This window comes from Marmota flaviventris, chromosome 6, assembly GCF_047511675.1.
Source record: "Marmota flaviventris isolate mMarFla1 chromosome 6, mMarFla1.hap1, whole genome shotgun sequence".
Classification (NCBI taxonomy): domain Eukaryota; kingdom Metazoa; phylum Chordata; class Mammalia; order Rodentia; family Sciuridae; genus Marmota; species Marmota flaviventris.
Genome location: NC_092503.1, coordinates 106,322,649 through 106,582,015, shown reverse-complemented (window position 1 = coordinate 106,582,015; position 259,367 = coordinate 106,322,649). Strand labels below are relative to the sequence as shown.

Genomic DNA, 259,367 nt, shown 5'->3' with positions numbered 1-259,367 from the left:
AACAAATTATATATGGACTTGAAAAGTCCTAATTTTATTAATAATAGTGATTTTAAAAAACAAGGGCAATAAAGGCAGAGTAGAAAGGCATCAACCAAAGGCAAGAATTCTTATAGAGTTGTCATCTCTGGATGTGCAAACACGAGATCTGCTCCTCTAAGACAGGACTGCCTCGGGCAGCCCTGTGACTTTACCAGGGAGAAGAAGATCAGTCAGTCCAAGAGATAGGAACCAGAGAAAAGCAGAAGAGCCAGTCACACACTAGATGTCACCCCAAGAGATGCAGTAAGTACTGACTTTGACATCTGTGCCACCAACAGGAAAGAAAGGCGAAATTCTCTCTGCCTTGGCTACCTGGTTTCTTATTTCAAGTATGCATAATGGTAGCCAATGGTCTTTGTATTGTGAAAAAATAAATCTTGTTTGAACTGATTTGGTTTAAATTAGGTTGCAATAATCCAGAGTCAAAAACCACTTATTTCATGCTCCCCCAGGAATCCTACTAACACCAAATTTTGAAACCAATGAAAGTTTTAAGCACTCACTTGCCATGGGAAGTCAGTAATCATATTCATGGTTCCCTCCTGGAGGTACTGAGGCTCAGAGGCCTTCCCCAAAGACTTCCCAAATGGCACAGATGGTTAAGGATGGAGTAGAGATGACTTCATCTCTCAGGGCTTTCCCACCTACTTCTTCTCCTGAAAGTTAATTGGGTGTTTAGTAAAATATTCCAAGTATGGCTGTTGCTCTATAATAATAATATTACTAAGGAAAAAGGAGGCAGAAGTAGCAAGGGTAAGTGGATATATCTGCAATATGTTGTGGGTAACTTTCAGAGGGATTTTGGAGATGTGGTTGAAAAAGAGACAGAGAAAGGCTGCAGTAATTACTTCCTATATAGGAAGATAGGGTATATAATTTTTCCAAATTAAAGAGAATGCCTGCCTAGAGGTCCTAGGGGACACTGGAGAAGAGCAGGAGAAGGATGCAGCTAATAACTTGGTGGGGAGGTGAAAAAGTGAGTTAAAACAAAAAAGTCAGTTAAAGGTGAGTGAACGGACAATGTGAGGAATTTCCATCATAAGTTAGGTTAGAAGGGAGTAAGTGGAGGGTTTCCTGAACTTAGAATAAGCTCTGGCAGTTCTGTGTCTGGAAACTACCCTTCCCTCCAGTTTATCTGAGTATTGTTAGCATGATATGTGTCCTTCCATATAACTTCTTATTTCCACATGGGAGAGAAAAATTAAAAAGATGCAAAATATTGGATAAAACCAAAGAATCTCAAAGTCCTTGAGACTTTTCAGCAGAATCACAGACAACTAAAGCTACCTTCTTTGTGTTGAATCTTAGTGTAGAAGAATCTAGATTGAAGGTTTGGGGTTAGAGTCTGGGGAAGGTCAAAAAAAGGTGCTAAAAGAAGCATATCTAGGAGAATGTGTTTCTAGGAAAACAACCCTGTGCAGAATCCCAGACGCAAGACAATCAGATTTCTTTCCTAAACCCATCCCCATTCCCTTAACAAAGATTAACAGAGAAATGTATATGGTGGCATGTCAATCTTTGACTATCATGTATCCTTAGTACAGCTCTTCTTACCAAAGTTTATTTAACATACATCATGGTGGCATGGTTATATGATGCAAAGCTTAAGAAATCAAGCTACACAGTCTTCTGGAGCATAGAAAGAGAAAACAAGATAAAAGGCTGATGACCAAGTAAAATAAGTAGATGAAGGAACCAAAGACTTAGTATATTTGTTATGCGTGTGGTTTGCCTTCTCTGGGATAATGAGGGAGGAGTGCTTGGTGCAGATTCCCATTTGGACAAGCTGGGCCAGGACAGGAGTAGTTGACCACTTCTGGACATGCTGCTCCTTCTGTCTTATGAACAGAACACTGGGAAGGCCTGAATGAAAGGTGATTCTCTTATGCAGAGGTGAAACTTCAATCTAACCCAATGAGAGATTATACCAGTAATTCAGGGTTACTTTTTGTTTTCATTCTTTTTTTTTTTTTTTTTTTGGCTTATTGGCATGAAGCATGCTATCCAAATTGTATGACAACAAATACTATAATAGTTATACAATCTATCTGTCCACTTCATGAGAGAATTTGAGGAAAAAACTTCTATCTATCATCTACCTACATACATATGTATTCATCTATCAATTCATCTATTTATATTCATATTCATGCATGTATGTATGTATATAAATCTTTATATACACATGTGTTTGCATGGATACAATAGGTCTATCTTTCACCTAGACTTTTGGCTTTTGTCAAGATATGTGGTGAATAATAATTGTGTTATTTTTGGAGTTCTCTGAAATTGGAAAATTGGGCATTTTCTTGTGGTCATTGTTCGTATTTTAAAAGAAGTAGACTGCTTTTACACATTTCTAGTGGGACACAAAACAGTTGGTTGTTCTAGTTATTAATTCAACTGGGTTCAGACACTACTTTTAGAACTCTCTCCTTCCCATTGGGCTTTCAATTATAGGGTTTATCTGGAGTTCCCTAAGGTAAAGCATTAAATCTGCTGCTCTGTAAAACAAAACAAAAAGCAACCATCTAACCAAGCGATTCCCACCTCCACCCCAGTGTCCATACATGATTCTGGTCTCAGAGAGTATGGCTCAAGGGTTGGCATGGTTATATGATGCAAAGCTTAATATAACTCTGTTCTGCCTCTGTGAATGGGTATGAACAGCTGTTGAATAGATGCTGAAATCAGTAAACATGTTGTATCTCAAAAATGCAGTTCTCTTCAACAGAGCAGGTCCAGATTTACCCTGTTACAGCTGTGTTATGGATGGAGAGAGTCACAGTAATGATGGTGACTGTGGTAAAAAAAAAAAAAATATATCTACTTAAATTCTGAAATCTCACTCCTGTTCACCAGGGCTTCACAGCTAAATGGCAAGCTCCAGTACATGTTTTGAAATACTGAAAACAATGTAGTGTTTATTTGTATTTATGTTTTAAGCTTGAGAAAATACATGGTCAATGCCAACTTAAGTGTTGTTATTGAAGTTTAACCACAAGTATATAACATGCATGTGTTAAGTGCTCACTCTATCTAGGTGATTAAAAACTAGTGACCTAAGATGGAAAGGATATCCCGAGCAATGGGAAGATGCAGAGTAGCATAAGCTTTTCATTTATTGTGATAGCAATTGATGCATTTACTATTGTAAAAATGTCCTTCCCCCATAGATGGTTAGAATTTTGAATATTATCTGGGAAACTTCTAGAAGCATAATCTGTCAAGTCAACTTGTATACAGTATTTGTAAGTACTCTCTATGAGAATATTCAGAAGATGTTTTAGCATTTGACTCATTAGTTCTAGCCTAGTTGTGTGTCGAACTGAAGGACACATTTGAGTACTGCGCTGGGAAAAAAAAATGGATTAGTTCTTTTCATCTCTGTCAGTTTCTCTTTACCCACACATTTAAAATAATTTCTCTCTCTTTTCTTTTTAAGCCACAGCTGTGTTATTCAAGTACTTTCTTTTTTCAATAAAGAAAATATACTGCATTGACATTCTGAATCATTTTGGTTTTGTTGGTATTGTTTATTTTAAATCTAAAGATTCAGCAACACAATGGGTAATAAATGTGAGGCTTTGACAGAACTAAAATAAGGGAACCTACATTAAAGGAACCAGCCAAATTGCACAATTCAGTAATTCTCCACTTGCCCATAACAGTGATTTGTGTGGTTTTTGAAAACCACAAGGCTTAGGTAAAAATGCTCACTAGTTGGGAATATTTCTAAACATTTGGCAGCACTGGAAGTTATCCAGACAACTCAGAATTTCTCTGAGTTATGGCACTGATTTCCTTGTATAAACAATAGGAAATCTCCCAAGGTCGCACTCTAAAAATTGCCAAAATATTTTCTACTGTAACATTGATTCCTTCTTTTTTTTAATATGGCTTTTTCTTCTTTTTTTATGATTTTATTTATTTATTAATTTTGCATTTCAATTCTTTGAACAGGCAAAATTTTCTGGTTAGTAGAGGTGGATCTCTCATCACCATAAGTAGAGCAGTCATGCAAATAGCAGCACAGGTCTCCAAAATTTAGAGAGACATGCTATCCAATGATCCCAATATTGTAGCAAACATGTTAATCCTATATTATGGCCAACTAAGAAAGAAACAAAATCTTGCAGACAGTATTGAGGAAAAGAAGAAAACAAAAGGGGATTCAAGTTTATGTGTATGGGGGTGTGCATGTATGTGTGTGTGGGAGAGGGAGAGAGAGAGAGAGACAGCGAGAGAGAGAGAGAAGGGAACTACAGACACATAGAAGTAAACCCACGCTCATGCAGTGACAGACACATTTTAAAAATCTTTTAAAATATTGCTATTAATAAATACTGCTCTTTTACAAAAGCCATGTAAAACAAAGGCTATTCAATGCTGCAATAACATCAATCAAACACAACTAAAACTCCCAAGTCACCCTTCCCCTCATCTCAGATGTTAAGCACAAAGTCTATCGCTAGCTTGTGCCACAATCGAATGCCAATGGGCAGGGGGACCCTGCCCCATGCAGTCTTTTAGGGTCAGGCTTCTTCCATTTTGTGACATCTCCATCTTCAATATGCAGTCTCCTGGGTTGCTACAAAAGCAGGCAGTGAGAATGGAGACTCAGGAGGTGACATTTTACTTCATGTCAGGATGTTTTATGTATGGTTTCGCCTACTCTCCTTTGTCCAGCACAGAGTCATGTGATTTGAACCACCTGAAACAAGGTATGGAGGAACGAATCTTTCTGTGAGCCCAAGAAGAAAATGAAATGATTTTGTTGAAAACATGACCTAGGTGGTTTGTATTTTTATTTTATTTGTTCAAATCTTTTCAGGTCTTAGTTAAAATATAGTAGAGGATAAACAATATTATTCAATATTAATTAAGTTCCTGGTTCATCCTGGAAGCTTTACAATACTAATTTACTTCAGTTGTAAATCATTTTACATGTGTAAGTAGATAGTATTATACTATCACTCATTTTATAGCTGAGAAAAATGAGATGTACTCAAGAACTTGTTTGGTGATATAACCAGAATTGAGTTTTGATCTGTTCATTTTCTGTGAGAGCCAGAGATCTCACTCACTGAGAGCTATTGTTTAATCAAATATTTGTCTCACACATGGTGTTTAGGTTGAATCTCTCTTGATGCAGAAGTAGGTACTTTGCCCTTCTGTACCTAATCCTCCTCATTTACAAAAGAGAGACCAAAAAAAAAAAAAAAAAAAACAAAAAAAAAACCAACCAAACAAATAAACAAACAAAAAAACCCCACTTCCTACTCCCTTGGCATTTTAAATCAAATAGTGTAACCACTGCAAAATTCTCTCCAATAAAGGCAGCACCATATTCTTATAATGTAAGTGTGACTTATTTTTCAAAGAGTTAACACATTCACATGGTTTAGATGTCAAAAGATACCACAGACTCTAAAAATTCTCCCAATTGCTTCTATTCCTCTATACTCATTTCCCCCAAAGAAAATTATTGTCCCTGGATTTATATGAGTAATTGTAAATTTTTTTTAATTTGTAGAATTCTTATGCCCTTTCAGAGATGGATTATTTTTCTTTTCTTTTTTTTGAGATGGATTATTTTTCTAAAATGCAAGTTTTGTTCTGTTTGGTTGAAATGAACAAGTTAGTTTGGTGTTCAGTCTGTGGTCATACACACTGCTTCCTCATTTGTTTTGTCTGCTAGTAGGCATTAGTGTAGGGATATAGTCTGATTTGTTTAACCAGTTCAATATTGATTGACATTGAAGTTGTTTATCATATTTTTAAATTTTTACATGTGTGAATTTAATTGTAGGACATATTATTAGAAGATCTATCATAAGAAATTAAAGTCAACATTTAAATAATATTTTTGCATGTGATGATTGGATTTGGTGTTAGTGTTAGCAGTGTGAAGCCATGATAATTATGATAAAGATCAAAATACATAACATCTTTTTGGCTATCTGAGAATGAAACTACTGATAAAAGAAATGAAATTATGATCAGTAAGATTAAAATTAGAAAAAATTTCACAATTTTCAGGTGTTTGACCTGTGTTTTTCCTCCAGTTTCTTAGTCTACATATTTAAATAACAAGTAATATTTCTATTCATTATAACATTGTTGGAAGAAATGATAATTCCACTTAAAGTTAATAAAGCTAGTTTAGATGATATTTTGATTATGTAATCATATTTTGTTTAATTCTGAATTATAAATGGACACCATCGATCTGCCAGCAGAATCATCAACTGGTTTCAACATTCACTTCAGATTATCTAAAATGGAGACTAGATGGATGGGTAAACACAATGTGATCTGCACATACAGAGGAATATTAGCTGTAAAAGGAAATGAGATCCCGATGGATGCTGCAGAATGAGTGAACCTTGAAAATATGCTATGTGAATGAATCCAGACACAAAAGGATTCAGACGGTATGTATGAAATTCATTCCATTTGTATGAAATGTCCAGATCAGATTGGTAATTGACAGAGGGGAGGGAAGGGAGATAAGGAGTTACTGTTTAATGGATATGATAATTTTTCTTGAAGTGATAAAAATGCTTTGGAAGTAGATAGAAGAGATTGCTTACTTCTATGACTGTACTAAATATCAGTGAATTCTACATTTCAAAATAGATAATTTTATGTTGTGTGAATTTAACATTAATAAAATAAAACCAGTTATCGAAAAGAATAATAATGGTTCAAATAAGTCAGAAGTTTATTTCTCTGGTGTGTGGTCTAATGCTGACAGATGTATTCAGTCTCAGCAGGGACCCAGGCTCCTTCCACCTTGTTGTTCTGCTGTTCTTGGTGCTAAAGGCCCAACATGGTGGGTCCAGCTTTCTCTCCTCACTTCCACATTTTAGAGACCCGGAGGGTAGAAAGGACAAGAGAGCATACCCATGTTTTTTTAAGGATATAATTTGGAAGTGTCACATAGCATTTCTTTTTTCACAATTTTCTAGATAGAAGGTAGTCATGCAATCATATCTAGTTACAACAAAGATTAAGAAGTGCTTTTTCTTCTGTTGTAGGAGACATGTTCTCCCCTGGTTAAAACATGGGGTTTAATTATTAAGAGAGAGAATGGAGGACAAAGAGCCATAGTTCATTTCTCTGTCAACTTGCTAGCATCCTCTCGTCATCCTTAGAATACACCCCATCTCTTGCTTCCAACCCTTACTCAGAAAGACAACTCCAAAATTCTATCTGGTAATGCATTGGGAGAGCCTATGGGTGATGTGAATCATCTCCATCATGCGCAACTCCAGACAACAGACAATGGTGGGATAGGCACAGAATGACTAACACAAAAAGTCTCATGCAGGATGGAAAATAGTGCATTACAGAATCATAACATTTATCATCTTGACAGGTATTTTGAAGCTCCCCTGCCCTGGCAGTGGAGTAAATTATTTAATTATCTCCATCTGATTTTTCTGTTTTTTTATGACTGGAATGAATCCCTTACCATTTGGCTTTTATGCACTCTGGTTCTTCTTTTGGGAATCCTCTTTGGCATTTTATTGTCTACTACTAAATCTGAAGTGGAGCAGGTTTGGAAGTGTGAGGTTCATTTGAAGTATCAAAACCACATGCCTTTGAAGGTGAGATTTTTATGAGTTGCCCCATACGCCATGTTACAGAGAGAGTGCAATAGAGACAGAGGTACTGAAACTAGAATTAGAATCATCATTACCACAAATTTGTGTGACTAGGACAAGTCCTAAATCTCAACATTGATTTGCTTAACTACAAAATAAAAAAATTTGGGGGGCTCCAACCAGTTCAGTACTGAAAGCTGATTTTAAGTGTGTAGGCAGTTATAATTCCTAGGAATGTTTGAATTCCTATAAGCACAGATCTCTTATTTATATGTTATTGGTAGAATGTGGTCTCTTAAAATAGAATGAAAGAGCACATCATTTCTTGTTTTCAAACTCTTTTCCAAAGTGTGACCCTTAAGCCTGTTCCTGATCTTTACTCATGACCTCTAATCAAGGAAGACTGGGTGATTTCTTTGCCTACCCTGATTTTGGGCTTTACTCCTATGTATCCTCAAAAGACAGAAAACTGTAGAACACTTCTTCCTCTGAATGGAGGAAATTGTCTCAGTTCAAGAACTGGTTGGTCAATAGTCAGAGATTTTAGAGAAATAGTCCTCTACTGTGTGTATGTGTGTAGGGGCAGAACTTGTGTGTTTTGAAAAAAGTGCCACAAAATATTTCCTGATACACTCTTTTAATACTGTCTGGTTTAAGTATGGTGAGTTTGAAGTAGTAAGGAGTTTCTGGGGTGCATCTGATATGTATTCACCTTTGGTGCCCAATCCCAGTACAAGTGCATGTGCACGCGCGCGCGCACACACACACACACACATTTAGAAACATTGCTTCATACTGGAGAAGTTGCTAAACATTTCTATACAACAAAAACTCAAGCCAAAATGAAAATTTTTTCTAATTGATGTTGTTAACAAGCAGAATTAATAGCTTAAAAACACATGAATTTATTACCTTAGAATTCTGAAGGCCAATAGTCTAAAATGGTCTCATTGGGCTAAAGTTAAGGTGTCACCAGGGCTACACCGCTTTCTAGAGGATTTAGGAAAGGATTCATTTTGCTACCTTTTCAGGCATCTAAAGGATGACCACAGTTCTTATCTCCTGGTCCCCTTCCTATATCTTCAAAGCCAAAAATGAATGGCTGATTTTTTTTTTTTTTATGATTTCTTCTCTCCAGTTCTAACCCTCCTGACTCCCTCTTCCCCCATTCAACCCTGTTTATAGGGCTTATTTAGATGATGCAGAATAATCTCCATATTTTAAGGTCAGCAAATTATCGACCTTACTTCCATCTGTAGTGTCAATTGCCCTTTGCCAAATGACAACAGTAGTTAGATGTTCATATCTGTGACCACATGCCTGAGACGATAATTTAAAGGTGGAAAGATTTATTTTAGCTCATGATTTCAGGAGTTTCAGTCAGTTGATTCCAATACAGAAACCTTGTGATGAAAGACCATAGTGGAGGAAAACTTCTCACCTCCTTGCAGCCATGAAGCAGAGGAAAAGATCAAAGGAGGGGCCTGGGACCAGATATATACATCAGGGCATGGCCCCAGTGACCTACTTCCTCCAACTAGGCACACCACCTCTTAAAATTTCTACCAACTTCCAATAATGCCATCACATTTTAAACCGTCTATGGATTAATCCACTGACGAGGTCAGAAACCTCATGATTCAATCACTTCCCAAGAGCCCCACCTCTGAACACATCTGCATTGGGGACCGAGCCTTCAACATATGAGCCTTTGGGGACATTCCAAATACAAACCATAACAAGCACATTCACAGGTAATGAAGATTGAGCTATGGACATCTATCTGTGAGGGCCATTATCCTTCCTATCTCACATACCAAGAGACTGAGAGAGAAAACTGGCAAGTGATAGCATTTTAGGAATTTAGAGGATGAATTTGTTTAATTAGTTTATTTATCTATCTATTCAATCATCTATCTAATATATGGTACCTATGGTTACTCTGGCACTGAGCAAGACTTTAGGAATAAAAGTATTGAAAAAGCAAAAACCCCTATACCCCTGGTTTCCTTTCCCTGTGGGGGTGGGGTGGAGCAAGAGCAGTGGGATAATATGGGGTGTCCTATTACTATAGAAGCTACAGAAACAGCCTTGACCCCAGGCCTGTGGGGTGGTAGTACTGAGGAAGCCAGAAAAGGGATGGAGAGGTGAGGTGAATGGGGGATGTAGCAGTGAGAGAAAACATAAGTGATTGATAATTCATGTAAGAATAACTTAAATGGTAGTTCAGAATTATTGAGGATGGGGACAGAATTTGGGAGATGAGGGAGTTAGGAGATCGCACCATGCAATTTACAAATGATAAAGTCAAAATTTTGACTTTATCCTGGTGATAATGGGAAATCATGGCAGGCTGGGAAGTGACATTTTCCTCCTAAAAAGGTCACAGCATGGAGCAGAAGACGGTGGTATTAGAAATGGGAGTGAAAGGTGAGTAGGGGCTATGGTTTAAAGGAGTCCCCTCTAAAATTCAGGCATTGAAACTTAATGGCCAATGTGACAGTATTAACAGGTGGGGCTTCTAGGAGGTGATCAGACCACAGGGACTCCTCTCTCGTGAGTGGGATAAAGGACCTTATAAAAGAGGGCTCCCCCAACAGTTGGCCTTTCTCCTTTGTCATCTGAGAATACAGTGCTCCTACACTCTGGAGGACACAGCAGGAAGGCTCTTTCTTGGAGGTAGAAAGCAACCTTTTCCAGACAATTGGTACCTTGATCTTGGACCCTCCAGCCTCCAGAACTGTGGTAAATAAAGCATATTTCTCTTCATTATAAATTGCCCAGTCTATGGTATTCTGTTACAGCAGCACAAATGGACAGTGTGAAACTTTAAAATAATACAAGGGGACCAGGGACTGACAGATAAAGGAGAGAATTGAGTCCATGACTCTGAGACCTTGTCCTTGGTGACAAAGCAAGAAGAGAGTTTGAATGGGCTGATACATGTGATATGTGCAGGATCCTCAGAAGATGATCAGAAACTAGCTCTCCACAGAGGGATTTTGATAGCCTTTGAAGAATCTTAAATAAAAATATTAGTGTTTCTTAAATTCAAAACTATCTGTATTCAGTAAAATTGCTACCATCTTGCTTTTTGGTAACTATAAAATGTAAGTAATATAGACTTTATGTAAGTTGAAGATCAAGTTGAAGGTGAAATGTAATAACAAGTTTTCTTTAAAAATAGATCCCAGAATTTTCTCACTTTTCTCTCAGGTCCAATCTGAAGATGCAGTGATGGGGAAATTACTTCATCTCACTAGGCAAAAAGTGACAGGGGATGTCTTATGAAAATCTATTTACAGTAGTACATTTTCAGCCCCATCACCATAAAGTAGCAGCACACCTTCTCTGGAGGATTTCACACTTTAGTAATTCATTATGTCACAGGTTCCTCTTGGTGTGAAATTCCTCTGATTAAGAAGAGCTGACAGAGGCAGGAGTATGAAGTAATTCTCTTCGTCTTTCCTTTAAACAAATCATATTTAATATTTCTTCAAGGTCAAGTTCAATTGAAAATAAGACAGGGTGACATCGCCTTAGATTTGTACTAATAACTGGGTATTCTCAGCAGAGGCCTTTTGGCAGAAGAACAAACTTATCAAAATGCTTAAGAAAGCAAATTGTCTGCCAGGCAGGAGACCCAAAAGTTTCAGGGTCCATCATAACTAGGTATATATATTTTTCTTTTCCACTATAACGATGAGACTAATGCTAGAAGAACAACTCCTTTGAAAGCATGATTTCAGATGCAGAGCAAAATGTTCTTCCAAGGATTTTGTAATTTTAATTTTAGGTGTTACCTTCCAAATATATTAGAATACTCATGAGCAAAGCTAATGATCTTGATCTTGGTGGCAATTATTTGAATGATGCTTTGCTGCTTGTATTCAAAAAACCAAATGGCTTCTCCATTAACTTTCCTCAAAGAAACCTTCAATCATTGTAGTCACATGTATTCACCTGTTATTCAGAGCCTCTAAGATCTGAAGATTAATCTTGGTTGTCTGTAGATTCAAGAGTATATATATATATAAAGTCACTTTAACTCATAGGTGTCAGATAGGGGCTCAAATTTGCGCAATAGTTAGTGACTGAAGGAGCAAAGTTGTTAAAGCTCCAGCTGTACCCTTTCCTAGGTTCACCATCTTGGGCAAGTTTAACCTCTCTAAGCCTCAATTTCTTAACCAGTAAAGTAGGCAAAAGGGTAGTATTTGCTTCATTTGTGAAGATTAAATAAGATGAAATGTCTAAAACATTTAAGACAGTGGTTGATTCATTGTGAGGCTGAAATAGCGGGCAGTTATGTTTAATTTAATCATGTGCTATAAAGTAGAAAAAAAATGAAAAGACACTCTCAGAGTTTGAAAGGAATATTTAAAGATTTTCTTCTGCCCTTAAATAGTCCATGCTTCTTTTACAAATTTTACAAGAAATACAGCATTAAACTATTGTAATTCACTAATAGAAAATATGTATTAAATAGAAAATGTGTATTAAAGAGAAAAAGTGAAAAGAAAAGATATTGGTGAAAAGATGATATGTGATAAAGAATTTTCCCAGTAGATATCAGGGTATTCAAAGTGAGACAGAGAGGAGCCTTTTGGCTTTGAAGTGATGACCTAATTAGATCTGGAGCACGGATCCTGTGAAAAGGTGCATTGGTAAAAGAGCAGCCTTTCAGGACGCAGGGAGGAAATAATCGTGTGTGATAGAGTCTGAAGGTTTAGCCTTATTTCCCAGAACGAGTGACACAAACAGGAGAATAAAAAATTGAAGATGAGTGTACCTGCAATGTTCTCTCGTCTCTCTCAGCACCCAGTGGGCCAGGCCGGGGTCCGTTTCCAACTCACAGCAGACCTCACACAGCTCAGGCCAAAGCTCTCCCTGCCCACTCTGGGCTCTGAGTTTGGGCCCTTGGGCCTTGGAGATTCACTTTGGTGCTTTCATCTGTTTTAACACTCTTCTCTGTTTTGAGTTTGGTGATAAGGGTGCCCGTATTTTATTCTACGTTCTTTTTTAAAATTTTTATTTGTTGTTTTTAGGTACACGAGTGTAGAGTGTACTTTGACATATTATACATAATGGAATATAACTTATTCTAAGTATTTATGGACTTGAGCATATAAATATTTCCCAGTACTTCACTTAATTTTTACATCTATTTTTATAATTAGTGGAATGTCTGTCCGTCTGTCTGTCTATCTATCTATCTGAGTAATTTCCACAGAAAATTTCAGGCTTGGTTGGGGAGTTTATGTTGACTGGGAATGCACCTCTGTGTCTTGTAGTTAAGGGTACTATATCAAAACACCTTAGAATGGATGGTTTATAAATGACAAACATTTATTGCTCACAATTCTGGGGGGGGGGTCAATTCCAAGGTCGAGGTGCTGCAGATTCAGCATCTCATTGTGTCCACACACAGAGGAGGGGAGAACAGTTGCCTTGCATCTCTTTTATAAAGGCACTAATTCTATTCATGAAGTGAGAGCCCTTATGACATAATCGTCTCCCAAAGGCTCCACCTCTTAATTCCATCTGTCACCTTGGGGACAAGGTTTCAACATATGAATTTTAGGAGGACATGAACATTCAGACCATAGAAGACCTGATGATCACCTTCTGTTTCTCTGCACAACTTCTAACCTCCAGCCTGCTCTCTTTGCTGCCTGTGATTTTTTTTGTTACTTTATTTTATTTTTTATTGTTTTTTATAGTTATACATGACAGCAGAATGCATTTTGATACTATTATATGAACATTAAATGTACCTTATTGTAGGTAGGACCCCATTCTTATGGTTGTACATCATGGTGGGAATCTCTATATTGTTTTCAAATATATTCATAGGAAAATTATGTCAGATTCATTCCATTGTCTTTCTTTTTCCTATTCCCCTCCTTTTCCTCAATTCCCCATTGTCTCATCTACTGCCCTTCTATTTTTTTCTCTTCACCACCCCACTTACTGTGGGTTAGCTTCTACATATCAGAGAAAACATATGACCTTTGGCTTTTGGGGACTGGCTTATTTCACTAGCAAGGTAGTCTCCAGTTTCATTCATTTGCTGGCAAATGCCATACAGTCATTCTCTTTTATGGAAGAGTAGTATTCCATTGTGTGTGTATATATATATCACATTTCCTTCATCTGATTTTTGATATCTTTTCTTTAATCTGGCTCTTAAGCACAGAAGCTGCTTCTGTGACTCTTGCAAGACCCCATTTCTCATAAACCTCAATAGCCAAGTATCTGTGGCTCTCACTTGTTGCTTCTAAAAATCTCTCTATTTTTCCCTCCTCAGAACAAATAAACAACAACAACAAAACCCCTAAAAACCCAGGTCCTTTGAAGCTTGATGCATTTAACTGTTCTATTATCTTTCCTTATCCTGCCACTGGCCTCTTCTTTCCTTCTTTTCACTTTCTCTGAAGACTTTCACTCCTGGCTTTCTGTCTTGGTCTTTAACTCCAATTCTTCCAACCTTTATGATGACCACAGTTTTATGAAAATGAACCATCAGGCACCCAGAGCTATCAGTTATTTAATATCCACATGTCAAATCATCTTTCCCTCCATCCCTCTTCCCACTCCTTGGCATCAACACATCTAAAACCCTCACTTTCAGCAGGAAAATAATATCATGATTCATAGCAGAACAAAGTTAGAGTTAATTTGATCCTGAAAGGCCTTTGTAGCTGGAGATCAGGGACAATTTTAAAGTAATCTATGTGAACCTCAGAGTCAAGACCACATAGAAAAAAGCATCTCTTTGGTTGTCAGAATGTTTTTTCAATAACTACTAACTAGGACACAATCTGCAGGCTTAGCACTATATAAACCTCTAGTTCATACTAGAGATCGAAAGTAAGGTTTAAGACAAGAGTAAGATCCTGAGTTGATTACCATTCAGCTCCTATCAATCACTTTATGAAGTAGAGATTAAGTTCCATTTAATCTTAATCTTAAATTACATTCCTAACCAACTATGTTGTGAGATGAGATTTGCACCTGCCTTATTTAATTTTTTACTTAAAAAATAATACTGTCTTCTCTCTCCACATCTTCTCCAATTCATATATATATATTCTTCCTTGAGAAAAGGTAAACCAGTAGAAGGGAACTGCTATTTCAAGCAGGGTTTACACTTAGCAGGCACAGATGTACATCTTCTCAGTCCCTCCCTCCACCTGACTGTGCATGTGAAACTCTTTTGTGTCTATTCTCTTCTCAGCGATGTGCTGCTACAGTTGTGCGTCCTCTTCTCTCCTTTAAACTATTTAAATTGTATATTTTCAAAGTATACACTGCCTTCTTGTGCATCGCCACCTTCTTTCCCTACTGGAAAGTCCCACTAGCATAAAACTTGGTATTATGTCCCTTGGAGGGAAGGAGGCAGGATTCGATATCACCTTGAACTTCTGCCTCATTTCTTGGCCCTTTGCCCCAGCAAAACATTTTGAGGGAGTTGTGCCTCCTGATTGCTGACACTTGCTCACTTCCCAGTCGCTCTTCGAGCCACTGCAGTCTGGCTGCCTTCTCCCCCTCCACACAAGATGCTCTTCTCACAATGAGATGACGCCCCTCTTGCAAAACCAATGCACATGTTTCTGTTTTCATTCCATTCAAGATTTTAAGCTGCACTATACCCAGATGGTCCCATTTCTCTTTCTTTTCTTGGCTTTGTCTTTTGGCAACTCATTCTCCTAGTTTTCCATGCATTGACTGGTCTTTCCTTTTAATTTTCTTTCATTGGTAACTTTCCTTTACTCAATCATTTGAGATATATATATATATATATATATATATATATATATATATATATACACACACACACATTAAATTAAGTATGCCAACCATGAACATAAAACTCGTGAGTAGGTTTTCATTCTTTGAGGTCTCTACTTTCTTCTGTGTATGGAATTCCAGCAATGGAGGACTTCTTTGTTACTGTCCCATATCACAGCTTTTGCCTCTGCTGTTCTTTCTTGAAAATCTCTTCCCTGATATTTTGTGAGATGTGCTTCCTGAAAAGCCAGGTCAATCTTTTCTTCATGATGAGGACTTTCCTGGCTCCTTCCTAAGTTTTCTAAGTTTGCTGCTGCATTCTGAGTGGCTCGTCCAATACTTGGCATGTGGAAGGTGCTCACTATATGTTTGCTGGTAAACCAATGAATAGGGATTAAAACTAGGTTTAGAGCTGGGTGCGGTGGCACATGCTTGTAATCCCAGCAGCTTGGGAGGCTGAGGTAGGAGGATCTCGATTTCAAAGCCAGCCTTGGCAACAGTGAGATGCGAAGCAACTCAGTGAGACCCTGCCTCTAAATAAAATACAAAATAGGGCTGGAAATGTGGCTCAGTGATTGAGTGCTCCTGAGTTCAATCTGTAATAACCTCCCCCTGCCAAAAAAAAAAAAAAAAAAAAAAGAAAGAAAAGAAAAGAAAAACCTAACTAGGTTTAGTAATCCCCTTTCTATGTTTGCTTTTAAAATATAATAATTAACAGTATAATTCTTGGATGTGAGACTTCTTTTTATGACCTGCAGGGAAAGCTATTAGCTACTTCCTGGGGTGGGCTTAGTTAAGGTCTTCAGCTTGGTGTTTGCTTTTCAATCCTGATCCTTTCCTACTTCTTCATTGTGGGGTGGGCCCTTCTTCACATGACAGCTACAGAGCTGGGGGATAATGAATTGCCTTCTCTACTCAAAATACTTTATCACTGGACCCAGTGAAAGTTTATTTTACCAAGTGTTTCAAGCTAATATCTTGAAACAATGTAAAATGAAAAACCTAGAGATTGTACCTGGTATAACCTATCCTCCCCTGCATTCTCCCCCTACACTAGAGGACAGGATCTTGTCAAGTAGTTCCTTGGAGTTTGTCTTGTATGAATATTTCTTCCCTGCTTTCTGTGTTCTTCCCACTCCTCATATGTTGACAGCCCTCTCCATTACCCCTTTCCATCTAACCTTACCTTCCTATCTGTTACTCCCTCCTATCTGTCTTTCTCACAAGACAAAAAGCTTCAAAATCCAATCTTGGGTCCTGCAAATTCAGGTACCTCCTTTGTTTACAGCTTCCAGGGACCCTGTGCTAGGAGAAGGATGCCAGCATGCTGGAAGATGGGGTGTTGAGTAATTCAATACTTGTTTTTAGATCACCCAGATAGATCATCTACTTCCATAGTACCTGTTCATTCCAGCCATGGAAATTTCTGGATGTCTGTGTTGAAAATTGGTGCGCTTCTCCATAAGAACCCCTCTGTAGACCTGACTTTTAACTTTATATGGACTTCTAATTAAGTTACCAATCTCCATCTGCTTTCAAGTTTCCAAAATTGTGTTGACATCTCCTAAGTACTGTTGTTCCCTGCCTGGTCCTTCTTGTCCTTGTGGTTATATGTGCCTTTTTTATTTCTTAAAAGTCTTATTTGTTTATTTTTAGTTTCCATGCGAAATAATTAATAAATCACTATGCTAAGCATGCCATGTTTAATCTGAAGTATAGTTCCCTATTTTCTCTGATCTTTTTTATGAGCTCATGACTCACTGTAACGAGAACATAATGATTTAGTAAATCAGTCTCTTCTGGTTGAGATAGTTTGTTTTTGTCGAACGTTTGGTAAATCTAAACATAGCTCCCTATCACTGTTGATTTAAACGATGTCTTCGGAATAACTCAGTTTCTTTTGGTTCAATATACTGAGTCTTTCAGATGATTCCTTCTCTTCTTTCTAACAAGAAGGCCTCTGGGTACATGAGGTGGAAAGGGGACTTCAGATTCATGTAGGATCCTCTGGATCCTCTTGGGTCCTTGCTGTGGGGTAAACGGTCTGGTTTGATCCTGGACTAAGATCTGACGCAGAATGCTGACAGCTTGGTCCTGGCTATTTGCTGCCAATGGTGAATCCTCTGTTTCTTGGGCTTGATTTCTAGCTCCCATCAAACCACTATCTTCCTTAATGTCTATTCTGTCCATCCTCAAGGTTTAGGAGTTTGTGGTTTTTTTTTTTTTTTGTCTGTACATGTCATATGAGGGTTGTGGGGAGAAAGGGAATTCATTTCTTTGTTTTTTTCCTGAGTTTGTTTGTTTGCTAAAGTGCCCGTGACTAACACTGAGCTCATCACCCCAGCATGCTTTCCAAGATTCCATAGCAGAACAGAGGAGAAACTCCTTTGCTTCAATCGCCTTCCCTCATCCCCAGACTATTTAAAAAGCCTTTCCTTTCTGGTATATAGACACAATGGAGGTTTACTCAGTGATAAAGAAGAATGAAATCATGGCATTTGCCGGTGAATGGATAGAACTGGAGAATATCATGATAAGTGAAATAAGCCAGGTCAAGAAAGTCAGAGTCCAACGTCTTCTCTCATAAGTCAGAGAGAATTACAGAACTGAAAACAGGGAGGGAGGGGGTCCCATGAAAATAGAAAGAACACTGGGGTAGAGGAAGGGGATTCAGGAGGAGGGAGGAAGGATGGAAAAGGGCAGGAACAGCAGAATGAAATGACCAGACTATGTGATGTGCATGTATGACTAGCCCACTGAATTTCACTTTTGTGTTTAACTATAATACAGCAATTAAAAACTAATAAATTAATAGAAAGAAGACAAATAGAGAAGATGAAGGGGATCGGGGTAAAGTAGAAGGGGAGGAAAGGGGGAAATACTGGGGATTGAAATAAAAAAAAACTGTTATATGCATGTATGAATACATTAACCCAAACCCCACTATTATGTATAACTATAATACACTAATAAAAGCATTTTAAAAAAGGCTTTCCTGCATCCCTGGGATTTGACACAAAGAAGAGATGTTGGATATTTTCCCCTGACCACCTACTTTTGCCCTTCTCCATACCTGAGTCAGCCTAGGGAGGGCAGGCTTCTCTTGCTTTTCACTCTCGGGCACAGTATTTTCTATATCCCTTTTGGGAACATTAAATTTCATGTCTTCTCCTTAAGGTTGAAAAAGTATAGACTTGAAAGTATAAACAAAACCCCCAAACCCTGCATTCTGCCAGTTTTGGCTTTGATATAGGTGATTGCAGAACAGATTGCAATTATGGATCATTAAGGTTAAGAAAAAGCAAAAATAAACATCAAATACATGAGCCCTTTTATAAATATTTATCTAGAAAAAAATAAATTCTGAATTATTTTTGGAAGCAAACTATTTCAAATAAGTGAAAATTTTTGCAGAAAATGAAAGAAGACATAGAAATGAGGTCGGAACAGGGAAAGGTCCTAAATGATGGAAAAAATTAAAATTGCATATATACTAGTGCTTTCTCTTTGATCAAAGACAACTCACTTTACTTCTCTGAGCTTACTAAGACCATTTATGAAAAACAGACTTCCCTTGATACTCTCCAGAGCTTTTACAATCCTGATATTCCAACTTGTATGATTTTACATTATGGCACAATGGTGTTCTGGTACTCTAGTACTGTATAACAATCACCCCCAAATCTTAGTGGTTTAAAATAAGGACTTACCTTTCTCAGGGATTTGCCAACTTGTATCAATGGGGAAAGTTAATCTCTATTCTTGCTAACATCATTTGTATTGGTTTGATGTGCCAATGGACAAATTAAGTTGGAAGAAAGGAAAATGTAAACTGAATTTTGAAGTTATTAAATCATACTCATTATTATAATAATTGATAAAATATATTATTTATTCTTCACTGATAAACAATATAATAACTGATTTGTAACTTGATAAACTGTATAACTCCTATATATCCACAAGAGAGTGATAACCGGGGTTTGGCTTATGACTTCAAGGAATGGCAGAAAGATTGCTCTATAATTAATAGAGTGTTAGAGTTGATTGAAGCTCATTATCTCTTAATTCTTTGAAAATTCAGGATGAGCTAACAGACTCAAGTAGTCAAAAAGGACAGTGTACCTGACTTCCTCAAGGTTGAGGCTGGGATGAAGAGAGTGGGGGAAACATACGGCAAATTGATGAAATGGGTATAAACAGGGATCTATGTTCCTCATAATGAAAATGTCCTTTCTCAAGAATGGAGGAAACAATGGTAGCAAAATGATGGCTTACTCAATGAATATATGATAAAACTCTATATTAAGAGATTCACATCAATTAGTTTGTTCAAACCTATGAGCACTAATAAAAATATATGAAAGAAATACTTGATGTATGAATAAATGACCAAACAAATGATAAGTAGTAATTTCTCAATATATCTTTGTTGAATTCATGCATTCACATTTTCAAGAGATAAGGAAACCAAGGCATTGTAAAGTGAAATACTCAAAGCAGGTGAGTGACAGATGAAATATTTGAAATGAATGCAGATAATTTCAATTCCAAATGCCATGTGCCAATTCCCAAGCTATACTCAGACTGATACATTGCACTAATGTGAAATAATGAAAACTGGAAACATGGAATGGAGAAATACTAGAAAAAGAAGGTTGTGTCAAGCACTTTTCCAGTGTTATTCAGTAGCATACAATAAAGTAAGTACACATTTCTTGAGAATATTATTTATAATTTCCAATGGTCTTTTAAGGTGGGTGGGCTTAGGGAGTCAGATAGTTGTTTTTGAGGCATAGATGCTTGGGAAGGAATGGATGGATTTGGAAGACATGACACAGAGATAAATCATGGTTGTCCATGAAAGAGAAGTCAGGGACTAAAAGAGACTTAAAGGAGACTAGAATTTGAGATGGGGGCCTCTTGGGTAATAACTGATAAAAAAAATCCAGGTGTGCAGTACTAATAGGAGCTTGGGAAAAGAGACAGTGCTGAGGACATCACAAGATAATATGCCATGGAGGTTTAAACCTAAACTGTCTTCATCTTCTCTTTCCTATGTGGATGCTAAAGTAAAGAAAGAGAAAAAAGGAGAGAGTGGTGGAGGGATTGGATAGTGTAAATACAAAGGGAAGTTCAGTGGAGTAGAATAAGGAGGTCGAGCTGGAGGGAAGGGGGACAGGAAAGGGGAGGAAATATGAAATGATTTAACAAAATCACATTATATAAATGTACCACAAAGAATTTCACCATTATTTATATGTACCAATGAAACATGAATAAAAAACAAATGAAAGGAAGATCAATACAGTAGGGAGAACAGGGGGCGAGAGGAGGGTGAGGTTGGAGGATGGGTATTGAAATCAAATTTCATACATATACAATTTTGTCAAAATGAAAACAACTACTATGTATAACTGTAATTCTCTAATAAAAAAGTCTTTATCTCCCTTTCTAAATATCACCTCAATTCTAATTCCGTAGTGTTTTTGGATATAAGCATTTTTTTTTTCTTCTTCTGAGGATTGGGAAGATGTGTGAAGCTACTTCACACTTGAATTGGGTGAGAACAAAGTATACCTGGCCGGGCTACTGGCATTTGCTTTACTTTGAGTGACAGATGATGGCCCACCTGATTCTATCATAGCCTGAGGGAAAAATCCTTAAGACCACAGAAGTTCTTCACCTTCGGATCTTCATCTTGTACTCACTAAAGAAAAATTTAGATCCTAAGATAGTCTTCTCTGCTAGGGGGCAGGGTGATCCTGGGAGAAATGCTGGGGGTGGGCCCATGGGGAGTGGGAAGTTTGGCTATGCAGGGTTTATTCTGACTAGTTCCCCACTTCAGTAATTTCAGCTTTTCCCTGTGAGTCACAAACCATGGTCTCTGGATAAGAGTTTCTCTTTTTGCAAAACTTTTGCTGAAACCATTGACAAAATCTATGTCTGAGTCTTCTTTAGGACTTGAACAATTGACTGACACTCTGTATAAGTCTCCAGGGAAAAAAAACAAACTAGAAAATAAGGTCTCTCTCTTCACAGAGCTTATGATCTAGTCAAAAAATAAATGCTTTTTATTCTCCCTTTCTTCCTCCACTCACGTAGAATTGAGCATTATTTTCTTTGTGCTCTTCTCTACTGTGTACAGAGTTCAGATAAATAGCATCCCATTCCATTCAGCACTTTAAAAAATTATGTTGGTCTTTTTGTATTAAAACAGACGCTACTTAGCACAGTGCTATCAATTATCTTCAGTGCTTATCTCTCCAGTGCTTATCCCAGAGTCTGTCATAGACTAGGTGCTGAGTTAATGACTAATGAGTGTAAATGACTGAATGAAAGACTGAGCTTTTCGGTATGGAAGTACCATGGACCTGAGAAGAAGAGACAGCCCTGTAAGCTGACCTTCTCATAGTTTTTCTCCACATTCTATGGTCCACCTATAGCCAGGAGAGATTGCAGAGGAGCTGTGATGAAAATACCTGAAGTTGCATTACAGGGCCTTTAGGCTGTGGGGACTATAATGATAACATCTTCATGCCACCTACCTAAAGGGCATTTGGAGATAAAATTTCCAGGTAACAGAGGGAAGAAAGAAGTAAACTAAATTGAGTTCTGGCTGCATAATCATTATTCAATCTACTTTTATTTGTGAGGACAAGAAACATAGAGATAATAGGCATCTTGCCAAATATCTGTGGCTTGCCAAGTATAGTCAGAATATATATGGAGGAAATTCAGAAGTCCAATCTTGCTTTCAAAAAACCAATGCAATTATTCACAAGGTCTCCTAAGAATTTTTCCACATGTGTGATAGAATATGATTTTTGATAGCTAAGAACAAATACTTTGGAACGTACGTTTTATGTTTTAAATGTGGCAGGCACTATATATATATATATATATATATATATATATATATATATATATATATATATATATATATACTGTTCCCAGAATTAGGATAGGAAGGGAAGCAGACTACTGCTTTAAGGAGAGCTGGTTGAATGTTTGGCAATTTTGTAAACATATAATAAAAGTAGAGGGTGGGATTAGGCTACTGTTCGTTTTCTTCTGTAGCTTACAAATGATGAAGTGTTTGTTCATATCAGGAGTGAACTTCCTAAACATGAAAGAATTCATGAAGATGTCCAATAAACATTGGTGGCCTGAATAAATGAGTGAGTCACTCCTGATAGAGCAATGAAACTGGAAATTGCTTTTGGATCAAGTTTATGGAGGATGTTTCACAGGATCTGAGTCAGAGAAACTGGCAAGGGATACTTTCTCTCTTGTGGCAGGTGTTGATTTCTCAAGAAATGAGGCACTAACTGTAGCATGGCCAGACAGGGCTTTCCCTTTCTTGTTCCTTGTCTGTGTGTCACAGAGGAGTGTGTTCTCAAACTTGAATTAGTAAGGACATAATTGATAAAGGTCTACTTGTGTGATAACAGTACCCTGCAGTTTCTGGGACAGCTTACACCACCCAAAGCTATGTTCAGGAGGTAATGGATGTTCCCTTTGAATAGAAGAACAGTCAGATTTCAGTTGAAGTCTGAATCCAGTGCTATGCAAGATGCTTCCAGAGTCCTGCTGATGAGCAGGTCTCATTCAAACACAGGAACCAGTATAATAAGGTGTCCAGAGATTGCATCATCTGAAAAATAGTTGGTATAGTTGGAAATTTTATTTTCATATATTTTTTCTGTAAGAGTCGTTAGGTGAAATAAGAGTTCTCTTCAAATATTTGAGGATCGATTGTATGAAAGATGAGCTGGAGTTATTCTGGTTGAAGCAAGAGTGAACGTAGATATCGGATCAATGAAAGTAGATTTCTAATAACTGTCTGAAAAGAGAAAAGGAGTGACTGTCCATTAAAAGACATGTGCTAGCAAAAACTAGATGTTTGTAGAAAGGATTACAGATTTGAACAATGGGTTAGGCAAAAAATACTGTATATCATTGAGAGGAAGCCGGTCCATGTAAAGACCCTTCATTTCTGGCACCTGTCAGTCAGTAAGAGATAGGGTGTATGGTTTATATCTGCCAACTTTGTAGAAATTGCAAATGAAGTGACCAGAGAAAGAAGGAAGGACTTTTAGATGCCACTGATAGAATCCATTCATTTTCTAGAGAAGTCTAACTGTCGTCATTCAACCACATAGAGGGAGAGCTAAAGGAGAGCCTCTCTTGTTTCATTTACCAAAGGTTTTCAGAATTTGCCAGGGAGGCTGAGGAAACAAAAGCGGTGGAAGTGACAGGTTCCTGGGCTCAGAGCCCTGGTGCTCCTCAGTTCCATGCATTCAATTTCTGTACTGGTCTTTGAAGAAAGGATTCCACAGTGAAAAAAATTGAGAAACCCTGGTTGATATCAAATAACATCCTCTCTCATTGCAGTGGGATATTGGCACTTATTTCCTGCCTCTAGAAATACCATCGATTGCCTTTTCAAGCACCTATCAGCATGAGAACCCAGCAGAGAGTGAAAGAGTGGTGCCCATCATGGGCTTACTGGCTCAGATCTATTCTTTCCCTCCCAACTAGCATTGCTACTGTGTGTCACCGCTCTATTTTCCCTGAGCCAAAGGCCTATTTTTATATGTGTATTAATCTAACTGCTTTCAATCTTTTTTCTCACTATTGAGCTTTCCAATTTGTCCCAAACTCTTTTGGAATTGAAAGTGGCCAACCCCCTCCATTTCAGTGGTATATATAAAAACTATTTTCATCTTCTGGGTTTATATTGCAAGTCACCCCAAATAGCACTGGCCTATTTATTTCTTATAAATATTACAAATGTACTTTCAGCCTGCTTTCTCATATCTTTGTGCAGCTCTGTTAGCTAAACTATTTTTGTGTGTGTTTCTCCTAATTCCACCTCCAAACCCAGGTTTCTGGTAAATTTCCTTATGTGCTTCTCAGCCAAATTTATATGAGTTCTTTAATGCTTGTGTCTTTCACATCTTTATGTCTACAGTTTTTGAATTTTCTTCTCTTGTGAGGTTTAGGAACACTGCCTGATTTAATTTATCCGTGGTTCTGAATCAATAATGAAGATGTAAAACAACATTTGACTCTAGGGGCCGCGGATGACACCTCCCTTTAGCAAGATTCATTTCTATTCATTTGTTGATGCTGTCAGCCGTCCAACCATGGGAATGTGCATAGCCCAAGGAATTTGCAAGTAAAATTTTCATAATATTATCTAAAAAGCTTTCTGAAATTTGTCTATATGGACATATTACTTACATATTCATTTCTCTCCCATCTTGAATTTTTTTTTTATCCATGTGTGGTCCTCACAACTCCTTTTGAGATAGCTAAGGTATTTATTGACTTTCTATATAATATCACCAAACTGTGATTGCAAATTTACCAAATAGCAATTATTGAGTCCCCCCCACAAGGCTATTTTTATCCCCTTTTCTGTGCTATCTTCTTTCTAAGGCAGACATTACATTCATCCTGAAATACTAGGATACAATGATCCCAGTATAACCTAGCTAAGCACCCACACCCAGGCTGTTGGTCATGTTTGACTTATTTAATGCATAAGGAGTTATACACATCTAGGTCATATAAATAAAGGTCATATAAATCAAGGTCATAATTCTAGATAGACAGCTCAATTCACTTACCTGTTTTTTTTTTTTTAAAGTAAAATATCTACCTGGAAGCCTATGGTAATATCAAACCACACAGCTGTGTGTATTTTGAAACATGTGACCCTTGTGTCACCAATACATACACTGATTGAATTAAAAAATGAATTCTAGACTTTGCCAAGTTCTGGAGAAGATGAAACTCACTTCACCCTAAGCTTTCTTTTTCTTCCAGTTAAAACAATAATACCTTGTTTCTCAGGGAAAAGTGAGGGAAAGAAAAAAGAAAACAGAAAATTCATTTTTTGCTACTCTTTGATAAAGTGGTATTGAATAGATAGTGACTAAGCTGTGAAGGTCCACCACTATTGGCTTACAATTCCTATCATCTTTTCTGAAGACTTTTGGTAGAAAACTCTTGAGGGGAACTGGTAAGCTTTCAAAATTAAAGGAGTGAAAGTACAAAGGTTCTGAGGTTCATATTTTTGGAAATTTCTTTTTGCTTGTTACTTCTAACTCATCTGGTACAGTTTATACCCAGCGGATTGGTAAGATGGACTCTTTGGAGAAAAATATTTTATGGGATAATATTTTCCTCTTTTAGTTACTGGTTTCATAGACAATTTGACAATGATAGTACTTCAGTATATAATTTAGAACTTGCCTTCCCCCTTCCTCCCCAATAGTTCTTGTTATTTTTCCCATTTCAAAAAATATCAGGGTGTTCTGAGATGGTGGTTATATAAATTCCTAGTGATAGTAACATATTCTTCACCGGGGTTTAGAATGTAATAATTAAGGCTTGGAAAATGCAGAGAATTGACAGCTTTGGAAGGGGGCTGAAAACATTTAGGATATCATGTTAGCACTTTCCCCCAATTTGGGAGTAGAGAGGAAGAGGAACTTAAGGAAGCATAATTAGGCCTCCTAATTCAATCAGCTTTTAATTACATGGACTTCCTGGTTTTAGCTTGTTCTAATGGTATTCGGATATGCATAAGGATTTTTTCTTTCTGCACCCCTTCACTGCCAGCCAGTAGAGGGAATTGAAGATGGCCTCAGATCCAGGTGTGTTGGCAATATACAATTTCATTGGCATACCACATAGAGGAAAAAAGGAAATCTGGACAGCATTTCTGGTATTTTAATAATATTGCTTCCAAGGAAGGAAAGAGCCACACGATTCATTTTCTTTGACAAAACTTTAATTAGAAAACCAGACTCCTTTGATTATAAAAATTACACAAGCTGATAAATCTTGGTAAGTTATAGAGAGAATAATTTTATGAACATTTTTATACCTAATAAAAAAAGTTAAAATAATTAACAGCATTCATCAGATTAATTTTGTTTTCACATGGTTTTCTAATATAAAAAAGCATATAGTCATCAACCTTTATATAAATCCATATATGTTTGTAATAGCTTTTCATAATGAGAAGGGGTGATATTCATGTTTAAGTAATGGTATTGATAATTAGTTATGAATCCAAACTGTCTCAAACCTGAAGGACGACCGAATTTAATCCAGATTACTTAGAGAAATTTTGAGTCCTCTGGATCCAGCCAAAATGATGTTTTGGAGAAAATCTTGACAAAAGAATTCATATTATACAGTATTGTCCCACCTGAAAAATATTACTTATGATCAGTGTTGCTTCACATGTTTTCAGAATAATCCCTTTCTCGTTCCTCTCAACAGTTTTGTGCCAGAGTGGTGCTGACTGTGTGCTGGTGTATTGTGCTGCCCATGGGATATGGTGTCGGATCAGCAGGAAACTGGAAATATTTTTTTTTCCCTAGACTAGAAAGAACAGGTGCACATTGACAAAATAGAGTTTCGGTGAATATGCCTTTTCATCTAGTGGCTAACTCCTGCCCTGTAATACAACTTCATTTAAAAATATATTACTTCTTAAAACTACTGTCTTAGAGAAAGTCAGCTTCACCCTGACTTCCTGACTGTGGCTAGATAAAATAATAACTTTTGTATCCAAACAATAAATGAGGAGTCTGGGTAGCATCAAGTCACATGTGATATCTACATTTCTTTATTGCATTCTAATTTTTCAATATTGCATTGCAATGCTAATCCAATGTCATACCATTGCCAAACCATTTTAACCAATAGTATTTCAGTTAAAAGTGTTTTCATATCTCTGCAGTAGTATTCAAATGTAAGAGCTGTAAACTGGTGAACAGATTATTTATTTTCATCTGGGAAGCAGCAGTGAAAAGTTGTGATGTAAATAATCTAATAAAGATGGCACTACATTGAGTGCACAGATATTGAACATACCAATGGTTACCATTAAATATTCTCTTACAAAGGGATACTTTAACACTTACATCCCAAAGTTTGTCTCATTATAATGTTTTCTGAGCAGACTGTCATTATAAATAATTCTACCTCAGCACCCTGAAGATTGAGGATAACACATTTAAACATGTCATTGTCTCATGTATCAAACCTGAATCCAAACACAGACATTTCAGTTGATTTTGTTTGTAAGCTAAAAAGTGGTGGAATCAGACCATCTATGGACATTTAAATTTGAGTATTATGCATGAAGTCTCTTATACATTCCCTAAAGAGTGGCTAAAAATAATATACCAAGTGAGAGTCCTGAAGGAATACCCCATTGGTCAAGAGAGGGAAGGTTCTCAGATAGAAGTATACTTTGTTTTTCGTAGGCACCTCCCAATTTTGGATTAAGAGGCAGATAGATGAAGAATTGTGATTTTAGTTTATAATATTTATCTTACTTCATATATAAATTTCTTATGTAGGACAAAGTAATGAGTATAAGACAGAATTGGATATATTCAGCTTACCTCAACTTCAAGATTCAAGTGAATAAAAATATAAGTAGCAATTTCAGCTGAGAGCAAGGCAGAAATAAAAACATTAATGGAAATAAAAGTTATCACATCTCCCAAGCAGCTATCATCTATAATAATTTCAGAGAACTTTGCACATGCTAAATCCCATGAGGTATAATTAATAATGCATTTTCTGCCACAAAGAGTTGAATGCTATTTCACCAACATAATTACATGTTACCTGGGAGAGATTCTAATGTAGATAAACTAAGACATAAACCAAAAAGCTATAAGAAATTTGAACAAGCAACAAAGTTATACTCTACTAGCCATATGAGTCTAATTTTTTGGTGGATGGGATTAAATAATAAGTCTGCTGATATAAAGGAAGCTAAAACAAGCTTCAAACTAGACAAAATTTTGAAGATGAAATGTTTCTATGATAAAACAATACAGAAATGTTACATTTGTATAGAAAATATTTCCTCAATTCTTTCTTACATCAATGAATTTAAACCACCCAATTTCTCCTTAATTCTTTCAGCCATTAGAGGACTAGTGAACGCTCTTATAGAACCTGTGATTTAATTATGAGAATCTGTTTTCAAGACTAATCAATGAAACATTAATGTGAGCTTGGAAACAGCAGGTAGAATACTAATAAATTATTCATTTCAGGGAAGAAGGAAATGTTCCTGAGCATTGGATCATATATTTCACTCTGGCTTTGTGTGCTTTTGTACATACTGCAGAAAATGGCTTGAGGCCAGAGCTTTACCTTCTTAGGCCAAGAAGAAGCCTGGCAACTGCTCCCATTTAAATTTGTAGTTACTGTAATAATCTTTTCACTTTTTCAGTTGCATTTTCTTTTTCTTTCCATTCACAAGCTAGGGTATATGCACAGTCCCTGCCCTGTCAAAGGAAACCATGGCTTTTATTATTATCATTATTATTATTTTTTTTTACAATTTAAGCTACTGATAAATATTTGAAGGAAGTACACGGCTGTAAGTATTACCTGGCAAGAAATTCACTGGTAAGCGATCTTCCAAATTTTTAGTGAATCACCTTAAAATTATTTACTAGACAATGAGATGCATCTAATGGCTTGAACTTTCCGACTGAAATACTTGAAGCTTTCAAGGTTCTCTGGAAATTATCCCATACTTTGAACTTGCTTCCTTTCTCCTTCCTTCCTATCTGTTAAATGGCTAATATGTGCCTATAACTGTTTTAAGGGACCTGGGTTACATCAGTTAACAGTTTATAATGTGCAAAAAGATCTCTGCTTCATGGAGCTTTCAATCTACTAGGAACAGGCAATAAACAAGTATCATGATGAGCAGAGAAGGAGGGGAAAAGATTTACTGTAATTTTTGTATAATGGTCCTGGAAGATCTTTCTAATGAATGTTTATCTAATATTTAAGAAGACTCCCAAAAGAAGTAAGAGAGGAAGAGCAGTGACTGTCTGGGGTTAGAAGGGCATTCGGGGTAGTGGGAATAGCCATTACAGAAGACCAAAGGAAGTTCTTGCTTGTTGCAGAGAGAACAAAGGAGATAGTGGCAGGGGAGGTGAAGGAGGCTAGGAGCAGATTGCATAGACTTTCCCTTCTTTCATGAGCTTTCCTCCCCAGTTAATGTCCATAGAAAGCTAGATCAACTTTTTCCTGGATAGATACAATGTCTTCTCCAAGGCACCTGAATTTGCATTTCCTTCATGAAGTGTTTCCCTTTAGTGCCAATAGTCCCTGATATCAATTCTCTTAGCTCTGAAATATGAGTCATGCAAATTATCATCAATCATTTTTGTTTGGTATGTTTTATTGCTCAGAACTGTTTCCTCTGTTAGCATCTCTAAATAGATCACAAACATTTAAATGTAGAAACCATATCGAACATTTTCTTCATCCCCATAGGGCTTAATACTGAACTCAAAGTCATCAAATGAAATAAATTCATAATATTATCTGTTGGTTGAGAGAAAATAAAGAAATCCATAACTTTAAATAAGAATTTTTTAAAAATTGAGTGTGTATATATAAAAATACTAGGTTACAATGCAGTAGACAAGACACATTCTCTTCTGAGTTTGATGATTTACGATGCCATTACTATCCTAGAGATTCTATCTATTCATTTGTAGATCTCTTCTTTCTTCCCTTCAGAAAATGGAGGACTCAGCTATGTAGATTTCTTTCTTTATATTCGTACCACTATCCAATCACTATAGTTTATGCTTCATTTGTAATTTTTTCCTCTGAATTCTCCAATTTCCCAGAATACTATTACCTCACAGGTCTAAGCCATCAGTGAAAAACAGATTATAAATACATCATACAAATAAGTAAGTAAGAGGGTGATAAATAAGATGGTAAGAACCCACTAGCCTACTAGTTTATTTGAACCAATGTAAGCTGCATAATTAAGGTCATGGATCAACAGTGGGATAAAAACATTTTCATAAAAATTTCTTATCCTGGGATAAAGCCTTCATGATTTTTAGACTTGAGATTATTTTATACAGTTGAGAGGGAATACTACAATTAAGGTACAAAATTATTGTGCTCTATGCTGAAAAGTGAATGAAAAAGGAGACAAAGTGCCACTTGATGCCCCTTCTCTAAACGTTGCTTTAGTTGCCATCAGTCTCAGTCTAAAGCTTGAGATTGCACAATTCTTCTGGTGCTAAATTTCAAACTAGACGAATACTTTGGAACCTAGTGTTAAGAAGGAACAAGATTGTTTTTTTTCCATCTCTAGATGAATTCTTCTTCCCAAATTAGTCACAATTGTTTCTTCCTTTCAGCCATCCTTATGAATATGCCTTAGTCATTTACCAAGCTAAATAAAAGGAGCAGAGGTGGCAATAGGAAATGACTTATTAACATTGTTTGTTGATATCCTTTCAAAAAATCATTTTTCCTTTTTTTCCTCTCTTATTTGTGTCTGAATTCTTGCCTGATTAGTCAACTTACCAGCATTTCTTCTTTTGGGTCAAATTATGAGTTTTGAAATATGTTTGTATTTACATTATTCAATTTGTTTTAGTGTTCTGATTTCAAGCAGAAGGGTTTAAATCCTCAAGTTTATATCTTCTGTACTGTAAATACATTGATTGATTAGGTGCCCTTGCCTTTGTACCTTAGCATTGTTCAAAATACATCTAGCACTCATTGATACTTGTTTTCAACAACCAAAGTTTAAAAAGGTGTAAAGTAACTTCTACTCTTTTTAGTAAACAGATGTTAACTAAGCATGTTGCGCAAATTATATATTTGGTTAATAGCATACATAAAGTGACTTGGGTCTTGCCAATGTCTCACAATACGAATGTTTCAGCCAAAGCAAATATTATACTTTTAAAAAAATAAGACATTAAGATATCCCCATATGGAAGAATAAAAGACCCAGAAAAGTCAAAGCAATTGTAATCCAGAAAAGCAATACTGGAGGCATCACAATATCTGACTTCAAACTATACTTCAAATCATACTATTATATGACCCTATAATAATAAAAATTGCATGGAACTGGCATAAAAACAGACACAAAGACCAGTGGTACAGAACAGAAGACAAACCCACACAGATACTGTCATCTGAGTCTTGAAAAAAATCCCCCCAAAAAATACATCGGAGAGAAGACAGTCTTTTAAACAAATGGTGCTGGTTATCCATATGTAGGGAAGAATGAAGCTAGACTCTTAACTCTCATCCTGCACCAAAATCAACTCAAAATGGATCAAAGACCAAAGAATTAGATGAGAAACTATGCAACTACTAGGACAAAATGTAGAGTCAGCACTCCAGCATACAGGCACAGGCAATGATTTTCTCAATAAGACCCCTAGAGCTCAGGAAATAATACCAAGAGTTAATAAATGGTATGGCATGAAATTAAAAAGTTTCTATATAGCAAAAGAAACAATTATGAATGTGAATAGAAGGGGAGAAAATCTTTGCTAGCTACTCTCGTGACAGAGGATTAATTTCCAAAATATATAAATAACTCAAAAAACTTAACACCCTAAATCCCAGGTAACCCAACTAATAAGCAGGCAAATGAATTAAATAGACACTTCTCAAAAGAAGAAATGCAAAAGAAATACAAATGACCAACCATTATATAAAAAAAATGGCAATTAGCAATGTCATTGGCAATTAGGGAAATGCAAATCAAAACTACACAGAGATTTTTATCTCACTCTAGTCAGTCATCAATAAGACAAATAATAACGAATGCTGGAGAGGATGTAGAGAAAAAGGAAAACATTTACACTGTTGGTAGGATTGTAAATTAATCAACTGCTATGGACATCAGTATGGAGTTTCCTCAAAAGACTAGGAATGGAACCACTGTATGACCCAGCTATAATACTTCTTGGTATTTATCCTAAAGAATTAAAGGCATAATAATATAGTGATGAATGCATACCTAGGTTCATTCCATTCCAATAGTTAAACTATGGAACCAGCCTAGGTATTCATCAATGGATGCATGGATAAAGAAAATGTGATATATATATATATATATATATATATATATATATATATATAAGAATTTAATTCAGCTACAAAGAAAAATGAAATTATGCCATTTGTATGAAAATGGATGGAACTTGAGAACATTATGTTAAGCAAAATAAGCCAAACTCACGTCAAGGGTTGTATGTTTTCTCTCATATGTGGAAAGTAGAGAAGAAAAAGGAAAAGAAAGATGTATGTGTGTGTGTGTGTGTGTGTGTGTGTGTGTGGCGGCGGGGGGGGGGGAGGTTATCTCATGAAAACTGAAGAGAAATCAGTAGAGGAAAGGGACCAGGGGAAGGGAAGAGGGGACCTAAAGGGAATATACTGGAGGATGATATTGGCCAATTTATATTGTTATTCAATGGGAATTTGCAAATATGTAACAATAAATCCTACCATTACTTATAGTTATAATGAACCAAGAAAAAGTATGAAAAATAAAGATATTCTTCTGAACAATGTGATCATTGCTTCATCCCTTGCATGGAACTTGGTAGATTGCTTGGCATATGATAGGTACTTAATACATGTTTGTTGGATGGGTTAGTGAATGAATGCTATGGGTAGTTCATCAGTCCATTTTACAATTCCAATTCCAATGTAACCACCCATATTTCCAGCTGTTGAAAATTTTCTATCAACAATTGTTCCCTTTGCCAGTTCTAATCATGACTTCCTATTATGGAAAACCACAACGAACTCTTAAGTCTTTATACATAGTCCCTGCAGAAAAAACCTACTGGAACATTTGGTAAGTGATCTTTGAGGAATTTTATATGTGACTCTGATATGAATTTCAACAGTTCTTTATTGTATAAGTGTGACCAAGCCAGTCTTTCAGAGGCATAATGGATTTTCAATGAATGACGGAGTTTTCCAGCCATTGCTTTTGTTAAATTATGGCTTTTTAAATTTCTTTAATATCCCCAGTCTGGCATACATCACTGTTCCATAGCTGTGGTATTGAGAAAAGATCTGTTCATGACCATTTTCAACACATGCAATACTTTCTGTAGGTTAATTCCTCCCTTTATTAAAGTTTCCAGAGAAATATTCTTCCTCAGATGTTTTATTTAAACCCAAAATTCACAATCTTGCTAGAATACTACAATATTTTTTGAAAGCATGAAAATAAAATATGAATGCATTTGGCTTCAGGCCACTTGGAAATTTTTTTTCATATTTTACTCTTTTTGGTCTAGTTTAATTTGACTTCCACTTACCTACTTCCTTATCCTTGAATTTATACTAGAATAGAAGGAAAAATCAGCTCTCTGTTGTCTTTGTTGAAACCTAGACTTTCAATTTGGTTACCCATGCTAATGAGCCATTTTCCCTTAAGTATTCTATTCTACTGTGAAGGGATAAACCACTTGGTTATTTAGAAAACAGCAATATTATTTATGGAATAAGAACTGTTTTTCACACTGGCCTACTAGTACTGCTTCCTTTGGCATTTTAATAAATACCCATCTGCACTTTGGTAACAAAGATAAACTTCTAAAAAAATCATATAAAATTCACTCCACGGAACACTGTCCTCTGAGGTGTTCCATGAACTTAATATCTCATGGTCGAATGTATTTGGGAAATTAAATATTCTCTGGTATGCTACTACCGAATTCATTGTACACATCTAATGTACAAAAAGTAGGTTGCATTTTGCCACTATTGAAGCCACTCTGACTTGAAGTAACAATTCTTGATGGAACAAAAAGATCTTCAAATGCTCTGGGGTTTGAGTGTACTTAGCATTTTCTCCACAGAGTTGGTATTTACCAAATTCTTCTTGTTTTATTTGATATTTAAGATGGTCTACTGAATTATGTAATTGCTATATGTAAGGATATATTGTGAAAATTACATTTTACATACACATTTAATATTAGCCAATGCTGATGGTTAAAATAATAAAGCCATATATTTATGATGGAAGAAAGGTATATGTCTTACAGAAACTTTCAGAGAAGGCGACTAGAGACCAGATTCAAATAATAAGAGGAACGAGTTTCTAAGTCTTGTTTCTAATTATAAATCACCTGAAATGCTAAATTCCCTAAAATGAAAACAAATTTAGAGAAAAATTTGCTAATTAAGTTGATGGTTATATCTGTAGGTTAACTTAGATATTATTGTAGATTTGCTAGCTAATACACATACCTATAAGTATCACATACATGGGAATCCAGCAATCTTATAAAAGGCCAAGATATACCTATTTTCCTAGAATTATTTCCTCCTCCCTCTTTGACTCATTTTTTATTTACTATACTTAAATGGTGTCCATAATGTTAAATTTTTCTTAAGTTAAATATGCAGAGAAACAAATCAATCATTCTATAAAGATAAAATAACATTCTATTGTAGGATATCATAGGCTGGTGCTCTGGATACTTAAAACTTCTTGGGTGTTGAGATTATGTTATGGATAGGGATTTTTGTGCCACAGTATTAATTTTATTCACTTCTTTCTTTATTATGTTCAGTGCCCCAACTCTATTTCAGGTTGTTATTACCTTTTCCTTTGGTGACAATAATATCCTTCTAATTTATGTCTTTGGTTCAGGTCTTTCATCTCCTACCTGTCCTAAACTCATCAATGTAGATTGATATTTCTTAATCTTGATGGTAGTAATAATTTTAAAAAGCAATTCAAGAGTCCACTAAATGAAATGTAAATTCTTTGACATGACATTCGAGAGTTCTTATATTGAACATTCAAGTTGTGCAAATTCAACTCTTCTACTGGTAATGTATGCTCAACTAAATTGCATTCATTGATCTGGGAACACATTCTGTGCTTTTCTTCATGGCTTTGCTCCAGCTGGTCACATCATTTGGAATGTTCAGATTAAAAACTCTTGCAAGTTCTCCCACTGAATTTTGCTATACTGGAAATAATCTCTCCATCATCTGAGTATCTCCCTTGAGACTCTACAAGTTTTTACTTGTATTCTAATTATGGATGCCATATGTTTCTTTGTCTTGTGACATTTTATCTTCATTCAACGTAACGAGTATTTATTGGATTTGAAGTGTTTAATTTATTGGATTAAATTTGGTGGTCTAAGCCACTGTTTTTCAAATTCAGCCACACATTGGAATCACATGGGGTGCTTACAAAATTACTGAGACCAGGATGCACTGCCAGAGTTACTGATTTAATTGTTCTGATAAGCAGTCAGGGCATTGGGACTTTAAACATCTCTGTATATTATTCTGATATCAGCAGATTTTGAGGACCACTGATTGTGCTAATACTGAGATTATCCAAAAAGTCTCTTCGAGCTCGCCATTGGCTGCAGTCTCCTATGGTTACTTAGTTGGTAACTTTTGTTTTTCCCAACTCTGTGAACAGATGGCCTCTCGAATTGTCTTCAAAATAGGGCTTCCCTGAACCAACTCCAACCTTATCTGTAACTCTGAGCATCATCCCTGAGAAATGCTTAACTTCAGGTTTAAAGTTTAAAATACATTTCTCCAAACTTCCTTGTAACCCTGATTGCTGTTTTTTGGGAGCACCAATTATTATAACTAAGACTCTAACTACAAAAAAGGCAAAGGTCAGTATATAAATGAGTTAATTTTATATTCAAAAACTATGTACATATATTATACTTTACTGTGATTTCCAAAGAAAGTAGAAGTGAATCATAAGCAAGTGATTAAAAAAAAATAGTTTTAACCAATGCTTTGTCTTTAGAAATTTGCATTTAGAAAAGGAATGTAGGTAGGGGGCAGGAGAGAAAATCTATGCAGTTATTTATCATCACATGTACTTTGCACTTGAACTTCTCTGTACTGGCAACTCTTGTACTGATGATGCGTTGTACCATTGGGACATAAGACTTATTTACATTTTAATCTTCTTAAAACAAACTAGAACTTAGAAATAATAGTGCGTACTCTACAAGCCAGACATTATTTGAATTGTCAATAAAGATAATATTAACAGAAATGATTGAGTGTTATGTTTGTTTTTCCTGGAGGTTTTAGGATCCGATTGATTTATTCCAGTTTTTCCCTCTAGATTTTAAGGGCCACTAGGTATGTATGAGATGATCAGGTAATTGTGGCATCTATGATAGAACAAAGTGGTTTCTATCACCAGGAGAATCAAACTCATACAAACTGGCTCTTGCAACCCACTATATTCTGAGCAATAGGGATTATCAATTTATGTAAGGTTGCTAAGTTTTTGAATCCTTGATGTTAGTAGACAAAATACAAAACTGTATTTTGCACAATATAAATACCATGGAGACCATGGCATTTATATTGTGTAAACGTTTCACTGTTTTCAAGCCCAAGTGCAGTGAAAAAGTTTTTATCCATGATCACATTTTCAACTCTGAACAGCTCCCAAATTCTGGCAATCTTTTATAACACCACTCACAATAGACTATTGCTTTCCAGTCCCACCAATATCCACTCTCCTTGGCACTCCTATTATCTCATGTACTAAAGCCTTCACTCTGGACAGCCTGCTTTCTAGTCTGCATGTTCTCATTTATTCAATTCTGACCCCATGCCTTTGTGATGGCCATTCTATATCTCTATTTATTAGAATCTTATTCAAGCTTCAATTAGGTTGATACCTTCCTCACTTTTCTGGAACATCCCAGACAGAAATTTCCTCACAACAGCATATGTACCTTAAAGACAGGAGCACTGACTGTGGTATTTTTCTGTAAGCCTAGTATAGAAACCAATATAGATACCCTCAAATATTTGCTGGAGAAATAAGTATAATCCAGAGCAATGGAGGAGTGCTTCAGAAGCCCATCCATGGCAGAATTTAATTCTGCAATACAAGTGATTCTCTGTTTGGAGATCTATATCTACCAAAAATATTTTCTGACTCCCTTCAATGGGTTTACTAAAAAAAAGTCAAGTTAAATTGATAATCAGAAATCAGAAACCAAATAAAACCAAATTTTTGTTCAGATATTTAGTCTTCTTTTAAAACATTTTGCACTAGTTTTAAAATTTCTTTTACTAATATGTATATATATTTTAAAATCATCCCTATCTTTTGATATTTTTCTATGTCAAAGAATATTCCCTTTACTTAATTATCAATATGTTATGTAATGTTATATCTATGTTCTAATATTTCAACTTATTGAAAAGGACAATTAATATCAACAAACCTGAAATTATTACTTTATATGGGCTCTTATTTTGGTATTACTAGCCAAAGAGAAAGAATTCAGAAAACAAAACACAACAGCTAAATCTTCCAAGTATATTCCCTTACAGGTTGAGATGGTTCAATAATTCACTTTTCATTGGGTCACAAGCCAGAGACTGGATGACTCTTTAATTTATTTGTTCATTGATTAGATAATAACTGAGTGTATGCTAAGTAGAATATCTTGTGCTGTGACAACTTTCATTATTAAAAAGTAGGGATTTTTTTTGCTTGATGCATATAAAATAACAATGAGTAGTACTTCCCCCAAACTTTGGTGTCTGCAGATATGTTCACATGCCCAATTGGGATTTTGCCAAATTCTCATTTCACCCTTTTGTGGGTGTGCTCATTTTTACCAGAGGAAAGCACGTTCTAATTGCTCTGAGGAAAGTTATATTAGAAATGATAACAATTAAATATATTAAAGGAGAAAGCAAAATACATTAATGATTCAACTACTAAATTCAGACAAGGAAATGGCTAATGAATAAATTCAAATATTTCCATAAAAGAACAAGGACATCCATTTTTTTAAAGCAGATGGGAAACTCATATGAAATAAAACATTATTAGACAGATTTCCCTGGTTATGCAAATGATGTTAATAATGAAGATGACTCTGCAATGACAAGCTTCTAAAGTGGATTGTGGGTTATTAAATTGTTTCAATATAATTCTGGTGTCAAGTGCACTTATATTCTGTAAATATTGATGGTCTATGTATTTCTTATAATGTCATCAACACATTACTCATCAGAATACAGCAGAGTTGGATATTCAAAATTTTAACATTCTTAATTTTAATGACTTAGAAGTGGTTGCTGATAACACACGAATAATTTTGCCTAGACTTGGAACTGTATAGGGAGAAGGATAAGGGATGGACTTTCTAAGTCCTACTTAGGAGTCACTGACCTATTTATTGTTGTCAATACCTTTTGTAGCTCTCATATGGTGAGAAAAATAATAGTTGAAACATTTTTGCACTCCATGTTACTATAGGAATGCAATGTAATCCAGTAAGTTTTAAGTAGAATTTATTTGAACCAATTATAAATTGTTTTAAATTTGAATTTAATACAATTATTGGGGTACTCGAGTAATACTTTACTAATTTACAGTTGTAAATATATTTATGAACTTAGAAATTTAAAAAATCTCTTAGGTGCCAAAGGAATTTTGTATTTTTTGAATAAAGCTTTATCTCAAGCATGTAAAATAATTGATATAATGTCATCATTATATTATTTTTAATGCATGTATTTAAAAAATTTTAAAGGATATGACATAATTTTTAGAACTTGTGATTTAATAAAGAATTAAAAGGAATAGATTATGTTATATCATACTGTGATATGAGATGTTACAGTTTAGAAGTTTAATGCCTAGCCTAAAAGAATCTTTCCCTAAAAGATATGAATCCCAGAAATCGCACTGAAGTTAAATGAATAAGCGTTGTTGCAGGTTGTTTAATGTTGATAGTTACAAATGAAGGAGTGCTAGGTCTAAGAATGGCCCACTTTCTATAGCATTTGGGGTTGTGATCAAGAGAAAATTGGCAAAAATTAATGGACCCCAGCAACTGAAGAGTAAAAAAAATACCCTTTGACCTATCACTATTTTAATATATTAGTTGTTTCTTGTTATGTCCAAATGGAACTAGATTTTTGATGATGCTGTTGAAATAAAAGGCCAAGATAACCAGAAATGCTGTAAGTAATTTCGCCAACTGGTACTGTAGTAAATATAACATGAGTTTAACACGACATTTTCCCAAATAGCTAAGACTTTATTGTTATTTTTCTTAAGACTTTACCTTTAGGCTTTAATTCATAGATTTCTTTAACAAAATAATACTTAGGAATTCTACTAGAATTATATCTCCATATGTCCAAGGTATGAAAATGAAATATTTGGAACATAATTTCCCTGGTTGAGGTGTGAGATTTATTCAATTATTAATGTATATTTATATGTGTGAATATACAGGAAATAACATGAACTTATTTTTATTATAATTAGAAAATCCTAATTTATAATTAATTTTTTTACTTATGATAATTAGAAGTAAATTTTAATAATAGTCCAAATTCAGGTAACTTGGAAACTTTGGGACTTTTTAATTTAATTTTATCTTTTTGCTTCTTTGTAAGATCTAAAATGGGTACTTGAATTTTTGAATAGAAATACAGCTTAGGTAATATTTTTCTGATACTGAAATTTTTGTCCAAAATTCTTTTTAAACTTTCCTCAATATGGTAGATTTAGTTTTTGTAAAGCCCAAGTATGGAGCTATAAATTTGAGTTTAAATGGTTAAATGGCTTACTAGATTACTTACACATCTTGGGAGTGATAAATAAATCTGTTTTTTAAAAAATTCTTTTTAAAGAACAGGATGTGGTAAAAACCTATGTGTACTAGAACATTATAGAAAGAATGTCCTTATGGGCAGAGATATCTGGAAATGGTAGCTCTCCATGAGGTTGATTCTTTGGGGCACTGGAATATCATAATTTCAACCTTATTTTTGTCTTCTTAATTTTGTTTTAGAAATTATAATTTTGTTTAGTTAGTATCCAGAACAAGTAGAATTTTGTTTTAGGAAAGAAAAGGAAATACACATGCTCAAGTTCTTCTTCTACTCCTACATTTCATCTATGCTTTCATGAAGTAGTTTTTTCCTCACTGATTTCAAGTGACCTGTTTCAGTATCCTGGTTTAGCTAAAAATAGTAGCAATGCCTTTCATTGGAAAAGAAAGCTTATGATGCTACTTACTGCTCACTTTTTCTCTTTATATTTGCTCAGGATAGTTAAAAAAACAAATAATTTTTCTCCTCCACTGGTAAGACGTGCACTTAGACTTTTCACAGAAGTTACTTGCTGATTATCTGATACTGCATCTCTCTAGGTAGACCACTGCCTCGAAGTCAGTGTTAGGTTATTCTCTTTCTGAGCTAATTTTTAGGCTCCAGGATGTCTTCAGAGAGACAACTGAACAACTGCCCTGAGCAATCTTATATTAATATTATACTAAGCAGAATGTACAAGTGGGACTGCACATAGGAAGTTCATTTTACATTTAGTTTGGTCTAAAATTACAAGGTGAAAGAGCATCAGGAGAGGTGATAAGTAATATTGCTTTGTGGCTTTAATATATTGCCGTTTAATCAAAGGTTGCATGCCATTTTATCTTTGAATATCCTTATGAGGTAGCTTGGAGATATCTCTGCCCTTTTCAAGCTGTGACAGATTTCTTATTTAAGAGCAAGATAGTCTATTGCTGAAACATATGCAAAAGTAACAGGAAAATATAATAAAGTTGTTGCTTATTTTCTGCCCCAAATTTGGAACATTTGTACTGGTGAGTTTAAGGTCTAATTTATCAGTGCCTAACACTTTTATGCTTAAGAAAAGATGCTGGCATTTCATGATTCTGCATCAAAATAGGTGCTGCAAACCATACCAGAGATATAAGAATATGACAGTTTGATTTTCCAGCCCCCAGCACTATTCCTGTAGCTACTAATAACCAGTGAATCCACTGAATGCAATGTTGGAAGTTACTTCAGTTTTCAGGGAAAGAGTCTATCAACCATCTCACATTTAGATAGCTTAAATGTATCCCACAACATATTGTAGACTGCCTTTACTAAGAATCCAAGTTAAATCCATTCAGAATTGGAAAGTGACACATTTGAGATAAATTTCCTTTATCTTTTACCTATGGCAGTCTCTCCTAGTTATTCTTAGGGAATTCTTCAATGAAATCTTCCCAAAGCATTAAAAGTATCACTTCTTCACTGGTTTGACAGAGCCCTGTGGATAACATGGTTGCTCTAATAACTGTGAAAACAGAAGGGAAGAAATCCATATCGGGCCATGCCATAAGCTTTGTGGGAAACTAGAACACAATGACAAATGGCTTATTAAAACTCCAGCTCAGATAAGCACTAACACAGTAAAGAGCAGAAATCACCCACAAGCAGTGGATTATTCCTACTGCTCTGCTTCTAAAGCTTCCTTCTGATTTTTAAGACTTCATGATTAGCATGACATATGAGAGTTTTCTTAGGGAAAATTCACCTAGGAAAAATAGTAGGGATTTGTTTTCTATACTTTATAAAAGTGCAAAATTAGCAATGCTTTTATTTATAAACACTTCTTTGTATTAAAAATATCTATCTAATAGAGGTTTCCAGTATAGAGTCTAAGCCTGTTTTATTTTGACAACATCTTTAGAGATGCAGAGGGGATAAGATGTGATTCATAGACTGTCTATACTGTGAATATGTACTTGATCTCATATATTGCTCTCTTTGAATTGTTTCCCATTTCACAATAAAAGCAAGTGACATTTAGTAACAGAGAGGTCCTCGTTAAGTACAGAGAAAATGGATCAAAACAATGGATCGGTTTGTCTCAAAAAAACTTCCCAAATCCAAGCAATACTGACAGCTATCCTGGGGATGAATAATGTGTTCCTCAACACTTATTAGAAGCCTCTTTTCATAGTCCCCTTGCCTTCTCATTTTCACTCACAAATGGGTCTGTGGCTTTGTTTCCTGCTTAGAAATTCAGGAACACTTTCCTTGCAAAGCTCGGGGTTTGATCCAACAAATGAGAACACAGTCTTCAAGTGGGTTATATTTGCAAATAATCATTTGCAGTTAAGAAGCTGTAGTTTTGAGGCACCATCTGATTCTCTGTGCTATACGCAAAACCATAAAATATACAGAATTGTTTCACTTGTCCTATCAGAATTACTCACCTCAAACATAATCTAACCCAACTCCACCACATTTCAAATACAGAGCACCAACTTTTGCCCTCCTCACTAAAACATGATGGTGGATGAACCTTGGTACATTAGAACCAATGGAATTATCTGCCACCATCTGTACACAGGTCTCCCATGCCAGACTTCATACAAAGAGGCTTTGCTGCTTCATTTTCATATTGCTGCTTTCATTTCAGTCAATATCATTACAGTTGTTTTCAAGGCTAAACAGTAAAAAAAAAAAAATCTAGCATCTTCATTCCCTACACAAAATATTTGAAGATCATTGCTTAAAAGGCTTGCATAAGGGCCACAATGCTGATGCTGACTTTTGTATTTAGATTATGGGAGATTTCAAGGGCATAACAACTTGGCCATTGATAAGTTTTGAGTCAATGTCATAAAATTTCTCATAATTTTTTTGATAACAGAAAGGAAAGTAACTTTAAAGCTGCTTTGAAAAAAATGAAAGTTTTCAGGTTCACATTTGAAAGGATTATCAATACTATGTACAAACACCAACGAACAACAAACAGAGATCCCTCCAGTACGAGGTTGACCAAATCATTGAATTCCCGGGTCCCTAGGAGACAATATCTAAATTCCAGTCTCAAGGTATCATATCCTCTGGTTCACTTACGTTTAGCAAACAAAGGACATGAAAGTATGGTTAATGTCAAACCAGGTAAGACCTTTACCTGGAAGCCAGATGTAGCCCCTGGGATTTTCCAGAGGACATTCTAGAATAGGTGACTGGTATTGACATCCAAGGAAGGCAATTTTCAAATTGTTTTCCTTAAGATGGAACTTTCTGTGGACTTTAGGCCTTTGAGACCAAAACCCATGAGGCATTTATGATAAGTGATATGGGAATTAAAAAAAAAGGTGCAATAACCCTGAAAATAGTGTCTTTAATAATCTATGTACTATTAGTAACAATGCATGCATAGTGCCGTGCATTTATAACTATTTGATCATAAAAATATGTGACTGTAATAACGATATTTACAGTCAACTTATAAAAATACATGTAAATCTGAATGGCAATCGTCAATCCCTAGCTCTAACCACAAGTTTAAAAGGATTAGCTTATTATGGGAAAGTACAATGGATAATTACAAAATGGACAAAGCTCTCATACTCTTGAGTTCAACATACAAGAATGGCTATTATAGCATCATAGGAGCATCTTGTTATAGGTTTTCTTTTCACATCACAAGATAAGACCTTTGAATTTATTTCTGTGGAAATAAATGGGAAGCAAATTAGAGGGAGACACTCACAAGATACGACCACAGAAAATAATTCTGTCATAGAATATTATTGCACAATCTTCAAAGAGGTTCATGGTCACTGCAAGGATTCATGAGAGGACACCTAATCACACCTTTCATCAAAGAGTCAAGCAGGGTGTCAATTAGCTGCTGACTGCCTTTTACATAGAGGATGGGAATCTAATTGTTAGCCAAATTTCTTTCTGTAACATAAGTGAGTACCTCTTTGAAGTTTTATTAACATTGTGGAGAGTAGTGTTTAGATGGTATTTCTATGTCAAATTAAAATTCCAGTGGGGTGGGAGAACAAATTAACATTCCAGTTTAAATACAGAAAATTTGGATTTTGAAAGCTTTTAAAATCAAAAGGAAAAACATATTTCATTTAAATAAAATATTCCACAAATCTGAAATATTTCCCACACATTTCTTGTCTTTTAGGATTTGATTGGTCATCTGTTAATAGTAGACAATTTTCTAATTTGAACATTTGTTAGTACTTCACAAATAGACAAAACAATAACAGTAAACTAGAAAAACTAGAAAGAGGTGCACACAAACTTTCCAAAAAGGCTGAGGCTGGGGACTCCCTGCAAATCATGATCTCATATTTTAGGATATATCTTGGTATTCAATAAATAGAATTCTTGGAATTACCTGTTTCACAGTGAAGATGGAAGGTCAGATGATATTCAGGTAGAGCCTTCTGAGCTTAAATTACTTCCTAGGATTAAGGCATTTTGGGTGGTGTATTAACTCTTCCAGAACAAGAAGTTCCATTTCAGTAAATTATTGCTACAGTTCTCTAGAGTACCATGGTGTTCTGGAAAAGATAATGTCCCTTCAAAAATGCCACCTCTCTAGTCTCTTGAACAATGAGAAATTCACATTTATCTTAGACACTTGTCTTTGAAGACATAACCTGAATGAATAAAGTTACATTCCCCATCCGCACAAAGACTGTTTGGATGGAGATATGACATTAGAACTGCTCTGGTGGTTTTCTAGAATATACCATATGATTTGGCAATGAACATGCTTGATTCTTTCTTTTAAATCATCCTGCTAGTCATTTTTGTATCTGGAATGGCTTATGGTAATCAAGGAAAAAACCAACCCCCCAAAAGCAAACTTAAATAAAATAGGTGAAAATGAAAGGAGTATGGCATACCATAGAAAGAAATGAAGTGATAGTGGAATTTCCTAGATTACCTCCCATTTTTTGAAAGGGAGGCAAAACAACAACAACAACCAAAAACAAAACAAAACAAAACAAAAACAAAAACAAAAACACTAAAACCTATAACAAAAATCAAAATAAAACAGCAAAACTTCACAAATGACAGGTAATATATGGAAGAGGACTGCCTCCCAACTCTAAAACCCAAACCAAAAATCTCCTCAGAAATTTCTACCTCTAATATGAGATCATGAGGTTTACTAGTCCACATACAGTTCGTCCTAGCATAGCAGTTCATGAGGTAAAAGGCTAGGGTTATTGGTGATATGATTTTACACATATAAAAAGAGTAAAAACAACTCTATGGTTATGAGCAATTACTTTCCATACTCAAGTGTATTGCTGTTGGGCCCAAATGAACATAACAGAGAAGACATGGGTCATTTCTACTAGAAACTCAATAACCTTAAGGTAGGACAAAACAAACTCTATTCAATAAATACATTATATTTCAATGTTTTTCAATCTAGAATTTATTCTCCTTTCTCCTTATATTCTGGTAAACCATTTAAAAAAGTACAGTTGTTTTGTTATTTCTTCATTAATCTATCAACTTCATCTCCAAAGACGATAGTAAGAAGGAGTGGTTTTTGTATCTCTTCTTTGACTTATCCGAGGCTAGGATTCTTATTTGGTTTTTTAGATATTAATATTATTAATTGTATTAAAACATACAACCAAAGTTGGTGGGACACAGCAGCTTTCTTAGGTGACAAAAATTACTAGCAGATTTTTTATTCATTGGACATTTGTTCTGTCCTACCTGGAAATAAATTATGTTACTGCTTGACTTGGAAAAAGGCATTTTCTAGTAATTTTCTCCAACAGGAAGCATAACATTAATCCAAGTAAGCACCCAACAGACCAATTCTATCTGCAAGGGAACAGTTTAAAACTTTAACACAATGGAAATGTTTACCTCAGTGTTTTTTTTGTTGTTGTTTTTTTGTTTTTGTTTTTTGAGAAAGAATTCAGCAGCAGTTGCAGTTAATTAATATACCACCTGTAGAGAGCTATGAGTAACTGAGGCTACTTTCTAGGTAACAAGAACAATGATATTGCAAGAAGCTACAAAATGATATTGTAGTAATTACTGTGATCACTAATATTTCAATCATGGCCTGGGTTAATGTTTCAAATATTAATGCAAGGAACACACTAGAGTTTATAGCATTAGAATACTTTCCTTACACTAAGAACCATTTGTTGCTGGGTGATGAGTGGTGAGAGTCCATTTTACTCTATTTCACTCTACAGTGTTTCTTAGTTGTTTCCTTTCTCCTTTGTTAATTACCTATATACCATGGCAGTATATTTTTACCATCTAAAATAAGAATGCTATAAGTATGGAATACCCCAAGTCAAACACACACACACACACACACACACACACATACACACCACACAAAACTTGTGCACCCTTAAACACATATATGTGGGTAACATGTGTAAAGTGCTCATTTGCAGGTGGGTAAGCTCTTTCAAAGCAGCCATATCAACCTTCCAAATCCAGATAACTATTAAGGCCAATGAAAAGCCATATGAACTACTTAGCTTTGATGTGGGATTTTAAACATTGTCAATGTGATAATTAATTCAAATGCCTTTTTGCGTTTTTTTTTTTTTTTTTTGCTAAGTCTTCCAAAGCTAGAGTCTCAATGACTGATGATAGGTAGAATCTAATGGATTCACATTTTGTTTTTTGTTTTGTTTTGTTTCTTGCTTATCACACAGCTGAATAACCCTCTTGCTGACTAGACATTTGAGTTGATTTTAAATGGTCATTAATGATCTATAAATTTTGAGTGGCCATTAATGAATCTATATATTTGGCTAAAGCTGATTTGACTTTCAAGAGAAAGGCCAGCCTATCTGCAAATGGACACCTTTCCCCACACAAACATCAATGTACAATAAAGACAAATCTAAGTATATGTATATATGGCATATATACATATATATGTACACATAAAATGGATTGGGAAGTCCTTTGGTTTAGACGGGATTAAATATGTACTTCCCAAGTGCATAGGTTTCCTTTGACCAACCTGTTCAAAAAACAAACATGAAAACTGACATGGCAATTTTGACATTTCCTATGTCTTTTTCCTTATTTGGAGGCCACCTTTCTCTCTCTGCATCTCTCCTAAGCATTTTCTTTATAAAAGCAGTTGGTTCTTTTGGCCTTCTATCTTAACACTTCATTGATTCATCCTTTTCTTGGAAGGGCTCTAAGATCATGTCCAGAAATTTATCTTTCATGGAGAACAAGGTTGCAAAGAACTCCCCACCCCTTTTAATTCCCTCTTCCCCACTGGCCCAAGAAGCAGACACTTGGACATGTCATGAATTGTGTGCGCTTTTGCTCTGACTTGCCTTGTTACCCCTGGCCAGCCCAAGCAGCTGAGGTCTGAGCTTTACTCGCCCTGCATTGTTGTGCAATATTGGAAAATAAAAACAATCCATCGGTCTACACCCCTCAGACTGTGGTGACATGATCAGGGTTCTCTTGAATCTCTATGCATTCGATTTCCTCTCTCTCCTTTCTTTTGGCACGTTTCTTTTTCTTGTGGTGCTTTTTGGAAGGAGGGAAAAAGGTTAGGAACACAGGTAAAATAACAAAACAGTGCAGAAGTGTGCAACCCCCGGTGAGCAGCAAGCATTTGAACAGTGTGAAGGTCAGGTTCGAAGGCACAAATAGGAGGGGGACCAACCCAATAAGAAAAGAAGTAATATTTTGCAAAATGGCTGTCCCATGCTCTTGCAGGGAGCTTTTTATACACTGTGTTCGGGTGTGCTCAGTTGCCAATACAAATGTGTAAAGCAGTGGTGCACAGTGGTCAATGGCAAAATTTAAAGTGTAGATAAGGCACAAGATAGAAATGCAATCCATGTCGACGTTCCATAATGTCATTAAGCCCAGAACGCCCAGCTCAATTGAGGTGACACTAAGAATTAACCAGAAGTTTCCCAGAGGGTGGATCACTAGGAAAAAAGTCAGGATTAACACCAGGAGAACACCAAAGCCTGCAATCAGAACAGGCACTGTGACAGACAAGCTGTAATGGTCCATGAAAACGAAGGAGGGGTTGAACACGATGAACCGGATGCTCTTGGAGAGGGACAGGGGCCTCAATTTTTCCAGCACTTCTATGACTTCCTTCTGCTTGTCTCTGCTAGTCCTGGCCACCAGATACAAGCGAGAAGCAATGATGTTGTTCTCATCCCCTGCCTTGGAGAAGATGATATCATTTCGAAAATGCTGGAATTCTGGCTTTTTTAAAAATGAGCTTTGTAGGACACTGATGAAGTCACTCTTGTTGTTGGCACTAATGTTGCTGACTTTCAGAAAGTGGTAGTACTGCTCTACCCAAGACACTGCAGTAAATCCACTACAGAGCCTCTGGAGGTCCTCCTGGACGCTGCTGTTCCAGTATTCAAGGGGCTCGTAGATGTAGAACCCTATCACAGGGCTGTAGTTGCTGAAATATTTCTGCTGGACCATGGCATAGGAAACGCTTGGGGAATCACTGGCTAGTAGATTGATGATGTTGGCTCCATCACTGATCTGCAAGCACCCCATGAAGGAGAAGGAGGCATAAATGAGATACAGGATGACAACAAATGGCTTCACATAGATATTGGTAATCCATTCATTGTAATGCTCACGGAGGAAGTGCTGAATGAAGTGGTGCTGGTAGGGGTTCGTCTCGTGATGGGATGTCTGTTGATGCCCATCACTCATCACTGTCTGGAACCACACAGGTTTGCGGTCCAGGTATTCTGCAGAAGGGATCTTGCAGCAAAAGATGCTGTGGTAGCGGTTTTGCTCTAGTTGTCCAGCGAAGACCAGGCAGGAGCCAAAGAAAGAGAAAATGTAGAAGTAGTTCAACAGAATAGAGACACACATGTTTTGACAGAAGACCTTCACAGCCTCTATGTTTGTGAATGGGCTGGCCCCCATGCCAAAGGTGATGAAGTACAGGGAGCTGGTCATGGTATAGGTGACCATCACATCAGAATAGGCATCTGCTACCCTGTCTTTGAAGGGTAAATTCTCTTTGGTTCTCCGCCATCCAGACAGAAGCTCAAATACTCCTTTAGTTCCATGACCTAATGTTTAAAAAAGAAGAAAAAGAATAGTTGTTTTTATTTTCTTCTAGTTCAACTGAAATTCCATATAGATTATCTATGCTAAACAGACATATTCTAATCTTCTAAGTGCTGTGACCCGCTTATCACATCTCAGAGTATTGAGCTACACACAGGATGTATTTGGTATTTATTTCCACTTTAGTACAGCCCAAATATATTGGTATTTTGGGCAAAGATGAAGCATTCATTGTCTGTTCTAGTAATCTGACAGTGGTAGACCTAACATTACATTGTCACACAATTTATCACATATTGTGTCTCTAAATGAATCATAAGCGGTCCAGTGCAGGGGCTGTTCTTTGTGTACCTTTGACATCAGTTCAAGTACTTGGTCAACTTACAGTTCTTAACCTCTATTTCAAGGTGATTAATATACTGATATAGAAAGTTATTAGATGATAATTAAAAATGACATGAAATTGATTTTTATAATGTTGATAATCTGCTTAGTGGCTAAATAGAATAGAAGCCAATTCATACAGAACTGATTAATTAACATTGAATGTGAATAAAAAATTACTAGGTCATGCAAAGAGAGGGCAAGATCTTCATGGTGAGAGATCACAGCAAGCACTTTCCCTTGGGCTCCTCAGTGAGCTTTAATTCACATGGAGTGGATGCTAACTGGTGCCTTTTCTTTATTTAAGTAGATGAAGAATGCTTGTTTTAAACCAACCTCTAGAAGCTTTTGTTAAGGGTTAATAGGCAAAAGGTTTATTCAGCAGATATTACTAGAACACCCACTGTGTGCCAGATTCTGTTAGCTACTGAGCTGTCATTTTCAGGAATTTGATAGTTCTTAAGATATCATTACTTCCTTACTGGCAAAAAAAAAAAAAAAAAAAAAGAAAGAAAAAAGAAAGTAGCTGGGAAAATAAAGTGTTACACCATATCTACTGTTAGAGTCTGTAAACAAGTCAGGATGGCGCCTGGCAAATGTTAGAGTCTGTAAACAAGTCTGGATGGCGCCTGGCATTTTGCCAGAGGGAGTGGTTTGTGAAGTAACTCCAGCGAGCCATTAAGTGTGGAGATTCCTTATTGGTTGACTGCTGTATCTAGTTTATGCTAATTAAGATAAGCTATGTGGAATGTATATATACCGCTCCTGTCCTACAATAAACGTCTCCCACTCCTGCTGTATCAATGTACACAAGTTGTTCGTCCCCTCCCCCGTTATTTTGCTGCGGCCGGACTGCGGCATCTACCACCCCCTCCCCACTTTATTGAGTTCTCTGAATTGGATCTGTCAATCACCATTCACAATATATCTGTTGGTGACTTTCTGAATGAGTGGAAATCTTCATAGATTACTCTTGCCCTTGTAGGAAGAGCAACCCTAAACACAATCCTTTTATGTGAATGGATACAAGCTGTGCTTGGGCTGTTCTCCAAGAAATCCATTAGACAATGATGCAGCTTAAAGGCACAAAATGACCTAATTCACAAAAACCTGGAAAATGGACCTTGTGTGGCATCTAGATATTGGAGTTATGTGTTCCACAGCCAATTCACTTAGTAGGGCTTTAACAAACATAGTACATAACTGGAGTCTTATGATAATCATACTGAATTTGGGCTGCTGGTAGATTTTGCTAATGACCTACATGATTCCTATCTTTATTTACTTTTATTTGAGATTGCAGCATACATGATTAAAAATCTTACTCCCCAGCCTGCTTTTTTTTTTGGATGAAAAGCCTTAAGTATTTTATTCTAAACTTGTACCTCACAGTACAGAATTTTAAAAAAATTCCTATCTTTTTTAATTATAACATTATAATTCATATTATACATATAGAGCACAATTTTTCATATCTCTGGTTGTATACAAAGTATATTCACACCAATTCATGTCTTCATACATGTACTTTGGATAATGATGTTCATCACATTCCACCATCATTAATAACCCCCTGCCCCCTTCCTTCTCCTCCAACCCCTCCGGTCTATTTAGAGTTCATCTTTTTCTCCCATGCTCCCCCTCCTTACCCTACTATGAATCAATCTTTTTATATCAGAGAAAACATTTGGCATTTCTTTTTGGGGGATTGGCTAACTTCACTTAGCATTATCTTCTCCAATTCCATCCAGTTACTGGAAATGCCATGATTTTATTCTCTTTTATTGCTCAGTAATATTCCATTTTTTATCCATCCATCTACTGAAGGGCATCTAGGTTGGTTCCACAGTTTAGTTATTGTGAATTGAGCTGCTATAAACATTGATGTGACCGTGTCCCTGCTGTATGCTGTTTTTAATCCCTTTGGGTATAAACCGAGGAGAGGGATAGCTGGGTCAAATGGTGGTTCCATTCCCAATTTTCCAAGGACTCTCCATACTGCTTTCCATATTGGCTGCACCAATTTGCAGTACCACCAGCAGTGTATGAGTGTACCTTTTTCCCTACATCCTTGCCAACACTTATTGTTGTTTGTTTGCATAATAGCTGCCATTCTGACAGGAGTGAGATGAAATCGTAGAATAGTTTTGATTTGCATTTCTCTAATTGCTAGAGATGATGAACATTTTTTCATATATTTGTTGATTGATTGTATATCCTCTTCTGAAAAGTGTCTATTCAGGTCCTTGGTCCATTTATTGATTGGGTTATTTTATTTATTTATTTATTTTTTGGTGTTTAGCTTTTTGAGTTCTTTATGTACCCTAGAGATTAGTGCTCTATCTGATGTGTGAGGGGTAAGAATTTGCTCCCAAGATGTAGGCTCTCTATTCACCTTACAAACTGTTTCTTTTGCTGAGAAGAAACTTTTTAGTAGTTCTGGACAATGCAATATAACTGGTAGTCATCTAAGGATGTTTATTAGAAAACCGGAGAACACTTTATCCTAACAGGCATCATGGAGTCACTAATAAGAGCCATAACCTGCCTTCCTTTGGAATTCTTTTATTTAAAAAAGATCTAAATATCCATTTGACTAAGCTACTGCTATATGCAGCTGAATCTATTCCTAACCAATAATGTTTTGTCGGTGAGTTGACATTTACTAAGACCTCTTTTAAGGGAATGTAAGGAGTCTTGCTTCATAATTAATTTGATTATAGTATTTGTACTTTTAATTGTATATATTATAAATCTTTGATTCTAAAGACGCCTTGACTAATTTTGGGAGCTGTTATTAATTACTAATTGTTACTAAAGGGAAATAGGTATTGGGGATCTTCTTACCTCAAATATAAATCCAACTTATTTTCCAAAGTTCTCTGTTCTTGATCTCTAGGCAGGAAAGATAAATTTACCCTAATAAGTAGGAAGGGTTATGAAAACTACTACAATACTACTTTTGAGTAAAAGGCAAGTGGTTTTTATTTTTAGTTATTGAGGCAATAATCTATTCTTTCTTACATTTAATTATGAGCTCAACATATGTGTCATTGTATTAAGTCCAATGATTCTTAACAAATAACACTCAGTATTCATTCCTATCTTTTGTAAGGCTCCTTGACTAAACAGGATACTGCCTCTTATTCCCTTGACAAAAATAAAATATTAGGACAGTGGTTAAGGTAATTGAAGTAATGCTTTAATTAGAGCACCTCTCTTCAGAAATGAGGACTCTTGCTATCTTTGTAGTCACAAGGGGCAAAAGCTACATGGCACTGTGACTAAATTTGCCTTGCCCCTGCTGATGGTCATTTTAATGGAACATTAGGTACACTATGTAGGCCAGATTTTTGCTTTATGTAGTTCAAAGGTCTGTATGTGTGAGAACATGAAGATAAACCACACTATGTTAGGGAATCATTTTAAGTGAGATAGAGACTGAAAACCTGATCTCCAAACATAGCATGTTTCATTCATTGGGTCATGTATTTTACAGAGCTTTCCTGTTGATACACACTCATTCGATTCTCTCCATACTCTGACCACCTCCTAAAAGTTGAAATTTATTACAGACTGGACTAACGTTGTCCACAATCATGCCCATGATCAGTCTTAGCTTTTTGGTTTTGTTCATGTCATTTTTTCTGCTTTATATTTCAGCCTCATTGCTAGCCATATTCATTAATCTGTTACAGGTCAGCACAATTATCATCTTTGTTATGAGGCATCTCTGGTGACCCAAAATGTCATGAATTTTTTCTGTTCCTTAAACTCTTACTGTAGTGATTATATACTCATTTTGGCCCTCAACCATGGGCTATTTTGTTCAGAAACAAAATGTCTTTCTCAAGATATGTTCAATTTTTTTTTTTGGTTAGATTGCAAGTTCTTCAAGGGCAGGCAATCCATTTTATGTAGAATATGTGACAAAGCAATAGATGATAGATGCCAAGAAATATCCTTTAATTGATTGAATTAAATCAACTGTGATTCTTGAGTCTAGGTGGATCCAAAAATGATATCTTTTTTTTTTTTTTTTTTTTTGTGGTGCTGAGGATTGAACCCAGGCCCTTGTGCATGCAAGGCAAGCATGCTATGCCAACTAAGCTATATCTCCAGCTTCCCAAATCACATCTTTTTATCATAAAATCTAAAATTTAGATTTTATGCATCTTTATATGCTTATCAATTTTGTCCATAAGAACCATATACTATTCAATTCATTATGTATTTATTTAAAGTTTCTGTATATAAGGACTTTTTCTAGCCAATATATGACATAAAGATAAAAAAGAAACACAATCTTTTTTAACCTTGTCAATCTGGGTCATTTTCACTTGGATAATTCTGAGTTCTGTTTTAATCATATCTTCTAATGCAACTGCTTTTAAATTAGGGAAATATACATGGAAAAATATATTGCCACTATGACAAAACCATCAATACCTCTGTAAAAATAAAGAAGCAGGGACATGAAATAAGAATAGAATATGTGGAAGTGATATTTTGTGTAGATATTACTTTCAGTGCCATTGAATCAGCTTGAGATTGCTTCTCTTACTGCTGTAGAAAAACTCTCTGGTGACATGGCTAGGCCTAAAGTGGCTTTTCTCAGAACAGAATTATTTTCCTAAAAATCCACTACAGTCTTTCCAGATGACATTTTTATCTCAAAACCAATCTCTCCAAACCCATGAATCCAAACAAAATAGTTTAATAAAGATCAACTCCAATTGGAACTAATTCTAACTGACTCCATTAGTACTCCCTGTTGGGATTTTCTTTGATATATTGTTTTAATAAGCACCCTATGTGGGCTTCTAGTTCTTTTTAATCAGTGTAATTAGAATTCTCTATAATTGCCTTGGGGAGATATGTGGGTGGGTTTCCCTTTTCTCTTGCACATGTTAAGCTCTCAGTAGGACATGAGAGTTTGACCTTTACATCAGAGACTTAAGATATAAAGGTGAAAAAAAAATACTACTTCTCATGACCTACTCCAAAGAAAGTTTCTGCTTTCTCTTTGCAGTTATGTCTTCTTTGGTTAGCTACTGTTTCAATAAATATGCTTATGGATGCCATCCCTAAGCACGGGTGGAAAGAGCATTTTGACTTTGTATTGGAATTTTTGACTGTGGGACCGCCAAATAAATAAGTGAATAATATATGAAACAGTAACATCTTAGTCATCTGAATCAGCTAAGCAATTGGAAAAAAAATCTAGGTAATTAATCAGCATTTTGAGTTATTTTTTTACTTGTTTGGCATTACATGAGATCAATTGATCATGTATTCATTCTTCACTATAGTCTTTAGTTGGCTGTTTCCGACTTGGGATGATCTGAAGCAGAATCTCACCCTGAGCATGATCCCATGCCTAGTAGCTTCCCTTTGCCCTCTGAAGCCACCCCAGCAGTTTGAAGCCTCTCCTCTGTTTCAAATCACTTTAGGGCACTTACTCCTATGCTGGGTTGATTTTCCTTCAAAGAAGCTCCAAAGAAGCTTCTCACTGTCTAGGGCAGTCACTCACCTTTTTGTTTTTGAATCCAAATTATTTGGCATTGAATAAGTGCCTAATATATATTTGTAGAACTGAGTGTGCTATGATCAATATCTATTTTAACACATCCTTCTCTTCATAATTGTTATAATAATCATACTACTTTAAAAATATCAAAAGGTACAGTTTATATAAAATAGATTGTTATATTAGTTATATCTATTACTATTTATATAATTCATTATCTATACTATTTGTTATTTATATATTTTATAGGTTAATAAAAATATAAAACACAACTTCAATAATAACATTTATTATCAGTTCTTACAATAATTATTAAGAGTCCTTTATTCATCACAGGATTTAGAAATAGATATAATTTGCCTCCTTTTACTGAGAAGAAGACTTGATCAGTGTTATGCAATAATTTTTGGTAGAAGTGGTAATAGATGCTAATGATGCCTAATTGTAAAATCAGCATATAACTCATTAAAAATTTGGCTGGTTCAGCATTATGAATGTCAAATAGGAATTGGAATGTGAAAGGTAGGAACTTGTTTTAAGATGCTATTTGATAAATTAGAAATGGACCATAAGGCACTCCTGAAAAGGTTTTTTAGATATTTTCTAATCCTAAAGTTGTCTGAGCTGGAGGTGGTGATAAGTGTGTTTTCATAGACTACTTTTCACTAAAATCTCATCTAGAATAAATAGGTGATTATCAAGCCCTATTAGGTTGTCAGTTCATTAAGATTGTCCAAGGCTTTTACCTCTTGGTACTTATATAGCCTACAAAGACAAGGGGTAGGAAGTTACTCAACAGAAATTCTCCAAACTGCTGCTTCCTGGGGTATACTGTGTCTGATGATTTCACCTGGAAAACTTTCATGGTGCTGTGCAATAGGGAGGGTCTAGGTTCATGTTGTCTTTAGGTAGTAAGTGACTTCTACTGAAAAGTCTACATTCCAGTGCATGATGAAGGTAAAACACAGTAGAGGGAGAGGGAGGCAGGAGACTACAATCTGGAAAGTAATCCCATGCACCTTGAAGAAGGTTAAAGGATTTTATTCACTCCCTTATGAGAAAAAAATTGAATGTAGTATATCAGATTCTCACTGTATGGTTTTCAAAGCTTTTGAGCATTTTATATATCTCTTAATGTACAAGAAAAATGCAAATAATGTTAATCCAGAGTTTGCATTCATTCATTTTTGAGAATTTACAGTTCCACATATAGTTTAAAAATTTAAAAACCCAGTGTATATATGTATGTGTGTGTTTGTACACACAAATACACAAAAATCTACACATACACATTCTATACGTGTGTGTGTGTGTGTGTGTGTGTGTGTGTGTGTGTGTTGGAAGACAGAGTCCAATACAGATGAGAGATGGAGGTAAAACCATCTAAAACCTACTGACTATTACAGTAGTAATAGTATTACTTTCATAATTTTCATACTTTGGGCAAAACTAGGTAAGTAATACTGTTCGATATTGTAGTTAGTAGCATATTCCCCTGAACAGACTTCTTGAGTTTAAATCTAAGATCTTCTACATTGAGCTCTGTGATCTTGGACAGTTATTTACTATTTTTTTTCTTCCAATCTCTCCATTTATTCATCTATAAAATGGGATAGCAATGGGACTTACCTGTAAGAGCATTATGAGTTTTAGATAAATTAATACATGTGCTTGGTCCACAGTAAGTACTTTATGGGGTGGAAAAGCACAGTGCTGGCAACTGCAGGATGTTTGATATGAACAATGTTCCAAATCACTGGCTTCTGAATGCAAGCTTCTGAATGCAACATGGTTACTGATACCTTCACTGCCACAGCTGAGCTAGCTTTGGGGGATCCCTGGAATTCTTTCCAGCTTTCCTTGTCACAGGACCTGGCTGCTGCCTAGAGCTGAAGCATCACCACAGAGCTAGTACTCATGAAAACTTGCTTTCTTGCTCTCTCCCTCTCTCTGATAAAAAGTATTACCATTGAACTTTTCATTATTTTTCTTAATACTTTTTATGATTTCTAAATTTTATAAATGAATATATATATATATATATATATATATATATATATATATATATATATATAGTTTATTGGAAAAAATAATAAAAGCATCCTTCATAGCTGGGTCCTGCTAAGAAGGCCATGGCATTGTCAGAAGCTAGTCTGGTGCTCAAAACAGGGCTTAGTGTTGTTCTGTTGACCACAGATAATCTCATGAAAACAGCATCAGGAAAGGCCAGTCTGTGACCTGGATGGATTGAGGCAAAACAAGACCCCTCCATAACCGTGAGTTAGCCCAAATAGGACACAAACAATGCCTGAAAGCTAAAATGGTTCAAATTTTCCATCAAGAACAACAGGACTAAACTGAAATTGATTTCCAGGCATGTATGAGTTTATTGGGATGAATCCAACTATTATGTATAGCCATAAAGCTCAAATAAAAAATTGAAAATACCAACAGAACTGACTGCTACTTCTTTACTAAGTTTGCTCTTACACAAGAAAACATGGAACTTAGTTTCTTACTGTGTGATTTTTTCAGAACTGTTGTACATTTTATATAGTCTTAATATATAAGAAAAAGCACATAATCTCATCCATTGTTTGCAATCAGTGATTCAGTTTGCATGATATTCTTTCCTTCTAGAAATGAAAATTATTAAGATAAATGATTGTAGAATTACTTTCTCTTCTTGATGCTAACCAACCATGCTCCCTTGCACCCTCTTCTAGATCATGTGACACTGACAAAAATAATAAAATAAAACCATTCTAATACCCTTTGTATAAAATCATTCAATGGCTCTCAGTGATATGGGATTTTATTCATTGCAATAAGTCAATAAACCTAACTTTTTTCAATTATAGTGGTATTTCTCTTGGTCTTTGACTGGAGTTTATTAATACTTTTTGACAAATATTTTTGGAAAATGAAAAATATTTTACATTAAAACTTTTGTTTGTTGTTGATTTTATAAGTTGTTATCTTTGAGTATAGGTGTTATAGCAGAAGCACTGGCTGACAGGTTAGTCCAGGAGAATTTGAATGTGCAAACCATACATATCATCCATAAGAGGGGTGGCTTCATGGCAGAATCGATATTTCAGTTGTGTTCTCACTGAAAAGAGAGTGCCAGTTGGACATATGAGAAGCGGAAAGATCTTCTGAGAGGAAGTTAACAAGGATGTATTATGGCAGAAAAAAGGAGGAGCCACATAGAAATAAAAATTCATTGCTTTAGGCAGAGCAAGGCAATGAATGGAAGTATTAGGAGTGGGCAGAAAATTATGTGATCTTCATGAGGAATGGATTGGTGATTTATAGACTAAACACAAATGTACACATTTGTTTAAAAATAAAGACCTAGAAAACAGTAGTTTATAGATTAAATGCAAATATTCACTTTAAAAATAAAGATCTGGAATAAAGGATCATATTAAAGAAGATCTTAAGAAGAATGAAAATTAAGATAGCCTTAGAATTTATTGAGCTAAAACCATTTAAAGAACAAAGATTGATTAGAATATTTAATTAATTCATTTGAAGGTTATTTCCTGACTGCCTCCTACTGAAAAGATATGGCAAAATGTGATCACTTTGAAGTTTAATAACTCCTATTTGTCCCATTTGAAAACCATATCACATCCATATGTCTGAATTTAACAGTTCATTAATTGCAAGCTTTTGGGATCTTTTATCCCATAAAGAGTAAAATGGATGATGACTTAGGATTTCTGTAGCACCAGGAGCTGGAGATGCTTTTAGAATGTCTGATTCAATCATTAGGAAATATATTTGAAATGAAAGGGATCTTACTTTGCAAATTTAAGTTATGCACAGTCTCAGGATATATTAAGTATCATTCTAGAGAAACACTTCAGAGTTGTAGCACAGATTCTTAATGAAAGCATAATGCATCAAAGGGCAGGCTTTCCAGGGGCATCCCTGAATGTTTTGCTACTTTTCCTATCCATGAAGATGAAATAAAATCATTCCATAGCAGGAATTCTCTCTAAACATAATAGTCAAATTCAGTGGAAACTCAATTAACCAGAAAGCTCAGGAATGGGATGGCTCTGATCATTTGAATAGTCATTAAATTAATCAAGCAGAACTTCCTTTTAGATTCTGCTTTTATTGGTTGGTTAACTTTATTGGAAAAGGTTTTTCTAAAATGCATTAGACCTGTATCCTGATCTCTAGTCCTAAAAATGGAAAAAGAAAAGGCTGCATGTGTAGCAATTAAAAAGATAAACACTGGTGTTAGGCATTTTGGTTCTTATTCTGACTTCATCACTGTATGTGATTGAGGAGAATTAGTTTAATCTCCAAAAACCTTGATTTCTCATCTGGAATATTTTAAAGAGTTGATGCAAATATGAAATAAGATCATAGTTGTCACATGCTTAGAATAGTTCCTGGCATATATAGAAATTAATATTAATTATATTATTATTTATTGAATAATATATTTTGGAGTCATCATTTTCTTGTGTGTCAAAAAACACAAGGTAATTTGGTATATTAGTTAAGGCTTTAGGCAATGTGGGTTTAAAGTTTCTCACTATCATCTGTTAGATATTGGCCTGGAATAATTGAACTGCTCTGTGGCTCTATCTACTAACTTGCAAAGATTTGCAGGTAAATGGATGGAGTTAGAGAAGATAATGCTAAGTGAAGTTAGCCAATCCCCAAAAAACAAATGCCAAACATTTTCTTTGATATAAGGAAGCTGATTCGTAGTGGGATAGGGAGGGGGAGTATGGGAAGAATAGACGAACTCTAGATAGGGCAGAGGAATGGTAGGGGAGGGGAGGGGGCATGGGGTAATTAATGATGGTTAAATGTGATGATTATTATTATCCAAAGTACATGTATGAGGACACGAATTGGTGTGAGTATACTATGTATACAACCAGAGATATGAAAAATTGAGCTCTATATATGTAATAAAAGTTGTAATGCATTCCACTATTATATATAAATAAAAAAAAATAAAAAAGAAAGGGAATAACCAAAAATACTTCAGAGGGTGGCATAACACATGTGTACATTAGTACAAAGACATGGTACACAATTATTTCTCCCGTAAATATAGTTGTAAAAATGTGTGCATTTGTGTTGAGTGAGCACCAGGCCTAAAACAGAGTTTAAAATTTTCTTCTGTTTGGAATTTTGCTTTTTTGTCTTTAGAATTGTGGTAAAATGCTGATATACAAAGAGTTTTGGTTAACTAGATTCAACTAATTGAGCTATTTATATGTGTGTTCTTATTAAGAACTAATTCTATTCTAAGCTAATAGAATTGCTCTCTTTTGGCAGGAAGTTTGCTGAAAGGGAGATTTCTAGTCTCTAAGTTATTCTGTGACTCAGAGCCAATCAGAGTCACTCTCAGGAGTACAAGAGCTGAGTTTCTGGGCAGCAGGCTGAGTTGTATCAAGGAGACCTCTGACAGAAGATCCTCTTAAAGTGATGGAGTGTTGTTATCTGAAGGGATCTTTGATAAGTCCGGCCTTCCTTTTCAGTGGTAAAGGGCTTTTCTCACCATAGTTGCCTGCAATTTGTCCCTTTTCAGCTATCCATGGCTTAGCTTGGTTTTATTGCAATGGTTTGTTGCAATTTAATGCAAAGAAGTTGTGTCAGAGAATGTGTGGTGTTAAATCCTGAAGGCAGAGGATTGAGAATAAGGGATGGAGTAGAAAGCAGGATGGTGGAAGGCTGGCAAGATCAGGCTTTAATACTTATACCCAGATTCAAATCCTAGCTGCATCACTTCCTAACTAGGTAACCTTCAACAAGAAACCTCTCCATGAAGGTTTGCTTATGTGTAGAACAGATATAAGCATCTATCTCACAGTGCTGCTGGGAATGATAAATGAGAGGGTCCTCATAAAGCACTTACCACAGCCCTTAGCACATATTACAAACTCAATAAACATTAGCCATCATTTAAAAATTTATGGGTGAATAGTCATTTGAGATCTTAGCTATAGGCTCACAATGTACTAAAATATACTTTTGAGAATCATTCTTGAAGTTATCTACAGAAATGACAGTTATTATAGCACATCAGGACCTTATTGCCCTCTTATGATAAATCTTATTCCTTCTTGATAATCCCTGTGGACTTGTCCTGCACATTTCCATTAGGAGATTCATCAAGAAATAATAATAAGAAACAGTTCAATGAAAACCCTCCCAGAAAGCTACTACAGAACAGCTAACTGTGCTCTAGGGAAGGATGAGTTTAGTCACATGACTGTCAGAAAGTTTAGGCAAATTATTTGAAGGTTTCCATTGCTTAGAGATATATGATAATTCTAGAGCTTTTTCAGCAATTACAATATAAAATGACAAAAAACAAAACAAGCTTACATTGTTTCAGAACAGTCTCACCTATAAGTATCTGACAACAAAGGAAGAACATTTCTTTCACAAAGAAATGTTAAAGCAAAAGCTAATGAAAGCAGGTCAGCAGTTGTAAAACTCTGACACTTTCTGAGACTTCTCAAGAGGTAGACTATATTAACCCTGGAGGCCCACTTCTCAAAGCAATCAATGAACAAATCAATAGATATTAATCAAGAACCTACCATATGCAATTCACAGTGCTATGTAAGAGCACATTCCACCTTCCCCCTGAAGTAGATTTCTTCTACATTCCAAAAAGGTTCACATGCTACCAAGATACTTTCTGAAATTTAGAATGTTCTTTCATAATTAGAGTTAAAATTAGTCACATTGAAACTTCTAAAATCTGTTCCCAACTGTACCCTTGCGTATCAATTATTTTGCCACATACACCATACTTCAAATACTGGAGATGGTAGCGTGGTACCTTCCGTGTTTTCTGGACCAATCATGTCATTACTTCCACTGTTATTCAGATAATATCTGCTTAGAATCCATCTGCAGCAAAAAGAGTGAATCCAAAGACCATGTCTCAATTTTTGTTTTCTGCTCAGTATCTAGCAGTGTTGTGGACATGTAGGAATTAAAGGAATTTTGTTGTTGTTGTTGTTTTTAGTCTAGTGCTGATAAAATATTTTGTAGATAAACTTGCTAAGCTCAAAAGCAGACAGAGCAGATAGGGAGTAGCAGATGATAACCCCTTTGATGTCTCTTAATTACAGTTAGGGAACCACAGTAGAGGGGTTGAGATATGTATGCTGTAAATTGCTGTATTCCTCCCATCTTCTCCTATGCTGCAGAGGGTAATATCACTCTTATAATTTGATGGATGGGTAAATTATATAACAGATGCAGTCAAGTCAATATTGTACAAAACCTGTCCTCATCAACTGAGGATGTCCTCAAAGAAAAGACTGCTTTCTCTTTCATGAGACAGAGTATCTTTGGAATAATTTGTAGATAAAGTTACGAAGTTCATCAATGAAATATAAGTAAAAGATGTAGATTTCAATATTGGCTCTCCATTCTCCATGTGGCAGGGCCCGTCGTGTTTGTCAATGGAGTTGCTTGCCATGTCAGAATAATGCTAAGAAAATTGTACTATGTGGAAATTTACAAACGGAAAATTTTTAATATTCAACTTTCATAAAAGAGTAAAGATCTTGGGAAGACTCCTTTTATAAGCATAGTGGTCCTTTATTTCTTGGGGCAAATGAGCCCTTAAGATATGTAATGTGAACAAAGACTGGGAGCACTTACTATTGCCCTGTAATAAGTGAGGAGATGTACGCAAAGGATCCCAGTGAGTGTTGCGACTGAGGCTCAAGATCTCCTTGGAAGGCAGACATATTACTTACTCTCCAATTAATGGTCAAGAAATAAAGACACAGAACAATCAGCAACATGCAGAGCATATGGAGTTCTTTAGTCAGAAGGACCAAAACCCACATCATCAGTCTCTTGTCCCAGTCTAATCTCTGTGAGGGCAGTGACTGGTTCTTGTCGCACCAGTACTTATGGCAGTACGAGGTACTGAGTAAATATTTATGGTAAAATTGAGAAATAAATGGGTCTCCCTCAGCTTCTAAGCTTTGTGGTGTTCTAGGAGGTTGACATGGGGATACCTGTTTCCTACTTCTCATGTTTTCATGAATAGGGGATCTCCACTTCACTCTCACCTGGGCAGCAGTAGAGGGTATTTCTTTCTTACCGTTTGCTTTTTGACCATTCTTTCTTAAGTGTTGGGAATAACTGATTCATTGACAAGAGCCTGATAACACTTGTGGCAACTTATCAATGGGTTTGCTACTATTCCTTGAAAACAATAAGTAAGGTAAATCTCATTAAGCTGAACCCCATTTTTCTCCATTGTACCATTTGTATAATTTATAAATAGAAGGGTCAAGGCTTGCCTTCAGCTTGCTCATTCCCTATGGGAAATCACTCTGGTCTTGCTTTTCAGAAGGGAAGGCAATCACCATCTCTTAACAATGGACTCTGGTGTACTCTTTCCTAACATTGACTGGATTTGTGTGACAAACCCATCTTCTGTTACTGGATGTCAAGTAAATCTTGGAGAAGGGGGTTGGCCTTGAAGACCTAACATTCCCTACTAGGAGAAAATATAAATTTGAGATTTGTTAGATGAAATCCCTACACTGTTCTCTAGTTGGATATGAGGTCTCCATTCCAGCTTTACTAGGGACTTTGGGAAATATGATGACACCATTTACAAGGGTAACACTTTGACTCTCTTTCCACTGCATAGAGCCAAGGAAAGAGGACGGTTGATTGAGATGACTGATTTCCACACATCATCTTGAGATGATCAATGAAATTGTACCTCTCTAATTCACTAGTCTGAACCAGATACATAGTAGTATGTCATAAACACACCATAGTGATGCTTCTTACATTTGTCATTACTTTGTCTTTCCAAAACATTGTTTTGCATCTTAGAGTGTATTTTAACCTATATAATTCTATGCTAAAATTTTAAGTTACCTCCAGAGACTTTTTGTCTCATATTAATTTTTAAACATCTGTTGAAAGAGTATGATTCCCATTATTAAACTTGATCCTGTGCTTCTTAATTAGTAATTAGGCAAAATAATATTTATGTCCAGATATGGACATATGTCTGTTGCTTTTGTCTTTCCTGACTGAGAGTGGAAACTTGGGGCCATCAAAAGAGTTTCATCAGTGATGCTGGAGATTTGGCATCAGTTTGGTGTTAGCATGCTCCTTCTCACATTTGTTTTCAAGGATAGTTGTAAGTAAAGTGAACACAAAGATCTGAGCTAAGAAGCAATGATTTATCAGTTGACTTTTGGCAAAACAAGTTGGGAGGATACTGGTATCCATCTGGTTAAAGGCAAAGTCATTTCAGCAAGACATGCATCCCTTGCAAGAGAAGCAAGATGATGCTAGTGTGGGAAATAAAGAGGAATGAGGAATGAGAACAAGAGAAGTAGAGAAAGGACAGAGAGAGGTGGAAGAGAACCAACCTTGCTTTTTGAGTTGCTACTGGTTGGGGGCCATTAAGTTCTCCCTATTTGTCCAATCATAGAGGTCACTATCTTCCTGTGGAAGAATCGGGAATAAACTGAAGCCTTTCCTCTAACATCCTTCCTTTAGGGAGAATATTAGAAGCATTCATAAATGGAAAAATATTTGCTGCTACAAGAGTCAAGGAACAAAATACCAAAGCAGAACATCAAGGCAGATGCAGGTCTCCACAGCAGGACTATAAAATTTCACATATGGCAGAAATGCTGGGATTCTCAAGAGAATTTTTCCCATATTTGGCACATAGTTAGAAATTGCTCCCCTATTGTTCTTGCCATCTCACTTGTTTTGCCTACTCTGATGTAACATTTGATGCCACTTTGTTCCCTGAGTTTTCACTGTACTTTGATTACCATGGATGCTTAGGAAATATTTTTGATAAATTGAATACAAATATTTCCCCAACCAAATGGGATGTTATTTGAGAGAAGGCTGAGATACAAGTCTACAGTCCTCCATAGATGTAACATAGGTGTGTTACTATTCTAATGGCTACTGTATACTCAATGTGGTTTTGATTTGCATTTCTCTAATGACTAATGATATTGAACATGTTTTCCCTCCCTCCCTCCCTCCCTCCCTTCTTTCCTTTTGGAATAAAATCCAGGACCTTGTACATGATAAGTAGACATTCTACCATGGAGTTATACCCCTAGTCCTGGATAAAAAATTTCTTATCTAATATATGATTTGAAAATACATTTTCCCATTCTGTGGGGTGTCTTTTGGCTTTCTCAGTGGAACCTTACAAAATATAAAAAAAATTAATTTCATTGAGTCCAATTTATCCATCTTTTCTTCTGTTGCTTTTGGTTCGGTGTCAGATCTAAGAATGCTTTTCCTAGCCTAGCCAAGGCATAAGAAATCACTCCTAATTTTTTCTTAAGAGTGTTAAGGTATTAGGCCTTACATATAAATTTATAATCCATTTTTTCCTTAAATTCTACTTAGGCTATGGGAAAGAGATCCAACTTCTTTACTTTGCATGTGGATATATAGTTGTCCCAGCATCATTGATTGAAAGGACTATTTGTTCCCCTTTGGATTACCTAGACTTGTTAGAAATTAATTGACCTTACGTAAGGATTTATTTCTGAAGTCTCAATTTCATTTCATTGTTCTATATATCTCTTCTTGTGCCAGTAACACTGTGTCTTCATTACTATAATTTTATACCAAGTTTTGAAATCTGAAAGTGTGTGTTCTCTGATTTACTTATTCAATATTGTTTTGGTTATCCTAAGTCACAGCATTTCTGTATGAATTTTAGGATGACATTGTCAATTTCTCAAGAAAACCAGGGAATTTGGCAAGAATTTTGGCAAGAATTGCACTTAATATAGAGATGAATTCGGGGAGTGTTGCCATCTTAAAAATCTTAGGCTTCTGATCTATGAACATGGAACATCTTTTATTTATATCTTAAGTTTCTCTCAACAGTGCTATGTAGTTTTCAGAGGGCAAGTTTAATACTTCTTTTGGTAAATTTATTCCTAAAAATTTCATTCTTTTTAATGTTATTATAAATGAACTTATTTTCTTAATTTCATTTTTGAATTGCTTATTGCTGTTATATAAAGCTACAATTAATTTTAGTGTATTGATCTTGTCTCCTTCAACCTTGATGAACTTGTTTAGAGTTTTAATGCATTTTTAGTGGATTGCTTAAAATTTTCCAATATAAGATCATGTCATCTCCAAATAAAGATAGTTTTGCTTAATCCTTTTAACATGAATGCCCTTTATTTTATTTTCTTGCCTAAGTGTCCTAGATAAAACCTCCAGAACAATGTTCAATAGGATGAGTGAAAGTGGACATCCTTGTCTTTTTCCTGATTTTCAAGGGAAAGCATTGAGTCTTTCACCATTAAGTGTGATGTTAGTTTTGGGTTTTTCATAGATGCCTTTCACCAAGTTAAGGAAATTCCCTTTTATTGATAGTTTGTTGAGTGGTTTTATCATTAATATTGTCAGAGTTCTGTGTCTATTTATATAATCATGTGGATTTTTTTTCGGGGGGGGGACTGGGGATTGAACTCAGAGGCACTTGACTACTAAGTCACATCCCCAGTCCTATTTTGTATGTATTTGGACACAGGGTCTCACTGAATTGCCTGGTGCCTCACTTGCTGAGGCTGGCTTTGAACCCGCAATCCTCCTGCCTCAGTTTCCCAAGCCACTAGGGTTACAGGCATGCGCCACTGTGCCCAGCTCAATCATGTGGATTTTTACCTTTATTCTAATGATATGATGTATTCATTAATTTTCATATATTAAAATACTCTTGCATTTATGGGACAAACTCCACTTGGTTATGGTGTTTTATTCTTTTTACATGTTGCTGGATTTGGTTGGCTGGTATTTTGTTGAGAATGTTTCCATCTATATTCATAAGAGATATTGGCCTGTAATTTTCTTTGCTTGTGATGTCTGGCTTTGATATTCAGATAATTAGGGCCTCCGAATGATTTGGGGAGTGTTCCCTCCTGTTTCTTTAAATCTCTTAAATAGAAAAATTGTTCCTTCCTCTTGTGTCTTGCAAGGTAACCTCCTTCATTCTGTTTATAAATTACAGCACATCTAAACTTCCTCATCAGTCAGTACTTAGGGAAGTACCTATGTGATTTGAACCAATTTATTCTCATCACTAAACAGTATTTATAATGCTCCCACATGATTTAAGCCAATTTAGTTTTCCCATGAGAGAAGTCAGGTGGGAGATGGAGATGTTGCGTCTTGCAGATGTGCAGCTGTTCAGCAAAGGGAGCAGAGAAGTGCCTGAAGGACACTTATCCTAATGAAATCTCAGGATCGCACAGATCACTCTGATGGTGGGGATGATTACCCTACCCCCCAGACTCTAGGAAAGGGGGTTTTGCATCTGATTTCCAAAACCTGTTTCTTTCTTTCTCCCTCCCACTAGAGTCCTTCCTCCCACCTTAAAACTGAAGTTGCTACTAGCTTGAGTTCAGTCTATGAAGGTTACTCATTGATGAATTAAAAATAACACAAGCAAGCTAATAGCTATAGTTGGAATGGGTATTCATTATTATTGTTATTGTTATCATTATTATTTCCTTGCCTAATTCGTATTTCTGATTTTACACAGGGGAATCAAATATTTCATAATAACCATAAAAACAACAAAATGAGTTGTCTGATTCTGGATGAAAAAACACCTTCTTACTCCCCTTATAACTCTAGGATTTATGAACATGCTCCCTGTAAATATTGTACAATTAGAATCCTTCAATTTTTCATGTTTGATTTGCATATATTTTTTTTAAATCAAGTTGCACAGGTATTTACTTGGTATCACTTGTATTCTGAATACTGAAGGATTATACAGGGTGTTTCAGACACTTCCTATTTTTAGAGGATTACTGTCTCATTAAGAGAAGGCATTTATTTAAGAAATACTTAAATAAGAATTTGAGACATTCTAGTGGCACTTTCATCTAGGGAAACAGGCATTTGTGATTCACCTGCTCTGTTCAATATGCTGCTGTTAATTCAGAGGTGAGGTAAAAGCATTACAGCTCTAGGGAATGTGCAAATGGAAGCTTGTCATGAAAGAAAGGATTCTAGAACTCAGAACGATGACCAGGATATGGTTGAGAAAGAAATAGGAGACATTAGTGATGAGTTCAGCCTGAAGATTAATTAGCAATGGTTTTCCATTTTGAACAAAGCAACCAGTTTTTTAAAAAAATATTGTCTAATTTTCTTTACTCTGGTCTCCTTTTCGTTAGATATAAATAAATTCAAATTCTGCTCTTCCTTTTCCTATGATGGGGTTATTGTAAAATATAACTTACCTTAAGCCAATTTCATTTGCTCATAAATAACCTCTGTACATTTTTGAATACTAAAAGCCTTGATGTGTTTCTTTGTTCCTAAGGAAATATATTCACATGGTTCTTTTCATTTAAAGTCATAAAATGAATCATTTTCCTTGGAGCCCTTTAAGAAGAATTTTTCTGAAATTATTATGACTCAGGGCTAAAGGTCTGGTCAGCACATTCACAAATACCCAGAGAATTTAAGCACAATTTCCCAATACCCAATTTCCGTGCATGCATTTGAGAAAAAAGGTTCATCCTCTTTTTGAGATTTGCAGGTTAATTTTCCTCTCTCCAGATCTGTTCTGTCAGTGGAGAAGGATAGTTCAAAAGGAAAAAAAAATGACAAAAATGCTACTCTTAAGCTTTCTTTTTTTCTTTTTCAGTTTTGGGGATTAAACCCTGGGCCTCATGCTTGTTTGGCAAGCCCTCTACCACCACATTACACCCTAGCCCCTTTAGAATTTTGAATTTGAACACACAGATGAGCACACATGTACAAGCTTTCTCAGCTAAAAACTTTTTTAATTTTCTTGAATACTAAAAGAAAAATTGCTGTGTCAGTATCTTAATTCAAGCACAGAAATATCTGTAATGGAAGAGGACCTGTTTATTCATTTATCCTTTCATTCAGTATGTATTTATTGAGTATACAGTGTGCACTAGCCACTAATATTAGCACTGGAATACAGCAATGATCAAGGCAGAGGAAGTTGATGCCCTCATAGAGCTTACATTCTAGTGAGAAAGAGAATACTTAACATGTTATGTGATTATGAATTTAAAAATGTAAGCATAAAAGGAGAGTTAGAAGTACCTAGAATAGGACTGGGAGTGAGTTTTCTCCTCCTCCTCCTCCTCCTTTTCTTCTTCCTCCTCCTCCTCCTTTAATTTCTTTTTAGAGATAGTATCAGGTTAACCAGCTCCTGGACTCAAGTGATCCTCCTGCTCATCATCCTGAGTCACTGGGACTACAGCATTGCACAGGTTAGGGATGGTAGATTTTGGATAGGGTAGTTAACAAAGACCTCACCAAGAAAATCATGTTTGGAAGATGGCCTGGAAGAAATGAAGAAGCTAGCTGTGGTGTCTTTTAGAGGAGTTTTCTAGGTAGAGCAAAGCTTATGTGGAAAGTCAGTGGAACAGGATGCCTGACATGCTCAAGGAGCAGCCCAAGGCCAGTGTAGTGGACTGAAAGAAAAGAGCATCAGTAGGAGCTGAGCTCAGAGATAGGATCAGGAACAGATGGAGCCTCACAGATCATAGTGAGGACTCTGGCTTTTATGTTGCATTAGATGGGAGGCCCTCGGACAAAATCACCTTTGTTGTTATGAGAAGAATAAAAGGCAGGGTACAAGCTAAGAACCATCAGTGCCAGTTAGGAGGCTTTTGCAATACTCTACAGAGCACTGATATATTATCTAAAGCTGTGTCTCTGGTTACTTTGAGCAGAGGTTGGCAAATGACAGCCTGTGAGCCAAAATCAGCTGTCTGTCTGTTTTAGAAATACTCCTTATTAGAACACAGCCATGTCCCATCATTTACATATTGCCTGTGGTTGCTTTTCCTCCATCATCATCATCATCATCATCATCATCAAATTTAGTATCTGGCCCTTTACAAAAAAGTTCGCCAGTCTTTGACTTAGAATCTCCCAGGAGGAGAATGACACCAATGAAGCTGCTTCCTGAAATGCAAAGCTATGCAGGAACAGTCACTTATTCTCATCACTTCAGTTCTGTGTGGGCTCTGAACTTAGAGAAGGCAAAAAGAATGATATCTGGGTTTTAGTAAAAGGGACAGCATGAAAAATAAGACTATTCTTTCAACAGAAGATACTGATAAATATCTTGGAGGTGAAAAAAAAGAGATACTGAATACCATGTAATCACTGGAGAAATATTCTTTGAAAACATTTATCAATAAAAGTGTTTTTTTTTTTTTTTTTGCATTGAAAATTGAACCTAGGGTCACTTTACTCCTAGGTTACATCCCCAGTGCTTTTTATTTTATGTGTTGAAAAAGGGTCTTGATAAGTTGCTGAGGGCCTCAAATTTGCAGTTTTCTTGCCTTAGCCTCTCTGGTAACTGAGATTACAAGTGTGTACCACCTTGCCCAGCTTAAATTAAAGTTGAAAATGCTGGAGAGACATAAAAAAAAATAAACCCATAAGTAAATATATAATGACCAAAGTACCAAGAGCTTTGAAGGAAAGGGTTAGGGCTTAATGAAGAGAACAATAAGAGATGTAATTTATCTTAGGGCAGATCAATGGAAACATCATTTCAGTGAGGCCTAAAGAGGGGAGAAGATGAAAAAGGAGTATAACATGAACAAGGAAAGGGTATACCAAGTTGGTAAAACAAATGGAGAATTAGAATTAGGAAGAAAATACAGACAGTAGACACACACACACACACACACACACACACATAACCAGACCTTTGACAGGAATGAAGAAAGAATAATGAAATGTGGTTGGAGAGGAAGAATAGGCTGAAAAATATTCAGTTTGAGATCATGTGAAGGAGTTTTGATTTTATTGAAAATTTAATGGGGAACCATTGAAGGGGATAAGGCAAGAGTGTCATACAAAGTTTTGCTTCTACATAGCACCCTGGCTACAGTGAAGACTAGATTGAAGAGGCCACTAATTAAAGTCTAGAGACCAGTCAGGAGCTAGTTTGCAGTGTCTTTAGAGTTAGATAATGATGGTAGCTTAATGAGTTGGTGTCTGTAGTTTAACTCAATAAACATCTATTTTATACTATGAATTAAATATTAGTTTTGGTTCTATGTTGGGGAGTAAAGATAAATATTTCTGTTTCCAATAAACCTATATACAGCTAACAAGAGTAAGAGAAGTATACAAATAGTTGTTATATGTAGCCTACTGTGATAAATTATAAATTCTATATGACCACTTGAAAGAAGAGTACTATTGGAGTCCAAAGGAAAGGTATTTTCTACCACCTTAAGTAGCTAGAGAATGGAGTCATCACTGTATCCCCAGGGAACACAATACCTCATGTTCCATAGAGGCTCCTGAAATACTGGGAAAAGGTGCTGGATCATGTCTCTGGTTTCTTGTCTTATAGCTTCTAAACATACTGGTTTGAGATGGATGTTCCAATCTCAACCTGTTTCTACACTGCTCTGTTGCTTATAATCACCCTGTTGCCTGCCATCAGGAGAGCCTGACCACGCTCTCCAGCCTGCAAGATGACTACACCCTTTCCTGAACTAGCAGCCTGCTTTACCCCTATTCTCCTCATAGCCAGTTACTATTGTTTGTTGGACCTCTATAGGCTTAGTAATTGTTTTCTGTCTTCATAGTGTGAAAAGAAGCCAGGAATAAGAAGTGAATGCTCCAAATAAGGTGACATAGTTAATTGAAATCCAGGATCTCATACGTTTATCCTGCATTGGGGTCAGGCTTATTCAATTCAGGTTGGATGTATAGGAGAGTTGCTGACTCCCAGCCATTTCAAGAGTCTCTTGCACACACTAGGGGTTTAATAAATATTAGTTGAATCAAAACATAAAAAGCAAACTGTTGAAGTTTCAGTTAGGTTCTTCCACAGCAGTCATTCACACAGGTAAGACAAGGATGTTTCTCCTCCTAGATGAGAGGTTGCCACGCCCCATTCTTTCCATTTCCCTCCAAGCTAGAATCACCTTCCCCCATAGGATTAATCTCATCCAGTATGGGCCATATTACAAACCTTACTCACACTGAGAAACAGAGCCTGGAAATAGGCCAGGAGTCATAGTCCATGGTTCTTTGAGGGTAAGGAATAGAGTACTGATTAAAACTAAGTGGTTGAAGCTTAGAGTTTTTTCCTTTTATCTGCCATATTTAGATGCTATGACTTTGGGCAAATTTCTTAACTTCTGTATATCTTAATGACTTAATTTATAGGAGGACAATAATGAAATATTCCATGCAGGATAAATCCCTGAATGTAAATCTTGACATGATATCAGTGTTAGATATAGGGTAACTATGGTGAGAATTCTGTGGTGACATGCATTGCACATATAGTCCATTGTGCAAATTTGGGCTATAAGGGGATTTGTAGTTTCTCACAAAGGGCTCACCTCCATCATTTCATTAAGTTTGTCAATAACATGTCCTTGACTTTTTTTGGATTTCATTTACAGAGTTATGTTAAGTTTAATGTATTATTACTTATTGAGATATGAGATTACTACTTATGCAGAAACTTGATGTTAATTGTAAGTCAATCTAGGAAAGAGAAAATTTCAACTCAGACACATTTCTTCCCATCTTTGTTTTTTAAAACAGAACCACTTTAAACCACACTGGCATAATGCCTGCATTTTGTTATTTTCACCTAGAACTCCCTTTGAAATAAACATGGAATCTCAGATGCAGTTACAAGTCTCTAGTGGCCAAGTGGAACTGGTGGTAAGGGATGCTGGGATTTAGTGCACCTGAGAATTAAGAAATTTCTTCAATGAAGACTATTTGCCTGTTCTTCCTAAGATTGTGCTATCTATAGTCTAAGAATTAAATCTTAGTCCAGAGTCCTAGTGTAATGGTTAATTTGAATTGTCAACTTGATTGGATTAAGAGATGGTGATGATCAAGAGGCTTATGATGTCAACGAGGATGAATCTAGGAATGATTGGAATGTGGGATAGCCAACTGAAATGGGTACCCTCCCTAAGTGTGGGCAGCACCATCCAATGGGATGATGGCTTGGATGGAATAAAAGTTGGAAGAACAAGGAAACAGCAGCAGATGCAAGCTCCATTCTTCTTGAATGGGTTCTTTATTGCGGCTGTGATTGTCTGAGGATATCCTACTCTCACTTCCTTACTCTTCCAAAGTAGACTCTGCCAGTGAGTCTTCAGTCTCCTACTAGGGTAGCACCCATTGAACCCTCTTGTTCTGGGACTTCAGTCTGTTGGACTGTGCAGCTCCTGGTTCTTCCAGCTCTCCAGACTGCAGAGAGCCATTGTGGACTATCCAGCTTCAGGTCGCATAGGCCAACCTGAAAAATCCCCTTTTTATAATCATATTTCCTATTGATTCTGTTCCTCTAGAGAACCCTGATTAATACAACTAGAAATGTAACTACCAAGCTGGAATGGATGTTGTTAATGATTAGAACGAATAAAACAAGGCTTCTAGTTTTGAATAAGATGGAGAAGACTCACCACATCCTCTATTTTCTGTTAAGTATAATTACAAAAACACTGGACATAAGAGAGAACTATAAAAAGACTCTGAAAGAGGAATAAACAGGGTAGCATACTAACTGGAGATGAGCTCCCTATGATTTCATATTGCTTCTTACATACCCAGGCTTGGCTAAAGAAGTCCTTAACTTGGAAATGCCAAAAGACAGTGGACGCCAAAAAAGTCCCCTGAAAAGTTTGCCATCTCCATACAAAGGATTAGAAAATATCTGCCCATTCAGTTAAACATGTCTTGAAAAAGACCCTGCCCACCCCAGAACTCTCCTCTGGTTCTGGCAGAGACTGAGTGGACTTCAGTTCCTCCTGGGAGTAGCACATGTCAGCTGACTGTAGGGAATATCTGAACTCCCCCACTCTCACCTCAGCCTGTGTTCTTCCCTCTATCAATTAAAGAGGATGAGAGGATTTTGGAGAAGGAGCTGGAGAAAAACTTTCTTTTAAGCATTAAATGGAGGCAGATGCTCAATAACGCACACATGAAACTGATTGGACTTGACACTGGGAAAGGTTTGAGTCAGGTATAACATATAATAGTACCCAAGTTTTTTAATTTTTTTTTAAGTTTTTTTTTATTGGTTGTTCAAAACATTACAAAGCTCATGATATATCATCTTTCATACATTTGACTCAATTGGGTTATGAACTCCCATTTTTACCCCAAATATAAATTGCAGAATCACATCGGTTACACACTCACGTTTTTACATAATGGCATATTAGTGACTGTTGTATTCTGCTACCTTTCCTATCCCCTACTATCCCCCCACTCCTCCCCTCCCATCTTCCCTCTCTACCTCATCTGCTGTTGTTCAATTCTCTCCCTTGTTTCCGCCCCCCTTTCCCCTCACAACCTCTTATATGTAATTTTGTGTAACATTGAGGGTCTCCTACCATTTCCATATGCTTTCCCTTCTCTCTCCCTTTCTCTCCCCCTACTCGTCTTTGTTTAATGTTAATCTTTTCCTCATGCTCATCCTCCCTGTTCTGTTCTTAGTTGCTCTCTTTATATCAAAGAAGACATTTGGCATTTGTTTTTTAAGGATTGGCTAGCTTCGCTTAGCATAATCTGTTCTAATGCCATCCATTTCCCTGCAAATTCTATGATTTTGTCATTTTTTAGTGCTGCGTAATACTCCATTGTGTATAGATGCCACATTTTTTTTATCCATTCATCTATTGAAGGGCATCTAGGTTGGTTCCACAGTCTAGCTATTGTGAATTGTGCCGCTATGATCATTGATGTGGCAGTATCCCTATAGATCCCTAAGATCCTCAGGGGCGATAGCTGGGTCAAATGGTGGATCCATTCCCAGCTTTCCCAGGAATCTCCATACTGCTTTACAAATTGGCCTCACCAATTTGCAGTCCCACCAGCAGTGTACAAGTGTACCCTTTTCCCCACATCCTCGCCAACACTTATTGTTGTTTGACTTCATAATGGCTGCCAATCTTACTGGAGTGAGATGGTATCTTAGGGTGGTTTTGATTTGCATTTCTCTGACTGCTAGAGATGGTGAGCATTTTTTCATGTACTTATTGATTGATTGTATGTCCTCCTCTGTGAAGTGTCTGTTCAGGTCCTTGGCCCATTTGTTGACTGGGTTATTTGTTATCTTATTGTTTAATTTTTTGAGTTCTTTGTATATTCTGGATATTAGGGCTCTATCTGAAGTGTGAGGGGTAAAAATTTGTTCCCAGGATGTAGGCTCTCTATTTACCTCTCTTATTGTTTCTCTTGCTGAGAAAAAACTTTTTAGTTTAAGTAAGTCCCATTTGTTTATTCTTGTTATTAACTCTTGGGCTATGGGCGTCCTATTAAGGAATTTGGAGCCCGACCCCACAGTATGTAGATCGTAGCCAACTTTTTCTTCTGTCAGACGCAGTGTCTCTGATTTGATATCTAGCTCCTTGATCCATTTCGAGTTAACTTTTGTGCATGGCAAGAGAAAGGGATTCAGTTTCATTTTGTTGCAAATGGATTTCCAATTTTCCCAGCACCATTTGTTGAAGATGCTATCCTTCCTCCATTGCATGCTTTTAGCCCCTTTATCAAGTATAAGAAAGTTGGTACCCAAGTTTTGATTGGCCTCTGAGAAGCCCACTGACAAAGCAGACTAGAATACCTCTGCAAAGGCTATAAAAACTAGGTTGTTATTGTGAAGCAATATTCCACAAATATAGGCCAGGATCTGCATTGAAGCGTCTAAGGAGGGATTCTGCTGGTAAAGTTATGATCCAGAGTTTTATTATGTGGTATCTCATGTATCTGGTAACTGCTATTAGGATGAGCACTGGGCATTCTAATGGCCATCAGTCAATTCTCAGATTGCCCCCACTCTCCAGCTCTTGCCCATTTGGCATGATACATGAGTTAGGATTTTGTCTTTCTTTCCCTACCTATAACTCCAAGTCCTGATTCCAACCCAAACCTCTGAGCCTTAACTAATGTGTCAAGGAGAAGCAGCTGATTCTGCCACATATGTCCTTCAATGGACTATAGTGAAAGGACCTGTTGAAATCAATGTGACATTGCCCCCTTTTGGGGTTGTCTTTTGAACGGAATGCCCCAGGGAACCAGAGAACTAGGTCAGTTTCCCTGTTGCTGCTTTTGGCCGGCCTAGTTTCCAATTCTGAAATCACCCATGCTACTGAGGTCGATGTGCTACATGGTTTCTGCCGATATTTTCCTTAAGAATCTATGGTTTCCATGAGAAAGGTTGAGTTTAACTCACCAGATCTTTTGGTCACATCAGATTATGCCATGACTCTATAAGTTCATCCTAAGACTCATGTCATTCCTACTAACTTTGATTATGAAATATTAGTTTTAATAAAACTTCCTCCATTAGAGTGAATGTAAAACTATGGGTGGCTAATGATCTGTTTGAGGAGATTAAAATACATTAATAATTAAATAATAATAGTGGTGTAAATAGAAAAGACCTAATGGCTTCCTTAGTTTAAAAGCCTCTCTCTTAGCAATACTGAATGAACTTAATGTCAAAATACCTAGCCAGGTGCCTTGTATACAGTGGGTGCTCATGTATATTTACTGAAATTAAAACCACAGTTATGTTTTGAATAATTTGTTCATAAGAAGCAGTCTCAACGCTTCTTTAATCAACATGGCCAAAAGAAATGTAGAAGCAAACTATAATTCTGAGATGGAAATTAGCACTGTAGTTTAAGGTACTTGAAATACCAGAGAGAATACACATATAACACCTAGACACTGCAGATTCTGCCAAGCCATGTGAGTTCTGTAACCCCAGGGAAATATTTACTTAAATATTCTGTTCACATCATTTGAAGTAGATGAGTAATACATACCAAATGCTTACCTCCTGGGGAAATTCAAAGGGTTTGCTTATATAATACTATTGTAAACTTCTGGGCTGGGGTTATGGTTCAATGGCAGAGTACTTGCCTTGCACATGTAAGGCACTGTGTTTGATCCTCAGCACCACATAAAAACAAACAAACAAAGTTGTTGTGTCCATCTATAACTTAAAAAAAAATTAAAAATTTAAAAATCCAATACTGTTGTAAACCTTTAAGAATAAAATGCCCATTCCCTTAATATATTTAAAACCAATCATATTATTAGTAAAGAATAAAACTATAGATGTTAATATTTTCTAGTTTTATGATGTAATACTTTCATTGGTTTGAAGGTCAGGGCTTTAAGACTAAGAAAATAGTTATCATAAGCCACATGAAAAATAATTTTATCTTCAATTGTCTAATGATGATTTATTACCACAAAGTTCAAACTCAATTACGATGCCATTTTCAGTCTTTTATTATTTCATCTCTAGGACTCTTTGAAATGAGTCAGTAATATTATTCCGCATTTTTACAGATGAATAAACAAGAACTAATAATGAGCTGACTGTGTCTAGAGGTGAACGATAGCAATGTAGATGAGCCATTGGACTCTGTAAGCCTTCCCTCTGCTAAGTTCTAGTCTCGCTGCCTTGCACATTGGCAGGCCTGTTCCTGTATCATATCAGAACAAATGCAGACCCTGTTTCTCAGAATTTGAGGGGTGAACTACCTCAGCATGGGAGACGAGGCTTATGCAATGAGAGGATTTGTTTTAGGATTTTTTTCCTGGTAAGAAAAAAACATATTCTACTTCTTTCCAGCCAACTGGGTTTAAAGTGGCCTCTTAATTTTTTGGACCTTCAATTTTACAACTAGAATTTTGAACTACGTGTTTTGTAAGGTCTCACCTGGTATTAAATTCTCAAATCTAGAAAAAAAATCTAGTTTCTGTTGTTTTATTTACCTACTATCTTCAGGATATAACAGCTTATTTTGTTTTTTGAGGATTATTGAGACCTTGACAGTGTGGCTAGAATAGTAGCTGAAAGGTCAGGTCAGGTGAAATGCACTGCACAAGCACAGTTACACACACACACACACACACACACACACACAGAGAGAGAGAGAGAGAGAGAGAGAGAGAGAGAGAGAGAGAGAGAGACATTTGCAGAGACTCATTCCAAATATTTTTTGGCAACCTCTTTATCATTCCAGCAAAGCATATCTTTGGTCCTGGGTCCTAGAAGCTGAGCAGAACATAGGAAACTGAATAGCAGCTTATTTTCTTATGCCAAACTTTTGTGACACCATTTTCTTTAGAATAGGCTATTCCAAGGTCACTTTGGAAAACAACAATAACCACAATAACAAACAGGAAGATGAGGCATGGGGATTCGTTCCTGGCCTCCTGTGGCTTAGAAACAACTGGACTTGTCTGTTTCAGGTTCATTTTGCCACAACAACAGTCCCTGTGTTCAAGGGCTTCAGCAGAAGAGAAGTTACCGGGGCATCTTCAGTGCCATTGTTTCTCCCTCTGTGGGTGACTTCCCTGTGAAATCCATGTCACACTTCTATCTCTTCCCCATTCTAATTTTTCTTGCTTCTTTGTTTGCAGATTTTCTTGTCAAAGTCTCTTCTTCTTTGCCTCCTTTCTCTCTTCCACCCGCCCCTCTGTCCCTTCCAATCCTTCTCTTCTAAATCATGACATCGCATTGCATGTCTCTTGGTCTGACTCACCATGAGAAATGCCAGGGCCAGTATTAAAGTGTATATCTCTAATGTTTGGGGGAAACTTTGAAGTAACTTGCAAATTATTTTGTACCTAGCTACTGTTAGGAGCTCCTTAATAACTAATCAATGTTCATAAATTCTGACCAGAATTGTTGAGCCCAGTGGGGAATAATTAAGATCTTGGTCTTTCCACTGTTGCTCTTTCCTGAATATCTAAAACATTTGTGTTTTCTCTAGGACTGTCTAGTTGAACACATTGGTATTATGTCATCTTGCAGAATTTATCTAATATATTTTTTCTTTTACCATTTATTTACCTTATGATATTATAGGCCAGTGAAGGGGACAGTGGTCACCTCCTGCCTCATTCATCTAAGATGTCCACTGGAGCTGCTCAAAGCACTTCTGCAGGACGGAGAAGTGTCAGTTAAAGCTGTGCTTGCCAGCCCTCTCTAATGTGGACAACCACACAAAAGATGCATTGCTTGTGAATATTTATGTTTCTAAAAGCAGGGCTTTATTTCTCACTTATTTGTTAATTTTTTTCCAACCTTTCTACTTGATTAAATTGTTTAGAAAGAGCTACCTAGTTATGCTAATTTTCTCATCCTACATGTTTTCCTGTGAATAATAAGGAAAATTTGTTGGAAAAATACATCATTTTAGCTGTGTTAGGAACTCTTATGATTCTTTTAATCAAGATAGCTCTTGTGAACTATCATCTCATTGTGAGTCCCACACATTCCTATTTTCTGGTAGGGCTTTTTTCTTATTCCTCTCTTCCCACCCTCCCTTAATATGCCTTGTTCTGAGAAAATATGTAGTCTCCTAACTATATGCTTCAATATGTTAAGAAATTTTGAGTGAAGATAAGACCCTCATTGAGACTTTATATAAAAGGAATACCCTAAATATTTTTGAATGAAAAATAATACCATCCCTCTATTCATAGGGCAGTTTCTTGGGCACTGGTTTAAGCACCAAAGACATAGGAGAGAACAAAACTGGCATCTTTTTAATGAAGCTTCTATTCTAATGGAGAAGACAGATACTTAATAACAAGGAGTTGAATGTGTAAATAAGGTCAAGGAGTGATCCGTGCTTGTGGGGGTCACTTGCTCACTGTTGTTGGATCCCTTCCTAATTCTTCCCCTTGAAAAAGTCCCAAACCCCTAAAGTCCCTTGTACCCCGGCTTCCAGCTAGTCTTGGTCATAGTTAGGCACTACTATCAGGAGACTATAGGACAACAGGAGGGGGATACAGAGTGTTACTCCTCCCTTCTCTCTACTTCAGGTAGTTCATCATTCGATGGCTGTTTCTACTCTAAATAAAGCACCTCTCTGCTATAATATGCCATTATGTAAATCACCCCTCACCCCAAGAGCAGCCCCTGGGCTCTGGGGTCACCAACTCCTCCCTTTCTCTCTCTAACCCTAAAGTTGAGGCTGTCTCTAGTTCTCTTCAGTTTCTATGCTGCCTCTTCCAACACCTTTGCTACTATTTCTTTACATTGTAGTTCTTTTAGATCTCCAAGTGTGCACTCTTTTTTCCATCTTTGGACCTTATGTCATGCATACTTTGAAGTACAACTAGTAAGAGAATAGAGACGGAAAGGGGACTCTGTTTTTCATAAGGTGGGCAGAAATGGCCTCTCTGGAAAGGTGTCTTTAGGGCAGAGACCTGAATGAGATGACCATATGAGCCCACCACAATGTCTCAGGGAAGAATGTTCTGGGACGAGGACAGTCACCTTATAGGCCTTAAGATGGAAATATGCTTGGCACATGTCAGAGTAACAGAAACAGACAGGTGTTATTACAGAACAATGTATGTATACTGAGAGAATTAGTAGGGGACAAGATCACACAATAGGATATATAACTTCTGATAAGAAATGACCAGAATAATTCAAGAGAAAAGTAACTTGAGCTGTTGGTTCTGGATGGTACATTGGAACTAGATCTAGATTGAAGGATGTATGTGTGCAGGGAGCAGAGTTACAGCCCAGGGTTAGTAGTCTGTCTAGGTAGGACATGATGGTATCTCAGACTAGGATATGAGACAGGGAAGATCTAGGGTCTGTTTTGAAGGCAGAGCCAATGAAATTAGTTGATACATTGGATGTAGATTGTGAAGGAAATAAAGGATGACCACAAGTTTTTGAGACTTAGATACCATATGCATAGTGGTGATATTGGCTGAGTTGGTAAAAAACTAAATGAGGAGTAGTCCTGGAGGGCATTATGGGAGCGAAGAGGAATCAAGGGTTTGATTTTATATATGTGAAATTTGAGTTGCTAATAGACATCTAAGTTCAGGTACTAGGTGGACTTTTGGATATATGTACGCAGGGGCTAAGGGAGATGACAGAACTAGAGATTACTTTTGGGAATAATTAATAAGTAGTTGGGATACTGGGTGAAGTCTAGGGAAAAACCAAATAGATCCTTGAACCAAAAGATCCACAGTCCTTGGAGCAACAGCTGGGAAGGCAGGAAAGTATTGAAACAATGTGGTTTCCAAGACATTAAGTGAAGCAAGTGTTTCAAATGGAGAGGATGATTAATTGTGTCAAATGTTGCTCTGAGATTGACAGAGAAAAGGATAGAGAATTGATCATTAAGTGGGTTTCTATGTTCATGGTCGTGGAATTTTGCTCCACTGTGTGATAGTTCTGGGGAACCAAAGGAAATAGATTCTCCTTCAATCCACCAAACAATAGAAAACTCTGTTATCTGGTCCCCAACCCCAGTGAAGGGCAAATTTCTAGAATTAGAAAAGTCTACCATGTCTTACCCTGTTATTCTAGACCAGCATTTTGTCAGTTGAGTGTATTTAGACATTTTGAGAAGTTCAATTCCTTACTGAAAGATTGGTCTGTGCATGATAGGATACTTGGTCTCTTTGGTGACCCCTTCTCCAACACTAGATGCTGAAGTGATTGAACTTCCTTTGCTGTTGTACTCTCTAAAGCTTTTCATTTCCATCTATAGTTCCATTTCTTTAGTGCCACTGATCACCTTCTCTCATGCCCTATTTGAATGTTTTCTATTTTATACATTTGTTAATTCATATGAATAAATATTAGGGCATTATTATTGATATAAACAAGTAGGAAATTGCAAAAATGGTAGGGAGACAATCTGGTGTAAAATAAACTCTTCATCTTGTTAAATAATATTATTCAGTTCAACTTATGTTTATAGTTATATTTTACTTAAATGTCTATGCCTGCAAGGCTTTGTTCTTAATACTGCCCAGAGCACAAAGTAGGACATTTTCAGTGTCAATGTTTTCTTGGGTGATGTTGGGTGTTTCGTTTTCAGTGGACAACTCCTGTCCCTCCCTTCTCTCTCCCTGGAATAACCTTTAAGATGTTCTCTTATCCTACCTTTTCTATTTCATGCTATTGTGTAAGACAGGAATGAGAGTCTCTCTTGAAAGTCGTCTTAGAGAAATCACCTCTTAGTTCTTAGCTACCAGCACTGTTACAACAAGACTAATTTGTCCTTAATTTTACATTTTAGACTTGTTAAAAGATAAAGCTCATGTCATTCTGCCTGGGTTCTGGTTCTAGTCCTGGTTCTACCTCCTGCTAGCTGTATTGCCTGTGCAAGGCACTTCATTTTTTAGGTTTCATTATTTCCCATCTGTATAGTGTAAATTTACTAGTGGAACCTATATCAAAAGGTGTTTAAGAAGATTAAATAAAATTCTGCTTATAATTACTATGAAAAAAACTGGGGTATAAGAATGTAAATATTCAATAAATGTTAGCTATTGTTATTGTTTAATATGATTGTTCATATGCATTGGTCGTTTTAAAAATTTTAACAAATATATCTTTTTAGAATAGCCTTTGTGAAAAAAAGGCCTAGTTCACATACAAGCACTTTATGGACTAGACATTTGTAGGTCTTCTGCCCTGATTACATAGTTAAAAAAATCTCTTGAAGATGTAGTTAAGACTGCATCTTAAATTCTACACCTGAAAATCACACCTGCTGTGGTTGTAAAGTGATAGCCCTAAGCGCATGGTTTCCAGAGCATAATGTGTGCTCAAAAACCAAGTTCTTGGGGCTGGGGTTGTGGCTCAGCGGTAGAGTGCTTGCCTAGCATGCAGGGGGCACTGGGTTTGATCCTCAGCACCACATAAATGTAAAATAAAGACATTGTGTCCACCTAAAACTAAAAAATAAATATATATAACCCCCCCGCCCAAGTTCTTTCAAAAAAGCTACAGGGCATTTTCTTTTTTCACAAAGTACAAACCCCAAGTAAACTTAGTTGCTCAAATCTTTCTCATTAATTGTCATCAGATTCAAGGTGAATAAAGACTTTCCCATCTTGATTTTTACTTGTTTACCACTTTTATATCCTCATGAGGCTGATTTTTTTGCAATGCATCACATAGATTGCCATTACTTGTCTTTGCTCTTTGTCCCCATTCCTTTGTAGTCTCCTATATGTAGTATGGGCCATTGGTAGTGGGTAAACTATTATGCAGGTTCTCTGGAAGTTGGATTCAGGTTATCTTCTATCAAGAGTAGGAGCCAGTGGACAAATGGAGAACAGGAGGAAGGAAGGTGGCTTTCCTCTTCTTCGAGGGTCCTGGGGAAGTTTTTGCCAGCTGTCGAGGTGCCAGCACAACAGCATCTACAGCGCTATCAGCTACAGGAATATTGACAATGATTCCATATCTGATCAAGGTGGCAATTCTGGTGGATACAGAACCAACCACAGTAGTATTTCAAAAGGTGCAGTAGTAATCGGTATAACCTTGTAGCTCCAGCTCAGCAATCATAGCATCTGTGGGTATCAGTTTTCCTACTTCTTGTTCCTCTAGGCCATTTCTGCTTTTGATTTTCTAGCTCTTCTCACATTTTTGTACATAATTCCCTTCATTAAATTCCCTAAATTCACTGTTTGAGATATTTATGTAGATGGTATTAAAGATAATATAAATGTGAAATGTCTTAAATGCAGTTAGGTGTTTCAGTTTAGAAACTGTTACTTATGTGTATGGAATTACCAAGAATCTCAGGGCTTGACTTCTGGTTATATTTGAACTTTCATATTTCATCAACCTTTGCCATAAGTTGGGCATGCCTCTGTTCTGAAAATTTTCAAAAGAACGGCAAGTACTTATACCAAGAGGTGAGCTAAATCTCAGACTCAGCAAGCACAGTTTTGCAAAAATAAAGGCTTCTACAATAAGCAATAATTAACTCAGCTCCTTTCTATTTCAACGAGTTTCCTTTCTTCTACTTGGCACAAATAGATTTTATTATCAATGAAGGATCCTGGTGGTGTATATGTTCCATGAACTTCATTTTATGGCACTTCCCACTGGGGCTTTGGTTCTTATCACTTCCCCCACCAAGAAAATTCTCACTTGTTCCTCTAATGAGGACAATTATTTCACACTATTTAGCTTATTTCAATTTGGGTGACCTGTAATCCCAATGCTCATTTCTGAAAACAGAAGCAGTATTCTGCTTTTCTTATTTTATAACTTTTGTCTCCTTACTCTAATGAAAAATTAGAGAAAGAAAGAAATTGAATTGAGAGAAGGCTTTGCACTCTTATAGTGAAGTGGTGCTTGATAAGATGAAGTCCTGACTCACTGTGGGGGCAAAAGATGAAAAATTCTGGACCAGACTGGTGTAAATCAAAATAGAAGCAATCCCTCTGGAAAGCACCATCACTGAGAGCAGTAGGCCCATAGTACAAAAGTAGGGAGCCCAAATTCCTTCCCCATCACTTCCTGTGTTAAGGATCTAGTTTTTTTTTCTCACATTTAATCCTTCCAGTGTTCTTGCTATACTAAAAAATATATATATATGAATAACAATGGAGAAATTTATCAAATACATTTATATATTTAAATATCTGAATGTTTAGTATTATGTACATGGAAAATCTGTTGGATGACAGAATCTTTTTTTTTTTTTCTTACTAGGGTGGTTCATGTTTGCTTCAGTGGCCATTTAAATATTAAATATTTTCCTAATGTCATTGTGATGAATAACTTAATATGTCAACTTGACTACACCACAGAGTGCCCAGATATTTGGTTAAATGTTATTCTATGTGTATTTGTGGCCGTTTTGGGATGAGATCAACATTTAAATCAGTAGACTGAGCAGATTGTCCCCCTCAGTGTAGGTGGGCCTCATCCAATTTGGTGGAGACATGAATAGCAAAAAAGGCAAGGTCAGGGAGAATTTGTACTCCTGGCTGAAAAAAATTTTCCTGCTACATTCAGACTGGTTCTTATACCCCAATCTGCAGAAGATTTATTGTGGAACTTCTCAGCCTCCATGGTCTTGTGAAAAGTTTCTTTATGATAAAAAATAAATCTTTCCTTTATGTCCGTATTAATATGTGTGTATATGTGTATGTGTGTGTATACATATATATGTGTGTGTATATATATGTATATATGCATATATGAATAGTATATTGCACATTGGTTCTATTTCTGTTTCTCTGGAGGACTCTGATCAAATATAGTTAAGTAAGATAGTAAAGTAAAAAAGAAAAAAAGGAATGAGTATTACAACTCAATTTACAGCAGCATAAAAATTATTTATCATGAAGTTCTTTTTCTCTCTTCTTTTATCAACTTTGTAAAAATTCCCCAAAGATAGTTCTTGAGCCCTTATTAGAATTCATTTCAGATTTGGGGCAATAAAATATGTCTGCCTAAGAAATAATTAATTATCCTCATTGAAAGGTCTGCCATGGTGATTCCATGGAAAAGAAACCTAATTAAATGCCACAGACTTTTTACTACTTCTCTGCTTAAAAAAGTGAAGCTATGTAAAGGGTTGCCTCAGGCTCTCCAAAGTGCTTGTCAATATGGATTTCAGAGGCTAATGTTAAATCCATAAGTTCTTATTTATTCAAGAAAATGATATATCTAGTCTGTCAGTATTTCTTTACACTACTAGATATTTTGATTTATGTATTAGGTTTATATAGTAATATTTAACATTATTGAAGCATGGTCAGAATTCAAGTGTACGCCAAAATAGAAAAATACTCTAGATGGAGATCACTTTAAGATAATGACAATTCCTGAGTGTGGAGGAGAATTATGCAATAACTTTGAAAGTCCTAAGCAGTTTTCATAGAGCAGTGAATTATATTAGTTCTGCAGTAAACCTGTGGATAGCTTCAAAAGCTTCTGAGTTGGTAGAAGAGACTTCTAATAGATAAAAGGGAAGTTCGTTTTGCAAATAAGAAAATTAAAGCCCAAAGAGAGAACAATTAAAAGGTATACTCTCAAAGTTAGGTCACTCATGATGCCATTCTATTTACAACAAATTTGATAGTGAATATAGAGATTGTCAAACATAATTACTATGTTTATTATAAACATATACTGGGTCATTTCCCTATTGCCTTAGAATAACCATTTCTGGGACAAAGAAGCACCAAGTACTTTAAGAACACCTCTTACTTGTGCAAGATCAGTAATACAGTCTGAAAGACACTACTGAGTATGTAAGCAAGTGAGGAAATTTGGGGAGTGGGGTGGCTGGTTAGATGCTCAAAATCCTTCACATAAATCCTGTAAGATTTCTGAGCTGCAGAACCTGAAGCTTATTCCAGTGCTATCATCAATGTGTGATGAGAGGTTTCTTCAGAGTGTGTTGTGTGTGCATACCCTGAAGGTGTGAGTGTGAGCAAAGAAGCTGGTTCTGGTCTGCCAATTCCAGAAAGTGCTAGTAGGCTACTGGTGGAGCTGACACCCACAGATGGCAAGACTAAAGTATAATGTGGCTTGGGATAAAAGCATGGTGAACTGCTCCTCTGGGTCTTTCTGGCAGTCTGAGTAGATGGAAGAGGACCTTAGCAGTTCCTCTAGTTACACTGAGAGAGCAAGAAGGTAAACAGAAAGCTGAGAAACAGACTGTAAAAGCATAAACTGGCCAAATGAGGTAACACCCAAGGAGAAAACCACGTGCTGGTGAGACAGAAAGGAGATGCCACTGTCCCTCTTTGACAGGATCCTCAACAAGCCACCCCCATCATCCATGGATAGACCTCCACTATTGTGGTTGCCTCCAGCAGCAGGTGGGATGGTATTGACCAGAGCAAGAAAAAGGCTTCTTGCCTGATACTTATGGTAATGAGTTGTTCAGGAATATCTGTCCCTCCAACTCTTCTCCTCCATTCTTGATTATAAAGACCTTGGAAGGCAGAAACAAGCACCCCTAAACTCAACCTTCCCACACACCTTTCAATACACACACACACACACTCACACACACACCCCCTCCAGAGGTTTAAAGACAGAGCAACAAACATACTGTGCCTCCTCCTGCAAGTCTAGTTGATGACAGCTAAAGGGACAAATAATTGAAGATGTATAGTGAAAAAGGCTATCTTATAATACATTAAGTTGACCAGAAATGATACAATCTGTCCATAATGTTAAGACCCACGCTGAAGGCAGTATTTGGAGAAAAATAAAACCACTTTTTATTTACATCTCCCTTGGGTTGGCACTTTTTCACAAATATTTTAGAGAGATTCTCTGATTTAAAATAATCCAAATTTAAACAAAATTCAGTGTTTTGTCTTACAGAGGCTGCCTCTTTAAATTTAACCACAATGTGAAGTCACATTTTGTAAGTGATTCTGTATTTAAAACATGATTATATTTTTTACAATTCAATCTATACTTTTTAAAAATAATAATGCCAATTTGGGGTAAAACATCTAGTATGTTTATAAAGAATCCAAGTAAAAGAACTAGCTATTCTTTCAAAATCCCTACACCAAAAAGAAGTTAAGGAAATTGCTCAAGTGGTTTAGAACTGAATATGTCACTACTCAGCACACATGATCCAACTAGCAAAAGGCAAACTGATAAAATTTACCATTTCTGGGTGCAGTGGAACACACCAGTAATCCCAGTGGCTCTGGAGGCTGAGGCAGGAGTATTACAAGTTCAAAGCCAGCCTCAGCAACTTAGTGAGGCCCTAGCAACTCAGCGAGACCCTGTCTCTAAATAAAATATACAAAAGGGCTGGGGATGTGGCACAGTGTTTAAGTACCCCTGGGTTCAATCTGTGGTACCAAAAAAAAAAAAAAAAAAAAATTCAAAATCAATGAAAGGGACCATGATTTGTCTGCTGAGAGCCATAGCCATGTAGGACGCATGGCATTTTTGGTTGAAAGGTGACCCTGCCACGCATGGCATTTTTAGTTGAAAGGTGACCCTGCTTAGGGATTAGCATGGCTCCAGGTTTAGGGTAGATCCTGCTGGGAATAGGGCGTATCCTGCTGGTCAGGCGCCTGCTCCTTGAGTTCCCGTTGAGTTCTCGCGGGGTTCTGAGAGAATTGGTATGCAGAGCCCGGTGGAGGGAGTGTATTTTTCCCAGAACGTGCATGTAGAGTGCTGGTGAGAGTTCGGGAATAAAGAGTTGCTGTTGGAATCTACAAGTTTTTGTGGTGGCTCGGTTATTTTGTGCCCAGCCAGCCTGCGGCACTTGTCCACCTTGATCATATGTGTTTTAAATAGGCAGATTCTTAAAAATACAGTAAATCTGTAAACCACATCATGCTGGTCTTAGAAGTCTTTGTATCCCGTAACTCTTTATATCATCAATCATCTTGAGGAAAACACTTGATTCTATTATATGTATGCTTTTCTTAATTTTCACAAAAACAAATAAGTTGAGACACTTGCTGGAGAAAAGAGGTTTGAAGACTCAAAAATTTCAAATGAACATACAGTATATATGTTTTAACATAGAGTATTGGAAATCCAAAATGTTCCTCTCTAGAGATCTTGTCTTATTTTCTTGGAGATAGACATGCTTGTAAATCTGTAGATGTTTCTTTACTTATGATGGGGTCACTCCTTTATAAACCCATTGTAAGTTGAAATAATTGCAAGGAAAAAGTGCCGTTAGTACATATGACCCCCAAATATCATAGCTTGGGAACTTGGTACACTACAAGGTCTGTTGATAACCCTGGTGATTGTGTGATTGACTGTGACTTGCAGTTCATTGCCATTGCCCAGAACTATGAAGAGAATCCGACTGTATATAGCCAGTCCAGGAAAAGATCAAAATTCAATATTTGAAGTGTGGTTTCTACTGAATGCATGTTACTTTCACACCCTTGTAAATTAACAACAACAACAACAACAAAAATAGTAAGTCAAACCATGCTAAGTCAACACCATCTGAATTTGTGTCCTGATAATGCTGAAAACAGTCATAGGGAGAAAAAAAATAAAGCAAATCTAAGTGGCAACATGGTGAGTAATGCAGTTGTAGCCCTTTAAAAGTGTACATGAAATAGAAAAATTAAAACTGCAGTTGAGCTGCTCAGAATTTCATCTCATGAAATATCTAACTTAAGTTGCTGAAGCAATAAAACCTAGTGGTGGTTGAGACTGGGTGGGGCTGAGGAGATGGTTTGATGAGAGGGGACAGGAAAAAAATTAGTCAAGCATGTCTCAGTATATGCTTTCTAGCCTAGACTCAAACCTAGAAGTGATCCATTCCTCACAGAATGCAGGGAAGGCTTGTAAGAGCAGCTGCAGATGGCATTCACAGACCCTTAGGGCCGAGAAAGTGCATGTTAGTATCAGAAAACTGCTCTTTTCAAACTCTCAGTTTTCACTTGTGAGTGCAATTTTAAGGAGAACAAGAATTAGCTAAAGCAATAGAAAGGTCATTGATAAAATTGCTGTAGTAAAGATAGAATCCTTTTGTGTTTTGAAGATTCACTCTGAAATTGAGAACTCTTTGCAATTAGTCTATCAACCCTAAACTAGAAAGAATACAGATCAGCCTGGGAAAAATAACACTGTGTGGGATGCAGAGGTGAATAAGAGGCAAGAACCAGGGCATCCAGATAGCAGAGAGGTGGAATTAGAATTAGGACAGAGATTGTCTTATACAATTTCAGCTAAAATATTATGGCTAATTAAGAGGGATCAGTAGTTCCTTAATGTTAGAATATTTGCACACTATTTGTAGTTGGTTAATTATAGATAAATTTAGCTGTTCCAAATATGATAGAGGTCACTGCATACTGTGGATTCATTTTATTTTTTAATTAATTAATTTAATTGTTCTAATTCATTATACATGACTGCAAAATTCATTTCAATTCATAGTACACATATGGAGCACAATTTTTCATGTTTCTGGTTGTACACAAATAGAGTCACACCATTCGTGTTTCATACATGCACCTAGGGTAATGATGTCCAGCTCATTCCACCATCTTTCCTACTTCCATGCCCCCTCCCATCCCCTACCTCCTCTTTGTCTATTTTTTAATGGATATTTTCCCTTATAAAATTCTACATGAACAAAAAATTATACCAGAGACTGTTATTTTTTTAAGCATTTCTCTCCTTCTTCTATAATAGCAGAACTCCAGTTTTTAATCTCGGCATGGTGGCTACACAGAATAAGTCTGTGTTTTTCATTCCTTACACTTAGTGTGACCATCCAAGTTCCGGGCAGGGCCATGTAAGAATAAATGGTGTGTTTGAATGTTAAGTCCTTAGAAGGTTGGGTGTTATTTTCTTCTACCAGCTGGGTGATATATGAATGAGGTGTGAGCCATTGGGGACCAGTCAGATTAGGGCAAACCCCCAGGAACAGCAGAGCAAAAAGGTGGAAGGGATCTGGGACTTTGATTCTGCAAAAACAGTGTTACAACCTAGACTTCTTAAATCTAGGCTGAATCATTTACACAAAGGTGAATTAAGAAAATAAGACCCAACCTTCTCAGGACTTAATGAAGTGAGGGGTTTCAGACAAAAGGAAATAATGGATAAAGTAATGAATCATATTTATAAATGATATAAACAAAATAAAATATTGTAATTTAACAGACACAGCTGATGCGCATGTAGAGGGGCTACCTACAAAGTGTTGATCATAAACAGCCTCTGTGAGGAAGTGATAATTAAGATGAGATCAGAGGGCTGGGGATGTGGCTCAAGCGGTAGCGCTCTTGCCTGGCATGCATGCGGCCCGGGTTCGATCCTCAGCACCACATACAAATAAAGATGTTATGTCCGCCGAAAACTAAAAAATAAATATTAAAAAATTCTCTCTCTCAAAAAAAAGATGAGATCAGAATGATCAGGAGTTAAAGCTGGAGATGGAATAAGAGTGTTCCAGGGGAGAGATCATCTTGTACCAAAGCTCCGACTCCAAAATTGGCTTGTGTTGAGGAGTGTCAGAAAATAATAAACAGAAGAAAGTGTATAAATGGGCTGAAGAGGACACATGGTTGTCTGATCATGTAGCATTTTTTTAAAAACTGGGTAAGAAGTGTGCATTTTGGTGCAATTGCAGGGGGAAGCTATTGGAGTTTTTAACTGGCAGTGATATGCTATGATTTTTAATCTCTTTGAAAAGACATTTTAACTGCTGTAGCATCAGAAAATGGGTGTCAAAAACAATGCAATGTACTCACAAAACATCTTTTATTTTCTTTCTGATCAGGCAGGAAGACTCCATTGCCCAGTCTCCCTTGTAGTTAAATGGGGCCAATGGAATGTGGGTGGAAATGAGGCAGATTATGTTAGGGCTTTGACCTTAAATCTTTTCATGTGAATGTCCACGATTTTTTTCTTCCATTATCTGTTTGTCGGATGCTGTACTCAGAGGCCTTAGGTGATGTTAGAGAGACTGGTTGAAGAAACCTGGTCACTGAATGATTTTGTTAGTCAGCTTTTCATTGCTGGGACAAAAATATCTAACAACTTAGAAGAGGAAAATTTATTTGGGCTCACAATTTCAGAAGTTTCAATCTGTGTGTGGTTGGCCCACTCCAATCTTGGGCCTTGGTGAGGCAGAATATTATGGCAGGAGGATATGCCAGAGGAAAGATGCTCAACTCTTGGCAGTTGGGAAGGAGAGAAGTGGGGGGGGGGGAGAGAGAGAGAGAGAGAGAGAGAGAGAGAGAGAGAGAGAGAGAGAGAGAGAGAGAGAGAAATATATGTGGTTTCAAATATGTTTAAGCAGTCAGCCTAACCTGACTGATATGGACAGCTGGTGTGGCAGTCTGAACAAGAAATGATAATGGCTTGGCCCAAAGGTAAAAAAAAAAGATACTGTGAAGTGAGTGTATTTGAGTGATAATGTGAAAGTGCAGCAAACAGGACTTACTAATGTATGTAATGGAGATAGAAAAGGTAGGACCAACAAACAAACAACAACAACAACAACAAAAAAACAATTCTTTAGGATTTTTACCTGAGCAATTATGCGGTTTGCAATTCCATTAACTGTAGGGGGAGGGGATTGGAGTTGGGGTTTGAGTGGGGGAGACTTGAACAAGTATAAGCAGGATAATAGATATCAAGCTTTCTATTTCATCTAGAATACATTATTTATTTATTTATTGTTTAGTACCAGGCATTGAACCAAGGCATAATAAACCACTGAGCCACATCCCTAGCCTGTTTTTTATTTTTTATTTTGAGACAACATCTTGCTAAGTTGCTCAGGGCCTCACTAAGTTGTTGAGGTTGACTTCGAACTTATGATCCTCCTACCTCAGCCTCATGAGCAGCTGGGATTACAGATGTGTTCCACTATACCCAGCTAGAATACATTTGGAGATTCTTTTTTTTTTGGGGGGGGGGGTGTACTGGAAATTGAACTCAGGGGCACACGACCACTAAGCTACATTACCAGCCCTATTTTGTATTTTTATTTAGAGACAAGATCTCACTGAGTTGCTCAGTGCTTTGTCTTTGCTGAAGCTGGCTTTGAACTTACAATCTTGTTTTCTCAGGCTCCGGAGCCTCTGGGATTTCAAATGGGCACCACTGCTCCTACCCATTTTGGAAGTCTTAATTTGACATTCCAAAAGGAAATATTGTAAGCATAAATCTAAACCAGAGGAGAAATAAGATTTAAAAAATTCGGAATCATCAATGGATATTGTGAATTTAATCAACATTTGAATTTAAAAGCTTTGTCCACAGAATTGGTTGCTTCTTATAAGCAAACCCACTCCTTAGCAATGTCTTATGTTGTGGGTCACTACATTTATAAAGATTCTTCCAATAAAAAAGAAAAACTTTAAAAGGACATGAGCCTGGATAAGCAAGTTAACATAGTGTGAAGAATTAGCCCACAGATAGACATATAGGTTTTCAGCTAAAATTACATTCCTTAGAGAAAGATGGCTAACACCCAAGAGCCAACGAAAAGGACAAGACAAGAAGACTGGGACCTCCTAAGTAGTGCTAAATAGAGTCTTCTGATGTTGAGATTAGAGGAGGAGGAAAGAAGACAGATGACCATTGAGATGTAATTCCATTTGCTATACTGTTTAGGTCATTGAGACATGGACTAAAATTGTCAGCTGTAAAAACTAAATAAAGAACATTGAAAAAAAATCCAGCCAAACAAAACATCTGCTAACATTGAAAGAATGTATTATTATTGTCACCAGTCTAAAATTAGGACATGCTTCCACCTCTTTTTAAATTTAAAACTTTTTTTTTCCTCTTTTTTTCTTTTGGTACTAGGGATTGAATCCAGGGGCTCTTTACCACTGAGCCACAACCCCAGCCCTTTTCATTTTTTTTAAATTTTTTATTTTGAGACAGAGTGTTGCTGAGTTACTTAGGATCTTGCTAAGTTGCCAAGTGGGGACTTGAACTTGTGATCCTCCTGCATCATACTCCTGAGTTGCTGAGATTTCAGTCATGTACCATCATGCTCATCTACACATGCCTGTTTGGGGAAGAATACATTGTAAACTCACTGCTCTGAGATAACAGTTCTGGACTATTGTACTTTACTATAAATTATTCAGCATTTTGGGAGGAGAAGTTAATTTGATTAACTTTTTAAAAATTAATACTACATCACACATTTGCCCTCCTATTAATTACCCAGTTTTATTTAGCATTAAATTAGCTGGTCATATCGCTGGGCTTTGTTTTTAAAATTCAGCTTTTGTCTATTAAAAATGACTATTTTCCTGATTGAATATCCATTTCCCCCCTCTTAGGACCACTTGTTTTCAGCTGTGCTTAAGTCCGCATGAAGTAAGACAGCATTTCCCAGGCTTCCTTTCAGCAAAGTGTAGTCCTATGACTAAATTCTAAGTAATTGTACAATAGTTGAAAAATAGTTTTAGTAGCTTTTGAGAAATTTAAGAGACATTGGCATGAACCTTTTACCACTTTGTCCTCCTGCTTAACATATGGACCTGATGACTGAATTTTCATCTTGATTCTCAAGGACAAGTCACCCTCCATAGTAGACTGCTTGTAAGTATATTGGGTTCCAGATGACAGAGGACTCCCTATACCAGCCCTGGACTGTCAATATCCAAACCTTGACATGACAGAAGGATAGATTTCTATTTTGTTTGAGCTACTGTTTTGCAGATTTCTGTTAATCATAGCTAAACCTAATTTTAACTCATGTAGCAATTTGAATAAAACTATTTATTTTCATATGAATGTTCTTTTTGAGGGACTTCTTGAATGCAAGATAGCTGTCAGAGGAAATCATGAAATAAACTTATTTAAAAATTTTTCATATTTAATAACTTGACTTGATAACTTTGCTCAGACTCTTCCCTTTCCATCACACCCATCCCTATTATCTCTTCATCATCATCTTCCATTCTGAATCTGAGTGCCTGTTCTTCACCCGGGCCTCTGTCAGCCCAATGGTTGCCTCAGTAGGAATTAGAAGGAAAATTATCAAGATGGTTGCTGTTCCATTGGTTCATGATCTTGCAAGAGGGCTGATGCGAGGATCAGAAAAATGTGCCCTTTCTCCAGGAGGATCCAGCCCTATACAGAACATAAGACTTGGCAAGTAGAACATGAACTACATTTCCATATCCATTTACTTCTTTGGCTGGGAGCCCTTGTGCAACAAACTTATGCACATATTTGCTACAGATTCAGCTCATTTGCAACGGGACTCTGATAACAAGGAAGTATATGAGGGTCCCCTAGTTCAGAGCACAGTGATTTGGACTCAATATCAATTGCTGTGCTAGTTAGCTTTCCATCACTGTGATCAAATACCTGAGAAAAATTTAAAAGGAGGAAAAGTTTGTTTTTTCTCAGGGTTTCAGAGGTTCCAGTCCATGGACACTGGACTTTGTTGTTTGGGGGCCAGTGGTGAGGTAGAACATGACGGAAGAAGAGCACAGTGAAGGAAAACTGCTCATCTCATGGGGTTCAGAAAACAGTGAGAGGTAGAGAGAGCTCTCTTTTGTTACAAAGCCCCTCCCTCATACCCATTAGATTATGAATCCATCGTAGATTAATCCACTGATGAGGTTAGAACCCTCCTGATCCAATTACCTGCCAAAGGCCTCACCTCTGAATACTGCTGCCTTTGGGACCAAGCCTTCAACACGTTGAGTTTTTGGAGGGTATTGCAGATCCAAACCATAGTAGGTGTCATTCTTATTACTGGTTTTCCATACTTATATATTTACTCTCTTTGCTTATTTTATACCCAATTTTATCTGTAACTCCTACCAGAATTCCTTTGTTGATTACATATATCTCTATTCCTGGCACTGTTTTTTTTAATAGCTTTCACTGCCTGTGCTTGCCCATATGGACATTTATTTTGCTTTTGTGATCCCTTGGTACATATCTGGTGCTTATCATCTCAGTTCTCAGCTTCCTCCTGCGCTGATGTCTTATGGACTGGTGTTGGACAAGGATGTAGAGGTGAATGGATGCCAGCTAAATTAAGTGGAAAATTAATTGAATTCATCTGCCATTAGTTTAATGTGTTCATCATATAAATAATGTTTTAAAAATAGTCTTCAAACTTAAAATGTAAGGGAAAAATAGTATTTGACATGGACACTCATGCTTTAAAATATACCGTTCTATTTTCTTTATGGGTCTTCTTTCCCTTAATATGTGGGACTTGGTAGTATATCAAATACAGTATTTTATTAGAAATTCCAATAACAGAAGAGTGTGCTCACTTTCAAGTTCTCCCTCAAATTTGTTACAGTACGAATCCACCAATGCATTAATCCACCGATGAAGTCAGATGCCCGTGATCCAATCACTTTCCAAAGGCCTCGCCATTGAGCACCACCAACAGATCCCAAGATCTCCTGGCCTTACCTAAGTTATGGCATGAAACACTTTTTATATCTTATTTTCTGCAATTCTCACATGTGATTTTAAATTTGTACAAGTCACAACCTAAAATAAAATCAAGGCTTGTTAGACCTCGCAGTCATTTCTAGATGGATACTTTTGGGGTTAAGAATGGAACTCATGTTGGTGTTATTTCCCTAAGAGGCATAACCTTATAGTGTTGCTTCTGTGCTCTTCATTTGATTCCTTTGCTGGCTCCAAATGCAAAGAGCGTAGATCCTGTCTAGTTTGTGATATCTATATCATATTAATAATAATGGTGACTAGATAACCATTGCAAATGGTATAGGCTCTTCATTAGCTTTTTCTCATCTTTGCTTTTATCCGTTGGACATAAAAACTAGTTTGAGCACACCAGAATGCTTAATTGCAAAGTTAAAGAGGTCCCTGGGATTGGTTCAGGTGAACAATGGATATCACTTTCACTATGGGCTCTCTGCTTGTCCCAGCTAAGGGTAGCAATCCCTTGAAATCCTCTGATTTCTGAATGACACTTTACAGTGCTGAGCTAAAGCTTAACATCACCAACCCAAATGTGAATGAAAAACAAAAAAAGATGTGTGGATGGGCAGAGCTCCCCTGGTCATTTTAAGTTCTTATTAACATTATTCTAAGTATTTTTTTCCTATCTAAGCTCTGCATCTTGCCTGCTGGGTCCTTTATCCTCTGACTGATTTCTCTCTTTTCTTTTTTTCTCTGAGTTCTGCATGGGATTCAGTCTCTTGGTTAGTGCCATCAGTTGGTTTTTCTGAGCCGTCTCCTCTCTTAAACTGCTTTCTCACCTTATAAAGCTGGATTCTTCCTCCAGGTCATTCCTTTCCAGCAATGTCCTACTGCTGCCCATTATCATGGAGTTATGGCTACACTGAAAAGTGCAAATAGATAAGATTCTCTTTGGAGTGAATTCAAGAGAGAAAGATGGGGGGAGAGAGAAAAAGACAGAAAGATGTCTGATAGGCTGTTTGAAGTTATTACAAAAGTGAAGATGAAAATGGTTTTGAAATCCAGTTGTACACAAGCATTCAAAGTGAAGGTATATGCTTGGAGGTTAAGGACAGGTAGGTGAAGGCCCCAGAATGAATCAACGCTTGTCACTTGCTTTGAGTGCCTTGGGCTGATTTCTTAACCCCTGTGATTCTCAGTTATCTCATCTGTAAAATGAGGATCATGATATCTCCCTTACAGACTTGTAAGGATTATAGGAGATAAGGTCTGTGACCTACTTAGCACATGTCAGGCCATGGTATGCATTCTATAACTGGCAGCTCCAAAGAACAGGTTCAAGAATTCTGGTCTTGGGCTCTTAAGGAATTACCACTGAGGCTCTCTTCAAAACCCAGCTGAGAGAAGATGATAATATGTTTCAGTTTAAGATTTTTTTTTCTTTCACTTTTCTCTGTTTATTCAAACCTCTGCTCAAATGTTGCCTCCTCAGAGAGACCCTCTATACAGTACAGTATGAAAAAACCACACTTTCAATCAGCTTCTTTCCTCTTATCTTGATTTGTTTTCTTTATAACATTTGTAAATATGTATATATAGTTAGTGCTGCTGGTGGCCTCTTTCACCAATGCAAGCCAATGGGGGAAGACACTTTGGTTTCCTGTTCTATCCTTAGTACTTAGGAAAAATGGGACAAAGAAAGCATTCATGAATATTCAAAGGAACTAAGATGAATCATTCATTCCACGTTTATGAATATACTGTGTTTGTTGTGAATATCTGCACCACAATTACAAAGAGCTACACATATTACTGGTTGGTGATTCTCCAAAATATTCTTAGATCTTTTGGCCATAAAATTCCTCTCTAATATGTGGTAACTACCCATGCCATCAAAGCAAAGCATCTGTTCTCCAGAGGATCTGATGAATCTCTTCTAGATTTGCTGCAGTCCTAAAAGAAGGCCAGAAGCATCACAACTCCTTAATTTCTTACTGTCTTATCTTTCAGAGCTCATGACCCACAGTGACAATAACAAAGTGAGAATTGACGAGAGTCTGTGGCTTGCTCTGTTTGCTTACTTTTAATCATGCTTTTTTCCCCAGTAAATTTGCATGGCCTTTTCTTCCCATCAGATGAAATGTGCTGCTTATTCTGTTCTCAGTCTCAGGGACAATTTATCAGGGCTTGTTTCCCAACTTGCTCCCAGTCGCATATGACTTCTTTATCTCATCATTCTTCAACTGAGCAAAGAACAGTTTCTGGGGATTGATGATTGGAGCTTCTCACACTAATGAGCACTCTGTTGTGCAGAGGCTGCAGCTTCACCTGGGGCTTGGCAGGAAGAGCTTCCAGGAGTCAGGCATATGAAGCTCCTATTCATTTTTCTCCTCCCGCCAAGCCTAATGAAAGCAAAATGCCACTGCCTTCAAAGAGTCTGTGGCTCAACTCATCTGTGTTATCAAAGGGCATCTGAAGGACATCCTCACCTCCATATCACACATGCAAAGTTAATTTAAATATGTACAGCTGGACACACAAGGTCTAGCATTAAAACCTAATAATTATTATTACTCTTTCATTAAAATCTACATGGTTAGAGAATTCTTGAAATTCTTTACTCATTTGAAGTTCATTTTGTGGGAGCCCAGCAGCATTGTCCAGTGAGTTCCTTCTAGATTGTCTACCAATGAGCTACCTGGGAATGGAGGGCCCTTAAATTCCCAGGGCCAATGTTAGACCCAGCTCAACTTCTTAGGGGACTAGTGATCCCCAAGCTTTCCAGGTGCTGGAAGCCATCAGCCCCCTGGACCACCCTAAAGAGCTGGCACCTTGAGCTCAACCACTCATATCCTGAGCTCAGCATATTTATATGTCCTCTCTTCTCCCACCTCATGCTTGTACTGAATAGATGTCTGTGGGGCCAGTGTACCCTTTCACTGGCCCTTTATGTACAGTACATGCTAGTGATGGTGGGGATCAACATGTTGCCTCAGGCCACATGGTGTCTCTATAATTAGGTGTAAGATGTGGAAACAGAGGACCTTCCTGAATTGCTGATCCTGTTGGCTCTGAGTTTCAGCTTGCTCCCAGTGATGCTACTCACTTGTGCTGGAGCCCTTGACCCCACAATATTATTTGGGCAAAGAATGAAAACTCAGTAGTTTATTTTTTAATTTTTGATCTTATTTTCGTTGAGATGAAAACCCAGATTTTCCCTTTTGTTAAAAATTTGATAGATTTCAACATCATCTTTCAAATAAAAATTTATACCACTTAGATTAAAAGGTGCTTGTTTTGTCTTTCCTTCTCCATGTAAACAATTTGTGGCTCATGTGAGGGGAGGAAGAATTATTCCATTCAGTGACTGTTTTTCTAGAATAATACCTTCACTAAGCACACTCAGGTGGCTGAGTTTGAAAGAACTGCTCCTATGGCAGTGAAGAAAGTCGATCCAAATAATTTTGAAAGGAGTATTCCTTATCTAAGATGAATGAAAGATTTTCATTCCAAATTTAGCAAGGAATCGTTTCTACAACTGGCAATGACAATTATTTCTATAAATAGGAAAGTTGGTAGCATGAAACCAAGAGACCTAAAAATATGCTGACTTGAAGTAGATCCAAAGGCAGGGACCTAGGACTAGGAGTGAAATTCCAAAATAGCTCTCTTTAAACTACAGAAGAAAGAAGATGCTTGAAGTTATTTTAGCACTTTCTTTAGTCTTCACTGGTTTGGATTAAATTATACCAGTGGAAATAGGACTACCCATTGAACCCAGATACTTCCTTATAAGAATTCATCCTGAAAATTGTATTTCCCTGTACACTCTGAATCATGAAGAATTGATCCTTCCATCTTTGTTAGAGCTTTCTAGATAGCCATATTCTATTATTGTTACCTATGTATATAACATTATTCACCTATCCTCCTAGGTTGCAATTCCCATTTCTGTACCCTAACTTGATTATGAATTCCATGGGGAGAGTGGACATGTCTTAATTATCTTTGTCCTTTGAGCTGCTAAGGCAGCACTTACTGCAGTGATAATAAATGTGTTTTTAATGTTGAAAGGGTGAATTAATGTGCAAGGTAATAATAATATAAGGAATGGATTTAATGATGCTTGAGAGATAAAGAATCATAAGTAATCATGGGTTTTCCACATTAGAGTGGAAATTTCTAAATGAAAACAAGATCTGAGTGGAAACTAGTTACATTTGAAATATGGAGGATGTTTTTAAATTGTGGAGCTCTAAATGGAACTCTATTTAGAATGAGGCTATTATTAAAGTCATGAATTGGTACCTAATACTTAATCTTAATAATGAGACCATTTTAAAGTAGATTCCTTACAAATCCTATATAAGTACCTTGATGTGCAAAATCTTTCTTATAAACAGCACAGAATGAAAAAAAAAATTGGCAAGGCACACAAAATAATCCACATAGAAAAAAGACAATTTATGTACCAAAATGAAAAAGTTCATCTGAACTAAGGACTTCAACTCAGGAAGAAGATATAGCAAAACTAAAAAGATCTACTTTAAGAAACCTTAAAATAGATCACTGAATATCAAAATCCTTCCTTTACCCAGGTGGCAAGTGATTATTGTACTTTTTAATATTATTTTTAATCAAACCGTAAGAGAAGAAGGCATCTGATAAACTCAAAGGCATGTTTCTGGAGTAATTCACTGTATAATTCTTCCTCTCTGAAGCCTGTGGGCATTTTGAGTCCCTCTTATTGTGAAGAGAAAATAACTTTAGCCCTTTCATCTTGCAGTAGGTAAAAAAGCTGTAAACTCTGACAAACCACCACTGCATTTTAGTTTATGACACTCTGGTGCCATATACATCTAGAGATGTGGAATTATGAATTTCCAGAAAGGAACTCTGGGCTGTTCTGAGGAGTTTGAATCATTGCCTGAGAAGTAGGGTGTTGTATACCTTGGTGCTGGTTCTCAGGTGATTTGTGGACATTCAGAGCACATAAAAACTGTATGTCAACATAAGCCACCAGGACAGCCCTGCTCACTGCCAGCTATCTGTTAATGGTTGAATTTTGACTCCCTTTGGGTTCGCTTTCCCTTTCATTTCACCCTGGTGGGAACACTCCACACTCCTTGCAGATCAGCCAGTCAGATACTATGAACAGAAGCAGTGACTCCCACTCTTTTTTTTTTTCCTGTATCTTTTCTACAGTTTTTAGGTTCATTTTTAGAAAGACAAAATGCATAAGCTACTCTAAGAAAATTGCTATTCAATGTTAACCCCAAACTTGTTTGGACTAATTCCATTGACCTTCATGACCTGTGGTGGAAGATGGGTCAGTGGCTTTAAATCAATTGTTAGAAAATAGTATGCTTTTTCTAAAGTGAATAAAGAAGAAAAGAGGAAGCAAAAATGAGTGGGAGGAGAAGCTGTACATTAGGGTAAGCACAATGCTCTTTGAAAGAGTAATAATAGCAGGTATTTTTATACATTGGACATAGTTTTCATTTTAACATTCAGCTATGTTAGATAAATCCAAAGATCCATTCTAAACTATTCAGGTTATTGGATGTAAATTTTGGTTTTCTGCACACTTTAGATTTGATAGAAAGTCTGTAAAAGAAACAGATTCCCAAATAAAGTTCTTCTTGGTGTCTGCAACATCAATTCTCGTAGCAAATTTCAGCTGCCATGTGTATGAAACCATCACATTTCTCTGTACTCAAAGGCACATATTCCCAGGGATTCATGACACACATTAAAGGAAGTATTTTTTTGTAAGATTTTTTTTTCTTTGCAGGAAATGTAAAATGAAGCACTCATGAGAGCTGTATATGCTTAGATGGTACACTGGATCCCATCAGAATGCACATTCCAAACAACATTCTGCAACAGCTCAGAATTAAAGTATTAGCAATTTCACATAACTAGGAAAGGCCTGAAAAATATTTCTGCTTTCATATTATAAATATCAATATTATAAAGAAGCTAATTCACTCATGAAGTGTTATTCTATACTATATCCTCTAATTTTCCTTTTACCTATTTATGAGGGGAGTGTTTACTATTAAAAAATATAGATTGGATATAAATTTCTGAAATTTTTTTCGGTCCTGGTTGCTTACAAATGGTTGAACATTCAAAGACCTAAAGCAACACTTATTTGAGTAACTCAGGACAAATTGTTTACTGGATTACATCACTTAGAGAATTCAGGCACAACTAAATGCATTTTGACTTTTTTCTGGATATGATGACACTCATATTCTTTTTTTTTTCTTGAATGGAGCATATCACTGAAGATAACTAGCCCATTTTTGTTAATTGTCATACATGGTGAGCTGAACAGACTTCCTAAAACTGTAAAGTCCTTGAAGAACCCTGCCTTTTTTTCCTATTTTGAACTTCCCACAAAGCTAGACAAAATTACTCAGTAAGCATAATACTGTTAATTATTTCTCCTATTCAGCAAGAAAATACTCTTTGTATAAATGCTTCTCATAAACTGCTTACAACAGGTAGATATGAAATATGGATGTCATGAGTGTGTATTTTTTATTATTTGAGAAAGGAAGATTGGTTCTAAAATCAGAAATGGCAACATTTTAAATATGGAATATTAAAAGTGTTCATATCCATGACATGAAAAGCTGACAGAAGGGAACAAAGAGATAAGTTTCAAGTTAGGTAAGATGGGGAAGAAGTTCCTGGGAAGAGATGTATCCACAGAAATATGGGCAAGGAAGAATCTAGCTTTAACAGAATAGGTGACAAACGAAGAGAATAAGCTCTTTGTCCTTAGCAATTCTTGAAGCAGAGTTATTCCCAAACTGGATGAAGCAGCCTGGAATCCTGGGAGGGTACCATGTTCTCCATGTGCAGGCAGATTATAGACTGACTTCCAAGGGAATGTTACCCATAGCCTCTCAGTCAAGTTTCCCTTGGTCTTCAAACAGGTCTCTTCTGATTTCAGGGACTGCTTCTGCACACGACCTTTACTTCTTTTCTATTACTTAGGAAAATAAAAACACCTTTAAAAGTGTGCGTATGTGTTTGTGTGTGTGTATGTGTGAGACAGAGAGAGAGAGAGAGAGAGAGAGAGAGAGAGAGAGAGATGAAAGAGAGAGAGAGAGTTTAGAGAGAGAGAGTTTAGAAAGAGTGTTTATAATGAGGCTTAAAATGAAGCCAAGATAACACTGTTGAACTGATTTTAGTCAAAATTCAATTGGGTCTGTCAATCTGTAAATGTGGGGTTACTCGGTCCTTCAGTGTGGATACTGGGAAAGAGTTAAAAATTATAATTTCCATCAAGGTAGAATGCCAAAGGGCCTAGAAAAAGAAGAGGTAGGAAATGAGTAAGAGCAAGAGGGGAGTGTTTTGAAGATGTGATCATCTTGCCTTGGAGGGTACTTGTTCCTCTTTGATTGGGCAGGACGGACAGCTGCTGTGTTTTATGGACTATTTGTCAGGTTTCTAGAAATGGATACACCCTCACTTCATGTGATTTATGAAGAATATTTGGCTTTACTTGACATTGCCTTTGTATAAGACAGAATCCTTCCCAGAAGGTGTATTAATCAACCTCTGAGATCCCTGAGTAAGGGGTCTGGACGTCTCCTGCTTAGCATTCCTGTTCACCACAAACAAAAAGGTGGCTGCATCCATATCTGACATGGTCACCAGTCACACTATCAGCCTCCCTCCTCCTTGTCTCAGCAGCTTTTCTTACTATTAGTAAGAAAATGCAAATACATCGGAGTCCAGTGAAAGTTCCATACACACAGAGCACTTTCTCCTTGACAGGTGTTTCCATATTTGGAAAATATTTGAAAAGAGAAGTATTTCTGGATGAACAAACATGGCATTGAGGATGCACATCAAAAGCCAACTGTTTCAAATGGCAGCTGAAAGGCTAAGAATTAAATGCATGAATAAAAGAGGACATTTGGGTGTGATAATTTCAGATTGAGAAAAACAGGTAGCTGTATAATGATGACTGCTTGACTGAGGAGCAATGAAATGCTTCCTTTACTTTCTGTTAAAATGCTCTGCTTTTAAAGCATCTTCTCTAAGTGTGTATATGCTTAAAAATGAAGAACCAATAAGTTCTTGTATTCATTTAGGCTGTGTGTTCTTTTCATAAACTTATAGATTCTTCCTTTGGCTAAAGCTAATAAAAGATATGGTTAGCATAATATAGATGTAACAATAGCAGGGATAATAATAATAATACTCTTTTAGGGGCCAAGGAATCCTTCTAGATAGCATGCCTGAATCCTCTAAAAGTTCCCATAGACAATAAAGAATAGTCAGTATCATAGGGATTTTATTGGTAGGGAAACTGAGACCTAAAGGTAAAGTGACTCAAGGACTATAGGGTTCTCAGGGACACACTAGACACTAATATTCCATATAATGCCACAAAACCCTGTATATATACATGCATATATATTAACACATACATACATGAAGCAATAATATTATATTGTTTAAATATATTTTGTATAATGTATATATTATTATGATAGTATAATATTTTATGCTACATATGTACAATATATACATATATGAGAGTGTACTATATACATATACATATATATATATATAAATTTCACAATTCTGCATAGAACAGTCAAGGTCACAGCTGAACACACTGGTCCTTGACTTCCATTGTTCTTCTTCCCAGTTTCCTCCTTTCAATTCATCTCAGTTGCCTTTTTGGATGCCCTTTCTCCATCTCCTACCCCCAGGTCTTTGTTCTGTGTTCTTATCTCCACTCACTAAATGTACTCTCACTCCTAGACACTCTCTTTCACTTGCATGACTGACTGCTAGTGAGGAAATCTATTTCCAAATCCTTCTTTGGCACTTCCAACCCACACCATCAAATGTGTACCAAGTCTCCCTTCTTTTCATGCTCCAAAGGCACCAAAGCTGAGCATGTGTGGAACTGCACTTGGTATCTTTCCCTCAGGCTGGATTTTCCCCAGAGCAGCGACTCACCCCAGTGGTTCTCTGAGGTGCTCCAGGCCCCCAAATTACCCCTTGCTCCTCTTGTTCTCCTTCCATCAAAACTCTGATTCCCTTGGGTAGTGCTCAGAGAGGCATTAAGAAAGCTAACTACATATATTAATTATATGCATTAACTGGATCATGTGATAGTCCCCCTGTCATTCCTCTTACGAGTATCTTCTTATTAATCCAAATAAATCCCCAATAAGGGTTCTAGATTCTGGAAAAATCATTTTGGAGGCATTTAAATTTAAAAGTTTAAATTCAAAAAAATTCAGTTGAGTATCATAGGGCCCATTTTGGATGATTATTTTATTTACTTTTAATTTTAAGTCAGAGACCAGAATTTTAGCCCTTTCTTTTACCTCCTTGCTTCTAGAGCTTCTTCCTACTCTATGGCCTTAGAGGAGGCTCTGTTTTATTCTTCTCCTTTTCATCATACATAGGCTTGATGCTCAAATTCCCCATTGCTCTTCCATTTTTGAACACAAACCTGAAGTCCCCTATATTCCACTGGAGTAGAGAGCAGTCATTTACAGCTTGTTGACCTCAGAAAGCTTGTTGACTAAACATGAATATTATTACACTCATTAAAATAAAACTGCAACATGTAATACTCTCTTTAGAACCACTAAATTATGCCTTCTTAAATAAATTACCATTTCCAACTTCACTGGATCTATTAGCAATAATTATAATTGTTTGATGCTTCAATACATTTTTAAAAATGTATTGGAAATTATTTATCTTGGCACAAATAACAGAAAAGGAAGATAAATGCAGGAAAGTAAGGCTGAATAATAGTGCATAAAATACTAAGAAGGTATTTAAAAATTGGGCAATGGCACTTGTTAAAGAATGGTAAGTCAAGCTGCTCAGGATGTCACGACAGGTGTGGGGACCACTGGTATGGAGACTTGCAGTGGGAAAAGAGAGATGAGGCTCAACACTGAATACAACAAGGCAAAGAAAAAATTTATAGCAAGGAGCAAGGTGGGGATGAATGGACAAAAAATTACTAAGTGGAAATATCAGGGTAAAGGGGACTCTCGTTAAACTAACTTGACAGAATCCTTAATGAAAACTAGCCACGGTGATAAGATATTGAGGTAGGGAAGAGGGAATCTGATCAAAGATATCAAGGGTATTGGGGGGGGGTTCACTAAACTGACTTTGGCAGAATTCTTGCTAAAACTGGACTAAAATGGGACAAAGAACAGAGCCCAATTTGGAGTCTGGTTAAAATTGGAGCTTGGAGGAAGCTGACTGAAGCTGGGTCAAAGGAAAGTCTTTGCCAAGGGCAAAGGTGGGACTAGAGGTGGAATAAACATTAGGTTTGGCACCTACTAGTGGCTGGAATAAAGGGATAAACACCATAATTTATGAGAGGAAGGTTAATGGTGTTCACATGAGAAAAATACAATTTTTTGTTTCTGACATCTGAGAGAAATTTCTTTTCCTAAGGGGTACATGGTGTTGTCCTAGTGAACTAAGTTCAGAGCAATATGTTTAATAAGTCCAATGGTGAGTTACATACAGTTACTTCCTAGAAAAGTCGAAAATACAACAGGGAGCTCCATGCCAAAGGAAAACTAAAGAAAGGCCAAGTTTTGAGGGACACACATATTTTGGTGTATAAGTAAAGGCTAGTTGTATGTGGTTTGGTGTGAGGGCTAAGAGCACAGGCTCTGTAGACAAACTACCTGGTTTTGGAATGCCACTTCATGGCTATATGTCTCTGAACAAAATTCCTTATCTCTGTAGCTTTATCTGTACAGTGAAAGTAATGATATCATCCACTTCATAGGTTTTTTTTTTTTAATGAAAACTAAATTGATATATGTGAAGGGTTGGAATAGTGCACTAGCACAAAGGTTTCATTATTATTAACCAAAGGAGTAAAGTATAGAATATCCAGAGAAAGTCTGCACGCAATTTAGGCCACGTGTACAATAAATACCATTTCTTGCTGCACCACTTTTAATCATGGTCAGAAAGTGAGATTTTTGAGATTACACATTCTCACAAATGCTGGGAGTCAGAAATTCTGTATGGCTGATTAAAGGAGGAACCGTATGCTCTGATAATCAAACAAATGGAAGGTGGAGTTCATATCTCACTGTAAATTCAGGAGCCCAAATGAATATACGGTAAATAGGAGACCATCCCCTACCATGAGCTTTACAGGTGATGTAAATAACTTCAGATACATTTTTAAGAACAAACATGAAAGAGAAATATACTTATTCTTAGATATTTTTCCAGATACTCCTGTGGGGGAATTCAAAGTTGTCTTTGGAAAGAGTTTTGGGTCCACTAAGATATATATAAATCGCCAAGGGTCCGAATTCTAAGCAATAGATAAAGCTTGACTGAAATAATTTTAGTGTGTTGAAATTTCAGACTGAGTACTGTATAAATATTTATTTATTCTGACCATAAATCTCAATAAGGGACCAGAAAACATTTCAAATGCTATAAATGCCTAACAGATCCTGTAAGATAAAATGAATTCAATTATAACTCTGATAACTATATCTTGATCTTATACATGGGACAGTAAGACACATGACGATAGGGTACTATATTGGGAAATCATAGTTTTATCATTAGTGGAGTTATATAAGCCCATTTTTATATTATTTATTGAGACAGGTTTTCACTTGTGATAGCGAAATGCTTTTTATCTACAATAACAAAAATAGTGACACCGCCTTTTTTGTCCATTTTAAACAAGAACAAAAATTTCCTTGATGATCATAATTTTTTTTTTTTTTTGGTACAGCTAAACATCTATTTTGATTTCCAGGCATTACAAAACAAATGACTGCTTCATAAAATGCTATTCATTAAATGATTAATTTGTGGTGTTTTTTTTAATGATTGTTACATGTTAACCTAAAGGGTCTTGTCTTTATATATAGGATAGTGATGTCATCTGCTCATAACTTAAAATATTAATGTGTACATTATTTATATAAATATCAATATCACAAAATTCCTCATAAAACTATTGCATTGAGTTCTATTACTTATGTAAACTTTCTGGATATTAAGTCAAGACAAGGTTAATATAATGCTTGAGTTTCAGCACATTTTATAGATCTAAAGCTGGTAACTGCACACATGCACGCACACACACACACACACACACATCCGGTGTATCTGACAGTTGCAGAAGCACATATGAAGAGTTAAACTTGACTACTCTGACTTTTGTTTCACTTTTCACAATTCTTTCTCCTTAAAGATCTTTCTTGAACTCCTAAAACTGTATCTTCTTCATAAAGGGTTTGTGATAGAATTGAAATGAAGTGGCAGCTCTTCAATAAATCTCTCCCTGCAAAATTCTAAATTTATATATCCACTCACTTCCTCACCCACTCTGATTCTGTTATCTTCATCTCTTGGTGAAGGGTATTATTCATATTTCATTGTAAAACTTTTCAATTTTGAGAAGAGACATTTTAAATAAATTTTCAAATGTCTGTGACTTTATAAAACCATTAAAATTACTGGGTATGTACAGTATTAATAAATTACTTTAAAAAATATTTAATTCCATCTGGGTTTAAAATTAAATAAGTCAAAGTTAATTGAACAAAGTTAATTGAACTAATACCTAACTGCATCAATTGAGGCCTTAAACACTGTGAGAGCATTTTGAGAGGAATTCATTGGGACCAGTGCACTTGCATATCCTAGCTTGGTGGTTATTGCTTTAAACAATCTGATCTGCATGTAATTATGTCTTCAATTTCATTCATTCATTTATGCAACAAATAGACTGCTGATTAGGTATCAGACATTGTTTTAGATTCTGGGATACGGCAACAGAAAGCACTCTTGCTCCCATAGGTATTATATTCTGACTGATGAGACAGACAATATATGAGTATAGACACAGCAGATGTTAGGTAATGACAGTGCTACAGAGAAAAAGAAAACTAATGGAATGGATGAAAGGGGTAGATGCATGCCACAGGCTTGGTTAAGAGGGAGGACATAGGCTATAAGTAGACATTTAGGTAGAGAGGTGCCAGGGACATGGAGAGTTGCAAATATACAAGGGAAAGACATTTCAGGTAGAGAAAAAGTATGCATGAAGTCTTGAAGCAGGAGCATGCTTGAGATATTGGAGAAACATGGGGGGTGACGCCAAAGGTGGGAGGCGGGGGGAAGGGGATATCATAGAGACAATTTCTGAAATACAGTGGGTTTTGTTAGCCATGCTAAGTGGTTGGGATCTTCTCCTGAGTGAGAGGTGACGCTTTGAGTCATTTGAAATAGAGAAAAGAGTTGGTCTGATTTACAATTAATAACATCATCCAGAGAGAGGAGGAGAGAATACTTTATAGGGATCCAGAAAGAACAAGATAGGAGGCTATTGCAGTTGACCATATGAAAGGAAATAGTGTCTCGAACTTGGTTGGTGATAGAAGTGATAAAAACTGTATGATTCTAGATGTGTAGTTTGAAGGTAGATTCAACAGGATTTGATACACTATTGGATGAGTCTTTGCCTTGATTTGCATTGGATACTCCTAGTTGTAATTATTAAGGGTTGCCTTCTTTTACTCTCAAAGTATCCAGTTTGGATAATAAGTTATGTGGTCCCCTTATTATAATAGTTAAGAATTTCAAAAGGATTTCCTCAAGCATTACATAAAAAACTCTGATAAAGTAGATACTATTAGTATCAAATCAATATTGGCATCAGATTCACCATTATATTTCTGTTGGGATCCATTTTATCTAGAGGTTCCAAAGTTTCCATTCTGAGGCAAAGCTGTTTAACTTGTGGCTTTAAGTTGCAACAGTTAGAGGCTTGTTCTTATGCTGAGTATAAATTAGAGAAGAAATTAATATATTGGAGTGTTAGAACATGTTGGAGTGTTAGAATATATTAGTGTAAGAACATGTGCCTGCTATCAATCCCACCCCAGTTTAAACTCCTAAGCAGTTTGAGATCAACCCCACCCCAGTTTAAACTCCTATGCAGCTTATGATATTCCTCTTGTGGGCTATAAAGCTGGTCTGTGGGTGCCCACAGGCTGCTGCTCTCCTCCGAGGGAAAGCCTTGCCAATCTATCTCATGTTACTAGACAATAAATCTCTCCCGTGAGATTCCAGGTGTGGTGTGGTCTTTGGACTTTGCATGGACTATGCAAGTGTCCTTGCAGATACCATGATTTTCCTTTGATAGACTCAGAAACTAAGAGTGTTTTAGTGACTTGTCCAAAGCAACAGATAGTAATGGCAAACCAGAATTTCAAACCAGGTTTTTAAGCTTAAATTACAATGTTCTTTCTTCTAAATCCCAGTCAAGTTATATCCATAAGACACAAACATTCCATTTATCATGCATTCAGTAATTCATCATTCATTAAAGATGTATTGCTATGTACCAGGCACTGTTCTAAGTAGTTGAAGCAAATCAATCAACCAGAGATCCCTACCCTTATACAAATTACATTCTAGCAAGATAAAAATGACAATAAACAATAAATATAGTAAGTAAAATATATGGTATGTTAGAATATGTTAAAGGCAATGGAAAAAGAAGAGCAGGAGGCTGGGACTATAGCTCAGTGGTAGAACGCCTGCCTTGCATGTGTAAGGCACTGGGTTTGATCCTCAGCACGACATAAAAGTAAGCAAAGATATTGTGTCCATCTACAACTAAAAAAAATAAAAATAAAAGCAGGACAGTGACCATTAGTCTAAAGTATTAGCCTAGAGATGGTCAGGTAGGTTTAAGGAGGTGATTGAATTAAATAGGAGAGTGCTGCAAGCAGAGGGAATGGCTAGAACAGAGGTTCCAGGCAATAGTAGATCTGGTATGTTCAAAAAATAGCAAGAGAACCTACATAGCTAAGGCACAGTGGACAATCAGGAGTCTGGGAAATGACAAAGTGACGATGATGGAGCCAGGTCACATAATGTCTCATTGGCCACTACGAAGACCTTCGATTTTCATCTGGGTAAATTTGAAATACACTACAGTTTTGAGCCAAGGAAGAGAAATGCATTGTGTTTTTTAGAGAATGTCTCTGACTGCTTCTTCATAATGCTGTAAGAGGGTAAGAATGTACTGAAGTGTCATGAAAAATGAAGTTGGCCTGGACCAACATTTTAACATGGAGATGGTGAGAAGCGGTCAAGATAGGGCCAAATTGTGGCAATAAAATTAATAGTATTTACTGACAAATGGTGTGGGAGAAAGAGAACAATTCAAGATTATTCCTATTTCTGTTGTCTGGATAGAATTTGCTATTTAATTCCATAGGAAATGCTATAGGTAAAGCAGTTTTTTTGAGGGAAAATTGGGAGCTTTGTTTTGTTTCTAGGTTTAAGATGTTTATTATCTGTCAAGTGGCTATTAGGTAAATGGACATCAGGATAAACCAGGTTCAGGAAAAATGTCCGGGCTACATTTGCTAGACATCCAAACATGGCATTTAATGGCAAGGAACCAGGTGATAACACTGAAGAAATGAAAGTTTATGGAAAAGATGACCAAGAACTGAGCACTCTGAGTGAAAGAAAGTGGGAAAAAATGAAAGGGCTCCACAAAGGAGATTTGGAAGGACTAAGCAGCTACGTAGGAATAAAACCAAGAAAGAGATCTGATAGGTAAGTGAACAAAATATATGAGAGAGGAGGATGATCAACTGCAAAATGCTGTTAGAAGGTCAAGAAAGTACAGACTAACAATTGATCACTGGCTTTAGATGTATGAAGGTTCATAGAAACTGAGAAGGGATGTTTGGTGGGATGATAGGGCTTGGCATGCCATCTAACAAGCTTTCAGGTGATGCTAATGACGCTGATCCAGGATCACACTTCAGGTAGCAATAATCTAGAAAAGAAGAGGAGGGATTGGTTTAGGTGGGAAACAGGGAAGAAAAGGGAGAGCTTCTGACTACAGATGCTAAAAGGTAGATTGTGAACTTGATGTTTTTCTGTGAATGCTCCTGTTTTCTCAGTGGAGAATTAGCTAAGATCATCAGCTGAAAGTGAAGACGGAGGAGTTGTTGTATTTGAGAAGAGGGAGGGTGAAACTCAGCTGCTAGACAAGCAGGGAAGATAGACTGGGGATGCCTATCAGGATTATTGGGCAGCATTGGGGCCAATCTCTGTTGAGTAGCAATTACTTTCAAGTGAGAATAGTTGGTTGCCGCAGTCTGGCTGGGCACAAATGCCACAGTCTGGCTGGGCACACAATCACGAGCCACCACACAGCTTGTAGATTCAAACAGCAACTCTTTATTCCCGAACTCACACCAGCCGTCTACAATCACGTTCTGGGGAAATCCACGTTCTCTGCCCAAATCCACGTTCTCTGCCCAAATCCACACCCACTGGGCTTCTATCTCCAAAATATACTGTCTGAATCCCGTGAGAACTCAAGGGGAACTCAGGCAGCAGGATACGCCCTATTCCCAGCAGGAATAATCTTAAACCTTAAACCTGGAACCTAAACTGGGAACGCCCTAAACACGATTATCTTAAAACCGGGAACACCCTAATCTGCCTTGGTCCTTGAGCAAGGTCACCTACATTCAATGTCGCTGCAACATGTCAGCAACATGGGGTACGCTGGCAAGGAAATTGTCATACCTACTTGGCTAATGGCTCCCAGCAGTTGGTGGGCTTTTGTGTTTAACTATGTTTTGTGTTTAACTATGTTTAACCTGTACACAGGTTCAGGTACAGAATGGGCAGAATTACATTTAAGTATGATTTAGTTTTACTAAGTAAGGTCAGGAAGAAGAGGGTCAAGAAGTTAAGAATTTTCCCAAGAGAGTGATTATAATATTTAACCATGGAAGTTAAGGAGGGAAGAGAGGTCATTAGGAGGCCAAGGGACAGTGAAAGTTGGCAGAATCAATGTACTGGAGGTCACAGTCAAGTGGAAAGGCAGTTCAAGATACAAGAGGGAATGTGTTGGAAAGATCCAGGTGGCATATTAATCTGCTTCTTGTTACTATAATAAATACCTGAGATAACTTCAAAAGAGGAAAGGTTTGTTTTAGCTCACAGTTTGGAGGGGTTAGTCTGTGGTTGGATGGCTCCATTGCTTTTGGGCCTATGGCAAGGTGAAAGCACTTTCATGGCAAAAGCTAGCTCTAAGCTTCTCACCTCATGGTCAGAAAACAAAAGAGAGGAAGAAGAGGGGGTTGTCTCAATATCCCCTACAAGAGCATTTCCTCAATGATTGGAAGACTGACCCTTCCTCTTAAAGGTTTCTAGGAGTGCCAAGCTGGGGGACAAGCCTTTAACACACGGACCTTGGGGAGACATTCCAGGTCCACACTAGAGAAGAATGCACAACACTGAGCTTAGGGAGTGCATTGCAGAAGGCATTGGCTATGACTTGTAGGAGTGAGTGTCTGAGACGCCACAGAGGGCAAACTCTGTAAAGAAAAGGAGGTCAAGGAACTAAAGCACCAAGCAGGTAGATTATCCACAGTAGTAGATTCCAAACTTTTGCTGAAGCAGAATCCTATGAGAACCCATATTCCTAGGCCCCATTGCCAAATATTTAAATGCAGTTGATTTGAGTTGGGGCCTGAGAATTACATGGTATTGATATCACCAGTTGGGGGACTGTATTTGGTGAAATGTGTCCTATAGATACAGTGAAATCAACAAGAATTGAGGGAAGAACAATCCCAGAGAGAGGAACACTGTGTCTAGGGCTAAAATTGTCAAATATAAGGTGGAGAGGCAGTGACTCAGAGGTTGGTAGTGGAAGTCTCAATGATTTGGCATGGGGATCAATATGTCATCACAGTGCAATGCCAACGTTTCTTTCAGTTTTCTCTTTCTTCACTATATCAGTGATTCAGACTTCTCAAATAAGATTGATTTCTGGAGTCAAGCTGGTTCCTCTGACTGTTCTTTACTGGCAATGTGATCCTGGACTAGCAGTTTACCACTGTGTATCTCTGTTTTCTTATGTTTACAGTAGGACTAGAAAGTGTATCAAAAGCCTCAGGTTGTTGGGAGAATAAATGAGTCAAAATTCTAATGTTCTTTGGACAATTTTGACCCATGGTGCTTGCTAACTTACCATAGTCCTTCCTGGTCCTAATTTCCTCATGTTCTCTGTTTAAGAAAGCTCTCCTGGAACCCCTAAGCTGCCCTGAAACTGATCTTTAACCTGTGAACTGGTATTAAACCCTGTACTTTAAAAAAATATTATTCAGAGTTTGAAAATCTGACTCTTTGTAACAAATGGAATTTTTGGCAATTTAGAAATGTGTTCTTTTAAACCAGGAATGATGTAAAGGACAGTGACATAACAGAAAAGCACTATCATTACATAGAGGCAAATCATGATTACAATCAAAATTGTTTTCTGCACACTCCTCATGCAGGAGTAGACACAGATTGGACCACAATTTCTCTGTTATCTTTTTATATTAGATATCATACATGATCACAAAGAAAAAAATAATGAAACTACAGAAAAAAATATATAGAAATATTTCTGTTGCGTATTTAATGTCATTATCTTTTTTCTTTGGACAACTCAACAATATATAGCAAATCTATATATTGAATTTCAATTGCCCATATCATTTTTTCCCCTGCATTATGCCCCTTGCAGTATAATTAGGAAGAAGTATTAGTAGCTGCTCAGCAAAGCTTGGGTCCATGGTATCTGTGTATTTTTCCTCCACTGGATGACTTTCTACAAAAAAATTTAAGAAATGAAAGAGAGAGAAAAGCAATTTAACAGAAGATTTTTTATTTTCATTTCTAAAGGGAGTTTACAAGAATAATTCCACTGAATATTTTTCAAACTTCATACTATAAAGCATTAGCCTTTCTAGGTCACTATACTGAATCTGAGTTTAAAATTAAAACTATGCATACTGAAAGACTTCCAGTATGACTCCTAAAAACTAGTGAAATAGACATTTTCCTTCTACCTTATTCTGCTTGTTTATAGGAAAAAGACATTTTTGAAAAATATGGCTTAAAAACAGAGTCACCCAGAAAATAAGCCAAGAGAAAATCCAAATTACATGTTTTTATTTTTCTTTCCCTTTTATTCATTCACTTCTGCTTAGTATCAGGATATGATTCCTGCTCAATTTAAGGAAGGAAGAATTGACCACCCCAAGCTAATGATCAAATCAATATTATAAACTAGAAGGGGTTGTAGGGCTAAAATCTCTCCTTCATTTCCCCATTGTTGATTCATAGCAGATTACTGATAAATACGGGCTCCCTGACATTAAGTCTAACTTACAGACCTTATATTTTTGCTTTTGAACAAGTCATCCCTGACTTCTAGCATGTTTTCATGTTGGCTACTTAGCATCGTTCTCCTCCTTAAACGTTCTCCCTAGTAAGACACAGGATGTACAGGTGGGAACTATGTTTTCTAGAATCCTAAGGACTAAGGATTGTTGATTAAGACAATTTTGAGAATCCTGGAAAGAAGAAAAACAGAACACATATTTGTGTTCTTTCAGAAGAAACAAAAGACATGTGCACTATGAAGAAGGAGAGGAGTTGAGAAACAGAAGTTCTCTACCAGAACCCACAATGGGTAGGTTAGTCTATTAGGAAACAGAGCTGCAAAGCTGAGACAAAGCTGAGGCCACCTAGAGACATGCTAAAGTGCTCCGCATTGGAACTGAGTGGGAGATAATTCAACACTAGGCTGTTTGTTTGGAGAAGTTATTGCTCGTCTGTCAAGTGATGTTAGCCATAAAGTATACCTCTTAGCATTGGTAGGTAGTTTAATGAACTATATTTATAAAATGTGTACATTGAGGACTGATACAGGGTTAGTACTACATGATTTTTCATAAAAATAATATATATATAATAAATATATATATAATAAATATTTTATATATAATATATATATATATATATATATATATATATATATATATATATATATAATATATATATAAATCAGTCTGTTGAAGAGGTACCTGCTCACCCACGTTTACTGCAACAGTATTCACAGTGGCCAACAAATCGAAACAACAGTTGAGTGTCCATCACAAGATGAACAGATAAAGGAAATATGGCACATCTATACAATGGAATACTATTTAGCCACTAGTCATTCTGGAACTGGAGATCATTATGTTAAGTGATATATGCAAAGCAGAGAAAGACAAGCACCAGCTGATCTCACTCATATGTTGAATGTAAAACAAGTTGACCTCACAGAAGTTGACAGTAGAATGGGGTTATCAGAGACTGAGGAGAGCAAAGGATAGAGGGGAATGAGGAGAAGTTGATCAACTTGTGCTCAATTATAGATGGAGAGGAGTGAGAATTCTGGTGGGCTATTGCACAAGAGGATGACTATAGAATAAAAATACACCATATATTTCAAAAAGCTAGAAAGGAGATTTCAATTGTTTTCACCCAAAAGAAATGATAAACATTTGAGGAGATAAATATGCTTACCCTGATTTAAATATTACACAGCACACTGTAACCCACAAATATGTACAATTTTTATTTTTTGCATGTGAATTAAAAATAAATTTAATAAGCAATCAATAAATAAAAATAAAAACTATGATTAAAAAATATACATACTGGTATTTCCTTAAAAGTAATGCCCTTGGGAAATTAGATACCAATTCCAGTGCTTCAAATATTCTTGTAATGTGGACGTTTTTGAGATGGTGTTGATAGTTTGTTTGATTGTCACATTAGAAAAGCAACAGTTGCAGACCTTGGACTATTATTTTCCCAGGGCAGGAAGCTCCCAAGCCCTAGTCTCTCTAACAGCCCACCTCAATTTTGGATGACACACTGCATTATATAACTTGGCTATTCACCTCATTCATGTGCTTTAGCTTTGAGTGATTTAGGGCTGTTTATATAAAATCAAACATGCTCTCAAAGGATGAAGCATTGCTACACTCAAAGATGGGATTTCAAAAAAGTGTTGCAGAGAGTCCAAAGCAATTCCAACTGAGGAGTTGCAAACATATCCCAGACAATGGCACTGTCACTGACATAAGCTTATGACCTCAGTAACAATCTTGAAAAGGAAGAACTCTTTGATTGATACATTTAAAGAAAAATAGTTTTTTTTTCCTAGTTTGTAAAAAGCCATAAGTGTGTGGGCGTTGTCCTTCATAAATTCTCAGGGATTACAGTGAGAATAGAGTATGGCAGCAACTCACAGCACAACACACACACACACACACACACACAGCTTCAAGGATAAAGCTACAAGGTTGTGGTGATCTCTCTGTTGCTCTCATCACCACTGGCAAATGTTGCCAAGGTGTCCCTATATTGCTAGGCACCTATTTATACCTAAAAGTTCAAGTTTGAAAGAAATCTAGTTACCAAAGGCAAGTGTCTTAGTGTTTGGCATCCTGTGCTTCTCCTTGCAGGTATTGCTCAGTTTAAGACAGTGAGAAACACTTTTTATTACTGGCAGATGCCACCCAGGAAAGAAAGAGAGGGAAATAATCTCAGTCTCGTTTTTTTCTCTCAGTGTAAAACTACTTCCTCTGGTTCCTAAATAATCAATTGAGAGATTCAGCAAGAATATGTCCAATAAACTGAAACATATTTTTCCAGGTATTTATATTAACATTAATTAGAGAAAGATTGTACCAGAATTTTTATATCCACCTAACAATTGAAGCCTTTTGTCAGTGTTGGGGATGATTTTCCTCTTAAAAGATTTTACTAAAAATCTTTTACCAGACTATTTTTTCCCCGCCTACTATCAAGACAGTTTTATTTTCCTTTGATTATTATTATCTGATGTATAATTTTTATTATTTCATATTCATCTTTAGGTTAGGATGTATCTTATAAACAGCATGAAGCTGCATTAAAAAAAACCCAATCTGACAACTGTAACTGGGCAGTTAAGATTATTTGCATTGATTGTGATTATTAAAGTATTTGGATTATTTCTACCTTCTTATTTTGTGCTTTTATTTTATTTTATTTTTGAGTTCCTTTTTTTTAACTACTCTCTCTTGCCTTGTTTTATATTTTTTCTCCAAATAATTCTTCTCTTAGTTTTAAATTTTATACCATTTTGATTCTATTTCTTTATTTTTAATGAGTACTCTAGAAATGTTAATATATGTATTTAACTCAGAAAGTCAGGTGTTTATCAGTCTCTTTTCTCCCAAATAATTAAAGAACACATCAAATTGATATTTCTACTTCCCATGTATATGCCAGTATTGCCCCGTCTTTTAGTTCAATCTTGATATCTTGATCCCAGGAACACATTTCATTATTGTTGTTAATATAGTCAGTGATTGCTTAGTATTTACTAAAAAGTTTGTGTATTTTTTCACATTTATGTTTGTATCTCACCTAAATGTGAATCATCTTCCTTCTCAAATTACATTCATTACCACCCCCCCCCCCCCTTTTTTAGTGTTGATTCATTTTTATTTAACTTGTATTTTTTTTTGGTCTGAAAATATTGTTATTCTATCCTTATTCATAAGAGGTACGTTTTTCTGAATACAAATTCCACAATGAGAGTTAATTTTTTTCAGTGTATAAATACCCTGTTTTATATAGAATCAGTATGTATTCTACTAACCATAATTGTTGAAATGTCAGTTTAGATTTTGTACCATTTTTTGTTCTTTTTCTCTCTAGTTGCTCTTAAAATGTTCTCTTCGTCTTTAGTTTTTTTTTTTTTAAATTTCAAATGGGTTTATAATATTTAGATATGGAAATCTTTTTATTTACACTGCTTGAATTCTTTTGGATTTTTCTCACTCTGAGAAATGGAGACTCTTGTAAATTCTGAAACATTCTTAGTCATCATTTCTTTGAATAGAAATTTTCTGCTATTGTTTTTGTTCTTTTCTTTGGGACTATGATTAAATGTTGACTACATCTTCTCATTCTATTCTGCATGTCCCTTGGCCTCATTTTCATGATTTTTTTTCTTTATGTCTATGTGCAGTATTCTATAATTTCTTTGGCTCTGTTTTCCAGCATATTTTTCTTCTCTTGATAATTTTCTGTGGGTGTTGAGTCCAGGCACAGTTTAGCTGGGTTCTCTGCTTCAGTCTCCTGAGGCTACAGTGAAGGTGGCTGTGGTCTCATGTCAAGGCAGAACCAGGGAATGATCCACTTCCAAACTCACATGGCTGTTTGCTGGATTTGGTTTCCTAGGGTTGTATTAGGGTGCTAGTTATGTCCTGGCTGCCAACTGTAGCATTTCTCATTTAGCAGCTACCCTCAGTTCTTTACCTCGTGGGACTCCTATACAGGGCTGTTTCTTCATCAAAGTCCATGATGTGGACATACTCTTTGCTACACAGAGGTCATAGCCTCATGTAATGTAATCACACAGCTGACATTGCATCACCCTTCCTTACAAATGGTCCCTGACTTAGAATGTTGCAACTTATAATTTTTCACCTTTACAATGATGTAAAGAATACTTATGCAACCATTCTAATTTTTTACTTTCAGTTTAGTTATTAATAATTAGACAATTAAACACTTTATTATAAAATAGGCTTTGTGTTAGGTACTTTTGTATAAATACAAGCTAGTGTAAGTATTCCAAGCAAATTTAAGGTAGGCTAGGCTATTATGTTCAGTCAGTTTGGTATTTTAAATGCATTTTTGACTTATGATATTTTCAACTGAGGATGGGCTTAGCAGGATGTAACACCATGATAAGTCATGGGGCATCTGCAATCAATTTAAAGCAAACAAAGACTCCATCCACCTTCAGGACAGGATCACATAAGGACACGAACATCAGAAGAACATTAGGAGTCGAGAGTCACAAGGTTAGCATAGAGTTTGTGCATCCCACACAGTCTTTAGCTTATTTTTATTTTTACAACTTTATTTGGTTTTGTAAGCTATAATATAGAGAAATAACTACATGTTTCTAACACAATGTAAATGGGAAATAGAATGCATCAATATAAGAGAGGGAGCTGGAATCCATCCTGCTTCTCCATGCCTTTGTCTTTGCCTGGGTTTCTGTAATACTGTCCTGATTATTCTCAACTTTAAGCTGGCTTCTCTCCAATCTGTTCTCCTAATAGCAGCCCATATGACCTTTCAACAGAGTATACCTAGATATGGAGCAACCTTGCTTATATCCCTTCAGTGGCTTCATAATGACCCTGGAATCTAGTCCACATTCTGGGTCTGGACTTGCTTAGGAATTTTATATTTATCTTGCCATTTTTTTTTCATTTATCTTCTCTTTACCCTTACTCCAGCTTTACTGAATTACCTGCAGTTCACTTACTTAAAAAAATATTGAACCTACACTTCAAAGCCTAGGAACTTGTATTGAACTAATGTAATAAATACTTCATTCTTGAAAATTAAATTCTGTTTAGGAAGACAGGTAAACAAGTAATCTAGGAAATAAAACACAAGTAAACAGAAATAACTATTTTTCTTAGATAATGTAAATTGTATTAAGAAAGTAAGTACATCAGAGTGACTGGGGTAGGAAGGCTTCTCTATGAAGAGATGGGCAACAAGAGACTGGAATGATGGGCTGAAACAGTCTATGTGAAGATTTTGTGTGTAGGCAGAGGGAAGTACAACCGTAAAGGACCTATGGCTTGTTCTAAGTTTTGCTATGGATAGAACAGAGTAAGGTGAGGATATTGACAGATATGACCAGGTGGGAAAGGAAGGGTCTTTTAAGCCTTGATCAGTGCCCTCAATATTCTTTCTATCCCCGCTCCAGCCTTCTCCACCTGCTCTATGCTCTATCAGAAGGCTGATCTGTGTAGATCATGTCCATGGATTCCCTGGCAGGAAATGCAAAGCCACAAGCAGAACATCTGTAGGAGGGAGAAGTTGATTGGTAACTTATTGCATTGACTTGGCTTGAGGAGTTGCTGTGACTGTCTGTGCCCTCCACTCAAGGTCACAGTTCATGTCAGGCAATTTTCCCCATGCAGCTTTTCAGATTTGCAACTCCTTCTTCCATTGACCCTTGAGAACCAGCAGGGACAATCTCTGTTACTTACTGGCTCTAGGTAATGATTTATAAATGATGATTTTCCCCTATATTCTGCTCATGTGCATGTAAATAATCCCTTCATCAACATCTCAAAAACCCCAGTTTAAATATTCTTTCTTTTTCCTACAGGGGCCCTAAGGGATGCAGTAAGGAAGGTGGATGATGATGACGATAATGATGATGATGATTTTGACAAGCCTCTGCAGGGCTTGAGCAGGGAAGTTGCATGCTCTGAATTACATATTAAACATCATTGCCTCCCACCAGGTGAACAGAAGCTGGGTGGGAACAAGACTGAGGACAGTAGTTGGGAGGGCATTGCAGGGTTCAGCTGAGTAATGATGATGATGTCACTAGTATAGAGAAGAAGCCAGATCCAGGTATATTTTGAAGATACAAAAAACATAGCATATAGAGAAATTGATAGAGAACTCAAATTTTTGGTTAGAGTTAAGAGCAGAAGGGTGGACAAATTTTTATGTAAGAAAGCAAGCAAGTTTTCAGGGAGGAAAAAATTGATTTGGGGAAAGTTAGTTTTGTGATGCTTACTGGAATATAAATGTAATGACCATTAAAAAATTATATCTAGATGGGGAAGAAGGAGGGGAAGAAGGAAACTAAGCTGTAATGTGTGGAACATCAAAGTATAAATGGCATTTAGAGTCATGGGACTAGATGAGACCAACTAAGGAGGGAAGAGACAGAGAAATCACTGGCTTTTAAAAGTTGGGAATATGAAAATAAATCATAAAAAAATAAAAAGAGAATGAAAAGTAACATAATACTTAGGATACAAAACACAAGAGACTCTATTACTTGTGGGCCAAATAAAGAATGGGGTGGTCAACATGTCAATCAATTATATTTGACAAGATGGGGTTCAGGGTAACTTTGTCAATATTGTTGGTAAGATTGTGGGAGCAAAAGCCTGATTGGAGTGAGTTCAAAAGAGGAAATTTCGGGGAGGAGCCGGGCCGCTGCCAGCGCCCTGAGCAGGCCCAGCGGCTCGCCGGCGTGGTGACCGCGTGACCCCAATTGGAGAGGGGGTGGAGCGGAGCCACCACCCGCACCCGCAATGTGGGCAGACCCCCGACCCAGGGGTACACGGGCGTGGTAGGAAGGGCAGGGCAGAGCCGCCGCCCGCACTTGCAAGGTAAGCAGACGTGTGACAGACTGGCGGGTCAGGCCCAGCGGCCTGCCAGCGTGGTACACACGTCACCCCAACTGGAGTAGGGGCAGAGCAGATCCTTCGCCCACACCCGGATCAGGCCCTGCCGGTGTGGTGGTCACGTGACCCCAATTGGAGTGGGGGCGGAGCGAAACCGCCACCCGTGCCCGCAGGGTGAGCAGACCTGTGACCAACCTGCAGATCAGGCACAGCGGTCCGCAGGCGTGGTACGAGGGGCAGGGCAGAGCTGCCGCCCACGCCTGCAAGGTAGGCAGACATGCGACAGACCGGCAGATCAGGCCCAGAAGCCTGCCAGCGTGGTAGCAGAGTCGCCGCCCGTGCCAGGAACAGGCCCAGCGACCTGCCGTCGGGGTAGTCACGACACCCCAATTGGAGTAGGGGCAGAGCAGAGCCACCACCCGTGCCCGAAAGGTGGGCAGATCTGCGACTGACCAGCGGGACAGGCCCAGTGGCCTGACGGTACGACAGACACGTCACCCCATTTGGAGTAGGGGCAGAGTAGAGCCGCCGCCCGCGCCTGCAGGGTAGGCAAACCTGCAACTGACCGGCGGATCAGGCCTGGTGGCCTGCCGGCGTGGTAGTCACGACACCCCAATTGGAATAAGGAGAGAGCAGAGCCGCCACCCGCGCCTGCAGGAAAGAAACTCAAGCAGTATGAAAAGACAAGGAAAGAAAGGACCACAAGCAATGCAGGTCAACTCAACTTTAGAAGAGGTAACAGCTGCAGCAGATGGAATGTCAGATAAACAATTCAGGATATACATGCTTCAGATGATCTGGAGTATCAAGGAAGACATTAGACAGCAAAATCAGACAATGAAAGATCACTTCGACAATGAATTACGCAAACAAATCCAGGAAGCAAAGGATCAACTTTACAGGGAGATAGAGGTTATAAAAAACAAACAAACAGAAATCCTAGAAATGCAGGAAGCAATAAACCAACTTAAAAACTCAATGGAGAATACTACCAGCAGAGTAGAACACTTAGAAGATAGAACATCAGACAATGAAGACAAAGTATTTCAACTGGAAAAGAACATAGACAGCTCAGCAAGACTGTTAAGAAACCATGAGCAGAACATCCAAGAAATATGGGATAACATTAAGAGACCAAACTTAAGAGTCATTGGGATACAGGAAGGTACAGAGCTCCAAACCAAAGGAATGAGAAGTCTATTCAATGAAATAATACAAGAAAACTTCCCAGACTTGAAGAATGAGACAGAACCCCAAATCCTAGAAGCCTACAGGACGCCGAATGTGCAAAATCATAAGAGATCCACACCTAGACACATCATAATGAAGATGCCCAACATACAGAATAAGGAGAGAATTTTAAAAGCTACAAGAGAAAGGAAGCAGATTACATTTAGGGGTAAGCCAATCAGGATAACAGCTGATCTGTCAACACAGACTCTGAAAGCTAGAAGATCCTGGAATAACATATTTCAAACACTGAAAGAAAATGGGTTCCAACCAAGAATTGTGTATCCAGCGAAATTAAGCTTCAGGATGGAAGATGAAATTAAAACCTTCCACGATAAACAAAAGTTTAAAGAATTCGCAGCTAGAAAACCATCTCTTCAAAACATCCTCGCCAAAGCATTACAGGAAGAGGAAATGGAAAATAACAATGAAAACCAACAGTGGGAGGTAGGACAGTAAAGGGGGGGGGAATAATCAAAGAGGAAAACAAACCATGTTTAGTAACAGAAATAAACAAAAATGGCTGGAAAAACAACCCATATCTCAATAATAACCCTAAATGTTAATGGCTTAAACTCACCAATTAAGAGACACAGGCTAGTAGAATGGATCACAAAACAAGACCCAACAATATGCTGCCTACAGGAGACGCATTTGATAGGAAAAGACATACATAGGCTGAAGGTGAAAGGTTGGGAAAAATCATATCACTCATATGGACTTCGGAAACAAGCAGGAGTGTCCATACTCATATCAAATAAAATAGATTTCAAGCCAAAGTTAATCAAAAGGGATAAAGAGGGACACTACATACTGCTTAAGGGAACCATACACCAACAAGACATAACAATCATAAATATTTATGCCCCAAACAATGGTGCAGCTATGTTCGTCAAACAAACTCTTCTCAAGTTCAAGAGTCTAATAGACCACCATACAATAATCATGGGAGACTTCAACACACCTCTCTCCCCACTGGACAGATCTTCCAAACAAAAGTTGAATAAGGAAACTATAGAACTCAATAACACAATTAATAACCTAGACTTAATTGACATATATAGAATATACCACCCAACATCAAGCAGTTACACTTTTTTTCTCAGCAGCACATGGATCCTTCTCAAAAATAGATCATATATTATGTCACAGGGCAACTCTTAGACAATATAAAGGAGTAGAGATAATACCATGCATCTTATCTGATCATAATGGAATGAAACTGAAAATCAACGATAAAAGAAGGAAGGAAAAAGCATACATCACTTGGAGAATGAACAATAGGTTACTGAATGATCAATGGGTTATAGAAGACATCAAGGAGGAAATTAAAAAATTCTTAGAGATAAATGAAAACACAGACACAACATATCGGAATCTATGGGACACATTGAAAGCAGTTCTAAGAGGAAAATTCATTGCTTGGAGTTCATTCCTTAAAAAAAGAAAAAACCAACAAATAAATGATCTCACACTTCATCTCAAAATCCTTGAAAAAGAAGAGCAAAACAACAACAAAAGAAGTAGAAGGCAAGAAATAATTAAAATCAGAGCTGAAATTAATGAAATTGAAACAAAAGAAACAATTGAAAAAATTGACAAAACTAAAAGTTGGTTCTTTGAAAAAATAAACAAAATCGACAGACCCTTAGCCATGCTAGCGAAGAGAAGAAGAGAGAGAACTCAAATTACTAGCATACGGGATGAAAAAGGCAATATTACAACAGACACTTCAGAAATACAGAAGATAATCAAAAACTATTTTGAATCCTTATACTCCAATAAATTAGAAGATAGTGAAGGCATAGATAAATTTCTTAAGTCATATGATCTGCCCAGATTGAGTCAGGAGGATATAGACAACCTAAACAGACCAATATCTATTGAGGAAATAGAAGAAACCATAAAAAGACTACCAACTAAGAAAAGCCCAGGACCAGATGGGTATACAGCAGAGTTTTACAAAACCTTTAAAGAAGAACTAATACCAATACTTTTCAAGCTACTTCAGGAAATAGAAAAAGAGGGAGAACTTCCAAATTCATTCTATGAGGCCAACATCACCCTGATTCCTAAACCAGACAAAGACACTTCAAAGAAAGAAAACTACAGACCAATATCTCTAATGAACCTAGATGCAAAAATCCTCAATAAAATCCTGGCGAATCGGATACAAAAACATATCAAAAAAATTGTGCACCATGATCAAGTAGGATTCATCCCTGGGATGCAAGGCTGGTTCAATATACGGAAATCAATCAATGTTATTCACCACATCAATAGACTTAAAAATAAGAACCATATGATCATCTCAATAGATGCAGAAAAAAGCATTCGACAAAGTACAGCATCCCTTTATGTTCAAAACTCTAGAAAAACTAGGGATAACAGGAACATACCTCAATATTGTAAAAGCAATCTATGCTAAGCCTCAGGCTAGCATCATTCTGAATGGAGAAAAACTGAAGGCATTCCCTCTAAAATCTGGAACAAGACAGGGATGCCCTCTCTCTCCACTTATGTTCAACATAGTTCTCGAAACACTGGCCAGAGGAATTAGACAGACGAAAGAAATTAAAGGCATAAAAATTGGAAAAGAAGAACTTAAATTATCACTATTTGCAGGTGATATGATTCTATACCTAGCAGACCCAAAAGGCTCTACAAAGAAACTATTAGAGCTAATAAATGAATTCAGCAAAGTGGCAGGATATAAAATCAACACGCATAAATCAAAGGCATTCCTGTATATCAGCGACAAATCCTCTGAAATGGAAATGAGGACAACCACTCCATTCACAATATCTTAAAAAAAAATAAAATACTTGGGACTCAACCTAACAAAAGAGGTGAAAGACTTATACAGTAAAAACTACAGAACCCTAAAGAGAGAAATAGAAGAAGATCTTAGAAGATGGAAAAATATACCCTGTTCATGGATAGGCAGAACTAACATCATCAAAATGGCGATATTACCAAAAGTTCTCTATAGGTTTAATGCAATGCCAATCAAAATCCCAATGGCATCTTGTAGAAATAGAGAAAGCAATCATGAAATTCATATGGAAAAATAAAAGACCCAGAATAGCAAAAACAATGCTAAGCAGGAAGTGTGAATCAGGCGGTATAGCGATACCAGACTTCAAACTATACTACAGAGCAATAGTAACAAAAACAGCATGGTACTGGTACCAAAACAGGCGGGTGGACCAATGGTACAGAATAGAGGACACAGAAACCAATCCACAAAACTACAACTATCTCATATTTGATAAAGGGGCTAAAAGCATGCAATGGAGGAAGGATAGCATCTTCAACAAATGGTGCTGGGAAAACTGGAAATCCATATGCAACAAAATGAAACTGAATCCCTTTCTCTCGCCATGCACAAAAGTTAATTCAAAATGGATCAAGGAGCTTGATATCAAATCAGAGACACGCCGTCTGATAGAAGAAAAAGTTGGCTACAATCTACATACTGTGGGGTCGGGCTCCAAATTCCTCAATAGGACACCCATAGCACAAAAGTTAATAACTAGAATCAACAAATGGGACTTACTCAAACTAAAAAGTTTTTTCTCAGCAAAAGAAACAATAAGAGAGGTAAATAGGGAGCCTACACCCTGGGAACAAATCTTTACTCCTCACACTTCAGATAGAGCCCTAATATCCAGAGTATACAAAGAACTCAAAAAATTAGACAATAAGAGAACAAACAACCCAATCAACAAATGGGCCAAGGACCTGAACAGACACTTCTCAGAGGAGGACATACAGTCAATCAACAAGTACATGAAAAAATGGTCACCATCTCTAGCAGTCAGAGAAATGCAAATCAAAACCACCCTAAGATACCATCTCACTCCAGTAAGATTGGCAGCCATTAGGAAGTCAAACAACAACAAGTGCTGGTGAGGATGTGGGGAAAAGGGTACACTTGTACATTGCTGGTGGGACTGCAGATTGGTGCAGCCAATTTGGAAAGCAGTATGGAGATTTCTTGGAAAGCTGGGAATGGAGCCACCATTTGACCCAGCTATTCCCCTTCTTGGTCTATTCCCTAAAGACCTAAAAAGAGCATGCTACAGGGACACTGCTACATCGATGTTCATAGCAGCACAATTCACAATAGCAAGGCTGTGGAACCAACCTAGATGCCCTTCAATAGACAAATGGATAAAAAAAAATGTGGCATTTATACACAATGGAGTATTACTCTGCATTAAAAAATGACAAACTCATAGAATTTGCAGGGAAATGGATGGCATTAGAGCAGATTATGCTAAGTGAAGCTAGCCAATCCCTAAAAAACAAATGCCAAATGTCTTCTTTGATATAAGGAGAGTAACTAAGAACAGAGTAGGGACGAAGAGCAGGAGAAGAAGATTAACATTTAACAGGGATGAGAGGTGGGAGGGAAAGGGAGAGAGAAGGGAAATTGCTTGGAAATGGAAGGAGACCCTCAGGGTTATACAGTGGAGGAGGTAGAGAGAGAGGAGGGGAGGGGAGGGGAGAGGTGGGGAGGGGGGATGGTGGAGGATGGGAAAGGCAGGAGAGCACAACAGACACTAGTATGGCAATATGTAAATCAATGGATGTGTAACTGATGTGATTCTGCAATCTGTGTATGGGGTGAAGGTGGGAGTTCATAACCCACTTGAATCAAAGTGTGGAATATGATATGTCAAGAAATTTGTAATGTTTTGAACAACCAACAATAAAAAATTAAAAAAAAAAAAACAAAACAAAAGAGGAAATTTCCAATTTTGCTAAAATGGGAGCAAAATAATACAATGTATTCACTGTGCAGGTGGTGGGGGGTCCAGCTTGATCCCCTTTTCTGTGTTTTTATCTGATTCTTTTTGTTCTTTAAAAATCAATTACTTTTTCTAGGAGCTAGGTTTTGGCAGGATGTAGGGAACCCACAAATCCCAGTAATACCTCGTTATTCTGGGGCTAATAAGTTGGAAGTCTTTATCACCCTCAGGTTCAAAGGGGCTTGGAAAAGAGCATCTCCTGAATCCGGGGTGGGGTTGGATACCCTAGCACTGATACCCTAGTGCTGTGTGGTAATTATCCTCAGAGCTGAATCACACAGCAATGGAGGAGGAATGACTCGTGGAGGACCATGTGTGTGTGTTCCCTCGTCAGTGCCAATGAAGTCAGGTGGGCCCCAGCCCTCTTGCTCTGTCCCTCTTTTCCCCTTCCTTCAATCTGATCAATAGATTTCTGTTATTCCAGCCTTCTCCTGGGCATTTTTTTATGTGAGGAAGGGCTTGGAATAAGGGTTTAGAAGAGAAAGTTAACCGGGAAAGCCAGAGACAGCTAGATTGATATTCATTAAAAGGCCAAGAAGTAGCATCTTTTCAGGAAAAAAAAAACCCTCAAAAAGGTGTGAAAAACTAGAAGAGAGAGGGGAAAAAGAAACTTGCCCATTCTGGGCGAGTTTGGAGACATGATTTTTAAAGAGGTCTGAGATTTTGGATCTAAGATGTTGGGGGCACTTAAATGGAACATTTATAGTAATCTTGTCCAGTTTAGAATAGTAAAAATGACATAAAATGAAAGTCGTGACTTTTCTTCTATGTTCCCTCCCTTTCACCTTAAGTGAGAAATTTTAATAGATACTTAAATTGCTTCTCAGTGCTTCTTAGTTTGCAGAACAATAGCTCTATTGATTGTAAATTTTAGACTTATTAGTTCTAAATGATTATTAATGTAATTATCTGCTTTCTTGTCCGTCTTCTCTGCAAGGTGTTGATCTCTTCCTAGTTTTCTTGGTAGTCTGGACACTTAGTGGTGGTGGAACAAGCTACCTGCTAGAAAAGATCCCTATTCATGTGCAGTCCCTCATGTTTAGTGGACTCCAACACCTGGCTTAAAGTTCTATTATTGAAATCTTAAAATTTTCAATTTTAAGCAAGGGGCTGAGTCCTAGATTTTTATTTGGTACTAAACTCTGTCAATTTTGTGGCCAGTTCTGCACTTCAGAATTATTTACTGAATAGCCAAAGATAGACTCTGCTATAATCAAGGAAGAGTGGTTTATTTTTTTCCATATCTTTTGGTTCTAATGTGACCCTTCTACCTCTTTCAGAAGATCCCTCTTTAAACCCTAGAATAATATTTGACCAGGTATTAGTCTGCCAGAAAGTGAGAGAATATAAGAATATTAAGAAGATAAATGTGAAAGACAATCGGCACAAAATGGATTAATTTGCATATGAATATTATAATAATCTTTGAAAAGTTGCCCATGATCTAAAGGGAGAAATGGAATTGAGATATTATGTAATTAACTAACATAATGTATCAATGATTAAAGTTCTCACATAATTCTAAAGTAGAAAATATACTGCATGTCAAAAAAAGATGTTTAGAATAGGGAAAAAGCAATATCCCTTATAATGTTATAGCAAAAGATTTTTAATCTTATTAGTGACATATGGAAGAATATGGATCAGGGAGGTTAATCACGTACATGGATTAGAAAAAAAATGGAATGAACTAGACAGAAATAAAATCTTCTAGGAAAGAGAACAATGCAAATTGGTGATTGTAGTGAGGTAACTGGAGTTTATTTCATTGATGCAATATTGGTATTACAAATCTGGGGGAATGAAAGCTCTCATTGTGGAGTTTCCCTAAGGAAGAAATCATTGTCTCCTGGGCTGGGCTGCTGCAACAATTTCTTGTTTCTTTGTGCTGCAGCTTTCCTGGCTCAGGATACCAGCAACTCTAAAATTACTTGTTGTGAATCTATCAACATCAAAAGAAGTTGTGCTCCTCCAGGACACATTTCATTCCTTTACCTAACACAAACTACATGTGCATTGGTAAATGTTTGTTAAATTAACTGTATACTAATTATATACACATGCATATGCATATACATGTATATATACACATATATCTATACATGCACACACATGTATACCTACAAAAATAGTTTTAGAAATCAAATGATATAGATTCATGTAATACATTAAAATCCTAAACAACTAAAGAAACAATATGCAGTGATTGTGATGGCAAGGGTGAGGATAATGTACACAATAGAATATATCTTCCGGAACAAAGCTTCTCTTAACTTCAGCTTCTGGATAATGGACGTTCCCCTAAGAGTTTGTGACAACTTCAACAATTATATGCAAAAAAGTGTGACTGTGAGACCATGTCTGTGTGCTCTTTTTTTGTTGTTGTTTTTTGTTTGCTTTTTTTAAAAAAATCTGAGGATGAGTTTATTATCTTTCAGTCAGCATTTTATAATGTTTTGGATTTTAAAAATATTTAACAATCCTTCCCTGTGGGTAAAACCATTTTGAGAAATCTACCTGCATTCAATTTCTGGATTTATCAAGAACTAATCTTTTTACATTTTAGCATCCTAGTTAAAATATGACTAAAAATACCTCTGCCCTATACATCTCGGAAAGAATTCCATTAGGTTAAAAAAGCTCTGAGAGATCCCCACAGAAAAGCACCTAGAATGAAAATAAGCTGGTATTGTACTGATTTAAATTAAAACTGTGGTAGGCATTGAAAAATTGGAACTGAAGGGTAAAGCATAAAGCACATAACATGCATTAATGGAGAGTTATAACGTGTATCTTGTCCAAAGTGTTTGCATGTAAAAATATTCCTTTAAGAAGAAGTATGTAGGGCTCGGATTGTGGCTCAGTGGTAGAGTGCTTGCCTCGCATGTGTAAGACACTGGGTTCAATTCTCAGCACCACATAAAAATAAATAAATAATAAATAAATAAAAGTATTTAGGTCATGTACCAATGTGACTGAGGACTATGAAATATTTTCCCAGGAAAACACTGCTTAAATGTTTACATTACATTAAACACCGCCTGGTCTAAGTTGGAATCTTCCTTCGATTTTGAATGCTGTCTGACAAAATTAATTGCATGAGAAGCTAAATATCATAGCATCTTTTGAATGTGTAATTTTTTTCCAGACATTTTCTGTGGGGAAGAGTTTATGTCCTAATTAAATATTTATGAAGAGCCTTTAAACCCCTTTTGGCATAGTCTTTTCCATTTTACAATTGAAAGATAGCTGACTAGAAATTTACTAAGGAATTAAAAAGGCTTGAGAATGACATGCATTATATATATATATATATATATATATATATATATATATATATATATATATATATATATAAAATAATTGGGGTGATTGAAGGTTTTTATGTGCATAACAAGCATATTATCCTGTTCTGTGCTAAAAAAATGGAAAGACCACAGTATCAACTGGTGAGGGTGGGGCTGGCATGTAAGGAGGAACAAAGTAAGGGCATTCAATTGAAGGAGAAAATCAAGTAAATACCAAGATAACTGAAAATGGTGGTTGGGTTTGGATAAAAGTAAGTGGTCCAATTTTCTTGGAGTATAGGAAAACTTTCAAAATGGAAGCAGAGAGTCACTAGTGGGTCACACAATCATTTCAGGTAATGAGTCCAACATTTAAACAAAATGACCTACAACACAACAGAACAGATAGAAAAGAAGAAAGTCCACTGCATCTAGTAATAATAAGAATGATGTTGTAAAATCTTTACTTGTGATTACATAGATGTATTACCTAGGTGATGACATAAATGACTGATTGCAGTTCACCATCAAAAATGTCTGAAGAACACTGACAGTCTGCATGCGCGTTTAGGAAGACAATACAACAGAACACAGGAGTGCCAGCAGGAGTCCAATCCTGCTCCACTACAAGCCTCAGTTCTAGAGCCATCCCCTACTTTCTCATAAGGTTTTCCTAAATTAAAATTTTGTTCAAGTGATTTATAAACTATATTTATTTAGGAATGCATATTGATTTTAGTTAATATATAATAAAGTTTATAATACATTAATTATCTGAGAATGTGTATCTCATTCTTCTTTTTGTATTGTCTACTCCTATTTGGGTTCCATTTGGATAAATGGGCACAGGATTGGAATTTTCATATCATCAAATGATGTATTCTTTGCATTGAGAAATATTATATACATCAATTGAGATTAAGCTTATTGATCTATATCCTTTATTCAGCATTTCAAAATGGTCTGGATTTTTAAAAAAGTTAACCATCCAGCTTTGTGAATAAAGCCATCTTGAAAATTTACGTAGTTAAAAATTTAATATTTTGAAAAGATTTTCCATCTGCCACCTGTTTAGGTTGCTATCATTAAAAAATAACAATTATTTCTTTAAACTAATTAATAACCCAAGAAATCAATGTGTAAGAAAGCACTGCATGTTGGTACAACCCTTTTAGAAAACAGCATCAGAATACAACTGTTTTACACAATAATCCTAGTATGATACATAATTCAACAGAAATAGAGATACATATATGAAGATGTTCCTTGTAGCATTATCTATGATGACATTTAGGAAAAAACTTAGGTGAGAATAGTGATTAATTCAGGAAATTAGAGGCATTCAGATAATGGAATATTATAATAAAATAAATAATCATGGAGAATATGTAAAAATGTGTAAATACTGTGATGGTTAATTTTGTATGTCAAATTTACTAGGCATGGGGTTCCCATAGTAAACATTATTTTAATGTTAGAGAATAGACAGATGAGGATGATGGTGGGGACATGAGATTGAGACTATTCTATAAAATGGGCCCACTGTGCGGACCTCCACAAGCTTTCTTTTCTTTTTTTTTTTTTAAATATTTTTTAGTTGCTGATAGATCTTTATTTATTTATTTTTTTTTAATTTTTTATTGTTGGCTGTTCAAAACATTACATAGTTCTTGATATATCATATTTCACAATTTGATTCAAGTGGGTTATGAGCTCCCATTTTTACCCCATATACAGATTGCAGAATCACATCAGTTACAAAGCTTTCTTTCCCAAGAAACAATTTATCTGCAGCCCTGGCTGGCCTCAGGACAGGATATGTCACATTCTTCAGCAAACTACCTGTTCACTGCAGGAGAAATACAGGCCCAAAATAATGTTGATAAGAGGAACCCTGAAGGAGATTTTTGTGACCAGATTCTGAAACTCTGGGAGATAAAGATATTCCTCCTAACCATAAAATCTAGAAAAATACATGGTTAAGAATACAATTAGAGTTTGTCTCTTCCTCCCATGCTCCCCCTCCCTACCCCATCAAACTCTAAATAGGGCAGACGGGTGGGAGGGGAAGGGAGGGGGCAGGGGATTAGCAATGATGGTGGAATGTGATGATCATTATTATCCAAAGTACATGTATGAAGACATGAATTGGTGTGAACATACTTTATATACAAACAGAGATATGAAAAATTGTTCTCTGTATGTGTAATAAGAATTGTAATGCATTCCACTGTCATGTATTTAAAAAAATAAATAAGAATAAGTAAAAAAAAAAAAAAGAACCCATTTAGAACTGATCAGCATGGGTCAAGGTGACCTAGAATTGCCATGACAGTGGGGACTTGAAAGCCTGATATCACCCTTCTGTCAGTCAAAAGTCAAGAGGTGGACAAGGGTGGGACTCTCTGGAAATTTCTTTGGGATTCCCAATAGAACTGGAGTACAGGAGAGGCACGTTTTCCCTCTCCTCTCTGAGAGGATCCACTCTCTCCCTTGAGAGTGTCCCCATTTCCTTTTTTCCTGTATGTTCAATAAGCTTAAGTGTGTTACTTGGAGCAACAAGTCTGAAATCTTTCTGACTTGATTGCAAGAATCAGGGTTTAAAGAGGGAGTCTTCATGGTGCCTCAGATTTTCAAAAGGTACCAGCTCCATAACATTAGGAATACCTGTGAGGATGTTAACAAGGAGGGATGAAATTCTATTTGAATCAGTAGAATTAAGAGAGACATCTTCCTCAATCTGAGTGCATATAATACAACATTCTGGGGATTTGAATTAAAAAAAAAAGTCAGAGAAAGGAGAACTTTGCTCCTTGATTGAGCTGGGAGCTCTCATCTCATCTTCTGCTTCCCTTGGACTGCGATTTATACCATCTACTTTTTTTGTTTTGGGGCCATCAGACTTGGACTGAATGATACTTGGATTTTCTTGTGTCATCAGCTTGCAGGTGGCACATTATGGGACTCCTCAGGTCCTTAATTCATGAGTCAGTCCCTCAAAAAATATACTTTACTTTGTAGTTTTTCTCCTAATTTATATCTACTACTTGTTCTGTTTCTCTGGAAAGCCCTAATGTAGCATCTAATGTTAAATTAATGCATACTATGTGTCAGCGTGTTTTAAGTATTTTTAAAATATCTTTCCATTAATCCTCAAATCTTCCACATGAGTCAGGTAATAATTATTCTTCACATAATACAGATGAGGTAAAAAGATACAAATGACTTGCTCAGGATCAAAGAGCTAGACAGTGACAGGGTAAAAACTTGAAGACAAGTATCTTAATACTATCTGTGCTACTCAGCTTTCCATTACTGTAAAAATACCCAAGATAATCAATTTATAATGAGAAAAAATTTATTCGGGTTTACAAATTTAGAGGTTTCAGCCCACAATTGGATGTCCCCATTGTTTTGGGCTTGTGTGGCATACATCTAGGAGCAAAACTGCTCACCTCATGGATAGAAAGTGGAAAAAAAAGGAAGAGGGTCCCATTGTCCCCTTCAGAGGCATACTTCCAATGACCCAAAGGCTTCCCATTTGGCCCTAGTACTTAAAGGTTCCACAAAATTCTAATAGTGCTATTCTGAGGAACAAGTTTTCAACAATATATGAGCCTTTATGGATCATTTAAGATCCAATCTATAACATTATTCTATGTACTTTTTGGTTTAATCTATACATTCTTTCCCCTCCACACAGATAAGAATTAGAAGATGAAATTTGAAAACAGATATCTTAGAATGGTGAGAATATGAATGTCCTTTACTACTTTTCTAAATTGCCTTTAATATATCAAATGGTTTTCAACAGAAAGATTGTAGTTGATTACATAAAATCTACTTTCTCAAATTCTACTTTTAAACTTATTACTTATACTACAGCTGTTACTGTAGGTCAGATTTCCATTATTTGTAAGACCATATAGAAATACTATTGCTAAAGTTGTGCATTCAGTTCTTGTCATGGATTTTCAAACCAATTAACATATGTGCATCTTTCATAAAGTTTAACAGGAATTACAAAGTTGAATCTGAAAATTTTAATTTGAATCCTACACCCTCTATCTGCAGGAATACTGTCAATGGGTTTCTACCATTCAAATGTAAGGATATTCCTACATAATTAAAAGCTGAGCAAGTCCGTCCATGGGGGTCTGACCAGAACCAATTTCACACTACTTTTCAAAAGCAAATTGTGTAGAATTCTCAATATTTAAGACATCCCTCTAAATATTAATAGAAAATCTGATGTGGTTTTCACTTCAGTTACAATAGCAATGGTAAAGAATACAAATAACAATAAATGCTGGTAAGGATTTAGGGAAATTCAGAGAAAAAGGAACTCTTCTTGTTAAAATGAATGTGTATTTCTATAGTTACTTTGTAAATCAGTATGGAGGTTCCTAAAAAACTAAAAATAGGACTACTATATGATTTAGCTATACCACTCCTTGCTAATTATCCAAAAGAATTAAAGTCATGCATACCCATGTTTATTGCAGCATGATTCACAATCAAGTTACAGAATCAACCTAGATGAATTATGAAATCTGTCAAAGATGAATGGATAAATAAAATGTGATATATGTACAAAATGGATTTTTATTCAACAAATGTTATTTTTATTCAACATGTTATTTGGAAAATGATTAGAATGGGAGAGCACTATGTTAAGCAAAACAAACAAGACAGAAAGACAAGTATTATATTTTTATATATGAGAGCTAGAGGATGAAAAAATGGGAAAAATAAAAAAGATGTCATAAAAGTAGAGGTAGAGAAAAGGGATTGGGTCATGATAAAGGGAGCTATTAAGGAATTAAATTGTTCAAACTATGTTATGTGCATGTACAAATACGCCCCAGCAAAACCCACCACTCTATATAATTAATATGTACCAATAAAATTCTGATGTCTTTCAATATCAAGTCTGAAAATGTAATGTCATAAATTATGGTGGGTGTACTTTGACAATTGTCTTTATAATTTGAGGGTCATATATATGAATTAATCAGGATATACTGGGTTAGATTACAGTGATGAATTCATATCAAAATTCCAGTAACTTTGGTTTTCCATTTCTGGTCAAGATATAGTAACAGGGATCATATTTACCATCCCATTTCTCCCTGAAATAACCCTCAAACCAGAAAGCTTTATGAAAAAATGGCTTTCAAGATATGGCATTAGACAGTTAAAACAAAAGTGGCCCTTGAGAAATGGAAAAACAAATGGGTTGAGTCCTAATATTATTAGCAACTTACTGCCTTGAGAAAATTTCCAGGCCATAGTGCAAGGAGGAAGACCCCAGACAAAGTTTGAGTACTCCCTGAGTTGAGATGAGGCTTACAGTACAGGAACACCAAGGTAGTTGAAGTTTGCAGAATAGAATACTGGAAAGGACATACCTGCATAGGAAAGAGCTTTACAGATCTGCAAAGGGCCTTCCTCAAGATTTCAGCCAAGTAATGAACAGCATATGTGTAAGGAAATTACTCCATATGAGGGAAAAGGTTTAAAAAACAGAAAAAAAAAACAAACTTCATGTTCAAGCAGTACCTGGAATACTGCTTATTATCATCAACCATACTGGAAAACTTCTGATTGATGTGGCATTGATATAAGAGGCTTGCATCAGTACTGGGAGCAATTAGCTCCAGATTGGCATTGTTCTGGTTTCACTTAATAAAACTAATGCAAAACTCAAAGGATCAAAGAGTTTTCAAATCAGTAAACTACACCCTACTATAAAGCATAATAATAATTATAGGAATACAAAAACACATCAATTCCAACAAGGTAAAGTTCAAAATCTCTTCCATTTAATTAAAAAAAAATTACCAGGCATTAAAACATACAGAAATTTGTGACCCATAATAAGAAGCAGAATCAATTGCTTGAAATTAAACCAGAATGACGTAGGTGTTGGAATTTGCAATCATGAACATTAAAATACATACTATAACTGAGTTTCATACACTGAAGAACTTAGGCAGAGACATGATTCATAAATGACTGAAATTGAACTTCTAGAGATAAATATTGTAGTTTCTTGGATAAAAATATACTATATGGAATTAATAGCAGATTAGACATTGAAGAAGAAAATATTAGTAAATTTGAAGACACATAACAAATTATCTATAATGAATCAAATTGTGAAAAAAAGACTATAGAAATGAATGGAATATCAGTGACCACTGGGATACCCATAAGCAGCCTGACATATATACAACTGTACTCTGCCAATGGCAGAGGGAAGCAAAAAATGTTTAAAGACTTGGTGGCCAAATGTTTTCAAATTTAATGGAAACTACAAAACCATAGATCTAAAATACTCAAATGCAAGAAACATAAGGAAAATTACACAGAGGTACAACCTCATCAACATGCTCCAAACCAGGGATAAAGAGAAAGTGTGAGGGCAATAAGAGCAAAATGATATATTCTATGTAGAATACCAAAGACAAAGAAAGCAACCAATTTCTCATTGAAAAAGCATAAATGAGAATACAATGCAGCAACATCCTTAAAATATCAAAAAATAACCATCAGTCTAGAAGTCTACCTTTGAAGTAAGTAGCAAAGATGAAGGAAAAAGAAAGACTTTTCAGGAAATGTTAAAAGAAGTTCTTCAAACAGAAGAAAACTGACAGCAGATAGAAATGTGGGCCTTTAAATAGGCACAAAGAGCAGGAATTTTTTGGGCAAACATAGAAGAGTTCCTTCTTACTATTTAAATATTTTTTAAGATAATTGTTTAAAAAATTTTGAAAAACAGCATAGTATTGGACTCATAAAATGTGTGAGAGCAGTATATGATAATAATGAAAAGGCCACGGAGCATGAAATGGAAATATGCCATTGTGACGTTCTACTCTGTGTGAAGTAGCACAGCCATCACTTGAAGGCAGACCACAATGGGGAAATATGTGTGCTGTAGATTCTAAGGTTATCACTTAACTAATTATAAAGAAACCCTAATGGATTATAAGTAATAAGTTAGCCAAGGAGATAAGATGGCATAATAAAATACCCACCATATATGGAGGTAGACAATGATGAAAATTGGAATAAAGAAAAGATGGTACAAATAGGTAGAACATAGACTTAAAACACCAAAATAACATAAAATAAAGTGTTCTAAATGCTACTCTTAGAGGACAGTTTGGTATCAGATAAAAACAATGCAAAACCCTACTGTATGATATCTATAAGAAACTCACTTTAAACATAAAACATACAGGGCTGGGGTTATAGCTCGGTGGTAAAGTGATTGCCTAACACGTGTGAAGCATTGAATTCAAACAAACAAACAAACAAACAAATAAATAAATAAATGGCATGTGTCCATTTACAACTAAATACTTCCCCTGCCCCCCCCCCCACAAGTGTGTTACCAGAAAACGGGTAGAAAATGTGAAGCATACTAACATTAACACAATTAAAGGTGGATGACTCTAAACTTCTAACAAAGTGAATTTCAGCATAAAGTATACAACACAGACAATGAAGGTCATTTCATGTTCATTCCTGAAACAATTTATCAGAGACACAATACTCCTAAATGTTTACATTTTTAATAACAGAGCTTCAGAATTTATGAAGGGAAAGCTGAATCACAAAGAGAGATAAATTCACAATTATGCTTAGAAAATTCAGTTCTATTCTCTCAATTATTGCTAGAACAAGTAGACAAAAATTCATAAGTTAAGAGATGACTAGGAAAAAATGCTGTCAACTAGCTTGATTTAGTACCCTTTATGAAATAACCAACAGCAGAATGCACAGGGGGACATTTATCAAGGCAGACCACACTCTGGGCCATCAAATAAGTCTCAATAAAATTTCAAAGGATTCAAGTTCCACAAAATATATTTTCTAACCAAAATATAACTAAATTAGAAATCAATAACAGAAGCATTTTTGAAGTGTCATTGAAAATTTGAGCCAGGCTGGGACTGGTGATTCACACCTGTAATCTCAGATACTCGAAGGCTAAGGCAGGAGGATGGCAAGTTCAAGGCCAACCTAGGCAACTTAGCGAGATCTTGTCTCAAAATAAAAAAAATAAAAAGCGATTGGGATGTAGCTCAGTGGTAGAGCACCCCTGGGTTACACACACACACACACACACACACACACACACAAACGACACATGTACATTAGTACATCTCCAGCTGCTCCGAAGGTTGAGACAAGAGGATTGCTTGAGGAAGATTAAGTGAGCCTAGGAGTTTGAGATCAGCCTGGGAAATCTTGTGAAACTCTGTCTTAAAAAAAAAAAAAATTAGCTTGGATTGACAGCACAGCACCTCAGTGCTAGAGCACTAGCCTAAAGACCCAAGTTTAATCTCTGGCACCAAAAAACAAAATAAGACAAACAACAACAAATAAGAAATTAGTATATTTCTAAATAAAGTTAACTTCTTAATCATTTCTTAATTTTAATATACTTCTGTGTCAAAGGAGAAGGTATTTTGAACTTAATAAAAATTAAACATACTGTCAAAAATATATGCCCATAAGATAATACTTAGGGAGAAATTGCACTAAACACTTATATTAGGAAAAAAAACCCAAAATCTCAAATCAATTTATTTCAGTTTAGAAATTAGTAAAGGAAATAAAATTAAATTTACAGGAAACAGAAATAATAAACCAGAGTAGAAATTAAAAGTGTAGAAAATCAATGAAAAAAATAAGGTATTCTTTGAGGAGAGAAAAAACAATTGACTAACCTCTATCCAGATATATTAGGAAAAAAGGAGAAAGGCCAAAAGTTATTACCAGTCACAGGAGTCACAGAGATTCTATAGACATTCAAATGATAGGAAAACGTGAAAAGCATTATGGTAATAAATCAGGTACTTTAGATAAAATGGAAAATTTTATTGAGTGAAACAAACTACCCATCTCCCTAAATTTCCAATGACTTAACAAAGACAAGATTTCATTCTTGTTAATGCTGTCTGTCATCTGCAGGTTAATGGGGACTTGGCTTCATCTAAACCCTTAGGCTGTGGAAGCTAAGGAAACCATTAGCATTTAAAAGGCATCATGAAGAATGGAAGAAAGAATTTCAAGCCACATGTCTCATAAATAGTTCATTCCCAAAACACATAAAGAACTCCTACAATTCAACAGCAAAAAAGAGGGCAGAGGAATTGAAGAAATATTTCTCCAAAGCCACAAAGGGACAAGTATTTGTAAAGATGGTAAACGTCAAGCTTGGGTTTGTCTATTTTTAAGTATTTGAAAATGTGTGTTGCTCACCAGACTCTGTTTTAGTGCCTGATTTCTTTCTGCTTTGCTCATGTAGCTTTTCCACTGATAGACCCAACCTGATATTTTCTTAAAATTGGGAGCCATCTCGCCACAAAGCCATGAAAAGATAATTTCGACTTTACTATAAATTACTGCAAATTCTGAACCTGCTTGGAATGCCTGCCCATGCCTTGAACTCACCCATGCCTGGCTCTCTGACCAGATAGTAGCCCTCTCTGAAACTTTAGTGACACCTCAAAAATATTGGCCTTCCCTGGCCAGACAACGACCCTCCCTGAGGCTCTAATGGTCCTCATAAATTCTGATGTTGAGGCCAGCAAAAAAATGTAAACTACTATTAGTGTGATGCTTGTCAGAGTTCTGTTATCTGTGACCCCCTTTTGTGTAACTTTCTGGGCTATAAAGCTGGGCTGCAGGAAAGTTGGGGTTGCTGTCTTGTTCCCGCGGTTTTGGGAGGGAGAGGCAGCCTGGCCGGTCGAAATAATAAGCTTGCTTTAATTTGATTTTAATTGGAGTCAGTGGTCTTTTCTTGCGTCCTGATCTAACAAAACTTTTATTTATTTTATTTTTGGAAAAAAATGTGTAATGACAGTTCTAAATATCTCAAATGAATTTCTGGATTGAATTTAAGTCATCTAATTTTCAGTAGTGACAAAAATTCTTTTCTATAAAGTAGTAACATCCTGGAAATAAATGGTTTAGTCCTATTACAGTCATGTCAACACCATAAACCTCACACTCTGTTTAAACATTCTGTTTGATAGTCTTTTGATCGCTTGAGGGCTGCAATCATTTCACAATAATTAGCAGAATATCCTCTCCTCCAACACTAAAAAGTAGTTGAAATAACAATTGATTTCCTATTCAATATGTCCATGCTGTCTTGGGGAGTATTGTGAAGATTTAAAAATAGAAACTCAAGTGTCTCTCTTTGCAATGATGTATCTTCTAGGGTATTGATAGCTGTCATTACATATTTCTATTTCTAAGGGAATTCCTGCCAGTCATTAGTTGAAAAATACTTGGCATTTGGTACTGTTTAGGTTTCTCATGAGTTGCAGCTACTCTTCATTATTCCTCTTATGACTTTGTACCTTTTCCATGGGGGTACTAATAGAAGATATTATTTTAAGCAAAAAATGTCCTTTCATGTAATTTCCTTCCATTTGAGCACTTTAATACGCAATTTTGAATGTTCTGAAAATGTGTTAAATCAGGTTGATTTTTAATTCCAACCCATTATGATATAATTTTTCATGAAAACCCATTGCAAAGGTAAAATATCACTAGTAGGTGTACAGATTAAAAAATACTATTTATAGTTCTAATGTTCTTGAAATTTTAAAGGCAGCTGTATATCTTTTAAAGGATCTTGAAAAAGATGACTTTCTGTATTATTTTAAAATAATCTCAGGAAAAACCAAAATGTTACAGACAGAATGAGTTTCTTATTTTAATAAGCACTTAATGATTTTAACTAATGATGAACAACATATTGCAACAACTATACAACAATCTGGAGATATTGGCAAGACTTCTTGTTTCTTAAAACTTAACTGGATCTTGATAAAGTCAACAGAAACACATGTTACAAATTAAATTTTGTCAACATAAGACAAATTAGGGTAACTGATCATCTATCTATTTATCCTCCAAACTGTAGAATTTCAGGAGTCCTGAGGGAGTAGGTTTTGTTTTTATACACTTGCATTTTCCTCCTTACTTCTACTAGTGATTTGCTTATTGGTGACAGAGATAACAAGAGGGCATCACAATTAACAAGTATACATGCAATTGATGGGATTTACTTTTACATTCACTGGTTCATATAATATCTTTGAGTATCTATTATTGCAGGGTTCACACCAAAGAAATCTGAAAAAAAAGTGTTATGTCATTATTGACCTATCCTTAGAAGAATTTTTAAAAAGAATAATCATGCTTACTATCTATCATAGTATTTACATGTAAAGGTAAAATTCAATTTTTTTTTTAGAATTTAAATTTGAGAATTAGTAAACTTAAATATTAGAATAATACTTAAAGGGTTCAGATTAAATATCACTAGTAGAAAATAAAAAATAAACCAAGAAAAAATAAATAAAATTATGTAGCTTAATAGCTGTGTAACAGATATTTTCTCAGTGAGCTTTAAGATTCAAAATGGTAATTTTCACTTTGCCTCAAGCTAGTACAAATAAAACCTCAGGGCACATAAAATCCTCAGAAATGAAAATTTCAATTAAAGATGGTAGAGTGCAATTTTCTACATTCTTATTCTTCTTTAAAAATTAGGAATATGGGGGCTGGGGATGTGGCTCAAGTGGTAGCGCGCTCGCCTGGCATGCGTGGGGCGCTGGGTTCGATCTTCAGCACCACATTAAAAAAAATAAAATAAGATGTTGTGCCCACCGAAAACTAAAAAAAATAAATATTAAAAAATTCTCTCTCTCTCAAAAAAAATACGAATATTAACATAAAATTAATATTACAGAAAAATTTATCCTCAATTATATATGATCAAATCCACAACATAAATAATGAACAGTGAATAAAATATTACCATGTAGGGACCACAGTAAATGAAGGTGCTGAGAAAGTTGACACAAACTCTTTAAAACCTTAAGTTGTCCACTTTGGTCCCTAAAGTTAAGATGGGTGCAGAATGGAATAAGAGAAATGCAGTATCCTTAGGACTCTGACCAGCCCACTAGTCTATGCTTTTCTTCTTGCTTAAGGAAACCACCCAAGGTGAGCAAAAAGATAACCAAGGAAGGGGAGACTTCTGTTCAGGTAGAGTGACCATATGCATTTATGTTTGCTTCTCCTGAAGACTCATTAAAATGACATAGTTATGTTTTAATGTACAAAATCTATAAAAATTATAAAATAGTAAGAATAATGAATGAAATGTTAACAAAGGGGAGAAATGGAAACAGGTTGAAGACTGGCAATTGACTGAGCATAAAGAAGGATTAAACCAGAAATTTTCTCAAAATCACTGGTTCTTAAATTGTGGCCCCAGGGACAAGCAACACCAATAGCAGGATGAAACTTAATTAAAATGCTACTACCTATTGAATCTTATTAAAATGCTATCTGCCCACTGAATTGAAAGAAATCAAAATATCAATTTCTGTTTTAACAAGCCCTCCGAGTGATTCTAAAGCACTCAGTCTTGAATCTCAAACTCAAATTTGAAAAGCACTTCTTCAGAGAAGCCGATGAACTGATAGGTCCAAGAGGTCTGGTATCAACCATATCACCCTACCACAAAGTCTGCCAGCTGGCTAACCCCAGGTAAGCACACCAAACTCCCAACGCGCTTTTTATATACCTGTACATAAGGGATCAAAAGATTTTTGTTGTTGTTGTTTTTTGTTTTTTCAGTGCTGCAGAACAAACCCTGGCCTTGCATATGCTAGGCAAGTGCTCTAACACTGAGCTATATCCCTGGGATCACAAGGTATTTGAGGAAAGAATAGAGGATGAAACACAGAAACACAAACAAGAAAAAGGACATAAAAAAGAAGTGTGACATTGACAAGAAGAGATGAAACTTCGAAAACTATAATTGGTATCTTCAGAAAGTCAAGGAAAGAGATTTACTGTATAAAACCAGACTAGATGATTTAAAAAGGACCAATTGTAAAACAAGAAGGAGCTTGTTGGAAATTGAAAGCATAATTGCTGAAATTAAAAAGAAAGAAAGAAAGAAAGAACCCCTCTGGAAGGTCATCCAAACTGAAATGGCCCACGCTGCACCCAGTATACATAAAACAACAACAACAAACAGCAACAACAACAACAAAAATACCCAAACCTGCCTCATTTCAGAATGTGAAATTTCAAAAATAGGGAGCGGTGAAAAAAGGTGATATGTAAAGTTGGAGAATGAAAATGGCATCTGATACTGCAGCATCCACATTGTGGCTCCTGGGAGACAATGGAAAAATGCCTCCAGATTTCAGAAAGAAGTTTCTAACTGATGCCAAACTAAACTATCTTTAGAGTGTGAGGACAGAATAAAAACATCTTCTGCTACTCAAGATCTCAAAAACTTACTACACAAGCTTCCTTACACAGAGCATACACAGGTAAATGAGAAGACAGGAGGTTTGGGAAATGGGGCCACCTTCACATTATCTAGAAGAGGAGCCTCATGACAGAATCTGTAGGAAATTCTAAGAGTGAGGAGAGTGCTGCAGATCTGCAGTAACCAGAAGGTGGCTCAGGAAAACACAGGGCTCCAGAACCAGTGTCTCTGGGAAGGAAAAAATGGATCTAAATAATTACTTAACATGTGGGAAGTAACAATGAAGTTAGGAAGAATTAATCATCTAAACATAAAAAGCAAGGCAATTAGTAACTTGAGGAAGAAACTGAGTAAGAGAGAAATGTCACCTCTGCTCAGTTTTGAAAAATACTTACATAGTCATAATGAACACCGACCTTTGATTTTTTTAAAATAATTATATCACCATAATGAGAAGATGTGGGTAGGGAAACATGTAGGGTAAAAGTGGTATAAGTGGGCTAGATCGTCACATTTCAAGAAAAGAAGTCAATAGATAATATACAATTGTAAAATAAATCATGAAAGGACAGAATCATTGTGTATAAATTTAGTGTAAAGGCCAGTGGCTGGCCTAAACTTATTTTAGTATAAAACTAAACAACTAGGAGGATATTGGCTATGTTTTAAAAAGTTATGTAATAGCTAGCAAAGGTCAGGAACTGGGAAACAGCTATAAAGAAATGAAGTATGCTAATTTAAAAATATTTCATAATAAGGAATAAATAGGAATGACCTCAAAAAAGGAAACAAATATTTTTACAAACCTCCATTCTCCTATTTTTTTTTTGCATAATCTTTTTTCTCTCATCCATTAATTTTTTTAAACCTTGTATAAAGTTCAGCAAAATGTTTTAGGTCCAAAGATTCTTCAGATTTTTAAAAATTTAAGGTAAAATGCAATGGTTTGTAAGAAAATATCATGTAAAATAATTTCATTTTTCAAACAGGAACTATTTTATCTATCTAAACATTCTTCCATCCCTCCATTTACCCATCTAACCATGTATATGTCTGTAAAAATCCTGAGAAGTATCCAGAATGAGATTCACCAAATGTTAATGATGATTGTTCTAAGTAGTGAGATTTTGAATTTTAACTTTATATTTTTGTTTTTGATATTAGTTGAATTTTTTACAATAATAATATCAGTATTAAAGTATCTTTATGGATTTGAAATTTAAAAAATATATTTTCATTAATTTTAAGCCTTGTGGGTAGAATGATGTCATTTCCTCTTTATCATGATTCCATGTTGTAATCTCTTATTATATACTTTCAGTACTCTCATAATTAAACCACTTGTTTCATGTGGCTCATTTCCTCATTTACCATTTTTTTTCACATACACATCATTACGTTATATTTCATATTGCTATGAGTCAGAAAATTGTGCTTAATTTATAGTGTTATTTATAAGCTTCTATATATTTTACATTTGAATTGGACACCAATAGAATGATCAAAATTTTATAGTGGATATTTTACCATAATTAATTTTCCTGATAAAGGGGTGTTGTTTGTGTGTGTGTAATTACTTACTTTTTGGAACTTTAAGAAGGATAATTGTGGAAGGCCAAATTTTGGTTTACATCTAAGGATTTCTGTATTTCTTGAAATCTTCAAATAAACATCAAGGAAAGTAAAGTTTCACCTGCTTTTATTTATTAGAATCTCAGAGCATGGCTTCACTTCCACGAATAGTAATGACAGTAAGAACAATTTAAGTATAGTTTTAACTAAGAATTTAATTTTAAAGTACTCTTCAAATTATCTAATAACCAGAAGGCATAGAAACAGTTGGAACCAGCCAATCAGAGCAGAAGCTGCTGAACTGGGAGGTACCAGAAGGAACATTTTTTTTTAATTTTTTTAAAGTATATTTTTATTGGTAGTTGATGGACCTTTATTCTATTTACTTATTTTTATGTGGTGCTGAGAATTGAACCCAGTTCCTCAAACATGCTAGGCAAGCACTCTACCACTGAGCCACAACCCCAGTCCAGGAGCAAGTTTTAACCCTGTAGTTGCTGAATTGGAGAAGGCTCAGCAGTGGGTCTGGGTCATCAGGAATGACCTTGGGCATTCAGGAAGCTCAGGGCAGCAACTATACATCCATACATATGGGAATGTTTAGTAAACTAACTACTACAAGTGGTTAACTATAGCCAATACTGTAACCATGGAAGAAGAAAAATCTTGACTACAGTATTGTAAGTTTGTGGAGTTAGAGTTTACATACAAATACAATCCTAAAGAACAAAGATAAAATTAAAGCCATGATTTGAAGTGCTCTTATAAATTATTGCTTGAAATCTCACCATTGTTGATCTGTTACTTTGAGTTAATTTTTATCATTTTTCTTTTACAATGACAATAGTTACCAAGTAATATCATCAAAGCTGTTGTCAATTATTGACACTGACCTAGAGATCTCTCCTATGGTTAAAATCAGTATACCAAGAGAAGGGCAGTTTTGGGAGACTGGGGGCCAAAGAGGAATAATGTAAATAAAGGTGTCCTTTATGGGTGAGCTAAAATCACATGGAAAGACAGAAAAGAAGTGGAAGATGGTGAATACCAACAAGAAATAAGTTAGGAGAAATGCCAGAGCCAACCATTTTCTATTTGTTAATTTTTCCAGGCTCTATTCTGGGGGAAAAAATAAAAAAAGAAAAGTTGGCTCCAACATTTTGTCTCATTTTAGCAGCAGGCAAATGGCTGATCCTTCATGTGTCCTCTGTTTCAGCGCCAAACTCTATTTTTTCTTCCATGCTCCCGACTATATTTTGTTCTATTAAGGAGCCAAATACATTCATTGTAATTAAACATGGACTTTGTGAGCTAAAAGGGTTCCAAGAGTTCAAAAATAAAACCATCTTTTGATGATCTAAACAAAATAAGCAGAGACTTTGATTCCCACAATCTAGGACTTCTCAACCTTGATACTATGAACATATTGGCTGGATATTTCTTTATTGTGGGACTGTCCTGCACCTTTAAAGCATTTTTTGTTCTTTACCTACAGTAGCCTTCTTCCTGTCCTGACACTCAGAAGTCTTTCCAGGTATTTCCAGATATCCCCTGGGGGGCAAAATTGCCTCTGGTTGAGAATACTCTAAGAATTTTTGAAAAATATTTGATTTTGGAAGGCACAGAATTTTTCCCTTGCAGATTTTCCTTTCTAATTATGTTTAAGTTTGGATAATATTAACATTGATTTTTATTTGCTGACCAAAAATTATTGTCAAGCAGGAAAGTTTACTAATAGAAAAATGTCAGCCAGAAACCAATCTAGAATTTAAAACACTTCATACTGACTACATATTCATAATAAAGCACTGGCAGTGTCATTCATTCATTTACTTTCATCCATGAATACGTATTTACCAGGCAACATTTGAAATTCTGAGGATTTGATGCTCAGAAAGACAACTGACTCATTTCCTCTAAGAATCCTTTATCACTTCCATGTTTTGCACTGGAACTTTTTAAAAAACTCTCCTTTTGGCATGATAGATTTTATTCTCAGTTGTACTTCTCCACTTGAAATTATAGGGTATAATTTTCACATCATATACCCAGTGAGAAGCATATTATGTCACATATTGAGGGCTCAATGTATACTTATTGAATATGGCAACCAGTGACTAATCAACTTGGGAATAAGTTCCTGTTATGGATTCTAACATTTATGACCTATTCCAGCAGGTGTTTATATAAATACCAGGGCTTTGCTTTATTGTTTCCTAACATTGTTAGTGCATGAATTTCTCAATTCCTGGAAATCTGGTAGATACTAATCTTGCCTTGCCTTTGGTCTATCATATTATTTGTGAAGTTGACCTTGATGGCTATTCCATCACTATTCATTACGTTATAGCTTCCTTTTTGCATGCATCCAAGTCTGGTTGTTGAACCTACTTATGCCTTTTCTTAACCATTTTTTTTCTACTTTTATTCTTTAGTCGAACTAATGGTATTACTTTAGCACTATTTCTAGTACCTTTTAATAAGTTTGAAATTGTGCTTATCACTCTGCACGTAAACATGAATAAGGAAGTCCCTGCCTTGGAAAGTTCAAGCGCCAAAAGCGTCATCAACTTTTCATACACATCTCAGGTCATCTGCACACAAAATAAATGTTAGGAGGGTGGGTCATGTTTTGAGATTGGTCTTCCAGCAAGTCTCCCCTCCTCTATTTTTTGATTGTGTGTCTGTTCCTTTTCAATCATTATGAGACTCAGACTCCTCGTCTGTCCTGACCTTTGGGTTGATAATACCATTTGAAGGCTCTTATAGATCATGTCACCCTCCAATTTCTTAGGTAAATTACTTTTATAAAGACTTCTTGAGACTGCTATCCTGTTGATACCCTTTACACAGCTTGTTGCTAGATGCCTAACCCCCTGGGAAGCCCTCGCTGGGTATGGGTCAGCACTTAGGAAACAAACATTTTCTCACCTGTCTTTTGAGAGCAGGGTTAAAGGCCCAATTCTACCTTCCCAGAGAAAAAGGATGAATTTCTCAGAGCCAGCTCATCTCTCTGCTCCCATAGGGGAAAAAAAGTTCTCCTATCTGGCCAAAAGTCTACTAAAATACCAATGTGACAGAGGCATTTACATTATAGAACTAGATAAAATTACAGAAATAATTCAAATAATATATCCTCTTAAAAATAGGAAAAAATAGGAGATAATTTACAAAAGAAAAAAATGCATACTGCCAATAAGAGTTTAAAATTCAACCTTAATAATAAGGACATACAAATCAAAATGAAAGAAGCAAGATCATTTCTTGATTTCAAGTTATCATCAGTTATTAAGAGGAAATTATCAAGAATTGCTGAGAGATTGAGGAAATAGACACCATCAAGTCCTGCTGTGAAGATAAAGTAGCACAACCCTGTCAAAAACTAATTTGGCAGTATTAAAAGTGAATATATTCTTTGACCTAGCAATTTCAATTTTAGGATTTATCATAAGGAAATAATTAAAGAGGTGAGTAAAATTAATCATATGTTCACTGATGATCAGAGCAGTGTTTTAATAATTGAAGTAACAGTAATAAAGATGATGAAAATAATATTAATAGCATTAATTGAATGTTCACCATGTGTCAGGAACTGATCTCAACTTTTCAAGGTCTTTATCATTATTAGCTCCATTTCACTAATAATAATAATAAAAAAACCCTGAGTTATAAATAAGTTAAGTAGCTGTCCAAGATCTCAAAGATACTAAACAATGGAAACAAGATTCTAACTCAGGCAACCTACCTCTACTGTATGTTTGTAATCACTAAGTGTATAGAAGGCTGATAATATATCACTTTTCCATAGAATTAAATGTTATATAGACTTTTTAATAATTTTAAATCTTCAGCTGCATTGGACAATGTTCACAATATATTGATGAATAAATAAAACAATTGAAATCCTTTTTTCATCTAATATCAGTTTTATAAAAATTAAGTTACATATACAGTGTAGGCAGACATTTAAGCAATCTCCCTTGAACTGCACCTCCTAGTATTTACGTACATTTGTAATCCACTGCACTTGTGTACGACTAAATGACTTGCTTTCAGCAAATAGAATACTTATGGATATGACTTTGCTTACTTGCAGATTCTCTTGTGGACTTTGATAAAGCAAATTCCTTCCCTGTGGTAAGGAATTGAGGAAAAGCTTTGGCCAACACCTAGGGAGGAGCTGAGACCCTCAACCCAACAGACTGTGAGGAACTGAACCCTGTAGACCACCACTAAGTAAGCTTGGAAGGGATCCTGCCCCAGGTGGATCCTGATTGAGCCTTGTTTGGTCCGAAACAGAGGACCAGATTAAGCCATGCCCAGGTTTCTTACCTCTAGAAACTGTAGATAATAATCATTGTTTAGAGACAGTAAGTCTTGGAGTAACTTTAGAATTATATATTTATAATATCATCCTCAAACAATATGGTTATAAGAATGCCATCTTTGCAACTTTGCTTCGTTTCATACTTGAAGGTTTTTTAAAAAAATAAATAGCAGGTTTTATTTACATAATCAGAAAAGGCTACATTTAAAAATAAGAAAAAGATATAGATAAGTCAACAAATAATTTTTACTCAATAACTTTTGAACTTTCATCAATTAACACTACGGAGTCTATAAGAGTAAACTTGGCTGTGCTTACGGCTTCAGGGACAGTCTACCATGTGACCAGGAAAATTCTGACTACACTTTCCCTAAATAATAAAGAGGGATGGTGTCATGAACTGAAATTGAACTCAGTGCATGTATGAGTCTGTCATAATGTACCCAACTACAAAGCTTTAATTAAAAAAGCTTAATATTTTTTTTTTCTTATGGTTAGAACTACAAATAAGGAAATCTGAAATGACTACAGTTGGCCTTATTGCTTCACTCTTCTTTCTCCATCTCCTCCTATGCCTCCTCTTCCTTATTGTTCTTTTGTGTTCTCCTTGTGTTTTCCAGAGTCTCCTTACTTCGCTGTGAGATTTGGTGTCCTCATGATTCTTTCCATTTCTCATAATACTAGTCTACCAGTCTTACTGGTGCTCACAGTCATTGCTCTATGACCACTTTCCATACATGTTTACTATAGAGCCCTGCTATACTATGAAGAGGAAGTGTGACTTTGTGGTCAGAAACATTCTGCATGAGCATGAAACTTTGTTCCATCACTTTGTATGTATTCTGGGAAAGTAACTTAAGCTCTTTGTACTTGAGTTCCATCCTATAAAAATGGAGACAATACCAATGTCTTCTTTACAGTTTTTTTGTGAAAATTAAATGATTAATTCACTTAGGACAGTGCAATGTAAGGATCCAATAATTGTTAACATTTATTATGATATTTTGCATGTTAATGATTCACCAGTTTCTAATCATGATAATGGCTACCCATTATTTCATCCCTCCGGTGTTACAGGTATTGTGCCTAAGCACTTCATGTATGTTTTATCATTTGTTGTGAACTATAATCCTGTAAGACAAATATATCCCAATGATGTCTAAGCAAACAGAATCCAATTAAAGTTGAGTAACTCATCTAGCAATAAAATGATAGAAAAAATAAAATCTGGATGTAGTCATGGATTTTTGGGGGGTTTCAATTTTGGGATATATACCACTGGTGCTTGAATTCATTTTCTAATTTCTTGTGTTATATCAAGAATCACACAAACTTAGGAATAATTAGAATACTCTATTTCATTTTAATGTTTTCATTAAAAATGTTAACATTCAGTTTACTAATATTAAAAAATTAAGGAATATGGATAATAGTAAAAAATTATCACCCAAAGCTACCTACCCCATAACTATTTCTCTAAAGGTCTAAAAAGAGCAATATTAATCAATGGTGAGATGTAATCTGAACAGTGGTTAAATCTGAGTGGTGGTGTGGTGGAGGGATTTACTGAGAAGGGGTGTAATTTTCTGGGTAATGGAATGTTCTATATCTTGATGAGGCTTGGGTCATATAGGTGCATTTCCTTCCCAGAGTAAATGAATTGTACAATGAAAATATGTATTTATTGTTTGTTTATTTTACATTAAAAGAAAAAACATAAACAAAAATTGAACTCTAGTAAATGGCATGCACATCAACTTTTTAGGGGTAAAAAGTAAAATGTAGCAAAAACATAAAATGGTTGATCAACAGAGAGTGTACAGATGATCAGCTATGTGAAAAAGAAGCATAGTACTTATTAGATTTTAAAATCTAGGTGATAGATATAATTTTTTCAGTTTTTTTGGTATGTTTTAAATTGTTTATAATAAAAATATGGGAAAAGTTAAGCTATTAAATAAGTGAAATTTGTTTGTTTTTTATTACCTGGCAAATGGGTTGTGTTAATTAGACATTTAAGAACATTACTCTATATACTTATCAGTCTGTGTTTAATTTCTCAGATATACATATAGCAAGAGAAAATTATATTAAAAATTTGAAAAGGAGAGAACTGTCCTCAGGTAAAGCATTATAGAAATCTAAATTCTGACATCAATCAACGTCTCATATAATTGATTCTCTTGGCATTATTGCTGACATGCCTAAACATGCATTTTTACTTATTAAACCTGATTTTTTTTTCCTGGATAATAATATTGTTTTTCAAGGTAATGATTTTATTTCTACCAATCTTTCAAATAAACTACATCTTTTCATTCTTCAACATGGACACACTGATGTGACTGACATATGTGGACTTGAGTAATAAGAATATTTGTTTATAGTCACTTTATACCACATGCAGATTCCAAAATGTTTCTTCACAATAATGTTACAAACACATGAGCTGGAAGGGAATGATTCAATTTTTATATGTAGATATATTAAAACACAAAGAAAGATGATCTCCCTTAAGTATAATAAGGTTAAACTCATGGCCTTTAGACCACAAAAACACCCCACGTTTTCATATTCACATATGAGTAGGCTACAATTTTCATTTATTCATGAAAAAATCTACCTCTGGTTGATCATCATATTTTCACTTCTTCATATTCCTTTCTTCTTTGTGTTCTTAGTTCTGTTTTTTCAACATTCTTAACATACTTTTCTCCATAACTGTTTATTTTATTTAAAAATTTTATATTTCCCTTTATCCCTAGTGGACTTCCAAAGAAACACAATTTAATCATATAAATGACTTTTCAAACCATGTTTTAAATCCATTTGTCTAATATCAGAGATGATTACTGAATCCACCTGAAAATAGTGGAACACCACTTTTTTTTCTTTAAAAAAGTTCCTCAGAATAAATTTAAAATCTTCACATAGAATTCTTTTTACAACTATAAGGTTTTTACATGATTCTTCAAAGTAAAAATAATAAAATATATTAAAATTAATAGGATATTATTATTTTAACTTAACATTTCAATGACAATCATCATATTACTTATTATAAAAATAAATGAGAAATACATTGTTTTTTCCTCTTCAATTTTATTAAATGTATATATATATATATATGTGTGTGTGTGTGTGTGCATATATATAGATATAGATATACACACATAATACACATACACATTTCTACAATTTGCAATATTTGCATTCTGTATTCTGTTTTGCCTTTGTAATTCTCAGAGTTGGTGGACTTTGGTTCTTTGATTTTGTACATATATGTATGTTTATCATAGCTTTTCCATTGAGTTCCATTTTGATCCTCTTTTCATGACTACATTTGAAAAAGGAGTTTCTTATTTAGGAGAGAGTCCTATTCTGTATTGCTTGGGTCATTACAGAAAATCACATACCTTTAATCATAAGGCTTGAAGGACAACTTGGGTAGAGATGAGCCTTTTATTTCCATTCTATACTTCTATTTTTTTTTCCTCCAGAATCAGTTTATCATTGTGTTGATATTTCTGTCTATGTCAGTAATCTCTAGTTACTTTCCTATTTTTGTTCCTTTCCCTTCATTTCATGTGATTCCCTCAAGTCTATTTTCCATGTTTCTAAATATATTTTCACTCTTGTCTATTTTCTATTTCATTGGTTTTAGAATAGCTCATTTCTAATAATGGTCTTATTTTTTTTTCCTTCCCTTTTTTCTCCTGTGTTGTCAGCTTGTTCTTCTCTTTTTGCTGTCTCTTCAGTTTTTGTTTTCTTTTGTGTCTATTTTTCACATTTTTGTACTCTCTAGAGGGGTCATGGTGTTTGTATCTTCTATGAGACATGCTTTGAGGTTTTTCTATTTTCTGGGACAAACGGACTCTTTTAGTAGAATTTCACCATCTGCATTTTGCTTGTGTTCTTTTCTCATTTTTGTGTGCTAGCATCTCTCCAGTTACTGCATGGATGCAACACTCTCTGGAGCAGCTATTTGCTAAATCCTGAGAGGATGGTAGCAGAAGGGAGGTGGGCTTGCCCTCAGGTAAATGAGGCCTGGCTTACTTACTTACTTACAGCCTTTCTCACTGCATCTGCTGTGTTCTGTTATGGTGGTGCATCTCCACTGAGCTTTTGGCATACAGGAAGTTACAGCCACTTAGAAAGACCCTCTTTAAAAGAGGGATCTCCTGGCTCAGGAGACAGTGCAGACTGCTCCCCTTCCAGATTTCACCAGGACTTCCTTTGTTAGGGAGAATTATCTCTGCTTTGCTCCACATTTCCTAACATTTTTACAACACTAGAACAGGTTCTCAGGGGACATTCTGCTGTCTCTCCCAAGGTTCGTCTCAGTTTCTATATCTCATCCCTCTATTAAAAAGATGATTGGTGCACTTCTCTTATCTGTGACATTTAATGCACACTCTCCAGCTTGACACACATCCGAGGAGATGAATATACGTTGAGTTCTTTTATTCTTTTCCATCTTAACCCAACAGAGCAGATATTCCTCACAGTTAATAATTTGAGAGGATGACTATTTGGTGTAAAGGAGAGAGCTGTTAAAATGTCTGTAGTAGCATCTCTAATTGGAAACATTGCCTATGGGTCAGGCTGACATCAAGTCCATCTTTCTTTGACTGTTCTACAGCAAATCACCCATAACATGGTTGATCCTCTTTCATGATCTAAGCCTCTTCACACTGCTGGATATCTTATCACTTTATCAGATTATGTTCTAAAATTTTTTTCATACTTACAAACATCAGGAATACTTTCCATGAGCAAAAGGTTTATCTCTTATCTCCACTACCTAATACAGTGCCTAGAAGATGATAGGTGTTTAATATTAATTATGAATGAAAGGATGAATTGACTCATGAATATAGTATACAATGAGTTTCAAACAAGATTATAATCTCTTGGAGGGCATTCAAGAATATCAAGATTAATTACTTTAAAATTTTAAAATAAGGTTTAAAATAATATATGTTATGCACATGGCAAACCAAAAGTAAATAAGCCCTAAATATCTTGATAACTGAATTACAGAAATACCTTTGAAAGATTACCTAAATTATATATTTTTGAAAGTTGGAGTAATAAATAAATAATAAATATGTAAAATTTAAAATTCAAATATATCATAAGATAGAGGCAAGGAAACTACGTTAGAGATAGAATGGAGGAAGGAAAGAAAGCTCTCACTAAAACATATGAGGTTGTTTTGTTTGCTTTTTTGTTTTTTCCAGCAGAAAAAATGATTTTTTTTTTTGTTATTTTAAAAGAATATGACTGAAGGAAGCTTTAATGATGCCTTTGTTAGACTTATGCATGATTGAAGCTGTTTTTAAATTTCAGAAGAGAAGAGTTTAGTTTCTGGTGATTTAAATATTTAGTTTTCTTATTATTCAGACAAACATTTGGAGAGCAGTTCAAAAGCCTGACATTAAAACGGTTTTGAAAAAAAATTTTTTCTTTCTTATTCAGGAAGGTACAGTTGGTATTTCAACGTAAAGGGCATATAACTAAGATTTCCAAATTTATTTTCTTATCCTGGAGTCATATGACAAATCTCAGTCTTTACGTGTCATAGGATACCAGGCTGATAAATGCCTAAAGGTATTCTAACGTACTTAGGAAGAATAAAGAAGATAATAAATTACCAGTAAACTCAGCAAAATATACTAATAGCTTAAACTCTTATGAAGTCCAAATTGAAAATATCTAGATATTATGTTAATAGGGCTGAAATTCTAATGGTAAAACCTGGTAAACTAATGTAATTCTGGTTTTACATTTACAACTTGTAAAATCTGAATCATAGATATCAAACATTAAGCAGTAAACAGAATGTCATGAGCCAATTCCTATGTAAATTCATGTAATACCATGCATATAATGTTTAAACAAAAGGACCTATTTCCTTCCCCTTGTCATATAGTGTATCTAAATATAAATAATAGGCTTAAAATAGTCACAAGTGTCAATAAATGTTTCAGATATTTGCATTAGCAGTGTGTCCATATAAATGTATTTACAAATAGACAACTATCATTGATTTCATAGTTAAACTACAAAACATTCAAAAATTCACTACTTTGTCATACATTAAATTGAGTCTTAAAATAATGGATTAAGGGCAATTGCACTAAAAATGATCCCTTTAAATGAGAAAACCTCTATTTCATATAAAGTTTCAGTGCCGATCAATCAATGCTTGAAGAACATCTAAGAAAAATATATAAACATACTTTGGGAAAGTATTTACCAATGATTAGGCTTCAAAAGGGAAAATAAGTGTTAATAAATTACTTTATGACTTAATTTTTAACATGCTGGTAATCTTTCATAATTGCACCTTGTGATCTAAAATAAAACAGACATGGAATATAACTTGGCTAGGAGAAATTTCAAAGATAGGGAAAATAATTATATAATTAGGTCAAAATTTCATTTAAATTCTGAAGAAAAACTTTCATATCTTCTATTTTATTAGAATTTTCTGCATAGATTTAATATAAGTTTAACTCAGTGCTCTGCAATGAATACATAATGTGGGAAATTCAAATGTAATTAACCATTCAAATACAATTTCATTTAGTTGGGGGAAGTGATTTTTATTCATCAAATATAATGTATCTCTTCATGACATTCTTGGAATTATTTGGAGATGCTAACTTTTTACTGACTCCTAACTTCCTTATGCATCATTCCCTTTTTTAATGCTCCTTTAAGCTGACATAGTTGAGTAAAAATTATCATGCTGAGAGGACTGGTTTTCTACGCCATAAATAAATATTGAAAAAAAAAAAAGAGGCAACACAGCAGAAAATAAAGAACATGCTAAAACCTATAAATGGTACAGGACAGATGTTAAGACACAGATGGAATTTTATGAAGTAACTAGCTAGAATAGTCTAATGTTTTTAGGTGGTAATAAAATTATTTGCAGCAGCAAAGAATCTGCATAGATAGCAAGACGCTAAGAAAGCCACTTATTTAGTCTTAAAATATTTTAACATTATTAGTTGGTAATAATAAAAAATAGGGGAAGAACAATTTATGATATAAATATCCCTAGTTAATTTTCTCGTCTTAGAAGAAATCCTTCATTTTGTGGAAGGTGAATGGAGTTTTAATTAAATAAAATTCATGCTGATTCAATTGCTATTTATGTTATGTATTCATATTTAATAATACTTTATCTCTGTGCCCTATTTTTCATTGTTTATTTACAGAAAAGAAAGGCTATAATTTTAGCATAAAGGTATTCTTTAAAAATGTTGCTTTTTTAGTTGTTTTTTTGTTTTTTTAAGCAATACCTTATACACTGTGAGAAAAAGTTGTGGTGATATTACCTATGTGGGAGGTATTTTTTTCAAATCTGCTTTTTTGGCTCAATTTTTTTCAATATTTAAATTATTTTTTAATAGAGGACAAAGCCATCCTTATCATGCTAAGTTTTGATTTATACTGAATCAAGTAATTATATCATAAGAATATATACATATTTAATTTTTAACAAACTGTATTATAATATTAATATATAGAATTTATATATCTAATTTTTCTCTTTTTTTGATGAGAAATGTCTGAGATCTGAGAGCACTTGTTAGATGGCATAAATTTTATTTATAAAAGTTGAAATAATTAGCTACTTATAAAGACATGAAAATATAATATGCTCAGAATAGAGAGCTCAGATGGAGGCAGAACTCTGGGGTTTGTATACTAACTGTTACATATTATGTGATATATCCTTTAGCCAATTATAAAAATTCCTTCTATGCCATTGTCCTGATTTATAGCAATATTTCTGTATATTATATTATTGTGAAGATTAAGTCAATTAATACTTATAATGTGTTCATCTTTGAGACCTTTATAAGTGCTCAGTACATTTTAGTTATTATTAAATATACTTTGTCAGTTAATCACACTGGTTCTCTGACTACAAAATCTCATTTGCAGAAGTGTCTAACATAGGTGAGGCATTTGTAAAAATTGAATTTGAATGCTTTTAGCCAGTGTATATATTCTCCTGTGTACAAATCCTTACCACTGTTCCCATTAGACTATAAGAGTCTACTGCACTTTACAAATGTTAGCAGCCTACCTCTCGAGACATTTGAATTAGAACCTTTTGATAGAAAGTGCATGTGACTGTTCTTATCTGTCTTCATGTTTTACAAGATTCTTTATAACTTCCTGTCATCCAATCATGTATTTGTTCTACCTAATGGAGCTAGATTATATTTTCTATCAATTTAGTAAAACTCCAACCCATAGTACTTTAAATGATCACATTTTTGAACCAGAAGCTGTAAGAGCCATCATGAACATTATTTCTATTTTCTCCCATAATATATTTTAGTTGTACGAGAGGATTATCAACAATACAGACCAGTAATATAGTGATTAACATTCCTCAACCTTTGATCATGGATAGCAAGTCAATGCAAGTTGACAGCACCTGTACAGTATCACTCCACCTTGAAGGTGTTGCAGCACCATACTCTGGATAAAGTCAGTCATTCCACTTCACCTTGTATCTCAAATCCTTTGTTTCTACATTCAGATTAAACTTTTTTAAGGTTGGAAAACCATTTCTTCTGAGAAGAAGAAGTCAGAGTACCAAGAGGAAAGAAATAATTGGTCTAAAGGAAAAGCAAGCTTGAAAATTTTGTATTTGAACACGATATGCACAGCAAAAAAAAAAAAAAAAAAGATTAAGAACATGAAGAGAGAGCCTACAGTGTGCGAGAAAATCTTTGCCAGCTATTTCTCTGGTAGGGGACTAATATCCAGAATATATAAAAAACTCAAAAAACCTAACACCATAAAAAAACCCAATAACTCAATCATTAAATGGGCAAAAGAACCATACAGAAACTTCTCTAAAGAAGAAACACAGATGGCCAACAAATACAGGAATGAATGTTCAAAGTCTAGTAATCAGGGAAATGAAAATTAAACATAAACTAAGATTTCATCTCACTCCAGTCATAGTGACAATGACTAATAATATAAAAAATAATAAATGCTGGCAAACATGTAGGGGAAAAGGTAAACTTACATTGTTGGTGGCACTGCTCACTAGTACAACCACTCTGGAAAGCAGTATGAAAATTCCTCAAACAACTGGAAATGGATTCACCATATGACCCAACTATCTCACTCCTTGATATTTTCCCAAAGAACTAAAATCAGCATATATAGCTATACAGCCACCTCTGTGTTTGTAGAAGAACAAGTCACAATAGCCAAACTATGGAATCAACCCAGGTGCCCATCAAGAGATGAAGAGATTAAAAACTTGTGGTATATATACACAAAGGAGTTCTACTCAGACATAAAGAAGAGTGAAATTATGGCATTTTCTGGTAAAAGGATTGAAATTGAGAATATCATGCTAAGTGAAATAAGCCAAACTCAGAAACTCAAAGGTCGAATGTTTTCTCTTGTATATGGAAGCTAGAGTAGAATAAAGGGGGAAGGAAAGTTAAAATATCATAAAAATCCAGGGAAGATCAGTAATGTCATAGAAGGAGACTGAGAGGCAGAGTGGAGGGATAGGAAAGGGAGGCAATGAGGAATGAATTCCTAAAATATCATGTTACGTGCACATATAAATATACCACAGGGAATTTCACCTTTATGTATAAGTCAAAAAAACAACAACAATCAAATATAAATGGATGAGCAAAAGGAAGTCTAGTAGAGTAAAGGAAGAAGAACAGGGAGGGAGAGAGAGGACAGGAGGAAAAAAGGGAATATCATAAACTGAAATTGAATTCCATGCATGTATGATTCTGTAGGGACGAACTCAACTATTACGTATAACTATAATGCTCTAACAAAAAAAAAAAAAGTAAAAACAATCTTGAAAACTTCATATTTGAATATTATCTACTGGTCAGAACTGAAGATAATGAGCAAATTGTCATGAAATTATGTGACAAAATTGGGTTTAAAGGCAGTTACTATTATATTAAGCATACAATACATATAGATCTGAAAAGTACTAAAATAGAGATGGTTTGAAAACAAGGCCTATAATAATATCCAGCCATTAAAAGTGACATTGTAGCTACTTCTGCTTCTTGCTATGGCAAGATTGTGTTATTTGGATCAGCCTGTTAGCTGGAAACCAAAAACATGCTGGATGAAATAAAAATACAAATATGTTAACAAATTTCATTAACTGAAAATAACTAAAGAGCTACAAATATAATAGACAAATTTAAGGGTAAATTCTTGAGGAAAAACTGAATCGAGAGGATTAATTGGAACTTTATGGCAACCATATTTTTTTTTTTGTGAGTGGTTTTTATAGCACTGCACACTTGGGCTTCAAGCTAGTTAACCCAAGGGGTGAAGGGATTGTGAAATTTAGTTCCAGGGACTGTCCAAGATGAGAAGTCTTCTTGTGACATTTTCTCCACATCAAGCTAGGGATTTCGGAGGCCTCGACATTAGGGAAGTTAAGAGCACTAGGACTAATCCCCACCTCAATCCCAAATCCCAGAGCATGGCAGAGAGACTTGTCTCCATGGTGAGCAGAGCAGGAGAAAGGCCAGAAGGAACAAAATATTTAAGAGCATGTTTACAGATGGGTATTTGTGTACACTGACTCACTAGATGGGGAATTTCAAATCCTGAACTAGATTTGAGATATTTCCCATATTTAGTAGTGACTCCACATTCCATATAGATACAAATACAGAGACCCAGTGGAAGAGAGAGCACCACCCTAGGAATCTGAAAATACCCACACACTGATAGATAACTGGGTTCACAAGGAAACCAGGTGATCTGCTTGAGACCTGCAGTCAAAATTGCAGCAGAGCCAGAGGGACCTCTGGTAGTGGAATAATTAAACAAAGCTCTAAAACTGTGCTTACTTTGTTAAGAAATACAGCTAGCCTTTAAAGTATCTTTAGATAACAGGAAAAGATACAGACATAGGAGACTCAAAACAAAACCAAATCAAACTAATAGGAATTTTGAAATTCCATTAGTAAAAGTTTAAAATTGTTCCATGAAATTGTAAATTGTTCCATGAAACAGAAAGAATTACTCAAGAGAGCGGCACAGAGACAAAGAGAACATATAAAAGAAATGTAAGAAACATAAAAAGCTTTAATATGTATCCGACTGGAGTCCATGAGAGAGGAGAAAATAAGAAATAAATTCTATTTGCGTAGATAGAGCAGATAAGTTTTAGAATTCGTGAAAGGCAACAGTAATCAAGAGACCCAGTGAATCCTCAAAGACATGATACAGAGGAAGCCTCATCTAGACATCCTGAAGCTACAGAGAACCAGAGAGAAGAAAAATCATGAAAGTAGTCAGTCACAGGAAGAAAGCAGTAAAATAAAGATGACAGAGAATCATTTTCAATGTGGTGAAAGACTTCTATACCCAGAAAAAATAACTTTCAGGTAGGAAGGCCAAGACATTTTTAGTGAAACAAACAAACAACTACTGAGAGTTTTCCACCAACAGAACATTTCTAAAGGAGCAAGGAAGAAGAAGGGAATCCCAGATGGAAGGTCTGAGACATACGAGGAAATGATAATTAAAAAGTGACTAATAGATCGTGAACTATATCAAAAGTGAAAAGAAGATCTAATGAAGTTAAAAAATAAGATTAGAATTAAACTGCTAGGCATAACCAGCATGTAAGTCAGGGGGGGAGTCTAAATTGAATTCAAACGATCAAATTATTTATTATATGTGGAAGAAAATAAAGGTTGATTAAATTTAAATTTTGCTAAGTATGCACACTGTGTAAAGAAATCTCAAAAGCAAAGTCAAAAGAAAAGTCAAAAGCAAAACTTTTAAAATTGAAAATGAAATTACAAAATATATTAATTCAATCCAAAAGGTGGACCAAAAAAATTGAAAAACAACACCAATATATAGATATGTGAAATAAATTGAAAACAAATAATTAAATAAATAAGTAGATAAATAATTAAAATAAGATGATAGATTTAAATCCATGGTACCCAAATTATGCTGAAGTCACTAAAGAGACTAAATTCCTTAGCTAAGAGGCAAAAATCATTAGCCTAGAAAAGTTTCCACATTCAACTATACACAATTTACAAAATAGATGTGGAAAATCTAAGACAACAAGTTAACCTTTAAAAATGGAAAATTTTCTTAACATACATGAAGAAAAATTCTGATGAAGGTATATTAATGTTAAAAGTTGACATTAAAAGCAAAACCATTTCTAAAGATAGACAGTGACTTATACAAATAAAATATTAAATTCATCAGGAATGTTTAGTACACATACAACAACATAGTGAAACTCTAGAAAATGTAACAGCTGATCACTCTAAAAGCCAGGGCACCTGTGATCACATGAGGGATGATTGTGATTGGAAAGAGACGCTCAGGAAGCTTCTGGAATGTTAGTAATATTGTATATATTCATCTGAATAGTATTTACATGTGTTAAAATGGAACTATGCGTAAGCCACATGTACAAAGGTTTTATACATTTTCTGCATGTATGGACCTTCTTGATTTATCTTTAATGGAAAAGCAGCTTGCAACATATTATACGTGAACAAACAAGCCAACGAACGAACTACTCTCCAGGAACAGAAAATAGAATTTCTAGAAAAAGAGAGGTTGATGGAGGAATATGTGTCAACCTTGAAAATGGAAAATGAACAGGTCTGTGGAGAGTGAGACAGATACTCAATGAGAAGGAAATACTTGGAAAGCAGCAATGCTGAAAAGGCTTCAGGGTGAGTGTGGACAGCAAATTAGATAGACGCTTGGAATGCAATGTGCCAGGAATGAGTGCCAGTGCTATTTTTAGCTGCAAAAGCACAGGCATCATGGCACAAAACAAAGATAGGCAGCTTCTTTTTATGTATAAGTGGAAAGTCTGACTGTAAGGCAACAATTTTATATCAAACTACTTGTAGCTTAAATTTGGTATGAGGAAGAAAATAGCCAGCATGACCTGAAAATGAGTCTGGGGATATGGAATTCTCCAATTAGATAATTTTCCTATTCTTGCATCATGGAGAGGACAGTCTTTTTAAATACCTAACCCAACTTTTGTCAAAGGTGATGGTAAAAACATATAGTTGAGAAATTTTCTTCAGACTCTTTCTCAAAGCAGACATTGATCACAAAAGCCAATACAGATGCAAAAATAAGTCTGCACAGGAGAATTTGCCTTCACTACTTCAACTTATTAGAGAAAATAAATTCTAGGAATTATAAAAGTAGGTGAGATGAATCTCTAGACTGAACTCGGAAAGAAAATACGATGCACAAGGTACTAAGGATAATGTGAACTTGAGATGTCCAAAATGGCATGTAGAATAGGGCAGCAGATGTTCAGGTGTTCACTGATATTCAAAGTCAGTAGGCAATGCAGACTGCTCCTATGTCTGTTGATGGCTAGAGACTTGTTTGGTAGAGTGTAGGATCCATTGTCCTTAAAAAAGGTTAGCTGGCAAGAGTTACATAAAGTAAATGGATTCCAGGACAAGACTTCAAATCCAGCAGCATATTGGGGTACTGTATCATATCTTGAAAGATATTGAGAGGCTTGACAGGACATAGACATCCCTCAGATGGGATAAAGAAAGTTTCTTTATTAAGGAACTATTTATATAGATATAGAAAGAGCCAATGGAAAAACAAAATGAAAGAAGGGATCAAGAAGTAACTAGATACTCTCATAGCAGAAAGTTGTTACCAATTTAAGCCTAAAGAGATAAACAAAATAATCTTATCAGTGTTCAATGAGACCTGTAGCTATAGAAGAGGGGTTACTCAGCATAATAGAGTTGTTGTCAAACAAACAATAGTGCCAAAGCAGGGGAAAAAGGAGTTAAGAAAGAAAAACCTGTACCTCTTTTCCCCTTCTTCTTATTATCTTCTGGCAGTGAGTCTGATTGGTCAAACCCAAGAAAAAAACCAGAGCAATGATCAGGAAAAAGAATGGTGGGAAAGAAAACACACCAGTGGCAGAGAGTACAAACAGAGAGTATCCAGCACAAATCCCATGTGAGGAACACAAGGTCAAAGGCAATTATGCATAGTGGGCCAAAGTGCAGAGCAGTTCTCCATTCAGTCAGTCCTAAAGTAATTTTAAAATACTTCCTACATGGTGCTGGGTCCTCTACCAAAATAGTAAGTCTTGATCCTTTAATGAAGGCTTTGCAAACTAGCATGAGCAGAAATAGTAGGCATTTAAACAAGGCTACAGAGAGAGTTAAAAAAAAAAAAAGGAAATCAATCAGTCATTCATGAGTTTGGAGGTCAGTACAAAAAATAAATAAATAAAAGAACCATAAAATGAAGGGCATTTGAGCCTTGAAAACTAGAACACATGAGATGAACAGGGATTTCTGGATAAAGGGATATCATGAGACATAAAACAACCTTGTGTACATGAACATAATTCAGTTTTATGTTGGTTGGAGCAAAGAATGTAAAGGAGACTGGACTTGGAAGCTAGAAATCCTAAACTCAAGACCTCCTTGGGTGAACCTATCTTTCGACCACAGCAGAGCTGACTGGGTCATTTTTCATGTTGTAATGGCATTTGCCTAGGGTGAGAGGAATACAGGAACTCTCATACAATGTGTTGCTATGTTGGGGTTTTCATATTTTAGGATAAGATTAAAAAGAATTAGAACAGTCAAAGAGATATACGGCTTGTAACAAATAACACAACCAAAAAGAAGCATATAGAAATCTCATAGGGAGAAACTGTTGGGAAAACCTCAAACACTTTGAAGTCATGAGCAAATGGACACTCTCTGAGATTTAGACTCATTTGACCAATATCTAACCAAAGGAGAGAGAATGCATCCTAGTCCCAGCAGAAACATTATTTGCTTAGATCATACATAGTCAGTGAAACTGATTCATCTTAGAGGATAGTTATCCACAAAAGGAGAAGGATAGCATCAAAAGGTAGGGCCCAGTGAAGTCAGAGGCAATGTCATGTACACAGAACACTCCAGGGACAAATGACAGAGAATCTTGGAGGTTGGGTGGAGGTGGGAGGACACCGTCACCATTCTTTGAGCAGAACAAGGAAATTCATCAGATATCACACTGCTTTAAAATTTGCTTATCACATAGCCTTCTGGGTAATAATTGGTATTTTATTGGTATTTTTACACATCTTGAGGAAGTGAAGCCTTATTAATGGGCATATGTAAACCGCCTTATGGAGAAGTTACCAGAATAGAGATTCTGGCTAACATAATTATCTCTTGTCAATTTAGTTAATGGGATTCTTGCACTGAGAATTGGTTTTGCCACTGTGCCTTTATAATACAATTTCCTGACCTGTAAGACAGACATTCTAATTCTGGAATACAGTGAAATAACAGACAATTCTGTAATTGAATCTCTTGGCGTTCTCCCTCAGTTTTCCCTGGCAACCATAGCCCTCATTGCCTCCAACCCTTTAAATTAGGTTAACTTGACTCCAGGAGAGAAAGTTAAGGTGTTAAGTAAAAAAATAACACTTTCAGAAATACTTCAAAAAACGGCTACAAGAAGAATTTGGATATAATAGTTGATTAAAGCACAGCCACCCAGGCTGTGAAACCCATTTAGTTCACCCCAGGTTTAGTTTCTACTTTCTGTTATATCAGGAAGAAGGCAATATGAAATGGTAGAGAAGCTAGAGTTTTCAAAACTGAAAAAATAATTCATATCACTTTTTTCTTTAAATTAAGCTTTATGGAAACTTGTCATTTAAAAAAAAATCGAGGTGAAGTACATGGTTAGAAGCAGGAGAAAATTGTTAGCAGTCCTATTCTCTCAACTGTTTTCAGGCTTCAAAAACCAAAGCAGGTCCAAGATGCTCCCCTGCTGGAGAACAGCTAGCAGAGTCAAAACAGCTGGGAGGAAAAGTCAAGAAATATGGATTCTGATTCTGGCTCTGAATGAAACTTGAGGATGGTTCTGGTTACTGTACTTTCCTTATTGAATAGAAAAAGCTGCCCTATTTAAATTCTTCACAAATAATATTTTCATGATAAATGGTCACTGAAATGCTTTTAGTGCACAAAGAAGCACCAAGGGAAAGATTCAACTCTCATATTTGGAAATCCCCTCATCATCCAATCACTTTCAAAGACTTTTTTGTGTAATAAGAATTCTAACGCATTCTACTGTCATTTATTTTTTTAAAAATCAATAAAAAGCTATTGTTCTATTTTTTTAAAGGGTGTCTACTTTTATACTCAGATTTATATTCATTTCTTAAAAAAATCTTTGCTGTGAACCAGTGAAATGATAAGGCATTTGTTCAGAAATTATGAAGCACATCAATTATTATTTGCCAAATATTGTGACCACACAGTAAAGTATGTAAACTTGTCCTGACTCTTGACCATGGCAGAGGAAAGGAGGAGATGTGTTGCAAAATTGTAGACAGTGAATTTATCAATTCACTGTTAAGTGATAAGAAAAATGAGTCCTCATTATGTTCACTGCAATCTCACTTCAAAATTTACAAGTGAGGTGCCTTCATGGCTCTCTCTGTGTGATCTCATTTAGGTTTCCTTGCTGAAGTGAGCAATATAACATAGTTCCCCACCTAACACATATCCCTTTTTTTCTGAACATTAGTCAATATTATACTTAGTTCTTTTTGTAAAATTATTTCCTTTTCCTTTATTATTTGTCACTCATTAAATAAATTTATCTTCTACTTCTTTTAATGTGTCATCCTAAATACTATTAATAAGTCCTCTAATACTGTATTAATTTATATTATTAAATATCATTTAGTTTATGAATAAAAACAATGACTGAAAATATTACTGGCCTGATCATATTCTTATTTAGGCCCAGTCAATGTGGCCAAATAGTAAAAAAAAAATAACAACACCTTCTTTGTATGAAATTCAAACTCACAGATCTACTCAGATTGAATTTCTGAGGGTGCATAATGATATCTATAAGCCAGGTCTTGAATATTAGAATTTGTTTTGGACTGGAGGAAGGCATTGCTCAATCACTAAAAGAGAAGCCAACACTAAGGCACACAGGTATTTGATTCATAAATAAGTCTCAAGGCTCCAGGAGGACAGGTTGGGATCAGTGCATAAGGATTTCTCAATTCTTAGGAGGCTGTCCTCTAGGACCCCCACCAAATAATAATAAGATAGGTTTCATTTTTCTCTTCCAATTTTCTTTTTTGTTAGGTGACAGGGAATGAAATTACAGGCTTGATAAACAATTGAATCTAGGAAATAAAGTCTCTAGTTTTTAAATTTTATCTGGAAGGGAGTTCATTTTTCTTCAGAAAAGCAATAGAATAAACTTTAATGCATTTTTCACCCTTCTAGTTTCCAAAGTTTGAATGGCAGTATTTACCTTGATGCAGCACTGCGGAAAATCCCATTCTGGTTGTCAGTTGCAGTTGTCCTGCATCAGAAATAATTCTCTTAGAAACACTGAGTTGACAGCCAAGTCAATGTCAATTAATAAGGACTCTTAAAGTTGCTTTGACAGACATGTATTTGAGGATAGCTTAGATGTCCAAGTTGGAGAAGAGGAGCTACTTGGCATATTAATAATTCCACCAAGTGCTGGATAAATTGATGTAACATTCATTTTACCATCTGCTTAATATTCAATCTTGATTTACCATCTGACTCAAGAAGTAAAAAGTAAGGACAACACATATTGAATGGCATGAGATATAGTTTGCAAATCTTCCCATCTAAAAAGTCTAAACTAACATATCAAGTCGAAACTACATATCTCGTTGAGAAAAACAAGATCATCAAAATGAGTCTACATGCTTCTCACGCCAAGCAAAATTTGTTATGTAACAGTATTGTTTCTCATTCCTAAACTCCATTCACCACTTGAGGAAGCTCGTTGGCAGTAAAGTATGCAAAAGACAGAATTGAATTGCATAGATAATGCAGAAGTTTAAGGAATCAGGGCATAATTTCTACTAGTATTGGGCAGTGATATACAACAAAAAGTACATACTAGTCAATGCAACCTCACATGCTTGGCATAAAATTTAACTTCTTAATTGTCATGCCCAAATATCTTCCTTTCTCACCTCTTTCAAAATGTTTATGAAAATAAGTAGTGAAATAATGTCTTAATTCATTAAAAGCTCTGACCCAGAAGATCCATGTCAGAGCTACAAAATAACATAGGTTAATATATAAGGAAATTAAAACTAAACAATAGCGCTTAGGAGATATTAAGATATACAAGCTAAAAACAATCAAAAATTAGAGGGTTCTTTCTCTAAAAATGCTTAACAATTACAAAAGCTATCAATAAGTGAATATTTGAAAAGTGCCTACTATGAGTACTTTAGACAATAGCAAAAATACCAAGTAGATCTAGTTCTGTCCTCCAGAGAGTCAAAAATCTAGATGGAATGACATGTAGCATAAGTATGATTAAAGAGAAAAGACTGAAGAGACAGGAAGGCAAAACCCATCAATTTCTTCATCATTTGGAAGAATAAGATGAAGGAGGCCCAGAGAGATGACCTCTAGTAGGTTAGAGGTAGGACCTGGACTAGACTCCAAGAATTCTGGGTTCAAGCCTCAAAGAATAGGAATATTTTCACAACATCGGGAAGCATGTCCCCAAAGAGATAATGGTTTGTCACTCAGATTAGCATGACTGCAATTTAACATGGCTGAGAAATAGCTCCAACTAAGCATTCTTGATGTCATAATAAAGTCTTCTTTCTCTTTCTAGCAGTGGGGTTATTTTGGGAAGGATTTTGATGCATTTAATGAGCCTAAGTAAAACAGGCCCTGTGCAACATCAACATACTGGGAAACATTTCTAATACCATATTGTAAAAATCATTAAAAAAACACTAACCAACATCAAGACTTAGAGGGCCCACTATATACTAAATACTATGTTGATTCATGCTTAGGGAAATAAAAGTGTTTATGAAATAAAGCTTTGTCCCTATGTCCCTGGCCTTATGACTGGTATGCAGTCTGTGGAATATGGCTGTTTAGATGCTATGCATCTTCTGTGTCTAGGTCAGTCTTGCACCTTTGCCTTGTTCCTTTGCAACACCCATTCTTGGAGTCCTAGGCCACCATATAAGAAGTTCTACTTCTCTGAGACCATCATGCTGGAGAGGTCATATTAAATACTCTCTTCCACAATCCCAGCTGAGATTTTCCTTCAGTGATCCCAGACTTGGTACCAGTCACATGAGCAAAGAAGCAGTGGCTCTACCCGCAGCTATTCCAGTGCTTGAACATTCAAGTCACCCTCCATCATTAGAGTTATCTCAGCGGAGGCTCCAGACACTGTAGAGGCAAGAGGAACTGACACTACCTTGCCTTTTTCCAGTTGGGAATCTGTCACACAGACTCCACAGCATTAGAAAATGGTTGTTTGCACTATTGACTTTTGTGATGTTTGTTATACACCAGAAATAATTAGAACAGAATCTAGCCTAAAATAATTCTCTGATCTCAAAAAGAATTTTAATATTTGACCTTAGCAGTTTTTCACAATGATGATGAAGAGGAACAATATTGTCATTTCCTTTATTGTTTGGTTTAGTTTATGTGGAAGAGGTAGTTGAAGCTCATAAAACAATCCATTTCTCTCTTAAATTTGCTATATTCCCTTTCTGTTGATTTATGGTTATGATTCTACTTCTGACTAGTGAAATGTTTTGAGAAGTAACTGTATGACTTATGACACAAGGCAGTTAACAAGCAGATGCTGCCTTCTCTAGTCTCTTTTCTGTGTACATGACTGGAAGCCTAAACTCTGAGGCAGCAGAATTGCAAGATGGAGGCATCCTAGATCCCTGAGTCTCTGTGGGAAGAGAGAGATCAAAAGGGCTTCCTGATCCACACTAAACTGAAATCTGATCAAGAAATACATCTTTGTTGTGCTATGTTAATTAGACTTAGGGCATTATTTGTTACCACAATATAATCTAGCTGAATCTGAATAGTATGCTTTTCATGATCTATTATTATAGTCATTCATTCACCTATATTGTAAATTCATATTTAATTTTTTTTCTGATTATATTCAAGTCAGTGCTTGTTCAACTGCTCTACTCAGCTACAGGAAACCTTGTTCACTGATTTTTTAAAACGTGAGTCCTTAGTACTTTTTAGTTATCCTAAATTTTCTTCTTTAATTTCATCTCCAATTTTCCAAGTGACTCTTTCACACTTCCTTCATTTTCCAAAAACCAACACCTTCTTCCCCAAATTTATTCTCAGCTGTTGACTTTCTTCATATTTTACTGACAAAATTGAAGCCACAGAAGAGAATTTACCACATACTTCCACCTCTTCAAGCCCTGATCTGTCAACATATGTCCATATATTTTGCCTTTTATTTTCATAAAGTAGATGACTTATATATACCTTACCCAAAGTCAAAGACTCCACTCATCTCTAAATGTTGTCCCCTTTCTTTCACTCAATGACATTGCTTCTGTAATTTTCTCCTCTTTCTACTTTATTACAAAGGTTTTCTATCCTGTATGTTTCCATCAGCATGTAGGAATTATTAATTTCCATTTAGTGTGATCTTCTTTCAAGTATCTTTATTCACTATCTTTAGTTCCTCTCCTACAATCTTTATTGAAATTCTCCCTTTAAATCACATTTTTACCTGACCGTTTGCCTAGCATCAAAGTCACCACTGACCTTCACATTGTTAAGTCAGATGGCCACTTCTCAGTTCTCATTGGACAAATTTTCTTATCAGCTTTTGGAATAATTGATACCTTTCATGAAACACATTCTCTACTTTGCTGCTGGGACATTATCTCATTGCCTGATTCTTCTTAGTGTTATCTCCTAAATCATCCTCATCTTCCCAACCTGCAAGCATTAGAATGCTCCAGGGCTCAAATCTCAGACTTCTAATATTTGTCTTTCTTATTACCCTCATCAGATTGCATGGCTTTCAATATTAGCTATATTATGATGAATCTGAAATTTATAGCTCCTGTTCCAACTGACAGATTTTACTTCTCAACACGGTCTATGTACTGTCTTCAGGTAACTCCACATTTCTCGACTGGGATGCCTGAGAGGTAGCCTACTAGAGTAAATGGCAACAGCATTCCCTTAGTTATTCAGTTCTCAAAGCTTGGGGTTACCCTTGATTCCTCTTCTCTTACATGCCATATCTAGTCCTTCAGTAAATCCTTTCAATTCTATTTTTAAATATATATTCTGAGTCTAATCCTTTTTTACTATTTTCACTGCTCCCATGCTATTTTATGCCACTATTATATCCCTAGCAGATTTTGCAAAATCTTCCTAAATAGTCACCCTATAAAACATCCCTTCCCTATTGCAGGCTAATTTGCATAATGTAGCCAAAGATGCCTTTGAAATGTATGTCAGATCATACCCTTCTGTCTCAAAATGCTTCAGAAACCTTACCCAGATTAAACTCTGAAGTACTATGTTCCCAATGCCCTACATGATCTGGCCCAAAACTGCTTCCAGCCCCTTCCCCTAATACTCAGACAACTGCCCACTTTGTTCCAGCCACACTCCTTTTCCAGTCCTTCCTCAACTTCACCAAGCAAGATCCTCTCTTAGAGTCTTTGCAAGTATAGTTTCTCTTCACCAGAGATACTCTTTTCTCAGATTTCTGCATGAATCTTTCTTTCACTTCATTTAGCTCTCTTGCTTCAATTTTATATTTTAGAAAGGCCTTTCCCCCCCAGCCATCTGCATTCTTTGTGTCTTATCCTGTTCTGTTTATATACTTCAACCACTTATCAACAAAACAGTCTAGCTTATATTTTTTTTTATTTTATTGTATTATTTTTACCTCTGTAGGTTTAAAACATAAAATCCATGAGGATCAGAACCTGATTAGTTCTGCTCAATGTCTTCTATCACAAAACCCAAATGCCTTGAACATAGTAGGTGCCAAATAAATATGTAAATCAATTAATAAGTAAATGAAGACGGGATTCAGTTTGAGATATGTGAAGGCCTGTATCTGGAGACTTTGGGATCACCTGTAAAAGCCAAGTCACCTCTGTGCACCGAGTGGTGTCAAGTGGACTGAGGTGAGTAGCACAAACTCGGAATGGAGAGAAGGAATTACAGTGAGCCAAGGCCAGTGATGCCCTGGCAACCATCCACAGAAGACCAGCAAAGTACAGCATGAGCCAGCCTGGCATCTGTGTGAGATACAAACTCACAGTGCTCCTTCCAGAAAGAGGAAACAATCCACATAAAGTAAATGAAGTGAAACAAATTTAAAAAGACTGACAACAAGTTATAAATTAGGTGAGAGGCATTCTGATGGGCCCATGCTTGGACAGAAAAAGGACATTAGGGTTGGGCTCAATGAAGTCATGTCAAGTGTATTCAAACATTTATTCTAATTTTAAATTAGTATCTGAATACTTTTATAGAGAAATTATATGCACCGATAATTGCCTTCTTTTCTCAATCCAAATCTGGAACATATAATTTGGAGAAATATAAGTTTACTTATGGGAGTAACAAGACAAATTATAAAAAATTGGCACTGACTTTAAAATGTAAAATATTTAGGTATAGGATATATGCTTCTGACATGACACTGGGCATATCAGCTGGAAAAATGACAAAAAAAAAGGTAGGCTGATGAGTATAGAGAAATAGGTGATGAGTGCAGAGAAATAGGTGGTCAAAGATAAGTCAACCGTGCTAGTGAGTTTGAAGAACAGACACCCTAAGTAACATACCTAGCATTTGGGATGAGTTTTGATAAGAGTGAATGGTTTGAATATTAGTGGCACATATTGGAACACATATTCACTACCTCAAAGAAATCCTCATAGGAAGATAGGAATAAAATAGAGGTAAGAAAAATAGTTGGACATTCCTTCCCCTACTGATTTTCAATTATGCAGTTTTGACACCATGTAAACTATAATGCACCAAAGGACTGGTTTCAATGACTATTTGTCTTTCTAATTCCCATTATCAGATTGCATGACTTTAAATATTAACTATATTATGATGAACCTTAAATTTATATACTTTGTTCCAACTGACGGATGTACTGTTTTGTACCAGCAGATATCTATTTGCTAAACTCAATTTATTTGTGTCTAACATCACATTCTACCTCACGACCTTTACAGCAATGTGTTTTCTTGGTCTTATAGCCTATGTGTGTGAGGCTTTGTATGCAAGTCTTTGTGATGTTTTCCTATGCTGAAGTATCTCTCCCTTTTTCTCAGAAAGGCAACAAAGGAGACTAGAGGTTTGAGGAGAGTACATACCCTAAAAATTTTTATAAAGAAACAATCAAATTCTAACTTCAGTAGAATAATAAAATGATATTGTAGGATCCTCAAAATCTAAAACTGAATAGTCCAAATTTTCCATTTTATATAAAAGACCTGAAGAAAAAGATCATAAATAACCACCTAATATAGCACACAAAGTTATTAGAAAAACTGGAATGAAAACCCACGCCTTTTTACCCTGTGGAGCATTCCTTTCATTTCACCAATTCTCAGTCCTGACATCTTTACTAGCTACAAAGATTTTATATACAAAACAAACTTCCCCTTGATCAAGCAAAAATCTTAAATATATGCTTATAGCTCTTTCATTGCTATATTTTTAGAATACAGTGAAATTTTCTTTTCAGAATTTCAGGAATACACACACACACACACACACACGGATTCCTAAGGTGTGAACCTACACAAGCCAGGTTGATTTATGATTTTAAAGATTAGCGGGAGAGATGCAAAGTGTGTTATGGGATCTGGACTTGCCCCTCAGCATGACTTTCAGCATTCTTGTTGTTTGTTTAAGGAATAAAATTACCACTCTGACTTGGTAGAGCCAACATTACAATTCAGTATAAGTACAGGTAGCTTTTCTTTTTATTTTTACAGAATATGTAATTGTATCTTTACTTGAAAAGTCTTTCCATTACTCAACTAGTTTGCCACCTGTTTTAGAAAAAGCTTTAGTAGGCTCTAAGGTATTTAAGTTGTCAACCTTAAGTGGTCCATGTTCAGTCTGAATCACACTGCATGATTCTTATAGATCTTAGATTATTATTTCAAGTCATGAGACTAAGTTAAAAAGTGCACAAGTATAAATGGTTCAAACCTACCTAGATTCAACTTTATCCCTAATGACAAAAATTTCTCATATAGTTCTTTGGAAAAAAGAAACACACTTTATTAATAGGATGAATATGTATCTAGAAGTGATACAAAAAATCCAGGAAGACTCAATTTATTGAAGCTGTGGGCTGTTCCCGCTCATCACTGAATTTATCACCACTCATCCTACCAAGTTAACTACTAAAACATTTTAGTACTTGGTAAGTGTTGACTATGTGTGATTAACTTTAATTATATTCTATTACATTTGAAAAAAACAAGTATGTGAAGACATAATAATTATTATTCTCATTTTATACAGGAAGAAACTGAAGCTTTTGGAGATGGATCAACTTAATAGGGATATAATAATATTGAGTTCCCAGATAAAAGAGTTTGACTTCAACACCTACAGTAGAAATCCTCTTTGTGGTGTTATTCACAAAATGTTTGCTAAGGTGAAAAAAAAGTGTGTGTGGGGGGGTGCCTGGTCACCTAAGATCCCTCTGATAACACACTTGCATCTTTTCCATTTAATCATCAAAAACTAATTTACAACTGATATTAAGCTGGGGACTCAAAAGCAATTATTTTGTATCTGAAGACTCTTGCTCATGTCAGTTCACCACCTTGAGGCACACTGTAAATTGTTACATGCAGGGATTTACACTACTCCTAGCAAAACCCTCGGCAGCCATACATGTCACCCATCTCTTTTCATTTCTAGTCTGAGACATTGGTCTTGGTTCTGATTCCTCACTCATTTTTATTGCCAGACTTTATTTTCTTTTTTACAATGACACACATGCATACAACACCCGCACATGTACAGTTGGGAGATCATTTACATATGGTTGGGAAGAAGGTATAAGAGTGACTGAGGGAGCTTATTAATTATTTTCACCAGAGATTAAAAGACTATATGAATTTTTCCTATTTAAAAGTCTCTCTTTAGAATGGCAAAGGTCTAAACTTTCACTTTATAGAGAGGATAGGTCTAAGTTTTCACTCTATATAGAGGTGAGGGGATGGGAGTACATTCTCTGCAAAAAAATTTGAAATTGATGAAAATTTACTTAAGTTCCTTGAGTTTAGGACCTATCAGTGGTTCTCTGAATTTTCCTCTCATGATGGTTGTTCTTCACTAGCATTAACTTGAGGATGCCCATGATAAGAACCACAAAATTTTGTTTGAAGTAGATCTTGGATCTCCTTAACTCAGTTTCCTCTAATACCTGACCTATCATCTTTGAAAGAACTGAGTAGAGAATTCCAGTGCTGCAAACTTAAAAACATTTGACAGCATTAAATTAAATGGGAAGATGGTTTTATCATTCTGGGAATTTCCTGAAAGGCCCAAGAAGGTGAAACAGACACAGCCCCAAGTAAGATTTTACACAGTCACACAGACACACCGATGCAAAATGAAAACAGATTTCCACCTGAGAATTCAAGAAATGTACTACCTTGCCCCAAACCGGTAAGAATCCGATTACCACAAGGATGGATAGTTACCCATGGCGAAGAACGGGATTCCCAGCAAGGTGGAGTTGTACTTTCCATCCGTGATGAAGAAGATCCCTGCTGCAGTGATGATGGAGATGCACACTGTGAGCACCCCCAGGAGGCCCAGGAAAGGCTTACTGCGCAAGCAGTCCTTCATGGAGCTGGAGAGGGTGGCTGTGGTCAGGATCAGCACGAGGCTCACCAGGACCTTACTTCTGGCCAGGATGCTGGTCTTATGAAAGTCTCTCCAGAGGCTAAAGGATGCTAAAGAGTGCAGTTGGAGGTCTTGGTGCTCCTCCTGAAGCTTCCTCATAAGCTTACAGAACTCATTCTCCCACTTCTCCCCTATGAGGTCTTGGGTGGCAGAGCCATAGGTCTGGAGGTAGTAGGTGATTTGAATGGCTCTGGCTGACTTGACCCGCTGGTCCTTGCTGTTTGGCACTTCCACTACCCCGCCCAGTTGGTGTCCAATAAAACTGTTCCTCCCATCCTTGAAAAGAAAATGGGAGACTTAAGTTACCAGAAGGATGCACATTCCAAGGGACAGTTTCTTACTCTAAGTGAAGGAGCACAAGAAAGGCAAAGAGAGGTGCTAATTGTGGAACTGATGTGGGTGGAGAGGCAAGTCCAGATCATATATTCAACCTTTTTTGGAGCTATGTGGGATACCATGCATGATGATCAGATTTAGAAAAGATGCGAAGAGTACTACAAAGCTACACAAGACTCACCACATGCATAGGGAAATGTACATGAATACTGTTATTTTGATTTCCCCAAATACCCTTATTCTAAATATTTCCTTCCATAGCAATGTTATAACTCCTTAATGGAGGATCAAGTTTATGATTCAGTTTTAATCAAAGGCATTGCATGAGTTAAAAACATTTAAAAAATTGAATTATCTTTTCTATAACTAGAACCTTCTAGGGTTCTATACATACACCTACACCAACACACCCATACAAACACACCCACTCACACACATTAATACCTTGTTTCTCTATAATCTTGCAATATAATTTCATAGTTCAGAACAATACAAAAATATTCTTTCTCACAACTAATTTAATGATGTTGATGGGTTTCCTCAATATGTTCACTCATTATCATCTTCCCTCCAAATACCTGCCTTAGATACAGATTGATCTTTCCCTCTAGATGATTAGTGGACAAAACCCCCAAATGAAACTGATAAGATTTTCAGGAATGATTGCCAAAAGTTATCTGAGTTTCTGAGTTTGACATGGTGTAGTATAGGCAAACTCATGAGTAAGAGTTTGGTAGGAGAAGCAATCATTCCTCCTGAGTGGACATGGAGTCCCTTAAACAGGTTCCCAACAGAAATTCTCATCCCATGTGCCTCATCACTCAGGAAGAAATTCCTGACAGCCATTACCAAGTTTTAGACCACCTGGGAATTTTATTTTTGCCACAATTGTCATGTGCTTCAATGGCAATGGTTGTCAGAATGTAGAATCTGGTAGCAGAAAGCAAGTTGAAAGACAGCTTTAAAAATATGCTGCAGGAATTGAGTGAGAACAGGAACTAAGGTGAACTTATGTCACAAGTAGAATGTGTGTGAATTGGATCAGGCAAGATGCTCATCTCATGGGGATATAAAAGGGTAAAGTCAGGACAGGAAAGAGTTCTTTCTACAGAGGACAGTGGTAAGGCAAAAAAAATGCAGTAGTGTGCTAAGCATGGATGTCTTCACAGAACCGTGGGGCATCTTGCACACATGTGAAATAATTATTGGGGGCTTGTTTAATCCAGATATCTATGTCTGAGGCACGTATTTGTATTTGTATTTTTTAACATGCACTAAAGCAACTTTAATATTTGAGAGTCTGTTGCAAACACAAAAAGTTTAAGAAGTTTATAGAGAGTACAAATGCTGGTAGTAGGATCATCAAGAATTTTAAGAGATAAGTTCCATAGTTACTCCATAGACCCATTTTAAATAATCACATTAAATAATTAAAATCATCTCATTAGTTCAAATTGACCAATTCCAAATGAAAATGTATTTCTAGTAAGTAAATTTGATTTAAAGATTTTTTTTTTTCTGCTGGGTATCTCCCACTACCATGGCATTTTTGTAATTTCCCCTTTTCTTCTCTTTAAAAAAAAAATCAAATTGAAAGTTTGGCTGTAGGTTCCCAGAGTTCTCTCTTGATTAAATCTTTTGGAGTGTTCCAGCAGAAAGATGGGCAAACTTTGAAGGAGGCAGGAGCCTTCCCCCAGAATCGAGAGATTGTATAATCATTTGTACTTGTTCAGTAGATCCAAATTGTTCCTCAATTAGGCTTGATTATTTTTGTTTTATGCTTGATATAATTTTTGGCTCTGCCTTTCTGTTTCTGTGAAATCCCTTCTTTGGCGCAGACTTGTGCTTCTGAGGGAAAGTATTTAAAAACCATTTTATAAGTATTTACTTAAGAATGTGCAGTTTTGTCTGTCTTTACTCATTTCTGTCATCACAAAGGTTTCTCAGGGAACTTTAGCAGCAGCATGGAGATTATTTCTCCCTTAGGCCCCATTTGGAGACTACAGTGGATCAAAGAGGGTGCTGGTAATGTGTCTGGGAAAAGTCAAAGCTTTAAAGAAGACAAATATAGATTTTTAAATAACAGAACTTTGTTGACTTTGGCTAACTGCTAACCTCCCTTTTGAAGTTGCTGAAGTTCCATTTTTTTTTTAACAAAAATAGTTTATAAAAGGTATGCTTCCATCCTATCTTTGTTCATTATACTTAAATAAATGTAACAGAATGAATTTCCCTCTCATATTCAGATCTTCTTTATGTACCTGAGCAAATTAAATAAATTTCTTTGGGTATTCTGGAATCTAAAGGCTCCATTGAAGAGTTACAACATGTATATACATTTTAAGATACTATTTATATGGAAATCTTCTACTATTTCATAAATGTGGCAGAAGAGTTTCTCTGTTCATGCTAATTCTTAGAAACTTCTAAGTAGGAGAAACAAAGAACAAATACAACAAATATTGTAATTACATTTTGGGCAGAACTTCTGGACTCTAAGCCATCCAGTAGGATTAGTGGAGAGAATGAATGATTAGGGTCCATATGACTCAATTTGCAGCAAACAGCTCACACTAATTGCATATTAAACCCATAGCTAGTTAATTTCCCTTCTAAATTTCAGTTTTCTCATCTGTAATAGAAGCAGATATGTAACTATGAGGAAAAGTTGACATGATGTTGAAGTAAATTTGCAGCTCTATTTCTAGGAAAATATGACCTATATAGATATTTTGAAGAGATCTGAGAGTCAGGAATTGGTATTATAATTAATAGAGGCATGAATTGCTTATTTCACATCTTGCAAGATCTTACCAGTGACAAAGAAGAGCTGCTTTGTTTAAAAAATGAGCAAGCCTGGAGACTTAGAGAAGGAAAATCTGTTAGTCAAGGTGATGAACCATGGGTTTCAAACCAGATCTTCTGTTCCAAGTCTAATCCTTTCTAGAATCCTATGGGAATCAATCAGGGGAACGACTTCAACTCCTGCTTCTCATAAATACTCTTTGTGATTAAAGCTTATCTTACTCATAGATTCCCCTTTTCCAACATGTTTCCAACTAAAGCAATTACCTACCATTTAACACATACATTTTCAACTTCTTCCTCCCAAAGGGACTTACTTCTTACACAAGCTTCAAGATTCCTTTAAGTGCAGAAATCACCTTTATGTTCCAATGAAGAGAAACCTTAAAATAAAAATATGACCAGATGGCAACATGCTGTTTTCAATGCATCCCTATTTCAGTACATTGCTGAACTGGACTGATGTCAATAACATGAGATGAATTTAGGGCCCTAGTTCATATCCATGTCCAATTCTGCTCTTCTTCAATCTGTTCTCCAAAGTATAGCCAGAGTCTGCTTTAAACAGGATCACATCATTTCCATGCCCCAAACTTTCCACTGGCTACCACTTGCTCTAAGAAAATAGGACCCTCTACTTGGCCTGCAGGGCCCAGCAATGGCCCATGGCTGGAGGAAACGTCTGACTTTGTCTCCTATCCCTCTCTTCTCCTCTTCTAGCCTCTCTTCCTACTCCTTAAATGCAAGTTAATTTCCACCTTACTTTGTATTTGCTGTCCTCTCTGCCTGAAATATTTTCTTACATTGGTCTTATAGTCAAGACTACTTGCTGCCATGGAGGTACTAGCTTTGAAGAAACTATGTGAATTACACATTCTCAAGTGGGCACCTCCTTTCCTGCGCTCATTCTATTACATAGCCCTATTTTTTATATTCCTGATAATTATTCCCATCTAAAATGATCTTATACAATTACTAAATTGTTCCTTTTTTGTCTCCTCTGTGAGAAGATACACTTATTGAAAGCCAGCATTTTTCCTGTTTTTCTCACTAATAACTTCCCTATCCCTAGAACAAGGCTGTTCTAGAACATTCCCTAACCTTTTTTTAACTGAGTGAATTCACCTTAAGGTGTTAATTACTAATCATAGGTTTTTTTTTTTTTTAAAGACTGTTTGACTAAGGTCAGAAAATAAAGAGACACTTTTCTCCCTTTTTCTATCTTCTTAGTCTGAATAACATTTCTTCAAAATATGTTCCTGTTCCATTTTCACTGTGAATTAAACAAGTGTGGTAAACTAGTCAACAGACAAGGGAACTGGGGAAAAGCTAGGGGAAAGGATTTGCATGCACCATCCTCTGAAGTCAAAGGATGGCATCAGACACCCAAGAAATGGAAGAGGGTGGTTGGAGAGGGAAGCAGGGCTCCTTTAGTTTTCCTTCAGTAAGGGCAGCAGAAAGCTCATTAAGGTGCTGGGATTAATTGTCCTTTAGTGAGAAATGACTGGTAGGTTGTAGGCAGGGGAATGACTTTATTTCCTTTTTTGTAATGCTTACTTTCATTGTGCTGTGGGAAAGGACTTAGGCAGTAGAGAGGACCCTGAAGGAAAGAGCAGTTAGAAAGCTCCTGCAGTATTTTAGTTTCTTAATGCAGCATAAGAAAATGTCAGTGGAGGCAGTGTCTGGCAGGTAAATTGTTCCAAGGTGAATCAATAAAAGTGCAGGTCATGATGCTATCTCATGGACATGAAGCATCTCAACACATTCTCTCTCCAGCAATTTAATATAGAAAAAAAAATTCTTGGATCCTTTAGCTTTTATTTAGATTAAGATTACTACTTTGTCGCTTTTAAAATCACCCCTACCCAAACCACATTCTCCAGCAAAAAGAAAATTAAACTCTTAGAGATAAACTCAATGAATAAATTCTTAAAGAATGAAGACTTTAGTGCCATAGGCAGTTGTGCAGAGAAAAAAAATTACTTGATGATGCTTGGATATGATAAGGGAGCAAGTGTAAAATTTGCTCAATATATGTGCTAGGTTGACATTCAGATACTTTCTGTGACTGCGAAATAATTTGGCAGCACAGTTCCTGTCCAAGGCAATTGTAATTCAGATTTCATTGATTTTTGATGAGGCAGACACGGCGAGAATATTGGAAACTTTTAGATGGTCACTTCTCTTTTATTGCTAAAAAGAAAATCTTCCTGTGTGATAAATGGTGACATATTTCAAAGAATGATAAGGCTTTGTTTGTTTGTTTGAAAAATATTTTTCCTTAGAATTATTCCTAGCTTATATTTCTTTGTTTGATTCCCCAATGTCAAGTGTATACACAAACTAGGAGTAAATGAAACCACTGGTTATCTTGATTTTCCTTTCCAGCATTTCATATTTAGTAGAAATAAGCAAATAATAAGAAAGCACATTCCTACAAGGAATTTATTTTTAAAAAAGAATCAAAAGTCATTTTCAAAATGAGGACTTTAAAGTATTAAAATGCCCCAAATAAAGAATAAATTAAATCTATTTTGTCACAGTGCTAAGCTAGGAAAATGCAGTAGTGTGTTTCAGATATTTTTCAAAGAGTAAGGTTAAAAAACAAGGTTTCCGTGCTGCTGAAATAAAATAAAACTTTAGCCAAACAGAATATGAAATAAGTTAAACAAAGCACTCTGGCATATCAATGAACTGAGGCTTGGCTGGAAATTTTTAACACACGTGGCAGACATGGTTCCAAGATTCTGGAACTTTATTTGCATTATTTTCAGCAAGTCTTCCAGTCACTCTATGAGGAAGTGCTAAACTGGAGGTGCTACAAGTCACCAATGAGGGCCTGGCACTTCGAGAAACCATGCAAGAAGAGTAAGTTCAGGTAGCTATGAAATAGCATCATCATTTGATTTCTGTTTCTGGCTCCAAGACTCATGTTCTTAACACAACAGCACATATATTTGGATAATTTATGAATATACTTTGAATGAGAGGAGGTGAAATATACTGGTTATGTACACATATTCAAGAAGTCAATTGTCTTGTCAAGTCCCAGCCACGACACCAGTAAGCCATGTGGGTGTCTTAAGCTCCCTACACATCAGGCTTATTATTGTTAAAACAAGAATCAGAAGGCATTTTAAGGACCAAATGTATTAATGTATATGTAAAGTATTTAAATAGTACTCGGAAGGATTGGGTATTATTCTCATTAATATAAATCACAAATGAAATATTTAAATAATACAGTTTATTCATTTAGCCATCTAAGATTATTCCATATCTCCCAGCAAATGTCTATAATGTGATGGAAAAAACACAGGGCACAGGACCAAGTCACCTGGTTTTAAGAGGACAAGCTGCTTGACTTCTCTGGATGCCAATTCCCTCCTTTCCAAAGTACAAGGTTTGGCTCCTATTATCTCTAAAGTTCTGATTTGCTCTTCAATTAATGATTCACTGGCAGTAAAGTTATCAGACACCACAAAGTATGCTAGAGAAACCTGTGTTAGACAGGGTAGGGGGTAGAAATAAGAAGGAAGGGGAAACACAAGATGACCTATGTTCGTTTCTATAGAAACAAGAAGCTTTTTATCTTTTTTCTAAATCTGGACCCAGTTGCTTCTTCTCTTTCTTCGGGTAATCTCCAGAGAAAATTCTCCTCAAATGGAAAAAAATATAAGGACTTTGCTCCAATTTATTGAGATAAAAATCATCTCTCATTAGCCCAGATTTTTATATTTTAAATTTTTTTCTATCTTCACATCTCTGTTATTATTCTTTTTACTGCATTGATTTGCATAGTACATAACAGCATAAATACATCAAATTTCTTCTTTTTTTCCCCAAAATCTTTACACAAATTTACTAACAATGTGTAGAAGTAGAGTTAAACATCTGCATTAAAAATGAGCCATATAAAAACTACCTTTTCTGTTTTTCTGGAAATCCTATTAGCAATCCTATCTATCCATAAAATTTTTATAAAAACCATATTACTATTCTTAAGTACATCTTTCACAAAGGGATCATGGTCATTACTTGAGGCCAAGTAGTTCCTATCAAAAAACACTTAGCTCTATTGCTGTCCTGCATTATGGAGGTTGGCCATCACCCACATGGGAGCATTTGAGGTAAAGTCCCTAGGTACAGTGACCCCCTTTAGTGGAGATCATTTCTTCTAAACTAAGAAACTCTATTCTAAAAAGGCTCAGGTTACAACCACAGGCCACATAAGAAATGTGACACCTGTGCCCTTAGCCCCTCTAAGTGAAAAATAGATCAGTCTGACAACCCAGGGAGACAGACCTCCCAGCAGAGCTCACCACGCCCTGCTGCAGTGGTAAAGTGGAAGTTGGGAAAAGCTCAGGCCCTGCAGATGTCTACAGGAGGCACCAGTATGGCGAGTACCTGAGTGTACCCAGGATACCAAGTGGAACCTGGCAAGAAGGGCAGAATCATCCATTGTTCAAAAAATATTCAGAGCACACACTCCATTCCTGATGCTTCTTCTGAGGAGAAACTGATGAACAGCTACAGTTAACTTCAAAGAGCTCTGGAAGACGAGGTGGGGAGAGTAGATTGGCATTATAACACACACACACATATATATGTACTGGTGAACATATGCTGTTAAGGGAACACCAGAAAGGAATCATCTAACCTAGGAGACACTAAGAAGGCTTTCCAAGCTGGTGGCCTCTTATCTGACACCTGAAGCAATAGTAGTCATTATTCAAATAAGGACAAAGGATTTGATTGCTGCAGATTAATAGTCTTACAGGCAGAGGAAACAGCATGCATGAGCCCCAGAAAGGACAGTAGGTATGTTGTGCTCCCGGGACTTAAAGAATGACTGGAGTGTACAATGTGGAGGCTGGCTGATGCAGAGATTGGGACTGGTGATGAGTACAGAGATGTGTTTATTCAAAAGCTCTTTTTAAAACTAAATTGTAAAAATTAACTTCTGGTGTGCCTTGGGATGGAAGTGGGCACTAGAAAGGGTGTGTGTGTGTGTGTGTGTGTGTGTGTGTGTGTGTGTGTGTTTATAAATACATACATATATTCATATCCCAATTATCTAACATTGTGTAAATTAACGATATATATATATTTTTCAGATCTTATGGAATGCATACTATTCTGAAAATAAATTTTCCCCACAGCCAAGCTTCTTCCAGAGAATTACCTTTCTAGAGTGCTGAAGGCATCTTGGAGAAAAATTTACTTCTCAGAGGTGTGAGAGTCATTGGAAGTATTATACTAATTCTAATGATTCCCATCACTCCAATAAATTAAAACAAATAATATGTGTATGGAGGATATGGGAAAGTAGATTGCTAGTTTGGGTGCAGAAATAACATAAAGACAAATGAAGGGAAGATAAAGTCTCCTCCTTGGAAGAATTTATGCTGTTTTTGTAGAAATAAAGCACATAAACATGATGGGAAGAGGATAAAGTGTCAAGGAACATGGCAGTACAGAAACCTGGTAAAAAATCAAGATAAGTACTAGGGCAAAATTACATACAGCATGATCCCGACCATGTAAAAATAAATATGTACATATAAACATTCAAAAGAAATGCATTTGGTGTAGGTTTACAGGTCATTCCTGTGTTCTTGGTTAGATTGTTTTATATTATCTTGAAAAACTTTCCTTGACTCAACAGAATCAATAAAAGTACACGTGTTAGTGGAAGTGACTAAAGGTGAATTGAAGAGGTGAGATAAGTTATGTATGACATCTAGTCAAATTTCCCTTAGTCAGTGGAGGAGGAAGGAGGACCCAGGACTTCTTCAATACCTAACTCAGTTCTAGGCAATCTGCTTTATAGCTCTCAAGTCAGCTAGAGATGGGGCAGTTCATCCTTCCTTGTGAAAGACTTCAATTTTGCCTTTTGAGAAATAATGAATGAAGCATTCTACTTAAAGTTACAGGTTGGTAACTGCTAACAGATTCCTGGTTGCTAAAGACAGGGTCAAGTGCTAACACTCAGCTCCTGAGCTGATCCTAACTTGCACTTGGCTAACTGATGTTTTCTCTTCAAAGAAAAGATCATGGGGGCATTTTTATTCAAAGGAACCTATTTTGATAATTAATACATGTTGCTGTTTGCCATTTTTAGTATCTGTTTTATGATTTCAACTAGCCATTCAAGTTCATTGAAGATAGGGAAGGAAGATGGTACCTTTTTCAAGCTAAAGGAAACAAATATGGGACATACATCTCAAGGAAATGTATTGGAACAGAAATCAATAATACAGCTTTAATTTGCAGTTGTGGGTGAGGTTGACTGTGTCTTAATTCCTTGATAAAACAAGCAAGTTACCACTGTATCTCTAGAAGATGATTCAGATCTTATTCCTTCGTCATCTTATATGAACCCCTACCTCTCTTCCTTGGATCATCTCTTTTTCCTCTCTCCTCTCTCCCACCTCCCTTTCTCCTTATTTCTTTCTCTTTCTCTCTCTCTGACCCTTTCTCCCTGTGTTCTTCCTTTTCACGCTTCCATCTCTGTCCTTTATTTGAAAGACAAAACTACCTTAAAGCCACAGTAAAGAATAATTACACTAAAGGATAATTATTGAACTATATCACTAAAATGCTAGATAAAGAATACAACACTTGCTTAAGTTCCTTTTATCTTTACTAAATTAACTTTTCTTTGTAATCCCCAAAAGGACCGACGAGCTTTGAAAATATAGTTTGTGATATACATCCTAATGAGATCCACACAATTGTTCTTTACTATGACCAAGATATTCAGCCTCAATTATTAAAATAATTGAAAGCCTTTTGATAAAGTCAAGAAAGTAAGTACTCTCCTATCTGGTCATTCCATGTGCAAGTTAAATATTATTTTTCAGCCTGGGCAACGAGGGGGCAATGGCTCACCTTTTCAAGCGTGTTAACATTTCTTGGCGGATGTGATGCATTTTAGACAAGAACATGGGCTAGTCTTTATATTAAACTTTATACTCTTGGATATCTAGAAAAGAAACTCCTAGATGCCTTTGGAAATTACATTTTTTTAAAAAAAAAAACTTACACTTGAATAAAAGTTATTTCAGAGGCAAGTTTCCTTGCATGACCATTTGCCTTACTAAAAAAGATTAACAAAAATTAATTAAAATTTAGAAAGTTGTTATCTTTTGCCTTTCTGGTTTTCTTTAAGGCAAATATTACAGATAGCTTGCCTTCACCTTACATTTAATTATGTGTCTGATGCAGAAGAGAAGTGACTCAACTAAGCTAAGGAGGTTGCAAGTGAGGAAATAAGTCAATAGCACATTGAATGATGTTTCATGATTGTAGACCAGCTTTAGTAAGGAAGATAAACTCTCATGCCATTTTATTATTAAATGAGACCAATTTAGGTGTATTTTGGAATCTCTATATGTATCTTTAGTTTTATACCTTTGTGATGCTTTTCAGCTAATAATACAAATTAAATTATTTCATTTGATCACATAGCCCATTTTTATTTGGAAAATACAGTACCCTTTGTAATTCAGGTGGTAGTAAATTACAATGAGTAAAAGCATAAATGACTGGATAACTCCAAAAGGTCTTGACAACTGATTTATTTAGATTTTTACGCACTAGGGAAAAATATGAAGGTGGCCATTATAATCTCATTATAATGAAAACAATCATCATCATGAATGTACCATTTCAAATTAGGCCAATTTGAAGCAGGACAACCACATTCTAGCCCTGGGGAGTTTAATTGCCTCCACTACATAAACATGACTGCTGCTTTTTCCAGCCACACATAAGTATCCCTGATAACTGTGTCCGTTCTGAAGTCACCTAGTCCTATATCATAGGGTTTGGAGACAAGTTGTAATCAAAGTTGAATTCCTCGTTTAGTTTGGTTTCAGCATTAGAAGTCTGATTTCTCATACTCTTGACAATCAACACTTTTTCTTCAATAAAGCACTACCTTTCTTAAAGGATAAAAATTTGACATAGTGAATTCTCTCCAACCTCTTTCTATAGTGTTAAGAAATGGTCTATGGCTGTTTCCCATTCAGAAGGCAGAACTAGAGGTCACAGAATTCGGTTACATGGCAGCTTTGGCCTCATGGGCAGTATGACTGGCAACAGTGGCTTGGCTTTAAAGTGTAGGAAATCTTGCCTTGAATGCTGATTTGTCCAATTATTATCACTGTGATTCTTATAAAGCTGTTTAGGCCCTCTAAGCCTTTCTTCAGCTACATACTGTTAATGTCTAGCTAATGAACTCTATTGTGAGAATTAAGTCAGATGATATTTGAAGAGGGATGGCATCTTGTATTTTACTTTGTAATGTCTCTATCCACAGTTATTACCTAATTACAAAATGATGGTTAAATGATTCCCTGATCTTAATAAAATAAATAAAAACAGAACCTATTTCTTGACACCAAAAAGCATTCTATCAACTTTCAACTTACACTGTAAACACAGAATATGTTTCTAGGACTCTCTAAGTAGGTTATATTTAGCTAAAGGGATGAACAAAAGATCTTAATGCTGCCTATGTCAGTGTTCATGGTCCATTCTCCAAGTGACCTAGAGCTTGTTTCCCATTCAATGCAAGTTCAAGAGACACAGTCTCTCTCTCTCTCTCTCTCTCTCTCTCTCTCTCTCTCTCTCTCTATATATATATATATATATATATATATATATGATATCTTTTGGAGAAACTAAAAAGATTTGGTTTAAATTTCCCTCTAATATACACAGGTAACTACATGGATATGATTTTTTTCTGTAATCTGAGAAACAACTCAGTTTCAGAGCAAACTTGGCAGGGGTAACTGAGCTTAGAGTTTACCCTCCTCCATTACAGGTATCTCAGGATCCTTTGGGACCTTTGGGACCTAAAGTTAGGTCTACATGTCATCACTGCCATCTGTTTTTATTCCAGGCACCAAGCAGATGGGACTTTGGAATGTGACAACTTCCACAGTGGAAAGAAAATCTGCAGTTTTTTTTTTAAACATTTCTCTTCAGGTAAGACCGAGACAAAAGAATGAATACACCCAATTCCACAATACACAGGTCCTTCCAAAGAAGGGTCCTGTAACTAAATCATTTAGTGAAGCAAAAAGGAGCCTCTCATAGCTTCCTTTTAAAAAATCACCTATGTGTAGATTTGATATATAAAATGGCAATATGCAAAAGCCAGATGAAGTGATTCTATTCTCACATGATGTCATTTTGTGTTTGCTGCCCTGTTACACGAATTCCTTACTGGACTGTTCAGAATATAACTTCATTGAGGGGCTGGGGCTATAACTCAATTGGTAGAGTATTTGCCTCACATGCAAGGCCATGGGTTCAATCCCCAGCACCACACACACAAACACACACACACAAAAAAAAAACAAAAACAAAAACAAAAAACCACCCATATAACATCATTGAGGTAATCTACAGCAAAGTTTGACTCTAATGTATTTGTTTCAAACATTTCATGCCTCCTCTAGATATTAAATGTTCTAATATACTGCAACTGTCACAGGCATCACTGATATTTGCTGAAGAATGCCAAGAACACCGTGTCTATTGTGGTGTTAATATAAATTTGATGTGTTTTATCACTCCCATCAATAGCAAATATCTTAATTCAAATGACTTGCATAAATAAAAGTGAAGATACGGGAAAAAGTAGTGAGAAATGCAAATACAAAAGGATACACATAGATATTGCTCCAACTTAACACATTTTAAAAAGAACTAGTTTTGGACAGCACCTGCTACAAACAAAGCTGTTTTACAAGCACAAAAATATACAAGGCTGGTCCATTGTTCTTAAATACATTCCCTGTCACCCTCCCTCAATGCAAGACACAATTAATTCCCTATAATTTTGCAAGTAGTGAGAGAATTCAAGGTGACTATGTCACGCCTTATGAATAAGGTGAGAGGCTCTCCACTCTAAGAGAGATTACATAAAGAAAACAATCAAACATCCTTCATTTACATGGAGGTACTTTAGCTTGGTAAGTGGGTGTCTGCTTTGACTGAAAGCTCAGGGCTATTTGAAGCCACAGCAATTAGTTACATAAGCAGGTATTTAGGAGGAGGCCTTTCAAATGCATAATGCTATGTTAATGCATTGTTAAAAATACCAATAATAACATTTACCAAAAACAACATTCCCTCAGAACTGGAGCTGGCAGCTGCCTGGATCTCATCAGAACTGTTTACAAGGAAATACTGGGTGCAGATTTGAGGGAATGAAATGGCACTTGGTACTGGGCAACTAAGTTTGGACAAATTAAGAATTGCTGATGCAAAACAGCAATGAAGTCCACCACACCCTCAAACAGCAATTTTAGAAATGAGCTGACAGCTATTGCTCATCCAGAATGGAAAATAAGGATAAACCCCAGGGAGACATCAGAAGTGTTTTATGTACCATCCTAAGGAATGTGAAATAGTTGCCAATGAAAATACTGAAATCTACCTGATGAAATGTATCTGTTAGAAGTTCTCTGGTAGCAATGTGAGGAATGGTCTGAACTGCATGTGTGTATTGCGAGGGCAATGCTAGAATTTTATAATAATAATGCTAATTGGAAGATGGATCTCAATAGATACCAGGGTTGAGATATAATCCCTAAATTAACCAAGAGAAGAGAAAATGAGTTAATAAAGGGATGTTTAAAGGGTACAACAGGGCTGGGGTTGTGGCTCAGTGGTAGAGAGCTTGTCTAAGACGCTTCAGTCACTGAGTTTGATCCCCAGCACCACATAAAAAAATTAAATAAACAAAATAAAGGTTTGTGTCCACCTACAATTAAAAATATTTTAAAAAAACTGTACAACAGACAAAATCCAGTGACTGAATGTGATAAAAGGAATAAAACAGGGAGAAGCAGAAAAAAGACTCCATGGCTATTGTTCAGGAAGTTGAAATAATAGTGAAAGTCACCAAACGGAAGATACATTTATGTAGGATTATGGGACCTGGAATTAAGCTCTCTATCTTGAGTTTCAGGTATCTAAAAAAGCACCAAGGTGGAGATACTAACAAATAAGTAAAATAATAGACAGTTTGACTAAGACATAGGCTAGAAATTGATATTCTTTGCTTGACCAAACTTCAGTCAGGCTTCTGGATCTTCTCCTAGGCCCATCTCTACACTTTTTTGGTAACAGTTTTAGCAAAAAAAAAACATGCTAAGACAATTTAGCAAGGACTCTTTACTTTTGATATCTAAGTGGGATTCTTATCCCCGATCATGCCCCAGGTGATGTCTGATCCCCTTGGCCTACCTTCAGCAAGAGTCTCCTTACCCCTAATGTTTTCTCTCAGTAATTTTCCATCAGCTGATCTCCACCCCGCTCCTTGGTTACAAATTCCCACTTTTCCTTGGTATATTCAGAATGAAGCCCGAACACTCTCTCCCACTGCAAAAATCTCTATATCTATCACAATAATCTCCTCTTGAAAATAATTGTCTTTACCACTTTTAAGTGTGTCATGAATAATTTTTTCTTTGACAGTTATTGTGCTGTGATTGGAATAAGATTAGATGTATTATTAGACTCTCGGAGCGGAGCTCTCACTCAGGACTCTTTAAGTGCAAATCTTTGAAATCTTGGCATTCACTACTAAATGATCCCTTTGGAATTCACCTGTTGAGGATGGGAAGGGCAGATGTGATTCTTCAGGAATGGGTATACTCGTTGAAGCTGGATGTAGAGTCCTGAGTTTCTTTTGAAAGATATCTCCTGAAAGATCTTTCTGGCTCTTTGTTCTGAGTGGAAATTATTCCCTGAGTCTCTCGGGTGGAAATCTCTTCTCCCCAGATCTTCCCTGAGTATTATTCCATGACACCCTGGGCTGGGACTTATTCTTTCTGGCTCTCTGAGGTCTCTTTGTTCTCTATTTGATTCTGCTTGGCTCCTGGGGACTTCTCAGCCAACCAAATCTTCTCTTCTTGAACCCTTGATAATTATATCCTCTGCCAGCTCTGTCCTTCTTGTTGGCACGATTTTTGCTGACAGTAATTTGGAACTTCAACATCTCTTTGGGAAGCTTAAGATCTTCCTGAACTTGCTCCTCAAATACCTCCCCCTTTCATTCATCAGCCATCCTCCTTTCTCCTCTTACCACGTTTAATATGGTTTAATATGTCCCTCTCACACCCTATCTCCTCTGTCCTTTAGTCCACTCCAGAAGACCTTTCACTGCAGTCCCTTAAAAACCACCACTTGAGGCCGAAAGACAAAAAGACTAATTGGGAACGTGGTGTTTTATCTACTTGGACATGCTTTGGAGACAACCAGACAGCTGCTGGACAACATCCTCAATCTAAAAGACAGTCCACAACCTCTACAGGATTACTTTACATATCAGGTCAAAAGAGAATCTTAAGTCTTCTCCACAAACAGTGATATAAAAAGCTTTAGCTCTTATTGGGTAGGTAAGCTCAACTTGTGTCATTTTTATCAGCAAAACAATTCATGTAAAAATATAAAGAGGTGAAGAGATGAGATAAAATGCAACTATTTTATATAAACCTGAGAGTTTTGTATTGTCGTACATTAGCAACTCTTGCCTAAATATTCCAAATGAATGCTGTATGGTATTTGTTCACATCTATCTACATGTTTATGCATGCTTATTTGCGTGTATGCATACATAAGTATGTAGTATTTTTACACATCTAGATAGTATTAACAAATTAATTTATGAAGTCTCTTACAGGAGTTCTCAGAGGTAGATGAATGCTTACATAAATTAAATATCCCTAAAACTCCCAGAAAGAGAATAACCCAAATGTTTCTCAGATTTGTGTAACTCAATTAAATGTTTGATAAATAACAGTAATTTAATATCGTTGATTTAATAAAAACAAGTATGCTTTCTGAGTTGTTAGTAGTAATTACAGTATTAACATATATTTTTATTCTGCTTGTATTTACTAGTCAAATAAGGTTAAACATAGATAACAGGGAAATAACTTACAATGGTTCAAATTGTTTAATTTCATACTGTTTGCCTGAAAACAGTTCCCAAAATCTTTCTGATAATTTGTGTAAGGTCCTTGCCTAGCATCTGGACGGCCATCTTAAGTGATGGCTGCCATTTTGAGAAAAAAATTCACTTTCCTGACCAAGGCCTTTCTGAGAAAGGCTCACCACTCCTTCATACCAACCTCACCTTAACCACCTGCATTAGGACCCACCCAGCTCTAATCTCTGAGCCTGCCCCATAAAAGTCCAGAACCTCAAGCCTATTTTGCCTCTCTCTGGCTACAGAGAGATGTGCCTGTATTTGTCAGCTCTGTCAAATAAACTCTCCTGTGTATCTCTGCCTGGTCTCTGTCTTTCATTTCTCGCTTGCCTGTCTCCTGGTTCCTTGCTTTCCTTTCAATTTGTGCCCTTGGAGTTATACTAAGTTAAGTAATAGATACTCACTAAAATATGGATCATTTCTAAACAAGATAATCTCCTAAAATGCTCATTCCTGAATTTAAGTTTAAGGATATCATTCCTTTGGAATCTTGTTTTATATGGTATAGAGAAGCTTAATATGTTTTGATCTGTAATAAACATGAGAAATTGTAGTATGAGGAAGTATATGCCTATAAAAATGTGAGGTGTTATATTTATAAAATCTGCTTGTCTGCTACAGAATCCTGGTATGTGACAGACAAGTCAAGATTGTCTACTTCCTAATTTTTTTCTCAATATATAGAATTGAAACTGCCAGGAACAATAAGGGTGAAGGAAAACAACTGTTTGAAAAGTAGACAGGAAAAGTAGGATGTATTTTTGATTAGAAAATTTATGAGATATGAAGGATAATGTTTTTGTTAAGTTTAAAAGAAAATAATTTCTCCTAAAGTAGAATGACTGGTTGTTCCAGAACAAGAAAGAGAAAAAAATATAGGACAAAACCTGAATGAACATAAGAAAATTGTAGAACATAGTATAGAAAAGGAATCTTAGAAAAGGGCTTTTATGTGTGGTCAAGCCGGCAAAAACTCAAATAGATTTATTTATAAGTTTATAAAGAGAGGGACAATGTCAAAAGTACACCAGGGCAAAGCCAGAATTTTTCTTGGATTATCTTTTGATTGTTAATAAAAAAACTGCAAGGCTTTTTCTTTGCCTTTTAAGTCATCCTCCTGGGAAACAAAGATTATGGGTCTTTTCAACACGGTTTTCTGTGCTTTCTGATAAACTGTATCATGTTCTTACTTACTTCGGAGTGCCAGAGAATTGCTTCATAGTGACTTGGGATCCTATTCAAAGAAGGGTTTGGATCTTTTGCCATTTTTTTCCCCAAATCAAATTCTAAATAAAGTCTTTTGACCCCAAACTCACTTTGAAATTTCTCAGATAACCCTGAATTTTTTTTCTGGAAAATCTCAAAGGACTTTTTTTTTTAAATCTAGAAAAAAGAGACATGTTAAAAAATAATTTTGTTTACCTGATACGCTAATTCCCATGGGAGGTATTGTCAGAAGTGACTTGAGACCTTCTTTGTATTATTTTTTTAATATTTATTTTTCAGTTGTAGTTGGACACAATATCTTTATTTTATTTATTTTTATGTGGTGCTGAGGATCGAACCCAGAGCCTCACACGTGCTAGGTGAGTGCTCTACCACTGAGCCATAGCCCCAACCCTGAATTACTTTTTGTATATGTTATTGACGGAAGTGTTGCAGAAGTTGTAAGAAATATCAAGAAATTTGATATGTCCTGGTATAATTTTACCAGTAATAGTTCTAGTTATAATTTTAAACATTATATGCCACAGAAATAATGAAATTTCCTTATCAGATAAATTCATTAGATCTGGAATGTCAACCATTTTAGTCTTTCATCAACAAAGATAATTTTTGACTTTGTTTCTTCTGTAGAAGAATCTGCTGTCAACTCTAGGCAAAATGTTTCATTTTCAAAGGGATTCATGGAATAGACTGAAAGGTAACCTGAAATACAAACATCTGATAACTTCGAGATCATACATTGGACTGAGTGAGAATTTCCAGAACCCCTGTAAAAAAATGATGGGTTCATAAAATTACTGGCCTACATTTAAGCAAAACAATAACTAATTTTAAGGGACTGAATTAACGGATGTAAGTGGTTACAAGTTTTAGGGTTTTTCTGCTAGGAACTTTGCTGGTTCTTTTTTATTTTCCAACTTAAAGAAACCTTTTCTTTTCTCTTACATTTCTTATACATTATGGAAATCTGGTAAAGAATATCTTTATGAACAAGATAAAACAATTACTTTTTCTCCTCACCTAATTCCCTCTGGAATTGAGAAGTGCTTACTGAGAGCTTTTATTTTCATTCCTATATAGTTTGTTTAAATGAATTCAATAATAATCTATTATCCATATAACAGGATGTAATTGAAAACCTTGATTACATTGCCAAGGTTTTACTGGAATGTTGTATTTTAAAATGATGCATAAAATCAAAACATGACCACTTTAAAAGAACTAAGCAGCCAATGCTCACAAAGACCCTTTTAAAAAAACCAGCTGGGGGCTGGGGGCTGGGGCTACAGCTCAGTGGCAGAATGCTTGCCTAGCGTGCATGAGGCCCTGGGTTCGATCCTTAGTACCACATAAAAATTAAAACAAAACAAACACAAATAAAATAAAGACATTCTGTCCATCTACAACTACAAAGAAAAAAAAATTAAAAACAGCCTAATATTTGGCTTACAGGATTACAGACATTCTAGGTGCATACAGAAGATCAATCCCTGGCAAGCCCAGGAACCTAAGGGTATTTGGGAGATCTCAAGAAGATAAAATTCACCACAATCTATTGGAAGTCTGGTGATAAATTCCTGGCTTGGCTTCTTACTTTTGATAGGCTTTTAAAAAGTCCAATTTGAGATGGTTTATGAAAAGTTCCAACATATAAAACTTAAAAACAAAACAAACAAACAAACAAACAAAAAACAGGGCCCATGTAGTCAGTGATCTTTTGTGCTACACTTATATAAATAATCAGACCATATTTAATAAGATTACTTATTTGCAAATAAGTAAGTTTTAGTATAATTCTATTTGAAAGAAATGGGGTGACTATAGAGGGAAAAATTATGTTTTGATGGAAAACTGTAGGACACCTTGTCATTGTGAAATTCTAGGCCTGTTTATTGTCTTTAAGTTTTTGTTATTTCTCTGAAAACTAGAGGAGATCTTACATTCTAACTCCCTACAATATCTGGCTGCAACTCTCAAAACAAACATTTCCAGTTTTTCATCTCTTACCTTCCTGACATGGCATTGCTAAAGAATAAAATTTCTCTTTTCCCAAAGCCTCATAAACTGAAGTTGGACAACTTGATATGAATGTTGAGGACATCTTCACTGCAAATCATACACATGCCTACTACTGTGTAGGATACTAAGAATATTCACCAAAATAACCAGTGATGTCATCAAAGACATTTAAACTGCAAACGAGAACACTTCTCAGATTATCACTGCTATTCCTACTCTGCCACCTAATGATGAAAAAATCTCAACTGATTGCCCTCTGGACTCTTATCTGGATTTCTAACTATTAATCTTTGATTTTCTTTTTTTTTTTCATAACAATTCATTCAATTTCTTCACCAAATGCCTGATGGCTCACACCATCAAGCAAACATCAAATATCCTCTACTTACAAGTCACAGTGGATGATTCAGTTGGTCCCTAATGAACAAATAAAAGGTGACAAAAATCATAAAATGTATCACAGTGTTTAAGAAGAAAAAAATGGCAAAGATTCTTTGCTTGAACAAACTTTAATCAGGTTCTTGAAACTTCTTTCTAGACACATCTGAGTTCTTCCCTATAAAATCCAGTTTTAGTAGGAAACCTGAAAAGACAATTGAGCAGGAGCCTCCCACCCTTGATATCTAATTGTGTTTCTCTTCCTTCACCACCCCCTTAGTGATGTTTAACCACCTAGCCTATGTTCAGCAAGAATCCAGGTAGGCCAGTTTAGTCAGAATTCCCCCTAACTCCTCACATTAATTACGTCTTAGTAATTTTTCATTCATTGACCCCCATCCTACTTCTTGGGTATAATTCCTCACTTCTTCTTGTTCTGTTCACAATTAGCGAATCTCTCTCCTCCATGGTAACATACAACACCAATGTTCTCTATGCACATGATAGACCCACTTCAATCAGTCTCCTTACTGTCTCTAACAAGTCTCATAAATAATCTCTTCTTTAAGAACATAAAATCTATAGCAGTATTAGCTTCCCAAAATGGCTAAGGCCACATCTGTCCAGGGAAATGAATTATATGAGAAAATTGGAAGCAGTGGAAAGAGTCCACAGGAATTAGGAAAATAATTTCTGAAAAATTTATAAAAATGAAAATAATGCTGCAGAATAGCAACATCTCATGCAAAGGCCACATCAATGAAATATTTCACCAATAAATATATTAAAGGAGGAATTATGATGAATATCAACCTATTTACTGACATTTGCCTAGCTATCTCAGAATAATTTTTCTGTAGGATAATTTTTCTGTAGGACATGGGCTTAAAATGTGCTCAAATTTTCTAATTCATTAAAAGGAAAGTAATTCAGATCCAAAGAATTGTCTTCAGCTGGAACTTTTTTTCAGTGCTTTAATAGGGAATTCCCACCAGTCAAGTTGAAGATGAAGGATTTGCCTTTTAATGAGAAATTTGAATTTCATTAAAATGATGTACCCTTGTCCTTGACTTGGTTATTCTCCACAGAAGCAGGGACTTCTTTGGACCATGTGCTTTGCATATAGTAATGACAGATTCCAGAAAACTTATCTCAGACATTTAAAAACAGCTAAAAGAATGGGAAAAAAAAAATACTCTTCTGTGCTGGGTAAAACATAAAGAAAATCTTTAGAGGTGACCCCACAGCTTTCCTCTTTCACAGACAGGCATCTGTAACAATGGAGCTAGTCATGAAAAGAGTGCTGTTTTTAGATTAGGTTATTGAATATGCTAGAAATTATTTGTAAAGGGCAATTTCATTATTCAGTATTCAGGGCCACAAGAATCAGTAGTGCATTTTAAGAAGTGGTAGTGGTGTGTGTGTGTGTGTGTGTGTGTGTGTGTGTGTGTGAATGTTTCCAAAGTTCTAACTTAATTTTACATACCAATATTTTTAGTAGACAGACTCAAACTTCATTAATAAGGAATCAAGAAAATGAGCCCCTATTTATGAAATAGCATGTAGCATTAAGAATAATTTTGACAACTTAATACATTTGCCTGTTACAATAAAGTGAGCAGATTTTCAAGATGGATTAATATGGCCATAAAAAAATCTGTATTTCTAAGAAAACATCCCAAAATGGCTAAGATAAATCAGTTAATTTGTAAGAGAAGTTTTTATCAGTAGAAAACAAAAAGTCAGAACTGACATAAAAATTTTCAAAAACCTTAAGCTTGAAAAAATTTCTCTCCTATGAAGTTTTGTAATATTTTCTGTATCACTACTGACTTTGTAATTATTGTGTGGTATTTTCATTATTTTTGTTTCTTCTCTACTGGAAATTCCTTTAAGGCAGGATAAATGTTTCTTTCTTTTTTTTTTTTTTTTGCTTTGCAATCACGTACCATAAAGCTTCTTCTCAAAAAATCATTTATGGAACAAAGTATACACCTCACCAGCAAAAAATCTTTTCTTCCTGTGTCATGTCTTTTCTGAACAGAGAGGGCAAGGTTATGTATGATTCATAGAAAAACCAATTGGTATTCTAATCTACATATGCAAATTTTAAGTTTGAAATGCAGCCACTACAATAAATCATCTCTCTCAGGGTTACGAAGATTAACCTCCTTCTGATATTATGGAAATCCCATTTACCTGAAATGTGTGGATCTAGAATGTTGTAATTAAGGGAATTAGCTGCATTGTTTTTGTGTGAGTGAGTGATTTTAGGAAATGAAGATGGAGAAGCCTAAGGGCCTCTGATGCTTTGTACTCTTTCCATCCTTTCCAGTAATCTTTGGAACTAAATGTTTTTTTCTCTCTCTGACTTCCAGGACCAATGTCAGCATTTCTCAACTGCAGGAACGAATGTCTCCAGGGATGCTGCTTGGGTCACCCAAAGAGACACAGGCCTCCACCTTTGCCTCTGTGGACTCAGTGGAGTTTGCATGCTTCCATTGCAAGCACCACCCCAGGCCAAATGTCTGCCCTTTTCATAGTGCCCAGGAAGAAGTAAGAAATAGTCCACTCAATGAAAACTCTAGATATGTGGAGACTTGTAACAACAGGTAGAGAAGGGCAAAGCATGAACTGCAGGCTGATGGATGGGATTCAGGCAATTAATATCTTTCTCTTAATGTCAAAATGGTAATTAGACCAGCCCAAGTATATTTATACGGTTTCTGTTTTCTCTTAAACATCTTTTCCACTGATTTCTTTAACTTCACACTCAAACTCTTTTTTGGCCTAAAACTTTTAATATTAGGTGCTACTCTAATGTGTTAGATAACAAGGTATACAGTGGGGGGACAGTCCCTGGAAAATCACCCCTAAGAATATTAATTATGGAGGGAAATGATTAATTTGAGTGCTATTTATTTCTCTCTAGCAAAGCAGTCCAGAAACCTCTGTTACTTTTAAAAGCACAGACCAAGACACTGAATTAACCACCCATTAAATAAACAGGTTTTAAAAAGTCAAACATAAGGCAGCTCCTGAAGCATTACGGAAACTATGTATTTTAGGGAACCCCAGGACACTGGACACTGGAGGAAAAAAGGAGCTTGAGTATACTGCACAGTTCCCACTACTATTAGCTGTGCTATTTCCTTTATTTAACAAATGCATGATGTATACATGCACATGCATGTGCACACGTATACACAAAAATAGAGCAATTTCAGGTACTCATAGCCTGAATGGCAGGTTTTAAAAATTCAGGTTTAGATCTCCATGATGGCACATCTGGATAAAAGATGTCTAAAGACAATCATGACTAGTTGAGTACTTGTGGTTGCCAAATAGAGTCTGGCAGATGGGACTTTGGGGTATGGGCCTTACCACAAGGATTAGAATTAGGGGCTGGATATCAATGTAAGTGGTTGGCCACTACTGCACTCTTCTAATTTCCTTGGAAAAACTACAGATTATCTAAGGACGTTTTGATTAATATTTTATAGAACACATCTGATGCTGGGAAATCATTAGAAATATTAATGTTTTAGGATCTCAGAGATTTATAGCATTATTAATATTTGAACAGAGGTTGGAAATTTTATGCATATATTTAAGTAGTGTAACTGGGAGGGTGCTGATGTAGGAGAGGGTGTTCTGGTACCCCTGTGTCCTGTTCCATTACTGTTCCTTTTACTTCCAAGCTGTGACCTACTGTAGCTTCCCCAAATCTGTCAGCAGCTCCTTCACCCAAGACCTAATCACTACAGGCTCCACCTCTTATCAGGATAAACTCTTTCCAGTCAGTAAAAATTTGGGTTTTCACTTTTTAATCATCTCCCTTCCCAGTGATTAAGAGATAAAATATTTGAAGAAGTAATCTAACGTGTTGCTAGTTAGAGGTATATGGGTATGAGCCACCTTACCAGGAACAGAAAGAACCTTCCTTTCCAGAATCATTTACTGTTACCCACAGTCTACATTCACCATCACCCCAAGAAGGAAGAGGCAACACATTTCTCACAAGAGTCAAACTACATCATCATGATGCTCTATTACTCCTGTTTACTAAAATGTTTTTCACATGCAAGGTATAAATAATTTTACATTTCTTCCTTTTATCATCTTTTCCCCTTATTATCTGTGTGGTAGATGAATAAGAACTCCTTTCTTTAGCAGGAAAATACATTGAGGTACTATTCTCCTAACACATATAATACACTTCTGTGAGGATGGCCTTAGGCCCGAGCCTAAGCAACTCCATTTTAAAGACTCCAGTTTGAAACCTGCAGTCTCACCAGGCATAGCACAGAGCCCTCCAGTATGGCCTCAAACAATGTACTTCCCCTCACCCTGATAAACAGAGTGAAGTCCCTGCCAGGCTATCCTCCCATGATAACAGGGAAAGGAGAGAAGATCATAGTGGAGACCACCAGACCAGATGTTTCTGACCCCAGGGCAAATGATGTCATGAAGAAATCTGGTGGTAGCTGATAAGGATTGAAAGGGGGATCAAAAGCCCCCAAATTTAGTATAAATAATAGAGCAAATGAACAGGGATTCAGCCAGCTGAAACAAGGATGCACTCGAGCTGGAGAGCCTGATAAGGACCTGACATCCCATCACTGTCATAATTTCCTGATCCTCTGTGTGATCCTCACTGCTCTCAAACTCTACCACCTTGTCTGGACCTTGGTAAGAGCCACAACTTCTCCCTAGGCCCTCTCCTAAACCGGTCATTCACTCTATGCCAGGAAAAGCCTGCCTTGGTTTCAGACCTGTTCACCGAAGTCTGAGTGAGTGTGCATCTGCTGGATATAAAGCCTAAGGCTTAAGACTTTTGAACTTAGCATGCAGAGGGAATGTCTGTCACTAGCCTGTCATGATTAAATGTGTTTTGCAGTGCCTAGAATTAATCTAGAATTGTTTGCTATGAATTGATTATGTCTATTGCAGTGCCTAGCACTAAGAATTCTCGTTTTCTTGATTAAGAACCTATAGAGTGAAATTGTATTGAGTAATTTGAGTGAATAAAGCACTGAAAGGGGCAGAAGTGTGTGGACATTCTTTATTTCTCCCCTCAACTACATACATCGCAATTTTGCCCCCTCGAGACAACTGCTGAAAGACATAGAAGATGAGAGCACAGGATTCCACACTAATGGTTCAAACTCTACCATTTATAAAAAACCACAACAACAAAATGAGGATGAGTTGGGTCACTCTGAATCAGGAAAATAAAATTTTCAGAAAAATGCTGTTTCACTCTATCACAATGGTTTTCAAAGCATGTTCCCTAGGCCAACAGCCTGAAAACACGGAGGAACTTGGAAGACTTCAAACTCTCTGAATTCTGATTCTCTGAATCATAAACTCAAGGGTGTGGGGCCTAGGAACATCTGTTTTAATAAATTCTTAGGTGAGTTTCAAGACTTTCTCCTTGAGCCAACTCTACTCAGGCTTCTGAGCTAATTTTCAACTAGACCTTGACTTTTGGACTTCCATGTTCATGTATGTATTTGCCCAATTTTATCAAGAATTCTCCTAGGTCAGTTGTGTCAGAATCCTGCATCCTCCATGTATGATCATTCTGGATATCTGATCACGTTCTTCATCCTCCACCATCAGCAAGAATCCTCCCAAGTCCACTGTCATTTCTCTATCTACCAACTCCCATTCATCTCTTTGGCTATAAATTCCCATTTTTCCTTGCTGTATCCATAGTTGGGTCCAATCTCTCTCCCTCACCACAAAACCCCATTGCTGCAGTCTGCGTGGTCAATCTCTCTAAATAAAGTCTGCCTTATCATTATTTATGCAGTAGCATTGGATAATCTTTTCTTTAACAGGTGCACCTACAATTATGAAACCCAAGTCCATAGACCTCCTTTATCGAATGCTTGCAATGTCAGATGATGGTAATGAGTCAAACTGCACACTGGAAAAAGTTTAATATTTTTGTTGTTTTTCCTGAGAAATTAAGAACTTGTGTATACACAGACATGGTTAAGAGAAGATGGCCAAGAGGAATATGATGTACAAAGAGAAAGAGGTTATGCTAAAAACCCAGACTGAGAGTCATGAGCAGCTAGGTGAAAAGATGGAAAGCAAGAAGATGAGGAAGTTGGTAGATAGTTAAAGAGGACACATACCACACAGTCAAAATGTAGAGACAGAAAATCTAAAAGCCAATGGTCTTTTCCATCATAAAGAAAGTATACACAGATGTGTGTTTTTTTTTCACTTTAAAATTCTCATTTTGATCAAGCGTGGGCTTAGTCAGACATGCACTGTGAACTTTAGAAAGGAAGATTTCAGAGGTTTAAAAGAAAAATTTGACAGAATCCATGACATGTAACTCCATAACAGAAAAAGGGAGATCAAAGGTTGGCAACATCTCAAAAATATTGTTCCAACTAAGGAAACAGAAGTAATTCCACCAAGAAAGAAAATGTGGAAGAACATATAGAAAATGAGATGACACGTAATATCCCCCAGTGAACTTAACTCTTAAAAGGATAAGTCCAAATAAAAAAAAGGAGACAATTTAAAAGAATACTATGATCTGTAAGAAGTGCCCAGAAGGCTAAATTCAAAATGAGCTAACAAGTACTAAAGTAGTAATAATAATAAAAGTCTTTTTGTTTATTGTTGTTAAGGTTTGATTTGTTTTGTTTTTCCTTGTTTGGATAAAGACTGGAGAAGAAATACACTCACTGCTTCAGGCTAGTAATATAACTCCTACTGGTTGACCAAAAAGAAGAAAATAAAGACTAAAACTACAATGTAATTTTGGTCTTCTCTTTCAGTGAGAATGAAGAAATGCGAAGAATAAAAGGGAAATGAGATTTAAATTGAGGAAGGAATATATAATGAAAACATTGCTGAATGAAATCTTTAAATAATTTGTGACTCCTGACCTAGGTAAATTGCCACCCTCTCTTCTCTTAGAGAACACAGTCGTGACTGTGAACTGCCTACAGAGGTGCTGATGACGCCAGAGAACAGAGGGGCTTTGGAAGTCTGGAGATGAGCAACTGCAGATTCCTATTTGGGTCTATATGGATCAATGTTGATTTGAGCTTTGATTGTTCAAGGACAGGTAGGTGAGAAACTAAAACAATAGGTAAGGATGATGAAAATATGAATTGAATTGTGTTTTTCGTTTTGTTTTTAAACAGAGTCACAGGCTGATATACCAAAGGATTAGAGAACCCAGTGCACCTGGATTTCTTCAAGGCCACATCTGAACAGTCTCTAATGACAGTGACAGGGCTCTCAATTATTCTACAGATAAGAACACAAATTGGTAAAAGTACTTTGGAAAACCTCTGGCATTGTTGAATAACACTGAAGATGCAGAGATTCCATGGCTCTGGGAGTTTCTCTCTGTTAAGGAGTCTTGAAAAGCTTTCGTATACATGCACAAGGAAAGGTGTGTGGTCTCCTGGAAGTATTGTCTTTTATGACCCAAAGAGCAAAAAACATAAACATCCATTATTTTCAGAAAAGATAATTTGTAAAATCAGCACTCAGTGAAGTATTGTAACAGCAAAGCAAAGGGATCAGTTAAAACTGAACAAAACAACAAGGATAAATCATACTAATAATACAAGGCCTAGTGATAGGAACACATTCCATAGAATTCCATTGATATAGTGTTCGAAAATAAGTGAAAAACAATTATGATCTATAGGGATGTATGCTTAGGTGGGAAAACTGTCAAGGAAAACAGGAAAAGGGGTTTTCACATTTTTGGTTTATTATCACTACAAAGGAGGAAAGGGGATGTAACTGGGATAAGATGTCTGAGAGATGCTGAGCTAAATTTGATTTATAATTTGACCCCAATGTTTATTTGAGTGTTTGCCAGGCAATAATTATCCTTTAAACTATACATCTCTCTTTCATGTGTTCTTCTGTATGCATGATACATTGCACAATTAAAATGCTAGAGAAAATGTCTCATGATATTATTAAGGAAACCATGAAGAAAAATATTCAGGATGATGATATTTAATGAGATGAATTTGTATTTCTGAACAACAGGCTGATTTAAGCAGTGATATCAGACTAGAATTGAGAGTTTTTCAGAGGTTGATTGGAGGACACTGTCTTCAACCTATTTGATAGCATCAGCTTATCTGTGACTCAATGAAAACAAGATAATGCATATCAGATATGAAGCACACATGAAAAGGGGCCAGTGTTTCCTGAGACTTTTGTGTTCAGAAGAGTAACCTGGTAATCTTGCAGAAATGCAGATTCTGATTCAGTGCATTTGAGATGAAATTCTGCATTTCTAACATTCTCCAGATGATGCTGATGCTACAGATTAGTGAAATTCACTTTGAATAGCAAGAGAATAGGAATTCTTTTCCTGGCCTAAAACACTAATAATGCTATGATTCTAATTCTTGATTCAGGTACATGCATGTATCAGTCTCAGTCTTGTGAGACCATACCAGCCAGCCACACAGGGTAATGTCAGCTTTCCCTCTTGTTCACATTTTCTTTTATATCTTAATTTATATTCTTCATCTTTATTTGCAAAAAGTCTACCTTCTTCAGTTCTGAAATGCAGAAATGGACCCTCTTAACTATTCATACTAAAATTTTCCTTATAACAAGTAGATTAGCAAAAAGTACAGCTCCCAATTTCCTCCCTTTGTCAGAGGTCGCCCAAACTGTAATTCAGTTTTGTCTCAGAGGAAAAAGCAAGGGGGAAAAGAGTATTGGGTGTGTCTTATTTTCTAGTTTCCATTAGTGAGTTTTAATGATCACTGATACATTTGAGGTCCAGCAGGGGGAGGATTCTAAATTACAGAAAATGAGGGTTTCATCAGCAACTTGGTAGTATGGAAAAGGAGAAGGCAACAATGAAAAACAAAACTGAATATTAAGTGTCTACCATGGGCTAGATACTTTAATAGGTACTTTACAATGCTTTGGTTGCCTCAGAAAGCCTGTGAAATGGGTATTATTATTCACTTTTTTCAAAAAGAAGTCAAGAAGCTTGTCCAAGGCAACACATCCCATAATAGATAGAGTCAAGCTTAGAATCCCCTTTTGGCTCACTACTCATGGTGCATTGCAACACCTAATGAGGCAGGTCTCATTTTGTTCAAGTGTGAGTGAGAAGGTCCAGGCATTTGAGGGCATTTCGAGATGTCTTTTAAATTGCAGCATCATTGTATTTGTGGTAATGATTACAACAGGTATCCATTCCAAGTAGCATGTTTTAACTTGAATCTAAATATTATTACTTGTAAATTACCAGGCCCACTGTATCATGGTGAGATAAACTTAGTTTTAAAGACCATTTCCTAGGGAATTTAGCAGTAATGAGTTCAATCTAGTGAATAAACTGATTCATACCACTGAAAGCAGACCTCCACCCAGGTGAGAATATAATTAGAGTCTCCATTTTCATAATAGAATACTGATCTTGCGACTGCTGATTCTGGTTTTTGACCACATTCAACTTCCCTTAGTAATATAGGACACCAGCTCTTAGGCTCCTATAAAAGAATCCAACTTCAAACACCGTGAAATCCAACTCTTACCAAACGTTTAGCTAAATAAAGTAACCGTGGTGAAGACTACCTAAAGGACATATTGCCCACTCACTCCACGGGATATGTTAAAATCTCTCCTTGGTACCAGTTTAAACATGTGAGGTCTAGCTACCTCAATATATCCATTTAGCCCTCTCCCAGAACTCCCGTCATTAAATTGTTTTAACACCACCCTCTCCATTTTTATCACAGGCTACTAATATTCAAAGCTACATATGATCTCCCTCTGTGCTTACCAAAAATGTCAAAGAAATTATTGTCCAGCATACCAATCCTTTGTGATTCAGAGTTTGGAAAAACCGGTAGCTCCCCTATGTCTAGCAAAAAGGCTCATGCATTGTTTTCTTAAAAAAAAAAATTAGCCATTTAGTTATTCAGAAAACTGACCCAAATTTAGAATTGAAGTTTAGTAACTATATAATGGCTAGCATATATAGAGACATATCTTTTCTTTTACTCCATGTCTTTTCCTTATCTTTTAAAAGTCATCTGAAATTATTTGTAAAAATAATTCTGTAATTAGAAAAAAAAAATCCAGAGTGTTTTGTTGGCTGGAAGAAAAAGCTACACATTGCAGATTTCCTTTGCTGACTGATATAGTTTAAGACATGCAGGGAAACATATTGGCAGATTAATTAGAATCTTGGTGCTCAAGGTCGAAACTGTAGGAGCCAAACAGACTGGTCTCTTCTCCTTCAAAGTTCACAATCTGAGTGGTGGGGGATGTTAACAAGGGCCAGCTACACAGTGTTAGGTATAAATACGTTATTTTCTTCTCACTGATTAACTCCAGGAAAGAGAAAGAAATTTTTCCACTCCTCAACTTTTCTTCAATATTTTCGCTTACTCTCACATGGGTGTTCAACAATTTTAATCCCAATCCACACTTCCATACAGGGGATTCCTACATAGATGTAAAAATGAAAACACATAGCTTCCATCAAGCAAACAGGAGGGCAAACATCACAAACTTGGAGTGAGATTTGCCTTTAAACCCTCTGGGTCCTAGCTCTGTATCTCTGGAGTTTGCATCTTTAAAAAATTTCCTTCTAGAAATCTGAGTTATTCAACCTGTAAAATAAGGATAGTAATGGAAATATAGTGCCAAGCAATGTATCTCCATGTAAAATGCAATAGAAACATAAACTCTGAATCAAGTTTGTGGAAAGGGCCCCTGCTCCCTCTAAAGCAATTCTTACACAGAGGCTGACAGGTGTGATAGAAATACCAGCTCAGCCCTCTGGATAGAAAAATGAACCCAAATGAAGACAGCTGCCCTTTCCAACCAAGTCATTGACCCAGTTTTGTTATTCTAGATGCTGCTTGCTGGACTGCTCTTTCAGACAACCTCCCCAGGCAACTGCATTGCAGTTTCTTCCTTACTTTTCTGCCCTACAGATTGTATTCTGCAGTTTCTAGGTCTTGCTTTAGTCAAAACACTAGGCAGACTCTGATACTGTGGGAACTTAATAAATATCATATCAATCAACAAAGTGATAAATCAGAAAAATCTACCAAGAAAATTCAGTACTTCAAAGAGCTGCCTTATTTCTCTCACTGGCTTAATTTTTACCCAGGGATTGTAACCACAAAAAGATGACCAAATGGAGGTCTACTCTGATTTCTTGTGAATGTCAGTGGCCTTGGGTCTAGTTCTTTAGCTGATATATTAAACATAGTTGTTGATTTTCTGCTATGTACAGAACAGAGAGAAATTATTAGTAACAAATTTGATAATTCAAGGGAACAAATACTAGAACAAGGACAAATTAGAGCATCAGTACATTTTTTTAAAAGCCCAAAGTTATAAGCAAATCCACCTATTAAATGTATTCATTGCTATAAAGATATGATCGGACCTTTAATATAAATGAATACACAAAAATATTTCAATAAATTTCTGTGCTTACCCTAAGACTTTCCAAAATTGTTTTCCAGCAATTCTTTCTAGCTCAAACTGTTCTTTTTTTGTATCCAAACAATATTAGCAATGTGAAGATGCCGATTTGAGACATGTGCCTTATAAATTTACTACATAAGTATTATTGATTCTCTGTAAAAGTATTTAATTATTCTTCTTTGCTGAGATGTAGCATTTTGTGACTTTCAAAATAGAAGACTATGACTTGTGATTTTAAGATTTTACTTTCTTACTTTTTGCATTTTATTCTCAAGTTTATTTTTTCAGTACTGGAAAAGAACTCAGTACCTCAAGCATGGTAGACAAGCATTCTACTGCTAAGATACATCCTCAGCCCCCCTTTAAAATATTATTTTGTTGTTATTTTGAGACAGCATTTGATAAATTGCCCAAACTGGCCTCAAACTTGGAATCCTCCTTTCTCAGCCTCCTGAGAAGCTGGGATTACAGGTTGAACAATCACAACCAGCATTACCTCTTGCATACTTGCTCCTTTCTTTAAGGTCATTAAAGCAATAACTTGTAGCACATATTTGCCTCAAGGTATTCTTTACAATAGGAAAGAATGAACAAGATCTCAAGCCTCTCAAAGTAATCACTCCTTGAGTTCGAATGCCTTTGCTCACTGCTCTACGTATAATGACTCTAAGAAACACCACCAAAATAGGTGCTAAGCTATTGGCACCTATTTTGCCCATGTTCAAAAATGAAAAATGTGCTTCCAGATGTCAGGTATTTATAAAAGTGAGGCTGTCTGCCTCCTGGAGGGGATAAAACTTAAAAAGATGCACTGTACCAGTTATACCGGGTCTAAAAAAGAAATGCTACTTAACCCAGAGACAGAAGCAGAGAGTCTTCAGGCTTACACCCTTGATCCAGAATCTACAGTAAAATTGTCTCCAATATATAAGTATTAGAATGCAAAGACTGCAGAGGTTTGAGGGGAAGAACAGGAGAAAGGAAAGAATAAGAACGTTCTTTTCCTCATTTGAGCCTCATTACAGGGCCCAGTAAATGTCTCATCTTATGAGGCCTTTCCCAGGGGGAGTTGAATGATACTATTTTGTGTAATTTCATTAATATTTTAATTTTTACACTTGCATACTGAGGCCTTTTTATGAAAGGAACAATATTTGCATAGAAGAAAAGAAATCTAATATTTTCTACTCAGCTGTCAGAAAGTTTTAATGCACTTTCAGGATATTCTCCAGTCATCTGAACTGCATTCCCTTCACTCATCCTTTCATGGTCCACAAATGACTTCCAAATTGAATACAACTATGAAATAAGAACATGTACTATATTTGTCTAATTTTTTGTAGAATGGAGTCTTTCTGGTTGAGTTTCAGTTTTCGATGCTATATTCTGAAGACAGAAAGAAAACACAGATATACAATCCCAGTTTGGGGCTGTAGATATATGATACCCTCTAGAGGAAAAGCATTACTCATCATTTTGAAAAATTGGTTGTTTTTAAAAATATCCAAGGCAGGAGTTTGCAATGTACATCCCACTAACAAAACTGGCCCTTGTCAGTTTTTAAAAATGAAGTTTGAGTGGCACATAGTCATTCTCATTTGTTTATGGATTGCCTGACACTTTACAGAACAGTTTGCCAATTCCTGGTTTATAGCATGTAAAACAGGCATCTGTATACTCCAATTTTATTTACTCATCATTTTGGGGGTCTTAGAGTCCTCTTTTATTCAAATGAGTAACATATGAATTTTGAAAATGAAAGAACATAGGAATTTAGAGGTCTAAGTCTCCAAATATTCTTGCCATGCATTCCAAATGATGCCTTAAAAATCCTGTCAAACAGCATCTTATTAACCGAAATGCCATTGGATTTCAATGCAATAGCACCATATAAGATTTGGAGGCTGCAATTTTAAGCAGATTTGCAAACAGAATATATAATCTTAAGTATTTCTGTATCAAACCTTCAAAAGACTATGCAATTCCACACATTACAGAATATGCCCCATTCCTTCTAGAAATATAACTGGCATCTATATCTCCTGACCTTTTACTACATCCTTTCCATCTCTGCCATGGTGTTTTATTATAAGTTGTCGACTCTGCATATCATCCCTACATCAATCAAGGGAGGAGAGGAAGATCCTAAAGATTTCACCCCTCTGGCTCCAGTCAGTCCTGCATCCAAATCACTCAGAGTAGACAGCAGCATGTCATATTTCCAAAAATACATTTTTGGGGGTGATAAATTTTACTAACAACCTTTAGAGTTAGAAAGTATTCCTTAGGCCTAATGCTTCACTATAGGATAATTCTTTTCCTTTCTCTAACTCAGCAGAAATAAGAAAGTGAGTAATTTCTGGATCCCATTTAAAAATGTTTAATTGTAATAATTCTAATGTAGTAATTCTAAATAATAATGTCTGATCATTCCAGAAATATCTCTAGCCACATGAATTACTTCATTTCCATTTTCTTATTTATATGATGACAAGAGGTTCTCAGGATCCCCATCTTAAAGACTTCTATGAGTTAGTTAATTAATTTTTCTTCCTTTCAAAGCATAAAAGCTAATAAAAGCTCCTTGCTCATTTTATTATTGTCACTGGAAAAGTGTGTCTCATTCAATCCTTCCTTTGATCTATAGGATACTTCCTATTATTATCCTCATTTTAAAACGAGGAAGCCATGGCTTAGAGATAACGTCATTTATCCGACACCCCATAGCTAGTAAGTGACAAGGCCAGAAAGCAATCCCTGGTCTATCTGATTGTAGAGATCAGGTTTCTGCCCACTAATCTCTGCAGCTTGGAGAGGGAGATTGTGTTTAATGTACCCTCATTTCCTCAGTGTCCAGTATATGTCCTAGCATACAGGAGCTTCTTATTAAAATATAAGTTGAATGAATGAACGAATGGTTAAAAATTTTAACAAGGTGGTTAATGTCTACGTCCAAAAGTTAGTTGTAGGCTTAGTAGCTGCTAGGTCTGAGTTTAGTGGTGACTGAGTCAAGCTTGCTACTTCACAATTTGTTTGAATAGACATTCCGACAACCAGTAAAAATGGAAAATTGAAGAGTCAATATTCAGATTTGTAAATAATGCCAGGGAACAAATGAATATAAATTGCTTGAGAGAACAAGTCCAAAACAACCTTAAAAATTTGCCATATCTGAACAGTTGAGGTAATTTTCAAATATCTTTCCCTCATGGGTAAACCCTTCACATTCCTTATTGTGGCCACTGATTCTCTGACATTCACCCACATTCAATTCTTGCTCATTCCTATTCGAGCAGCTCCTCTATGGAATAAAATAATTCAAGATGCAAGGAGCTCTGTTGGGCAGCCCCAGTCTTCTGAAGATTTACAAGTAAACATTCCTAGCCTCTTTTGATTGGAATTTTGTCAGATAAAAGTGTTAGGTATACTTCTACCACCATGGCTTCATTTAATCAAATATATATTTGACTAATAGGATGGATTCTTTTTTACCATTTACTATTAGTTATAATATTAAATATACTTACATATTTTACCATCTATCTATAAAATGTGCAATATTAGAGATAAGACATTATCTTTAGAGACCCTTATTTTACCTTCACTTTATTTTTATGTGGTGCTGAGGATCAAACCCAGTGTATCATGCATGCTGGGCAAGTGCTCTACCTCTGAGCCACAACCCCAGCCCCTAGAGACCCTCATTTTAAACTTCTCTAGAAATTTCTATTTTCATTCCATTGCATCCTTCTAAACTTACTAATATTATACTGAAATGGCTTTGTCAATTGTTCTTACTTTTAAAAGGTCCCATAAGTTATTTAATAATATATATCATATCATGTAGCATTACACCTGATTTATGATACCACTTGTCAATTCCTAAAATGAAATAAAATTCTTTTAAAATGAAGTTTCCCAGGGAAGACATCTTTAAAACATAATAAAATGGAAGCTTGTTTGAATTAAATGTTCCTCTTTGGGGTATGGTAAAGGAAGCTGTGTTATTAAGAAGCTCAGGTTATATCCCTAACTTCTGAAGAAAACATCATGAAGGGAAAAAGTGTGGCTGCCTATAAAATCTCCCCTGGCACCACTTTTGTAAGCTGAATATTGCTTGTGGTGTCTTAGATTCACTACCAGAGCCTGAATATTAGGTTGTCTGGCCCATGGGTCCAATCACCAGAATGTCTTTTCCCCTGTTGTTTTTATGAAGGAAGAGTTTAATAAATGAACTGAAATTGAGATTTTGTTTTCTAGAACTTTTCCTCCCTTTCCTTCCTTCTTGTTCTAATGATTATAGTGTTTTTCAGTTTTGTTTTTCTCAAAAGAATAGAGTTATTACAGACAACACCTGATCAGTTTTCCATTGGGAAATTCAACATTTGTCTCTAGATATACCATGAGAAAATCCCCCTGGAAAAGAACTAAATTGTCATTTAGAAGCTTGCATTGCCTTTATAACAGTAAGGGCTGCATGCAGACTTCTATACTTTACCTCCTACATTTACACTCATAGAGCTAAATACAAAAGTACAGAGCCTGACCAATGGGAAAAAATTGTTTTAGTTGTTCATATCACATGGATTCAACCACTCAAATAGATAGATCAGATTATAAAGGTTTCACTTACAGTAGTAGAGCCTCATAATCAATGAAATTTGCTTACTCTGAACTGTAATGGTCAAAATATTTGTGTCCTCCTAAAAGTAGTATGTTGAGATCTCAAACCCCATGTGATAGTGTTTGGAGGTTGGGACTTTGTGAAGTGATTAGGCCATGAGGGTGGAGCCCTCATGAATAATATTAGTGCCCTCAGAAGAGACTCAGAAGAGTTCTCTCACCATGTGAAGACACAGAGACAAGACAGCAGTCTATAAACCAGGAAGTGAGTCTCATTAGACACTGAATTTGTCTGTGTCTTGACTTGGACTCACCAACTTCTAGAACTGTAAGAAATAAATTGGTGTGGTTTAAGTCACTCTGTTTACCATTTTTATTGTTGTTGTTGTTGTTATAGCAGCCTGAAGTGACTAAGACAGGAGAATACATACGTACTAGCACACACATGGACCCTGCAATATGTGAAGGAGGTTTCTTATTAAGATATAAAATAGGCATTCTGATAAGAATGTTACCACTTTTTAAGTATAGAAATAGAAGTTCTAAGATTACTGGTTACCTAAAAAGTAATAAGGAACTACTACAGAAAACTGTAGGATTTAATGCAGCTTCAGAGTAACCCAAAAATCCAAGATAAGCTTAGAACAAGTAGTAGGACAATTTGGACTAAAATGGATTATTCAGTAAATAGCCAAGTGTGACAATCAAAAGTATAATGAGAAATATTTATCATCAAGCAGTTGATCATATGTCATCTATTTTCTACAAACTGCAATTGAACAGATGGTTCTCCATTTCCATGATTACCTTCTGGTTTTGGAGAAAAATATTTTTTAGGAAGGTCAAAACATTTCACTTAAAAATTGAACTGTATGCACGAGTGACACAGGTATGACAATATATACAATACATTTAAAGGCCGAATTTTCTTAGCTGAGTTTCAAAAGATTCTCCCAGAGTAACCTATCTTCCCTGTGTTACCAAATGGTGGAAAATCAGGTTAGCAAATGATATTCTCTTTATGGCTTCTGCCGAAGCTGTGGAGGATAGCCTCTGTGATTTAGTATGACTTTACCTCCTTAGCGCCAGTGACTAGGCTTTGCAATATTACCTTGAGGATTTAGCATTGCAGCTCTCTGTTTCTGACTCTCCAAACTAAGGAAGATGAATTATTTAACATCCAGGAAGCACCAGCTGTGCTATCTCCTAAATGCTGATCTTCCCCCACCAACAGGATTTACAATTGAAATAGGTTTCTAATCTAAACAGGACGACAATTTTGACAAGCGAACAAGCCTAGAGTTTTCCTTCATCAAGAAGAAATATTAGTGAGCATTTTTTTGTGGTTTTCACTGGGCATCCTAGAAAATCTAGAGAGATTAGTGTCCAGCATCCTGCCAAGTGGACTAAATCCTCCCAACGTGGAAGATGCACACTCTGAGACCATTGAAGAGAACTGACAGCATGCCATATGTAGGATTTAGGTTAGGTACAAAGATAATTTTCCTGATGGTATGTGTTACAGGAGAGAAATCCAAAAGAACCAATTCCTTTAATGTTCATAGGATGTGAACAGTGGTTCTCAATGGGGCATTTTTGTACCCCAGGGACATTTGGAAATGTCTGGAGATGAGTTTGTTTTTGCTTTCTGCAACTGGGGAAAGGGAGGAATGCACTAGCATCTACTGCACAGAGGCAAAAGATGTTGCTAAACATCTCACAATATACAGAACAGCCCTTATAACAACTAATTATCTAACCCCCGATACCAACAATGCCAAGGTTAAGAAACCCTAACCTAAAGAATTTAAAATGTTCTTGAATTCACTTAGATAATGGTATACTTGATGATCTTCTAATAAACTGTTTCAAGAGAGATTTCTATGACTCTAGTTGGCCTACCTGACCTAGTTCAAGGAAACGGGTTTATTGTCTCATTTGTTCATTGAGGATAAAATGATTTACCACCCAAGTGAAAATCTCTGAACACTGGTTCTTCTTTTGTCCAAAGTGTTCTCCCTGAATTTACCCACATTGATTCCAACCATTGTTTTTGAAACTAGATCAAATTTCACTTCACCCTAAAAGTCTTAGGGAATGATAAAGGTAATCCATTATTTCTCTAAATTCCTACCTATAGCAGTAGTGATAAGAGTAGTGTCTGTGTCCCTCATGGGACATTTATCGCCTTGTAGACTCACTGTATATATGTGACATGCCAATTAAGTTGTAAATTACTTTCTGGTTGGAACACTCTCTTATTCTGCTTTGGAAACACACAATCCATTATTATTTTGCACACCGTAAGAACTCTGTAAATGTTTATTTACCAGTATCTTCAAATATTCTGGTTACCCCCAGAATAGCAGTTATTAAATAAAATTAGAAGGATTTTGGTTGTTAGTTTCCAACAGTCTATATTTATGGCAGAAAGATATCCCTGAAAAGCTGTATCAAAAAATGTCCCTGTTTACAATAGTTCCTATTCTACAAAGCCAAGGAAAGGACTTTGATTTCTGAACTTCATAAAAAGTAAGTATCAGCATGACTTATTACAATAAGAAGAATTATTTAAGGTCATTCTATATTGTTAATAGAAAAAGGAACAAAAGAATATCATAATAAAGAGAAATAGTTTTATAATAGAGATGTGTCATGTTATTAGTCAAGTTTATTAGGGTTTTGAAGGAGTATTCCAAGAAAAGTGGAAGAAATTCGATCAATTAATTGAGGTGCACATAAATTGAACTTAATAAAACTGACTAAATTGCTTCTGGAAAAAAAATGCTGTAGGGAATATACTTTTATTAGTTCTGGAGGAGGATGAGTTTGACGATCCAGTGAATCCTTTTCTACTTTTAATCTTGAGTTTCCCATGAAAATCATTAGGAATAACTTTAGAAATATTATGTGCAATGAAACTAAACATTGAGAGACCTATATGGCTGGCTCACGGTTTAGTAATGATAAACATAGGTGCTACAATAAAAATACTGGCTCCAACCTGTTCAGTTGGACTTTTAGGTTATTTAACTATCTGGTGCTCTGTTTTCTCACTCTTAAATATTAGGATACTATAGTGTTCTCACTGGGCTGTTTGTGACAATCCAATGAGTTCCTGAATGTTGTCTGAATCAGGGTCTGCTCCAAATGATCAGACATGATTCAATCTATCCATACCTTGAAAATATTTGAAGAAAGAGACTTCCTAACCTGCAATGTTACTATGTCTGCATTAGAGAAAGCAAATAAATATAAAAGGAAGAATCCAGGGAATGGAAATCATCACTGAGATATGTAAAATAAAATAAACATATAGTTATAGGATGGTCAGTTAACAATATCTATATTTTTCTACCTGTGATGATTTAATTTGTTGGGAAATCACTTAATACTTCACTTTTATAGCACAAAAAAATCCTTATAAAATGCAAATTTCATTTCCATTGTCTGTTGCTCAACACAGATACTTGGAGTCATATAATTGGTAGATAAATATTAATTCTCAGGAAGATACATCAAACAACTTTTCAATTAGTAAAATGTGAGATTTTGTTGACTATTTTTACCCATTCTGTTCCAGAAATATTTAATGTGACCTTTTGTCAAAGATATAAAAATGACTCATTTGTTTAATGAGAATAAAAATGCTGATTTACCAGTAAGGTGGGCACTACATCACAGATGATTATTAAATCAGTTATTAATCTAAACAAAAGTAGAATTTAGCTTCTTATTCTTTGTCCTTATTAAAAATGTTAATACCTATGTTATGTTGCTCCACAGTTTGAGGTCTTCACTGTAGATGCTTCATGATTTCTAAATGATGTCCTGTACTTGCGTAAATGCATTAGTTTTACTGATTAAGTAATCCCACACTTACTTTAACAGTTACTGTACACAATGGATGAAAGACCTGAAGGTGGATAATTTTGGGGTCATGGAAAGTTCCATTATTCAACAATCTTCTAGCCAGGCTCTGAAGATGATTAATAACCCTCATGTTTTTTCATTTTGCTATTTCTTGGTCCATACCCATAAAAAATTTCCTGCTTTGTATTCAATTTTAAGTCTATATAGCATTATTGGGATTTTATGCTGACTTCATAACCTTCAGAGTAACTGATCATAGCAAAATATTTCCCTGCTTACAGAGAGCAGATTTCCACTGACCCCAATTTTAATGAATACATTTTGAAAACATTTGTTACCAATTGAAATAAGCATCTCTGAAAGATTTTGCTTACCAGTAATATCTTTTTTTTAAAAAAAATTACTTTATTATAGAGCTCTTGAAACTGAATCTGATGATGCACCGGCTCTGGATTATTCAGTTCTGGATCATTTTGGACAAATTGAAGTTTCCATGCTGCTTCCTATTTACTTGTCATTATTCCCCACTACATTGTAGATTTGGGAGAAAGAAAGTTTCTGATTTATCTCTGTAACCAGTATCCCTGGTGCCTAACAGAGTCTGAAACAATGTAAGCATGGAATACATTTCTATTGAGAAAAGCTATTCATTGAAATAAGGCAAAAATAAGGAGAAGAAAATTCAGAGCAGGGAAGATACAGGATAACTTTATAAAGAAAACATCAGGGCTAGGGCTGTAGCTCAGTGGCAGAGCACTTGCCTAACATGTGTGAGGCACTGAGTTATCCTTAGCGACACATAAAAATGGAAAAAATAAACTATAGGCATGCTGTCCATCTATAACTACAAAATTTTTTTTTTAAAAAAGAACACATATGCACTTAAGACAGGAGACATATCAATATTTCAAATGCAGAAGTTCGATGTTTTTAATGCTAAAAGCAAAAAAGGTTAAGAGGAAGTTTTCAATAGAGAGGAGAAGGCTAAGAGAATATAATCACAAATTCTAAGGCCACAAAATAGAGGATGATTCCAAAAAAATAGGCTTAAAGAGGGTTCTCCTTCTTTACTGGAAGAAGAACAAACAGAAATCATTTTTTAAAATATATATGAGGAATAATTTTCTCCTAGAGAGATGTTAAATAGTGAGTAGTCTACTAAGAAATTTTATATATAACAAAGCTTTCTAAAGTGTGTCAGTAAGATAAGTTTACAAAAATCTCTCTCGAAGAAGAAGGCATGTGAAACTATATGCACCAAATATGTTGCTGTTATGCTTAACTCCTTTATAGTAGTCACAATTATTTCACATTTTAAGAGCAGTAAATATAAGATGAATTATTTATTTTATGTGGGATATCTGCATATTTCATATTCTTATTTTATGTGAATCTGCATATGGATTCAACTTTGGAAAATGTGTTTACCTGCTTGCCAGAAAAAGTATTTAAAGTAAAAGGTGATAGTGAGATGCCATATGTTTGGCTTTCCTACTGTAATGTATAACAGTTACCAGTGGCCAGTGGTGCACACCACATTGCTCTTATTGACTGGGAAAACATCCTTTCATCCCATGTATCAAGTGATTTATAATTGCCATTTAAAAATAACAAGATAAAGAGTATATGATTTGTGAACCTACTGCGTAGCTAATGGAAAAGCCTTCTAGTGACCCAAGAAGGGCACCTAGATTGCTATGGCTCCTATGTAGCTGGAACTACTTTTAAATATTCATTACACTTTAATGAACATACTTTTTCTTTAATTAGACATTGTGTTAATACTGTTTTAGTACAGGTTGACTTGCCACACTAATCCAGGGGAACCAGGATCTATTTATGAATGAGTTAAAGATTTCAAGCTTGCTAAAATCAGAAGATACATCTAGAAAATAATTATATTGCTATTTTCACAGGTGAAGAGACAAAAGATATGTAATTTGACTGAAGACTTTCAAGTAAGTCTTGGTTAACCTAAAACTGGAAACATTTTATAATTCTTTCATATCATACATTTCTTATGACAGTTAAAAAGCCAAAGAGTTAATTTATCTGATCTTTCATTCATTTGATACATTTTTTATCTCCTACTACATGCTTATCAAAAGCATAAGCTAACAGTAGATAGTATTAATGAACTAATATGAAGGTGGCAAACACTGGCTATCTTAGGATGGGTAGGGATTTAGGTTATCTTGATGGAAACCAGGAAGCTAATAACAATTTAATAAAAGTTGAAAGTCTATTTCAAGTCCTAATATTACATTTGGCTCCGTCACCATAATAAAAAAAATACATTTACCATGTGCCTATAGTTTTCTTTTTATTAATCTCCTTGCATAAAAATATTAAGTGAGGATGTCTTTTAAAGTGTCAAGGGATACATATTCCCAATGATGAGCAATTCAAGACATGTTTGGAACACAGCAAATTGAGTTAGATATCATATTTCTGAGCAGTCTATTAGAGATTAGGGAAGTACGAAAGAGGATAAAGCTGTTTCATTTAGCTACAGAGCTCCTACAGAAGTAGCTCACCTAGAGGGAAAATAGTACAGTGGTAGTTAGTGTCAGGGTATTTGCTCTCTCATTTGGGACCCCAGATCAGACTGGACATGAGGCTGAGTTTCAGGAGAAGCAGCATGAGTCTTGATGAAACTCTTTTCTTTATCTTTTCATCTTGTCTACACAAGAACTGGGTAGGATAGGGGAAGGGTGGTGTCTTTTTCTGGTTTAAGGTCCTTCAGTGTTTCTCAAACTGGTTACTTACTGGAATTCAAAGAGCTGGGAAATACCAGTGCCCTGCTCATTTCCCTAAGGGTCTGATTTAATTGGTCTGGGAAGAGGCCCTGGGTATCATGTAATTAAAAAGTTTCTATAGTGTTTCTTTGAAGAATCATTGATCTATACCAAGTGAAAAACAGTAAAAATTACTTCTTTTTTAATATTTATTTTTTAGTTTTAGGTGGACACAATATCTTTATTTTTATGTGGTGTTGAGAATCGAACCCAGTACCTCACGCATGTTAGGAGAGCGCACTACCACTTGAGCCACATCCCTAGCCCAGAATTATTTCTTAATATGATAAACCACAGGGTAATCTTAGAAGTGAAACCTTGGATGTGGTCTTTAACAAAGCAATTTATAACATTTTGCATTGGTTTATAAATAACTCAGGTTCTCCTTATTTCTTTCCAAGATTTGTCTTGGGACACCTGCTCCCCTAGAACTTGTTGACCTGTATTTATATTTTACTTTCACAAATGGATGTACTTATGAAAGCAAAATTCTAAATCACATAAGAAAGGGCTCTTTTCCTACAGTTTCAATTGTCAAGCCAGAAAGTTTTGCTGTCTTCCTTACGCCTGGTAAGGATTGTGAAAATAACTCCCCAAACACTGCCCCGGAATGCATGTTATATAAATCATGTCACAGCTACCTTGCTGAACATTTTGTTCCACCAGTAAAATGATAATTATGACCATACTTATGAAACAGTGAAAATAAATAGGTTAAAAAGGGACACGAACCCTATAATGACCACTGTGTATTTTACAGGCAAGGACTTGAAAATTGTTTTATGCAACTGGTGAGGGGGGTGGCAAATGATTCTTTCACTTTTTTTTTCCTATTCTTTCTATGGTGTTGCCATGATTTGGGGTATTACTAATAAAATAGGGTACAATTTGTTGGGAAATTACCAAGTGCAAGAGTTTTTGAAACTCTGCAGAGTGGGAATTAACAAAAACATTTTTTTTTAACATATAAAAGCATAGGGATAAAGATGTTAAGTAAAACATCTGAAATCAGACAAAGGAAAAGGAAAAACTGTCTGTTTCCTATTTACTATCCTTTTCATCATAATTTAAAAAAAATTAAGAGGCATTCATAGTCTATAACTGGCTGCACTATCTTAATCCATGGAGAAACAGGACCCACCTCAATAAAAACAGTTGTTGCTTTAGGCTCTGTGGAGCAGATTGCCACTGATGCTTATGGCTCAACTACCATCCAGTCGGCAGCCTACTTAGCTGAAGGAGAGATGGAGAGTGAGGAGGTAGCATCACTTGAGTTACAAATTACCAAAATATTTTTCTATCACAAGGAGGTGACAAATATTATATCACTGTATAAGAAACGTTTTATGACAAGTTAATTCTAATAAAACTTGTAGGAAGAGAAACTCCAATGTGATTAGTTAATGGAAAATATCTTAGGTTTTGCAAACTAGAAATAACCTAATTCCTTAAAAACAATCCCCAAGGTAAAAAAAAAATGGACAAAAACATGTAATGAACCTAAGTGCCAACCTGCTATTATCAGCTTTATGTGCTATTCCCTTAGGGAGGTATGTACTATCTATGAAAGGAGGTCATTAAACTAGTTCAGACACTGGGCTTCTCTCATTCCTTGGGGAACTCAAGCAAGTTATCTGTGTCTAGGGACATTCAGTAGTGCCCTATTGCTCCTGTCCTCATGCCCTGTTATGCAGGTTTTGACTTACCTACCAAGGCCTCCATCCTATGGAGATTATCTCCAACATGGAATTGTACAGGAAGAGCCAACTCCTGGGAAGAGGGAAATGGCAAGCTAGGCTTTTCCCATGAAAAATGGGTACTATGTGAGAGTTGCCTATGGACCGCGAGGATGGTATCCATTGTTTTCTATTCTTAGTGATAAAGTATTGTCAGTGATATTCAAACAGATCTAGGTAACCCAAATCAACACTCAATGAGAATCCCCTTCCTAAAAAATATATATTTATGTTTATTTTACTGAGGGCTTTCTTACATGCAAAATACTATTTTTAAATTATGAGGAGAAAGGTACAAATGCAAACAAGATATATCCTTAAGAGTTTCTTAATCTTGAAGGAAAGTAAGACAAGTTCTAAAGCAAACATATACTTATTAGATGTTAACAGCATGCATCATCTTTGTTTTCAATGAAATGTTCCATACATGAAATGGGTAAATTCTCTTGTCTAGGGGTTCAGCTTTATGGTTTGATAGTATTTCCAACCAATAAATTCTCACTCAGATGCACCCATTTTCTATTTACATTAATCAAAATTTGCTTTTAAATAGTTTCATCTCAGTTAAAATATAAAACAAAAGCATTCGGGCTAAATGGAAAACTTATCCAGTTAAGTCTCTTAGAACTATAAAAACTATAAATGTAACTGGGGTTCCTTAAGGCCAGAGTATACAAATGAGGTCATATTAAGAGTAATTTTTAGTTGCTCACTTCCACACTTGATTAAGACTGTGGCCCCTGCAAACTTTTGCCTGTGCATTTCTTAGAATGAATGAATATTTTTACTTGTCTTCAAATAGATTTTTCCTGTTCTTCCTCTCTAGTCTCCTGGCTGGTTACCACTACCATAAATTAGAATGAGTAACAGTGATCCCATGATACCCTGAAGTCTGTGCTAAAGTCTATAGATGTGATTCTGTGAATTTCTACAGAGTTCAGATTGCCAGATCAAAATAGAACACCTAGTTAAATCTGAATTTCAGATAAGGAAAGATTGTAATATTTATTACATTACACTAAAAAATATATCTTTATCTGAAATTCCAATGTAACTTGGTGTCCTTGGTCTATTTTTATTTGCTAAATCTGACAACTCTACAGGGTGCCCAAATCATGTTACATTCTCTGCAGCCTCTCCTGAGCTGAAGCCCTGTAGATGCTGTATACAAATGGGCAAGGTTCCCTCCCTCTTCTGGTGGCATTTTGTTTCTTGAATCCAAAGCTGTCTTGTGTGTGTGTTTCATGTATCTTAGGACCACTCATAGAAATAGCTTTCAATGTCTTTCAGTAGCCGTCTCTAATGAGAGCTTAGATACAGACACAGGACTTTTAGACTGACTGGAATGGGTTTTTGTCCTTTTCCTTCACAACTTTCCCCAAGGGCTTCCTCCACAGACTTCCTCTTGTTGTTAGATCCTCCCAGGAAAATCAACTTATGCTCAGAAGACTACCTTTCCTATTAGTTCATTTGGCACATTCAGTTATATTTTAGCAGAGACTCTCGACCAATCCATAACACCATTTAGCCCGAGATTAAGAGAACTACCTAGAGTGCATGAGAGTGACTTCCACTTCTGAAGCATTTAAAGAAGCTCAATGGAAAAAAGTCACTTTGGGGTCTCAGCTTTTAAGAAATGCATGTGATCTAGACAGTGTGAAAGATATTCTAGGCAAAAGAAACAGCATGACTATAGATAAGAAAACAGGAAGTTCGGGTTGGTTGTTTGTTTTGTTTTATTTTGCAGCATATAATGTACATGGTCTGAAACTGCAAGTGAATTTGGGGGCTTAGCCAAGGAAAATTCTCAGTGATTATGGTCAGAATCATAATCATCATCAAAAGACTTTTTCAGGGAAAAAAAATCATACATATGAGAATGGAAAGGAAAGTAAACCAGTAAAGTTGAGAAACTTTATCATTTAGATATGAAGTGTCCCAAAAAAGCTCATGTGTGAGACAATGCAAAAATTTTTCAAGGTGAAATTATTAGATTATGAGAGGTTTAACCTAACAGTGGACTAATCCACTGATATATGGATTAACTGGGTGGTAACTGTAAGCAAGTAGGGTGTGGCTAGAGGAGGTAGGTTACTAGGGGCATACTTTGAGGGTATATATTTTGTCACTGATGAGTGAAGCTGTCTTTCTGCTTCCTGCTTGCCATGTCCTGAACTGCTTTCCTCTGTCATCATGCCCTTCCTCCACAGGGTTCTGCCTCACCTCAGGCCAAGAGCTATGGAGTCAGCCAACTGTGGAATGAACCTCTGAAACTGTGAGCTAAAATAAACTTTTCCTCCGTTAAGTTTTTCTTGTCAGGTCTTTTGGTCACATTGACACAAAAGCTGTTATTAGCAAAGAGATGTTACATTCAGAATGAAGATCCTGCAGGAAGCTCCAGCTTTGCAGTGCAAAAGGCAGATCCATCACATTGCTCTGGCTCAGGAAACAGTGAGCACTATTCTACCAGGTAGACAGATTTTGCAGCTTTGAGGGCTAACATAAAAAGGCATTTTCATCTGATAATGAAGTCACAAAAAAGTCAATTAGTCAATTCCATAAGTCTTCTGGATAAAGGTAGAAAGTCAGTGTTCAAGCCATTAACCACTAAGTGCTTAAGAATGTACAATGAACCAAGTGCTGTTCTGAGGGTCTTATACCCTTCCTACTTGGGGTGTGGATCTTGGAACAGAAACACAAGCAACATTAAGAGCTTGCTAGAAATACAGAATCTCCAGCTACTTCAGACTCCTTACTGAAACAGAATATGCACTTTTAACAGAAGCTCCAGGTGGGACAAGAATTTGAGAGGCACTGCTTTAGGTTTCATGAATTAATTTAATACATTCAAAATTAAGTAGTATGAGTTCTTATGAGGAAACTCAGTTACAAAGACATTAAATAACATGCCAAAATTCATACAGTTAGTAAGAGTAAAGATGTAAATCTAGACCTTCTTGGTCCAAAAACCCTGGTTTAAATTATGTCATAAACACTGACTCCTGATTCCTGTGAAATTCTTAACATGGCCCTTACCACCTTCATCATCATCATCATCATCAATCTTTAACTTGCATCAATAGTGGCTTGATGTCAGCATTTCTAAGGTACCACATTCTCCCCATTAAACTCTTTTTTTAATTGGTGCCCTATAAATATACATAATAGTGAGATTCAGTATGCCATATTCCTACATACACATAAAATAATTCGATCAATCTCGTACCTCAGTACCTTCCCTTTCCAACATCTCCCCACCAAACATTTGTCCTTGTCATCTAACCCACCCTTTATGTTCACTTCCTCTTACCTTCAGAGTACAGCTCACTCAGTCATTTCCTCAGAAAAGTAGTTTTCAATACTACAAGACTCAGCACCTATCCTCATACTACCATGTATTTTTCATTCATGGTAATCTATGATTATGAATTTTATGTGTAACTTTTCTCTTTTTTTAAAATTAGACTCAAGACCTCAGGGTACAGTAACCACATATGTTTTATTTCTCACTGAATCTGTAGTGGTTAACAGACACAAAGCAGACTTAGTGTTTACCTATATGAATCCGTAAGTAAATATCTGGAGTCCTACTTACATGATATGACGTGTATCTTACCCTCATTCATTGACAATCAGAACTATACACTATCTTTCTCCAACTCATAAATAGACCTGATCATTAGAAAGGAGGCAACTTTGAGGATGAACCATAAACATCCAGTCAAACCAGCATCTGCCATGAACACCAGGAATTATTTTAGAACCCCTTGAAGCAATGAGAACCCTTTAAACTTGTTTCTGGCCTTGTAGAACCCAGAGTCTATATAGTCTTCCCTTGGTATCTGCCAATATCAAACTCTAGAAATGTTCAAGTCCTTCACATAAAATAGCATGGCCTTTGCATGGACATCTTTCAGTATACTTTAAATCATCTCTAGAGTACTTATAATATTCAATGAAACATAAATGACATGTAAATAGTTGTTGTTCTGTTCAGGGAATAATGAAAAGAAAAAAGTCTGTAATGTGTAGCACAGATGCATTTTTTTTCTCTAATATTTTTCCATTCACAGTTGTCTGAAACCATGATTGCAGAACCGACAGATATGGAGGACCGACTGCACTCTGCCTACAGTTCTTGAGACAGCAGGGGACAAGTTAGGAGACCCAAGGTAAGACCTCTCCACATTAGGAAGGTAGCTCCAGAGAGGAAACACTGACTGCTCCAATACAGATCCTGTACCTAACCAGGGTCCATTCATTTTTGATTGTTGCTCATCAGAAACCTTTCAGGGATCCTGAATTTGTCAGAATGACAGAGAATGAGCCTTGATTTCAATGAACAACTCTACCATAATAATCTTGTCTGAAAAAAAGCAGGGATTATAATGTCACTTTGAAAGTAACCTCTACTATAATTTTGTGTTTAATTTTCTCCCAAATATTCTTGCTCCTATGTATGGTTCCTATACCTTGTGCTCTCATATAATATTAACATAATTAAGCTAACTAGGGCTTAATGTTGCTATTATTGTGAAACAAATGCAAAAGAGCTTGAGAAAAAAAACGCAGCTTTTTTTTTCTTAATGAGATGGTTAGATTTAATTTCAACATTTTCAGAAAATATTGAATGACAATAGTGAGCTTTAAGTTTAAGTAGGTAGCAGACCCAATTGTAGATGATAGGGATGAGGGCTTTGCAATTTGGAATGGCCCCTTGATAATTCAGCACACGTTTCCTTATGTTTCCATCATGTGCCTCATTGGTGAGAGGCTCTTTTACCTTATGTCCTTATGCTACTTTTGATCTGAAACAACACACGTGACTTTAAACTCAAGTCATGAATTAGGAGTAAAGAGGTCAAATTTCGGTTTCTTAGCTACTCAAACTCTAACATATATATAAATCACCTGTTTTAAAAAGTGTAATTTCCAGTCAGTAGATCTGAGGTGATACCTGGGAAGTTTTAATTTCTAATAAGCTTCCCAGTGATGCTGATGCTGTTGGCCTATCCACAATATTTTAAGGAGGAAGGTCTTAGAAAACAAAAATGAAATTAATTTTGTGGATTACAATACAATTTGGCATGCTTTTAAGTTAGGTCATAAGCATTGCTTAACTGTTTCTCTGTGCCAGGGCCCTTATGAATGCAACCTTATCAACCCAGCCCACTGGCAGAACAATTCAGAGAAATGAGTCACTCCTGTATTTCCATCCTGGGGTAGGGCCTGAGTGATTTGTTTGACAAAGTTAGGGGAGAAATTAGCCTGCTCTCCAATCTAGAGCTATCTTGGGTCAATCTAGATGCTTGGGATTTTCATATTTCTTCTTTAAAGATATTTAAGTTGAATATATACAGAAATGTCTGGACATATCTGAAGTGGACCTAAGTATATATTGATCAACCCTAAAACTGAATTAAAAGCAATGTGGTCCAATCGTGGTATAAAAGCCAAGAGATTAAAGTGAAAAACTCTCTAAACACAATATATTTTGAATAGCATTACATAAAGATGATTTCAATTATGTTGATTTTTTAAAGTAAAAAACATTGAAAACTGTTACAATAAATTATTGGTTAAGGTATCAGGGATAGGAAAAGAAGTGTTATTTTTAGGGTGTAGGGAGATAACTTAGCCCCTTCATACATTTCTATCACATAAGTGTTTCTTTGATTTTTACTTCCCATCTCCATGCCAAGCCCTTAGTGGTCCTGACCACTGAGAAAACCATGATTAGACTAGCTGAAAGTAAAGAAATGGTAAGAAGAATTCAGAAAATCATTTCTGTTCCTTTGAGTTTTTTTTTTTTAAACCCTTACTTAATCCTTGAATACCCAAAATGGAAAAACACATTACCACCTATGGAAATTATCTAATTTGGGTTAAAATAGGTCTTTCCTAAAGTCAAGGAGCAGGAGACAGGCCCCAATGCCAAGGAAGTTTTAGCTCACTTTTGGAGCTCAGGAAAGTTCAATAAACAAACAAATCCTGGTACAGTGGACAGAAAATATATGTGCGGTAATTTAGTTAGAACACTATGACTAATGTTTTTTAACAGCATCCTTCAAATCTAATCAAGCATATCTACTTTACTCCAGAGGAGAAATATTCTAGAATATCTGCTCAATCCACTATAGATCATCGCTATCTACTACAGGGTGGAACGTTACATAAGAAGTTTACTGGTCGGCAAGAATCCCTGCAGTTTCCTAAACTGGCTCTGTTGTTTTATAAGATGAAGAAGCTGATACTTCAATTGGTGTTGAGATCTGTCTAATGTCACAAAACCAGTTTTTAAAGAAGTAGGCTCCTGAATATTGCTCAATTTAAAGTGCACTGCACTATGCCATCTTTTATTCCCCCTTGACGCCAATTTAAGCCAGAAATGACCAAGCTTATTTGGCACAAAAGTTTCTGGCTCAAAACCTTGGGCCACATCACAACTTTATCACTTTTAGCTGATCCTAAAGCCTTACCCTAGTTTGTTCTGAGTTGATGGGAAATTATATTAAAGGTGAGATCATATGCCAATGAGGTATTTGCTGTACTCTTTTGGCAGGTCCCACATTCCTCAGATGGTAGGAATTTGTCCCAACTAGATGCTTCATGCCATGGCATCTTTCTTAGGAGCCCATCACTCTGAGTGAGCAAGGGAAGCGGGTGGAAGATCAGAAGTGGTCTTTTAACATGGATTTGAAATGGCTTTGCAAGTATGGCCCAACTTCTTAGTACAAAGGGTTTTAATTACGTAGATTAGTGCAGGAAGTGACGGGATCTAATAATGTATTGTTAAGAATATAAGTCTTGGTATCAGACAGAACTGAATTTAAATCCCACCTCCAATATGTACTGGTATGGGGACCTCATGTTAATCATTTAACCTTCTTGGTCTTTACCTATAAAACAAGAATACAAATATTCCCCTTGACTCACAATTCTAAGTATTAGATGAAATACCATATATAAAACACCACTTAGAATACAAATTGAATATTTAATAAGGTCACATGTTTTCCCCCATGAAGAGGTAGAATCAGAAAGATAAGCTTAAATCAAAATATCAGAGAAGGTCCTAATATCTATATCTCATAGGGTTTTAGAATGAATTAAGGAAAGAAATTTACAAAGTAGCTTTCCTTGGAAGTCTTTAAAAATAATGCAGGTCCTGATTTTTTCATGTTGGCCAATTGCCTTTCTATTGAAATTAGAAACAAACAATTCACTGCAATATCTTCCAAACACTGAGGATGCACCCAAAATTTACCCAAAGAAACAACATCTTCTATTAAGAAGCAGGGACTCTATTTTTGTTCCTATTCTCAGACATGGTACACCGATGTACACAGTGACTTCCCTTAAACATCTGTTCAGAGGTGTATCTACTAGTGGAATGTGTCTACTGGTGGAATTTAATAGGAAGTGTGACTTCAGGGAAGTCAAATCTACTGCATTCTTTTTTCTCTGTCTGCCAGGAGGTTGGAATCTAGACTAGCAAAAAACCCATTTCCAAGGACCACATTTGTCCGTTTCATTTTTACTTATGCCTTTCACTATAAAGAACTGGACATATGAGAATGCTACATTCATGGAACTAACTAGGTTGACAAGTGAGGTTATGATGCCTACCTAAAAATCAGGGTAATATTACCCATAGTCACCTGAGTTCCTTGAATGATAAAACATTTCTTTGTGTCTAGAACAGTCCTTGTTTACCAATCTTGAGGACCTGTTCTGCATTAATATCCTATCCCACTTTAAATATTAGAGGTTAGTTTCAACACTATATTAAGCGTTTTACTTAAAAATTCAACCTGGCCATATTGCATTATTGTGTGTGTGTGTGTGTGTGTGTGTGTTATTGAGGTTATAAAATCACTGTACAGAAATCTTTAAAATAAAAGCATGTCACAGAGGTTCAAAAGCAGTCATAGTTTTGGGATATTGCAGAATATAGGCACAAATTAACCAATAAACTAGGTAATGAGTGTTTGTCATGGACACTATCTACATAGACATGAAAGAGATTGGATTGGGAGAAGTGATGGTACAAAAGCAATATAAGACATGGCCCTTAGGCTTCATCAAAGATTTAACATAAAGATTATAATGAAGAGCAGTTTGTAGAATACTATTATTAGGTGAACTGATTTCAGATTTTGGCATACTTTTTTTTTAGCTTTGGAAAACTTGAGTGTGCTTCATTTCTTCTATGGCATTCTATGCCAACTGCTTTTTTTTTTTTTCCAATCTAAGTCACTATTTGATTTCCATAGAAGACAGCTTTCTGTGTCCCTGCTTGGCTGGATCATCTTGTCAATATAATCATGTTTATCAGAAGTTCTAAACCTTTCTCTGCTCAGGACTACATGTATGTCTTAACAGTACTTAGAAGATGAACTGATTGTCATAACTCAGATTTCTGACTACTTCTTTCTGTCAATCAGTGCTTACACATCTTCAGACTATCTTCCAGCACTGACCTACTGCTTCTATCATATCAAATGATTTTCAGTTCTTACATTATCCAGGACACCGATATTGATTCTACAATTTCCCTCAACTCCTGATCCCTGCCCACCAACAGAATTTTTCAGCACTAAAATTTTCCATATTAAACAGAGTAGGGAAGAGCAGTGACCCATGGATGGTAGAGAAATAAATGAGTTAGAGAGCTAGAAAATGTACTTATAAAATTTTGTCTCGCATGCCCTATAGGTGTAGTTATTCGACTTTAGCATGCATCAGCATCACAGAGACACACTTTGACAACCACTGCCACACATGAATTAAATCATTTCCAAATAACACTTATAAAACTAAAAGGCCTCTCATTTCACTCTGTGCTAGTGAGTTCTGATCCTGGGAGCCCTTGAAGTGCCTTTGACAGAATTCTAGTCATTCATGATACTTAGGAGTTTTTATATATATATACTGCATGAGCATGTGTGAGATTGTCTGGTCTTGAGAGAGCCCATTGCTCTCAGAAGATCTCAAAGGGCTCATTGACCCAAGTACAGCTTAAGGACTCCCACTGATGACATGTATGCAGAGTCAAACCAACACATTTGAGGAAACACTGATATTAGAATACAACATAATAAGGACTTTTATCCTTCTGTTCATTTTATGTTTAATAAAGTAATTATACTATTACTATATTATTCTTTGTAATCAATTACTCCATTTCTTTATGATTACCTACTGACTACTATCCATATGTATATAAAGCAAACAATCAGTCAAAAAGTTTATATGGAATACCTATTATGGGCCTAGTATCATGTCAGCTCAGTGGTGTACCCAATGATTGTAGAGTCCCCACTAACAGGTAACTCTGGGTGAGGATGCTGGCATCTATTACTTTTAAACCCCCAAAGGTAAGAAGCTTGCTTTTCTTGCCCTAAGTTTTTCTCATGTGCCTTGAAGAGCACGTAATAAACCATATGAGCACAACCAATTATCACTAAATAAGTAAAATAACTACCCCCAAGGGTTTTGTATTATAAATGTCAAAATGATATTGCCAGATAAACAAATTATCCATAGTTGCCGATTGGTCACAGTCTTTTCACCTGTTTTCACCTTTTCTCACTGCTTAATAGAGGCAATTGAGACCCTAATAATACCACATATTAATAAACTACAAAATTGACTCAATAGGAAAGACAAATTGAAATTTAAATATGACACAGTTGCAAATTTTTCTTTACTCCAGATGACTGGCATAAGGAAGAACTCAGTTAAAATAGGCTAGGAAAATTACCTCTCCACCACATCTTTTCTTTAGCAAGCAATAATGGTGATGGCAAAAGATTCAGGAAAGGAAAAGCATGCTGCCCAACCACACATACCCAACATGCTCCCATCAATAAGTATGAAGTAGGCAAACCCTCTACTTAGATTTAAAGCAAATGAATCATCTGCCAAGTTTCACTAAACCTCAAGGGACTGCTCAGCTTTGTAAAACTGAGATCCTTCTCATCCCCTGGATCCATTCAAACAAGATGCCATGTTAAAAGGAGGCAAGTTATGAGGTTTCCTGAGGAATCCCTAACTAAGCCCTCCTTTATTCAGGAAAAGGAGGATATTTTTCACTCAACAATCCTGAGAAAGTTATTTTTAACTGTACACACAAGCTAACTATATTAAACAAATTAATAAGTATATTAATGATTTTCTATGTTAGGCTGTTCATTTACTGAAGCTGGGGGGGCCTTCCTATTCCATTTTCTCCATGGAAGCATGCACACATCCTCATACACATTAGCAGAAAGCACATTCTTTCCTCTTAGGGAACACCTGTCTTGGGAGTTCTTGATTGTGCATCTTCTGAGTATGCACAGGGTCAAGCACATGAATGGTGCAGTGACTCCTCTAGAAGTCACATTTGTCCCTGAAACTTCAGTCACCTGGAGACTGCATGCCTCATTGCCTGCAGCAGCTCAGTCCTGACAGTGTAGAATGAGTTTAGAAACCTCATGTGAGCAATAAAATTTGAATTGAGAGCCCAAAGAACACGGTATATTTAATGCTGAAATAATGCTTTTTGTAATTTTTGCTGATTGTAGAATTTTTCCTTTCCATTTGTTATAGGGCTGTTATAATAACCATGCTTTGGTTTGGATTTTTTTTTAATGGGAAAGGAATAAAGCAGGACTAGGTAAATGAAGTCATCAGTTAGGTGTACATCCCTATTTTATATATATTGAATTTTTCTGCTTCTTTTGCTATTCAAACACACACACACATACACACACAGCACAATTCCTGGAAGCCTTACTAGATCCATAACCCACTGCTCTCAGACACATGCTCACAGGGCACCAAAATACAAACTCCATACATGTCAAAATCAAGCCAGGCTGAAGATGTCAGGTGGATATGGCACCAGGTGGATGTGTAATCAGTAATAAGAAATACATTGAGCCCCATAATGAAAAGAAATCCCCCAATTGATCAGGATTCCCCCTCCCCCTTCCATTCACTGATTTATTAACCCTGAACAAAGATGTAATTGCAGGGTCTCAGAAACTTTTTTTCTTTTTTTGTTCTTTTTTCTTTCTTTCTTTTTTTTTTGGCATTTGTTTGATTTGGCTTTGAATTTCTTAGTATCTAGTTGTACCATTCATTGCCTGTTTTCTTCTCTCAGTTACCCATCTCCCCCACCACCACCCCGAAATGAAAGAAGCATCAGCTTCTGAGTCTTAAGGATGAGACCTCTGCATTTTCTTTGCTTGTTTAGGGCAAGAAATGAAGTGCTGCCTCTTTAATTGGCAGAAGCATGCAGGAGGAGCATACCTTTAATTTAGTGTTGGGATACCTCACTTGCACCCTGGCTGTTGTCTTATTGGAGACGGCAGCCTGCCTGAGATCCTCTAGCACTGAAATAATATCATCCAGCACGCATTTCTTATCCTGATTTCTCAACACACACAGATGGGAAAAAGTATAATTATAGCCCTTGTGGTTCACCTTCATTTCCAGCACGGCTCGGTGGGTCTGCAGGATCCCCTCAGCCTGAAGCAAAATATTGTCCCCGGGTGGGGAGAGGAGGATCACCCTACCATACCTCCCAGGGGTGTGTAAGTCCGAATAGAGCTGGCTTTTGGACTGGTCCAGGGGGAAAAGGCTGCTGGCCAGGCTGCGCTCGATCTTGGCCAGGCTGTGGCTGGGAGCGACCAGGCGCTCCAGGTCGCCCTCGGGCTGGAAGCGGTTGAGCGCGCTGAGGCCGAAGGTGATGGTCAGGACTGCGGGCACGGTGAGGAAAAAGACCGGGTGCCGGCTCACGCACAAGCCCAGCCTGTGGCAGAACGACTGGAGCCCTCTGCGAAGCACCTGCCGCAGCATCCTCCACCAGATCCAGCTCGCAGGCACTCCCGGCCGTCTTAAAAAGCACATGTGACACGTGTAAGCGCCGGGCTATCCCGCTCTCCCCCATCCCATCCCATCCCATCCCCTCGGGGCCACCCCCCTTCCCACCGCCTCCCCACCCCCTCTGCGCCCACACCCCTAACCGCTCCGCCTGGTCTTTCCCCGGCCCCACCTCCATGCGCTCCTACTACTCTTTCAAACACTGCAGCAAGTTGCAGCAAGGCGGGCAAATATCGACAGCGCGCGTGGGGGCGGGCGGCGGGCGCTGCGGGGGCGCGGCGGGGCCCACCCCCTCCCCGGCCTCCCCGGCCTCCCCGCGCCCTCGCCGCCTCCCGCGCTGCCTCTCACCGCATGAGCAGCGTTCCCTTGGTCTAGCCCTTCATCTCGGTGCTGCAGTCCCCCGGCCTCCCTCGCTGGAGGTGGTTCTGTGCGGAGCGTCCCACAGATGTGGATTTCCTCTCTGTCCTGATGGGGTTCGGTGCCTAACTGGAACCATGTGCCTCGGTGTTGTAAGAAGCAGACATGTGCCCCGTGGGGGGGGGGGGGGCAGAGGGAGGGAGAAGAGAAGGGCGGGAGTAGATGGGGAAGGGGGGCAGCTAAGCTTTTCTTTTTTTAAGATGCTGACAGTTATTTTTAGAGTTTTGTTTTCCCTCTCCCTTCTCCGCTGGAGTGAATGGAAGAGGAAATGGGCGAAGGTGCTGCTGGCCCATTGGAACAGGGGCAATTAGAATCTAAGCAGGAGTGGGGCGTGGAGGGAGGGAGCTCCAGGGCTTGAGGAGGCAGCCTTCTTGCCCCACCAGTTTCCTTGTGCCCTCGAATTTTGCCTTTTGGCCAAAGAAAAGGAGCAGTAGAGGATGATGCTGCAATTTTAACATCCCACAATGCATGCAAGGGATTTTCTTTCAATACCATTCCACCAGTCTACTGCAGCTGGGGGCTGCCAGAGACCCCCTTTATCCTCTGTGCTGCGTTGGGACTTTCAGGATGCCTTCCTTCCTTTGGATGTTAGAGAGGAGGCATTTGCCAATAGAAGTGTCTTGTGCTCTAGAGTGTCTGTCTGTGTGTGCGTGTGTGTGCGTGTGCGTGTGTGTATTTTCTCAAAGTGAAGATCTACAGGCAAATGTGGTTTCTTATACAGTCACTTACTCTACTCTTGAGGCTTAAGAACAGAAAGTTCTTAATGTTGGTTTTAAGCCCCTCGCCCAAGTTTCCCTACCATTGGAACTGTTTCAAGCTATGTAGTTTAGATTCATTTTCTCCTGAGTGGAATTCAAGAAACAAACAGGTCAGGTAGTTTTGCCCAAGAAAGAGAGCTAGGTAGAAAACAGGTAACCACACTATAGACCATGTGGAAAACAATGAGTCTCCTTCACCATAGAGGGGGTGAAAAAACCCACCCACAATGTCTCCCTGAGCACCTTAAAGTGTGAAGGTGAGGAACTCTTTCCTTCAGATCAGATCAATTTCAAACATTAGTATCCGTGTATATAATTTTTATTTATTTATTTTTTATTTATTGGGGCATTCACAAGTTATGTTGTAGAAAAAAATATGAAGAAATCTTGAGGACAAATTCAGAAGTTTGTGAATTGGAGATCGGCTTTTCAAAGTTTCCCTTCTCTTTGGAGTGACTTCATAGAGAAGATGGAATTTGGAGAGATGTTTTATGCACTTTTTTAAGAGCAAAAGGACCAATTTTTCATTAGATGCTTAGAAAGGTACCCATCTATGCATACAAACAAGCTGAAGAACTCATCCTCTAAATCGATGCCTTTTATTTTTTTGTGGTGGAATTGATTCTTCAGTTAAGAAATCAGTGAGACAGCAGAGAACTCAGAAATAGGAATGCTGCTTAAGGACAAGAGTCCAAAGGATGGTGTCATAAATAAGATTACAGAAAAATTTCTAGCCTTTTAAAATTGAAAGTGACCTTGGTGACCATTCAATTTGAATTGTAACTGAGTGCAGGAATAGCTTTGTAATATCCTTGACGGTTCTGCATCCACCAATGCAACAACATTTTCCACATCTAAGAACTCAGCAATTTTTCTAGGAAGCCCGCTCAATTGTTAGACGGTCTCTCCTTGTGTTCAGATGAACACAGTGTCCTTGCAACATTCATACAGTAGTCTTTCTCCATTAATACGATGTTCCCTTTGTATCCAACTGTTAGATTTTCATATAATTTCAGAAAATGTGTTCCAGTAGTGCCACATGATCAGAAACTTTTGGGTATACAGCCCAGACGAAGTGTTATCTGTTATCCATTTTCTGCAGCCTCTGTATTACATTAAGCATACTTGGCCATATCTTTTATATCAAATTTTCTAAGAAATTGTCTTTTTACAAAATATGCTGCAAGAAATTTTAGGAATGGACACTGTTGAATAAATTATCCAGTGCCTTTCAGTCCATTTTATAAATAAGGACACTAAGCATTGTAGAGATTGATTTCAAGGTCACACCCAGTTATTTGTGAAGCTGAGATGGTACATGGGTGTTTTCTTTCTCAGCCCATGTGTTTCCTTTGGTAGCAATGGATAGGCCTACTCCTTGCATCTTGCCAATAAACTAATGTCCGAATGATGTCATCTTTTATTACTCTTTTCATTTCCCTTGCTTCCTCCTCCAATAAATTCAATAGAATTAGGGAAGAACAAAGAAACCAAAATATAATTGACTAAATAATGTATGGTGTGTTCCTGAGATTAACTACTAGGAGGTAAACACAAATTATGTTTTAGAATCATAATGCATGGAAATAAATTTGTTAAATGTTAAGTGAAAAATTATATACAGTATGAAACTACATTGAAAAATAAAAGTATACATAGAGAAAAAGATGAAGTTTGTATTAAGATGTTTCTGTTTATTATTAGATGATGATACCATCATCTAATAAAAAAGATTTATAAAAACTCTTTTGTTTTAGAACACTTTTAGTTTTAGTTATAGAAAATGTGCAGGTGGTACAGAAAGTTCTTTTATAACTGTATCCAGTTTCCCCTGTTAATATCATTCATTAATATGGTATATTTATTATAATTAATGAAACAATATTGATACATTATTATGAAATGAAGTTCATAATGTATTCAGATTTTCTTAGTTTCTATCTCATGTCCTTTTCTTTTCTCTCTGTGTGTGTGTGTGTGTGTGTGTGTGTGTTTCACTAGGGATGAATTTAGGGGTCCTTTACCCTGAGCTACATCCCTAGAACTTTTTATGTTTTATTTTGAGACGGGGTGTTGCTAAGCTGCTTAGGTTCTCATTAAGGTGCTGGGGCCGACCTTGAACTTGAAATCTTCTTGCCTCAGCCTCCAGAGTCACTGGGATTATAAGCATATACTACTTACCAACTTTGTGCCCTTTATTTATTCCAGGAGTCCATCCAGGATACTACATTATATTTAGTTGTGATGTTTCCTTAGGCCTAATCAGGCTGTGACAGTTTCTCAGACTTCCCTAGGTTTTGATTACCTTGACAGCTTTGAGGCCTGCTAATCAGATATTTTGCAGAATTTCCCATAAGTGGGAATTATCTGGTATCTCCCTCATGATTATACTGGGATTAGAAATTTTAGGAGGAAGAACATGAAGTACCATTTTCATCAAATCACCTCAGGGGTATACTCTATCCATGTGTCTTACTGTGGTTCCTATGAACTTGATCACCTGCCTGAAGCAGCGTTCCTTAGGTCAGGCTTTCTTCATTGTAGGTTGATTCTTTACTTTCTTTCATGCTGTTACTTTGGAGGGAAGTTACAGTGAGCAGTTTCTACTGAAGATGTGGGCAGCTAGATTCCACCCCCTTCCTCCTAGAGGCTGAAGTGTATCTCAGTTATTTGGAACTCTGCACAGGCTATTTGTCTATTCTATTCATTCATTCTTTTATTTATTTTGATAAAGATTCATAGAGCCTTTTGTGTATTTCTTCTTTTACTTTGGTTTATAATTCAGTGCTATGTTGTTGCTCAAATTATTTCAACTATAGCCCCACGGGGAGCTCTTTTGGTTGATTCCTGTGTTGCTTTGACAGGCTGTATTATTCTGGGGTATTTTTCTCTCTTTTTAAAAAGTATTACTTTTTAGTGTTGCAAGGTATTCATCTTGTGTCTTTCCAGGACCTTTCCTTTAATCAGCATATCTCCAAGGAGTCCTGGATGTTTTGAGAACAGTATTAGAAACATATCTGAGGGCTAGATGTGTTTGGTGCCATTATATCCTTTTGCTTGTAATCTCTCTCAGCTAAAAGCTGGGTGTGTAGAACTCTGTGTACATGCTTACTTTACAAGTAGTTATTTTATGACTATCCTGAACTAAATCTGAGTTTATAGTAAAGTAAATATCAATATGTATTTATACTGATGCCTTCAACTCTAATCTGTTGCCACACAGATCACTATAGCTCCTTCTTCTTGCTTACTTGTATTGTAACCTTCTCTCTCAACACTGAAAATCCTGGCTCTATGGATAATTTTAAAATTGCTTTTCTATAACAAAAAAGTTATTAATTTTTTATTTGAAAATTTTATTTATATGAAGGAAGAAGGGCATGGCTGCTTAATTTTGATATTGTGAAAAGCTAATGTTAAATTCTATTAGGAATTCATTAAAAAGATAAATTATAGGCTAAGAAGAAGGAACATGTTAGCACTATTCCAGATCAATGTACAAAGAGTTCATTATCACCAAAATGTTAGTGGACATCAATCACATGATAATTCTTGCAAATTCAATTTAAAATGAAGCTTAATATAAAGCCAAAAGTAGTGCATTTAGGAACCAATTAGTAACAACACCATAATCAAAACTACTTAGTACACACAGGATTCATCTTTGCTGATATATGGTCAATATTGTTTTTTAAGCCTTGGAAACAAAAATGAGATTTATTTGCTTGTCTTTTTGCAGGGTGTGCAAGAACCCTTGCTTAGACACAGAATAGCTGAGTTCTAAGCCAGTCCACATTTTACTTTCTGGGTGTTTTGGCTGAGATACTGTATTTTCTGATTCTCAGTTTCCTTGTTTATAAACTTGGATGACATTAACCCACTTAATCACTGTAGTCATATCACTTCTAATCAAAACTATATATATGCTATATTAATTAACCCTATAATACTAGCAATTAACAAATAAGCCTCTAAAACTCAGTGGTTAAAAAAACAATGAAAGTTTATATCTTGTTTACAGTTAGCGTTCTTTGTGGATATTCCTGGTTGGCAGGGAAAGAGAGAGGCCTTGGTTCTACAAAGTTATTCATCCACCTTCTACTAGTGACTTCTAAAGTTATTCTTGAAATCATTCCTACTTAACCATCTGACAGGGGAAGAGAACCTGGAGAAGCACACCTGGTACATTTTTACAGCTTGGTTTGAAAATAGCATGCACCCTTTCTTGCATTCCTCAACTGAATTGGAACTCCAGAGAGGCTGAAGGATGCAGTTTAGCTGTGTGCCCAGTGGGCAGAGGAGCTGAGTTGGACCATCCAACTGCAAATTCTTTTTTCACCCTCCTGCTGGATTCTCTTGCTCTGTTGGCCTCAAGTCCCCATTGCATGTTCAAGACTAATGTCTGATCTCCTTCTGTCATTTTGTATGGGGCTTGTTCAGCCACTGATGTCCCAAGCAATGCTGACTTTAGAGTTATAAAAAATACTCTTTGACCTCCTTTTATGATGGCTTTAAGGAGTTTTCCTGGGACTAGCCAGACCTCTTATCTCAGGCTTCTTATATCCAGGAAGGGCACAGCTCAGAGATGCCATTTCAAATGTAATTTTAGTCATTAGCATTTTGGATGTCTCCAACTGCAACCAACTTAAATTATAAAGACATTTCTTATCTCACATAACAAAATGTCTAAAAGAACAGTAGTTACAGAGCTAGCTAATTTAGAGGATCAAGGGTGTCATTAGGAATCTCCATCATTCTCTTCCTTCTGCTTTTTACATAGAGCATGAGTTCTGGACTGGTGCTTGCTCTGCAGGTAACACATCCAGGCAAAACAAGATCCCAAGAAAGAAAAAGTAGCCTCAACTGCCTTATGTGTCTCTTCTAAGAGTGAAGAAGCACCTTCCCAGATGACTCCCAACAGATATCCTCTTAAGACTCATTTCCTGTGGTCATGTCTAAATCAATCACTGATGAGAAGAAGAATAATGTGATCAGTTTAGATCAATCTGGGGTCACACTAGGGCTGGGAATGGGGCTAGCCTTTTCTCTGAGCATACTGTCATGTGGAAGTTTATCTAGGGTTTACTTTGTGTATTGTTTTAAATCAAAGTTGTTTTAGGAAGAATGGTATGGTCATGGGGTTGTTTGGATATTGAGCAGCTGACACTAACCTGGGTGCTAGGTAGGGTTTTCTGTATGAATCACATTTCTTCTGGAGACCAAACTTTTTGAATAGAAAATAAAGCTATATTCGGTCAAAGGAATTGTTTTCCTGATTTAATTCATTTTGTTAAAAAGCTTTATAATAATATGGACAGGAGGTCTAATGATATTTTTAAAAATTAGTTCTATTTAAATTGGTTACGAGTACAGAAAAATCTATGTTTGATCACCGTGTCTATGTAGGCTAGAGCTCACTGACCTGAGGAGTCCGTGCAAATATCTTAAAGTGGTGAGAAGTTTAGAAAGGGTTTGCATTAACTGGTAACCCAAATTTGGGTACCAAGTGTGGTTTATAGGTTCAATCTTATTATCATATTATAGTATCCTGTATGCTTAAAGTCTAAAATAAACACCATTCTCATTCTAAATGTAAAATATTCAACTCTGTATTCAAAAAGAGAAAAAAATGGCTATGGATACCCACTTATGTTTCAAATGAATCAAAAGTACAGAAATTTTGACAAAATCATAATTTAAAGTGACTGAAGTTCTGGAGATTTCAGACAATCAATATTCTAGCTTTGTCTTGACCTTTAGGTTCTTTTCCTGCTTAATGTCTGTGTTACTTTGACCAAATCATTCCATGTCAATAAGCTTTAGACGTATATGTGCAAAATAATGTAAGACTTGAATTAGTCAGCTATGATTACATGATATTGTGGGATTCATTTTGGTATAGTTGCTACATCTGAACAAAAAGTAACCATTGATAATCTGCTCAAGTTTCAACCTTTCTTTCCTGGTAACTCACGTATTTGCACACTATCAAAGGATTGGGAGTGGAATTCTCCAGAATACAAGAACACAAAGGTTGATATTGGTCTGAAAAAAAGATTCATGGAGGCTGGAGAAATACTTGGAATACTGTGGCCACAGAAGAATATCTGGGTTGATGATTAAATACTGCCTGTCAAATTCCACTATAATCTTACTGGATCAATACATAAAGTTTACTTCTTTTACTTATTTTTAGATACATGCTGCTTTATACATGTTAGATCTTTAATCATTTAAATAAACATTCTCTAATGTAGAAAGAAGTCCACCACACTTTTCTAGAGAATTTAATTTTGCATTTGTTTTTCTTCTTAAATTCAAATATAATACAAGTCATTTTTTTCCTATAAAATAATCCAAGAATTTTCTACAATTTTTTCTTTCTTTTTTTCTTACATTTATTTCTCCCTTACTACTTCCCTTCCAATGGGAATTCTTTTATTCCCCTGAAATGTACTTAACAAAATTTTACTTAAATTAGTCTTAAAATATATCTCTTTCCTCAGGATCAACTCAGGACTATATTTCTCTTATATCATTTATTGCAAAATCACACATGCTTTCCCAAAGAGCTTGTGATTATATTCAAATCAGGTCAGTTAGCAAACTGAGCTTTCAGAAATGCTATTGCTATGCCCAGAGAGAAACCTGCTTCTTAAGGATGGATGAGTTGCTCATTAATTACCATGCAGTCCTGACCATGAAATGAATCCTCTTCCCCAACAAGGCAGTTCTCCCAACAAAGCCCGGAAAAATAACTAATTTTATGAAGCAATTTCTTGAGCAGAAGTGGGCATCAGATAAGAGTCATTCTAATGGGGAAGCTTACTAAAGGATACCACCCCTTAATATAGCTCCATGTTTATTATTGAGACATCTAATATCAATATTCACATCACTCTAAAGAAAACAGTAATGGGAGAGCACAGTATTTCCTAGCTCCAGTAACAGCAGCCCTTGCCTAGTAGGGTAGAAGGAGAGAGATAAATAGCAAGAAGGGGGCTGTAGTGGTAGAGGTGACACAGAGGGTATTGTCTAACATGGTTGGGAGGAACATTTGCCCACTGATCTTGTTTAGAATGAGAATAGTGCTGATTATAAAAAGAATACCAGATTTTGTTCCATTTAATTATTTCCTTAAATTTTCTACAGTCAATAGGATTATCACCCATACCTGGGGTAAGGTGCTTCCACCACCTCACCCTCTCCACCCTTGGTACATCGCTGCTCCTAAAAGCTATAGCAGTGATTTCTGAATAGTTTCCCCTTTGATATTATTGTATATTGCTGAAGATACCTGGATGGAATTTACAGTGAACCTGGGACAATAATATGAATGAACTAGATGATTTACTCTTGATTTTTTTATCACACCTCTTAGGATCCTCCCTCTCCTTTTACAATGGTACAGACATTCTAAAGGCAAGAAGGGGAAGAACCCAATTCCTGGTGTAACAGAACCTGCACCTGACTTTATTTCAAATAGAGCTTTCTTGTTGGAGAAAAATGGATTTCTTTGGAAAAAGTGTAAGTGAAACGGCATTAGACAACAGAAAAACTCAGACTATCTTTTACATTAAAAAATTTGGTTTTCAGCTTGTCAAGCAAAGCGAAGAATTCTACTATGACCTTTGGAAAATATTCAGTCTTTTAGTCAGGACAAGCAATGTAAGCACAGTGAATTTATATTCAAATGCAAACTTTTAAAATAAGTTTCACTTAACTATTAATGTGCCATAATATATCCACACACCTCCAGAAAACATGCAGACTAAATATCTGGATATTTAGTTGTTTTGTTTACATATGAATAGAAAATGTGATGAACTTCTTTCTCTGGGACCTCATCTTTGGCCAAGTGCCCCTCCTTCCCTGAATAGTCATAAAATCAAGTATAGACTTTGCTCTGTTGTATTGAGATGACCTACATAGCCTGTGGGCTTCGTGGGGGCAATACCCATTACCCTCAGGAGTTGTATCCCCAGTCTCTGGACTTTCTGGCACATAACAACATACAATAGTATAATAGTTACTTAATTTATTATAGAGTAGCTCTCCCAAATTAAGAGAAGTATAAAAGAAGAAAGATAAGAGAAATATGAGTGTCACTAAGGATAAGATAGGACAAAATACTTTTTTTTTTCTTGAGGGCCAGTCCTTACAGCTGTTGATTTAGGTCTATTCTGGTTTATTTTGTGTCCATTCTTGTTTTGTTCCTAAGTTCCTCTTTCTTTGGACCTCCTAGCTGCCCAATCACTAGCCTCTGCTCTCCTAGTGTTAAGAGATTGCCTAGGTCCTGGGGCTTACCTTTCTTGTTTTTAGTATTTCGTTTCTGATATCTAATTCTTTCCTTGTGGTTTTCAGGGTCTGAACAAATTAATTACAAAGTGTAAGGTCAAGGGAGGGAGTAGCAAAAGATGAGGCTGAAGGAATGAGCAGGAGCAAGAATATTAAGAGGCTTGGAAGCCAGTTTCAATCAACACCTTCACCAAAGAGTTACTGAACAACTAACCATATAAAACCACCTGAACATGCAAGGCAGGGTTGCGACTTCCAATGAAGACTGCATTGAAGGTAGGATAGAGTTAATTAGGTCTTCTTCCCAGAAGCAATGGGGAAGTGTTACAAACATAGACTGGGGTTCAAACTTACCTCTACTACAGCATAGAGAAGGAACTTGAGACTGCAAAAATGGGGACTTTTAGACAACTGATACAACTGCTTGAGTCAATGAAAAGGGAAAACTGGATCAGGGTACTAAGGATGAGGTGATGAGAAATGAAAGAACTTGAGAGTTACACAAACGTGAAAATATATACAATTTGGTAATGAATTAAATGTAGATATGTACATTTAAAACAGATAATGAACATCCTTCAGTCATTTACAAAAAATAAGCATAAAAGCAATGAAAATAACATTTTTTATGGTGTCCTAAGGATCATGGCAATATGGCACGATAGGAATATGGGCACTGGATACAGACTAATCCTGGTTCAAATGCCTCAAGTCTGCCAGCTTTTAGTAGTGACACCCTGGCCAAATTATTTAATCACACTAAGCTTTATCATCATCATGAATAGCAGAGAGAGAATGCAAGCTCACACCTCGTGGGCTATTATAAGGATTAAGTGGAATTCTGAATATATAGAAATGGAGGCTTATTATATAAATCATGCAATGATTATTTGAGTGCTTCTGGTCTTTAAAATATATATCTAATGTCAAAGGAAACATATAATTACTTGAAAGTAAAATACAATGATTAAGTGACTTTGAATATACATAATAACTGTACTTAAGGATACATAGATATTAGCCACATCAATGTTTATAGCAGCACAATTAACAGCCCTTCAATAGATGAATGGATTAAAAATGTGGCATATATACACAATGGAATATTACTCTGCAATCAAAGATAATAAAATCATGGCATTTGCAGGTAAATGAATGGAGTTAGAGAAGATAATGCTAAGTGAAGTTAGCCAGTCCCAAAAAAACAAAGTCCGAATGTTTTCTCTGATATAAGGAGGCTGATTCATAGTGGGGTAGAGAGGGGGAGCGTGGGAGAAATAGATGAACTCTAGATGTGGCAGAGGAGTGGGAGGGGAGGAAAGAGGTATGGGGTTAGAAATAATGGTGGAATGTGATGGGCATTATTATCCATAGTACCTGAATGAAGACACAAATTGGTGTGAATATACATTATATATAGTCAGAGATATGAAAAATTGTGGTCTATATGTATAATATAAATTGTAATGCATTACAGTGTCATATATAAATTTTTAAAAATTAATAAAAAAGAAAAAGTGTACAGGATATATTTATGTGATCATAGACACTAAGAAGGATACGATTTTGGGAGAAAAGTTTATAATAGCAGAGAAACTTCACTATGTTAAGGTTTGCTGTGTTCTAAATACTATAAATTTACTTTACATTCATTTCTTATTTGACTACTAAAGAACTCTGTGACATCATATACCATTACCACCTATTATAGATAATAGAGTGGAGGTTCCAGGCCTGCCTATTTCAAATCCTCTGTTCTTTGATATTTGAGTTTCTGATATTTGGTTGCTGATATTGGGTTTTCTGTGTTATTGGCATATCTTGGATATTTCTTTGTTAAGAACAACTATGTATCTCCTGACTGGCTTTTAAATTAGCAATTCAAGTATCCAGGAAAAATATTCTGTCCATCATGCCTGATTTTCCATATAAAAGAAGACTTTAGCTTAAAGATTTCCTTTTTTTTTTTTTTGTGGGAAGGGAGGAATTTCTATAACCAGCATATTTCAGAAGACTTCTCCTTAGACACGAACATTGAAGCAAGACATTAGAACATGAGCATCAAAAGGAAAAATATAGCTTCTGAAATATTGTTCTCAAGATCTGTGAAATTTCAGTCAATATTTTTTTTTTCATTCAACTCTGGTCTGTTTGGTCAAAGGGAGCAATCTTGGTAATTAGTTTTCCTCTCAATTCCTCAGCTACAATGGTTTCCCGATGGAAGGATAGCCCTACCACCCATTTATTAAAGACATAGAACACATACTTTGTGCACATACAAGTGTACACACCTATGCATAATTTCATACTCTTACTTATATCTAAGTAAACCAAATAGTATATTAACCCTGCCATGACGAGCAAGACTCCCTGCTCCACATCACCCACTTTCAGTCTCACTCCCAAAGGGCAGCCTCTGTGCTTTGTTAGCCCTTTGTTGAAGATTGTTCCACACCTCTAAACCATACTCACAAAGCTCTATATGAGGGTTAACCACTCCAGACCAAAGCCTGGTTTTATTGTTTCTTCAATATATTTTCAAATTAAATCAATTAATTTTATAAAATAAGTTAATTATAGTTCTCTTTAAAATATACATTCATTGCAAGAATATTAAAATGCCTGTAATCAATACAACATTATTTGTATTTAATATAATTTTCAGAAGAATGAAATTACTTTATTTACTTAACCATACCCCTATTTTTATTGAGAAATATGTGACTTGGCTCCAAATTTCTATCTTTATTAATGTTTATGAATTAAAGAAAAAAGCCTGTTACTGTATGTGAACCCACACATACTTTATTTCCTAGGACAAAAGTAATATAATTGTTGGCACATTTGCACAGTTTTTGGTTTTTACTTTTGGAAACATATTGTTATAATTCCTTCCAGAAAGTCAGCATCCATTTATTTTTTCTCTAAAACAGGTGTCATCAATTTTTTTTTGTGTGTATATGAAGGGCCAGATAATAAACATGTTAGGCTTATCAACCTAAAGGCAAAATTGAGGATACTACATATTTATTTATACAGCAAGAGATGAAACAAATTTACACGTGGTTATAATTAACAAAACTCAAAACAGAACAATAATAATAAAGTACATTTTTTTATAACACATAACTATTAAAGATAAGAAAGGAATTTTTTTGGAGACTAACATTATACTCAATTGGATATTATAGGAAGAATCATGTGTCTACATCTTAAGCCTGGAATCCTTTGACATAGCAAAAGGGACATGGTAGGCATAATCAAGGTTATGTAGGATAAAGTAGGAGATTAGCCTGGGTTATTCAGATTGGCCTAATCTGATCACATGGCCCATGAAAAGCAGAGAGCCTCTCAGGTCAGAATTGGAAAAATGTAACAAAAGAAGTTACAGAAATTAGAAGCATGAGAGGAACTTCACTTGGCCAGCAGTGGAGGGTCCACGTGTAATGCATGGGAAAAAGGGGTGTGTGACTTCACAGAGCAAAGATTGGTCCCCAAGATAGTCAGCAAGGAAATAAATGTCTCTGTGCTATAATCATCACAAAGAAATGAATTTGTCCAAAATCAGAATGTGTTTAGAAGTGGAATCATGCCTGGAGCCTCCAGAAAAGAATACAGCTCTACTAATACTTGATTTTTCTGCCTTGGGTGATTCTGTGCAAAGGACTCAGGTGAGCCATAATTTACTAAAGAGTTATGACCTACAAAACAGTGAGATAACAAGTGAAAGAGTTTTGGTTTTGTTTTGTTTTTGTGGTACTAGGGATTGAACCAAGGGATGCTCTACCACTGAGCTACAAAACCTACTCTTACTTTTGAGACAAGTTCTTGCTAAGTTGCCAAGAGTAGTCTAGAACTTGCAACCCTCCTGCCTCAGCCTCTTGAGTTGGGAATTACAGGTATGTACCACTGTGCCTTCTGAGGGTGGTTTTAAGTGACTAAATTTGTGGTAAGTTGTTAAAACATTGATTTAAAGGACATATATTGAGGTTCAAATTTTGTATTCTATAATATCAAAACCAATTGCAAGTATTTATCTCAATGTCCATCTGGTGTGAGATTCTATATATTTCATCTATGAAATCCCTTTTTACATAGGTAGGTACTACTAAAAACTGATATTGACGTATAAGCATATGATTTGAACATGTTCCCATCTTGGACGGCAACTCTGTATTCTAATACTTTTCTTGAAGTTTGACATTTAACATGTGATTACATTGTAGATTAATCACCTCCCATTGAAGGTTAGATTGAAGCTCCTCATTTGTAGGGCAAAATGGATTTTGAGATATTGAAAATTCATCCAGACTTTCATCTTTATCAGGAAAATGCTGCTGTAAATATTTTAGATCTAAATTATAATTTAAACTATTAACAATTTGCATAAGAGTAAAAATATATTTGATTGTTTTAACAGCACAAGGTATATAGAGCATTTGACAGCATGGATTCAAGTAACTTCATATTGGGTGGAAGTGACATTATTGGAACATACATTTCAGTATAAGTATTCATTGGCCTTATTAATCTTCATTAAGAAACATTACCAAGTTCATAACAAAAGGTAATTTTAAAAGTGCTCAGTGTTTTATAATACTGGTTGACAATATTTATTCAGAAAATATTCATTTTGGATTCTAAGTTGAAGCTCACTCAATAGACACAAGAGTGAATGAAATTTACTGTTGACACTACTAACTCAATATTATACAATATATTAGCATATTTCCTGCAAAGTACCTGTTGATGAATAATACAATGAATAACCATAGGCTTTCGACAGTTTCCATCACAACCTTTGTAAATTTATAAATGGTAAGTCCTTTTCTAGTTCATATATCTGATTATCAACATATATTGTAACACATCTTAGCAGATTCCACTTCAGATAGTACTAAGTTAGTACTTTCTTAGCTCTTGGGAAAATATTCTTACCTGGATTTGTTTTACATAGATTATTGATAGGGGTTAATTGTTACTCACTTGAAACTCTTCATCCATGTTTCTAACAGTCAACAGCTGACTAGCATGGGTAACATTTAATTTATCAAGAGCCAGGGAAAACAACTCAAGAGCTTTTGCCTTGTTTTTAAACCCTTAACATTGCTCCCCCATGTTTTGAACTCTTTGAGAAACCATTCCTGCCAAAGAGATGTTCGTTTTAATTACTTTCTCTGGCTACATTTCTTCAGCTGCTTTAATCATAATGATTTTATAAGTCAACATTGGCAAATAGATTTCCTAACTTGGCTGATGAGCAAATGCTGAGAAATTTAGTTGCATCTTCAGTTTTACCTTTTTATTTTTGTGAAGAAATTCTTGGTGAAGAGATACTCCATTTGAAATTTTCTGTTTTTTTATGATTGTTGCCTTGTAATGAGTTAGAAGTATGATGAGTGCTTAGTTTGGTATTATCAACAGGGTTACTTTTTTAAAGCATAGATACAGTGTCATTACATTTAAAAGTATTTTTGTTATCTTGACAATGAAATAATCCACTTTCCATTTTAACATAAGATTGAAATATTTAGAGTCCACTGTTCTTTTTTTTGTCATGACCTACAACATTAATAATAATTTTAAAATGTTATAGTATAGTGTTATTCATTGCACCTGAAATGTTGTGGAATTATAATTGTGTCACTGTGATTTGCAGCAATAAGAATGCAAAGCATGGTCTGTGTCAAAACTACTCAACTGTGCTTATGTGGCATAAGAACAGCCATAGATAGTGCAAACAAATAAGCATGGCTGTGTCCTAATAAAACTTGAGTTATGGATACTATCATTTGAATCTCATGAGAGTTTTCACATGCCACAAATTAGTGTTTTTCTTTTGGTTTTATTTTAGCTATTTTAAAAGGAAAATCCTACCCTTAGCTCAGACTTCATACAAAAACAGATAACAGTCTGAATTTAGTCTGTGGGCTAAAGGTTACAGATGCCCTCACTAGAAGTATGTTCTTTAATAAAAATAAAAAATCTAAAGTAAATACAAACCACTAAATATTGATCATTTCTGTTTTTTTTCCTGACATGTCTCTGTGGGAAATAGTAGGGTAGAATGAGGATTGTTTATATGTGTAGGTGAAAAAGAAAAGATATATTCACTTATTTCTCAGAGCAAGTCCACTTACAAATAAATTAAGAATGTGTCTACTATATATAGGAAATGGTAGAGTGATGTAAATGAACAGTGGCATTTGAACTTTTCCTCTTGCCTTTCTCATTTTGGATTAATAAAGTAAGAATATTTGTAGAGAAAAATATTATACCTGTAGAAAGAAATGAAATGTTTCCCCCTTGACTCTTTATAGTTGTAATGCATTTTTAAAATTCTGCCTCAGCTTTCTAAGTAGCTGGAACTACAGGTACACAACACCTCACCCAGCCCTCTTGTTCTTTTCTAAAAGAGCAAATAAGAAGAATAATTAATATCACGTTGATTTTCTGTCTTTAGTTGCTATATATTTTCAAAATAATATATTACAATTAAAAGAAGTGTTTGTTTGCAAGTAGATGTTAAGCAAAGATGGAGCAGTCTAGCATTTAAAATATGAAAACTGGAGAGACAGTGGCTGCTACCAGTTCTCCTCTTATCACCTACTTAATGACCTTCCCCTCCTTCCTAAGTCTATGTCATGATGTGACCCAGCATTGTTTCGGGACAGGGCTAACCTCATTCTAGAAAATTGTAAATGGGATTTGGTGTTAGTCTCTTGTAAACTTCTCTCAGTGTTTCTCTCCATGTGTTTGTTCCACACTTTCAGGAACTTTAACACCTAGAGTCTGATATTTGTCCCAGAACATACACTCAAATCACTACCTTTTAATTTTTCAACAATAAAATAGCAAATTTGATAAACCAAGTTGTCTTTCCTAATGCCCTTTATTAATAAAGCAATTATGGTGTTAATGATGTTAATCATCATAATTAACATTTAGGGGACGCTTACTAAGAGCCGGGGCCTTTGCATACATTGTCTTTTTAATCCTCACAAATTTGTGGGCAATATTAATTGTTATACTTTTCTAGATGAATTCATTGAGGTTCTAAGAGGACAAATAACTTTCTTAAGGTCTTACAACCACTAGATGGCAGAGCCTGGATTCAAATCCAGATGAGTCTTTTTCCAAATCTTATAATTTTTAGAGAAAGCCGATGAAGCAAATGGAAAGTCATAACTATCTAAAAAGAAGTAGCCTTATATGATGTGAACTATCACTTCTTTCAGCTCTCAGTTATTATAAGTTGGGCGGCTAAGAAAAGGGTCAACTTCTCTTCTCAATGAAGCTATTATATGGTAAACGTTAAGCTATTAAATTTTAGGTAAAACATATAATAAATATGCTTTACTGACATTATAAACAAATATCTTCTCAGTAAGAATGTTTTTTATAATATATAGCTCAATTGGCTGCAAAAGTTGAGAGTATAACCAGTAATTATATATTATTTCAAAAATCAAAATAAAAATTTTATGTGGGCATGTTATGTTGTAAGACTATCAATAAGAAAACTCAGGATCATAGATGACTTGCCATGTCTTGTAAGAGGTTGCATAAGGTAGCCCCAAATGTTTGGTTGATCTGATGAAACAGCAAAATCTTGTATTTTGAGCGAGAGATCACCATTGATCACCTTTTAGTATGCCCCATTGGGAAGGCTGGTCTCCTCAATAAGTATTGATTAATTTGCATCCCTTTGCATAGTTTAGATGTTCAACAAAAATGTTGATTTGATTTAAGATCTATTTTGTAAAAATCCCAAGTTCTGATATGATAAGTGATTTAGAGTTTAAAATATTTCCCTTCTTCATAAATAGCAATTGGCCTTTTGGTTTCTGTTTAATGATTATCAATTGTGTTACAGATGGTAATGGAATAGTTCAAACAAAAGTATTGCATGAAGTGAAACCTCATGAGTGTAGATAATTGTGAAAATGTCCATGTGTGTTATTTAAGGTGACTTGAATGATCTGAAAATCTTCAAATATCCATTAAGTGTTTGAGGGACTAAAGGATTGTCGTTTTTATCTAGTGGAAATTTCAAAATTTGAAATAATTTCTCTTTTCTTCCAACATAAAGGCTTTGCCCAAATCTCTGATTTTAGGAAACATGGGATTAATCATCACTCTGATTAAGTTTGCCCACATTGAAGACAGAAGTATACTGACACCACAATAGACTTGTAGCTCCCAGGCCAGAAAGTCCCAAAAGATTAATATTAATTAAATAATAGTGTTAATAGAAAAATTTACAGTGTGCTTATTCTAATGCAGACATGGTTTTGAGGATTATTGTTTCATATTTTCTATTACATTGGATTTTAAAATTCCAGGAAGTTCCAGTTATTAATTAAGTTGTGGAACAGGTATAAATTCTGTAATTCTGTCTCTATAAGATGAAGAAGAATTGCATCTGATAATATCCACATAATTTTTTCTTCTAACAGATTCTTTTGATATTTTATTGGTAATAAAATATTAACATTTTAATACAATTTGACCATGTTGTTATAAAGACAACTAATAATTATATTAATAGAAGATGTGTTTGAAATCCAAATGATAATCTTTTGAAAACTAATATATAGAGTATTGGTTTAATTCTGGCACTCGTTAGCATGACACTCATTGTTGAATTTCTCTCCTGTGCACAATTTTGTAGTTTTGTTGTTGCTGCTCTGAAGTGCCTATTCACTTAAATGTGTTTTTAAATGAAGAAGATACCTCTATAGAGCAGGTTGAGAAAACCTTTTTATCATGAGAGCACTCATTACACTTACAGTGACACTTGAAATTTTTATTCCCAATGTCTTGAATTTGAATTTTCTGTCTTGTGTGTCCCATCCTATGTCTTCCATATTGATTATGGCTTGTTAATTGTTCACATTCTGAAATAGTATGTAATTAGTTTGCTTTGTTTTTTTTTCACTTCAGTTTGTTTTTTCTCTTTCTTTAGTATTCTCCATCTGCCATCTTGATACAGAATTTTGTTTTGCTTGAGAAGCCCAATTGCATTGTATCCTTTAATGTTTACCACTAATTTGGTTTCTCTGAGAAATTTCACTCTTTATTTATTAATATGGACTATCAGTATATATTATTCAGAATATATTAAACTTTAAAATAAAATTAGAATTTGAACCTACATTGTTATAAAATCATGATTATCTCTTTAAATTTCAGACAGTGAGATATTTAATGTTAGGAGTTCCAAACTTATTTTTTTTAAAAAAATATTAAGTAAATATGAATTCAGAAAATCACACAGTTCCTTCAGTTTCTACTTATCTACTTCCTTTTATGTCAATGTTTATAAATTAACAATTGTTATTTTTTGACATATCATTTTGACATATCATACATGTATGGAGTCTAACTTCTCATCCTTCAGGTTTTACATGATGTAGAATCACACTTGTCATGTAATCATATGTGCATAGGGTAATAATGTTCAATTCATCAACTATCCTTCCTATTCCCATGCCCATCCCCTCCCTTCACTCCCCTCTGCCTAATCCAAAGTACCTGTATTCTCTAGCACCTGCCTTATTGTGAATTAGCATATTCATATGGGTGAAAATATATATTTTAATATAATCTTTAGATAAAGTCATTCCCAGGGAAGTTTTTGAAAACATCACTCCTCCATAAAAAAATAATCTACTACTTCTTGGCCACTTTACTAAGTAACAGTTACTTAGCTTATTTTGTCTTCAGTCCTCATATCAACCCTGTGAAACTGATGTTCTTGATGCTTATTTTGCAGCTAATGAGAGGTCATCCTGGGGCTAGGGCTGTAGCTCAGTGGTAAAGCACTTGCCTTGCATATGTGAGGCACTGGGTTTGATCCTCAGCACCACATAAAAATAAATAAAGGTACTGTGTGTTTATCTACAACTAAATATTTTTTTTAAAAAAGAGAGGTCATCCTGCTAATAATCATCTTTGCTAGTATTTGAACTGAAATTTACCAATTCCAAAGCTTATGACTTTTCTAAACTAGAATGGTAAAAAATTACCAGAAAGAATATCACTATTTTATGAGAAAATAAGACAGTTAATGATTGTTGAATTCCCTGTTATCGCCATGCATGGGGACTTGTCACTAAACAATGCACACAACAAATTGCAATATAGAATGAGCATTTGTAGCAGTTGTAATGCATTCTAGTTTAAATCACTAAGAAAATTTGTGTGTAATAATCATTTATTGTCCTCCTTAAGTCTTGAGTTGATTACTTCATTCTCCACAGAAATAAAGTCACAATGGTGTGGTTAATCATCCTTTTTTTTTTTTTTTAAAGCATGCTTCCACAATATTTAAATGTATGCTTTATTTCAACATTTTAATTTACAGCAAATGTTAATTTGCAACAAAGTCTTCAAAGTTATAAATACTTGTCTAACATAACCACTTTTTCTATGTAGTTTTCCTTTAAAGTCCCACAGTAGGCAATTTCTGATAGTACCTATTTTAGGAGAGCTTACCATATCCTGGGTTGATGGTCTCCAATAGCAAGATGAATCTGGGAAAACTATTTAGGGTAAGTGAAATGAGGGACAATATAGATGAACATTTTAATATTAAAATTCTTTACATTTTCACATTTTACTGACTTTTAACTTTTCACATTTTTAATAGCTGTTATGCTCTTTAACCTAAAACAAAAGCAATATTAGTTTCATTTTTCAACATCTGGTGGTAGCAATAATGCAATGAAATTACACAAGGCATCTCAGAACTCAGAGCAATGGTATTCAAAGCACAGACCTCAATCAGTTAAGCAATACCTGGGAGTTTGGTAGCTTCTCCAGCCCCCACCCCAGACCTTCTGAATTAGAATCTCTGCAGAGATTCTAAGGTAGAGCTCTGCACAGCAGAATCTCTAAAGGTTTCAGATGCTCAGGTATCCATGCCAGTCTCATATTTGGTGTCAGTGAAGGTCGTGCATTTGCAGTGGAGATCCTCCACACAATCATTGCCTGTATCCACCAGGGTGGCCTCCTGCTCGTCTTTTCAACAGAGACAAGGGAGTGGTCCAGGTAAGGCAGAATGTTATTGGAATTGTACTGGTACAGGCTGAGATTTCCATCCTGGAACTTGAGAACCACAGGAGTCTTTGAATGGGCTCTGCAGTCAGGTCTCCATGGTAACCACCTCCTTCCTCCAGCTTTGGCTGTGGTTGTTCAGTGGCATGCACATGCCCTTTCAGTGTTGCCTGGAACTTGGAAGAAGACATTGGTACAGGGCATGTGACCACACATAAACAAAAGTGGCAGTGGAGGTTAAACCTGCCTTGGTTCTTTTATTATCCCAATTCATACCTGCTCTCTCAATATTGATGACAATCTCTTCTACAACCTTCCTAAACACTAGATTATGCACTTCTAATCCTTATTTTCAGTTTAAGCATTGAAGTCTTCTGTCAATATGTAGCAAAAGCATTCATTACATCTACATCAGTCTATATTGAGAGGTAGTAAGATGAGAGAACATTAAGACAAAAGGTCTGAGGAAAGAAACATCAGGTAAGACTTAGGCCTGCTACTCAATCCTGGGATAACTATATTATGTACCGTGACTTCTGAAAGTAATCTGTTGTCTGAGGCAAAATTTAAGAGCCTTTCCTGTACTAAGTCTTTTCTATGAGCGCTTGTGTTTACATACACACATACGCATGCCACTTTTTTTTTTTTTTTTTTTTACTACTAGTTGTCACCTTCTTGTTGGACATTCAGGCATGTGTATATTCTCTACTCACTATGATTTCCGGCTTCATCTGTAGAATTCTTGTTACCCTTTTCCCCTTTTTGGAGCAGTGTTGGGCACAGGCAGTGCTGGGGATGCCACTGACAGCAGCTATCCCCAGGCACAACAGATTTCCCTGGCATGCTTCATTTAATAAAAATAGTTTTTGGCACTAGCATAAAACCTTTCAGCCTTGAGTCTTAAATGGTTTCAAAAACATTAGTTCTTGCAGAATTCCTGCAAGGCACGTATTATAGAGTTACAGATTCATGGAGACTTGGAGATAAAAGGAACTTCAGAGATCATCTACCTCAACTCCCTTCATATTTCAGAAGAAAAATTAACATCTTAAAAGGTGAAATGACTTGACCAAGCAGATCTCTTTTTGAAAGCATGAATTTCAGACAGTGGAATCACTCCAAGCCATAGAATAAATATTTAATTATTGTAGAAATTAAAGCTTAAAAGTTCTTTCCTTAGCCTCGGGGGGAAGTCACTTTATCTTCTCTGAAGGCAGAACTATGGGTTGGAGGAATGTAAAGAGGAAATTTTGTAAAATTATTCATCAGTAATGAGCAATAAACTAGAAAAAAGTTGTAATGCTTTGAGCAGAAAAAAAACAATGTAACTTATACTCACTAAATTTCAAGACATGGGTTGGGAGAAATAAAGAAAAGAATATTAAATCTGACAACCTCTCCTCCCCTTTTAATTCCTATATCCAATCACATATTATTACTTTTTCACCCCCTTTCCCATTTCAGTATACTAATCTTCTATCACTTTTAAGGATGAAGATGTTTGGGATAAGAAGAAAATTGGCCATGAAGACAACATTTGTTCATGAGTAGGGTGATGTAAATATTACCATGGAAGTTTTTGCATCTGTTTTGGAAGAGGGAGAATGGCACTGAAACTACTAAAATCATATTTATTTACCATCTTGTGGGTTAATTTTGCATTGGTGTGACCAAAATATCTGACAAGAACAACTTAGAGCAGAGATAGTTTGTTTTGACTCATGGTTTCAGATATTCAGTTCATGGTGGGCCAATTCCATTGCTCTGGGTCCAATGTGAGGCAGCACATCATGGCAGATGGGTGAAACAGAGGGAAACTGCTTAGCACCTAGATTCTGGGTGTCAGAGAGACGGAGGAGAAGGGGGCCATAGTGAAGATGAACATTTCCAGGGTACACTCCCAGTGACCCACTTCCTCTAGGCACAACCCACCTGCCTACATTTACCACCCTGGAAGTTAGTCCATTTAAACTAGAATGGGCTATTTAGGTTACAGCTCTCACAATCCAATCACTTCAGCTCTGAACATTCCTTCATTAATATGGGAACTTCATATCCAAACCACAACACTATGGGTGCAAGGTTCTTTCAGTGATTCAGAGCTGCCAATGAGAGCTTGAAAGCAGCAGAAAAACAGTTGTGTGTGTTTTTCACACTACCATAAAGTTAATAGGACTAAATTTTTAATAGTGATGCAAACAGTATTATAAAGATAATTGCTGTGGGAACAAATGGAAAGAAGATGCATTCTTTGGGGGGCTCGATGTGCTGGCATATATCTGTGATTCTAACTACTAAGGGAACTAATATTGGAGGATTGCAAGTTCAAGTCCAATCTGAGTTAAGTGAGTTAAATGCTGTCTCAAAATAAAGAACAAAAAGGCTCAGTAGTACAGCACCCATGTGTTCAATTTGCAGTACTGAAAATTAAAAAAGAAAGATGGATTTGGGAAGATTCAAAAAGCAATTCAAAGTGAGTCTAGAAAAAAAATATTCGATAAAAATGGTTTGAAAACAGAAAGGCATTCCAGATGAAAAGGAATATATTCTACCTGATGCATTACATTCTTTCTTTGTTCCCGGAATGAATTACAGTATTATGGTGCAGCCAATGGGCTACTATGTGAAAAAATAATGCAAGAAAATGAAGATGTGAATCATGACTAGTAACAATGAGGAGATTGCACTTCAGGGAAATGATTTGAAACATTTTGGGAAAATTCTTCCATTGGAATGATGGATACTGAGAAAAAAAGGGGAAATGGAGAGATATTGAGATCAATGAGAGAAGAAGGAAGTCTATAGAGGCTCCCACTGAATGCTACCTAATGTATGTAATCAACTAAAAATAGCAGTACCACATTAGAAAACATAGGGATTTCAATAAGTTATAAAATCAATTTCCTTAATCCTTCTTTTCCAAGAGACATGTTTGAAATCAAGAAATGTATTTCTCCAAAAGACAACACAGTGAAAGAACTGTGACTGATGTCCAAAGATTATGAGGAAGCGTTAAGACAATAATATACACGTGAATAGGTGATATTTTAAGTAAAAATATATGTTGTCTCCTTGAATTCATAGTAGGTTGAAGGAGGAAGGGATTTTACAGATTACTGTTGAAATGTATAGCCACACGGATGAGTCTCAAAATAATTACATTGCGTGAAAGAAGCCAAATTAAAAATATACAAATCAATAAAACCACTTTTGTGTAGTTCCATTTATATAAAATTCTGGAAAAAGCAAACTAATTTCTAGGGACAGAACCAATTTTAGTAACTGCTTGAAGATGGGGACAGGATAGGTTTCCTTATGAAGGGGCATGAGGAAACTTTTGTTTTTTATGAGTACCTTCACTTCTTTTTTAAAATATTTTTTTTTGTTGTTGATAGACCTTTATTTTATTTATTTATACGCAGTGCTGAGAATGGAATCCAGTGCCTCACACATGCTAGGCAAGTGTGTTACTGCTGAGCCACAGTCCCAGCTCTTCATTTCTTAGTATGTTGATAGTTTCATAGAGGTGCACTTGTGTCAAAACTTACCAAATACTTTACACATGTGCATTTTCTAGTGTGTCAATTATATCTCAATAAAGCAATATTTTTAAAAGGAGATAATATAGATGAAAAAAAAAAAAAAACCTCAAACACATTTTGTTCCCAGAATGTATAGTGGTCTTAACAAATACTTACTTGGATAACCCCTTACTTGAATATATTTTCATCAATGAAATAGGGAAGCTTATTCCACAGTTACATTAAAAAAATAATTAAACTCTTGCATGTCTATGAAACATAGAACATCTTTGCAATTCCTTGTTGGAACGGTCCTGTATCCATTGCCAGGTTGCTTGTTATCTGATGCCAGCTATGACTCGGATTTACTGTAATTGCCAAATCTACCCTCATATTATTACCTGCAAAATGTGAATTAAAATATATACACCACACTTCACAGACTTCAAAAAGATGAAGTTATAAAGAAATATTTATAATAGATTTGTTGGCACTATGCAAGTTTATAGGGATTAAAGATGATGAGCAGGACATGGTCCCTTCTCTCTAGAAGCTTCTGACGGATAAGAAAATCGATTATAAGATAACCTAATATGTTATTATGTTTTGAAAAAAATAGAGAAGAAGTGCAGAGGAGGAAGGAACTAAAAATAATCAAACTATAAAGCTTTATTGGAACCATAGAAATTGTAAAATATAGTGGTTTGCACGTTAACATAAAAAGTATATTTATCTGAGGATAGAAGAAATGATATTTAAATTGCTTCCTGAAGAAGAAATATTTCAACAGACAGGAGAATGGAGGTTGACTATGGAGGACATGTGCAATAGCATAGACTCATAAGGCAACACATTTTAAGGAAGATATATAGAAATTCATTGGGCTTTGAGGAAAGGAAAAGTATGAGAGAACACTGGGAGATGAATCTGAAGATAGTTTGGGGCAATATTGTGGTGGCCTTATCTGCCACCTTGAAGAAAATATCAACATGCATAATTAATATAACAACAGTATAAATATGTGTTGTAGTAGACAAGGAAAAACTAATGAGTATGTTAAAATAACCAGTGTCAAAGTGTTTGATTAAATATTTAAATTTAAAAGTATATTTTAGTTTTAATTGATACATAGTTGCAGTTATAGGGCACAGTGGGGTAGCTCAATACATATGCACTATAACAGTATTCAACCATAGGGGTTTTTTTGTAAGGTGTACATGAAACAATAATTCCAAAATGTGTAGTATAGTTTTTGATAAAATGTAAACTCTCAAACATTAGATATTATGACTGTGATCTGGTTGTAAGGGGACTGAAACGACCAGTGTGTGGCCAATTGTCTTTTTCAGATTGGATATATGGGGCCTATAATAAATGGAAACAATTATATATTGGACATAAGAATGCCTGTTTCTTGTCACAGCCTGATATTAATAAAGGGGACAATATGGTGTCTTGGATCTTTGGCTTCTTTTTTCAATCTATGAAATGATGGAACTGGACCACCATTGTATTTAAGAGGTATTCTTTGAAGAATCTTATAAATTTAGGGATTTTCCTATTTAATCCTCATTGAGATGGAACTCAAGTATTTCTACTTTTGCTTCAACTGGAATATCATAGCTAATTTATTTTTTAGTTCTGGATCACATAAAAGGATTTTGCTTGCCCAGAGTCATCTCACAGCTATGTTAACGTGCAAACCACTATATTTCACAATTTCTATGGTTCCAATAAAGCTTTATAGTTTGATTATTTTTAAGAACTGAATAATTAACAAAAATTCAAAAAGCTTTCATGAATATAATCATGCTAGAGATAGAAATAATTAAATTGTTATTATTAAGATGGAGAAATTCTTATCATATATGACAAATGTAATGCTTAGTGGTTTTTTGTCACTTAGTGTAATTGTCTTAAAAGCGTCCTAAAAGTAGCATCATTATTCCATCTGAAAGACAAGGAAATCAAAACTCAAGTGATTTCAGTTTTACTATCGATTATTGATAGATTTGGAATATAACACAAATTTAGCTAAATCAAATTTGAAGGTTCATTCCTTTGCAATTAATAAATCACTAGTTTAAAGGTCAACCATTGAATAAGAAATATTTCAAGGTACCATCCAAGCTGCCTCTTTAAAGTCCACCTTGTTTTCAAATTGTTAGATTTCATAGGCTTCACTGTCCACCTACTCTGTGTCCAGCACCTTTGAAATGAGTAAGATCCAGAATGAGTATGAGTAATGAGTAAGACAGACTTTTAGTACGAAATTATAATAAGAGCAAATAGAAGACATGGGTATAGTCTAGGTTGTGTAAAGGAAGGAAAATGTAAAGAGATCACCAATAGAGTTCATTTCAGTGCGTCTGTGAATAGTTAACAGCTCACCTTCCTGAGTGTAGGTGCAATACAGTGAGTATAGTCAAGCCTGTTAGCAGGAAGGAGAGGTTACAGGTGTCCTTTCACATCAATTTCAGGCAAATGTAGTAGGGAACAAAGAATAGGTTACTTTAATCATTTATGTCCCTGATTAATAGATGAGATCTTGTATATTATCTGTCAGGTCTTCCAGCCTTAGCAATGATGGCCCACTTCAGTTTCTAAGGTTGTCAGCCATAATCACCCACACCAATGTTCTTAGACATCAGAAAAGGCTCAGGAGCGGAAAACACTGATGACATCTTCAAGTAACATTAATGTCATAGTTTCCAGCAAAGCTACTGCAGCAAGAAGAACTGAATTCTGATGCAAGGTACAAAAGGCAAATATAGGAGTTACTTTGATTTCAAAGAAGAAATTCAAGCTTTTCTGGGAGAAGGTAGTGGAATTTTATGCATATGAAATTGATGTTTCCCTTGTCATAATTATGCTTATTTCTGATACTATCTATTGCCACCTGGTGTTTGAAGAAAGAGAGTGATGTTTTCAACA

General features: G+C 36.0%; 1 protein-coding gene across 1 annotated transcript; it reads right to left on the bottom strand.

Moving 5' to 3' along the window:
* Window positions 1–47,369: 47,369 nt before the first annotated feature.
* Window positions 47,370–232,405, bottom strand: Ptchd4 (patched domain containing 4). Its single transcript, XM_027938286.2, has 3 exons — window positions 231,980–232,405; window positions 176,012–176,492; window positions 47,370–49,003 (listed from the first exon to the last, which is right to left on the bottom strand). The coding sequence occupies exons 1-3, from the start codon at window positions 232,403–232,405 to the stop codon at window positions 47,370–47,372; spliced, it is 2,541 nt and encodes an 846-aa protein (XP_027794087.1).
* Between the last annotated feature and the right edge of the window lie 26,962 nt (window positions 232,406–259,367).

Coding starts and splice junctions, on each gene's coding strand:
- Ptchd4 (XM_027938286.2), bottom strand. CDS start 232,405: ATGTGCTTTTTAAGACGGCCGGGAGTGCCTGCGAGCTGGATCTGGTGG. Junction 176,493..231,979: donor GAGCCGTGCTGGAAATGAAG/GTGAACCACAAG, acceptor TTTCTTTTCAAG/GATGGGAGGAACAGTTTTAT. Junction 49,004..176,011: donor AATCCCGTTCTTCGCCATGG/GTAACTATCCAT, acceptor TTTAAACATTAG/GTCATGGAACTAAAGGAGTA.